This window comes from Typopeltis vanoorti, chromosome 9 (genome assembly GCF_054136105.1).
Source record: "Typopeltis vanoorti isolate ZY-2024b chromosome 9, IOZ_Tvanoo_1.0, whole genome shotgun sequence".
In the NCBI taxonomy this organism is placed as follows: domain Eukaryota; kingdom Metazoa; phylum Arthropoda; class Arachnida; order Uropygi; family Thelyphonidae; genus Typopeltis; species Typopeltis vanoorti.
Genome location: NC_143557.1, coordinates 6,703,606 through 6,991,963, shown reverse-complemented (window position 1 = coordinate 6,991,963; position 288,358 = coordinate 6,703,606). Strand labels below are relative to the sequence as shown.

Here is a 288,358-nt window from a genome sequence, read left to right as displayed (position 1 = left end):
TAAGAAATTAAAACACTTTCTGAACTTGGTTATAAATAATTTGACTACAGAAAAGGCTTTTCCTGATTCAACAGAAGTTAGTTTTTCAGCATATTCTACAAACTCCTGATGTTTGAAGTTCTGCTCTTCCCTCATATCTTACTTCTTGTTCCATTTCTCACTACCATAGGTCATTGCTGGTAGAATAATACTGTTAATAAGTTTTGATTTATGTTTATATCTATTTTTCTGGTTTGCGATTGTGTCTTTTATCTGATTAAAAACAGAAAGGAAAGATGGATCTCAACCATCCATGAACTTGATTTCGTCACATCTAGCCAGAAAAGCTGGTCACTTTGAGAAAATTAGGTGGGGGCAGAACCAACAACAGAGAACTCCTGATCAAATGACTAATCATTTATTGAAAACCTCCAAGATACATCCCAGCTCTATCAGGAAAAATTACTGTGCAATCTTCCATTAGACAAATTCTGAATACAGGCCCCGAGCTTCCTGAACTTGTACACCCAGTATCTTGGGAAGAGGTACAGATAGCCTTAAAACTCACCAAGAATGGCAAGGAGTAGATGGTATCCTCCCCGAGTTTCTAAAACATCTTGGTCAACAAGGCCAAACATGTCTGACTGCCCTTTTCTCAAAAATTATAATGATTGGAAAACTACCAAATCTGTGGCGGGAAGCCAAAATAATTGCCGTGCTCAAAACCAGGGAAAGATCTAAATGATGTCAAAAATCTACGACCTATCTCCTTGTTCTGCACCACCTTTAAGCTCTTTGAAAGAATTCTCCTTAAAAGAATTTCACCACTCATCGAAAGAGCACCCGATTGAACAAGCTGGCTTCAGGCTGGGAAGAAGTTGCTGTGACCAGGTCCTGGCCCTGACAACACAGATTGAAGCAGACTTCCAGAAGAAACTTAAATCCAGAGCCACTTTCAGTGACCTAACATCATCTTATGACACAGTCTGGATCAGGGGCCCTCCTCCTAAAGCTAGAAAATATTATAAGTGCAAAAAAACTTTCCAGCTTTTTGAATCCATTCTCTCCAATAGATTCCTTCGCAATAGTCTCCCACAGGACTCTGTGTTATCCTCTTTACTCTTTAGCATCTACGTGTACGACTTTTTGCATACCAGATCAAGCAAGTATATGTATGCTGATGACCTAGCAATCCTATATCAATCTACCTCCTTTGCTAACCTGGAATTAACCTTGAACACAGACCTGAACATCTTGGAAGAGTACTTCAAGTGGTATTTGAAGCCAAATCCAACAAAAACTGTATCCACAGTATTTCGCCTGAATAATGCAGAGGCGAATCGACACCTCAACCTTCTTTCTGTGGAAAAATGGTAGAATACGATCCTCACCCGAAATACCTTGGAGTGAGCCTGTACAGAAGACTAACCTATAAAAGTCATATTACCAACCTGTCCAACAAAATTAAAACGAGAAACAATATCATTTCAAGGCTTCTGGAACAACCTGGGGTTATGGTGCAGAAGTCATGAGGTCGTCTGTAGCTCTCGCATTCTCTGCAGCAGAATATTGTGCCCCTGTCTGGGAAAGAAGTGCACATACTAACATTATAGACACCCAGCTAAACTCTACCATGCGCACAATTAGTGGGACACCGAGAAGTACCCCTCTCTCTCTTGGCTGCCTATCCTATCGACAATGCTCCACCAAACATACGGAGAAGACAAGCCTCAATTAAAGAATTTAGTAAAGCAATGAGCAACCCACTCCTACCCCTGCACCAGACTCTCATAAATCCAGCTAGTCTTCTGCTAAAATTTAGAAAGCCTTTCTGGTCCATGGATGAACTTTCCTCTCTTCAGTTGCCCTGCCATCAACACCTGACATGTGGGGAGAATGCTGGTCCAACAATCTTCCAACAAACGTCTTCCTGGTAGAAGATCCCTGTGCTCTGCAGCCTGGTTTTGCTCTTCCTAAGAAGATTTGGTCATTATCAACAGGATCAGAACTAACCAGGGCAGATGTGGTTGCCTACATAAATGGAGGCTGTTAGACCACCCTTATTGTGATTGTTCTCCCGTGGCTCAGATGATTACTCATATTGTGAACTGCCCAAGGCGCCAATTTCATGGTGATAGCCTACAGGACATCCATAAGAATCAACAAAGCTTACCAGCTTTGTTGATTCTGTTGTCTATTTCCATATTTAATTTACCATCTTCACTAAAAATCATATCAGCGTCCAGTCTGGAATGCTGATATGATTTTTAGTCCGCCGTCCATCCACTGTCTGACTTTATTTTACAATTTGATTTAGTGATCATGAGTTCATTTTGCATCCTCTTTATTTTGTGAAAGGAGTATTTTAAGATTCTATCCATCATCATCATCAAATTCCTGCCATGTACCCTCAAGGGATGTACAGGATATGATAGTACTACATGAAAAATTTACATCATTACTAACTTCCTATCTACAATTTTCCTCCAAATCAGTCTGTTACTTGTCAAGACTCCAATATTATCAGATCTAATATTTCTATTGTCTAAGCCACTTTGTACAGTATCAATCCACCTATATCTTGGTCTTCCTCTGGGTCGTTTTCCTGCTAACCTGGCAGAGAACACTTGTTTTGCTAATCTTTCTTCGCCCATTCTGTTTAAGTGACATACCACCTGAGATTAGCTCTGCTATTGCATTCCTGGATGCTGACAATGTCAAGTTCTTTCCTAATATCCTCATTTTTAATATGATATTGCCATTGATACCATCTGTTAACGCCTCTGATCTTTCTCAGAACCCCTTTTCCTGTAGTCTCTAGTCTTTGGTCAAGTGTTTTACTTCTGACCCAGCTCTGAGATCCATAACTTAAAATCAGTTTGAACGCTGTCTTGTATACAGCTAATTTAGTGTTCCGACTAATTTCTCTCTTATTCCATATGAATTTATTCAATTGACTTCCTACCATACCAGCTTTGTTGATTCTGTTGTCTATTTCCTTATTTAATTTACCATCTTCGCTAAAAATCGTGCCTAAGTAGCTGAAATGTTTTACTTGTTCCACAGGTTCTTCGTTCACAACACAGTTGACATTTTCAATGATTCAGCCTATTTTCATTGTCTTTGTCTTTTTATTGCTGACCTTCATACCATATCTATTACAACAGTTATTCAATTTAGTCAGGGAATCTTGCAGACTTGTAGCGATTTATTTAGAAGTATAACATCGTCCACATAAAGCAAAGAGTTGACATTAACATCTCCAATTTTGATATCATGTTTAATACCACTTTCCTTTATAATGTGATCCATATAGATAATGAATAACAGAGGGGATAATGTACATCCTTGTCTGACACCAGATTTAACATTAAACCATCTTCCTGTACTTCCTTCAATTCTAACTGCTGACTTACAACTCAAATAAAGACTAAGTATTGCTTGATATAATGCCCCATTGACACCATATAACTGCAGCGTATTGAATAGCTTCTCTCTTGGCACCTTGTCATATGCCTTTTCCAAATCGACAAAACTTAAATACAGATATTTGTTATATTCCCATGCTTTCTCAACTATTTGTCGTAAAGTGAAGATCTGATCTTGACACCCTCTATTTGGCCTGAATTCATCTTGTTCTTCACCAAGCTTTTCTTCCACAATTGTTCTCAAACGTTTCTCAAGTATACTTGCATAAATCTTGCCAGGAACACTCAGTAGGGAAATACCTCTGTAATTTTCACATTCAGTTTTATTTCCCTTTTTATATATGGGTAATATGAGAGCTCTACTCCAATCATTGGGAATTCGTCCCTATGTCCAAGCTTTATGAACTATGCAGTGCAGCCACTGTAAGACCTTTATCACCATACCTCAGCCTTTCTGGTTGAATATCATCTACTCCTGCTGCCTTTCCACATTTCAAGCCTTTGATGGCTTTTTCTACTTCAAGTATGGATATGCATTCCTGACTGTATGCCTGTTGAGTGTTTTTTAAAACTGTGCTATCTCTGCTTCTTTCATTTAGCAATTTTTCGCATTAATTACTCTGTACTTCATGGATCTCTTTTTCTCTAGTTTTCCTGTCATCTTTATCTTCTCTAATTCCTTTTACAGCACTCTTTCCTCCATTCCTGAGTTTCTTCAACAACTTCCAGAATATATTGCTGCCTTCTTGATATTTATTTTCTATGGTCTTTCCAAAGTCTTCCCATGACTTCTGTTTAGCTAGTTTTACATAGTGTTTAGCTTTCTTACATTTGTCTCTGTATTCTCTAAGAGCACAAGCTGACTTATTTGCCAGGAATGTTTGATATGCTTTCTTCTTTAACTTCCTGTGTCCACCATGGAGTTCTGATTTTTTCCATCCTTGCAGACAACCTCATCATATGCCTCTCTGGCTGAATCAAACAGTGTTTTCTTCAGGGCTTGCCACTGAATCTCCAAGGTTTGATTCCTGTTCTCAACTTTTTCATTTTTCTTTTTCATTTTTTCTTTCATTTTTTCTTCAATAATCTTTGTGTATTTTAATCTACAGTTCACATCTGAGAGCTGCTCAACTTTTATTCGCTTTAAAAGTTTCTTACATGTTATTCTTTTCAATACGAAATTCAATTTTATGCTGCTCAAGACTAAATAGTAATCGCTTCCAATTTCAAATCCTCTGTACACTCTGGTGTCCTGCACCAGGGAGAAAACATCACTATCAACAATAACATAGTCAATGAGACTTTTCTTATTCCTTGCCTCTTCTCTCCATGTGAATATGTGCACATTTTTATGTTGGAACATGGTGTTAGTAATAACCAGTCCATGTGCTGAGCAGAAATCAACACGTATTTGCCATTGTTATTAGCTTTGCTCTTTTCTTCAAATTTTTCCAAAATATTTTTGTATGTCTGACAATCATTTCCTACTCTGCTATTTAGATCCCCAACAAGGACCAACTTTTCCTTTTTCATTGTATCAGTTGCTTTCTCTAAAGCATCAAAAAATTCCTCCACTTCTACCTTAGTAGAACCTTCTGTGGAACCATAGGCACAAATAAGTCTCATTGTTCTGTTCCCTATTCTCATATTTGCCCACATCACTTTACTTGAGACTGCCTGCCATTTAAGAAGATTAGCCTCGTATTTAGTGCTGAATGCTATGGCTACTCCTTCTTTTCCTTGATTGTTATTGCCTGAATATAACATTTTGTTTTTATTGCTCAGAAAGATCTCGCCAGTTTTTGTCTTTTTTGTTTCAGTCACCCCTATTATGTCGATCTGGTACTTATCTAATTCCTCAGTTAGCTCCATTTCTTTGCCATTCAGGCTTCTTATGTTGATAGTACCAATCTTTAACTCTGTTTCTCTAAAGAATCCAAAAATTCCTCCCCTTCTACCTTAGTAGAACCTTCTGTGGGACCATAGGCACAAATAAGTCTCATTGTCCAGTTCCCTATTCTCATATTTGCCACATCACTCTACTTGAGACTGCCTGCCATTCAAGAAGATTAGCCTCGTATTTAGTTTTGAATGCTATGGCTACTCCTTCTTTTCCTTGATTGTCATTGCCTAAATATAACATTTTGTATTTATTGCTCAGAAAGATCTCATCGATCTGGTACTTATCTAATTCCTCAGCTAGCTCCATTTTTTTGCCATTCAGGCTTCTTATGTTGATAGTACCGATCTTTAACTCTGGTTATGTTGAGTTGGGATGTGTTTTCAGATTTCTTCTAGTAGCTGAATTTTCGCTGTTCGCCCTGGTTTCCTGGCGAAAACAATGGGGGCCTTGTTTAACTGCATGACACCCCAGCCAGCATGAAATTTTGTCATGTTGTACTATCATTTTGTATTTTGGTTTAAGCTAATAAGAATACAATTTGGTTGGCTAAATCCCAAATTGCCAGCCCATCCTCGTTCTTTCAGTATCCAGGTCGATTCTCTCCATCTGTATTTATCCACAGTTAAATTGGATTTAACTGTGGAAAGGGTAAAGAGACAGATGACAAAGATGGTTTCAGGGCTGTACAATTTTGGTTATGAGGATCGGTTATATTTTCTATAGTTGCTGTAAAGAGGTTGGGGGAGATCATATCTCCTTGCTTTATCATCTCCCTAGAGGTATTTCACGGGATTTATTAAAATGGATTAATCTGGGTTTTTTCTGCCACTATCTATCTATCTATATATATATATATATATATATATATATTTTTTTTTGAATTAACCTGATATACAGTTGTTCAATGTCTTGATGTTTTAGTACCTGGAAAACAGTATTATGTCAAATGCTTTTTTGAAGTCGATGAATGGCACACAAAGTTTAGTTGGTTTATTATATGTATATGATGGATTATGGAGAATCCGTTCTAAAATTCTGGTTGCTCTTTGCTGCTGTTTTGGGTTTTTTTTTATGCTATTCAGTATGGTTCTTGTGAATATTAATATTTTATAGAGGTGGGAGAGGTGACATTGGTCGATGGTTGTCAGTATTCTCTTTCTCCTTTTTCATGGATCAGGATGGTTTTATCTGATTTCCATTCCTCAGGTATTCTACCTTCAAAGGCACCAGTAAACCTTGTTGCTAGAGCTTTATTATTATTAACGCTAGACCTAACCACTCACTAACCTAGCTAAATATGCTAAATCACTAGCTAAATAAATACGCTAACCACTCGGCCAGCCAGGCTGGCTGATTGGTTAGCGTATCCGTTTAGGCTGCGGGTTTGAATCCTGCCGTGGGCATGGATTGGATTTGAAGGGGATAAATTAACTGTGGAGAGGGTACAGAGACGGATGACAAAGATGGTTTCAGGACTGTACAATTTTGGTTATGAGGATCGGCTGAGGGAATGTGGACTGCAGAGTTTGGTGGATAGAAGAAGGAGAGGTGATATGATTGAGGCTTTTAAACTGTTGAGAGGTGATTACAGGGTTGACACTGGGAGTTCTTTCGCTTGGTTGAACAGTGGGAGGGAGTGATGACAAGAGGCCATCCCTTGAAGTTACGAAAGGAAACTGTGAGCAAGAGGGTGAGGAGTGGTTTCTTTGCATGGAGGGTGGTTGAACCGTGGAATGCATTGCCTGATGGAGTGGTGAGAGCGAGAACAGTCGATAAGTTTAAGTAGTGGTATGATAGACTTTGTTTCTTAGGGGGGACCTCCCCTCGATGAATCTTGACAGACTTTATATTCTTAGGAAGGACCTCCCACGATGAGTCTTTTGACTCCATGGAGGCCTGAATAATAATAATAATAATTTGTTGCCTTAGTCTTATCACCACCTTTGTGAAGTGGAACAATTTTGCCTTCTCTTAGACTCTTGCTGTTGCAAGACTTGTTTAAACAGGTAGGCCAAAGCTGATGCTAACTCCTTGAAACATTCCCTTAAGACACGTGGTGATATAACATAGAGTCCTATTGCCTTATTGGCATATAGCTTACTTGACTCCTCATACACCTCTTGCTCACCCACTATTAAGGCTTCTCTCATTTCATTTTCTACACTTCAATTTCTGATTTCACATTGAGGATTAAACGCCTTGATGAACTGATTACATCGACTATGCCTTTTGCAACAGTTAACAATCTCCCTCTTTCATCTGTTAACATTGACTTGCCATAATTGTTCTTTTTTTTTCTGCTTGTCCCATATCGAAAAAACTCCCCAGGATTCTTCTTGGCCTGATTTGCTATTTTCTACTCATTCTGCACTTTTGTTGTCCTTACCAACTGAGTCACTCTCCTGGCCTGCTCTTTATACTCTTGCTTCATGCTTAATCCCCTCATTCATCCAGTGTGCACTTACCTTTTTCAGCCTTTTGATCTGTGGAATACATTCACACATTGATGCAGTTATGTATTTCTTTGTCAGTTCCCAAGCAGTATTTATTTCCTTAACGCTGAACTCCTCATTCCATTCTGTAGCTCCAAGCTGTCTCCTAGGCTTGTTATAATCACCAGCCTTTTACTTCCACATATATCCTTTTACTCACAGAAGTCATCATATGGTTAGCCACAACCCATGAGATCCCTTCATGATCACACCACCCTCCACATTCTCTCCTTTACATACTGCCTGAAATAGTTGTCTCTCAAGAACTCAAATTCATTTTCCTTATTCCCAGTTGCTATCTCTTCATTCTAATCTATACCATCATAATAAAAATAATTAATAATCACCTTTTCCTTGTTCACTAACCTAAGTATCTTATACATTTCTTAATCACCACTCTCTTCAATCCTTGGCTTATAGCAACATTCAACTAAGCATGTCTTCCTGTCAACCTCCACCTCACACCACACTGCCTCAAAACCATTGCCACTATATCCCTTTTTCATGTCTACATTATGTCGACATAATTACCCTGCTATTATTAGCAGAACTCTCTCTCTCTTCTTGTCCTTTCTATCCTCATGAAAAACACTACCCTTTCATTTCTATTCCTGCTAGGATATCATCTCCATTCAACTATGTTTCACTTATTGCAATGATTTTGGAGTGAACAAACTGAAGCAGTGAAACAATTTCATCTCCCTTATTTTTGATACTTCTGCATTTTTAAATAAACACATTATAAAGAATATTTCCTCTTGTCTTGATATCCTCTATTCTTATTTCATCTGTCCCTGGTGCTTTCTACATTCATCTGATTGACTGCATATTCTACCTCTTCTGGCATTATTTTTGGTGCTTATTTATTACTCAGTTAACTTTATTGGAGTTGACATTTTGGGTAGACAAGTAGTGATACTATAGTAATTCTGGATAATTTTTTCCATTTCTCAGCTGTTTGTTTTACTGATATTTTGTTCATCTAGGAGATCTGGTATTATTGTTTGTTTCATCCTTAATTCCATTTCTACCTTTTTTAGGCTCCTTTGTTTTCTTGCTGTATCTTATAGTTTATTTATTCTAAATTATCTTGTATCATGTTCTCAGTAACTTGCTAATCATTCTGTATTTTAAATGCGTATGACCTGAACTTCTCTTATATAGCAGTTCAAGAGTTCCTTGGCTGAGATGCTCTTTGTGATTCTATTCTGTCACAGATTCTGCTTATGTATTACATCACTTTATTTGTTGGTTGATTTTGGTCAGGTCTTTATCTTTGTGTTTTTCCTAGCGCCAATTGCTAATTTAAGAAATTGCTCTCTGTCAATACATTTTGGTTGTTTATAGTTTGATATTGCTCTTATTTTTACTTCCAGTCTTTTGTATAAAGAATGACAATGGTCCATGATCCGAGTGTACATCACAGTACATTTTTCTGATTGTTCCAGCACTTTTTATGATTATGCAATTTGCTACCATGTTGCCACTTTCATTTCTTTTTACTTCATTTGAAGAATTCCTTGTCCACCTTCTTTCAGAGCGCTTTTTAAAGTGAGTGTTCATTATATAAAGCCTCTGTACTTCAGCAAACTTTGCTAGATGTTCTCCTCTAATTTCTATCATGTATTCCTCATGGACTCGCATATTTTTGTCCAGGCTGTCCTTTACCAATTTTGGCATTGAAATCCCCACATACTATTGGATATATGCTTTGGTCTGTTTGCGTGTAGAAAATTTCTATTGTTTCATCATCAGCTGTGGAAGTTGGTGCATAGTAGACTATTATTTTTAATGTTTCTGTTTGACTGACTTAACGATCAGTTTTCATACTCCTTTTGATAAAATGTTGCAGAATAAGAAATTTTTTATTTGTTTTGGTCTAGCTATGAATCTCACTCCCCCAAGATTGTTTCCTAGATGCATTACCTGGTAATCCTTCCAGTTGCAGTCAAGGTCTTGTTGTTTTGTTTTACATACTGCCAGAAAATTTAAAATTTTAGCTTATTCTCTTTCAGAAGAAAGTCTACTTGAATGTCCGTAGCCAAAGTTCTCATTTTGAATGTTCCAAGGTCAAATATTTCTGTGGTGGCTGAGATTCTTAGCACTCCTGCTCTCCAAGAATCAGAACTGCCACCTTGGTTTGTCTTAGAACAGCTGCACAGGACTGGGGGACCAGTGCTTCTGAGAAAGTGCCAACTTTGCTTTAGTCAAAATTCCACTTCTTCTGACCAGGTTTTGAAGTGTGGAGGACAGTAACCTTTACTTACTGAGGCTCTGGCTACTACCATTGATAAAAATTACAGTTCTTCCACTGCCATCCTTTAGATGCTATGCTGTCCTGATAGTAAGGCCTTCTTCCAGCATAGTGCTATAGTACTACCTATACCTAGCCCTCCAGTACTCATCTGTTCAATGACCTAATTTCTTACTAGGGTTTGACCCAACCTTCCATTAGGTTACTCGACTTAACAGGGTCCACCTCTTCATCATGATCATAAGTATAAAAACTATAATTGCAAATCAAAGCTCATGATCCAGTTTAATGCTGATGGTATGGCTTGGAGGAAGTCAGACCCAATCACCTTGATAAGCATGCAGTCTGCATTCAGTGGTGATGTGTCATATTATTTGTTTAGGAACACTATAGTCACATCGAGGAGAAAGATATGTTTCACCATTTAATAACAAGTCTGCACATGTTGCGTGGTTTGTGTGAATCCTGTTCAGAATCGCCCATGTCTTACAGAGAAGATCACAAATGGGAGTTTGGTTATTAATACCTTTAAACCACATTTGTAGTTGAGGATCATCAGTGTTTCTATCACACCATTTTAATTGATTCTTGTTTCTGGAATGTCCTTGTGCATGGGGAGAAGAGGATTATTATTTATCTTACTCTTGTAGGAGAACATCAGATCTTCAGAGATGTCATGGTAAGATGTTGCACAAGGCAGGAAGTGAGCAAGCATTCATTGATCTGATTGCACCAGTTATTAACCATAGGATGTTATTAAACTGGATGCCAATGAGTTTTGTATGTGAATTGTTGTGACGAACAGTATTCAGCTACAGAGAATACCAGACTTAGAGCTGATGAGCATGAGGTGGTAGTAGAGGATCCTCATAGTTTTTGAATGATGTTATTTTGAATCTTGATTCTAGCCACTGTATTCTTCAAGTGTTTCTTATAGGATAGCATGTATAGTGGGACACCTAAATACTTAAACCTTTTATGTCATAGTGCAGTAGCATTTCAGGTCATGTGAAAGAGGACATTTCAGTTTTATCTACATTTGGGTAGAGTCTCCTTCTGAAAATAATCCCCTAGGATTCCTAGGTCAGACATTAATTTCTTTCATATTTTTCAATAAATCTTGTTTATTTCACAGAATTTTCTGGCTTGTGTATCAGGGAGGTCTGAAATATACAGATTAAAAAAGGAGAGGTACTAACACTGATTTCTGGGTTAGGCCATTTCTTAATTTTTTCTACATACTGATTTTTTTCCCTGAAATCACTTGGAAATGTCTATTTCTCAGCATATTGTTTGCAAGATGGATTGTAGTTAGGCAAGGGATGATTTTAATAAGTTTGGTCTCATAAGCTGCTGTTGAGATCAATGAGTGCTGCAACTCAAACCAACCTGAAGATGCATGCTGGTTCAACTGTCACCCAGTCAAACAAGATCACTCCCACTATTATGGAACCAAGATAGTGAAGGTGAAAATTATGTTTTTGGAACAAAACATCACCTAGTAAACAGGAAAAACATAACAAGCATATGAACATGGAACGTAACAACCCTTCACCAGGAAGGAGCATTGGAACTACTACTGCATGAATCAGACAACTACAGATGGGAAGTGATTGGACTCTGCAAAACCAAAATTCTCCTTTTCCAGATGGACTGGAAAAGGAGAATTTCACCATGGACAGTACAAAATTTTAACTTCAGGCAGGGAGGACAACAAACACCAAGAGGAAGTAGCACTTATATTAAAACTAAAGGCTCAAAACTCTATTATCTTACAATCCTCTCTCACCTAGTATAATTAAAGCAAGATTCAAAACATCAATTGGATCACTGACTATTATTCAAGTATATCACCAGCTTCAACATTATCAGAAGAAGACATTGATTAGTTCTATACAGATCTGCAAAAAAAGCAGTACAGCAGCCATCAATTCAGTATCTCCTAATTGTAATTGGAGACTTAAATGCAAAAGTAGGCAAAGACTGGGATACCTGGCCAAGAGTAATCGGACAGTTTGGGTATGGAGAAAGCAATGAACGTGGCGAAAGACTGCTAAACTTCTGCTCAAATAATAGACTAACAATAACAACACTCTCTTTAAATAATCAAAACCCCAAAGAAAATGGACATGGATATCACCAGACAGACAAACCAAGAATATGATACTGTATTATTGTAAACCAGAGATAGAAATCAACTATCCTAAATTGCAGATCATTTGCAGCAGACTGTGGATCAGACCATAAAGTAGTATTAGCAAACTTAAGAATAAGTTAAAATCTGAAAGCACTTTTAGAGTCAAAAGGAGACTGAATGTAAAAAAAAAAAAAACTACAAGACAACAATATCCCAAGAAAATATTAACTAGAACTACATAAAAACCTGAATGAATTACCGAAACAGAATATAAACATTGAAGAACATTGGTGCAAATCAAAGGAAATAATATTAAAATCAGCAGAAAATTCAATGGGTTACACAGAAAGAGAAAGTAAAAAAGGATTGAATCTCAAATGAAGTAAAAAGGTTAAGTGATCAAAGGAAAAGCATGAAATTAAAACAGAACTATAACACAAATGAATATAATAGATTAACTAGAGAAATTAGAAAACTAGTTAGAAGAAAAATGCAAAATGGCAGAGAAGCTATCAAAAGAAAATAACCCTTCATGGATTATATAAACAAATAGACCAAATTAGTAAGACACAGACAACAAACATGATAATGATCAAAAACAGAGAGGGGCAACTAGTAAAAAGTAAAAGTAAAACAAAAACAATGGCCAGATGGGAAGAATACTTTAGAGACTTGTATAATAAAAACAGCTCTCAGGATATTACTATTCCAGTCACTGAAATGGAAGAAGAAACAAACATCTTTACCAAAGAAATAATAGCACACAGCATAGATAAACTTAAAACTAGGAAAGCACCTGGTATTCATCAAATACATGCAGAATTCTTAAAAGCAGGAAAGGAACAACTTTTGGAACCATTAAAAACATTATTGGAAAGGACCTACAAAAATGAAGCAGAACCTACTGATGGGACCATATCAGTTATAACTCTTATATACAAAAAAGGAGACAAAACAGAATGCAATAATTACAGAGGCATTAGCCTCCTCTGTAAAAGAGAATCCATTATGATAATAGGGTAATCAATCCATGTTGTGGGATGAGTTGATTATTATTGCACATCAGAAAATTAACTTCTTTTTTTATAAATATTGTAATTTATAAAGTCATAACTATTTTGCTTGTATAACAGTTCGAAAATTTTACGTATTGAGCACATGATTTCACGTGTTGGTGACCAATTCGTACATCACCTTATTTCTTACTCCCCTTCAACACATATTGACTCTTGGCACTGAGCCATCTGAGGCTCTCTTATCTGTGGTCGGACAGTACTTGCAAGCACAGAAGAAGATCTACAATGAATTTCTAATATAATAAAGGAATAATGTACAAAATTTGGATTAAACCTAAATATAGGAAAAAGAAACACTAATCTGAAAATTGAAATTGATAGTAAGAATCTAGAGCAGGTAGAAAACTTCACCTACCTTGGAGGAGTAATTGAGTACAACGGTGAAATTACAAAAGACATAAATGAATCAGTCTTTCATCCCAAACTTTTGGACGACTTAATAAAATATGGAAGTCAAGAGACATCAAACAAGGTAACGAAGGTAAGAATCTATGAAACAATGGTCCTCCCAATACTCCTCTATGGAAGTGAATGCTGGAATCTCAAAAAAGCTGAAGAGAAAAAAAAAATTATTAACTACTGAAATGGGTTGGCTAAGAAGATTACTTAGAGTATCTCTGCTGGATAGACTAAGAAATGAAGACATAAGAAAACAACTAAAACAAGAAATAATAGACAAAATCCAAGAAAGAAGACTGACGGTTTGTCTATTTGACCAGAATGAGAACAGAAACTTGCCAACTAAAGCCTTGTACAACGATGGAAGGTAAAAGATCCAAAGCAGCCCAGAATTAGATGGATAGACAAAATAAAAGAGGATCTGAAAACCAAATCACAACAAACAACACCAAACTGGACAGAATTGTTCCAGACTCTCCAGGGACAGACAGAAGTTGAAAGAGTTCATTCGGCCTCATCATCATCCACATAGATGATTGAAGAGAGAAGAAGATATACTAAGTTGCTGTTATTCATTTTTTTTATATGTTGTGTTTCAGAGTCTTACAAGGTCATCCATTTTAGTATTACTGCCAAGCCTCCATGGAGTTTGAAGACTTATTGCAGGAGACAGAACACTCACAGACCACATCTACTGCCATACCTTGTCTTGAATACCTTCATTGTTGGAGCACTCATCTGGCTGGCAATACATTCCCTCATTAACCACCTATCAAGTAGAAAATCTCCTTTTCACTTCCTTATTCACTTGACCTTTATACATTTTCCAGGGATGACCTCTCATTCTTGCATTGCTCATTATCCTATGCAGTAATTCCCCTGTATCTATTTGATACTCTTCTCATCAAGTTATACATCTTATAATGCTTTACACCTTTTACTAATTTAAATATACCAACCAAATATAGAATTTCTCCTTAATAGTTTCTAATACGTCCTTGAACAAATATTCTCCCCTTACATAGTTTGTTTTGATGAAAGCATGTGTCACAATATGTAGTGCCTGCCTCATGTGCAAATATAGCATGAGACAATTTGTCCTTACCTGTTGTTAATGCATTAATTTTTGTTTGCTCATGCCTATATTCCAGTTTATTTGTACTGAAGATGCCTTAGATATCAGAACAAAAGTTTTATAATAAACAGTTTATCATGTCCATTATTAATTGCTTATTCTTTTCATAAAATGTCACTTAGACTTCTATTTGTTGAGTAATTCTCTGGAGCTATTTTTCCAAACTCTTGCAATAAGTCATCTAAATTTCATATCTCTCCACCATCATCCCACCAGATCCCTAGCCTCACCGGTTTCTTATAATCTAGTACCATCAATATGATACACAAGTATGTAATTTTTCATCCCAGAGTGCATTACCTTACATTTTACAACATTAAATGGACCATTGTCCTTTGTCCACATTAAATTTATTTAAATCATCCTGCAAGATATCTGTATCACCTTTACCAGCTATTGCCCTCCCCAGTTTTGCATCATCAGCAAACATCTGAATATCACCCCTCAAATCTTCTGCTATATCATTAATGTACAAATTAAAGAGTAGTGGTCCTAGTACAGAGTCCAGGGGCATTCCACTAATCACCCTCATTCACCTCGATTCCACTTTGCCTTATAAAGTGTTAGTCTCTGTCCATCTATCAGCCTTCTCCCATCATATCTATTCCCATTCACTCCAACTCATGTAATAATTTTCTATGCGGTATTCTGTCAAATGCCTTTGCAGAGTCTCACAGAATCATAGTATGGCCATTTCCTTCATCCAGTTCTGCTGTCACCTTATTATAAAATGTGATTAAATTACTGAGGCAGGACCTCCCTTTTACAAATCCATGTTGCCCCTGTAGAGTGTCATATTCCTATCCACTCATTCCTGAGTTTTACTTTTAACCAACTTTTCCAATACTTTTACCACCACTCCAGAGATATTAATTGGTCTGTAATTTGCTACTTCTATATTGTAGCCACCTTTATGAAATGGAACCATCTTACTCTCTTTCCTACTCCCTTGGAATCTTGCCAGAGCTGTGACTTAGATTCAACAATTTCATCAGAAGCACTGCCAGTTCACTTGCACATTCTTGTTGCACACGAGCTGACATGCCACCCAGGCCCACTGCTGTATTCATGTTGATATTTTTCAATATGCTGAGTACCTCCAGTTCATCTACCTCAATTCACACATCAATCTCTGTCAAATCAATAACTGCAAAGTTGCCACCTGGATAGTATAACCTTGCAAAGTGATCACTTAGTAACTGAACTATTTCTTCTCCTGTTACTTTCCTACCATCAGCCCTGAGTAAAGTTATCTTTCCATAATCAAAAACTCTTTTGGATTTACTTTGGCCTGCTTAGCTAATTTTCTCTCAAAATCTGATTTAGCCTTCCTTACCATACTTGTGTTAAATAGTAAAGTCTATTGTTAAATAGTTTTTCTATCTTATTATACATTAATTTATTGTTTCTTGAATCTATCCTTTTGCTTATTTAAAACCTTATACAATCAAAATCCTACCGGCTACTCTATTGTTATGTCACTGCTTTCTCTATATTATATCTTGTTCTACCTCTATGATAACTCTCCTTCTAATCTACTGTCGTGCCCTTAAGATATTAATTCAGATCTATCTCCTCTTCGGATATTGGCAAAATTTATATTTTGCTGCGCCAGCCAATATCCTATAACAGAAGAGACTCTTGTTCAGGGAAATATTTCTAAATTCTAAAGGGATACACACAGTTATTTTATCTCACGCTAGCGCTGTGCAGATTCAGTTAGCAGTCATAGACTGAATCTCACTTAAGCAATTATATCTAAATTCCTTCCCGCCAAAAAGGTTCTGTTTCATAAGTGGTGGTTTGAATTCGTGATCAGGTATAAGGTACAAAACTTGTTTATTGGAAAAACATAAAACATTTACAGCTATGTAAGTTAAAATACTCAATGGATCAAATTCACTCTAAGTTAAGGGTTATACTAAATCACAATGAATCAGAGCAAGTTAAATCCTTCAATTATGAAAGGATAAGATTAGGTTTAAGCATAATACTACTACTATATAATTCCTTTCACAAGTTATTCACAGAATACGCATTGAACACTTTCATTAATACTCTATCAATAATTATCTTAATTCTAAATTTCATTTAAGCAAGTCTAGCCATTCACAAATTACTGCCTATTAACAACTCTTCTTTGTTCCACAAGGGCTTAATTAATTCAGTCAAATACCTACTAAAAGTTCTCTACTAGTGTCCTTTAGTTACAATGCACACAAATTTCTTGTTCCTCTAAACGAATCTTAACGTAGAACAAAAACTTTTACATTACTGGATCTTTTCAGATTTCATGTCGCCATCTCATGTAGGTCTGGATTACCTTACTGCATATTCTTCAGCCGTCTTTGCGCCTGGCGATGTACTAAGCTTTTTCTTCTAATCGTTTCCGACTGTTGCATGCTGTCTACCGCTCTGCAGGAAACTTTCTCCAATGGGACATTCTGTTAAGGCTCGATTCCACATAGGCTGTCATATTGCGATCAGCTCTGCTTGAAAATCTTCAAGCATTCTCAAGAAAAGAACCTGCCGTCCATCATTACTGTAGTCGACCCACCGCTCTCTCACGAATCCTCCGACAAACTCCCCCTAAAACTCAAATCTGGCACCCGAAGATCAAAAGGTCAAAAAGCTCCCTAAAACGGCGTGCTTCGTCTTTTATTTGCCCTATTCGGGCGCCCTCTATTCGATGTGGTTTTCGCCCACGAACCCCATCGTTCATGCCCCTTGGGTGATCCTACACTCTCCCTAATCTGTCAGGTCACATTATTCTAGGTAGCCGCTCAGACGTCATTTTCCACATAGGTATAGCTTCCATTGCTACGCTCGACTCGTACAGATTATATGCGATAATTCTGGATTACTACTTATAATTTTTCTCAAAATTTGGCAATGTACTAGACAGCTTACATGGGAATTACAAATAACTTAACAATTCCCATACACAATTGTTACTGTTTTGACACAAAATTCTCTGCTTCTCATTTCAGTTATGCAGGAATAACTCTCACTATATGGCACACATGGACTACACATTATTACAAAACATAAAACAATACTTCATAATTATTAGCTGATGTGCAGATATCTCCTTAATTAGCAGTAGGTATCATGTTAAATCCTGAATAAAGAATTTACTTGTAAAGTTCTCCATTCAGGATCTAACACACTTGTTACCCTTCTTGCTTGTGCTTTATATTGCTCATGAGTAGGCTGATCACTTTTTTGTTTATATTCCTTCCACAATGCTTTCTTTCTTTATATTTCTAATTGCTACCCAGTTTATCCTCCTAACCCTAAATATGCATTCTGATACTCCTCACTCAAATAATTCCTGATTGCTTTCCATGCACTAATGACATTCAGTGTGAAGAATTTATGGAGACAAAAACACATGTTGGAGTAATTACTTTTAATTATGAAAATTACAATCGATGTTTCAACCTCTGTATCGAGGTCATCGTTCAGATACAAATAAGCACAGGACGCAAGCTACATGATGCTACACAAAGTAAGAATGAATGCTCACTACCATGTAACTTTGAAAGAAAGAATTGTCATAATCCATGGAGAGTTGACCCACAGCTTTTCTAAAATGATGTAGAGACAGCAACATGATTACTTTCTTTTAAGCAACAAGCTTAAAAGAAAGTTTACTTTAGCCAAATTATTCCATATTTATGCCTGTATGGAAAAAAGCTATGTTGAGAAAATATGATAAAATATGAATGGAAACATCCAACATACTAAATTCTAATAGACAACTAAGTTGCAATTTAACCATAGCAGAACAATTAGCCCTTAAATCTCTGAGACACTGTTATTACCAAGGCAGATGAAGGCAATGCTACCATCATATCTTGAAAAAATGGACAAATTAGTATCTCACCACAACACATCAATTGATTAACTACAGTCCTACAGACTGCATCAAAAAGAAAATAACAGAATTAATCATCAGTGATCATGTGGCCAGAGGAAACAATTAAAAAGCTATTAGTACATTATGCCTGCGCTCCCAGAATTTATGGCCTGCCTAAAACACACAAAACAAACACACCACTGTGACTGATAATTGAAGAAATTTACAGCTCCAATTATCACTTAGCAAGAAAACCTTGCAGCTACACTGAAGGAGTTGGTAGGTCATTCCTCCTCCTACATAAAAAAAAAATACACAATGCTTCATCAACAAAATTAAAAACATCACACTCAACAATGAAGAGCTATTAGTCAGCTTCGACATAACTGCCCTTTTCACTAATGTCCCGATCAATGATACTATTCTTTTCCAACAGAACATATCATCATCATCAGCAAATTCCTGCCATGTACCCTCAAGGGGTGTACAGGATATGATAGTACTACATGAAAAAAATTGCATCATTACTACCTTCCTATATATACAATTTTCCTCCAAATAAGTCTGTTACTTGTCAAGACTCCAACATTCTCAGATCTTATATTTCTATTGTCTAAGTCACTTTGTACCGTATCAATCCACCTATATCTTGGTTTTCCTCTGGGTCGTTTTCCTGCCAACCTGGCAGAGAACACTTGTTTTGCTAATCTTTCTTTGCCCATTCTGTTTAAGTGACCATACCACCTGAGATTAGCTCTGCTAACGCATTCCTGAATGCGGACAATGTCAAGTTCTTTCCTAATATCCTCGTTTTTAATATGATATTGCCATTGATGCCATCTGTTCACGCCTCTAATTTTTCTCAGGACTCTCATATCTGCGGTCTCTAGTCTTTGGTCAAAGCGTTTTACTTCTGACCCAGCTTTCAGATCCATAAGTTAAAACTGGTTTGAACACTATCTTGTATACAGCTAATTTAGTGTTCCGACTAATTTCTCTCTTATTCCATATGAATTTATTCATTTGACTTCCCACCATACCAGCTTTGCTGATTCTGTTGTCTATTTCTATATTTAATTTACCATCTTCACTAAAAATCATGCTTAAGTAGCTGAAATGTTTTACTTGTTCCACAGGTTCTCCATTCACAACACAGTTGACATTTTCAATGATTCTGCCTATTTTCACTGTTTTTGTCTTTTTATTGCTGACCTTCATACCATATCTATTCCAACAGTTATTCAATTTAGTCAGAGAATCTTGCAGACTTGTAGCAGATTTATTTAGAAGTATAACATCATCTGCATAAAGCAAAGCACTGACATTAACATCTCCAATTTTGATATCATGTTTAATACCACTTTCCTTCATAATGTGATCCATATAGATGATGAATAATAGAGGGGATAATGTATATCCTTGTCTGACACCAGATTTAACATTAAACCATCTTCCTGTACTTCCTTCAATTCTAACTGCTGACTTACAACCCAAATAAAGACTAAGTATTGCTTGATATAATGCCCCATTGATACCATATAGCTGTAGCATGTTGAACTTGGCACCCTGTCATATGCCTTTTCCAAAACTTAAATACAGATATTTGTTATATTCCCATACTCTCTCAACTATTTGTCGTAAAGTGAAGATCTGATCCTGACAGCCTCTATTTGGCCAGAATCCTGCTTGTTCTTCACCAAGCTTTTCTTCCACAATTCTTCTCAACTATTTCTCAAGTATACTTGCATAGATCTTGCCAGGAACACTCAGTAGGGAAATACCTCTGTAATTCTCACATTCAGTTTTATTTCCCTTTTTATATATGGGTACAATGAGGGCTCTACTCCAATCGTCGGGAATTCATCCCTCTGTCCAGGCTTTCTGAACTATGTATTGCAGCCACTGTAAAACTTTTATACCACCATACGTTGGCATTTCTGGTCGAATATCATCTACTCCTGCTGCCTTTCCACATTTCAAGCCTTTGATGGCTTTTTCTACTTCAAGTATGGATATGTATTCCTGACTGCAATCCTGGTCAGTGTTTTTTACCACTGTGCTGTCATCACTGCTTGTTTCATTTAGCAGTTTTTCAAAGTAATTACTCCATACTTCAAGGATATCTTTTTCTCTAGTTTTCCTGTCATCTTTATCTTCTCTAATTCCTTTTACAGCACTCTTTCCTCCATTTCTGAGTTTCTTCAACAACTTCCAGAATATTTTGCCACCTTCTTGATATTTATTTTCTATATTCTTGCCAAAGTTCTCCCATGACTTTTGTTTAGCTAGTTTTACACAGTGCATAGCATTGTTGCATTTGTCTCTGTATTCTATAAGAGCACAAGCTGACTTATTTGCCAGGAACTTTTGATATGCTTTCTTCTTTTCCTTTACTGCCTCTTTAACTTCCTGTGTTCACCATGGAGTTCTTATTTTTCTCTCCTTGCAGACAACTGCACCACATGCCTCTCTAGCTGAATCAATCAGGGCTTTCTTCAAGGCTTTCCACTGAATCTCCAAGGTTTGATTCCTGTTCTCAAACTCTTTCATTTTTTCTTCAATAATCTTTGTGTATTTTAGTCTACAGTTCACATCTGAGAGCTGTTCAACTTTTATTCGCTTTAAAACTTTCTTACATGTTATTCTTTTCAATGTGAAATTCAATTTTATCCTGCTCAAGACTAAATAGTGATCACTTCCAATTTCAAATCCTCTGTACACTCTGGTGTCCTGCACCAGGGAGAAAACATCACTATTAACAATAACATCAACATAGATAACAGAACATATTTCGGCCAAAAATGTAGCTCTCTTTGCCTATGTACTTCTGTTAAAAGAAGATACAGCCCACTCTCTCCCCCCCCCCATAGCTAACTTTTACATGGAATATTTTGAGCAATGAGATCTAGATTCAGCAAGCCTAAAGCCTGGTTCAGATGTGTTGATGATATTTTCACCATTTGGCCCCATGGCTACAAAACATTAAATACATTCCTACGCCACCTGAACAAACAACACAAAGTGTATGCAGTTTACAATTGAAATTGAAAACAATGACTCTCTTCATTTTCTAGACACTTATCTTGCATCTTCTCTCAGGCTGCCTTTCATTCATGGTCTACTTCAAACCTACACACACAAGCCAATACATACACAAAAATTCATACCACCATCAAACACAAAAACTAGTGGTCATCAGCATCCTCAAACATAGAGCCCTAACAATTTGCTCCAGTGGGCATGTACTGAAGAAGGAATATGAAATTATTAGCCAAGCATTTATAAAAATAAATAAACACAACAAAAAAAAAAAAAAAAGAAAAGAAAAAGCCATTCACAAGATTCTCCACAATAATACCATTAAAAGCAGAAAAGATTGAGATATAATACCATACCATACATTAGGGAAATTCAGAAAAAATAGATAGAAAACTACATAAATACAACATTAAGGCAACCTTCAAACCTCATGCAAAATTAAAAAGTACACTCAGCTCATCCAAAGATCCCCTTCCTTACCTTGCCCACCCAGGAGTTTGCAAAATTCAATGCACCTGCAATCTACTCTACGTACGGCAGGGATGGCCAACCTATGATGCATTTGCCAAAAGTGACACACTGGAGGATTAAAAGTAGCTCATTGGATCCCAATAATAATAATAATAATAATAATAAAGTAAGCCTATTTATGCAAAAAGTATTAACCAAAAATTGATTTGTAGGGGAAAAAAAAAGCTAAAACTTAGTAATTATTTTTAGCAATTTTATTGTTTTGTGCACATCTTTTGCATATTCACTTTTTGATCTTGAGCCTCCAAATGTTAGCAACAGCAGTGCACTCCAGGTTTTTGTCAGTCAGTTTACAATTGATACTTGTGCTGCAGAGTTGTGCTTTGTTCGTCTTTTGCGAACATTTGCAGTTTGGTACTTTTTTTAAAATTAAGCCTTGTCTATGTTACCATGTCTATATTAACATATTTTTACAGAAGTATTTAAGGATACTAGAGTTGTATGGTGCATCTGAACTCATAGGTGAAAAAATTGGTGCATGGAACATAAAAGGTTGGTCACCCCAACATAGGGGAAACAGAGTGCACCATCCCAATAAGAAAAGACAACTTAAACTCCAACACAAGAAAAATCTTAACATAAGAGAAGTGTAGAGATGTGTTTAATGTAGTTCCACTATAAAACATTTTTTAAATTTTTATTAATTTTATATGTATTATTTATTTTTGTACAACCAGAACATTTTGGTAACCCTTATTAAAATACATACAGCACAAAATGAACTATAAAATGTAATATTAATATGGTGATTTAATTTCTGGGAAAGTTGGTTGCAATGAATCTTATGACTAAATTTTTGACAGAAAACATAATCATAATATTGTAGTGACAGAAATTAGAACAAGATAAAAGAAAGGAAATATTGATGTGACATTGAATTATGTAAGCAGGTGTGCAAGACACAAATTACGTCGATCAACACAGACATTTACTAAATCGTCAATGCTGCACAGCAACTTAATAAAGCAACAGTGTGTACCACAGCAACTATAGTGTAAAAATGTTTTCCAGGAAGGAATAGAAAACAATGCAAGATAAGACTTGCTTGCAGTTTTATGCTTTCCAAGAAATATATAGCTATCTGCTTGAGGTTGAACAAACAAAATATTTGAAAATCAACACATGAAAAAAGATAGGTAAAACTTGTAATTATTTATCTTTTAGGATGGGGTGAGAGTTTTTTTAATAATTTCATAAATTAAAAAAAAATGTATCTGATTTGTACTACCATAATGGGCACTGCAACCATCCCTTATTTGCATACCAACAGTTGAGAAATGCTACTCTAGATCTTTTCTTAACCATTTCTCCTTCTAGGTATGCTGTTGAAGTGATATTGACATGATGATTTACTTTTTGGGAATGTTTGTCGCAATGAATCTTATGAGCAAATTTTCACCAGAAAATGTAATCATAATATTGTAATGACAGAAATTACAATACAAGAAATTAAATGCAACTAAAAATTGCTAATTCATATAATTTCATTTGTAGTGGAACTCCCTCCTTTTCAACCATTCACAATCTTCTATGCTTCAACAATTCAGCAGTACTAATTGAGATTTCTGAGAATTTTGTTTCTCCTTTCCACTATATTACAGAAATTATCCATGTTGGAATTGATGAACTTTAGGTTTCCCAGTATGCAATCCATGATTTTTCAGTAAGTGTGCAAAAGCAGTCCAAGAAAGAGGGATAAAAACATAGCTTGAGACAAAAACTCTAGCTTCATTCACAATCTTCACTAAGACTACAACAGTTGCAAGACAATCATTATCAGTGCTAAGTATGACCTTGAAAAGGGCTAATTATAGAATATTTACCACCTGTGTCAATAGCATGTTTTCTCATCCCATGAAAGAAAAGCCTGTTGGGTGCAATTTCTGCCCATATGTGCTTTCTCTTCTGATGTTAGTATTGCAATACCAACTTCTTGGCTTCATTCTTCTCATCCATCTCCTGTATAGATGATTTAAGCAAATCAAATTACCTCAAACTTTACCTGAAACATTGCATTCACATACCCTTTATGACCATCTGCCAGAAAATCATGACAACAATCTTGAATAGCCTGATTACCAAAAATGCTTTTGGTCCTGACTATATTCTACCATTTGTACTTTAGCTTGAATTAAAACCTGGAAAACTCTCAGTCAATCACTAACCAGCAATATGGATATACTGCCAGAAAAGATCCACAGCAGATCTCACCTACATCATGCACCTCTGGACACTTGCCTTGGAAAGATTTAGAGAAACTTATGTTGCTGTTGCTGCACTTAACATTTCCAAGGCATTTAATACAGTTCGACATTGAGACCTTTTCAACAAATAGCCATCTTCGTCTGCCTTTTGTAATTAGATTGCCAGTTTTCTGTCAGGTCGCTCGCTTTGTATTATGGTAGAGTGTGTTCTCTCTCTCTCTCTCTTCAGATTTTCTTCTTAATGCAGGTGTTCTTTGGGACTCTTATTTCACTCACCCTGCCACTCCATCACACTATCAATGCCCTAAAACACTGATCTCCATAGTTTTCTTCAGTGAAATGATCAGTATAGTCACCTAAGGCTTCTAAACCATAATTTTGTTCTTTTTCATACAAAAAAGTCGTTACTCCCCCTCCCATCCCTCAGCATTTTATAATGTTCTCACTTCTTGGACTGACACTTATTCCTAGCCTTTCCTGGCATAACCACATATGTATAGTATCCACATCTTCAAAACAACTTGGCATCCTTTTTCACTTAAAGTCGCTACTTTTCATCTGTCTAGCTACTAACTCTGTGCAAATTATAGATTTGGCCAACCTTGGAATATTGCTATCACATTTTCAGTAGTGCACTTAAGACCTCAAAAAATTATGAATGTTGTTTGGAATAGGGCATTTCAGTTAATTTATAACCCCCCCCACACACACACACAAACTTTCTCTCCAGCCACTGTCCCACAGATGGTCAGTTTCTTCTGAACCTCATTTCTGCTAAACCTACAGTAACACAAGCTTTATTTTGCAGTTGAATTGCTGACTCACCAAACCTTCTGCTCTCATTCCACTTTCATTCCACGCACTTTTTCTGTGCAACAGCCTTCCCAATAAAGTATGTCCTAAAGACTACAACTCTGGCTCTTCAAAAAGAATATCAGCAGATTACTTTTCTCTTGACTTCTGCCCACACATAGCACCGATTTAAAATAGGCTTCTCAGCCTCTTATGTGAGAGTGATTTAAAAAAAAATTTCTCAAGTATTTGTAAATTTAATTTTTTGTTGCATACTTGAATACAAAAATAAAATATTGTTGCTCCATTACATGATGGCCTGGTAAAGTGGTTCACTCTGCTCATCATGCACTGCATTTTCATGAAAGAGGTTCAGATGAGAATGATGGTGGTAAATCTTAAGCAATATCTTGATCTCCATCTTGTAGTTATATTTGGTTATAAGTTTCATTATTTTTGTATAAAAATAATTAAACAACTCACTACTGAACTTGAACATATTCACAACACTTTCTTAGCCAGTGGCTACAATCCCTACCAAATCAAAAAAGATTAAACCCAAAAACTTCACTCCCCCCCCCCCAGAACAGAGACTACACCAAATCTATTACTATCCCACATATCCATGGCACTTAGAAAAACTAACTGAAATCTTCAAAAGATACAACCTTATAAACATTTGCAGACCATATAAACATTGGCAACCTTTATCTGTTCTCTCAAAGACTATCCACAGACCTGCCAGAGGTCTACCTGGTACCATGAAGCTCTAAGTTATCTAACTACATCCAAACACGAGGGACAGCCAGCATAAGAATTCCTGAACACAAAGACTACATCCAGTTTCATCACTACAGATCATACTTTAGACACCTACTATAAGATATGTTGGAAAAAAGGCCACCTTACTCTACAGGGGAAAATTTCAATATGAATGACTTTTTCTTAGAATCTGCCTCAGCCTTAAGGAACTACCCAAACCTAAACAGATTTGGTTGTATGAAATTGCCTCAGATCTGGGAAGCACTCATCCTGAGAACTAAGAACACCCACCCCATCCCACTAAGGAACACTATTTAGGACTTTAGACTTGTCTTTGTTGTTCTGCTTCAGTCATACCTTATGTAGTGCCTGTGTGCACAGGTATATTAGTTCATTCTTTGTTCCCTGATGATGGTAGTTTGACTATGCCAAAAAAAAAAAAAAAAAAAAAAAAAAAAAAAAAAAAAAAAAAATCAGCTAACGCCTTTTTATTCCCGTATACGGGAGTAGGCGAGGCCACTTAGCCCTATCTAACTTTTGGAGACTGAGTGGGCAGTTCAATCTCCACTGGTACCAATCAGAGATAGATGGCCCAAGGCTATCATTAATTAAGCAGTACGCAGTGAAGAGAGACAGCTCAAATGTGCTGCCGTCTCGTGGTCCCTAACACAATATATTTAATGTCTAAAATAATGTGGGTTCTATGGTCGATTTTCTTGAGTTTACGGGACGAAAAACCCGAGTTTCCGGGAGGAAAAACCCACTTGCCCGTGCCAGAGATAGACTAACTTGGGAACCGGTCAAAAAAAGGCTTAGAAAAATTTCCTCTAGTCACCAACTAGACTCGAAACCAAGTCTTCCTTCGTGTGGCCAAGCGCCGTGGTGTGCAAACACCACATCCACTGAGCTATACAAAATATTGGATGCCAAAATATTGGAAATATTAATTAAAAGCTATTCTAATTATTATTTATGATTCAGGCCTCCATAGAGTCAAAAGACCCATCATGCGAGACACACCCTAGAAAATGCAGAGTCTATCATACTACTCCTTGAACTCATTGACTGTTCTTGCTCTCTCCACTCTATCAGGCAGTGCATTCCATGGTTCACCCGCCCTCCATGCAAAGAAACTACTCCTTACTCTCTTGCTCACAACTTCCTTTCGTAACTTCCATGGATGACCCCTTGTCCTCGCTCCTTCCCTCTGTTCCACCAAGCAAAAGAATTCCCCAGTGTCAACCTGTAACCACTTCTCAACAGTTAAAAAAAGTCTCAATCGTATCACCTCTCCTTCTTCTATCTACCAAACTCTGTAGTCCACATTCCTTCAGCCTGTCTTCATAACTAACATCATACAGTCCTGATACCACCTTTGTCATCTTCCTCTGCACCCTTTCCACAGTTAATTTATCCTCTTCAAATCCTGGGGACCAAATTTGAGAACAATAGTCCATGTGTGGTCTGATCAGGGCTTTATACAAAAGCCCAGATCACCAATCTATCAGGACATTGACCTGCAGAGATAAAAAAAAGTTGTCATTCCATGACAACTTTTTTTATCTCTGCAGGTCAACATCCTTCTCTGTATTGCAGCAGTCTTCTGGGTTACCTTCTCCACCTTTGGAATATGTTCCCTGAATTTCAGGTTTCTATCATTCATCACCTCCAGATCCCTTGCCTTCCCTACCTTCTCCAGTACAGTTCCTCCGACAGAGTATGCAGCCTCCCATCGATGTATCCCAAACTTCAAGATGTAACATTTTGCTGCATTAAACTGATCCCCATTCATTTGTCCATAATTAATATATAATGTACATCATAATCTGCTTAAATAATATCATTATCATATATAATCATAAAAAAACCTAAACTAATTTCATTTAGAAAAATAAGTAATTTGTTGACCAATTGGTATTTATCATTCTTTTAAACAGTTGCAAACAATACAACAGATGGATAGATAAATTATTGTCTGGAATGTCAGTTGGTAGAAATTGTCACATTGAAGCATTCATTTCTAAAGCTAGAAACAGAGAAGTAAAAATCTTCAGGAAATAACGTTTTTTTTATACAGCATATATCTAATAGATGAGCTTAGGTGTTGAATGTTATTCTCAACTTATTTTAACAGTATTACAACACTAAATGAACTAAATTATAAAAAAAAGATGTTTATTAACTGGCTATGTCACATGCGCTTCAGAGCACATGTGACAATGAGTAAATGAAACAATTCAAATTGTTATGAACAAGAGATCTAAAGTCCTGATTTGGCTCCTTAGAGAAAAATTATTGCAGAGAAAAAAAAGATGTATTACAGCTATGTAGGACTTGATATTAAGATAACAGTGTCCCATATTTTTGGAAAATTAATGCATCCATACTTGTTCAGATTAGGAGATTGCCTCATGGCTATTGCTGACTAAAAATAATCTTTCTGACCTGTTATGACTTCTATAAAGCAAATCAGTTTTCTTCTATAAAGCAAATCAGTTTTCTTCTATCTAATCCTGTGTGAAGGGGTGTCCAAAGCATGGTCTGCCAGTCCAGACCTGCCATAACAATGGTAGCAAATGTATTTTTTATGTTCTCCAAGGCGGATGTTAATGGATCTTCCTATCCCATAGTGGGCCAAGTCACAGTCACATAGAACTTCATACACTTCAGGATATGCTAGGGGGATGTAGTTCATCCTTTAGAGAGCTGATCAGTGTTGCTAATTTAACATGCTTTTTTGTATATATTTTATCTGAAAGTACTTTTCTTACCCTTATTTTCAAATTGTTCATTTTATATTAATCTGTAATGATTTTATCACACTCTAAAATTGTCATCCTGATGATTTTTTTCACTTCTTTTTAGATATTTAAAAAATCTGGGAGAACTGAAATGTGAAACTGAAGAAAACTGGGTGACACTTGACCAAGGATTCTTGAATATGAATAACATTTCTGTAGTAAAACATGGACCAATATCTTGTAGTCTCACATACCTACAAAGAATTGATGATTTCAACATGGAAAAAAGTAATCCTCTTTCTTTCAGTTCAGAAATGCAGAAACATAAATTGCAAGGAGATTTTTTTGAAATTGAATGTACAGGAAAAGATGGTGAAATATGGACTAATGTTATGGCAGGAGTTCATCATAATGAATCTGTTATCCGTAAACTAGAGGGATTGCACCTGCCTAGTAATTCAATGGCATTAAATGTGCTTATATTTGGTTTGGATTCCATGTCACGTCTTCATTATATAAGGAAACTTCCAAAGACATATAATTATCTAACTGAGATGTTAAATGCTACAGTATTACAAGGTTATAATATTGTTGGAGATGGTACTCCTCAAGCCCTTATTCCTATGCTCACAGGATTTACAGAACGAGAACTTCCAGAAACAAGGAAAAGAATGAAAGATGCAAATTATGTCAATATTTATCCATTTGCTTGGAAGAATTTTTCAGCTAGTGGCTATGTAACAGCCTTTGCAGAGGATCTCCCATCCACAGGAATTTTCACTTACAGGTTAAAAGGTTTTGATGAACAACCAACTGATCATTACATGCGGACATTTTATATGCATGCTACAAAAATGTTTGCTGACCATCCAAGATTATGCCTTGGTAATGTACCACGACATCAGGTAAGCTTTAGATATTGAGAATACTTATTTTCACCTGCACGTCTAAAATTTCACATACTTTGAAAAATATATCAAATTTCATAAACAACTACACATTAGAACTATGTGTATTTGTTAAGGATTATGTGATTGTATGCTTCTCTCATTCTTCATGAAATCTTAACACCATGCTTTCATTGGTTGTGAGACATTCACTAATATGTGTATTTAGTCATTATGATACATGGTGTTAGGGAATGGAAATAGGCTTACTTTAAAATGATAATGTTCTGAAAAGGAGAAAAACCTAGAAAAGATGAGAAAGAAAAAAAAAAATAAGGAGTTACTGATGCCTTCTTTTTTAATTTTGTAAAGTGACAGTAATTTAGCAGACAAAGATGCAGTAAAGAATTTTTTGAAATTTAGTATGTTTTATTTTCAACCCAATTTTTTGAGTATCACATTTGATAATTGGCCTGGTTGTTGGAGTGAATAGGATATCCATTTTCCAACTAATACTAACAGGTCATTGGGGCATGAATATCTGAAAATCTGTAGGTGGAAGATGAACTTCAATGGGGAGGAAACTACATACCTACATAGGAAAAAAAACATAAATTCCTGAGATGTATTTCAAGGGAGCATACAGGATACCTTATGATAATACTGCACAATTAAGTTTACATTATTAATAGTGCCTGTCAACAATTTTCTTTCCAAGTTAATCAGTTATTTGTTAGGTCTCAAATATTGTCAGATATCACGTTTTGTTTATTGTAAAAAAATAAAAATACCAGGGCCTGTGGCTGTGCTGCAATACATTGATTACAGGCACATATTTTAAATGCATTTTTTAAAATTAATGACATATTATAATAAATTTAGTTTAATCCTTTATCCAAGTGTGAGCAAACAAAGTTTGCGCCTGAAAGTATCTTCAGGACTCAGGTAAGGTGGTACAACACTGGGCAACTCATTGGAAAGGTGGAGCAAGCTAACATCACTCCTATCTCAGTATCTCCCATAATGCAAAACATATCTCCTTGCGGATATGTATAATGTTATACATTAAGGGAAGGGCCACTACCCAGACTAGTTTTGACCTTTATTGAGGTCTCTTCAGTGTGAGCCAGGTCCAAGTGGAGATACTAGGCAGAAGCATTAGCAAGGTAATCTCTACCTATAGGAGTTGCCAAACGGTGTGCCACCTTTTTATTAAATTACTCTGGATTTAGAGAAAGATGTTGAAAGTTTATTTTTCACTTGGTTAGACCATAATAAATTTAGTTTAATCCTTTATCCAAGTGTGAGCAAACGTTTGGCAAACTCCTATAGGTAGAGATGACCTTGCTAATGCTTCTGCCTGGTATCTCCACTTGGGCCTGGCTCCTGTTATATCTTCGTTTTCTTTCTTTCGCTATTGTTATTTAAGAGAGACTTTTCTTAGAAGCAGCAGCTCTCAAAAACCAACCAAATCTCAATAAATATGGTTGCATTAAGCTTCCGAAGATTTGGGAAACACTCATCACCAGAGTTCCCACCTTACATTCCAGGCCACCTACTACCGCCCTTAGAGGGTGCTCTACCTAGATAGGACTTTAGTGTCACCCACGTGGTTGGGCTTAGTATTGTTTGTTATTTGTGTATGTGTTACATTAATTGTTTTTGTAATCCCCGTAGATGTCCTAGTGACTAGGACGAAATATAGGAAGTATTAAATTCTATTTTAATTCTTTTTGAGTGTTGTAAAAAATCCATTAAGCCTCCAACATGATGTCCTCACAGCACTTAAGCCTCTACACACGTACTTCCTTAATAATGCCCTACTCAACTCTACCTAGGAATGCTTCATTTTCGGACACTAGCAAATTTATTTTTTATTGCTGCGCCAGCCAGAGTCCTATAATATGAGCTTATTCAAAATTCAGGGAAATATTCCTAGGTTAACTGGCATTCATTCTAATATGCACTAAATATATACTGGTTCTAATTGCAGTCGTGACCAATAAATCTATTACTCAAACACTCTCATTAAATTCCCTCCCGCTATGGTTCTAAATTTTTTTTTTTTTTGCAAGTGGTAATTTGAATTCTCGAATCAAGCACGTAACAGGCATATATACAATAAAATATGTTTATTGGAACAAATTCACATTAGAACTATAATTGAAATGGGATATTAAGCTTTACAAAATCTCTTACTAAGTTAGTTACTCAATACTAATTTTAGAAAACACTCATAAATCAACTTGGCAATTACTCACACTCTGTGCAACATTAAAACAAGCTAACTATGTTATTCTAAATCAAACTCTTAATTCTTGCTACATTAAAATACAATTTTCAACCCATTACTATTCTGATATAAATCATCTACAAAATATCAAATTCACATATAATCTCAGTCGCATGCAGCTAAAATTTCACTCCTGACATTCCTTTGTTTAGCAGAATTACTTTATCTCAAAATTACAATCCTTATTATAGTCCACTATGAAATGTCCACTTAATATGATCTAACATTAAATTCTGTCTACCTAACAAAAATTAGTATATTCGGCAGTGTATTGATTATTTGGAATTATTGTTTCAACTCCTCTATAATGAATGCACCCAAGTTTGAAAATAAAATAGGAGCATGCGCTATCTTAACCCTTCTCCCTTCTGGTATCCAATCGTATGGTAAAACTAGTAGCCAAACAAATGTTCGTAAAACTGTCATCAACGGGTTGTTCCACTGGACATTAGTTCTTTGTTCGTCAGTACACTGATGTATAACAATTGTTTGTGTTTAAAATTTAAAAACTGTATATTCAGCAAATTTTATTTTTATAATTGTAAAAGTATTTTTACCCGTGAAACATGAAAAGACAGTGAAATTTATTAAATTTTTTTGGAAAAAAAAAATGAAAAGTGATTCTGCTGATTCTACTGCAGTTAAAATGAAGTTGAAGATAATGAGCACATTGATTCAATGAATATTATTGTTGTTGTTATTATTATTATTATTACATGACACCTCTAGGGAGTCCAAAGACTCATCAAGGAAGGGTACTCACTCCACAGCTCTCCGTCTCACCACTCAATCTGCCAACTTCAACTAACCACAACTACACCAACACCATCTATCGCTGACTACCACCACTTGTATTTCCATAGACAATCGCAAACATCCATGCCCATAGTAGGATTGGAACCTGCAGCCTTTTGGCTGGAAAGCAGATACGCTAACCACTTGGCCAACCAGGCCAGCAACAATATATGCAATATGCAGCAAGTTGGAGGAAAAAAAGGAAATCATTTACCTGATTGCTGGAACGAGAAGCAAGCATCTTATTTCAAAACACAATATAAGTTGTTAGAAGTTAAAAATGGTAAATTATATCGTGTTCACTCAAAATATAACAACTTAGGTGTCGAAGGAGAGTTGTCACCTATCAAAAAAATGGGTAGAAATGAAAATAGAACCAAATGGAAACACTACAGACTCGAGAACCACATCCTTGCGTAAAAGGTTATCCATACATAATTGATCATTTGCTCATAATAAAATCATAAAAATAAATGAAGGATGTAGCAAATCTATATTACCAAATTTAATTGACAAACTAAATGAAAAAGAAATTTTGCTAACTTCAAAAATGTTTAATTCTGTTTATAGTTTGGTGAAGAGAAACCGACCAATGTCTGATTTACCAAATTTAATCGTCATCATCGAATTCCTGACGTACCCTCAAGGGGCAGGATATGATAGTACTACATGAAAAATTTACATCATTACTAACTTCATATCTACAATTTTCCTCCAAATCAGTCTGTTATTTGTCAAGACTCCAATATTATCAGATGTTATATTTGTATTGTCTAAGACACTTTGTACCGTATCAATCCACCTATATCTTGGTCTTCCTCTCGGTCATCTTCCTGCCAACCTGGCAGAGAACACTATTTTTGCTAATCTTTCCTAGCTCTGCTAAAGCATTCCTGGATGCTGACAATGTCAAGTTCTTTCCTAATATCCTCATTTTTAATATGATATTTGCCATTGATGCCATCTGTTCGTGGCTTTAATCTTTCTCAGGACTCATATCTGTGGTCCCTAGTCTTTGGTCAAGTGTTTTACTTCTTAGATCCATAAGTTAAAACTGGTTTGAACACTGTCTTGTATACAACTAATTTAGTGTTCCGACTAATTTCTCTTTTATTCCATATGAATTTATTCAGTTGACTTCCTACCATACCAGTTTTGTTGATTCTGTTGTCTATTTCCATATTTAATTTACCATCTTCAGTAAAAATCGTGCCTAAGTAGCTGAAATGTTTTACTTGTTCCACAGGTTCCCCATTCACAACACAGTTGACATTTTCAACAATTCCACCTATTTTCATTGTCTTTGTCTTTTTAATGCTGACCTTCATACCATATCTATTATAACAGTTATTCAATTTAGTCAGGGATTCTTGCAAACTTGTAGCGGATTTATTTAGAAGTATAACATCGTCCACATAAAGCGAAGAGCTGACATTAACATTTCCACTTCTGATATCATGTTTAATACCACTTTCCTTCATAATGTGATCCATATAGATAATGAATAACAGAGGGGATAATATTCATCCTTGTGTCACACCAGATTGAACATTAAACCATCTTCCTGTACTTCCTTCAATTCTAACTGCTGACTTACAACTCAAATAAAGATTAAGTATTGCTTGATATAATGCGCCATCGACACCTATTAACTGTAGCATATTGAATAGCTTCTCTCTTGGCACCTTGTCATATGCCTATTTCAGATCGACAAAACTTAAATACGGATCTTTGTTATATTCCATGATTTCTCAACTATTTGTTGTAAAATGAAGATCTGATCCTGACAGCCTCTGTTTGGCCTGAATCCAGCTTGTTCTTCACCAAGCTTTTCTTCTACAATTCTTCTCAACTGTTTCTCAAGTATACTTGCATAGATCTTGCCAGGAATACTTAATAGGGAAATACCTCTGTAATTTTCACATTGTTTTATTTCCCTTTTTATATATAGGTACTATTAGAGCTCTACTCCAATCATCGGGAATTCGTCCCTCTGTCCAGGCTTTCTGAATTATGCAGTGCAACCACTGTAAGACTTTTATACCACCATACTTCAGCATTTCTTGTCAAATATCATCTACTTCTGCTGCCTTTCCACGTTTCAAGCCTCTGATGGCTCTTTCCATTTCAAGTATGGATATGTATTCCTGACTGTATGCCTGTTGAGTGTTTTTTTACTACTGTGCATTCACTGCTTGTTTCATTTAGCAATTTTTCGAAGTAATTACTCCATACTTCAAGGATATCTTTTTTTCCCATTTTCATTTCACCTTTATCATCTCTAACTCCTTCTACAGCACTCTTTCCTCCATTTCTAAGCTACTTCAACAACCTCCAGAATATCTTACCACCTTCTTGATATTTATTTTCTATGTTTTTGCCAAAGTCCTCCCATGACTTTGTTTAGCTAGTTTTACACAATGTTAAGCTTTCTTACATTTGTCTCTGTATTCTCTTAGAGCAAAAACTGACTTATTTGCCAGGAACTTTTGATATGCTTTCTTCTTTTCCTTCACTGCCTCTTTAACTTCCTTACCAGATTTAATTGAGCTGCAAATTAAAAATGGTATTGTTCTACAATTATCATTGCATTCTAGATTCTCAGGAGTTAGAATAGTTGAACATATTTCTAAACAAATAAAATTAGAAATATTCTCCAAAATAATAGAAAAAATTTCAAAATTTCTATAATTGCAGATGAATCAACAAAATTATTGAAAATAAGTGTTTTAGTTATTCACATACAAGTTGAGCTCACTGAATCATGCATGACTTTTGTAGAACTAGAAAATACCACTGCAGAATGTATACGTGCTACTGTAATTGCTACTTTAAATTCATATGGATTTTCTGATAACTATTTAAAAAATCCTCTCATTGCATTTTGTTCTGTTGGAGCTAGTGCAATGTTAGGAAATAAATCAGGTGTTGCAATCAAACTTCTAGAAAAATTTCCCAACATTGTGATTTGGCATTGCATAGATCATAGTTTACAATTAGCATTAGACGATTTGATAAAAAAAACATTAAAGAAATAAATCATTTTGAAATATTTATGGATAAGTTATATGCATTTTACCATCAATCACCAAAAAAGCAACGAGAATTAAATACGATTGCAAAAGACCTTGGTATCGAAATTTTAAAGATCGACTGTGTGTGTTTGGACCACGATGGGCAGCTTGCAGTTTACGAATGGCTCTTGCTGTGTGGAGAAATTAACCAGCTTTATGCAAGTATTTTGCATTGAACTATAAATATAAGAGGTTTTTAATCAGACTTCTCAATTTGGAATTTTTAAAAGATCTAGCATTAATGATTGATATCCTACAGGAATTATCATATCTGTCAAAAGCTCTACAAAGTCGCAGTATAAGTATTATAAGGGCTAACTCCTTAATGCAAACATTAAGGAATTAGCCCTTATAATACAAATATAAATTGCATTAATTGCGAACAATTAATGCAATTAATGATTTTAAAAATTCTATAGGTTCTTATGAATCTAAAATTGATACCATGTTAAACTCAAAAGAATTTGAAGGAATAGCAATTGAAAACAAAATTAAATTTCACATTTCACAAACTACCGCGAGAAACACTACTAAACTCTCTTATGTTGTCTTTAAAGGATAGATTAATGCAACAAAGTAATTTTAAACTTAAAAATGAAAATTACTAGGATTTGGAAGATGAACTGAAAAACATTTTAAATATATGTTATCTTGAAATATGGAAGAAGTTACGTGTCCATGGTTAGAAGGAGAAAAGAGAATAAGATCTTTAAATTTTATTTTGAAATATGAAATTGAAGTTAATTATTTTAGAGATTTAGTGGAAATGGCTTTGACTGGAAAGTTACAAAACGAAATTCCCAGCACGATGAAAAAAACCAAAGTGATTATGGCAACAATTGCAGTTTGCAACGCAGAAGCCAAACAAGCTTTTAGTGTGATGAATAATATTGTAACGATGAAGAGATCTTCTCTCATTATAAAACATACTTTTCGGATTTAATGACAATATGTATAAATGGGAAACCCTTGAATGAATTTAATCCGAATCCCTATGTCAAATCTTTTCTAGAAAATCATCGCTTGGCATATCCTCCTAGAAGAACACAAGATGTGCAGGAGGAAAGAAATAAGGTGTGGCAGCTGTTGTCACAATTACTTTAAGGAAATACTTATATGTAAATGTTAACCTGTAAAGGAGTGAGTTTTTTCTAGGTAAATATGCACCAGACAACGAGATTTTTTTTTTCGTGTAAAATCATCTCATTATCTCGAAAGTAATTTTATTAAATAAAATAGTATAGTTACTGTTACTATCATTTTACATATATGAATTCACTTTTGGTAACCACATATAAATAAATAGGACTATAAAATAATGCACCTCGATTGGTACTGTTGATTATCACTTGAAGTATGAAAACAAAAGAGAAATATAACGTATTTCAATATTATTGTGTTTAGATAATATTTATTAATTATTTATAGATTGCTTGTCATAAAAACTTCTATCGCAAAAATGCGGACTATTGCATATGTGCGATTATAAAAGATTTTATTCTTATTATATTTTGATAGTTAAAAAATGTTTTTCTTATGTTAGATAAATAACATAATTGATTGCATGCAAATATTTCATGTTTAGATCATGAAATATTTGTTTAAAATTTATAGCCTTTACAGGTTGATTGTCCCCTCATACTTTTTGATTGGCATTTGTACACAAGCTGTATTAATAAAAGTTTGTGTGAAATAATTTTTTTTTTTTTAATTTTTTGCTCGACGATGCGAGCCCTTTGTTAAAATTTCCATAGATCACCACTGCCCTCTCCACTACTACTTAACTCTCCAACTATGCCCATCATCACCAACACTGGTATTTTTTGTCTGCAAATGACGTTTGTTCTGAAGGCCGATTTGTCTGTATGCAGGATGAAAAACCCGAGTTTCCAGGAGAAAAAACCCCGCTGCAACCGTATGAGATTGGCTAACTCACCTTCAACTGAAAAATTAAGAATGCTTTTATGGAGTTTAATGAACAGAAAGCAAATTATTCTGTTGTGGTTATAAGATAGTTTAAAGCTTTTGATGGCATCTTGTTTTAAGTGGGGAAATGGTGGAGAATTAAAAAAAAATTGTTTCTGTAACAGTATACTTTCATACTGATGATCTTCAAGATTCTCTGCATGAGTGTAGGCATTCAGAAATTGACTGTGATGCAGTGGTATTTTTGATACATTTAGGAATCAGATTGAAGATTGGTGACAATGTTTGTTTCCTTGTGAAATTTTGAATCTTAGCCATTGTTCATAGCAGAAGATAATGAGATTAATGAAGTTGATGGCTAGTTTGTTTTAGAGTTCTCAGGCGGAACCTAGCCTGGTGTTTTTAAAGTCCAGATTACATTAAACATGCTGCTATAATAACCTTTTCTTTCTTACTGATCTCACTGATTGCACATAAAAAGAATAGTCCACTTTTACTGTGATTACTCTATTACTAACTATCCTCCTGCTTTCCTTTTCTCAATTTCCCACCTCATCTTTATTTTTCAGGTCCTCATCATTCTGCAACAAGGTTCTTCCACCTGCACTAAGAAGGACCATTAATGTGATCATCACTCTTTCATTCATGTGACTTCCAATTGTTACGTCGTTGTTTTTCTTTAAATCTATGTTACTATCATCCCCTCTTATGCCATCTGAGAATGAGATCTCCAGTCTATTTCTCTGGGGCCATCTCCTTTTCGAACTTTGACAAATTTGTTTGTTTCAGCTGCGCCAGTTAGAGTCCTAGGACAGCAGACTTCTTACTTAGAGAAACTTTCCCAGAGTTCTAACAGCTACCTAAATTCGTTAAATATGTATAGCGTCTGTAATTTAAAAAATTGCCGTTATTCCTTTCATATAATTTATCAGATGATCCACGAAAAGCCAAATTTTGGCTGCCAAGTAATTTTATAATTTCAATCAAGCATTCTAAAACACTCGTCCAGTGTTTCTTTTCCATTGAGTCTGGCAGTCAATAGTAGTTATGTTTTTTAAATTTTTATCAACTTCCTTCCATTTTAAGAATTTTTTCATGTGAGTTAAACTAGTCTCATGTCTATGCAAAGTTGTACTTACATTTCTCCAATCGTTATAACCTTCTACAAGACTACTTGATTCGGTAGGTGCGAAAGGTTTGCAACAAAAGCAAAAAACATAATTTAAAGTTTCGAAATAAATGAGCCATGTTCTTGGCACAAGCTCACCATTTTCCATTTTTTTATTATAATACGTGTCACCAAATTTATGACCATATGTATCTCTGGGATATATTATATTTTTCTTTTGAACAGGCCCCATTTCAATTAAAACAACTCATAATTTTCCATCACTATTTCCCCATTCACATGGATCTTCTAAATTTACTGAGACTTACAATGTGTTAGTTTCGTGGTCAACTACAACTAAATCTTCTCCTAACTGTTTTTCACTTAAATCATGCTTCTTGTTATCTTGTTCAATAGTTGCCATAGTACTTTCATGAAAACTGGATGGTGTGCACGGTTCTTCAACTCTGATTTCTGATGTATCGAGTTGGTTACAATCTGCATCAGAATATTTTAATATTTTAACAAATTTATTAACATCTGCTTCTTTCACAGCATGATGCTTGCGATTTTGTGCACCGGATAACTTTTTTTTAATTTTTGATTCCATTTCTATTTTATACCCACAAGAAATTATTACACAACATGACACAGAGACGAAATAATAGTCCGCACTGCGCTACTGTCAGTAGCCTACTGAGATGCGTACCATATGACTGGTTAACTAGCAACAAATGTTATGTACGAAAATTCGTTTCTGCGCATAAAAACCGTTCACCGCTTCACTTAAGATAGACGCAACATTCTGTAGGCAAGCATTTAGCCTGCTCTTGCTGCAAAATTGTAAACAGCCAGCTGATCAAAGAGACGGCAATATACAATTTTTTTAAAATTTTTATTCAGTATATCCGGCCTTATTTATTTTAATATTGATCATTCTAAGAATTTTTTGTTTTCATGATAAAAAATTATGTTTCTTAAAAATGAACTTATAAACGGTGCCCCGGCTGCGGCGCCTGCATGCCCGCTTCTGCCGGCCCTGCTCATATCCTCTGGTCAATTAAAATGCACACTTAGCATGGGAAAATACAAGTTTACAATTTTAACTTCAAATGCTAACACAGACCCCACCACGTTAATTAGGTCTCACACAAGAATTTAAGTCCTCCGATTACCAGTCCAATGGAGCTAAGTTACAATGCATATAAGTCATTGAAAAAGTTCCCTAGGCAATTGTCCATTTTTCTTCCAACTAGAAATTGATTCACCCTTTTCCTCTAATGCTAATTCTTAATAAAATAAAAAAATTCTGTACATTACCACCGCCATACGAGGTTACAGTGTCCCCTTTGTCCGTCCTTTACTGTTAGATACTTTACTGCTTCAGTGGGTTGCATTCACGTGGAGGTTACTTTGCTCGTCACATACTACCATTTTCTGCACTCTGCTGGGCAAACGCTCATCTCGCTGGTCACTATCGTCAGACTGCCCATCTTCCTGGAGGAACTTTCCGTTAGCACTTCTACCGATGGCCCGAGTCGGTGGACGCTGTCATCTTGCGTACAGCTCGCCCGATACTCGCCAGTCAGCAACGGGGAGAAACTTGCCGTCCAATTCTACAGCATTGGACGGCAAGTCTAATTGCCGTCCTGCTGGTCAGCATTGTAAGTCCGAATGAAAACAGGAAAAAACAGGGCTTGAAATCCCCGTGAACCCGCATTTATTATCTCTTGTTGCGCCCTCTTTTCGCTGCAGAAGTTTTCTCACAGCACCTTTCTGCTGGTCCTTAAGTTGTTTAGTCACAACTCTTCTCCTCAAGAGCGCTCTTTTCGGGGAACGCGAGTTCAATTCGCTTTTCACGAATTCCTTTGCTTTGGGCGTTACGCTTATCGTGGATAACTCACATGCAACCTTTGGACTTTTGTTTGCATTGACATACATTTTGCATAGAGTATTTTTTTCTTACTAGTGTTTTCAAACAACAATATTTTTATCTAGACAGACAAATTCCTCCTTTTTTGTACTTCATTTTAAGGTAACTCAATTATGTTCTCTATTAACAATTTGTTTCTTAACTAACAGTACAAGTATTTCTTGGTTATTATTGTATTCTTGTTAAATCTTGACAAGAATGAGTCTTTTGATGAAAAGGTCCTTATTCAAGATCTAACACAACGAAACTTTGTCCTGGCAAACTGATCCAATATAAATAACCTTGCAGTTAGTATAATTAATGCAATTGGTGTGTGTGTGGCCCTACTTCTATGTATTTTACAGAATTAAAATATCTTTAACATATGTAAGCATGTGTAATTCTGGATATGAATGATGACATTGGTACCAAACAAGTTAGCCTTTGGTTATTGGAACAGGTTTAGACTTTATTTTTGGCATATTGTGCATGTGCTTTTTAGTAAATTCATTTTTTTCAAGTGGGAAAGAATCAAGGCTACTGGATTTTAGGCTTGTGAATAAACAATTATGTGCTATAAGAATCTGAACATAATTTTTGGATTATAAATGCTCATGCCATCAGAAGAAAAGGGTGATATCTCTTAGTAAGGGAATACCGTGAGGTAGACATATAAATACAAAATTAATGACGGAAAACCTTATGTAAAAAGATTTTTTTTAATAGTATAATTTTCGCGAAAATTATACTATTAAAAAAATCAATCTTTTTACGCAAAATTTTCCGTCATTAATTTTGTATTTAAAAGGGTGATATGGAGAAAAAAGTTTTTTTTTCCCTCTCTGCTGTAAAATGGAGAGGCCATGTGATTCAGCACTATCTAATGACATAAAAATGGAGATTTTTATGTCATTAGATAGTGGATTATGTCATTAGATAGTCATTGGAGATTTCATTGCCAACGTTGAATGAAAAAATATGTATAAAGGAATAGTTGGAAAACTATCTATATACACTCTAATGATAATGGAGAGAAACCGATAATTTTGCTGTCAGTAAAAATGACTCTACATCAGTGTTTCTCAAACTTTCACTACCTGCATATTCCTTTTAAAATTTTTATAATATCCATTTACCACTCTCCCTCAGGCAAAGGTATTTGGGAGAAGTTATATTTCATTCAGACATGAATAATTATAAAGATTTTTTTAACATTTGTGTTATAATAAATTAACGAAGCCTGTGTAGCTCAGTGGAAGTGGTGTGTTTGACTCCGCAGCGCTAAACCACCCAAAGAAGTTCAAGTCTAGTCGCAGACTGGAGGAACTTTTTCTAACCCTTTTTTCAACTGGTTCCCAAGTTAGCTGATCTCTGGCACAGGCAAGTAGGCTTTTTCTCCTGGAAACTTTGGTTTTTCTTTCCTTAAACTCGAGAAATTGGACTGTAGAATCCACACTATTTCAGACATCAAAAATGTTGTGTTAAGGATTTTTAGATGGAGGCACTTGTTGAGCCATCTCTGCACTGTGGGCTGCTTAAATTAGTAATAGCTTTGGATAAGCTATCTCTGATTGGCTACCAGTGGAGATTGAGCTGCCCACTCAGTCTCCAAAAATTAGATATGGCTCAAGCTGCTTTGCTTGTTAACTGATTGATGATAACTGATGTTAACTGAAAGATGTTAACTGATTTTTTTTTTTTTAAATAAATTAATGGCTTGCACTCGTTACTTTCATTTCAAACATTTGATTGCATCTGTCAGAAAGAACATATTGATACATCACGATAATTTCTTTTGTGCATTTCAAGCATCCTGTTTTTGTTTTTTTTTCCAACCAGTGATTCATTTTAAAGGATTTAAGAAATACAATAGTTAATATTTAATTAAATATATTAATAATTACGATTTGATTACATGACTGCACTAATTGCCTTAAAAAGAGTATTTTATCCATGCATGTACAGTGTACATCTGTCACAATTTGTGATAGAAACATGATTAAACATGTGTAGATGCACTCACTGGTGGTACAATTGTCACTGAGGACCATGATAATTTAAAGTATGAATGATTCTGAAATTTAGCAGAGAGTTCTAACCACTACACATGGTTCAAACTATTTGACTTTTTACTTTTAATGCAAATGGGTCAAATGTCATGGCTGAAATGTAATTGTACCATCAACCACAAAAGCAGATCTAACAGCGGTCAAGAGACAAATGTTATTTAAAACTTCCTTTAGATTTTTTAGGTATTAAAAAATTAATTGTAAAAGACCTGCACTTATCTCTGACAATAGAAATATAAACGTACAAGAAGAAGGTAATTAAAATTCAAAAATTAAAAATTACTGCTTTTTAAATTCATTAACACACAAAAAAAAAAAAAAAATATTGATCAGAAGCCAAGTACTCTGTAATTCACCTCAATTACCTAATATATGGGTCTTTAAAACTGACTTGTAAAAGATGAAAATAAAGCAGTATTAGCTATTGGATTCATGTATTTTAAACGTATCATACTATAGTATAGACTTCTTCATGATATCAGTCTTCTTAATCATTAAAATATTGGCAGTTGGTGCCTTAAGTTGCTTGAAAAATTTCCGTGTTTAGTCTCGAACAGGTTTCTAGATTATATAAAATTAAATAAATAATAAAAAAAATCCTTAGCTCAGGTCAGTGTACTAATATACTATAAGTTACAACCTTTCATGGGTGACTTTGTCATGTAAAAAGAAAAAAAAAAGGGGGAGGTGTCAGGATGAAATGTAAGTAAAAAGTAGCTGTTACAGTCTATTTGTAATATGATTATGTTATTCTCAAGTTCTTATTCTAATCAAACATAAATGTTATGCTGAATAAATCACTTTTTATGAATTGGAGCTATCTACATCTTGTATTAGCTTATATATTGGTATGCAATATATAATCAAGCTGTAAGTATTATGTGCATTCCATTGGCTATAAATTCGAGGCAGCATCCTATCCTAGATATGCACTACTTAAATAAATCCTAATGTGAAGGTTAAGTTAGATTTCCGCATTCCTACAGCCTTCAAAATCTCATCATCATCCCCTCAAGAAGCCGGGTATCTACAAGAGTTAATGGTATAGGTAGCATAGTGGTTAGTATCCCCGCCTGTCACGCAGGAGACTGGGGTTCGATTCCCCACCGGGGAGGTTTGTTTGATGGTGGCACTAGTGTCGCAAGTGAACGTAGCAGTTGTTTTGAGCTATGCTAGAAAAAGTGTTTTTAAATTAAAGTATAGTGAGGCTTTTTATCTCAAGTTGTGCTGCAGTTGTACTTCAGTTGGATACAAATGTTCTTCAGTGGTTGTTATTGTTGAAACTTTGTTGTTTATATTGTGTTTTCGCTACTTGTTTGTTGCACTACTTAAGCGTCTAAAGATGGCGTCTATAAAGAAACTTGCATCAGCTGCATGGAGGATGTCTGTACAAAAATCTAGCTCTGCCTTGGATTTTTTTCAGTGGATGCGTTGCGGAAACTGCTTACATGTATGCACCGAAAAATATGAAACACCTGTGGACTGTTTGGTTAAACTAGAAGAATGAAAATGTTAACTTATAGGAAAAGTGTCTACATAGACCAGAGCAGCTTTTTTTTTTTCTAAGCCCAAGTACCAGTAAAATGCCTAAAACAATTCTACAGACCACTAAGTCATGTAATTTTTTTTAAAAACCTATGTGGGGATTACCAACATTTCAGAGAAACAGTGACATTTATAACATATTAAATCTAAAAGCATGTTTTGAATATATACGGAAACATGATTAAATAAATTGGAAGTAAATGATTAAAAGTGTATCATCATTGAACAAAGTTTTAATTTTTATCAAAGAAATAAATAATAATATATAATTATGTTACTACTTACTTTTAATTAGATGGTTGAGCTTCTTGGTCCTTCCAGATATCTGGAAGTATATGGAAGTATATCTGGCTCAATATTGGTCAACTTCAGTCAAAGATTGGCACGCACACACTAAGACAATTTCTGTATTTTGTTTTTATTTGAAGGAGCAATGAAAATCCTTTATCACAAAGATAGGTTGTAGAAAACTGCATGGCTTCTTCAGATAATTCGAGAAATTCACTTTTCACTGAAGGTCTGAAGGTGAGATCCAGAATCGAGCCAAACCAAGATCAGACGAAATTGCATTTTAAGCCCACTGTCACTTGAAAGCTCAATTAACTGTTATTTTTTCGATAATGAAAGGTCTTTTCATGACTGTAAGCCTGAAATGGATTGCAAACCCACAGAAATTGCTTATAAAAGTTATTCGGAAAATGTTTCAAAATTCTGTTTCCTAGTTTTGAGGTGGTCACAAACCCTTTCCAGAAACTCGGAATCAACAAAAATATTATTTTCCAATAAAAAGGATTCCAGTGTTGGAAAAGATGCAAATTGTCTTTTACATAACTAATCCATAACACCAGTTTTTTCTTGAATGTCTTTATGTCAAAGGCATCAAGAACAGTTAAAGAATTTCACTGAAGAGAGAGATTTAGTTCATTTAATTTCAAAAAAATGTCTGAAAGATAGGATAGGATGGTGTCAATAACCATGCTTCGTCACCAAGGAGTGATGAAAAATCAAAATTATGTTCATTTACAAACAATAAAACTTCGTGCCATAACTGAAATAACCTTGTTAGTACTTTGCCCCTAGAAAGCCAGCGAATTTCAGGATGAAGCAAAAGTTGTATATATTCACTGCCCATTTCATCGCAGAGTACTGAAAGTAATCTGTTATTTATTGGCCGAGGCCTTAATAAAATTAACTAGCTTTATAGCATTGTATAGCATGGTTTTAAATTCTGGTGGTATGCCTTTGGAAGCTAACGCTTTCCTATATGTATGAAATCCAGAGCTACTTCCTTGACTTTAGAAACAACCCCACTATGCCTGTCTGTAAGGATGCAAGCTCCATTAGAACAGAAGCCCATACATTTTTCCAAATGGATCCCTTTGTGTATTATGTAATATTTTTTCTCCAGATGTTCGGGATGACAAAGTTCTACAAAACAGAATATCGTCATGAATGCTGTTATCATGCGCATATATTAAGTAGCATATTAACTGCGCATCATTTGTGACATCAGTAGTCTCGTCTATTTGTAACGCATAATAAGGACTGTTCTTAATTCTTTCGATTAACCGAGATTGTACATCACTGTGAAAAAACACTGGATTAGAGCAATTAGCAATGAAAGCAAACATCAGGATCATACCAAAAAAGCTTCGGCAGGAGTTCATGAAATGAAAAGCACCCTTCATCTCCTGCAAGAGGAATTGGAAGTGCTCAGTAAGGAGGTTCAGGATATTAAGACAGAGTTAAATGTGTTGACTAGAGAAATTAGGACTATGGAGATTACGTTTGCTGAAGTAACTAGAACAGGTGGTTTAAGTAAGGGAGAGTCTTTGGTGAATGATGAAGTAATGAATAGTATGGAAGTAATCGGGAGTCAACAGAATAAAAGCTTAAGAGGTCTAGAAGAAATGAGATGTGAAAGTGAGGGAGTAAGTAAAAGAGTGTTGAGGGAAAGTAATGAAACTGGGAGAGTCATGCTGAATAGTGTTGAAAACGAGGCCATGAGTGACGCTTGTTTGGGTTTGAATGAAGTTATTAGTGGTATAATATATGGTGATTCATTGATTAAGGGTATGTAGAGTGGTATGCCTGAGGAGTGCTTGTCTGGTGGAACAATAGAGAGAGTGACTTTAGCAATAAAGAGAGGGCATGATGCAGAAAAGATGATAGTTATGGTGGGTACAAATGACTTGAGTGGTGGTATTAATCGGGTAGCAAAAGATTTAAGAACATTGTTAGATATCGTGAAGAAGAAAGTGTCAAAGGGAGGAGGATAGTGTGTGTGTGCTGCCTCGTTTTGACAATTATGAGTTAAGTAGACGAGCGATACTTTAATGATATGGTTACAAGAATGTTAAAAAAAAAAAAAAAAAAAAAAAAAAAAGAGGAATTTGTTGATGTCTAGAGTGTGTTTGAAGGCAAAAGACAGCTGTATGCGAGAGATGGGTTGCATCTGAACGTGTGGAAGGTCATAAGTGTTTGAAGAAGTTACTGTTTTCTGAGCAACTTGAAGTAATTGGGCAGGAAAACTAAAATTGAAAAGGTTGAGTGTAAGAGGGAGAAATTTATGCAGTGAACGTATATTTGTTAATCCTTTTTGCAGAATAATTTGAAGAATAGAGTAGATAAAAGTCTGCATGGGACTACTGAAATTAGTAGAATGTATATCAGTTCTAAAGCTGGTATAAGAACTAAAGGGAATCTGCAATTTTTGTATACTAATGCAAGAAGCATTCGAAATAAGAGGGAAGAATTTTTGGCATTAGTCAGTGCAATCTTACCAAAAGTTGTAGGCATTAGTGAAACTTGGCTGTCAGCAGACGATGTGGTTACTGGAATTGAATGTGATGGGTACAGTATTTTCAGGGACGATAGAGAAGATAGAAGGGGGAAGAGTACTTTTGATGATAGCTGGTAAGTTGCAGCCAAAGAAAGTAGCATATGAGATGCAATCAAATATACAGGTGGTTGCTATAGGCCAGGGGGTACAGGGGGTGATATTGAATTCATGCATCAGCAAATTAGTGCAGGGTTAGTGATTATTATGGTGATATCAATTGGAATGAGAAAATGGAATTCATACACCTGAGAGAGATGATTACTTGAAACAGCACATAACTGAAGGGATTCGTGGTGTGAGAGTGTTGGATCTGATCATAGGTTCAGAGGACATATGCATAAGTAAGGTGTCCTCGTTACGTCTAATTGGTGAGAGTGATCATGTGGTATTGTATTTGGGAGGTTGCAAAATTTGTGGATTTCTCTCTTAAGAAGGGGTATATGCGGAATTACTACAGGTTAGGTAATTATAACAAGCTGTGGAGTGAGCTTACAGCCATTCCACATTCATATTGGAGGGGAAAGATGTTAGCAGTGCATAGAATATAATCAGCGAATGTCTGAGGAAGGCAATATCAGAATGTTTTCCCATGGTCAGGAAAACAAACAAGATAGACATTAGATGGATGAGTAGTAGTAGTGGTATCAGGCTTGATCCGTGAAAAAAAGAAAATGTTATGGAGAATTTACAAGAAAAAAGCCGATCAGTACACCCATGAGCAGTACAAGGCTCAAGCTAGGAAGGTTACCAGCATAGTAAGAAAAGCTAAATCAGATTATGAGAAGACCTTAGCCAAGGAGGTCAAAGGTAATCCCAAAGAGTTCTTCTGCTATGTGGCAAGTAAAAGGAAGATTGACTTTATTATTATTATTATTAGATAGAGAGGGCGCTTCAGCAGCAAGCGGTCGCAAGCACGCTATTTCGATGCACCCATATTTTAAGTTGCAAAGTAGATCTTTTCTTGTGAATTAAACTTTAAAGTACATCAGTGAATTCCGTTCTTCGGGACGAACATACTGATGTAAAAACTGTAAGTATCTGTTAAGTAATAAGTAAAATATAAGTATTAAAGTTCGAAGTATACGTTGGTCAACTACGCGAGAAGAGAACAAAGGAAGTCGCCATATTAGAAATTACAGCAAGATCGTCAAACAAGAAATATGAAGTGCTACAAATGCCAAGAAGACTTAACAGGGGAAAACCACATAACATGTAGGAACTGCCAGAGAAATATGCATTTTCTATGTTCAGGATTGTCTGAGGCTACTTGGCAGTGGAAATCAAACAAGAATCGTGACGAGTGGAAGTGTCCCCATTGCAGAGACAACAAAGGAATGTCGCCTTTGACCGCAAGCAGAAAACAGCACATGCAAAAAACAACAGAGGGAATTAAAAACAAAGATAATAACAACGGAAACCCAGGTGAGCCAACTTTAAATGCATTACTTGAAAATAGATTACAAAACCTAAAAGACTATTTAATCGATTTTGTTGGAGAACTATTTAAAAAACATACTGCACAAATTACAGAAAAATTCAACCAATATGAGGAATTTATTAAATTTAATAATAACTCGGTAGAAGGTGTATTACAGACTGTTAGAGAAATTAAAAACTGCGTTAAAGAGCTAACGGAAAGACAGCATAATTTAATTAAAGAGACAACGGAACTACGGCAAGAACTAAACTTTTTAAAGCAACAGTACGAACTCTCAAACCAACAGCAGCACAAAAATGATCTCCTCATAAATGGTCTCCCAGAAATAGCTACGGAACATCTAAGAGACACCATAATACAACTAAGCCAAAAAATTGGCTCTCTCATTGAATCAAGAGACATCCAGTCAGTGCATCGGTTACCACAAAAAAGGAAAAGAGAAAATAATACCCGTCCTTCTCCCATCGTAGTGTGACTCACCAACAGCCCAACAAAAACTACACTCATAAAAGCTAGCAGGATTAAAAAACCAGTAGTCAAGGATCTGAAAGAAGACCACAACAATACCCCAATATACTTGTCCGAATACCTAACGCCATATTATCAGAAAATATTCTACCAAGCAAGGAAAGTAAAAACAGAAAACAATTGCCAGTTTATATGGATAAGAGACAGCAAAATATTCCTTAGAAAGACACAAGATGCAAAACCAGTTGAAATAAAATCTGTAGACGACCTCAACAGGCCACCACATTGAAAGGAATATTGACAACTCGTAAAGAAGGAACAGCACACCAACCAACATGAATGCAGACCATCAAGCAGACGTAATCACCCTGGAACATGATAATTGCCACATTCTGAAATCAATAACAGAATGGAAACAAGTGACAATCCCCAAAAAAGTACTATCTATTCTCCACATCAATATCAGAAGCATTCAAAAATACTGGCTGACCCTGCAAGCTTATCTGAAGGAAGATATAGATGAAATAGACATTTTAATACTGACTGAAGTATCTACGACAAACGAAGAGGTATCCACCTACCAAATGCCACACTTCCAACAACACAAACACTGCAGACAAACAAAACGAGGTGGTGGTATAATAATATTTACCAAACATAAACTAGAAGTAACAGAAATAAACTATAAATTAGAATACACGGAAAACATGCATCAAAATTAAAAACATCAAACAAGAAAACTCCCTGATATTAAATGCAATATACAGACCACCCAACTTAAGCACCACAAAATTCCTAGAAGAACTAAACAGGTGGCTTTCAGCCACAGAAGTAGGCACCTCAGAATATTTGATAATAATAGGAGACATTAATATAAACATTAGGAACATAAATAACAACACAGAACAATACCTAGACCTATTATTGGCATATAACATAACCCTATCCATACAGTCGTATACACGAAAAGAGATAGTCGGAAACACAACAACCTCATCCTGCATTGATCATATAAATATAAGGGCCCCTCCAAACAGCTACACAGCAGCCGTCATAACATGCAAACTGGCAGACCATTATTTCACAGCATTACAGTTATACACTGAACCAGAACCCATAAAAATCACTGAGACTACAAAACAGTATTATAGCATTCTAAACGAAACAACAGTAAACGATGAAATCAGAAAAACCAACTGGATGCAGATAGCATCTTTAGACTCTGCTGAAGCTGTATATAATAATCTTAAACTTGCATTTAACAATATATAACAAAGCATTAACAAAAATAAAAAATACGCCCCCAAATGAAACAAAATCCATGGATAACAGACATACAAAGAAAAGATGCCCTATGGAAACAACTTAAGTTGCCGAACAATATCGCTTTAAAAGCTGAATACAAAAGAAAATGGAATCTCCTAACAACACAGATTAGAACGGCAAAAAGGAACTATTACAGCAACAAATTAACAACAGCTCAGAATGACATAAAGGAAACCTGGCACCTGATTAATGAAATGCTGGACAATATACACAGAACCACTGACTCAGAAACAATAAAACACAGCTTTGCCTGCGACTCCAAATCCCTCAAACAGTTGGCAAACAACTTTAATCAGCACTTAGTGAACTCTGTCCAAAAGCTACAAGAAACACCCCTTCCTCACACAAACGAACATTCTCCACTAGGTCCATGAGCAACCCAGTCGATGTGGTTCCCCACAGTAACAAAAGAAGAACTATCACTGGCAATTCAACAAATCAACCCTAACAAAGGACTGGGGATGGACGGAATCAGACCAAAAGACATCAAGAAACACTCAACCAACCTACTTCCAGTTATACAAAAACTGTTAAATAAAATCTTCGAAACGGGACACATACCTGATCGGTACTATCAACGTAAGAAGCCTGAATGGCAAAGAAATGGAGCTAGCTGAGGAATTAGATAAGTACCAGATCGACATAATAGGGGTGACTGAAACAAAAAAGACCAAAACTGGTGAGATCTTTCTGAGCAATAAATACAAAATGTTATATTCAGGCAATAACAATCAAGGAAAAGAAGGAGTAGCCATAGTATTCAACACAAAATACGAGGCTAATCTTCTTGAATGGCAGTCAGTCTCAAGTAGAGTAATGTGGGCAAATATGAGAATGGGGAACTGGACAATGAGACTTATTTGTGCCTATGGTCCCACAGAAGGCTCTACTAAGGTAGAAGTGGAGGAATTTTTTGAGGCTTTAGAAAAAGCAACTGACACAATGAAAAAGGAAAAGTTGGTCCTTGTTGGGGATCTAAATAGTAGAGTAGGAAATGATTGTGAGACATACAAAAATATTTTGGGAAAATTTGGAGAAAAGAGCAAAGCTAATAATAATGGCAAATATCTGTTGGATTTCTGCTCAGGACATGGACTGGTTATTACTAACACCATGTTCCAACATAAAAATGTGCACAAATTCACATGGAGAGAAGAGGCTAGGAATAAGAAAAGTCTCATTGACTATGTTATTGTTGATAGTGATGTTTTCTCCCTGGTGCAGGACACCAGAGTGTACAGAGGATTTGAAATTGGAAGTGATCACTATTTAGTCTTGAGCAGGATAAAATTGAATTTCATATTGAAAAGAATAACATGTAAAAAAGTTTTAAAGCGAATAAAAGTTGAGCAGCTCTCAGATGTGAACTGTAGACTAAAATACAGAAATATTATTGAAAAGAAAATTAAAGAGTTTGAGAACAGGAATCAAACCTTGGAGATTCAGTGGCAAACTCTGAAGGAAACATTGATTGATTCTGCCAGAGAGGCATGTGGTGAGGTTGTGTGCAAAGATAAAAAAATCAGAACTCCCTGGTGGACACAGGAAGTTAAAGAGGCAGTGAAGGAAAAGAAGAAAGCATATCAAAAGTTCCTGGCAAATAAGTCAGCTTTTACTCTTACAGAATACAGAGACAAATGTAAGAAAGCTAAACAGTGTGTAAAACTAGCTAAACAAAAGTCATGGGAGGACTTTGGCAAGAATATAGAAAATAAATATCAAGAAGGTGGCAAAATATTCTGGAGGTTGTTGAAGAAGCTTAGGAATGGAGGAAAGAGTGCTGTAAAAGGAATTAGAGATGATAAAGGTGAAATGAAAACAGGAGAAAAAGATATCCTTGAAGTATGGAGTAATTACTTTGAAAAACTGCTAAATGAAACAAGCAGTGATGACAGCACAGTGATAAAAAACACTGACCAGGCATGCAGTCAGGAATACATATCCATACTTGAAGTAGAAAAAGCCATCAAAGGCTTGAAATGTGGAAAGGCAGCAGGAGTAGATGATATTCGACCAGAAATGCTGAAGTATGGTGGTATAAGAGTCTTACAGTGGCTGCACTGCATAGTTCAGAAAGCCTGGACAGAGGGACGAATTCCTGATGATTGGAGTAGAGCTCTCATAGTACCCATATATAAAAAGGGAAATAAAACTGAATGTGAGAATTACAGAGGTATTTCCCTACTGAGTGTTCCTGGCAAGATCTATGCAAGTATACTTGAGAAACGGTTGAGAAGAATTGTGGAAGAAAAGCTTGGTGAAGAACAAGCTGGATTCAGGCCAAATAGAGGCTGTCAGGATCAGATCTTCACTTTACGACAAATAGTCGAGAAAGCATGGGAATATAACAAAGATCTGTATTTAAGTTTTGTTGATTTGGAAAAGGCATATGACAAGGTGCCAAGAGAGAAGCTATTCAATACGCTGCAGTTATATGGTGTCAATGGGGCATTATATCAAGCAATACTTAGTCTGTATTTGAGTTGTGAGTCAGCAGTTAGAATTGAAGGAAGTACAGGAAGATGGTTTAATGTTAAATCTGGTGTGAGACAAGGATGTACATTATCCCCTCTGTTATTCATTATCTATATGGATCACATTATGAAGGAATGTGGTATTAAACCTGATATCAAAATTGGAGATGTTAATGTCAGCTCTTTGCTTTATGCGGATGATGTTATACTTCTAAATAAATCCGCTACAAGTCTGCAAGATTCTCTGACTAAATTGAATAGCTGTTGTAATAGATATGGTATGAAGGTCAGCAATAAAAAGACAAAGACAATGAAAATAGGCAGAATCATTGAAAATGTCAACTGTGTTGTGAATGGAGAACCTGTGGAACAAGTAAAACATTTTAGCTACTTAGGCACAATTTTTACTGAAGATGGTAAACTAAATATAGAAATAGACAACAGAATCAGCAAAGCTGGTATCGTGGGAAGTCAATTGAATAAATTCATATGGAATAAGAAAGAAATTAGTCGGAACACTAAATTAGCTGTATACAAAACTGTGTTCAAACCAATTTTAACTTATGGATCTGAGAGCTGGGTCAGAAGTAAAACACTTGACCAAAGACTAGAGACCGCAGATATGAGAGTCCTGAGAAAGATTAGAGGCATGAACAGATGGCATCAATGGCAATATCATATTAAAAATGAGGATATTAGGAAAGAACTTGACATTGTCAGCATCCAGGAATGCGTTAGCAGAGCTAATCTCAGATGGTATGGTCACTTAAATAGAATGGGAGAGGAAAGATTAGCAAAACAAGTGTTCTCTGCCAGGTTGGCAGGAAAACGACCCAGAGGAAGACCAAGATATAGGTGGATTGATACGGTACAAAGTGCCTTAGACGATAGAAATATAAGATCTGATAATGTTGGAGTCTTGACAAGTAACAGACTGATTTGGAGGAAAATTGTAGATAGGAAGTTAGTAATGATGTAATTTTTTCATGTAGTACTGTCATATCCTGTACACCCCTTGAGGGTACATGGCAGGAATTTGATGATGATGATGATGAATTATATTCTTATTGGTTAAACCAAAATAAAAAATGATGGTACGACATGACAAAATTTCATGCCGTCTGAGGCGTCGCCCAGTTAAAGAAGGCCCCCATTGTTTATGCCAGCGAACCACGTGAACAGCGAAAAGTCAGCTACTGGAACAAATCTGAAAACAAACCCCAACTCAATATCACCAGAGTTAAAGATCGGTACTTTCAACGTAAGAAGCCTGAATGGCAAAGATATGGAGCTAACTGAGGAATTAGATAAGTACCAGATCGACATAATAGGGGTGACTGAAACAAAAAAGACCAAAACTGGTGAGATCTTTCTGAGCAATAAATACAAAATGTTATATTCAGGCAATGACAATCAAGGAAAAGAAGGAGTAGCCATAGTATTCAACACAAAATACGAGGCTAATCTTCTTGAATGGCAGTCAGTCTCAAGTAGAGTAATGTGGGCAAATATGAGAATGGGGAACTGGACAATGAGACTTATTTGTGCCTATGGTCCCACAGATGGTCCCACAAAAAATTACTCCACTTCTACTAAGGTAGAAGTGGAGGAATTTTTTGATGCTTTTAGAAAAAGCAACTGACACAATGAAAAAGGAAAAGTTGGTCCCTGTTGGGGATCTAAATAGCAGAGTAGGAAATGATTGTGAGACATACAAAAATATTTTGGGAAAATTTGGAGAAAAGAGCAAGGCTAATAATAATGGCAAATATCTGTTGGATTTCTGCTCAGGACATGGACTGGTTATTACTAACACCATGTTCCAACATAAAAATGTGCACAAATTCACATGGAGAGAAGAGGCTAGGAATAAGAAAAGTCTCATTGACTATGGTGCAGGACACCAGAGTGTACAGAGGATTTGAAATTGGAAGTGATCACTATGTAGTCTTGAGTAGGATAAAATTGAATTTCATACTGAAAAGAAAAACATGTAAAAAAGTTTTAAAGCGAATAAAAGTTGAGCAGCTCTCAGATGTGAAGTGTAGACTAAAATACACAAAGATTATTGAAGAAAAAATGAAAGAGTTTGAGAACAGGAATTAAACCTTGGAGATTCAGTGGCAAAATCTGAAGAAAACATTGATTCAGCTAGAGAGGCATGTGGTGAAGTTGTCTGCAAGGATAGAAAAATTAGAACTCCATGGTGGACACAGGCAGTTAAAGAGGCAGTGAAGGAAAACAAGAAAGCATATCAAAAGTTTCTGTCAAATAAGTCAGCTTGTGCTCTTAGAGAATATAGAATCAAATGCAAGAATGCTAAACACTGTGTGAAACTAACTAAACAAAAGTCATGGGAGGACTTTGGCAAGAATATAGAAAATAAATATCAAGAAGGTGGCAAAATATTTTGGAGGTTGTTGAAGAAGCTTAGGAATGGAGGAAAGAGTGCTGTAAAAGGAGTTAGAGATGATAAAGGTGACATGAAAACTGCAGAAAAAGATATCCTTGAAGTATGGAGTAATTACTTTGAAAAACTGCTAAATGAAACAAGAGTGATGACAGCACAGTGGTAAAAAACACTGACCAGGCATGCAGGCAGGAATACATATCCATACTTGAAGTAGAAAAAGCCATCAAAGGCTTAATGTGGAAAGGCAGCTGGTGTAGATGATATTCGACCAGAAATGCTGAAGTATGGTGGTATAAGTCTTACAGTGGCTGCACTGCATAGTTCAGAAATCCTTGACAGAGGGACGAATTATCGATGATTGGAGTAGATCTCTCATAGTACCCATATATAAAAAGGGAAATAAAACTGAATGTCAGAATTACAGAGGTATTTCCCTACTGAGTGTTCCTGGCAAGATCTATGCAAATATACTTGAGAAACGGTTGAGCAGAATTGTGGAAGAAAAGCTTGGTGAAGAACTAGCTGGATTCAGGCCAAACAGAGGCTGTCAGGATCAGATCTTCACTTTACGACAAATAGTCGAGAAAGCATGGGAATATAACAAAGATCTGTATTTCAGTTTTGTCGATTTGGAAAAGGCATATGATAAGGTGCCAAGAGAGAAGCTATTCAATACGCTGCAGTTATATGGTGTCAATGGGGCATTATATCAAGCAATACTTATTTTTATTTGAGTTGTAAGTCAGCAGTTAGAATTGAAGGGAGTACAGGAAGATGGTTTAATGTTAAATCTGGTGTGAGACAAGGATGTACATTATCCCCTCTGTTATTCATTATCTATATGGATCACATTATGAAGGAAAGTGGTATTAAACATGATATCAAAATTGGAGATGTTAATGTCGGCATCTTTGCTTTGTGTGGATGATGTTATACTTCTAAATAAATCCGCTACAAGTCTGCAAGATTCTCTGACTAAATTGAATAGCTGTTGTAATAGATATGGTATGAAGGTCAGCATTAAAAAGACAAAGACAATGAAAATAGGCAGAATCATTGAAATGTCAGCTGTCTTGTGAATGGAGAACCTGTGGAACAAGTAAAACATTTCAGCTACTTAGGCACGATTTTTACTGAAGATGGATAAATTAAATATAGAAATAGACAACAGAATCAGCAAAGCTGGTATGGTGGGAAGTCAGTTGAATAAATTCATATGGAATAAGAAAGAAATTAGTCGGAACACTAAATTAGCTGTATACAAGACAGTGTTCAAATCAGTTTTAACTTATGGATCTGAGAGCTGGGTCAGAAGTAAAACACTTGACCAAAGACTAGAGACCGCAGATATGAGAGTCCTGAGAAAGATTAGAGGCGTGAACAGATGGCATCAATGGTAATATCATATTAAAAACGATGATATTAGGAAAGAACTTGACATTGTCAGCATTCAGGAATGCGTTAGCAGAGCTAATCTCAGGTGGTATGGTCACCTAAACAGAATGGGTGAGGAAAAATTAGCAAAACAAGTGTTCTCTGCCAGGTTGGCAGCAAAACGACCCAGAGGAAGACTAAGATATAGGTGGATTGATACGGTACAAAGTGCCTTAGACGATAGAAATAGAAGATCTGATAATGTTGGAGTCTTGACAAGTAACAGACTGATTTGGAGGAAAATTGTAGATAAGAAGTTAGTAATGATACAATTTTTTCATGTAGTGCTATCATATCCTGTACACCCCTTGTGGGTACATGGCAGGAATTTGATGATGTTGTTGATGTTGTTGATAAATGTTGCATTGGATAAAAACAGAATAACGTTAGTGGTATTCATTGACCTAACAAAAGCATTTGACACACTAACACACAAAATCTTGTTAATGAAACTAACCCACATCGAAATTGGAGGTTTTCTACTCCAGTGGTTTAAAGCATACACGAAAAACAGAAAGCACACCACACGTGTAGGATCAGCATACAGCATAGAGGTACATGTAACCTGTGGAGTACCGCAAGGAGCTGTCCTATTTAACATATACAAACACTACACACACACACACACACACACACGACATAAGCCAATTCCCCCTAAAAAGTAAAATCTTCCATTACGCCGACGACACGGCCATAGTATCCATTCACAACAATGCAAATATCGCTTACAAAAATATGCAACACGACATCGATCAAATCACTAACTGGTTAACCGAAAATGGCATATATATAAACCCTGGAAAAACAAAGCTAATGATATTCAAAAACCCCCAAACCCTGCCCATAGAAACTAAATATCTCACTATCCAACATTCATCCTCCTATACACAAAGTGCAGAACCTAAAATCACAACCATCACACAGGTGAAAACAACATGCTATCTCAGACTTCACTTCGATGATGATCAAAGTTGGAATAGCCATACAAACTACCTACATACCAAGCTTAGGATAATAGCAATTAAACTATACAGATTAAAAGACATTGCCCCAACCCACATAAAAATACTAATCTATAAAGCATTATGTGAAAACATTTTAAGATATGCAGTCACATGATACGCATTCTGCGCAGGCTACAGACTTAACAGGCTACAATGGTTGCAAGATAAAATGGTAAAACTGATATTCTGGGAACAACCCACTCTTATGCAGGAAGCACGGACAAAACACAAAATATTTAAGGTGAAACACTTATGCCACTACACAGTCATGTTAAAACATTACTACAGCCCAACATATAGAGTAACCAGAACAACATATCAAAAAGACCACAGTCAACAAACTACATAACATATAAGTACAACAATCACCACGGCAAAGCTACCCAAAACTTCTACGTACCTGACATGATAAACAAACTGCCATTCGACAACAGAAACCTAGGAACATACAGAGAGCTGAAACAGGCGCTATATAAATATTATAGCGAGAATGAAAATTAGAGCAATTCCTGTTTCTCTCTTTCTCCCTCCCCCCACCCACACACACACAGAAAACTATGAAAAACCTCCTCTCAAAAACCATCACTACAAGAACACAAAGAAACAAACACACCATGTCTAAATCAACCCTATTTGCACAAAAAAAAAAAAAAAAAGAAAAAAAAAAGTTAAACTGTAATAGCAGTCAAAGTCTTCCAAGCACGTACCAACAAACAGTAAAATCAACCCCTGGCTTGTGACCAGTATAGGAACATAACCATGAAACCACCACCATCTATCATCTATTATCTTCCTCAGATAAGGCTCTGCTAAGCTTCGAGGAAGAAAATTATTAACTTGCAAGTATCTGTTATTCACAATTGTAATGTGTTATAAATATTATATATAATTATTACAGCATCTATGCATGCAATTTATCTGGGACATAAAAAATAAATTATGTATATTCAAAATTTCTGTATAATCTTTATTGTAAATATTAGAAGAACATGTGTTGTAAATACATAATATAGAGGCAAAAAAGTATTTTTAAAAATTTTAATTGAAATCCAATGTAGAAAAGTAGCACTTTGTGTTGAATTCTGTTAAATTATAAGTTGCAATGTCACTCAAGATGTTTATTGTATGTGTAAATAATTTAGTAGATCAATAAAAATATTATCATATAAAAAAAAAAAAATACTCTGGCCTCCATGGAGTCAAAAGACTCATCGTGGGAGGTCCTTCCTAAGAACATAAAGTATGTCAAGACTCATCAAGGGGAGGTCCCCCTAAGAAACACAGCCTATCATACCACTCCTTAAACTTATTGACCGTTCTCGCTCTCACCACTCCATCAGGCAATGCATTCCACGGTTCAACCACCCTCCACGCAAAGAAACTACTCCTCACCCTCTTGCTCACAGTTTCCTTTCGTAACTTCCAGGGATGGCCTCTTGTCATCACTCCTTCCTGCTGTTCAACAAAGTGAAAGAACTCCCCATTGTGAACCCTGTAACCACCTCTCAACAGTTTAAAAGTCTCAATCATATCACCTCTCTTCCTTCTATCCACCAAACTCTGCAGTCCATATTCCCTCAGTCGATCCTCATAACCAAAATTGTACAGTCCTGAAACCATCTTTGTCATCCGTCTTTGTATCCTTTCCACAGTTAATTTATCCCCTTCAAATCTGAGAACAATAGTCTAAGTGGTCTGATCAGAGACTTATACAACGGAATTATAACGCTTTTATCTCTGCAGGGCAGTGTCCTTCTCATAATTGCAGCAATCCTCTGTGTTACCTTCACCACCTTTGCAATATGTCCCCTAAATTTCAGGTTTCTATCAATCATCAACCCCAGATCTCTTGTCTCCCCTACTTCCTCTCAACAGTCAAACGTTAAATCTGGGAAAAATCATCGATGTTTCCCAAACCTCAAGACCTTACATTTTGCTGCATTAAACTGACACCCTCCCCCATTCATTTGCCCATCTATCTAGCTTATTCAAATCCTCTTGCAGGGCTACCACATCTGCACTATTACTAATACTCCTTCCCAGCTTCGCATCATCCGCAAACAACTGAATATCCCCTTGCAATCCACTGGCAATGTCATTGATACAAATATTAAACAATATAGGTCCTAGTACTGGTCCCTGTGGGACCCCACTTGTAACCCTCTGCCTCCTTGAAACTGCTCCACCAAACAGCTCTCTGATACCTATCAGACAGCCAATCCTGAATCAGTTGACTAATCTGACATCCAGACCCATGTGTTGCAACTTAAATATCAGCTTATCGTGTGGCACCCTGTCAAATGCCTTTGCTAAGTCTAAGAAAATCGCAGTATATGCCTTTCTCTCATCTAATGTTCTTGTAACTTTATTATAAAAGGCTAGCATATTGCTAAAACAAGAGCGCCCTTTCACTAATCCATGTTGACTCTCACAGATAACATTACCCTCATCTGCCCAGTGCTGTATACGGTCCCTCACTACTTTCTCCAAGATCTTAACAACCACTGATGACACACAGACTGGTCTATAATTAGACACTTCCAGTCTGTTACCACCCTTATGCAACAGCACTATCTTACCTTCCTTCCATTCCCTGGGCACCTTTCCTGCAGCCAGACTTTCATTGAAAAGCCAGGTTAAAAGCACTGTCAATTCCCTAGCACATTCTCTCAAAACTCGTGGTGAAATACCATCCAGTCCCAAAGCTTTACTGACATCCAGAGTACTCAGTATCTGAAACACACTCTCCTCCTGTACCTCTAAACCTCGAAACAGCCCTATCCCTCTAGCATTAAAACTGACTCCTCTAGAATGAAATACTCCAATAAAGTGTTTATTGAACAATTCCGCTATGTCCTCTGCATCAGTCACTCTATTCCCATTTTTATCCCACAATATCATTCTTCCACAGTCATTTCTCCTCCTACTGGCCACATAGCTAAAAAATTCCCTAGGATTTTCTTTGGATCTTAGGGCCAATCTCCTCTCATATTCCAGTTTCGCTTTCCTTACCACACTAGTCACTCTTCTGGCCTGTGTCTTATATTCTTCATGTATCTTCTCTTCACCTGTCTCCTTATATCTCTTCCATAGCCTCTTTTTCGCAAGTATTAATGCAGATATTCTGATCTGAATCTAAATTATTAATTTTTTGTTTGTGTGTTTCTATTAATCGCAGATACAAGAGTTCTGAGAAAGGAGATTGAACAGATGACATCAATGGCAAAATCATATTAAAAAATTAGAATATTAAGAAAGAACTTGATATTGTTAGCGTTCAGGAATATGTGAGTAGAGCTAATTTCTGATCACATATTCCATATTGTTGCTAGCTAGAACTGTATAAAAAAATAATTTGGAGTAAAATTGTTAACTGGAAGTTAACAATGATGTAAACTTTTCCCGAATTACTATCACAATATCCTATACATATCCCTTGAGGGTACATATTGCGTATCATGAATTTGGTGATGAAATTATGATTAAGAAAAAAATTTATACATGTAAGAATGGTTCTAAATTATATTTTACATACATAAATTAATTTTTTTTAACGTTTTTGTATCTTTTTAATAGGTGATGCTTCACTGGTTGCGACAGTTTTTTGATGTTTACCGTGATATTCCAAAATTTGCATTTGGTTTTCATGGTGAACTGAGCCATGATGACTACAACTTAGTTGGTTATGCAGACACAGATATACATAATTTTTTGCAGCAGCTACACCAAGATGGTATTTTAAATTCCACTTTATTAATACTGATGAGTGACCACGGACATCGGTAAGATGATTAATTCATTATTTTTAATGCAGATTTATAGAGATAGTTTCACTCATTCGTAAAATAGCAAAAATAGGTTTTCTGTATCTAATTATTTCCCCTAATTGGATGTGTTGAGGTATCATAAGATGTCATTACTTGATTGCAACAACAGTTAGTTTATCCAAATCAGTCTATATAGACCATACCCTAACTTCATTGCTATTTAGCTATACATTTTTTTATAAAATATTATATTAACACCATATCACTTTAAATTGAAAGGGGGGGGGGGGGTTTGATACCTTATCACATGACTTTAAGTTAGAATGGGGGAACACTTCAGTGATCTCCTTATACTCTCAGGTTTTTATTTGTATTACTAGAAATTTTTTCCCTTTTATTTTTTTTATCTGATCCACACACAAAAGCCCAAAAGATCTATAGCATATCAGTGCCATGTGTGGGCAAGAGGAATAGGAGAAAGGAGAAATCTGTTCCCTAATTTAAATCATTATGATTTAAGTTAGGCTTCAGCACTTTCTCTAAATAAATGTTTAAACTTAGAAGTACAGATATGCAAAAGTCTGGCATTAATGGATCTCATGGCTAGTGTTGTTGATTCCATGTTGAGCAAGATTTATGAGCTTGAATAAGCTAGATGTAGCTCTGGTATTCCAAGATACATTATGTTGTAGGAACATGGAACTTGATAAACACTAAGTAGCTGCAATGGTGCAAAAGTAGTAGCACTAAGTTTAATTTTGTAACAGATTGCAGATTTGGCTGATCAGTTTGAAGTTTGCAGTGAGTTTGAATTTCTTCAAAATCTTTGCCATGCATTCTGGTATGTCTTTAATATAATAAGGAATAAAAGTTCTGAAGATTTCCTTTTTGAAGGATGTTGTATATCACATCAGCCTTTTTGTGCCTGTCAGTGATTTTATGTGTAATTCTATTAAATGGTTATAACCATTTATTGGCCATATTTGATAGTTTCCAATTCCTGTTGAAGAGATACTTTGGAGGAGCAAATTTTATGTGCTCTAAATACCAAGGATTTTATAATTCCATGTTTTTGAAATGGATAGTTTGCAGCTGAAATAGGAATATAGCAATCTGGAAAGTTTGTTTATGGATAGAAAATGAAAGCAATCCATCAGAATTTATTAGAATATAAAGTTTATCAAACAGGTTGAAAGAACTGCAACAGGCTCGTTATATTACCAAATTTGGCTAATTTTTATTTGGAATGCCTTGAAGAAACAATCTTAACTCTTGATCCTTAACCATCTATCTGGTGGTGTTATATGGATGATATTTACAGTATCTGGAGTGGCTCTGAATTGGAGTTCCTTTCCTTTCTATCTAAAATTAATAGTTAGATATGTGAAGAGCCAAAGGCTTCAATTCGGCGACATATAACTTGTTTAAGTTAAGGGATATTACATCCCATATAGTTTCTTAGCCGAATAAGAAACTCAAAGAGTTTCATGCCAAATATAGTAAAAACTATATATAAAGTTCGGCGATTCCAAGCGTAAGCAAATACCTGGATACTGCAGCACTGATCCCAAAGGGTAGTGCAAGCTGGGGCAACTCGTGGTAGAGGTTGAGCGAGCTCCGATCACTATTCTTGATATTTGCCCATAATGTGAACTTAGCTCCTAGGAACTGTATTTTTGTTCACATTATGAGAGAAGGTCACTACCCAGACCAGTTTCGACCTTTATTGAGGTCTCATCAGTGAGTAGCCCGACCTAGTTAATATCAAGTTTGTAGCGAACAGAACTTGTACCCCTACTACGAGTATTGCCGTGAGGTGCTCTAATAAATTATTAGATATGTGAAGAGCCAAAGGCTTCAATTCGGCGACATATAACTTGTTTAAGTTAAGGGATATTACATCCCATATAGTTTCTTAGCCGAATAAGAAACTCAAAGAGTTTCATGCCGAATATAGTAAAAACTATATATACCACGAGTTGCCCCAGCTTGCACTACCCTTTGGGATCAGTGCTGCAGTATCCAGGTATTTGCTTACGCTTGGAATCGCCGAACTTTATATATAGTTTTTACTATATTCGGCATGAAACTCTTTGAGTTTCTTATTCGGCTAAGAAACTATATGGGATGTAATATCCCTTAACTTAAATAAAATTAATAGTTTACGTATTTGAATCAAACTGACTTTAGAGAAAGAATTATTAGGAGGAATATCCTCCTTGGACATAACACATCAAACAAGAATCTGACAGATAGTTTACAAGGACAATAGTTGAAAACTAACATTTATGGATTGCTATATTCCTATTTTATCAGTGCTTTGGGGAAAATAACTTGTGCACAGTTATTTTCTCCAAAAGTAATAATGGGAAATATAAATGATCAAACAAATGGCTTTATTAAATGGTTACCCAAGAAGTAATAAATTTATCAAAATCTCATAAATCTAATCTGGCTCAATACAGAACTGACAACATCCAGAGTGATGATACCAAACTCATAACTATACATATAAATTATTATTATTACATGGACAACTCCACAGAGTACGTAGACTATCATGGAAAGCCCTAAACATTATACTAAGCACTAATCAACATTTGCACACTTTCTGTCATACTTCACCAACATGGCACCTGCAACAGACTGGCAGCGTATTCAATTATTCACCACTCTCCAAGCAAAAAATCTAGGCCTCACACTCTTGCTAATGATATTTTTCCTCAATGTCGAGATATGACCTGTGGTCTCTCTCTCCCACCCACATCAGACTTATTGAAAAATTTCCTGTTTCAATCTCATTAAACCATTCAGTAAATTTTATATCTCTATCATATCAGCCCTTTTCTGCCTATCAACTGATTTATGCAACCCACAAATCTTCAACATATCCTCATAAGGAGCATGCCAAAGACCTGCCACAATCTTTTTCATTTGTCTCTGGATTCTTTACACCTCTTTCTCATCTCCAAGAATCTCAGGTTACCAGATCTATGTATAGTAGTCTAGATTGGGGGGGGGGGGGGCTTATAAAGAGGTATAATAACCAATTTATCTCTGCTTGTCAGGTAGGGTGCTCTTCAACAACCAGGTAATCCTATACTCTGTTTTAGCCACTGTTGCACAAGTTACATAGTAGCAGCCAAAATATACAGCCCTGTGGCACACCACTAGTGACATGCCTTAATTACTTAAATTACTGTCTAGTATTTCTTTATCTCTTTTTATTCACATCAACAGCTTCATATACATCCCTATTTTCTGCAGTTTATCAGTATCCTGTCAAAAGCTTTTGCAAAGTCCAGTAAAATAACCACCTGTAGCCATTAACTTTTTTTTTTATTTTTTTATTCAACTTAGTTAATTTCCTCTTGTATCCTAATTTTTCGATCCTTACCTTGCTGGTCACCCTTCTAGCCTGTGTGCTTTTTGCTGATCATCTTTCTTTCTGCATTCTCTTAAACTTTTCTTTTCTTGTAGCTCTTGCTTAATGATACTATTCATCATTTAACACTGACTTGATTTATCCTCCTGGCTCTAGTCACTTTCCATGTATCCAAGATATTTTTATGTTTTTCTAGTTAAAAGTACTTCTTCCTTTCAAGAGTCTCCGCTAACTCTACCCTTTCCAGTTACAGTTTCAATATTTCACATCTTAATCTTCCAATATTGAAAATCCTCATCTAGTCTTAGGATCCCATTGTAATCTTCATACATTATTTTACTGAAATACATAGAATAGAGGTATACAAATTCTAGTTTCCACACTACATTCACAAGGAGAAATCCTACTAGATAACAAAGAATTGTTTTCATTGTAGCAAACTATAAGAAGAGAAATAGGATTGAAAGCACTAATTAGATAGGAATTTCCTTATTAAGAATCGCTGACAAAGAGAAGAAGCAGCTAAGAAAAATCACGGAAAATAAAGAATATGCCAATTTCTAGCCAAGTGGCTGTCACCTGTGGCAATACAAGGGTGCCAACTGGGAGGATCTCTGTGACTTCTATTCCTCCTTCCCATGGTCCGACTACTGTTTCAGTTCTTCTGATCCAAACACCTGCTGAGACTGAATAACAGAAATCATCCTCACAGGAATGAAGGCTTTCATTCCTTATTCCACTCCAAATTCTCAGCCACCATCCAAGCCTTAGTTCTCCAAAAGTGTGGCATTGCTGTAATAGAAAAAACCTCTGCCTACCACCAATGGCTAAAGATCAAAAAACTCCAGCTGCCCACTCCACGTATATTGCAGCTCGCAACAGTTGCAAAAGAATCATCACCAAGTCCAAGTCAGACTTTGAAAGGGCCAAATGCTGCAAACTCGTCTCCTGCCCAAATAGGAGTCGCTTCTGGTTCCTTGCCAAGGCTATTGGACTCAACTTCTGCCCACCCAGGTTTCCATCACTCAAACATCTCGATGGTACTATAGTTACCTCACCTAAAAACAAGACCAACTTACCAATAAACTATAGGTTGATCAACCAACCTCTCATGTATGGGTTCAACATAAAAAAAAAAAAAAAAATTCCTGAATTGATGACCTGGGCATAGTTCTGGCCACTAAGAATGGCTCCCTTCATATCTCCCATAGTCTTCTGACAAAAGAAATCCGAAGAATCCTTAAACAACCTGAACACAAACAAAGCATCTGGTCCCTGTGGTATCTCAGCTATTGTGCTAAAAAAATTGTGCCCCAGAACTAACACCTATCCTGTATCGCCTCTTCAGTCTCTCCTATTCAACTGGCATCTATCCTACAACATGGAAATAGGTCCACATCCAACCCATCCCAAAGAAGGGTGATAAAAGTCAACCAACTAACCACCGTCCAATTACTCTCACTTCTGTTATCTCTAAAATTATGGAGAAGGTCATTAACAACCAACTCTTGAACCACCTAGAGACATACCAATTAATCAATGACCAGCGGTATGGATTCTGCCACTCAAATCTACAGCTTGATCTTGCTTTCACCACCCACCTCTGGACTCAGGCCATGGAGAAATTTGGAGAAACTCGCATGTTGCCCTTGACATTTCAAAGGCATTTGATCAGGTTTGGCACAGGGGCCTACTTAAACTGCCATCCTATGGTCTGCCTTCCTCACTTTGCAACTGGATCACCAACTTTCTCACTAGCCATTCCTTGTCATGGTGAGTATACGCACACCTGTGCATACACGTTCTCATAGTGTTTTATCATAGCTGCTACATGGTTGCATGTTTAAAAGGATTCTGTTGTAAGACTCATTTTTATTTTCTTTTGTTTTGTATTCACACTTCTATTGTTTGTGATACATAAAAAAAATAGTTGTGATAAATAAATAATTATTTCACTGCTTTATAAATATCTTTTATACAAAAAAAAAAAAAATCAATGCCTTGATCAACTACTTACGTCAGAAGTATTTTACTAACGTTATCAAGTCATTGTTCTAAAAGCACCTTTACATTAGTAAAGAGATGGGCTTCGTGAGCAAACATCTTGATTACACCTGTCATGGTTGGAACAATAATGAGAGTAAGCATGCATATATCATTCTGTATGCATCTTTTTTGATAATACGTTGGAAAACTTAAATGAGCACTATGTGTATTTCTCTTTTAATTGCTGTCATCCAAAAATGGAAAGCAGATGTTAGATTTGACCTGAAAAGTAAATTTTAATTTACAAAGACCATTGATTTTGGTTAAGAATTCAGTCCATTCACTACTGAAGCAAACATTTCACCAAATGGTATCTGATAGATAGAGATTAATGCAGTTTACAAGTTGCTCTTCAATGTGGTTAAAAAAAAAATCATTGATCCATAGACCCTTAATAGAAATGGTTGCTCAATTTATTCCAGCTTTGGGTGGCTGTTACTCTCAATATTCTGTATATCTCTCAGTTCTTTTTTCTCTACTTCTGTAGACCTTAATGGTTATCATCAGTCAGGCCATGTAGCACATGCTTGCAAATGAAAGTGCATGCCTTTCATTATATCTTCTTACTGTTCTTACTTCTGTACATACTGGTTTTCTGATATGTACCCTCAAATGGTATACAAAAAAAACCAGTACTACATAATTAAGTTTAATAATAATCTTCTATCAGTTATTTTCCTCCAAATTATTATTATTATTCGTGACACTTCCCAGGAGTCCGAAGACTCATCGTGGGAGGACACCCACTATACAACTGTCTGAATGAACTTGAATAATGTCAAGTTCTTTTTATAAGTTTTTTTTATACCTGAAAAAGACATGTCAAAGTTCCAAGAGAAATGCTGTTCAAAACGCTGCAGTTATACGGTGTAAATAGGATAGTCTATATTTGAATTATAAGTCAGCAGTTAGAACTAATGGAGGTAAAAGATGGTTTCGTGTTAAATCAGATGTGAGAAGGATGTACATTATCCCACTGTTATTCATTATCTATATGGATTACATTATGAAGGAAAGTGGTATTAACCACTCAAAATTGGATATGTTAATCTCAGCTAGACTCTCTGACTGAACTGAACAACTGTTATAATAAATCTGATATGAAAATCGTGGTAAGACTTATACGTTGGTTAGACATAACTGGTAATTAATTTACGGAATTAAAAATGCATATAAAGTAAATTAATTAAAGATAACTTTAATGAATCACTTCTATATTTCGACAATGTCGAAGATGACAATGTGACATTGTCGAAATATAGAAGTGATTCATTAAAGTTATCTTTAATTAATTTACTTTATATGCGTTGTTAATTCCGTAAATTAATTACCAGTTATGATATGAAAATCAGCAATAAAAAGTCAGTGACAATGAAAATAGACAGATGCATTGAAAACATCAACTGCATCCTGAATGGAGAACCTATAGAGCAAGTAAAACATTTCAGCCATTTAGGCACAATATTTAGTGAAGATGGCAAATTAAATTTAGGAATAAACAGCAGAATTAGCAAAGCTGATATGGTAGGAAGTCAATTGAATAAATGTATATGAATAAGAGAGAAATAGTCAAAACACTAAACTAATTGTATACAAGACAGTGTTCAAACCAATTTTAACTTATTGGTCTGAGAGTTGAGTTAGAAATAAAGCATTTGATCCAAGACTGGAGACCACAAATATAAAAATTCTGAAAAAAGATTAGGGGCATGAACAGATGGCATTGCTGGAATTATCGTATTAAAAACAGTCATGTTAAGATAGAACTTGACATTGCTAGCATTCAGGAATGTGTGAGCAGAGCTAATCTCATGTGGTATGGTCACTTGAACAGAAAGCAACAGGAAAGGTTAGCTAAACAAGTGTGATTTGCTAGACTGGCAGGAAAAAAGACCCAGACTTTAGCTGAATTGATATAGTAAGAAGTGCCTTAGAAGACAGAAGTATAAGATCTGATAATGTTTGAGTCTTGACAGAAAAACATATTGATTTGGAGAAAAATTGTTAATCAGGAGGTTAGTACAAATAAAAAAAAGTTGCATCATTGCATTGTTATTATTTATTGCATCTCCATGGAGTCCGGAGACTCATTGTGGAAAACCCAACTCAACCATCATACACACAAATCCTATCATATCTCTTCTTTAATCCATTCACCATCAGGGAACTTGCAACCAATTCTGGCACTCCATTCCACTCACTCACCACTCAAAAAATCTGGTCTGCACACCTATATTAACCACGCTTTTACACAACTTCCACATATGGCCCCTAGTTCTTTGATTATTTGTCATATATTGAAAATATTAAAGGGATTTAATATTAAACCCTTTTAATATCTTGAAAGTTTCTATCATGTCCCCTCTTTTCCACCTATCAATTAAACTTTGCAACCCATAAACCTTCAACCTATACTCATAGGGAGTATTCCACAGATGAGGGTATAGGGAGTATTCCTGTCACCATCTTGGTCATTCGTCTCTGCATCTTTTCGACACCACCTCTTGGTCCTCAAGAAACCCAGGTGACGAAATCTGTGCACAGTAGTCGATGTGCAAAGATGTGGCCGAATCATAGCCTTATAAAGAGAGATAATTACTTCCTTATCTTTACTTGTTAGTGCGTTTTTCAACATCCAAGTAATTCGTTGCTTACCAACTTTTGCAATATGCTCTCTGAACTTTTAACTCTTTGTCCACCATTATCCCCAAGTCCCTAGCCTGAACAATTTCCTGCAAACCAATACCATCAATATGATACACCATATTGCAACTTTTTCCATCCAAAGTACATAACTTTACATTTTGCAACATTAAATTGATAAACATTAACCTTTGCCCAGAGTGCCAATTTATTTAAATCATCCTACAGGATATCTACATCATCTTTATCAACCAATGCCCTCCCCAGTTTTGCATCATCAGCAAACAACTGAATATCCCCTCTTAAATCTTTCTCTATGTCGGTATATAAATTAAAGAGTAGTGGCCCTGGTACTGAACCCTGAGGTACTCCACTAGTCACCATCATTCTCCTAGTCTACACTCCACCATGTATTACTCTGATATCTGTCTATCAGCCATCCCCCTATCCATGCTACTATCCTCATGTCCATTCTCATCCTCTCCAGTTTTTGTAATAGTTTTCTATGTAGTATTTTGTCATAAGCCTTGGTAAAGTCGAGCAGTATTATGGTGTAGCCATTACATTTATCCAGTTCTGCTGTAACTTTATTATAAAAGTGAATCAGTTACTAAGACGGAACCTACCTTTTACAAAACCATTCTGCCCACTATAGAGTATTGCATAACTATCCGCCTACTGTTGTATTTTACCTTTCACCAACTTTTCCAATACTTTAACAACCATTCTTGATATATTAATTGGTCTGTAGTTTACTACCTCTGTCTAGGAGCTGCCTTTATGCAGTGGTACTATCTTACCCTCTTCCACTCCCTTGGAACCTTGACAGAGTAGAGACTTAGATTGAACAACTTCGTCAGAGGCAATGCCAGGTCTCTTGCACATTCACATTGTAAATAGGCTGATATGCCATTTAGTCCCACTGCTGTGCTCACATTCTTAATTTTTAATATGCTGAATACCTCCTATTCATCGACTTCAATGTTGATATGCATCTCTGTAAATTTAGCAACTGTTAAATCGCCACCTGAATGATACACCTTTGCAAAATGATCACTCAGCAACTGAACTATTTCTTTTGGTTCAGTCATCTTCTTACCATAAGCATTGTTTAAAGTTCTTCTACTAGTCATTTTTCCTCTTACTTACTACATAATTAAAAAAAACTGTTTTAGGTTTACTTTAGCCTGTTTGACTAATTCTCTCTCATAGTCTGATTTGGTCCTTACCATGCTCGTCACCCTTGCTTGCACTTTGTACTGCTCATGAGTATGCTGACCTCTTTTTTTCCTTTATATTTCCTCAACAATGTTTTCTTTTTTCTCATCTCTTGCTTTATATCCCTACTCATCCACTTAATTCCAACTTGGTTTATCTTCCTGATCTTGGGTATGCAGTCTGATACTGCTACCTTCAAACAGTCTCTGACCACTTGCCACGCACTACTGACATTCTTTCCTTGTAGCTTCTCAAGCCATGGCACTGTTCCAAGATTACTCCTGAGTATCTCATAATCACCGGCCTTATAAATGAACATGAATCCCTTCTTGACAGAGAATTCCACATGTTTAGCAACTTCTCAGAACAAGACTGCATGGTTACTTTCCCCAATCGGAGGTAGTGTCTACACCTCCGAATCAGAAAATTAAAATTATCAAAGAAATGTGTTGATTGATTTGCAATTCTAATTTATTGCATAGAAAATAATTATTACCAAATATGAATTAGCATCATCTAATTCTATGTACTTTGTAGATTATATAACCATGCCAACACATAAAAATGTAATATAAATTATAAGAAAACTGTTATTTGAAAACGTTCACAAAATTAGAATAATTTTTCACGAAATGCACAAAAATTAGTCAAAGGTTAACAACATGATAATTAGTACTTTGTTGCATCTCCTTAGCTTTTATGACTTCATAAATGGCTGGGCATATTATTTACTAGTGGTTCATTTTTTTTTTTTTTTTTTTTTTTTTTTTTTTATCAAAACATGCTCATATGAACTGGAGACTAGAAACACATTCATTTTTGTCTTTTGGACAATTTCTTGAAGATGTTTCTTCATAATTCCTCACAAATTCTCAATGGGGGTTTAAATGTAGTAAGTTTGCCAGCCAAGGAATTACATTGATTTGCCTTTCTTTGAGTCATCTAGTAGTGACAAGAAGCTGAATCCTACCAAAAAAGAAAATCACCATCACATAAATCTTTCGATGCTGGTAACATAAAGTGCTCAAGAATTTCATGGTACACTTTGGAATTGACTCTTTTGTACATAATACACAGCCTACCTGGACCCATGACCGGCATTACCATTTAGGCAAACTAGGCAACCGTCTAGAGCGCAAGCTACGAATGGGTGCAAAACTTCGAGCTATGCTTTATTCGTACTTTACAAATATCAAAATTAAATAGTGATATATGATTTAGGTATCGATTCTTTTTCCTTATCCCTCACACATCACAGTATTTTACTATTTAACTCTTGGTTCTTTGTTGTTCCTTATCTAAATGATTTGAATTTACTGCTATTTATAATTCAGTTAAGATAAATATTTTAAAACTTGCTTCTACACTAAGTTTAAAGGAAATGGTAGAGAATTTTGCAAAATTGAAGGCAAGAAAAATTAAAATTTGATTTTCATATATTATACATATTGTATATTACTTTGTATATTATTAATAAAACATTCCAAAAGAATTTTTATTTTTTATATATTTAAAATTTCATTTTAAAAAATATCCAACTTGTGAAATAAGGAGTGCACTTGTTAACTTTGCCTAGTGCACAAAATAACCTGGTATCGACAGTGCCTGGACCCATGGTCACCAAACGTTCCATGCATTCTTTATCAAATGCTTCTTGCTAAAGATGCTAAACACCATCATATTCTAGCTGTCTTTTGCTTGGAAGTCGTAAGCGGCTTCATCTTAGGCACACGTGACTGAAAACCCAATTTGTGAAGTCGTCTCAACGTCGTAGATTTAGGCACATTCATACCTAGCTCTTTCCATCTCCTGTGAAAATACCTTACACTTCAGAAGCAGTTTTTCTTCACAATATTCTTCAATCTCCTCTGATCTCTTGATGCCTTTCAATCGCTATTGCAGCAATTATTTTGAAAACTCGTTATTAGAATACTGTCTCAATACTCAACTTGTTTGAGAACATTTCAATTCCTTAGCTATAAACTGTTGAGTTTGGCCTTCTTTGTGTAGACACTGTACAAAACTTCTCACCTTCTGATGCATCACTTGTTCAACCCATGTTTAGCAAATGATTAACTGAAATCCACATGCAAACAATTCCTCACACATGAATCAGTACCGCAACTACTGAAATATATGCTATTTCTGCGCCCTCCTCAAAACCGATCGAAAAAATTTCGAATATTCTAATACAGTAAAACCCTGAAGTTGCACAGTAGGTGGGACCAACAAAAAGCGTGCAAGTCGAGGTCGCGTAACTCGGGGTATAATTTTGCATGTAATTTATATATACAAACATATGTAATTGGGACCAAAGGTTTACAAAACCACCTATATTATTTAAGAAATATAATCATAATTGTAGTTTTTCGTACATAAAAAAAAGAAAGTTATTTCGATGTCAATGGTTTCATAAAATCTAATAGATTCGTTTGACGGCATAATGTCTTTTTCTTGTCACGCAAAATTTCTTCATAGCAAGCTAATGATTTTTTTATTCCTTGCCTTGTGGCTACAATTAGAATCTATGTCCTCCAAAATCTGTAAACCTTTCTTTTATGATTGTTCTTACTGTGGATTCCTGTAGATCGAACTTCTTCACAAATTTTCATTCTGCCTTCAAAATCCTTAATAATATTGAGTTTTGTTTCCAAAGTCAATGTTTTTCTTTTCTTGCTAGCAGTAGAAGAATCTGACTTGCTTCTTTTGGATGACATTATTATTTTTTATGTGATAAAATTTTTATCAAGAACATAACATTAAACAATCGCAAGGTTTGTAGACTATAAAAATCATGTATGAATGGAGACCGCACAAATCACTTCAGTGCTTGTTCACAGCATGTGCGACACTGGCAAATGCGACCGGCGCCTGAAAGATAAGACTAGTGGTGAGGCGTGAAGCAGGACGTGAATACGTGCATATAAGAAACCGCGTAACTCCGTATTCGCGTAAGTCGGGGTAGGACTGTATTTTGAACAACGTTAAAAGTTATTCTAATTTTGTGAATGTTTGCAAATAAGTTTTTTCTTATAATTTATATTACATGTTTTTATGTTTACGTGTTATATAACGGGTGGCCATATGCAGCTTGCATCCACGTGTCGCACAGCTCTCCACACTCTACCAGGAAAAAATAAACAAAAAGAAAAGAGGAGACAACAAAAAAGAGGAATGAAATAAAAAAAGAGAGAAGAGAGAGAGAGAAAAACAGGGTTAATAAAAATTACTGCAATAAAAGGGTTTAACGCGAAACACATTAAATGAAATTTACTTTGAACAATTAGAATAATTTTAAAGTCAAAACATTTTAGTTACTTATTTACTAGTAGAGGCCTTCCTTGTATCCATTTTCTTAGTAAGCTCCTTAAAATTAGGCATGTAATTAGTCAAAGCAGTTCTTACAAGCTTGTTCAAATGTTTATCATTCAAAACAGATCTATATTTAGATTTAATAAATTTAAGAGTCGAATATAGCGCTTCACAGGAGCACGTGGTCCCAAAAATGGAGATCAGTTTTCTGGCATATTGCTCAAGTGTTGGATACCTTTGGTCTGGAAACTTGCTTCCAAAATTCAATGGAACATCCACATTGCTTCACTAACTTCAGTCCTTCGTCCTCTTGAAGCTCCATTTCTGCAGCTGCGACATCCTTCACAATTGGTTTTGAAATAGGACAACTGTACTCAAGCACGTTCGTGAGGAAAGGATTTTTCCCAAAAAAAAGCAAATGTTGGCTTAAGCTCTCGAAGGTCGCAAAATCTATTGTTGAGTTCTTCAGCCAGCCTGGTGAATTTATCAGTATTTTCTTCAGCAGATGAAGTGATTGAAAGTTTGATTTTCCAAGTCTCTCTGGAAAAGTTGCAGTTTGCTTTGGAAGCTTAGCACTGTCTGTGTGAGATCGGTTATTAGTTTTTCTTTCCCCTGAAGTGAAATGATTAATATCTTTTACTTTGACACTGGAATTGTTCTTTCAAAGTTGAAAGTTTAGTTTGCCTCAAATCAGAGCCAAGAGGAAATTCTTTAATAAAATTACTGTGATGCATGTCATAATGATGCTAGATTGCTGGCTTTGAATTGTATAAGTGTTATTTGGCATAATTATTACTGTACCCATGCTCATTTATCAGAGGGGTGGCCATGCACATGCTAGATTTCATCCTCCCTGATATCTCTAGGGAGGATGAAATATCCCTAGTTTTGCACTACCATATCTAACTAAACAACACTTTTTCCAAACATCTAACTCCAAAACCATTCAAATGCAGTCTGCCAGGCATATAGAAGTCCTCCATTAAATTCTTGTGAATGTAATTAGTTCTGTCCTATTATACTGAGGCAACAGACTCACAGTCTTTACTTTCTTGTTCTTTATTTTCACTTCCATTAACAACTGTTTCATATCTTCTCTCATTGCATATTTCTCACCTTTCAAATCATTTGTGCCAGCCAATACAAACAGCTCATTTGCATGCCCATAGCAAGATTTGAATCTGCAGCCTTTTGGCTGGAGAGCGGATGCAGATATTCTAACCACTTGGCCAATCAAACCGGTGTGTGTTTGTTTGTTTGTGTGCATGCGTGTGTTAAGACTGGGTTATGCATGTTTGTATTTTTCTGGAACCTCTAATCACACATCCTCCTAATAATCTGTATTTCTCAGCTTACAGAAAACCTAATTTTTTAATAAAACTTCCACACATCAAAGGTAGGCGAAGTTGTACTAATCTGGAAACCCTGCTGTAAAGATCAAACATGGAACATTTTCAGGCCTCCACTAATATATTGTCATTATTACTCCTCCTGACTTTTTCAGTTATTCTGAATTTTGAGTTTTCTTTTAACCTTAAATGTCTTCAGTCTAACTTTCTTATAATGAACACTTTTCCTTGGAGATTTTAATGTTCTTTATTTTACTGCACCGACTTGCAAGGAGACTTGCTGTTGATGCTCCACAGATTGTTCAGATGTCTCCAAGTATACCAGATAATTCTCAACATTCCATACCAGATAATTCTCAACATTTCTTACAAATAACCTTTCTAAATATTATTATTATTAAGAGAGACCTCCAGAGAGTCTGGGACTCATCGAGGGAGGCGACATACTACACACGTCAGCTGTCATACTTATTCTTGAATTCATTCACACTGCTTGCACTCACAACATCCAATGGCAATCCATTCCAATCATGTACCACCATATGAGAGAAAAATCTAGCCCTTACCCCCTTCTTAGCCATTCATTCTCAGTTTCCAAGGATGTCCTCTTGTCCTTTCCCTACCCTCCATAATTTGAAAAATTCCATCCACTGAAATCCTGCATGACCCTTTCAGAAGTTTGTAAGTCTCAATCATACCACCCCTCTTTCTCCTGTTTGCTAGTGTCTGCAGTCTACAAATTCTCAATCTGTCTTCATAATCAGTAATCCACAATCCTGATGTAATTTTTAATACACTCCTTTGCACACTCTCCCTTATATCAGAATCAAAACAGAGACCAGACCTGTGCACAACAGTCCAGGTGAGGTCTTATCAAGGCCTTGTAAAGAGGCAAAATGACATCCTTATCTTTACATGTGAACATTCGTTTCAGCATTGCAGTTATCTTTACAGTTGTATTTGCAATCTTTGCTACATGACCCCTGAACTTCAGTTTCTTGTAGCATAATCCCATTGATATAATGCAACATTGGATATCTAATCATGCCAAAGTGAATGACTACATTTACTGACATTGAACTGGCATCCATTTTTTCATGTCCACAATTCCAGCCTATTCAAATCATTCTGCAAGTACCACATATCAGCAGCATTCCTGATTACCCTACCTATCTGTGCATCATCAGCAAATAGCTGTAAGTCACTTGTTAAATCCTTCCCAATATCATTAATGCACAGATTGAATAACAGTGGACCAAGCACTGATCTTTGTGGTACACCACTGGGTCCCTTAAATCTTGCAGACTCGCATCTCCCCCATATACCACTTTTTGATATCTGTCAATCAGCCATCCTCTGTCCACGTTGACAGCCACTTACAAAAACACGATTGTTTTCTGATGCCTATACAATCAACAGCTACAGCATGCCTGCTCAGGCATCGCCTGGATAAACAAGGCCTGCGATACAAATCGAGCGATCGGGGTTGGATCGAAAAGTGGGATACTGAAACTAACAGAACTGTTATCAGTAGGAACGTGGAATGTGCGGACACTCTGGATGTCAGGAAAATTAGAACTACTTCGTGAGGAAATGAAGAGATATCAGTGGGATATACTAGGATTGGCAGAGATGAGATGGACATCATCTGGAGAGATCAATGGATGTGAAGTAATATGGTCAGGACATGACACCATGCACGAAGCAGGAGTTGGCTTCCTTCTTAGCAAAAGAGCTCAAGAGTCACTGTTAGGCTACAAACCAGTTAATGAACGAATCATAGTAGCAAGATTTCAGGCAAAGCCATTCAACATATCAATAGTCCAGATATATGCACCCACATCTGACAGCACAGATGAGGATATTGACTTATTCTACAAAGATCTGACAGAGATAATAGAAACAATAACAAAGCAAGATGTGCTAATTATTGAAGGAGATTGGAATGCCAAAGTTGGAATAGATAATGATGGTTGAGAAAGAGTCATGGGAAAATGTGGTTTCGGAGAAAGAAATGAACGAGGTGAAAAATTGTTAGAATTTGCTGTGGATCACGAGATGATCTGTAACACAAGATTCCAACAAAAGGAGTGTAGAAAATGGACGTGGCAATCAAATGATGGGAAAACCAAAAACATGATTGATATGATTAAAAGAAGATGGATAACATCAGTACAGCAATGTCGAACTTTTCAAGGAGCGGATATAGACTCGGACCATAGTTTAGTGATTGCAAACATCAAGATGAAATTAAAAAAGAAATATAAACCCCAACATCAGAATAGAAGAGATACAGCACGAATAAGTGAAGCAGAAATAGGAAGAAGGTACAGAACAGTGTTAGAAGAGAAACTTAAAAGTGTGGAGAAAGAAAAAAACTCAAATTTAAGAGTTAAAAGAGTAATGAAGGCGATAGAAGATGCAGTTGAAGAAACAGTACCAGAAGAAGAGAAGATCAAGAAGAAATGGATTACACAAGAAACACTGAAGTTAGTACAGGAGAAAAGAATGTTGAAGATAAGAAGGGATACATCAGAACAAATAGAAGAGCAATATAGAAGAAAGTGTAATGAGGTGAAAAAAGCAGTCAGAATGGATAAGATGAAATAGTTAGAAGCCCGATGAAACAATATAGAACAGTACTATGGAGAGCATAAAACAAGGGAGGTATACAAAATGATCAGAACCATTAATAGAAAGTGGCAACCAAAACAGACCCCAATTAAAGATGAAAAAGGCAATGTATTGATGAATAAAGAAAAAATTGTACAGCGGTGGACAAGATAATGTAGTGAGTTATATGAAGAAAAACTAGATTTAGATAGCGTTGGGAAACTGACTGAAGAATTGAAGCAGATATCACCACCAGGTAATGAGCATGATATGGACATTTTAAGAGGAGAGGTAGAAAAAGCAATAGGACGGCTAAAACACAAGAGTCCTGGTAACGATAACATTACTGGAGAAATGATTAAATATGGTGGTGAAAGTATGGTTATAGAAATGCACCAACTATGTAATATGGTATGAAATGAAGGGAAAATGCCAGAGGAGTCAGTGAAATCTATATTAGTAACATTATACAAGAAAGGAAATAAGCTAGAATGTAAAAATTATAGAACAATTGCCTTGATAAGTCACCTTGGTAAAGTGATGATGATCATATTGACAGAAAGATTGAGAACACAATTGGAAGCATACTTTGCAGACGAGCAAGCAGGATTTGGGAAGGATAGAAATACAATTCAACAGATTTTGACAATGAGGTTAATAGCAGAGAAAGCTAGGAGAAAAAACAAAAACATATATACTTGCTTTGTTGATTTTCAGAAAGCATTTGACAGTATTGACCAGAAAGTGACATTAGCAGTTCTGGAATCCTGTGGAATTGATAAAAAAAACTAATAGCTATATTAAAAGATGTTTATCAGAATGCAGTTGCAGCAGTTAGAATAGGTGATGATTTGGGGAAATGGTTTAAAACAAGACAGGGAGACCCAATATCACCAAGCATTTTCATCGCACATTTAGAAAGAGCAATGGATAAAATGAAAGAAGATGCCAAAGGAGTATCTGTACACGGAATGAGAATTAACAATATGAGATTTGCAGATGACATTGTTATTATTGAAGAAGACGAAAGAGAACTACAAAAAAACACTGAAACTGTTAAATGAGGAAGGGAAGAGATTTGGACTTGTTATGAACTTTGAAAAAACAAAGACAATGGTATTTGGTGAGAAGAACATGAAACAAAAGATACAAGTGGATGAAAGTGATATAGAAAATGTAGAACAATTCACATATTTGGGAAGTAAACTGACATATGACTTGGACTGTAAAAAAGAAATAAAGATCAGGATTGCAAAGGGAGAACAAATCTGAAGGCCATGGATAACATCTGGAAAAGTAAAGTGATCAGTCTGCAAACAAACTAGGAGTATTGGAAACGTGCATCTTCAGCGGTGTACTGTATGGATCTGAAACGTGGGTAATAAATAAGGAATCAAGAAAAAGAATTTTGGCATTTGAAAGAACTTGTTACAGGAAGATTCTAAGAATAGGATGGGTACAGAAAATCACCAATGAAGAGCTCTATCAGAAGATACAACCAAAACAGAATCAAATGCAGATGATTATAAAACAGAAGCTGCAATTATTTGGACACATCTGTAGAATGAGTGAGGACTGGAAGATAAAGACATTTATGTTTGGTATTTTGGATGGTTTAAACAGAAGAGGTAGACCATACAGAAAATGGATAGACGATATGAAAGACTGGTGTGGAATGGGTGTACAAAAACTGCGACACTGTGCACTGGACAAAGAAAGGTGGAAGAAGATAGTGAAACAGGCATCAGACATCAACAGGCAGTGAGCCCATGGTTCGTGATGATGATGAATCAGCCATTCTCTGTCAACCTAGGACACTCCTTTCCCATATGCCTGGGGAAGGAGTGTCCTAGGTTCGATTCCCGTCGATGACGTGAGGAGCTTAAGGATCTTCCTCGGCCATAGCCAAGTTAGCCGGTCTTGGGCATGAACAGCAGGGTTTTTCCCCCCCAGTTTATCTGGAGTTTTTCATCCTGCAAGCAGGCAAACCGACCCCGTGAACACACACACACACACACACACACACACACACACGGATACAGTCAGGAATACTTAAGACAATCCCTCCAGCCATAGTTCTGAATTGTCAGCTATGCCGGTCCCGAGCCCGGATAACAATAGGGGGGAATGAGATGGTATCATGCCTCTCTGTAAAGGGGCTCACGGCCGTTGAATCACCATACAAAATGAATGAATGAACCATCCTCTTATCCATACTAATATTCTATAATCCAAACCCATATTCTCCAATTTGCGCGACAGTCTGCCATACTGTATTCTGTCAAGAGCCTTAGAAAAATCCAAAAGTATCACAGTGTATCCATTCCCCTTGTCTAACGGTGGTAACATTGTTATAAAATGTGAGCAAGTTGCTAAAACGTGACCTTCCCTTAGTAAACCCATGCTCATTGCAAAGTAGAGAGTCACTCGATCCTTTTTTGAATGCAAGCCCTAACCAATTTTTCCATAATCTTCGCCACCACTTCTGAGATACTAATTGGTCGATAGTTAGATAAATTGGTTTTTGCACCACCCTTGTGCAATGGAATTACCATACATTCTTTCTATTCCTGCGGAATCTTACCTGTTCTGAGACTCATATTAAACAGCCTGGTTAAAGGAATAGCCAGTTCAGGTGAACTCTCTTTTAACATGCATGCTGATATCCCATCAGTCCCTATTAAGTTTTTAAATTATTTTATAAATTTACATGTCTTGAGATGAATTTCATTACCCAGTGTGTGGCCATTACCTTATTCATTGGAGACAGAGAGGGCTCAAGATTTATTGACTCTTTTCCTGCCCATGGAAGTAATATGCATTAAGCTTACTGCCTTTCATGGATGGGATTCGCATTTAAAAAAAAATGTTATATTAATATAGTAGCTGCCGTAGCGCAATTGGAAGAATAGTTGAACATTGTGCCCTTCGATTGGTAAAGACCTGGGTTCGATTCTTGTCATGATGAGGAGAATCCTTATATATGGGCTTTTTCATTTGAAGGTGAGTTAGCCAATCTCATATGGTGGTAGCAGGGTTTTTTTCTCCCGGAAATTTGGATTTTTCATCCCATGTGCAGACAAATCGGCCTTCAGAACACACGCAATTTACAGACCAAAAAAAAAAAAAAATTATTGTTGTGATGGGCGATAGATGGTGTTGATGGTAGTTGTGTCATAATTGGAGAATTAAGTAGTAGTGGAGAGGATGAGATATATTTAGCGAAGTAGAGTAGTGTGCCTGCCCATGATTGAGTCCTTGGACTTCTTGGAGGAGGTGTCATGTAATAATAATAACCTGCATTGCTGATATAAAAGCATTAGATGATACTGAAAACTTCCCATCCAGCTGATGATGTATGTTCTAATTAATTTTAGTAGTATGTTGGTATATTTGAGTCAAGTAGAACTAATCCTTTGTAGCTGGACTGACATTTTACGTAACATCGAGTTTTCTACTCAGTGTTATGGCATCTCAAAAGAAAATGCTGAATTGCACATAAATTTTGTGGTATGATTAATGGCAGAAACTCAATAAATGTTTTGTTTTGAAGCAAACTCTTGAATCACATAATATTAAAAAAAAATTAAATCGAAGGATTCTGTTTCAAAATAAGGAAATCATAAATTCTTAAGGTTTTAAAAACATCTTCACCTGTAATAAATATTCCACTCAGTAATCTCTCTATCTATCCCTTGAAACTGACCTTTCAATTATCTGAATAGTAAATAGATATTCCACTGCAGCAGGTTAATTGAGAGATTATTTAGTAATGGATTATTTCTTATTTTTATTATGGGTGATTATTAATAATTTCCTCTATCCTCTTCCTCACAGTTTTGCAAGCATTAGAGAAACCCAGCAAGGAAAGCAAGAAGAACGGTTACCATTCTTCTCCATGATATTGCCACCTTGGGTTGAATCTCGTTATCCAGAGTTAATGCATAATCTTCGTAACAATGCTGACAAATTAACCACCCCTTTTGACATCTACTCCACCCTAATGACCATACTGGATACACACATACCATTGATGGGAAACGTTAATAGTCGTAGTAATAGCTTGTTTTCACTGATACCAGATCAGGTAAGTGGGTACTGTGCCATTTCCCATGTTATTGTATTATTAAAAGATTATCAGTTTTGTAAAATGTACAGCATATAAACAGTGCTATCAAATATGACAGATTGATTATAAATAAACTCATATTAAATTTTGAGCCATATCTATCGTAATTTTATATTAATGGATTTTATCTGTTTATGCCATCACCTTTGGATAATTGTCATGGAAAACTTAAGAAACTCGAACAATTCTGAATGACATTTGATCAGATATTTCACACTTCCCAACATAACATCTTTAGCAGACTAATTAACTAGCACCTGCCTAAGTACAATGCTGACATGAATGAATCAATGCATGCCACTGATTCATTTTTATTCTCAGTCTTTTTATACTCTACTTTCTGATGCCTAGTCAGCTATCCTCTTATTTGCTTCACCAAGTTTTTTTTTCCACACCTATCTGCTCCAGTTTGTTTTGTTTAGATGCCTTTGCAACATCTAACAGAGCATATGGTGTGCATTTTCTTTATTCTACCCGTACAGTCTTGAATTTGGGCACCAATCATTTTCTCAAAGACCTTAACCACCACTCCAGAAATGCTGACCTATAATTGCTACTTCTGTTTTGAAACTTTACTTTTAAATGGAACTGTTTTTTTTTTCTTTCCAATACCTCAATCAAAAGTATTGTCAGCTCTCTCTTTTTTCTGCTGCTGTTTACCTTCCTGTCATCTGCATCAACTTAAGCGTCCTTCCATAGTCATTTTTATTTACTTGCTATACAGTGAAAGAACTCTAGGATCTGCTTTAACCTTGACTAATTTCGTCTCATAGCCTGGCTTTACCCTCATTAACAGACAAAGTGCTCACAACTGACAATGGCATTCCATTCATTCACCATTCTTCAAGCAAAAAATCTAGTCCTCGCACCCTTGCTAACTACACTCTTACTCAATTTCCAGGGATGACCACATGTCTTCCCTCCCCCCCAAGCCAAGTTCTGAAACATTTCCCCTATATCTCTACTATGCTGTATACAGTCCTATAAAACCCTTTAAGTAATTAAATGTTTCTAACATATCCCCCTTCTCTCACCTGTCAACCAACTTCGGCAATCCACACACCCTCAATCTATCCTCATAGGGAACATTCCACACACCACTCACCATCTTGGTTGTTTGCCTCTGAATAATCTCCACTATTTCCTCATCTCCAAGAAACCTAGGAGACCAGACCAGAGCACAGTAACCCAGATGTAGATGTATCAAGGTCTTATAAACAGGAATAACAGCTTCTCTCTACTTGTGTGTTCTTCAGTAGTCAAGCAACCTTATGAGCAACTTCAGCAGTCTCCAACCACTACTAAATCCCTAACTTACTTCCTCTCTTTCCTGGAGTACAGTTTCATCAATGCAGTACACAACTTGTAGTCTATTTATCCCAAAATGCATAACTTTACATTTCTCCACATTCAACTGAACACATTATCTTTTGCCCATACTGACAGCCTATTTAACCATCTCTCTGTGTACAGGGGTGTGATTACACTCCATGCATTTTCAGTGCAAAATGTAAAGAAAAAACTTTGACTGTGTAAGTATTTGTGAAATTTTATTGATTTTTAAGAAGATAGGTATAAAAAAATTAAAAAATTTAATTAAAATATTAAAATTAAAAAGTTTTGTATCAATAATAAAAAAAAATATTAAGGTGGATCATCAGAATCGGTGTGAATAATTTCACCATCATGAATTTCAGTGTTCATGCATTTATCTCAAATATTTTTTCTATGATTTTAATTTATTTAAACTTTTTAAAATAAATTTTTAAATAATATAAAATTTGGAATTTATAACCGTGTTAAAAACACTTTTTTATTATCCCGACGTTTCGATCTTCATATCAAGATCATCATCTGGAGCATACATAAATATACAAGAAAAGCTGAGTTACATTATTAACTGTAAGCTAGAGAAACAATGATTTGATCACATGTTATTCTATTGGCATGACCTCTAGTGAAAAAAATTATAAATTACATCAAGCTAAATTCTATTTATGATGACAGAATTAAACATTCTTTCTTACAGATGGTTTTCTTTCAGAAACAATGATGTCCTATTTTTAGTATTACAATTGTTATTTAAGATACTGGATTTTCTATAGTCCTGTTTATAGTTGTTCTTAGTGAGGAAGGTTCCGTGGGTCGAATATATGCCTTCCATATGTTTGGGATTTTAAGACCATCATTATTGTTCATATTGGGGTGATTGATAATGATCTCACAGGCTTAATTAAATTTCCGTTCATACCATGTTTTAGCGTGATGTAGACAGCTAGTGCTTTTCCAGACAATTCTGTGTAAGGTATTCAGGACATGATCCGAAAGACTAGCTTCACCATAATTATTATATTTAATTTGTCGTTTATGTTCTTTTTGTCTGATAGGAATTGTGCGTCCTGTTCTTCCTATATATGGTATGTTGCAAGTACAATAAATACGGTATACTCCAGGTTGGGCTAGTGGAGGGAGTGGGTCTTTGGATAAGTTGAGTAAACTTTTTAATTTTGCAGGAGGTTTAAAGGTGGCTTTGAGGTTGTATTTTTCTAGTGCTCTGTTTATTTTGTCTGATGTTCCTTTAATGTAGGGAATGGTTATAGTTTTACTGTAGTCTGGTTTGTTTTTTATTGAGATTTTGTAGAGAATTCTGTTAATAGTGTTTTGGCTGTATCCGTTTTTTTTGGAAAGCATTGCTGATAATTTTAAATTCGTCTTTCAGTGCCTGTTCACTGGAACAGATCGTCTGAGCCCTGTTTTTTAGAGTGTTGATGACACCTAGTTTTTGTGTTGGGTGGTGGTAGGATTTTATGTGTATATACTGTCCCGTATGTGTCTGTTTCTGGTAAACAGTGAAGGAAAGATTACCAGAGGGAAGACATGACAAGTGTATCTAAAAACAGAAGTGTGTTATGTTTTTCAATCTCAATTGTGAACTGTATGCGTTTGTGTTGTTTGTTTAGGTGGCTAAGGAATGTGTCTAATGTCTGGCAGCCATGGGACCAGATCACGAAAACATCGTCAACATATCTAAGCCAGACTTTGGGTTTTAAAGGGGAGGAACCTAAAGCAAGTTGCTCAAAATGTTCCATGTAAAAGTTAGCAATAGGGAAGGATAATGGCGAGCCCATGGCTGTGCCTTCTTTTTGTAGGTAGAAGTGTTTTTTAAAACGGTGTAGTGACAGCAATATCACTCCTAATTGTATCAGGCTAAAGAGAAAATTCACCTCAACGAAGGCGCAGTGAATATAACACCGCATGGAAAAAGCACTACTCAGAGAGCAGATCCAAGCTATAACCATTCCCTACATTAAAGGAACATCAGACAAAATAAACAGAGCACTAGAAAAATACAACCTCAAAGCCACCTTTAAACCTCCTGCAAAATTAAAAAGTGTACTCAACTTATCCAAAGACCCACTCCCTCCACTAGCCCAACCTGGAGTATACCATATTTATTGTACTTGCAACATACCATATATAGGAAGAACAGGACGCACAATTCCTATCAGACAAAAAGAACATAAACGACACATTAAATATAATAATTATGGTGAAGCTGGCCTTTTGGATCATGTCCTGAATACCTTACACAGAATTGTCTGGAAAAGCACTAGCTGTCTACATCACACTAAAACATGGTATGAATGGAAATTTAAGGAAGCCTGTGAGATCATTATCAGCCACCCCAATGTGAACAATAATGATGGTCTTAAAATCCCAAACATATAGAAGGCATATATTTGACCCACGGAACCTTCCTCACTAAGAACAACTATAAACAGGACTATAGAAAATCCAGTATCTTAAATAACAGTTGTAATACTAAAAATAGGACATCATTGTTTCTGAAAGAAAACCATCTGTAAGAAAGAATGTTTAATCCTGTCATCATAAATAGAATTTAGCTTGATGTAATTTATAAATATTTTTTTTTCACTAGAGGTCATGCCAGTAGAATAACATGCGATCAAATCGTTGTTTTTCTAGCTTACAGTTAATAATATAACTCAGCTTGTCTTGTATATTTATGTATGCTCCAGATGATGATCTTGATATGAAGATCGAAACGTCGGGATAATAAAAAAGTTTCTTAACACGGTTGTAAATTCCAAAAAATTTTTAAATGAATGCTGATCACTGTGTAATAACACTAAAAGAAAGGATTTTTGCTATGATTTTTACACGCTGCATTTTGATAAATATATCAGCTCAAGTTGGTCTTGATGTTACTAGACCGAGGGCACAGGTAGCATCTGTTTTGAGACCTTGAAACAGTCCATTGCGGAGCATAGATTTTGAGTTAGTATTGCTCTGGCAATTCCTTCTCTTTCTTGAAATACCTGAAAGTCAAGAACTTTATGTGCATCAGGAGGAACATTAGTCCTTCTTCTGTTCATTTTTGAGTTTCTATTCAGATACGCAACAACATTTTGCAGGATATTTTCAGCATAAGAACCAGCAGCTGAAGCATCCACAGCAGCTATAGATTCCATATTTGCTTCTTCTTCTCTTAATTTTTCATCTAATTGTGGTATATATATTCTTCAGCAACATCATCAGAAGCTGAGAAACGCCATCAAAAATATTGTTTTCTAATTTCACATCTGAATCATCATCATCGCTTGGCATATCTGATCAAGCAACTGATGACACTTCCTCTAAAAGATCTCTCAACTCAGAACTGATATGACATCTTTTCTTCCTGTCATAATTATCTAAAATATCCACAGAAAAAAAAATCTATGAAAACTACAACAAAAAAGTAAACATATCACAGAACAAACTTACAAACTCAGTAGCAATAAGTAGTAGTAAAATTCTGATGTACACTACAGTGTACACCAGTAAGCTGAACAAAAAATGACTAAAAACGAAGAAAAATATACATGCTCATACAAGAATTATACGTACTGTATATGTCGGCATATAAGATGACTCTGAAATACTACAGAAAATCTCTCGAAATCATGGGTTATACAGTGAGAAATTATACAGTGAGTATAAAAAGGGAAGCTTAATTTCTTGAATGAACATTTAGGTAGTTACAATACATCGTTATATAAGAAAATAGGCAGTGTTTATAAACAAATCAGATTAATTTTTTGTTACATAAATTTATTTAAAATATTACAATAGATGTAAGTCTTAAAAAAACAAATAATAATTATTAACCTCAATTTTCATGTTAATTTTCATTCGAATACAAATTCTGCAATGTGATTTTCCAGGCTGCTGCCATTGAGTGAATTCCCGTTCTCATCGCACATTTTTTCTTTGGCACATTTTTAAAAATATCTTCTTTCTTCCTCCATTCTCTTATCATCTTCTCATTTATGTCAAACTTTCTTGCAGCAGCACAGTTATTAGTTTGCTTTGCCATTTCAATTAGTCTTATTTTAAATCGAGCTTCATACTTTCTTCGTTTTGTTGCTGGTTCCATGATTTTAAATAACAATTTTAATAATCCTAAAATTTAAAAAAAAAATGCAAAATTAATATTTAATTAAAATTGGGGCTAATCACTTTTAATTAGGGTAATTTGCATAAATAATCTCAATTTATTATTTATGCTATGCAAAAAAATAATGGATATGCATAGATATAAAACTAACAGATATAACAATACCAAACGTCGCATTAATACAAGAAAGAAGAAATTGGGGGGTCATCTTATACACTGACATAAGCTTAAAACCTGAAAATAGCCTAAAATTTAGGCCTCGTCTTATATGCCAACATATACGGTAGTTCCAAAGCAAATATGGTAACAAAGCAAAAAATATATATTTCAGGCAACAGGAAGGTAAATACAAAACAAACTATGAAAAAATACTAAAGCAGCTGCTTACAAAAACTGGTGTTTGTATGGAGAATATCAGGGTGCATATGCACCCCTGTACATAATTAAGTGCCCAGGTGCCTTTGAAGCCTTACTACTACATTAAAATTCACCGATTTCAATGACATTTTTTTCGAATTGTGTGTGAAACATATCATAGATAGCATTCCTAAAAAGCCGAATGGAAAATTTCCAAAGTTTTCGGCAACTTTTTATTTAGTATGGGATGTGTTTGCACCCCTGTACACAGAGAGAAGGTTAAAACATCCTGTAAGCTCTCCACTTCATCTCGATTACTGTTACTTCATCTAATTTTGTATCATCAGCAAACAACTGAATATTTCCTTTCAGATTATTTAATATATCATTAAAAAACACAAACAGTAGTGGTCCTATCATTGAACCTTGTGGAACATCGCCTGTTTTCTCCTGGATTCTACTCCTCTATATACCACTTTATTGATATCCCTCCAGCAGCCACCCTTTTACCTATATAACCAGTGTCATATCCATCCCCATATCTGCAATGAGTCTTTTGACTCCATGGAGGCACCTTATAATAATAATTTGTTGTAATTTGCATAACAGAGCTCCATGTGGTATTGCCTTTGCAAAATCCAGCAGAAACCATTTTCTTTATCCAACTTGGCTCTCACTCAATTACTAAGGCATGACTGACCCTTCACAAAGCCATGTTGCCTCTCATAGGGTACCATATTCTTATCCGCCCATTCCCAAATTCTCTTTGTGACCAACTTTTTTCAGTACTCTTAACACCACTCCTGAGATACCGATTAGTCTATAATTTACTACTTATGCAAAGGAAATTATTTTGCCCTCTTTCCAATCCCTTGGAACCCTACCAGAATTGAGACTTACAGAGCTTGGTAAGAGGCATTGCCAGTTCTCTTATGCATTCATGCAAAATGAAAGCCGTCCCATCTAATCTTACAGCTATATTTACATTGAGATTCTGCAATATCCTAAGAACCTCCAGTTCATTCACCTCTGTTACCACATGTGTCACAGCATTAACCTCAGTTGGATGATATACTCTTGGAAAGTGGACACTCAGTTACTGAAAAATTTTATTTGCTTCTGTCAACTCTTCACCATGAGCACCCATTAAGGCTATTCTTCCTCTTTTTTGCCATGTAATGAAAGAACTCTTTGGGATTTGCTTTGGCCTGCTCAACTAGTTTCTTCTTGTAATCTGATTTTGTCTTCTTTACCATGCTAGTCACCTTTCTTCTTACATTTCCTCAACAATTTCTTTTTTTGCAGTTCATGCATAATGATGTTACTCATCCATCTAACTCCTACCTGATTTACCCTGCTAACCTTAAGTGTACAATTTAATATTGCTTCCTTTAAGATATCCCTTAACTATCTCATGTGCAGTTCCCTTCTCTTGTAGGGCTTTTTGCCTAGGCACAACTCCAAACTTCCTCCTAAGCTTGTCATAATCACATGCCTTGTAGTTCTGCATATATAACCTTTCTTGACAGAATATTCCTCCTGTTTTGCAGTCTCCCAAGTTAAGACCTCATGGTCATTTTCTCCAGCTGGAGGCAGGGCAGTGTGGTCACCTTGGTTATGAATAGCTCTCCCGATCCCATGATAGGTCCAGTATTCTCACACCTCGAGTCCCCCACCATCACGTTACCTAAAATAGTTATCTCTCATTAGGTGTATAAATTCCATTTCCTTCCTGCTATGTGATTTTTCTTCCTTCCAATCTCTGTATTCATAGTTCAAGTTCCCCCATAATAATCATCTGACCTGCACTCATTGTATTAATTTGTTATTATTATTACATCACACCTACAGAGAGTCCAAAGACTCATCGAGAGAGGGTATCTACTCTACAACTCTTCGTCTCACTACTCCACCAACCTTCATCATCTACCACCACCGCCATTTATCGCTGACTACCACCACTAGTACTTTCACAGACATCCATGCCCAAGGTGGGATTCAAACCCGCAGCCTTTTGGCTAGAGAGCGGATATGCTAACCACTCGACATCATCAGTCGGCCAACCAGGCCGGCTGATGATGTTGATGCAGGTCTTCAGATCATCCCTAGCCTATAGCAGCAACCAACCATATATTTTGTCTGATTGACCTTGATCTCATGCCAGACTGCTTCAAATGAACAGCCACTCTCCCACCTATCTCCTGTTATTTTTGGCTGCAATTCATCTGTTGTCGTCAGCAGCACCTCTTCCTCCATCCTACTTCTCTATCCTCCCTAAAATTACTAAACCTTTCACATTTCGTTCCTGTAACTACATCATGAATGTGAGGGGTATGGTGTGTTCAGGAGTGACAGGGAGAATAAAATGGGGAAGGAGTGTTATTGATGATAGCTGATGAGCTACAGCCAAGGAGAATAGAAGTGGAACTGCAGGATAGAGAAAAGAGCACTTTTGAGTCTATTTGTTGTGAGATTGAAATTAGCAGAACAAAATATACAGTTGGGTGCTGCTATAGACCAGGTGATGGAATAGATGGTGGAGATAGTATGTAAGCTCATAATGCTATGAATGCCTGCTTCCGCCGGCATTCAGAGCATGCGGGCGCTGCTACGAAGGGGGAGCCACCACCACCTGGGAGACGCCCCCTTTGTGCCTGCAGAACCACACATGCCTGGATCGTTACAGGGGCGCTTAGATAGAAATTGCATGCGGGCGCCAAAGACCCTAGCGCCGCTTCAGATAGTATGCATAAGCAAATAGAAGAAATGAGTGGAAGGAGGGTAATTATGGGAGATTTCAACTATGGTAACATTGATTGGAAGGAGGAGAGGACACATAAGAGGAAGGATTTGGATTTTATGCAGTTATTAAGGGATAACTATCTGCAACAACATGTAATGGAAAATACTAGGGGTCAGGGAGTGATTGACCTAGTAATTGCATCTGAGAATTTGGCTGTAATGAATATGACCACGTTGCCACCAATTGGTGAGAGTGATCATAGGGTCTTGACTTGGGAGGTGGCTAAAGGTGTGGAATTTATAAATAAGACAGGGTACATGTGGAATTATCGGGCTGGTAAGTATGACGAGTTTAGGAGTTTGATGTTCAGTGCCATGGCATGTAAAACTGCAAGGGCTAGATGTTGATAGTGCATGGGAAGCAGTTAAGAAGTGTTTGCATGAGGCAATGGCTGACTGTATACCTAGAGTCCGAATAATAAATCAAGTTGGGGTTAAATGGATGAACAACACCATTAAGCTTGAGCTGCAAAAAAAGAAACAACTATGGAGGGAATTTAAGGAGAAAGGTGACCAGTAAGTACATGAACGGTATAAAGCGCAGGCCAGAAGGGTAACAAGTGTGGTAAGAAAAGCAAAAACGGATTATGAAAGAACATTAGCCATGCAGGTAAAAGAGAATCCCAAACATTTTTTTGATATGTTGCAAGTGAAAGAAAAAATGTATGTGGCAGAGTGATTTTAAAGAATGCCGATGGTAGGGAGGTAACCGAATCAGTTGATATAGTTGAATTACTGAGCGAGCACTTTGCAAGAGTATATCATCCAGGTGGTGACATTGCAATGAATGAGCCAATAGGTTATATGGGAATTGTGGTGAATGAAGTGGAGGTGAATAGTCTATTAAAAAACCTCAATGTCAGTACATCTGTGGGATTGGATGGTATATCAGCTCATGTCATACGTGAAGCAGCTAAAGAATTGTCAGTGCCCTTGACCATTTTGTTTAATTTGAGTCTTGAGTCTGGATTAGTCCCGAGGGGGGGTGGAAAGAGGGGAAAATAGTTCCACTGCATAAAGAAGGTTCCAAGATTGCTGTTATAAATTACCGACTGATTAGCATATCAGGAATCGTTGTCAAGGTCTTGGAGAAATTAGTCAAGAGAAAAATACAGGATTGGATAAATGAAAATGGGATACTGTATAGGGGACAACATGGTTTTGTGAAGGGTAGATCATGCCTCACTAACTTGCTCATGTTTTATAACATGGTGACTGCTGAACTGGATAAGTGTAATGGGTTTACAGTGATTCTACTGGACCTTGCTAAGGCCTTTGACAGCATACCACATGGAATTCTAATCAGTAAACTGCAGCATATGGGATTGGTGAGATGGATAGGAGGGTGGTTGATGGAGAGAGATCAGAGAGTGGTTTATTCAGGAGTAGAGTCCAAAAGATGGCCTGTGACTAGTGGTGTGCTGCAGGGTTCTGTTCTTGGACCACTACTTTTCAATTCGTTCATTAATGATATAGGAAAGGATCCGATAGGAAGTGTTTACTTGTTTGCTGATGATGCAAAGTTGGGTAGAGCAATAGTGAGTGCCACAGGATGTCAAAATTTTGCAAGATGATTTGGATAGTTTGGAGGACTGGGCTAAGGAGAATGGATGTCAATTTAATGTGACAAAATGTAAGGTTATGCATTTTGGGGTGAAAAGATTAGCAGCAGCATACACATTGGTGGAACTGTACTCCAGGAGATTGATGAGGCCAGGGATTTGGGAGTGTTGGTGGATAGGGAGTTGAAGTTTTGGGGGCAGATTGCAAAAGTGGCTAAATCAGCTCATCAAATTACTTGGTTGCTGAAAAATACTTTAACAAGCAGACACAACCAAGTTATTGTTCCTCTGTATCGAGCCTTGATAAGACGCCCATCTAGACTACTGTGCCCAGATACGGGCGTCAGGGTTTCTTCTTGATAGGGAGGAGGTGGAGAGGATCCAGAGCCGAGTGACCAAGATGATAGCAGGTCTATGGAATGAACCTTATGAGAACAGGTTGAAGATTTGTGGGTTGCGGAAAAGGGGTGATATGATTGAGACATTCAAATTACTGAAAGGTTTCTATAAGATTAATTCAGAAGATATTTTTTGAGAATAGGACTGGTGGTGGGAGGACTAGGGGCCATACATAGAAGCTGGGCAAGAATGTGGTTAGCAAGGGTGTTAGAGCTAGGTTTTTTACTTGGGGAGTGGTGAATGAGTGGAATAAGCTGCCAGAGTCTGTTTTGGGTGCCATGACTGTGAATGTGTTCAAGGCGAGGTATGATAGATACTGTGTGAATGTCGAATAGTTGTTCTTGACATGATGTTAGGGCCTCCCTCGATGAGTCTGTCGACTTCCTGGAGTTGCCCGTGATGATGATAATAATAATAATCTGCTATTAGCCAAGTCTCACTAATTGATGTAACGTTTGGTGAGGTTGCCCTAACCAATGCCAAAAACTTCTTCCTCTTGTTCCTGATAGTTCTGGCATATGACACTGCTGAAATTGTAGTGTTCCTTCAGGCCCCAACCACTTTTACTTCCTGGATTTGACTACCCTATTAATTATTTTTGCCTGAGAGACTAGATTCTGCATTTGTTGGTCATTCTCACACTCATGGTTGCCTTCTTACACCCACCTGGATCTGATTAATTGCTTGTGAGAGCTGTTGAATACTGCTCTCACGTTTGGAGTGGGCTCCTAAAAGGTTCCTTAAAATCCTTGATCAGTACATTGATAAATACTCAATTAGATTGATAAATGACCCACTTCTTACCAGCTCACCCCCCCCCCTTCACTTCACACAGACATTTGGTCTCTGTAACTTGTGTATTCTCTAAATATTTCCACAGCAAATGCTCATCCGAAATAACAGCAATAATTACCCCACTCAATACGAAGCCTGTTGGAACACATACAGCTGCCGCCCAATATCCTCTCACAGTACATCTTGAAACCCACAAAACAAGTTTCTTTTCCTTCTCCTTCATCCGTGATACTGTTGTACTGTGGAACAATCTTCTTCTTTATATATTCCTGAAGGAATACACATACAGGCTATTAAATCAAATGTAAACAAGTTTCTCCTTCCCCAACCCACTATCTATATATGGTACTAATGTACTATAGGTTGATCAACCTATAGTACATTACTCTTGTGTATGGGCTCAACATTTAAAAAAAAAAAAAAGAAAGAAAATTTGCTTAAGTTTGCCTGAATTTTGTGCTTCAGCATGCTTGGTGAGCAAAGCTCTCTAGACACTAACACCAAAATCATTTAGGTGGGTGCAGTCTGTATTATACAAATCCTTCTTTCTGTCAAACTCAAACTATAAATCCTAGATTATTCCTTCTGCACAACCTGCAAATTGATTTGTTTACTATTATCAACATCCTCCTATCATAACTTGGTAGGAGACTTACACTCTTCGCCTTCTCGCTCTTCTTTTCTGCTTTGTCCAACAACTCCTTCACATTCTCCCTCATAGAATACTTTTCATCTCTCAGATCATTAATGGCAACCAAGACAATTAGTTCTTTCACATTACCTTTCTGCATCCATATGGCATGACTAATATTAATTTTTGCACTAGAGAAACATGATTTTGCTATACTTTTATTAAGTACTCTTCTGATCTTAATCTTCATACATAATTTTCTCCTTACCTTGTTTTTTCAGTATATTCTCGTGTTTCTTGATTCTTACCTTGAACCACCTGCTTCTTTCTCTTCTCAGTTCTGCTGATCTCTTGCTGCTTCTGCAACATTTTGATTTTGCACTATGAAGGATAACATGCAAGCATGCCATTTCCTTATTTAGGTTCATTTCATTCTCCTGTATTTCCACTGATGTGTGTTCAACATGAATTCCCACATTAGTACTTTCTATTCTCATTGAAACTGCCTACCCTACTAAAATTTGTTTCATTCTTGCCACCTAATTAGCACTTATTCTCAAAACACTTAATACAGAATCACTCACCATTTTTGCTCTCTTTCCATATATTTTTAAATTTTCATGGCATATAAATCACATACACACATACGGCACTGTACATTTCTCAATTAATGTTCTTTACATTTTCTTTTTATGCTAGTATAGCTTGATGTTACTTATTCATTTAACTCCCATCCATATGTCCTGAATTTTGTAATGCAGTCAGATTTTACTTTTTTTTTTTCCAAACACCTTTTGACTATTTTAGTAGACAGATATCAAAGAGCAGTTTATGGAGGAGTTGAGTCAGCAGAAGACAAGTGACCAGTGATGTTCCACAGGGCACAGTACTATATGTTTAATTTGTATATCAATGATATAGGAAATGATTTGAACAGAAATTCAGTTATTTGCTGAAAATGCTAAACTGGGAAGTTCAATGGTAAATGAAGGTTATGCAGAGATCTTGCAGGAAGACTTAAATAGACTAGTAGTATGGACATAGGTAAATGGCTGCCAGTTTAACGTGCCAAGTGTAAGGTGATGTACTTTGTGAAGAGAACAAAAGCTGTGTACTATAATTCACAGAACTGAACTGCAGAAACTGATGAGGCTAGGGACTTTGGCATGATTGTGAACAGGGAGTTGAAGTTTAGAGGGCATGTTGCAAAGGTAACCAAAACAGCAGATTAGATTAAATGGTTGTTGAAGAACACACTAACAAGCAAGGTTAGAGAGGTTATTGTTCTACTATATAAGGCTTTAATAAGGTTACTTTAATAAGGCACACAGATCTGGATTCCCCAGATTCTGTGGGATGAAGAAGTTGTGGAGAGAGGATCCTGAGGTGAGTGACAAAAATTGTGGCAGCTCTGTGGAATGCTCCCTGTGAGAATAGATTGACAATCTGTAAGCTTTAAAAATTAGCTGATAGATGAAAAAGAGAAGTGATAGAAGCATTTAAGTTATTAAAGGGGTTTTATAGGATTGACACTTTTTTTTTCAGTACATGGCAAGAAGGGAGAGAACAGTGGAAGCTCTGTAAGATTGTGATTAGCAAAGATGTTAAGACTAGATTTTTTGCTTGGGAGGTGGTGAATGGGTTGCCAGAGGTGGTTGTAGGTGCTTCATCAGTGAGTGAGTTTAAGGAGAGGTACGATAGGTTTTGTGTGAATAATGGATCTCTCATGATAGTCTTTTGACTGCATGGAGATAGATACCTGTAATTTTTATAATAATATTTCTTATGCACTGCTGACAGTTTCTGATGCCAGTAATAATACCGCAAGTTACCTTTTAAAATCTGCATAACTACCTGATCTGTAGCTCCACAGCCTCATTCCTAACCAAAAATTCCACTTTCCTGGCCACCTCTAGAGCCACAAGTTCACTCTGTTCTGAGATCAAATGAGTTGTCTTATTTATAGTCGCATCTCTGATGCTGTCAAACAGATTCACTGCTCTTAAGTGTTGGATTTCTGATGTATAAGAGTGTTAGAATCAGTATATACTACTTACTTTGGTACATGTTACTGCTGTATAAATGTGTGTGTATGTGTATATATATATATATATCATTATCCTTCTTTCAGTTGATTGCAAAGTAATACGCAGGTTTATATATGGTAATATGCTATTCCTCTTTCTTGTTAAACAAATGTTCAGTCACAGAAACAAACTAAGCTTCTGGTATATGAATCACCACCAGCCTCTAATTGGCAATCTTTCAGAATATTTGCGTACACTAAAAAAATAAATAATAATCCTCCTTTATGCTTCTTTTAATAAACATTTCACATTAGGAGCTCAAAATTCAAGTCTGTGGGATCTACTATTATCCATGTTCCTATATTATACAGTTGACATAATTAGAGATGTGTATCTTTTCATATTCCCATACACAGTACTAATGTACTATAGGTTGAACATTTAGCATCTCATTTGTGGTTCACTAAGCAAATTTTTTTACATTTTTTTTTCATGACATCAGCAATTTTTTTCTTCAAATGTTTTGCCATTAGAAATGTGAAGATTAACTTCCATATAAATACTGAAGATTAACATGAGGATAAATTTTATGAATAGGGAGTAGTTTTGGATATGGTGATTATCAAATTTCAGAACAATAAATGAACATGGCAGTCAATAGTTCCTTCAAACCACCTTAATTACTGATGACGATTACTTAATTACTGATTAGACAACTAAATAGTTTTCTTCACTATCTCAAGTGGCATCAAAAGATAATCATTTTCAAATTCAGTTATAAATTTTGATATGTTTTCATCATAAAAAAACATTATTTATTAATTCAAAATGTTCTGCCTTTCAAAATATAGAGCATCTTGGAAGTTGGAAGTGAACAGCAAAAAAATAGGAGAAACTATATTTCTTTTCTGACACTGAGAAATCCGTTGCAATTTTTTGGTTTGACTCACAGCAAAAAGATGAGTCTGGAGAACAGATCTATGAGGATAGAGTCAAAATTTGCATGTTATAAACTTTAGCTGATAGGCAGGAAAGAGAACATAAGTTACTAAAGGAGTTTTATAGAGTAAATGCTAAAGAAATTTTTTCAGTACATAATAGCATGGGAGAGAACAAGGAATCTCATCCCTGTAAGTTTTGTAAGAGTGTGGTTAGCAAGTGCTTGAGGAATCAATTTTTTTTGCTTGGAGAGAGTAATGAATAATTGGAATGGTTTGCAAGAGATTGTTGTGACTGCTTTGTTGGAAAACTGTCGGCAACTGCATTCTCAAAATCTGTCTGGTGATAAATGGAACCTTATACAGATCAATGCATGGCTCATACTTGATTTTCAAATCTGCAGTTAGAATTGGAAGGATGTGCAAGAAATGCAGTTGATTTTAAATCAGTTCTAAGCAGGATTGTATGCATCCACTATTATGTGTAATCCTTATTAACGAGAGTGATATTAAACTTGATGTTCCCATAATAAGCTTAGTTTTTAAACACAGTTAGATGTAATCCTTTTAAAATGAATTGGAATAGGTCTTCAAGCTTCCTTAAACATATAACTGTCATAACAAGTTTTTATGTTAAAAAAAATAGCACCAAAGAAAGCCTTGTGTGTGTGTGTGGGGGGGAATAATAAATCACCTGCATTCTCTTTAGTGAAAGTAGCAAACTAAATGAATGGAATGGTTTGCAAGCGATGGTTTTGATTGCTTTGTTGGTAAATAAGTTTAAGGTGAAGTATGATAAGCACCATGAGAATAATAGTTGATTGGGAAATACAGTAAAGTAAGAAAGCAATGGAATTAATATTTTATATCATTTTAAAAAACTTGGCACTGTTGCAACCTTCTGAAGAACTCCATTAGCCTACCTATGCATTGTCCTATCAAAATATTATGACCACTATCCTAATATTTCTTAAGCTCTCTCTTGCTGCCAAAACTACTGCTGCTGCTGAATGCCATAGCATGGATTATGTAAGAATTTTGAAGACACATTGTAAAATCTCACATGATAAATAATTTATCATGTTTGTTTTTACAAATTTTTTCTTTAGGAAATTACACATAAAGAAATGTCATTGGTTGCATTATTACTAGAAATCCTTTTGTATGTAATAACTTAATTGTAAAACTTTGTTAAACTAATATGACGTCACTATGTAATTATGTAAATACATGTCCATATATGGCAGTTTCAAAAGATACACTTGGCGTGTCTTTTGAAATTGCCATATATGTACATGATGATGTCACACAAAGTGTGACATCATCATGTCTAGATGTCGATCCATGACAATATTATGGAAGTTCCGAGAGACACGCACACGTGTACAACATGAAGTCTGGGCCATAATAAGGTCATTCTCATGACTGTATGCATGAAATGGATCGTGCCCCCACAGAAATTTCTTATAAAAGTTATTCAGATACTATGTTTCAAAATTCTGTTTCACAGTTTTGAGGTGGTCACAAACCCTTTCCAGAAACTCAGAATCAACAAAAATATTTTCCAGTAAAAAGGATTCCAATGTTGGAAAAGGTGCAAATTGTCTGTATTTTTGAAAATTATGGAGACAACTACCATGTTTGAATAAAAACTTTAGGTTAATATAACTAAAATCTACAATTCGACATTTCGACCTTTATGTCAAGGTCATCTTCTGGAGCGTACAAAAATACACAAGAAACAAGCTATACTACAATCAAACTGGTTCGTTAAAGACACTGACCAACCGCTACCACAATTGTTGGCCTGACCTCTGGTGGAAAAAAAAATAAATAAAAAATAAAAAATTATACATCAACACTAGAGTCCTATTATTTGTGTTGTCTACTATATACATATATTAACATTATTCCAGCCAGTTGGAGTGGAAAGGTTTCTAATACTAGTGGATTGGCTGAGTCCTGACTTATGTTGAATCTTTCATATTAGGTTGGCTGAATGTGTGCCATCCAGATCCTTGGAATTTTCATACCATCTTTGTTATTGATATTTGGGTGGTTTATCAGGATTTCGCAGGATTCCTTAAATTTTCTTTCGTACCAGGTTTTTGTGCGGTGTAAGGAGCAGGTGCTTTTCCAGTTGATTTGGTGTAAGGTGTTAAGTGCGTGGTCTGAGAGGCCTGCTTCACCATAATGGTTATATTTAATGTGTCTAATGTGTTCTTTCTTGCGTATAGGGATTGTCCATCCTGTTTCACCAATGTACGGTAAGTTACAGGTGCAGCGGATGCAATAGACTCCAGGATGTGCTAATGGGAGGAGAGGATCCTTAGAGGAGCTGAATATGGTTTTAAGTTTAGTGGGTGGTTTAAAGGTGGCATTGAGGTTATAATGTTATAGGATTCTGTTGATTTTTTCTGATAACCCTTTAATGTATGGGATGGTTATGGTTTTACTGTAATCTAGATTCGTTTTTGTTGTGGTTTTATAGAGTATTTTATTGACAGTAATGTTGTTATAGCCATTATTTATGAATGTGTCACTAATGATTTTTAGTTCTTGTTTCAGGGCTTGCTGGTTAGAGCAAATAGTTGTGGCTCTGTTTTTAAGGGTGTTAATGACTCCATATTTTTGTGCTTGGTCAGTGTCTTTAACGAACCAGTTTGATTGTAGTATAGCTTGTTTCTTGTGTATTTTTGTACGCTCCAGAAGATGACCTTGACATAAAGGTCGAAACGTCGAATTGTAGATTTTAGTTATATTAAACTAAAGTTTTTATTCAAACACGGTAGTTGTCTCCATAATTTTCAAAAATGCATTCGGATCACTTTGCAAGCCTAAAAGAAAGGATGCAAATTGTTTGTCTTTTATACCTAATCCATAACACCAGTTTTTTTTTCTCCAATGTCTTTATTTTGTCTTAGGCATTTAGAACAGTTGAAGAATTTCCCTGAAGGAAGAGATTTAGATCATTTAATTTTGAAAAAATGTCTGAAAGATAGGATAGTGTTGATAACCATGCTTTGTCAACAAGGAGTGATGCAAAATCAGAATTACATTCATTTGCAAACAATAAAAGTTTGTGCCTTAATTGAAATAACCTTTCTAGTACTCTGCCCCTGGAAAGTCAGCGAATTTCAGAATCAAGCAAAAGTTGTATATATTTACTGTCCATTTCTTAGCAAAGTACTGAAAATAACCTGTTATTTAACTGTCGAGCCTTAATAAAATTAACTAGCTTTACAGCGTTGTATAGCACAGTTTTAAATTCTGGTGACATTCCTTTGGAGGCTCAGCTTCCTATGTATGTAACAATGTACCCATTTCATATCAAGAGCTACTTCTTTGACCTTAGAATCAACTCCACTATGTGTACCTGCGAGGGTGCGAGCTTCATCCGTACAGAAGCCCATACATTTTTCCCACTGAATCCCTTTGTGCATTATGTAATTATTGAGAGTGAAATATTTCTTCTCCAATTGTTCGGGATGACTAACTTCTACAAAACAGAATATCATCATTAATGTTGTTATCATGCGCATATCTTACGTATCATATTGACTGCGCATTATTTGCAACATCAGTAGGCTCGTTTATTTGTAATGCATAATAAGGGCTCTTCTTAACTCTTTCGATTAGCTGAGATTCTACGTCACCTGCCATATCATTAATTCTGCGACTAAAAGTGTCATTTGAAAGAGGAATCAAATCAACATCTTTTAGTAACTTGTTGCCAAACACAGTTTTTACCATATTTTTTATAGCTGGAAGTAGTAAAATATCCCCAATAGAATGAAGTTTCCCTCTTTTCGCTATGAGCAAACTTAAGGGATAGGATGCTTCCAGTGCCTTGCTATTAATCTAACTCATGACCGAAATTATATCTTTCCCATGATTTAATGTCCCTAAGCGTCGCTGAAAAAATTCAATTGACTTATTTTTCACATCACAATGTTTAGTTTCTAAATGTTGACGGAGTTTCACTGGTTTCATGCTCTTGTTCGACAACACTTCATAACACAAAACACATTGAAGTTTCTGTTCACTTTCATCTCCACACCAAATAAACCCAAATTCCAAATATGAACTGTTATATTTCCTATTATTTATTTCTTTGAACTGCTTGTTTCTTCTACTTTAATAATATCAGATTTACCTGCCATTAGAACACGTGTTTCACAGTTAGGGTTAGCATCACCTGGTTCATCTGCTTTTCAAATTCCTAGTGTTCTAAGCCACTTTTCCATTATTAAAAAAAACGTTTTTGAAAAATATATAAATACTAGGGTTAACTCATCACTTAGCACTTCTGAAGATATACTGAGCCTTGGTTGGAGGAAAACCTTCAATAGTAAAAATCAATAAACAACAAGCAATTGGTTGAATTGTGGATAACACATATTTACTTCAAATCTGACAAAACAGCAAGGGAAGGCAGAAGCAATAAAACTATATTGTTGTTCGCTTCACTCTTGTTTTATTACTTGTCACTCTGCAGTTATTTTTTGGTTTTTTAAGAAGCCATTTTATTTCAATAATTTTTACTTATTCAATTTTAATTTGTTTTGTTTGGATAATTAAAAATATATATTTATTTATTTAATTCAAGTCTTCCTGCAGACCTCCTGTCCCATTGTCGCAGACGACAGGTTGAGAAACACTGCTGTATATGAATCTCTTATCCAACAAAATTGTCATTTTATCATAAAGTGCAAGTAGATTGTTAAAATAAGACTTACCCTTGTTGACCTTTTGCTAACCATCATAAATCCTGTAACTACAACCCAATTCTTTATTTTATTCCTAACGAAAATCCTAAATTCTCAAGTAGGTAGAAATCTAGTTGAAGATTCAGATAACTGAATTCAATTAATATTAATATATGCCAATTGCCACTATTCAATGTAATGGTTAATTTTTTATTTTGTTTGATATTATTATTATTTCCTTGATTTCAAGGCAACATATGACAGATATTGTACAGGTAAGGCAATTACTGATTAGTGTATTCAAAATGTGGACCTCCCACGATGAGTTTATGGACTCAGTGGAGGTGCCTGTATATAATAATAACTGCAGTTATACAGATTTATCTATAACTGGAAACTTCTGTTCTAGAACCATGCTTGTGGAGTGGTGCTATTTTGTCTTTTTCCACTGCAAAATTTTTTTCATTAAATAACCACCAGGTCAAAGGCATGGCTTAGTTTTTCAAATACCTTAAAAAAAATATGTGGTTTCCCTCACCACTTCACAGCTTTATTAACATCTAATCCAATTAATATTTGATACAGCTCTGATTCTTTCATTTAATTCCCCTATTATTATTTGCCTCCTTCTACATGTTGCATAACATCATTTAGACAAGTATAATAGACACTAATAAAGTACTTATTTAATAACTCCACTATCTCCTTTTCCATGGGCACTTGGTCATCCTTCCATAATTATTCTTCCTCGTGTTTACCAAATAGCATAATTCCCTTGTATTATCTTTGACCCTACTGGCCAGTTTTCTCTCATACTGCATTTTTTTCTTTCTTTACTATGCTTGTCAACTTGCTGTTCTGCACTTTATATTCTTCATGCATCTTACTACTGTCTGTCTTGCACCTTACTGCATGTCTTTATTTTACTGTTCATCCATTTCATCCCTATTCCATTTATTTGCATGACTATTGGTATACAATTGTGATTGCTTGTATCAGATTCTTCCTAATTATTTCCCATGCTCTGTCAACCTCTTTTCTGCATGCCTCATCAACTCCTGGTATCAATGCTAGCTGACTACAGAGCTTCTCGTAATCACCCTCCCTATTAATTCCGACATACAATTCTTCTTTATGATCACTCTTACCAACTTTTTATTTTTTTTTCTCCCAGAGCACACAAATTCTGCTCCTCTGAAGATTCTCTAAACGAAAAACTAGAAATAATCAAAAATACAGCTATACTAAATGGATATAATCTTAAAACAACTCAAAAAATCATCATTCATCTTCCCACACATCAACCCAGACAAGAAGAAGTCCATAGGATTCCCATACCTTACGACATAGGCATCTCCGAACGTCTTTCAAAAATTATGAAGAAATACAATTTTGCCACTACTTACAAACCTATCAACCAAATCTATAACTTGTTACCTTCTCCTAAGGACAAACTCTCGCCTCTAATGTTACCTGGTGTTTATGAGATCCCATGCTCCTGCAAATTGTCTTACTTTGGTCAGACAGGTAGGTCTATTTAGAAATGCATCTCGGAACATCAAGACCACATTCGTCTTTTCAAACCGCAGAAATCTAGTCTCTCCTAACACGGAGTTGAAAATCTAAACCATGGGATCCATTGGGAGAAGTCGAAACTTTTACACAGATCTTCATATAAATATGAACGTTTATGTAAAGAAAGTGCTGAAGCCCTACTACACAGACCAAATTTAAACTGCAACGATGTTCTTACTATTCCTAAAGTATGGGAAATTGTCATACAAAATTGTGTAAAATAGTATTTATATATATATATATATATATATTTTTTTTTTTTTTTTAATTTAATTTACTTTTTTTTTTTCAGTTATATTTAATTTACTTCTATAACACGTTACTGCACGGATATTGAGATTCCATTGTAATTATGCACCCTAACTGTATGTTATTCCTAGTATTGTTTGAACTACTGTACTGATGATGTCCCCAGATGCTTGGGATGAAATATTTACGAATTAAATAGTCATTACTGTGGTTAGTACGTGTGTTTTTTTAGTGACTCTTACCAACTGGCTGAAGTGTTGACACCTCATGAACAACCACATTTTATGAGGGTCAGCAAATCTAGTACTCTAAAACTTTGTGTCACTTCCATCGCTTGCTGCTCAAGATTCCACAGAAATTTAACAAATTCATTTTCCTTGTTCCCATAAATTATATCCTCCTCCTGGACCTCATTCCTATAATTAAATAATCTTCTGTTGGGATCACTTTTTTTTAACATGCTCAACCAGTTTGCCTAAACATTTCCCAATCTCACTGGTCTCCACATTACCTGACCTATAACAATGTCCTATTAGATTTGCTATTGTGTTTATTTTACACACACAAAGTAGCTGTAAAATATTCATACTGCTAAGATTTTCAATCTCCACTCTTAGTGGACACCATTCCTCTTCTGTCATTAATGGCATGCCCCCACCCCTCCTCTTTTCACCATCGTTCTGGAAAATTTTATTATTATTAGACTTCCAGGGAGTTAAACTCATCAAGGGAGGCTATATATCACCAACACCAGCTGTCATATTGTCCCTTAAACACATTCACACTAGATGCACTGACACTTCAACAGGCAAACTATTCCACTCACTCACTCAGGGTTCTATGCAAAAAAAAAAAATCTACCTGTTACCCCTTTCTTAACTGCACACAAACTAACTTCTATAAATGTCCCTTGTTCTCTCCGTACCTTCCATATAATGAAAAATTTTATCAATATCCTATAACATCCTCTTAAAAGTTTTTCTCTGCCATATCACCTCTCTTTCTTCTGTTTACCAGTGGTCTACATAATATTAGTCTAAACTCATAACCTACATTCCATAATCCTGATATCTTTGTAGCTCTTCTTTGCAGCCTCTCCACAGCTTTATCCCTTTGGAACCCAGGAGACCAAATCTGTGCACAGTATTCAACTGTGGTCATATATAATGGGATATAAAAGCCCATGTGAATTAGTCATGATAGCAAGGTATACTTTACAGGGTTTTCATTCTGTAGTGTTCCTGCTGTTTTGACTAATTTTATATTGGTAATCCAATTTTGATCAAATTATACATGCTCTTATTCTATTATTTTTCTCATAAGGTATTTTTAACCTTCTAATTCTTGCATGTACTTCATATCATGATTTTTATTTATTACTTTTTGTTATACTTTTTTTTTAATACTTTCTTCTGATCCTGATACTATTTAGAGTTCAAGAGCTTGGAGGTCTTTATTTTCTGACTTAATTCCTGGATAGGGTATGTGTGACTCTTTAGCCTTAGTCAGCAACATACTTAAGAGAGGGGAAACTCTGAAGTCATGTCCTGGTCCAACAGGTTGGGAGTTCTACAATAGGCCAGTTTCCTGTCTGTGTAAAAATAATATTGCTCTGAATCTCAGAAAGGAATCAAATACTTTTCCTTTAATGTTACATGGTGATCAGCATTCATTTTACACAAATTATGGACTCTACAACCATGTCATAAATAATTATTTTAATTTCCCGACATTTTGACCTTCATATTAAGGTCATCATCTGGAGTATACACATATATATACAGAGACAAGATAAATTTCATTTCACATAGTAAGCTGAAGAGACAATGAATTGATCAACGGTTATTCTACTGGCTTGACCTCTAGTGAAAATAAAATAAATTCACTACATCAAAGCTATATTCTATTTAAGACAACATCAGAGAAACACTCTTTCATATAGATAGTTTTATTACAGTAAAACGATGTCCTAATTTAACATGACAATTATTATATTAGATTTAGGATTCTGGATTATCTATGGTCCTATTTATAATTAACTCTTAGAGAGAAAGGTTAAGTGAATAGAATATGTGACTTCCATATGCTCGGAATTTTTAGACCATCATTACTGTTAAGATTAGGGTGATTGATAAGAATCTCACAGGCCTCCTTAAATTTATGTTCATACCATGTTTTGGTGTGATGTAAACAACAGGCTTTTCCAGTCAATTCTATGTAAAGTGTTTAGGGGATGATCAGAAAGGCCAGCTTCACAATAGTTATGTTTAATGTGTTGTTTATGTTCCTTTTTTCTGATAGGAATTGTGTGTCCTGTTTCCCCTATATAGGAAAAATTACAGGCGCAATTAATACGGTATACTCCAGGTATGTGGTAAACCTCCTGCAAAATTAACAAATTTACTCAGCTAATCCAAGGATCCACTCCCTCTGCTGGCCCACCCTGGAGTATACCGTATACATTGCACCATAAATGCACAATATGGTATTGGATGACCGGCAAGTCAAAGGCATGAAATTGCTGAGACTGCAGATTTTTCAAAAAAACGTGTAGGATAGATTTTGCATGAAGCATTGCAAATGAAAAAGCTTTATGCAAGATAAGTGCCACACTTGCTCACAGCAGATCAAAAACGCACTCACGTGAAAATCTCTTAACAGTGCTTGGAGCATTTTAACAATAATAAAACTGATTTTGTTTGTCTATTTATCACTACAGATGAGACGTGGATTTACCATTACACACCAGAATCCAAACCACGGACAGAAGCTGGTTGTTCAGTGCCAAAGAAGATAAAGGCAGTTCCATCAGCAGGAAAGGTCATGGCGTTGGTGTTTTGGGATGCTGAGGGCATTTTGTTTATTAATTATCTTGAAAAGGGTAAAACAATAACTGGGGAATATTTTTACGATTCAACATAATCTCCCTTAAGACTAATACATTTATTCCAGTGATGCTCCAACGCCATTATCCCATCCCTGTAGTGGTTCTCAGTAAGATCTGCAAAATACTCCTATACAGCTGCAATCACCTCTTGATTCGAAGAAAAATGCTGGCCAGCAAGGAAGAGTTTTAGTTTTGGGAAGAGATAGAAATCAGAGGGAGCCAAATCTGGGGAATAGGGTGGATGTTCCAACAAATCATTGTGTAGATCCCTTAATTTTCCCATTGCCAAAACACCTTTATTAACAGGTGCATTGTTACTCATGAAAGATGATTTTTTTCTCCTGCAAACCAGATTTTTTCTCACTCACGAATTTTTTCATTTAGTTTGGTTAAAAGATCGGAATAATATTCCCCAGTTATTGTTTTACTCTTTTCAAGATAATTAATAAACAAAATGCCTTTAACATCCCAAAACACTGATGCCACGACTTTCCTGCTGATGGAACTGACTTTGTCTTCTTTGGCGCTGAACAACCGGCTTCTGTCCAATGTTTTGATGCTGTTTGGATTCTGGTGCGTAATGGTGAATCCAAGTCTCATCCATAGCAATAAATTGATGCACAAAATCAGTTTTATTCTTGTTAAAACATTTTAAGAACTGTTTACAACTTTTCATGGGAGTGCATTTTTGATCTGCTGTGAGCAAGTGTGGCACCCATCTTGCACAAAGCTTTCTCATTTGCAATTTTAATCATTTTGATTTAAAATACGAAAATATTTTCTATTTATTAGCAAAATATATTCTACACGTTTTAAAATGCCTATAGCCTCAGCAATTTCATGTACTTTGACTCGCCGGTCATCCAATACCATATTGTGCACTTGATCAATGGTTTCTGGTGTTACCCTTTTTGGATGTCCTTCACTTGGCTCATCTTCAAGGCTGGTACTTGGCAGCCCATTTCTTAATTGTCAAAAACAAAGGAGAAGAGTGCCCATTAACTTTTATGAACTTTGAATTTCTTTTGGTGTTAAATCTTCTTTTACAAAGAATTTTGTAATCTCATGATACTCAATTTTATCCATTTTAGGGGATACAGACAACACTTTTGCTTCAGACAGCTATATAAAACAAACTACTTGATAGAATAACTTGTAATTTCACACGGATGTTTATGACAGATGTACCAACTTAGAAAAAAAAACATTTTGTCGATAGTGTTGCCATCTATGGTCAAGGCCGAGAACTTTTCAGCCCACCCTCGTATATATCCCACCAGATTTAGGAAATGGCAGTTTAGTGATACATCAGAAGTTTGGATCTTGCCAGTCAAAGAAATTCTAAGTCCTTATGTATTTCATTTATCTTCTAATAGTTTTGCTAAATATTTTGCTTTCCTCTATTTCACCATCGGCAGTAGTAACGTTTATACATTGAGCTGATGGGGGGGGAAAAAAAAACTTTAAAATCTAGTACTCTCGTCATTGTTGCTTTCTTACTTGAAGTACAAGTTAGCATGTATTGGAATTTCTTTATTTTTTTTGTATTTCTCTAATATTTTGATGAATTTCATTTCCCAGTGTGAATTCCATTTGGTCTCTTTAGAATAAGGTTTCTGGACTCTGTAAAAATAAATAAAAGAAATTACAAAATATATATATATTGTATTTTATGTAATTTTGTCATTTAAAAAATTAAATGACTGATACAGAGATAAAAGTAAAATATAGTTTATTAGCACAACTAGTTTCGTCTTTTAACAGACTTCTTCAGGTGCATAAAGAGAAAACCAAGCATAAAACATGAAGGAATAAACTCTAAACAAACAAAACAGTAGCATACAAAGTTCAGTATTAAAGCGTTTGCATTTGGCATTTAAAACTGTTCTCTGGATAACTTCATTATTGGGTGTGTGCATGTGTTTAGAATCACGTGAATGCCAAATTTGGATATCAGCACAATGACAGTCTGATAAGTTATAACTTAGGTTGTTATTAAGATGTATAGGATTGCAGATAATTTCTTTAGATGCCATTATCCTTCTTTCTGGTTTGTTGTAGCAACGAAAGATATTATTCAATCAGTTATATATATAATTGATAAAAATGGCAAAAAAAAAAAAAATCCTTTGTCCATCCAAGGTACAAAATGTACTATAGGTTTATAACCTTTTGTGGGTGGAAACTGCACATAAAAAATAAGTGTTTAGAGCAGTGGTTCTTAATCGGTGTTCCGCGAGAAGTTCTGGAATTTGTCAGCAAACTGACAAATTTAATTGATGTTTAATTAATTAATAATAAAAATTCAACTAAATTACCAATTAATTATTAATTTATACATTACAAAATAACCAAGGTGTTCCGTCAAAATTTCAGGATTTGTGAAGTGTTCCGTAGTCGAAAAAAGTTTGAGAAATACTAGTTTAGATTAGAGCATGACATATTATTAGCATTATAAAGTTAACTTAGCTATTTCAGATATTTTTTTTTTGAAATTGTATTTTTTATTCCTTAGAGAACCTGTAAGTATGCTGCAATTGAATCTCACTGGTGTACATGTTTATCATGGGAAGAAGTGCCACCCAGCAGTTCTGTTGCCCTTGAAGCTGCTCAAGCTGTAATTGAATTTATTAATGAATTTACAAAGTCACAAAGTCCTTTGTGTGTTCGTTTAGTCTTGGATAAAATAACAAGAGCAGAAAAACTACTTCCAAATAAGGAACTTCTGAAGTACAAAAAAAATGCTGACAAAGACGGATTTATTGGCGATTTCAGTGATGATACCCAAGTTTCTGAAATCATTTATCAGGTACAATTTTATGCATTCCCTAGTGGTGGTATTTATGAAGCTTCTACTAAATATAATATCATTAAGGGTACATTTCATGTAAGAGAACCAGAAATAAGTCGTATTAATCTGTATGGTAACCAGCCTCATTGTATATATGAAACACATCCTCATCTCCGCAAATATTGTTATTGTAAAGTACAGGTGTGATTGTTCTTATATCGATTTTTCTCTTTATTTTGCATAAGTACCAAACTTTGTGCTATTATTTGAGTCGGCTATCCTTCCCTGCACTTGTATAAATATACAGTTTTGTTCAGCTGATATTTTAACAGATATGAAGTAGTTGTAGCAATTAAGAGTTCTTACTAGTCATGTGATTTTCATGAAGTGTTTCTTTCAGACTTTTTTTTTTTTTAAACTTATTTTATTTATTTTATTTTTCACACAGACATACACATACAGTACAAATTATGTATTGAAACTTGGTTTTTAAAGTAATTTTTTGAAAAACATTTTAATGAAAATCAGCCAAAGAACATTGAACAGCTTTTGCTCATGTATCATATTTTGTAAATTATTTATTTAGAATAAGTGTTAAATATGTATGTGTTGTGTACACATATGTGGGTATATATATGTAAAGACTTTTTTAATGTTTTTAAGGGAAGTTCTGTGATTTTTATTAATAGAATAATGTATTATTGTTGGGTGGGGCAAAAAACCAACACGAAGCACCATATATAATTGTTAAGTAGTGAAGATAAATAATCCTCATAAACTTTCCATGAATGTGTTAATTCATTTTATTACATATTAACAACAGTACTAATAGTTATATATATTTAATACATAATTATCAGTATTGTTGGGGAAGAATAATTACTGCAGTATAATATACATACACCTTAACCATATATCTGATCTGTTATTCAGTCAAAAGCAAACTTTTTATACTGCATTCTTAAATAGTTCTGTAGATAATTTTATTATTTTTTTTTTTGGATTGGGCCTATAATTTTTTTTTTCTCTCTATGTCTTCTCTATGAGAGAAGGGGGGTATATATATATATATATATATATATATATATATGGATAAGTAATGTGATATTTCAATTTTTACAAAAAAAAAAAAAAAAAAACATTCATTACCTGTGCATCATCAATAGAGTGATTTGATGCTCTCATATGTTGTTATAAAGTGGTTTTTGTGACCTTCTATTATTACAGTTGCAAATATCAATTCTATCGTCGCATATGTCTCTATGTTGAATAGATTAGCGTTATTGTTATGCATTCCACATTAGTAATAATAAACTAAGCCTTACCTCGCATTTCTTCTATAATTTTCTTCCTTAGCTTAACCTTTAGGGCCACCAGAAAATTATCTGTTCCCTGAGTTCTACATATTATCCTGATTACTCAAACAAATTTTTTTTTTTACTGCGCCAGCTTGAGCCTTAAAGTTAGGGATAGACACTACCTAAAGGTAGTGTCTATCCCTAACTTTAATTATAATTTTAGAATCTCAATTTTAGAATCTCAAGTGTTTCTAGCAATATAATTAATTTCCTAGAGACTTGGAATCTCTGGTATAATCTTATTCTTGTTTGCAGTCGTGCCCTTACTTTCACTTGGGGTATTCTCACACGTACTCAGGTTCGATTTTTATGAAGGGTCAGAGTCAGTCAACATGATCAGATACACATGCATTTAAAGAATCAAACATTTATTAATTAATAATTTAAGTAAATTAAATTCAAGTTTAATTAATTAATTAAATTTGAAATAATTAAATTCAAATGCGATTTCAAATTCCAATTGAAGATACCACACAAATTAAATTAATTATCAAATTCTAAAGTTAAGTCATTACCTCTCATTCACTCTCTCAGTCATTAATCAATTTCAGCATTCCACCTCAAAGTATCAGCAATTCAATGTCTCAATATCTCAGTACATAATACACTTAAGGTTACAATTCATTTTTAACACTAAGTTCAGAATATAAGCAAAATTTCAATATCTCAATGACTCAGAACATGTCACACTTAAAGTTTACAATTTACTTTATACATTAAATTCAGATTATCAGCAAAACTTAATACCTCATTCACTCAGTATACGTTACATTAAAATTACAATTCATTTTTCTAATTAAGGCACTCTAATACACTCTTTTCGAATTCTCTCAGAACAATCATAACAGAATCTTAGTCGGGTTGAAAGATCCAAAAGTTCGTCTCAAGAAAACATAATCACTTATATTCAGGTCTAAACTTTTCACTTTCTTTTATTACAATCTTAAATCCCACTCTTTTAAATGTAAGTTAATCTCAAAAAAAAGGCTAGAATAAGTGAGAATACTTATCTAATTGTTTTGTCTTTGGTTCTTGCCGTCCTTTGTTTTTCGAATCTGGATTTCTCGATATCAATGCCACGTGGTTTACACGCACTCATTGGGCTGGACGCTATTCTTCTGCCTAGATTTTACGTAGTTGGATTTCTAACTACGGCCTGCGATTTCATCTTGCTGACTCTACTACGGTGACATACTGAACTCTGTCGAAAGTCAGCCCTCAAATATGAGAGCTGAGCTGCGAAGACTTCTCGAAGCACTCGGAGAGAAATTTCAGGAACAAGAAAAAACGGGGATTTCCTTCCGTGTTACGGGTTATATACCCTCTCCAAGAGCACCACCTTTTCACGTTTGAAATTTTTCATCGTTTCACCCATCGGTCTCCGTTTGGGTGACTACACTGATTTACATACGGGACTTCTTGGTTTTGGGAACGTATGCGTCAGCGTGCTTTCTAAGATATAGTGCCCTCAGGTATTTCTCCGATCTTACTGCATTTAGGGTAATCTTTGCCCTATGTCGTCGAATAGTTCGCATTCTTTCTTTGCATTATTTTGTTAATAATTCCCCTCTTATTCTGCCCTTTTTTCTGACCCATATTTATGCTATACACTCAGGTATAAGTTTCAAAATTCACAAATTCACAGAAAGTAGTTACAAACAAAAAACACATTTTTTCTGCTAAAGGATAAGTATACAAATTTTGATTTTATGTAAATTGTTAGATTCTGGAATGGCGACGTCGGGTAAACTCTGAAGTCGCCGATTTCAGATCTAACAATGTGATCGTGTCCATATACAGAAAAAGATATCATTAAATGTTAATTTTCACAGGAGTAGAAAACTTTATAATATATGAAAAAGTAGACTGCATGCACCATTCTGATAGGAATTATAGTAGGAACTGCTGATTTCAAAAGACAATCCCTAAAGTGACTAGTATGTGATGATTAAGTTACATGTAGTTTAATTATAGATAACTTGCATATAATTCTACTATGATGCATTTTAGTCTGATGTCAGCAAACCCTAGGTTTATCCATCACAGTGGAGAATGTATCAAAAATACCTAAATACATTCAATTCACATAAACAATTTTATGTGAAATATGCAGTGCAGTAGACCTATTCAGTTTGTGAAGGATGCATCAAGCATACTCAAGCACACCTGATAATAAATTAGCAAATTTACTCACTGCTGGTAATTACAAAGTTACCCTAACAACATTGCTGTTTTTAAGAAAATTTACAGTAGTGAAGGTTAGCTACACTCAGGAAAGATGTGGACATTTTTTTATGTTAAATCACTACAAAATATTAACTTGGCATTTTAATGGTTCTAACTTATTGTTGAAAATCAAAAACTTTTGATTTTCAACAATAAGTTAGAACCATTCACTTTCAAAGTGTAGTGAAAATGATAACCTTTTAATTGAATATATATAATGTCATAGAGAGGGCATCACATTCAGTTAATATTATCATTGGATGCTTATACCTGCAAAAGTATTCATAACCTGTTTTGTGTGTTTTTTAGTTTATTTTTAATTTCAAAACATGTTAATTTGATCTGCAGCTTGCAATCAGTTTTTGATATAGAGAACTTAATAAAGACCAAATAAATAGTTTATTATTGTAAAATTGCTCTAGAATAGCATGTGCCAATGGTACATCTTCAAGACTTTTCACTAGGCTATTTGATAGTGAGTGAGTTTGTTACAGTAGTGTTTACTTTAGTGAAAGTCAACTATATCAGGTGGGAATTTCATTCTGAACCTAATATGCTGTTGAATTTTATGTGAAATATGCATCATATGTATTCATATTTTTGTAATTATTGTAATTTTCGCCTGACATCACAGGCATCTTCAGTACATGTAAAAAGCTGATTAAACAATAACTGACGATTCCAAATGGTGCCACCTAAGTAGCTAATGTAAGATAAAAAGGTCATTAAATTTCCTAACTTATTTTAAAAAAAAAAAAAAAAGGTTAGGAAATTTAATGACCTTTTTATCTTACATTAGCTACTCAGGTGGTACCTTTTTGGAATTGCCAAAAATATATAAGCACACTTTTTCATCATCATGCCTGTAGGATTTAGGCCTAGAGTGGTCTGTTCCAGCCTCAGAAGTCATTGTTGAATCTCTTAAGAGGATGTCTTAAAAAAAAGGTTAGGAAATTTAATGACCTTTTTATCTTACATTAGCTACTTAGGTGATACCGTTTTGGAATTGCCAGTTATTGTTTACTTAGCTTTTTACATGTACTGAAGATGCTTGTGATACTCAGGTGAAAATTCTACTAATAAATAATATTGTATGCGAGTTAATTTCATAAAAGCGGTTGTAAAAGCTGTAGCTGTTATTATAATTTTAATTAATTAGATTTAAGATCCTGGATTACTTAGTCCTATTTATAATTAACTCTTAGATGAAAATCTTATGTGGATAGAATATATTCTATCCGCATAAGATTTTCATAAACGTAAATTTAATTCAGGAAAGATGTGGACATTTTTTTATGTTAAATCACTACAAAATATTAACTTGGCATTTTAATGGTTCTAACTTATTGTTGAAAATCAAAAACTTTTGATTTTCAACAATAAGTTAGAACCATTCACTTTCAAAGTGTAGTGAAAATGATAACCTTTTAATTGAATATATATAATGTCAACGTTCATTTCATGAACATAAATTTAAAAAGACTCTGTGAAATATGGAAGACATATATGTCTTCCATATTTCACAGAGCCTTCTTAAATTTACGTTCATACCACATTTTGGCATGATGTAAACAACAGGTGCTTTTCTAGTCAATTCTATGTAGAGTATTCAGGACATGATCAGAACAACTCAATTTACCATAGTTGTTACATTTAATGTGTCGTTTATGTTCCTTTTTTCTGATAGGAATGGTGTGTCCTGTTTCACCTATATAGGGCAAATTACAGGTGTGATAAATATGGTATACTTCAGGGTGGGCCTTGGAGTATATTCAGGTTTGTATTTCTTTAGTATTCTGTATTTTATTTAAAATCCCTTTAATGTATGGAATGGTTACAGTTTTATTGTAATCTAGTTTATTTTTAAGTGAGGTTTTGTGAAGAATTTTGTTGATAGTATTTTGGCTGTAGCCATTTTTTCAGGAAGGTATTGCTGATAATTTTTAATTAATCTTAAAGTGCTTGTTCACTGAAGCAAATTTTCAGAACCCTGTTTTTTTTTAGTGTGTTAACGACACCTAGTTTTTGTGTTGGGTGGTGGTAAGAGTTTGTGTATATATTGGCCAGTATGTGTAAGCTTCCAGTAAACAGCAAAGGAAAGGCTGCCAGAAGGAAGACGTGTGACAAATGTATCAAGAAAAGGAAGTGTGTTCTGACTTTCAATCTCAATTGTGAATTGTTTGTTTAGGTAGCCATGGGACCAGATAGCGAAAACATTGTCAATGTATCTAAGCTAGAGTTTAGATTTTAAAGTAAAGGAATCTAGAGCATATCTCAAAAGCTTCTATATAAAAGCAATTTGAGGAGATAACAGTGAGCCCATGGCTGTGCCTTCTTTTTTATAGGTAGAAAGTGTTTTGCCACACAAAATAGCCAGAACGTAGTACACATGCAAAGAGTGCTGTGATATCAGGTGGGAATTGTGTTCTTAATTCTGGTTGGTTGGTAGTAGTTGGCTGTTTTCATTCAATGAGGAGAAATTCAAATTTGTCCGTTGGCTATCTGAATATTGTCGATCTTTAAGTCTATGAAATTTGGCTATAAGTTTTACTTTCTTTGTTTCAAGGATATGTTTAGTGGAGTTGTCAGTAATCCTCTCAAGGATATCCCAAATATCTGGATTTAAACAACTTAAAAGTTCAGATTTTAAATTTAGAACTCAATTTTGAGCAAATGCTAAGTTTTGCAAGTGGTTTGAATCTACTCTTTTAGCATCATTTTCTCCATACGTTTATATATTCTTAGTGCCTTTGCCAAGGTGAACTTTTTTTTTGGCTTGATGTAGTTGGGAATAAGATTGCTGTCTCTACAATGTTTTACAAATGCCAGTCGATTAATCAAAACTGAAACATGCATCTTTAGCTTACCATAGTGCTTGTGTGTCAAATCTCCATGAATTATCAGAATCCTTTCCTTTAGTGTTATATGGTGATCAGCATTCATTTCAGACAAATTATGGAGACTACAACAGTGTTAGAATTAATTACTTTAATTTCCCGACATTTCGACTTTCATATTAAGGTCATCATCTGGAGTATACATGTATATATACGGTATTAGTAGTGCTCATTCAAATCCTAATATACCTTTATATTATAAGAGGATGCTGTATCCTAAATTTGGTCTTTAAGAGTTCTTGATCAAATGGATAGCCTAACGTTCTTAAAATATATATGAATGAATAACATTTATAATCAATATACTTCCAGTCTTTGAAGGCTGTTATCCATTTAGAAATTAACTGTTAAAAATAAATTTAAATGATCTCAATAAACTTGGCTATTATGATTTAAATCACTATGTTTTAGTTAGTATTAGTAATATAAATAAATAGTTGCATTTATTTAAGCAAGCTATAATTTTATTTCCTCTTTCACAGCTCATATGAATTGATGTATAGCAGGTTTTTCTGGCACTATGATTGAAGAAACTGAGAGGCATAACACACAAGAATTAATTGATGTGATTACACTTTTTGCTAGAAAGCATCTCTCCTTTATACTGAATGAGGATTATGATAATTAGCGTTTTTTTTTTTTTAAATGAATCCTATCAAAAGCTTGTAAACCTTGTGCATTTTTAGTACTGCACATGCACAAGGTAACATAATCCAGTTCCTCTAGAGACTAAACATGTTACTTTTTCAATGAAAATTGCTACCACTTGAGCAGAGTGTATTGGCTGGCAGTGCTATCCATTCAACAAACAATAGAGAAATTAGCAAAGAAAAGCACTTTTGTTGTTATCATCAAATCAGAAACAAATTTCTGCTTCATATACGAAAAGTAAATTTCTTTTTTATGTAAATAACTTCCCTTAAAAACTTCATTTTATATTACAGGAAAAAGAGATGAAACGACTGTGACATAACCAATATCTCATGTCTCAAACATTTTAAACTGTGCTTGTGGAACATAGGAATGGTGTATCAGGATTTTTAAGTGAACCCTCTACCCACCAATACTTTGGGTGGGTTAAAAGTTAGATAATCTGTAAACCCTACACTAGAGACCAAACATGGAACTTTTTCAAGTCACTTCAGGCCTTCAGTGAGCAGGATGGTGGTCTCATGCTGGGAGTTGAAATTCATTTTCCACATAGACATACACAAACATCTGTCTCCACTTTGGATTCAAATCCACTGTTTTTTGGTTAGAAAGTTATCCATTTAGCCATTTCTGTTGATTCTATGAAAATATTTTTATGGCTTCTCTGCTCTTGAAAGGTAGAAAACTTTATCCACTTCAAACAATAAGGAAAGTGGTGGCAGTGCCACATCATGCAATGAAACATTGCCTAACTTCCAAGAACAGTACTTTTCTTGATGTTAACAAAATTTAAAAAAGCATAAAGGTGGAAAGCTTTCAATTAGGAAAAGATTTCTGTATAAGTATTATCCTGATACATGATTCTGTAATTTTTAAACAAATGCCCCAATCATTTTTTAGAACGTGTAGTTGTTACTTGATTCACTATTTTCATAATTGCAGCTTTGAAGTATTGCATAAGTCTCGTTATAAGTAAACTTGAAAGTTTATATGAGGATTATTTATGTAGGTGTTAAATTTCTCTATATATCATTTCATCATTAGAAAAACAACAATATGTAATGTGAACTGGCCATTAGAAGAAACCTTTATTTATTGTAAATAAGTTTTAATATGTATATAGCTACTATAACGTTTTAATTCTTGTTTTGCATTTATTTTTGCTCAACTATTTTGAGACTTTTTTTTTTACATTATGTAGATATAGAATGTCTTTTACAACATGTGTGAGATGAAGGATAACAGTTCTTATCAAAAGATGTTGAAATGACTAAATGTTTATGTTAATATTTCCAAAAAAAAATTTATAGCAGATTCTCAGTTATCCAACTATGTGAAGAAGTAATGCAGAAAGTGTAAAATAAAAATGTTTATATAAAAATGGAACCTATCAGCAATGGATTTTTACTTTATAAATAATAGTGTCATGTAATATATGGTGTGATAGGTCATAATCTGTTCTGTCTGTTGACTGTAAAGGTTCATTTTTAAAGGAGGGGGGAAGGAATTCCTGCTTTGATAGTGACACAAATAAATTATGGATCAAAATTAGCATGGCATGTGCAGTTACAACAATGCTTTTGATTTAAAAGAACAAATTACTTTTTTCTTTGTATCTGTAAATTAATTCAAAGTCTCAGGTCACTTATTAAAGAAAACTAATTTAAAAAGTCCTAAAAAATTGGCTGATTTATTTATATTCTGCCTATATAGACTCCACAGAAAAAAGTTACTTATGTGACTGCCTTATATAAAAGTACTCTGCTTGAATTTTCTTATTTTTGAAAAAAAATCTGTCTTCTCAGCTGGAAAAGTCCAGAATCCTGCTGATGGGTTAAAGCATCTTCTCTCTCCTTTGGAAGCATTTTTTCACTTTTCTAGTAGTCTTAATTGATACTGAAATAGTGTTGGAAAATATTATTGCATTTTGTTATGGATTTATATTGTAACTTGAAACACATGAGAGAAATATTATCATCACCATCAATTTCCTCATAGGTATCATCAAGAGATGTTCAGACTATCATCACCATCAATTTCCTCATAGGTATCATCAAGAGGTGTTCAGACTACTATGACAATGATTAATAATAATGTCAACTTAATCTACTGTCAGTGATTTTTAGCACTGTAATCTAACATTTCATTCTTTTAAAGCATTTCTGACTTTTGTTAAACCTTTCTTTTCCCACTGTTTAAGTAACTATACCACTTCCACATCCTTGTATGCAAAGAATGTCACGTTCCTTTCTAATATGATTTTGCCATTGCTACCATCGGTTCACTCCCCTAATTTTTCTCAGAACACTCACATTTGTGGTCTCTTATCTTTGATCAAGTGATTTATTTCTAATCCAATTTTCAGATCCATAACTTAAAAAACTGGTTTGAACACTGTCTTGTATACTATTAGTTTGGTGTTTTGGCTAATTTCTCTCTTATTCCATATAAATTTATTTAAAGGGACTCCCCACAGCCAGCTGTGCTTATTTTGTTGTCTGTTTCCAGATTTAACTTGCCATCTTCACTAAAAACTGTGCCTAAATTGTGAAATATTTGACTTGTTCTTAAGGTTCTCTATTGCAAATAGAGAACTTGAAGTTTTTTATGTTCTTTCATAGATTTGGTCTTTTTATTGCTGACTTTCATGCCAAATTTGTTATAGCTGTTACTCATTGTAGTCAGAGAATCCTGGAGACCTGCAATGAATGTGTTTCAGAGTACACCTGCATAAAGCAAGCACTTTGATATCAGGGATATCAACCTATCTTCCTGTGTTTCCTTCAATTCTAATTGGATTTGTAACTTAAATATGGATTATGTATTGCTTGTTATAACGTTTTATTTACTCCCTTATGCATGTAGTGTTTTGAAAAGCTTTTCTTTTTGCACCTTCCTTTTCGTATGCTTTTAATAAGTCTATTCTTCACCATTTTTCTTAAATTTTTCTCAGCTAATTATTTCTCAAGAATGCTTGCATAAATCTTGCCTGAAATGCCTCTGTAATTCTCATGTTCAGCTTTATTCCCCTTTATATAGATGGGAGCGATGAGAGCTCTACTCTAATTATCTGGAATCCAACTGACCAGGTCCTCTGAATTATGCTGCAGCCACTGTACAACTTTTACACTTCCATAGTTGAGCATTTCTCCCATGACTTCTTTAGCTGCTTTTACACATGACTTAGCTGTCTTAGATTTTTCTCTGTATTGCCGTGAAGTATTTGCCAACAGCTTTTGTTCCAGGACTACTTCTTTAACTTCTTGTGTCTACCATGGTGGTTTCATTTTTCTATCCTTGCAGACAACTTGATCACATGCCTCTCTAGCTGAAACAATCATTGTTTTCTTCAGATTTTGTCATTGGGACTCCAAGGTTTGGTTTTTTTTAACTGTTTAATTTTTTTCTTCAATAATGCTTATATAGTCTGCCCACAGTTGAGAGAGCTGTAGCTAGCAAAGTGCCAAGAAGAGTCAATTCATGTTGATAGGGAGAATAAAACGTCTCACCAACATGCCAAAATCATGCTTTATACATAAAATATTCCAACTGTTATACAAGCAAAATAGTTACCACTTTAAAATCTGTGTTTGAACTATAGTTGAGCCTATTTACTGTAAAAGCTGATCAGCTTTAATTATTTTTAAAACTTTCTTGCATGCTATCCTGAACCAGCATGAAGATATCATCACTGTCAACAATGACATACTTAATGAGACTTTTCTTATTTCTTGTGTCTTCTTTCCATGTGAACTTTTGTGCATCTTTATGTTGAAACATGGTGTTAATATTTACTAGTCCATATCCTGAGCAGAAATCCAGCAGATACTTAACATTATTTTTGGTGCCTTTCTTTCCAAATTTTCCCCAAATGTTTCTATATGGTGTGGGATTTGTTTCCTGCTCTGTTCTTTAGATCTCCAACAAGGACAACTTTTTCTTTTATGTCAGCTGCCTGCCTGCTGTAAGACTCAAAAAATGTTTCTGCATCCTTAGAAGAACCTTTTATGGGACCATAAGCACAAATCAGTTTCATCATCCATTTTCCCCCATTTTGAAATTTCTCCACATAACTCTACTTGAAATTGCCTTCCAATCAAGAAGCTTATCTTCATGTTTGAATGATATAATAATTACTCCTTCCTTGATTATAATAGCCTGAATATAACATCCTATACCTCTTACTAAATATCTCACCTGTTTCTATGATGCTAATTATGTCCACATGTTACTTTTCCACTTCTGCAAGTTCGATTTCCTTTCCATTACTCCTTATACTGATGGTTGTTATATTCAATTCTTCTGACAATGGTTTTTTTTTTTTCTTCTTCTTCTAGATGTTGAGGTTGTTCTGGTAACTGACTTTTCATCCTAGTTTCCTGATGAAAACATTGAGGCCTTGCTTAACCAGGTGATGCCTCATCTGGTGCAAAATCTCATATGTATTTCTGATTGAAGCCAATATAGTATAGTTTGGCTGGGTAAGTCTCAAATCATCAGCCCATCCTCATTCATTCAGTACCTAGTAGATACCTACTAACAGGACACAACACATGAAGGTAAGGACTGGATGTTAGGATCATAAACACAATTCAGTTTTTTACATTCCTTAAGGATAACTGTGGAGGTCTCCCAATTATTTGGCTTTGACCCTTACGTGATCCCAGAGAAATATTAATATTGTTTTAAAATTTCATGACCATGTTATCAAATTTCACATTGTAAGAATCAGTAGGGTTGTTTAGAGCCTAATAGCTCAAAGATGGGAAAATGTACAGAACAGTATCCTGCTATATTCATTTGTCTCTCTAATCCTGTGTATTAAAAACATCCTTGGTGTGTTGTAATTATTTCCTTAAATTTAATCAATTCATGAACAAGTTTTATAAGAATTTGTATTAACATACTTCATATCTCTCTCTCTCTGGAAAGAAAGTAGTAAACATATGAACAATAAAATAGCACAAAATAAGATGAAAAAGAAAAATTTAGCTCGATAACATGTAAAGCAAAATCATTTCAATGCTATACCAAAAACAGTGTAGATCACTTCACGGTTAATTTGCATCTCAGATGAGAGTAGCCATATTTAGCATATTATGAAATCTTCAAGTTATTTTCATAATGTTGTATCAGGCAGAGTGATGCTTTGAGTGAATTTAGTATATTGTGTGAAATATGTAGTGTACATAAGAAAGAGTATATTTATTACAAATTCTTTGTGTGGGTTTATACTTTTATTTTTTGTTTCATTGAAACATGTAGTGATTTTACATGTATCATGGAATTTTCATTTGTTCTTGTTAATTCAGTTTTATGTAAAGGAATTTATTTGTATATTTTTAACCAAAATAATGTATACTCAGCTAAGTATGTAGCCTCTGTATAGTAATTTTAATTACTATATAGTCTCAAAATTAAGTGAAATAACATCTAATTTAAATGGAAAGTTGTGTTGTCTTCTTACACATATTTATGAACCATTACTGGAAGAAAATAAAATCATTACCTAATATAAAATCACATTAAAAACTATATTTTTCACTACACTATGAAACCTTCATAGAAATATTTATATTAGGTATGCTCCAAAATTTTTTTTTTTTCTTCAAATTCTTTATGGTTCTTTTATTTCTTTACCTCTCCATTGTTCCTTATTAATTGGAAGGTGAACAAATCTTTGATGCAAAATACAAGTCTGATAAGTTTTGCTGCAGCTAGTAGTTCCTAGTGTTCTTTTACACAATACTTCCAGTAAGAACAGACAGTATAGGTTAAAAAAGAAAAAAAGCTGCTTTCTTCAACCAGTCTCTTTTTACATATCCTCAATTGCTCAGGGAACTACTTGACTTATAATTAGCATAATTTTTTTGGGGGGGGGGGGGGAAAAGAGGTAATGAGAACACTTAGCAAATTATAGCAGGCTATGGAGATAGCACTATTTTCATTTGTTGCAAGCATGTCTTTCTTAGGTACTTATGGGATCATATTTTCTCTTTGTAAAATTTCTTTCTTTATGTAAATCCCACCAACAAAAGGTTGTAAACCTGTTGTTTGTATAGTACCTTGGGTTGGCTAAGATTAGATAATCCAGGTCCTGCTCTAAAGACCACACATTATTTTTTCAAGCAACTTATGGCCTCCAGTAAACAGTTTACTAGTCTCACATTAAGCAACTAAAGTCATCTGTCACTAAGGGCTTTCACAAACATCCATGCCACAGTGGGATTTGAACTTACAACCTGCTGGTTAGAGAGCATGTATGCTATCACTTGGTTAACAATTTACTTAAATCTTGCATGATTTCTTATTTAAAATAGTATTGGCTATAAATGTTAGGCACCTCCAAAGAAGAGTTCATATCATACCCAATAGCAACAGTGAACAAGAGATGTATACCTTGCAGACATTTTTTTATAGTGCAGCATTTTGCATACTTATAACAGGCTCCATAGCAAAGTTGAAATTGTTTACATTTACAAATCACAATCCATTGTTTTCATATCTGGATGAGTAAAAAGAAAAGATAATCAGGCATGTCAATAAATTAAATTTATAGGTGTGAAGAAATTTAATATGCATCTGTAAAAAAAAACTTTTTCATATAAAATAAATGAAATGATGACTGAATATCCACCTGCAAATTTACTGAGCAGCAGCCTGGAATGTAAACTTTGAAAAGCTTTCTGAAATTTCTCTTTCACTGTCACTTTAAACTGTGCTTCTGTTTTTGATATTTTGCAAAAAAGCACACGATGGCTAATTTAGTTAGTGTATTGCTTTTACATTAAGCTGAAATGTGTAATGACAAATTTTCTGACAAAAATGTATGTTCTTTGACCTTGTTGGAAATGTAATTGCATTTCTTTTTTGTATAATAAAAGAAAATTGAGATATACTATGGTTGATCATAATAGTTCACCTGTTTTATGAATATATGCCTCTATATCTTCATAAAATGTTCTTACTTTCATGTACCATATTTACTAGAATGTAACTTGCACTTTTTTACCCAGAATTAAAGTTAAAAAATGGTGGTGTGAGATATATGCAGGAATTTTTGGAAACTAAAGTTTTTGAGGAAAAAAAACTAAATTGACATTTATAATTAATCCTCGGTATTCATTATAATTTAAATTGTTCACATTATTTATAAAATGAATGATTTAAATTTTAATTATCAATATTATTTATGCGATTGGCTGCTCACCTTCATCACATGATATATTTGAATCTTTAGCAACAATGCTTCTCTAAATTAAAATAGTTTTAATCCAGTGCATTAGAGATACTGTTTTAAAAAAAAAAATCTCCTGGTAGTTATTTCTGGCAAAATCATGTCTAACAGAGAAAATTCTTTTCTATGTTAGACTTGGTGGCCCATCAACAGTAAGGTAAGTTGGCTTCATAAATCTCTGATTTCAAGACAGGATTATTAGTCCTACGTATTCCACAGGTATAAACACATGAAACTATTTTATAAATTATAGCAGGCATGGAGAAGTTGGTGAAGGAGCATGAACACATGCAATTTGGAGACATAGGCCACTGGCTAACACAAAAGGGAAGATGGGGTACTAGAAATGAATAAATATATTTCCCAGCCTCTTTTTGCAACAGATGAAGCATTCATCCAGGAGTTCAAAGCAGCGGATAATGTGGAAATGAAATTTCAGCTGGTTTGACATTGGTGAACAATGACATAAACAGATTTATTCAGCCATAAGTTCCATAATTAAAATCCTACGAAATTTCTATGAAAAAGGGAATGTCCTGTCAGGATACTTAAGGCATGGGCTGGTTCTCTTGAAGTTTGCAAGTTGATATAATTATCAGACTATGTCTAAGGAAGTGGCTTCATCCTAATTTATTAATTTGACTTGAAATCGTATCTTATTTTGTGCATTTATAGATGGAATTATCTCCTAAAGTGATTTGTATTTTCTATTGTAATCATAATCACAGGCACGATAAATGCACCTGCTTTATCAGTTTTGGTAATGTCAGTATTCTTTTTTTTTTATGAGCAATTGCTGCTTATATTCTGAAGATGAAATGTTGGAAGGAAGTTTGTGTGCAGCTTTAAAATGAAATTCATCATTTTCTAGCATTAGGGATAATCATTCTACACATGCATATTAATGTGAATGATTTTAAGAAGGGAAGTAACCTTTAGATAGAGAATTGATTTCATTTGTTAATTGGGCTTTGACAGGTTGTCAAAAATTTCTTAAACTATCATAGTTAAAATGGGCACGTAGAGTATTTGCTAACATTGCTGAAAGACTCCAGTAAAAGATTATAGTTTTCCAGTTTATGATAAAAAAGATTCATACTAAATGTATGTCCAGTCCTCTTGTTTAGTCATAGAAATAGTATTGTCTTTTATCTTTTGTCATGTAAGCTGATCTTAACTCCAGAATTTGATAACATCAATTACATAGTTATTAGTAAACAAGAGTAACATATAACTCTTTTTATAAGTACCATTAAGACTTGCTGTGGAATATTATCTTTACATATTTATTTAGTAGAGGTATTCAGTGAACACCCTCTCAAATTTGAGCATTAAATCCAATTAACGAAAAAAAAATAAATAAAAATGCTTTCTAGACAATTTTTGATATTTTTTATTTCATCCTGCTGGAATAAATTAATGGATTTATGAACGTTTTTAAAACAGCTGAAACTTTCGAATGACCACCGGAAGTTATATTGAACCAGATTTGGAATATAGTTTATTACATTTATATAAAGGATCTCTTGAGAAATTCAGACTAAAATGAGAGAGGATTCAAGTTACATTGTTCCACCATTTTTGATCGGATATGGAATATAGTCATTTGTTATGCTGCTTAATGTCATCTGTAAATTCAGCCAACTTGAATTAAAATAATGGATGGCAGAATTTCTTCCTTTTCAGACACATATATATAGGTCATATTGTTCAGCTGTTTTAGGTTAAACAATGTAAGAAACAACTATATTCCTGACAATGTGCAGGCATTTGCAAAATTGAGATCATAAAGAAAGGGAAAAGTTGCAAACATTGCTATTGCATTGTCCAGCAGATTTTGACCAGTTATTTGTAAAATGCTTTTACCTACTCCATATGAAATATCCCATAAAAATCTCGTGTACAAAAAAAAAAAAAAAAAGTACTGATGAAGGTTAATTGCAGTTTAAAAATGGCTGGTGTTAATTTTGAGAATTTAAATTCTCTTTTGAAATTCAAGCAGTGATATAATTGCTGCTTATAATGTGAGTCAAGTTAGTCACTTGTAAATTGTAGCTTACTTGGTTCACTTTTTGTTTTTATGAGCTAGTTATGATTATACAGTTAGCTGTTCAAGTTGTTAACAAATCATCTCTTATTTCAAAGTAGTCTCAGGGAAAATTGCAAAAGTTCATTATTTTCTATCCACTTTGAATGCTAGTTTCTTTTTACTAAGAACAAATCAAATCCATTAAAGTTAACTATCAAGGCTACATTCATTTATTTCAACCAGTCATCTTTCAGACGTTATAACTGACTAGGTTCAGGCTTTACCTTTCCTTAGTCTTTTAAATTGAAATGGCTTGTAATTACAGGTTATGATGGAAGATGAATTCTACATTAAAGCAGATTTCAATTTAAAACACTAAGGAAAGGTAAAGCCTGAACCTAGTGACCTAACCTTAATTTTCTTTTTATCTGCCACTATTTATCCTAGTTGTGGATATCTTATTCTCAGTGTTCATTGGCCTGACAGTTGTTAGGCCAGCAGGGCCGGTCCGAGAGTATCTGATGCTCCTAGGCAAAGAAAATTTAAGTGCCCCTATACATCGTCTCTCTCTATATATTTTTGTCATACTCACCTACTTGCGCCATACTCATGCCCCAAAGGCGATTGCCGAGGTTCGCCTAATGATAAAACCGGCCCTGTAGGCTAGTGAAATGTCATTTCTTATCTAGGTTCTAATAAAAGGCAAGCATACAGGCTCCTGGGTAGAGTTCATACAAATCAATGCCGAAGATTACATTCTCATAAGATCTCTGATAAATTTCAAAACTTTAGTTTTTCTGAATTTGACTATAAGATATGCATCAATCCATAATATCCTTCATTTTAATATGCATCTTGTTAAATGTGGCACCACTGACATAAAATAAATGTTTGGTTTAATTTAACAAAAGAAATACAGAGTATACAGTACAAAATTAATCAACTTCCCTCTCTCTGTTATAACTGAGAGGGAAGTTAATTTTTTTTATTTTATCAGTGGAGCCACATCCATTATTTTCATTAAATTTTGTTTGTTAATGGAATTACTTTTAAATGCACAGATTATTTAAAAAAATAAATACAGCTATCAACTTACTGCTAATATATAGTTTTCAGAATTTGGTAGGTTGGTTACTAGTAACTATAATAATGTATAGCTTTAAATTCTATAAAAGATGGCTCAGTAGCAGTTGTAGCTTCTTCTTTTGGTTATACCAAGTTTGCAGTCTCATTTCTGATTAGAAATGCTTTTCTTTGAATTCCTTTTGCAGATGAGTGAAACTATAGATGTAATGTATGTAAGGAACATGAACACTACTTGACCCATTTCAACACCTTTTTCTGAATAATTTGCAGTACGAGTTTGTGTTATCAGTGTTACAAAGAAAGCTGATTCCTTGATTGACTTTTCCTGGACATTTATTCCTGTAAAGCAGAACAGACAAGGTAATCAGTAGCTAAAGGGATGCAGTGTTTTGCTGAAAGCACTGCAAACTCTGTTCACAAGTTGAAGTGTCATTTTTAGCTTTGTACTTCATTAGAGAATGCTTTTCAAATCTAGGAACACTAGTTGTAAAAGATTGCTTGTTATTTCTTTAGATATTCTAACTGTTGACCCCATGCTGCTCTCAGATGAAGTAGTAAAATCTTTTCCTCTCCCATAATTTTGGCAATTTAAAAAAAATAGTGCATTCTATTCTTCATGCCAAGATGAAATAAGAAAACTGTGTGCTTAAACATATAGTTTTCTCTTCTTATCTAGGGCTTAGTAGTTGGACTGTTTTGCACCCTTTCAAGAAACTTGTATGTGATTGGATGAGAAATACAACTTCAATTGTATTCCATTCTATACTTAATTGTGATAAGTGAACAAAAGCCAAAGTAGGCATGCTTGACTTTTGTTCACATGAAAGTTCACAGGCTATACATGCATTACTTTTGGAACACCTCCCATACAGTATACTATGATAGTACTGCTAATGAAGTTTGCATTATTATGTAAAACTTCCTCTCAACAATTTTCTTCCAGATTCAGAAAGGTGTTCAAGTCTCCAGTATTGTCAGATATTACAATAAAAAAAAAAAAAAAAAATACACACGTGAACACAGTAGAAAGATATTTAGTTAACTGAAATATCCGTATAACTTAGTACAGTTAATAAATAATAATATTTGGTTAACCGATCAAGTGTTGATCAATTTTATTAACTAACTGAACCAACTAGTTTCGCCACACTTATCTGTTGGCTTCTTCAGGGCACTTACATATAGGTTTAAACACTCACGATTATGCGTAACTGCAAAACTGACAAGAATAATTACAAATAAAATAGTATCGAACGTGAGTGAAACACGTATCGCGTGTACAAGATCAGCTAGCTGTTGCTGAGGAACCTTCTGTAGTTTGTATTAAAGTTCATTTCTTCCGTTTTTAAGGCTCTGATTAGGGTTTTCCATATCTCTGGCAGTATTAGGCCTTGATTTCTGTTAAGGTTCACAGTAGAACGGGCGACTGTGGCTGCTTCTTTGAACATTCTTGAATGGTAATCTTCCTCTAAGTAAGGGGAATAGCTTTTGTCCCACTCGATGACATGGTTAGTTGTGGAGAAATGAGACGATAGGCCAGAAATGTCCTGTCTGTTGTTTTTGACATAGCCAATGTGCTCCTTTTGCCTGATTTCGAGGCTTCTTGAAGTCTGTCCGATGTAATTAGAGCCACATGAGCATGGAATATTATAGACTCCAGCATATTTGTAGAAAGGATGATTGTCTTTTGGAGATCTTAGTAGTTTACGAATAGTATCTATAGGCTGAAATGCTACTCTTATTTTGTGTTGTTTGAGGAGATTGGCGAGCTTGTTGGAGATGCCACTTACATACGGAATTGCAATCGTTTTTATATATTGAATCTCTTCTTGTTCGCTTTGTGGTGGTTCAGAGAAAAGGATTTTATTGACTAGTCTTCTTGGATAGCCGTTCAAGTACAGATTGTTGGAAATAAATTTTAACTCATCTTGAAGGGTCTTGTTGTCCGTTGAGATGCAAATAGCTCTTTTCTTTAACATGTGTATAATGCTGAGTTTATGTGATGAGAGGAGTTAAAATGTAGGTAGCGACCTGTATTGGTCGGTTTTCTGTACACCGATAGATTTAAACTGCCATCAGTTTGTTTTTGGATTAAGATGTCTAAAAACGGAAGTTGTTTTTCTCTTTCAAGTTCCAGAGTGAATTTAATAGAATGATGGAAAGTGTTGATCTTTTTGAGAAAATCATATATGTCATCTTTGTTATTGTTCCATATGATGAAGATATCGTCCACATATCTAAACCAAATTTTAGGTCTAGGAAAAATTTGTGATAGGATTTTGTTTTCTAAGTCTTCCATAAAGAGGTCTGCACATGAAGGTGAGAGTGGGCTTCCCATTGCCAAGCCTGTTAACTGTTGATAGATTTTATTTTTCCAAGAAACATAATTGGAGTTTAGGCAGTGAGCAAACAATATGGTTATATCTTGTGGGAACAAGGTACTTAAGATGTCAATGACCTCTACTACAGGAACGTTTGTAAAGAGAGAGGTGACATCTAAGCTGGCTAGAAGATCATTATCCGATATCTTGATGTTTTTTAGCTTTTCTACGAAATGTCCAGAGTTTTTGATTTAACTCTCTGAGTTGTGGATGTATTGCTGTAGGAGTTTCGAGAGATGTTTTGACAATAAGTAGGTGGGCGAGTTGATTGCATCAACGATTGGGCGTAAAGGAATACCCTCTTTGTGCACTTTTGGAACTCCATAGAGTCTCGGAGTTAAAGGATGCATCGATTTTAGTTTTTTAATCAAGTCTGTTGGCCAGTTAGATAAATTGCGTAGTAATTCGTTGGTATATCATTGTGATTTTTTAATGTTGGATCTTTTGTTAAAAGACGGTAAACAGACAAGTCAGAAAGTAGATGATTAACTTTGTCTTCATAGTCCTTTGAGTTCAGTATCACAGTACTGTTTCCTTTATCTGCTTTAAGTACTATGATGTCTTTGTTGTTTTTTAAATCACGAATAGTTCTTTTATCCAGTGATGAGAAGTTTTGTTTTGTGGAATAGGAAGATTACCATTCAAGAATATTCAAAGAAGCAGCCACAGTCGCCCGTTCTACTGTGAACCTTAACAGAAATCAAGGCCTAATACTGCCAGAGATATGGAAAACCATAATCAGAGCCTTAAAAACGGAAGAAATGAACTTTAATACAAACTACAGAAGGTTCCTCAGCAACAGCTAGCTGATCTTGTACACGCGATACGTGTTTCACTCACGTTCGATACTATTTTATTTGTAATTATTCTAGTCAGTTTTGCAGTTACGCATAATCGTGAGAGTGTTTAAACCTATATGTAAGTGCCCTGAAGAAGCCAACAGATAAGTGTGGCGAAACTAGTTGGTTCAGTTAATTAATCAACACTTGATCGGTTAACCAAATATTATTTACTAATTTATGATCAAGAAAACAACCTTCATGATTAGTACAGTTAAGTATCTCAAATTAACAAACAGAAATGAGAAATTCAAAATAGCAATAATAAAAACACACTTTTTCATCATCATGCCTGTAGGATTTAGGCCTAGAGTGGTCTGTTCCAGCCTCAGAAGTCATCGTTGAATCTCTTAAGAGGATGTCCTGGCTTTCTTTTTCCTAATAGTTTGTAATTTAAGGCTTATTTTGGTAATCTTAGTTTTCATTCTTTCAACGTGTTCCATCCATTTACGTTTATATTTTTTTTCTATTACTGATTCCTGGTTTAATTCTTTCATAATTTCTTTTGTGATCAAGTAGAGTATACTTTGCAGTTTTTCTCATAAACTTCATTTCAGCTATTAATGAAGGTCTCATCTTTCATACAATAGGACTGATAGGGATAATGTATTGTATAGTCTGGTTTGTTTTTGTACTAGGTTGGTTTGGTTTAAATACAGTTAATTACACCTGCTATTTTGCAATTTTTACATTTATATCTTTTTCATTTGTAGGTAGTTAAATGAATTCACCTGTTCTAAAATATTATTATTTATTACTATTTTAGTTCTTACTGGATCTTGTCCTTTAAAGGCCATCGTTTTTGATTTTTTTCTGTTGATATTATCATTCCATAATCTTTGCCTATCTCATTTAAATTATCTTCAGAATTTGTAATTATTATTTGGTCATTGACAAAAAGGAGAAAGTTTAATACCTTGATGGAAATTTTTATTCCATTTAGATAAATATTAAAAAGAGTTGGTGAAAGGGGACATCACTGTCTGACTCCTTGGTTTATCTCTCTCTCTCATATATGATAAGTATATGTGAAAATAATCAAATATAAAACTATGATAGCTTTTAGAATATTATTTGGTATGTCTTTCTTTAACATGTTAAAATAAAATGCTTTTTTCAAAATTAATGTATTTTATTGTATTCTCTTCTTTTTCTCTATTATTAATTTTAGGAAAAAGGCCAGGTCTATACATGATCGTCCTTAAAATCCATTTGTACTTCTAAAATAATGTTTTCAGAATATTTTATTAGTTATTTAAAATTCTGCTATATATTTTGTAACAGGAATTTAGTATGCTTATACCTATGTAGTTTTTAGGGTCATCTCTACTACCTTTTTTAAAGATATAGGGATGACAATTGCTTTTTTCCATTCTATTGGGGAGGGGGGTACTAGTTGAATAGATTTTAATTTAAAAATAAGAGTCTTTCTTTGAACCTTATTTCTGCATATTTATATAATTCTGAACCTAACTTATCTTCTCCAGGTGATTTTCCATTTCTTGTTTCTTTCAGGCTGATTTCTAATTCTTCTTTAGTTATTTCATTTTTATTAAATATTATTATTATTACAGGTGACTCCAGGGAGTCCTTAGCCTCATCGAGGGAGGCCCTAAACATCATGTCCTCACAACTATACAACATTCTCACAGTATCAATCATACTTTGCCTTGAACTCACTCACCGTCCTAGCACCCACAACAGACTCTGGCAGCTTATTCCACTCATTTACCACTCTAAAAGTAAAGAACCCAGCTCTAACACCCCTGTTAAACATACTCTTGCCCAGCTTCCATTAGGTGTCCCCTAGTTCTCCCACCACCAGTCCTGATCTCAAAAATATCCTCTGAATTAATCCTTTAGCAATTTGAATGTCTCAATCATATGCCCCTTTTCCGCCTATCAACTAATTTCTGCAACCCACAAATCTTCAACCTGTTCTCATATGGTTCATTCCATAGACCTGCTATCATCTTAGTCACTCGCCTCTGGACCCTCTCCACCTCCTCCCCATCAAGAAGAAACCTAGGTGACCAAATCTGGGCACAGTAGTCGAGATGAGGCCTTATTAAGGCTTTTGGTACAGAGGTACAATAACTTGCTTGTCTCTACTCGTCAAGGTATTTTTCAACAACCAAGTGAGTTGATGAGCTGATTTTGCAATGTGCCCCCTAAACTTCATCTCCCTATCCACTAACACTCCCAAGTCCCTGGCCTCATCAATCTCCTGGAGTACAGTTTCACCAATGTGTATGCTGCTGCTAATCTTTTCACCCCAAAATCCATAACCTTACATTTTGTCACATTAAATTGACATCCATTCTCCTTAGCCCAGAACTCCAATCTATCCAAGTCGTCCTGCAAGATTTTGACATCTTCTGCATTCACTATTGCCCTACCCAACTTTGCATCATCAGCGAACAAATGAACTGTTCCTCTTAGATCCTTCCCTATATCATTAATGAACAAATTAAACAGCAGTGGTCCAAGAACAGAACCCTGCAGCACACCACTAGACACAGGCCGTCTTTTGGACTCAACTCCTGAATAAACTACTCTTTGATATCTCTCCCTCAACCACCCACCTATCCATCTCACCAATGCTATATCCATTCCCATATGTTGTAGTTTACGGATTAAAATTCCATGTGATATCCTGTCAAATGCCTTTGCCAGGTCCAGCAGTACCACTGTAAACCCATTACCCTTATCCAGTTCAGCTGTCACCGTGTTATAAAACTTGAGCAAGTTACTGATGCATGATCTACCATCACAAAGCCATGCTGTCCCCCGTATGGTATCTCATTTTCATCAATCCATTCCTGTATTTTTCCCTTGACTACTTTCTCCAAGACCTTGACAACAACTCCTGATATGCTGATCGGTCAGTAATTTGCAACCATAGTCTTGGATCCTCCTTTATGCAGTGGAACTATTTTCCCCTCTTTCCACACCTTCAGGACTAAACCAGACCTGAGACTCAGATTAAACAACATGGTCAAGGGCACCGATAATTCTTTAGCCGCTTCACGCAAGACCTGTGCCGGTACACCATCCAATCCACAGAGGTATTCACATTAAGGTTCTGTAATAGACTATTCACCTTCACTTCATCACAATTCCCATATAAGCTAATGGTTCCTTCATTTTTTCAATGTCGCCACCTGGATGATATACTTTTGCAAAATGCTCGCTCAGTAACTCCACTATATCGACTGATTCAGTAACCTCCTTGCCATCGTCATTCCTTAAAATCATTCTACCATGTACAGTTTTTTCTTGCTTGCAACATATTGAAAGAACTGTTTGGGATTCTCTTTAGCTTGCATAGCTAGTTTCGTTTCATAATCCGCTTTTGCTTTTTTTACCACACTCTTTACCCTTCTGGCCTGCACTTTATACCGTTCGTGTGCCTGCAGGTCACCTCTTTCTTTAAATTCCCTCCACAGTTGTTTCTTTTTTTGCAGCTCAGGCTTAATGGTGTTATTCGTCCATTTAACCCTTACTTGTTTTACTATTGGGACCCTAGGTATACAATCAGCCATAACCTCCTGCAAATGATCCTTGACCACTTCCCATGCTCTAACGACATCCAGCCCTTGCAGTTGTACATGCCATGGCACTGATCCAAGCAATCTCCTAAGCTTGTCATACTTGCCAGCACGGTAATTCCACTTATACCCTGTCTTAATCAAAAATTCCACACCTTTAGCCACCTCCCAGGTCAAGACCTTATGATTGCTCTCACCAATAGGTGGCAACATGGTCATATTCATTACAGTCAAATTGTGAGATGCTATTACCAGGTCAAGCACTCTCACACCCCTAGTATTTTCAATTACATGCTGTCTCAGATAGTTATCCCTTAATAATTGAATAAAATCCATTTCCTTCCTCAAATGTGTCCTCTCCTCCTTCCAATAAATGTTACCATAGTTGAAATCCCCCATAATAATTACCCTCTTTCCACTCATTTCATCAATTAGTATGCATAAACAATCTCCACCATCTATTCCATCACCTGGTCTATAGCAGTACCCAACTGTATATTTTATTCTACCAGTCTCAACCTCAAACCAAATAGCCTCAAATGAGCTCTTTTCACTATTCTGTGATACAACTTCAGTTCTCCTTGGCTGCAGTTCATCAGCTATCATCAATAACACCCCTCCCACCATTTTATTCTCTGTCTCTCCTAAAGACACTATAACCTACACGTTCTATCCCACTAACTATATCATCTTCCGTCATCCATGTTTCACTGATGCTAATAACGTGTCCAGGAAGAGCCAATCAAGGCCAAAAATTCTTCCTTCTTGTTCCTAATACTCCTGGCATTAGTATACATGAAATGCAGTGATCCATTTGTCCCACCCCTATCTCGATGCGTTATTCTAACTATCCCATTTCAGTTTTTTGTCCTTAGTACTGGCTTGGGTACATCATATACATTCTTACACTCAACTGTCTCACTGATGTCCGCATATCCACTCCCCCCCCCCGGTAGTTCTAGTTTCTCTGGTTCTGCACATCCATTTTCACTTCATTCAGCAACACTTTTTCCAGTCTCTGCACACCAAATCCATTCAAATGCAGACCATCCATCTTGTATAAATCCTTTCGCCCATCAAACTCATTCCACACCACACTATCTTCATAACCTGCGCATACTGTCATTTGCGATTATGGCCCTCCTTCTAAACTCCTCTCTGTCATACCGCGGCAACAGACTCACCATTTTAGCTCTGTCACTCTTTTCTTTCACTACCTTTAACATACTTTCAAGTCCTCTCTCATAAAAAATTTATCTCCTTTCAATTCATTCGTACCCGCCACAACTATCAATTCTTTCACTTACATCCTTAAATTTTGCACCCGGTAGGTACAATTTAGTTAAACTCCCATCTATCACTCCTCTTAATAACGAGTCGCCATACAACACTCTTTCCTTCATTTCAGAAACTCTCCCACTCTTACGCTTATTTTTCTTTTCAAACATTTGTTTATTTACATTGGCCGAATCACTCTGGAGAGAGTTTTGCAGGTGCTCTAATTGCCGCTGCGCATAACCTAGCGATCTCACTTCCTACAAATAATTCCTCATTTTTTTTTTTTTTTTATCATTTAAACCATTTTCTCTCTCTCTGTATAGTTGCTTTCACTCTTTTTTTGATCACCGCTCTCATTGCCATCTTGTACATCGCAATTCCCTATCAAGCCACTATTTTCACTCACATTCTGGCTTTCTTCAGCCATAACTGTCTCACAACCTGACACATACTTCAACTCCTCACTTTGCTTACACTTTCTGCACATTCTTCCACTTTCAATCCAAACTCCAGTCTCATTCGGGAATGCATACATTCTACTGGACAAACTCTCTCACATTATAGTTTTTTGAACAAAGGTGTCGTGTTTTTGGACGGCATTATCTTACGTCGAGTTCGCACGGTTAGCCTAGTGGCTTTGCGCTTTGCAACCATATGCCTAGGGAAGGAGTGTCCTAGGTTCAATTCCCGTCGGAGATGTGAGAAGCTGAAGGATCTTCTTCAGCCATAACCAAGTTAGCCGGTCTTGGGCATGGGGTTTTTTTCCGCCACTTTATCTGGTGTTTTTCATCCCGCAAGCAGGCAAACCGGCCCCGTGAACATACACAGGGATACAGCCAAGAATAGCTTGAGGCATAGGAGTGACCATTCTATCCTTGTATTTTGGTTACAAAATCCAAGCATGCTTGGAAGGTTGTGGCCCTTAAAGGCCTGTTAAAGCCATTGGGATAGATTAGCATATGGCGCCAATGCAACATAAGATAATCTATGAAATGCATCGTTAAATACTAAATTAATAAAACGGAATTCACACCAAAATCACACAGTCACAACAAGCTACCAAAATTATACAATATTACGTTATGATTTAAACCTATATTCTAATTTTCACTCAAAATTACACTTAGCTTTCAGGAGCTCTCTGAAAACACTACAGACCGTGCAGCCCTCTAGCAGACACTCCAATTACATTGTCATGTTTGCAGTTTTTTTTTAAAATATTTATCTCCCCACAATTCTGTATAGAAATTCTTCAAATTTCAATTCGGTGTTTAAGTTTATGCTTTCTTTAGTATCTGTACTTAAGTGTTTCAAAATCTTATATACAAATCTTGTTCCATGATTCTCTGTCTTCTCTTTTAGCTATGGCTCGTATTCTTTTACCGCTTAACAATTTATGATAGGCTTCTTTTTTCATTTTGATTATTTCTTTGTGTCATTCCATATCTTCAGTTGTTTCTTTTTATTGAATTTTTTGGCCTTTCCTTAGCTGCTGTATTTAGTATCGTTTTTATATTAAGCCATTCTATTTCTTCATTTGTTTTTGTATCTAAATATTAGTTAATTCTTTGTTCATATAGCCATTGTATATTTGTGTCATTTAATAATCTAGTTTTATAAACAAATGTTTTAAATTTTCTTTCTGTTCTTGTTATTTGTAGCCATTTAGGTGGTAATCTTAATTTTATTTTAACAAGGAAGTTGTCATTACTTATTTCATATCCTCTGTGAACTTAGATTATTTTATCTTAAATAAAAAGACATCAAATATTTATTTCCAAAGTCTTGCTTCCCAAGTATATTTATGTAAAAATATCCAAAATAATGTGTAAAACTGAAAAATACAATTACAGATAAGTTTCCCAAATGTTGTGCATACATAATCTGTTGTTGAGATTAGGATGATGGAGAATAACCTCAGCACTTTCTTTAAAAAGACATTCAAACATGGGAGAGGAAGTGTCAATAATTTACCATCATCACACTCTTGAATATGTCATGTCAAATTCATTTATGTTATTGTCATTTTGAATGTTATTCTGCCATTGATAGCATCTATTCACACCTGTAATTTTCCTCACAAGTCATATCTGTGGTCACTAAACTCTAATCAAATTTATTTAAAACACAGTTTTCATCATCATAATCAATTTCCTGATATGCAGCCCCAAGGGGTGTTCAGGTTACTATGACAGCAATATATGATTAAGTTTACATTATCTCCTATCAACAATTTTCCTCCAAATCAATCTATTACTTGTGAGCACTTCAATGTTGTAAAATCTAATATTAGTGCTTCCAAGGCACTTTTGACTGAATCAATCCACCTAGACCTTGGTCTTCCTCTAGGTCTCCTGAGGAAGACCTGCCATCAAACACCTGTTTTGCTAACCTTTCCCTTACCCACTCTATTTAAGTGTCCAAAGTACACCTTAGGTTAGTTCTGCTGAAACATTCTTGAATGCTAATAATGTCAAGTTCCATTCTAATATCTTCCTTTTTAATATGATTCTACCATCAGTTCACTCCCCTAATTTTTCTCAGAACCCTCATATCTGTAATCTCTAGTCTTTGATCAATTGCTTTCTTTCTAACGCAACTCTCACATCCATGACTCAAAACTGGTTTGAACACCATCTTGTATACTACTAGTTTAGTGTTCTGGCTAATTTCTTATTCTATATGAATTTATTCAGCTGGCTACCCACCATACCAGCTTTGTTTATTCTGTTGTCTATTTCCAGATTTAACCTGCCATCTTCACTAAAAACTGTCTCTAAATAGCTGAAATATTTTACTTGTTCTATAGGATCTCCATTCAGAATACAGCTGAAGTTTTCTATACTCCCACCTATTTATATAGTTTTTGTCTTTTTATTGCTGATTTTCATGCCACATTTGTTATTACAGCTGTTATTCAATTTAGAGAATCCTGGAAAATTGCACCAAATGTATTTAGGAGTACAATGTCATCTGCATAAAGCAAAGAACCACGTTTGAGATTTCCACTTCTAATATCAGGACTAATACCACTTTCTTTCATGATATGATCTGTAGAAATAATATGCATCCTTGTCTTACCCCTGATTTAATGTCAAATCATCTTCTGTTTTCCTTCAATTCTGACAACTTAAATATAGATTCTGTTCCATTCACTCCATATAATTGTAGTGTTTTGAAAAGCTTTTCTCTGGGCACCTTGTCTTATGGCTTGTCCAAATCTGCAAAACTTAAGTAAATTTATTTAATTTGTCTTTGTCACTAAACATTGTACCTAAGTGGTTGAAATGTTTCACATGTTCTTGATTGAGAATGCATCAGTATTTTCATAATTTGTTTTCCTTACATCCACAAACTCTTCAAGCACTGTCTTTAAATCGGAGTATTTTAGCTGAACAACCATCTGTTTAAACAAATTGAAAGTTAGTGGGTCATTGTGCTCCCCACATTCACTTCCTATTGCTAACTTATACATGCCCTTGCTCAAGCCCACAGCATGGCTGAGGGATATAGAAAATGGCTTTGTCATATGGCCCATAAGCTCATTCTGACTTCTTAGTTTATCAGTAATAGCAGGAGTGGAAAGAATTTATGGTAATCTCATTGCACAAGGATGGAGAAGACCCATGTGTTCAACTATCAAATAATCAGTATCTTGGGAAAATTTGGTTAGGTCTTGCATTCAGAAATGGGTTGACAGAGAATCTCCACTTTGCAATGAGCAGCATTGGTTTACTAAGGGAAGGTTGCGTTTTAACAACTTACTTGCATTTTATAATAATGTTGCTACTGAGTTAGGAAGGGAATGGCTACACTATAATACTTTTGGATTTTGCTAAGGCTTTTGACAGAATACAGCATTGGAAGACTATTGTATAAATTGGAGAATATGGGATTGTTGCAGTGTGTGATTCTTAGTGCTCTATCAGTGCGAAGTATAATAAAATAAAATATAACCAGTGGTGTATCACAAGGACCAAGGTTTGGTCCACTGTGATTCGATTTATACATTAATGATATTGGAAAGGATTTGACAAGCGACATTTGCTGACGATGCAAAGATAGGTAGGGTAATCAGGCGTGCTGCTGATATGCAGTACTTGCAGAATGATTAGAATAGGCTAGACTTGTGGGCATGTGAAAATGGCTATCAGTTAAATGTAAGGTTATGCATTTTGGTATGATACGACCCTTGGATTAGATATCCAATGTGGGATTATGCTAGAAGAAACCAATCAGACTAAGATCTTGGAATTTTACTAAAAGTTGAAGTTCAAGGGTTATACAGCAAAAATTGTAAATGCAACTGAAATGAACCTTGACATGTAAAGATAAGGAGGTCATTCTGCCTCTTTACAAGGCCTTGATAAGACCTCATTTGAACTATTGTGTGCAAGTGTGGTCTCCTGGTTTCTGTTGTTATTCTGATATTGTGTAAAAAGTGCATAGGAGTGTATTAAAAATGATATCAGGATTGTGGAATACTGATTATGAAGATTGCAGACACCAGCAAACAGGAGAAAGAGAGATGATATGATTGAGACTTAAAAACTTTTGAAAGGGTCATACGGGATTTCAATTAATGGAATTTTTTATTTTATGGAGGGTGGGGAAAGGACAAGAAGGTATTCTCGGAAGCTAAGAAGCAGGGTGAGATCTAGATTTTTCTTTCATAGAGTAGTGTGCGATTGGAATGAATTGCCATTGGCAAATGAATTCAAAAACAAGTATGATAAGCTGGTACATGTGGTATGTGGCCTCTCTTAATATCAGTCTCCATTTCAGTTTAAAAATTAGCTACACATGAATACAAACTGGATGACTCCCTCTTGTAAGTCCACACACAGGTAGATACCTACATGCCACTTCACATCACTAACATTGCCCAGAAACTTTGGATTTTTAACTTTAGTCTCCAGAGCAGAGTGAATTTTGTTCCCAAGACTAGCACCTGCAACAACAAACTCTGCTTACATCTTTTTAACAAAACAGATACAACAGAAAAACACTTACCAAACTCTTTAAAAAAAAAAATACATATCCCATATCTTTTACCCTACATCAAATGTATAACAGATAAACTAGTTCCTTCTTAAAACAACATGGAACAAGGTTTCCATGTTGTTTTAGGAAGGATCCTCTCTTTCCTTCCCAGTTGTCTACAGTCTCCTCCTGTCACTGTGGGACCCAGTATTTGGACAGACCACCTTAGTCATGAAACATATCTGGTACAGGCAATGAAAAAAGCAGACTAGCACAACATGCATTAGATGAAGACTATTCTATTCCATCAGGTGGAAGCAAGACAGGCTACTTCACAAATCCCAGTTTAAATCAGAGACTGTTCCTGGAAGTGGCCCTTTCTAAAACCTGATAGGGTAGTGTACCAAAATCTATAATCTATGCCAGATTCACCCATTAGCATTAATAATATAAGAATACCATGACAGACACCACTACTGTCCATCTGCATGATAGTTACTGTCCTTGTTCTTGCTGTATTGTTAAAGTGCTAGTTTGAGCTGGTGAAATACCAGTTTGTAAATAATTAGTCAGTAAATTATTTGCATTCCAGAAACTTTGACATGAACCCATCATCAGATTCCTGAGTAGGTATACAGTCTATCACTACATAATAAATTTCATTATTACTACCTTCCTATCAAGAGTCCTCCAGATTAGTCTGTCAGGATGCCAATATTGTCTAATATCTTACGTTTCAGTCTTAGAAGGCACTTCTAGCCACATCAAACACCTGTTTAAGTTACTATACTACCTAAGGTTAGTCCAATGCTAGTCATACATTCTTTCCAAATATCTTCATTTTTTACTATGTTTCTGTTCAACTTTTCTTTTATGTGACTTGCCTGTGAACGACAGCTTATATTACATTACTACTGTGGGGAGTGAATGATTTTTTTATTTATATTTTTACATAATCCAGAAACCTTGTTCTAGAGACAAAACATAGAACTATTCCAAGCCTCCAGTAATGGTCTCACTTTGTACGATGAAGTTCATACCCCACCTGAACTTCATTGTACATTTCTAACTTAGCTCTCAGATCCTTAAGTTAAAAATAACTAGTTAATCAAATGTCCTACATAAGGTGTAACATTTGACTTGTTCCATGATTTTTTTTTTTTTTTTTTTTTTGGAAAGGGGGGGGGGGTATATTTTTCTCTGCTTGTCATAACTAGTTTTTTTTTATTTTTTTGAAATTTAATGTAAGGCCGTATTTATTTGCTCTGTTAACTTTTGCAAGTCTTCCTTTCTCTCAGCAGTCAATACAGTATCATCTACATAACAACGATTATTTATATTTCTTCCTCCTATTTCATTCTCGAGTTCTCCCAGGCTTAAAAAAAAATTTTACCTGTAGAGATTAAACAGAAGATGAGAAAGGTTAGAAGATGCACAGATTAAGCACCCATCCCTGTATAACACTTCTTTGACAGCTCACTATGCATTCTTATTATTGAGAGATATCTCCAGGGGGGGGGGGGTCAGGGACTCTGTGAGGGAGGCCACATATCAGCCATGCCAAGTGCCATACCTTTTAAATTCATTCATAATATCTGCACTCACCATCTCCAATGAAAATCCATTCCAATCACACACCACTCTATGAGAGAAAATGTAGCTCTTAACTTCACTGCATTTGTTCTCAAAATCTATTGATGCCCTCTCTTTCTCTCTCCACTCAATAAAATGAAAAATTCCATCTACTGGTATCCTTTCTGATGTTTTGAAGTCTCAATCATATCACTCTTCTGTTTGAGAATTTTTGGACTGCAGACACTAGCAATCTGTTTTCATAATCTACGATCCCAATATCATCTTCACTCTCCATATCTCCATAACAATATCAACATACACTCTCCACTGTATCAGCATCACCAAAGAAACTGAGAGACTAGACCTGCCTGAGTAGTCCAAGTGAGGTTGTATCAAGGCCTTGTAAAGAGACAAAATGACTTCCTTATCCTTACATGTCGAGGTTCATTTCAGCATTGCAATTATCATCTAAGTTGAATTTTCAGTCTTGGCCATGTAGGCCATGAACTTCAACTTTCTATCCACCAAGATCTCTAGACTGATTAGTTTGTTCTAGCATAATCCCACCAATATAATATGATGTGACACTGGATATTTCAAAGTGCATTACTTACATTTACTAATTAACAGCTATTTTCCCATGCCCACAATTCCAGCCTATTCAAATCATTCTGCAAGTATGGCATATCAGTTGCATTCCTGATTACCCTGCCTATCTTTGCATCATCAGCAACTCAATGTTATTAATGTAAAGATTAAATGCAGACACACACTTATCCACACTAATATTTTATAATCCAGTTCCATAATCTCTGATTTATTTAACAATCATGATGTGTCCATTCCCCATGTCTCACTACAGTAACACTATTATAAAATGTGAGCAAGCTTGAGGACTTGCTAGTCTTCAAGCAAGTCCTCAAGCTTTGGAGGCCTTCCCTTAGTAAACAAATGCCGTATATTGTAAAGTATAGATTTTTTCTGTCAACCCATTTCTGTATACAATCTCTCACCAACTTCCAAAATTTCCACCACCGCTTCAGAGAGATATATACTGATAGGTCAGTAATTGGACAAATCAGTCTTTGCACCATCCTTATGCAATGTTCACGCTTGTTATGAATTAGATAGCCTGGTCAAAGGCTATAAGCTGAACACGCTTTTAACATCTGTGCTGATGTCCCATCAGTTTCTATTGCCAAGTTATCATCCAGTGAAGAGGTGGCAGTGAGCACAATGTTGCATACACCAGGTTGATAGCTTTCAGCAAAATGGCCACTTATTAGTCGAACAATATCATCTGTATTCAAGTTATTCATTCTTTCTTTTACTTGCAGTATAGCACTTGAATTCTTTTAGCTTGCACAGCCAGTTTCTCTTCCTACACAGACCTCGTGCTTCTTAACCCCATGTTCTACCCACCTGCCATAGGTTATAAATCCTCACTTATATATCTACTGTAAGGTGCCCTCGTAGGTTTCCATCTTTGAAGACCACATTCCTTCAATAGGTTCTCATATGCGCAATTCCACACACCAGTTATCTGCTGCTGGATCTTGCTTGTCTATCTCCTCAGAACCTAGGTTTATATAGAGTCTTATTTTTTCTTATAAGTTGGCATCTCAACAGTGAAGTTATCTGATGCAATGTCTTAACCACTGCAGCAGTGCGAGTTCTTAACTTTACTACAGTAGACAGAATTAAACTGACATTCATCAGCAAACAACTAGATATTGCTAAGACCATCCCCAAGTTCACTCCTCTAAGACACAGCACTTCCATATACCAATCCATTCCTCTGAGTTTAACAACCTTACATGTGGAATCCTATCAAATGCTGTAAGTGGAAATCTTAAAATCTAGAAGCATTGTGGTATGTCTGTTTCCTTTATCCATCTCTGTTGTCATTATTATAAAACAAGAACAGATTGCTAAATCAAGATCTACCCTTAACAAAACAATTTGCTTTCTAGAGTTTTTCTAATGCCTTGCTAACCACAAAAGACATAGTGATTGGTCAATAACTCATAGCTCTAACCTTGTATAGTGGAATGATCTTGCTCTCCTTCCACTCATTAGGAATTATTGCCAACTCTCTTGCTGGTTTCTTTCCATTATCCAGAAAGCTAATGGATCTAATTATGGGTATTGGATGCCCTTTTCACCTGACTCAAATCCTACAACCCCTTTCACACCATCTATTCATTATACTAAACGTCAAGGTATTGATCTTTCTACTATTATCCATTCTGCAGATATTTCCAAAAAGCTTTAATTTCGTTTTCCTTTTTAGTAAACAAACTAAACTAGTTGTAGAATCTTTCATTTATTTCATTGTGAATATGCATGCTTCCAGCAGTCTCAGCTTTATGGCATTTACTGTTTCATATCTTGTTCATTGCTTGTAGGTTAACTTTTGCTTTTGGAGATCTTATCTCTTTTTTACAGTGTAAATCATGTTGTATCCTAGCTATGTGAAGCTCATGATTTTTCAATGCTCATCATCAACCCACATCTCTTAACTTCAGACTGTTCTTTCTAGTCCTTCATCTATTCAAAATCGACTTCTGTATCTTGAAACCAAAATTCCCTTTTCCAAAAGCAAGATAAAGATGCTTGGGGATATTGGGATTGTCCAGAACCATCTGTCTGTTATTCCACAATTTCTCACATCAACTTCTTCATTATGACTGATATTCTGCAATAGACAACTTAAGAAACTTGTACGGATATTTGTTTAAACTTGTTATATGTCTAAAAACATGTGGTCTCAATACCAGAAATGTGCTACAGTAGTTTATGATGTTTACTGTTATGTGAATTTCTTAATACCCTTATCTTTTTCAAAAGTGCTAGAATCAGTGAACACAAATGAAATTATTTACTTATTGTAAATGTTCTCATGTTTGTTCCTAGAAGATTCTTATATAATAACAATCTGCTTATTTCTCATTATTTAATCTTATAAACATGTATTTTAACTAGTCATGGTAAAGGGGAAGCAACTGTTAACATTCATGAAGAGGTGCATTTTGAAATAGTATTATAATCATCATAAGAATTGAACCTTGACCCATAAGCTTTAATTTTGTCACTAAAAATGGTCTGATGAACTATGAAATCAAGTTCAGTTATTTGGCTGAAATAATGAGACTTAACCTATAAAAATATAATACCAAATCAATTTGGCAAAGAGCCCAATAGGCTCTTTCAACTAGTATGATTTTGGTCAAGATCCAAAGTACTGAATCTTCTCTAGCCAGAGTACTCTCATTCTGTCAATTATAAGGCTGCCAGTTGCTTCTGCTTTAATTCCAAACACCATATGTCTAAAATTTGCACAATTTTGAAATGGTTTTAACAAATAGTCTGAAAACCATTTAGTCATAGTATGCGCAGTAGTTTATGATGTTTACTATTATGCTTTCAGTGAATGTCATTCATGGTTCAGCTGACTAAAGTGTAGAGAAACTCGTATAGACCTTAGGAACAGTTTATTAATGTACCTGCTACAGTGAATTTTTATAAGAATAGTATTGTGCCTATGGTGGTCTTTCTTTGGTCAGGACTTTTCAATAGTTATCTATAGCAAAATCGCAATACTACAATAATATGGCAGATCATAAATCTGAAGAGGAAAGTAGTAGTTTTATTTATCTTTTATATACAAATAATCATTGCTCTCTGTACACGATTTCAATCTCTTCAATTAAGGGGGGGGGAGAAGAAATCACATGCTACCTACAAATCCGTCGTCGTTTCCATTTATCTATGAACAAAAACTAGAATGTATGTATATAATGATTAAAAATAGACCTAGTATATGTCATGATCCACTTTTATTTCCTTCTAAGAAATCCTTTGCTTCATTGATTTTTGCTGCTAAATAAGGGGAACCACCTGCATAAAAAAATATACAAATCAAAACTTATCACCAAAATAATAGAAATAAAATGAACTCGCACGAGAAAGAATTTTTCTATTGAAGCAGATCCTTCAATGAGAAATAATTAGATCAAACATAATTCCATATAACTAATCTCTCAAATAAAGACATTTTTACTTATCCAAAAATGGAACAATACAGTAACTGACAGTATGACAGCCAGCGCATAAAGTACATGACAGAAGGTTGGTCGATTTACCGTATTTTTTGGGACCATAAGATGCACCTTTTTACATAGAAAAATTGGCTGCGTTTTATGGTCCGAAGGTAACATTAAAATATGAATCTTTACACCACTGTACCAAAGCAATATGTTAATAAAATTAGCAAGTATGCCACTGAAGGTAGGTACCTAAGTTATCTTGCTGCATGTGGGTGAATCACCGATTTAGAGCATCAATAGTCAGTGTGTAAACATATGTGCTTTTGTATGGTTCATTTGAATTATTTTTTATAAGTCGTTAAAATTTTTATCTTAAAATTAGAAAAAATGAGTAAAACAAAAAAGACTTTCATATAACAGGAGTTATAAATTAAATGTGATAAATTATGGAAACAGAGCAGCAGAAAGACATTTTGGTACACCATCACCAACAGAAAAAATGGTTCGTGAGTGGAGAAAACAAGAGAACATTCTGTTCACACCTAGAAAAATGGCCGGAATTAGAAGTACAAATGAAAAATTGGGTAACAAATCATCGAAACATGGAAATATCTGTTTCTATGAAAATGATAATTTTTGAAGTGAAACGTTGGCCAACTGCTAATGAAATTTTAGATTTATGAAAAGACACGGGTTATGCATGCATACAAAAACCACTCTAGCCCAAAAAATGCTGGCTGACTATGAAGCTAAAATTATAGAATTCCATAGATTTGTCATATCAGTGAGAAGGAATAACTTTGAGCTTAATCAAATTGTGAACATGGATGAAGTACCTCTAACTTTTGATGTTCCTTCAAAGCGGACAGTAGATTCAAAAGGCACCAAGTCAATAGTGATCGAAACAACAGGTCACAGAAAAACTCACTAGACTGTAGTTTTAGCTTGTTGCGCGGACAGAACAAAACTACCCCCCACCTCATGTTAATCTCCAAGAGAAAAACGTTACTAAGAGATGAAATTCCTCGTGGCATTATTATCCACGTTCAAGATAAAGGCTGGATAGATGAAACTGGAATGAGATTATGGATACAAAAGATATGGGCAAAACGTAAAATGTCCAGGTGCATTGTTTAAAAAGCCTGCAATCAATTCAGAGCGCATAAAACAGAATTAGCTGTCATTCCTGGAGGCCTTACAAGTCAATTACACCCTTGGATGGATCTATTAATAAACTATTCAAAAATTTTATGCGGGAAGAGTGGAACAAATGGATGGCAAAGCCAAATCGCGATGTTACAGCAACAGGACGTATGAAACGGCCAACAATTTCAGAAGTATGTACCTACCTAGGTGAAAAATTCATGGGAAGATGAAAGAAGAGATGATTATAAAGTCATTTAAGAAATGCTGGATAAGTAATGCGATGGATTGTATCGAAGATGATGCAGTTTTTGAAGGGAGTGACAACAATAGTTCAGACGAAAGTAATACGAACGGTGACATTAACGAGACGAGTTATAGTACCGAGAGTGAAGATGAACTGAATATTACTAATACAAATGATTGTAACAATAAATTTGTAAATATCTTTACATAAAAATCGTCTCATAAATTTAGGATGCGTCTTATCGTCCGAAAAATACGGTAAGTTTCGTTAGGGCAAGGATAGCACAGGTTCAGTACATAAGGTGTTAATAAATAATAAAGGCAGACCTCAGGTTATGGATGACCTGACTTACGGCATTCTGTACTTACGAACAATCTCCCCATAAGGATGATTAATAATTCAGGAACTAGTTTCTTCTGTGCATGTAAACAAACCTGCATGGTGTAAGCAGTGCGTTGTCACAGCATCTTTATGCTAGTGCATCTCATTGTTTATATATGGTAGCTTATGCACAGCATCATTTTTGTCTTGATCTTTAATATTCATTTTGAAATTTCTCCTATGAGTTTATTTTATGTTCTGTTTGTTTGAATTAAAAGAAAGAGCACAATACTTTCTGTAACTATATACACTGTTCACCTGGGAACTGAGTTATCTACAAATCCGACCTAAAGACATTCTCAGGAATGTACCTCGTCAGTAACCTTGGGACTGCCTGCCTGCATGTATGTATAAAAAATTAAGTTAAGCAATGCAGTATCTATATATAAACAAATGTGTTTGTATAAATTAATTCTTTGTAAAAAGTTGAAAACATCACATGGCTTGGCCAGATAAGTAAAAATTTCATTCCTCTGTCATGTGAGTGCTGACACTCCATCAAAATATGAAAAATGGTAAGATGTGTTGCATATTTCACACACAGGTAGGTCCTCAGTAAATAAAAATGTATGAGATAACTGTGACCTATGTGGAGCCTAGCAAGAACAATTTCCTCTCTCTTTTGTTGCTACATTCATAAGACAGCCACTGCTTAATATCTTGCAATTTGTTGGCAATACTTCTTGCCATGATGACTGCCACTGGGCAATTAGCTTTAATCTTATAAAATGTTGGTATAGGGAACTGTCACACAGTACATGGAAAAAGTATGAACTGATCTAGCAGCTGCAGTCTCATTACCCTTAATTCCAATGTGGCTGGGAATCCAGCACAACTGAACATCGAAATTAAGGGTCTTCATTTTTCACAACAGGTGTTAACACCTCACAGCACGATGTGGATTATACACAGGAGAGGAGACAGCCTGTAATGAACACATGTCTGTATAAATTTAGTAGTGGTTTTTTTTTTTATATGTACAAATGCAAGCTTCAGTAGCATGCAACTCTGAAATGAAGTGGAATCTGGTTGGAGATAATAAAATCAGGAAGCACAGCCATCAGAGATCTCTGCTCTTCAACCGTCAGTATAAACAGGCAAGAAATCAGAGTAGTCTGCCCTAGGTGTAGCTCCTTAACCAACTTGAAGGTAGACAGATGAGGGTGTGAGTTCTGTAGCTGACAAAGTGAGAGTTTGATGCAGATAATGTTGTCAACATTCACACCAATAGCTTCCATAACCACTTTAACATGCATAACAAAGGAACAGATGGAGGTCTGCCTGTGATATTGAGCCCCCCCCCCCCAATGTAGAGAAAAGTGGCTGGTTCATTTGCTTCAACATAAAGGGTTTGAGTGGATGATGTTTGAACTGCACCAGTGGCTATCCCTATACCCTGATGGATGGGATCCAAACCATTGCATGGAAATGTCCAACCTTCTTTTGCACTTTTCCTTTACCTGACGAATGTGTGCAAGGAATACAGATTCCCAAGTCCGAAGAACTTCGACAAACTGTTATTCCAGTAGCCCATTCTTAATACAGGATCTGGGTGATGAGTGCATTTTCAGCAGAAGTATACACACAGTAATGGATTCAGATTTTCAGCAGAAAAAACTAAGAGCATACGAAGAGACGCAATTGATAGCTTGTTGAAGTTGTCTTTCACTTACGCTTATGTTACGAGAGTGACAGCAAATTGTGGAGTCATGAACACATGGAACATTGCCTATAGTGTGTGTGTGTGGGGGGGGGGGGGGCAGATACTGTTTAGTGATTGAGTTAAATTGACAAGAAGTGTCACACCTAAGACAGAGCCTTGGTGAACACCCTGTTCTTGATGATGTGGCCAAGATAGATCACACTTCCCAGTCTGATTTGGAAAACTTGGTTAGACAGAGCTTTTAGTATATATACAGGAAGGTGTCTTCTGAGGGATACACATACCGGCCACTGAATAAGAAACTTATTTCATATTGTGTTGATCTCCTTTAGCCCAAATTACAGTACTTATGTAATTTGACATGGATTGAATTACAACATACCAGGAGTTCACCGGACAATCTTTTAACTGGCTCAGATTTGACGGAAAAGGACTTTGCTCTGAGATCTCACTGGGTTCAAATCATCCACACTTTGTGGTAGCAGGAAAGATGGGAGAAGTTGCTGTCATGCTGGCTTGAACCATTCTTGTGCAATGGACAGTAGCAGTGCCATCCATGAAACAACCATCACTCGCTGGATGGATTGATCAGCAACAATTTTCAGATATTCCTTAGAGGACATCTGACCTTCCAGCAATATCGTGCCATACATTCTCACTGGGGTTCAAATCATCCACACTTTGTGGTAGCAGGAAAGATGGTAGAAGTTGCTGTCATGCTGGCTTGAACCATTCTTGTGCAATGGACAGTAGCAGTGCCATCCATGAAACAACCATCACTCGCTGGATGGATTGATCAGCAACAATTTTCAGATATTCCTTAGAGGACATCTGACCTTCCAGCAATATCATGAGACCCACTCTGTACCAAAAGAACATGTCCTACACCATGACACCACCTCTAGAACTTTGTTTGAGTTATGTTTACAAGGCAAGCTGGATTCACTGCTTCATGGGGCTCCTGCCAAATACTCTGCCTACCATCGGTACAGAACAAGGTGTACCGTGATTCGTCCACCCACATGATTTTCTTCCAGTGTTCCTGACACTGCAAGATGAACTTTCCAGTTCTTCAGAAATCAGTGGTTTTTCATGTAGGTATATGACTGCCAATACCGATTCTCTTCGATTCAGTGCATATAGTTTGGTGAGATATCGGTCAGTTGCTGCACACACAGGAAGTTCTGTTTTGTCCATATATAAGCCTTCTCAGACAACAGCTCTCGCATTCCTGACAGACTGTCTTAGGACCACACTTACACCTCTTAACATAAGCATTGTGGGTTAATTCGCATTTTGCTTTGTCGCATAGTGCTTATGGGATTTGGTCTATTCCTGGTTCTTTAGACTGTTTCTTCAAGAGATGTGGTCCTTTCTTTTCTTCCTCTAGGAGCAATTTCTCTCCTTCATAAAGTTCTTCAATGTATTGCACCCATCTCTGCATGATTTCATCATCTTCAATTAGCACTTCTCCTTACTCATGTTTATATCGATTACCTTTCATGTCTCTATATTCCTCTTGGTGTTTTGCATTTTTGTGCTTTCTTCTTTTCCAAAGCTTTATATCTCTTTAGAGATTCCCACATTTCATTCATCAATAATCTTCTCTCTCTCCAACAACTGCATTCCAATCATCAACTCTCATTAGTACTTCTATTTCCTCATTGCAGATAGTGTTGTTGGCATGTATATCTGTATAAAGGCTAGGTCTCTTGGTTCTGCTTGAATCTTAATAAGGACTATTCTTTCATTATGGTTTCAATCTCATGTCCCAATTTCTTATTTACCAGGGATCCAACACCTACTTATGTCATTTGGTGAACCTGAGTAGATCATTTTGTTAATCTCCGCTGTCTGGCCATCTTACCTCATAACCTCCAAGAATGTCAATATTCAGTAATCTTGTTCATTATGTTGAATTTTTTTTCTTGACAATTATTCATAAGACTATTTTTGTATGATTTAGAACCATCGGTTATAACCTAGTCTGTAACCTTCATTTTGTGCTTACTGATTTGTATTCCCTGAGGATGCCAATAGAAACAGATTGGCGAAACATGGAGGAGGATAAAAATAAAGCTACTTGATAAAGATTTTATAAAATAGTCTTATTCAGTAATCTTATTTCCATCTTTATATTTTTTGGTTTTCCCACATTGCTTCATAGATCTCACATTCCAAGTACCTATTTTACGGGGATTTTGCTGGCCTGAGAGGCCTACAATGATTTCCTCTCCTGCCAGGGACAGCCCTCCAATTCTCAGGAGAGCCAATATCCCTTACTTGGCAATCCTTTAGTTCGGCTTCTATGCTAAGATGGCGAGTTCCCGTTTTCTTCCACCTTGCCAGTGATGTAGCAATTAAAAACTTCCATGCCTACATTTGTCTGGTCTTGAGCTTTGCCAAATTCTTGTTCTTCAGCCTCAATCCAGCACTGGTGCTCACTACTATTACTTGTGTGTGAGGAGAAGAAAAAAATAATTCCAATAACTATACTGCATAGCAATATAACATGTCAAATTTTGGTGTTTGAAAAAACAAATCTTTCTTGCTCAGATATAGTGGTGTCTGCAGATGTTAAAAGAAGATTTTATAAGCTGAATAAGAAAGAAAAAGTTACTTTCTTCTGTTTGTTCACTCACTGGATAACATTCATATTCTAAGTAAATCCAGAAAATAACATCCTAATTACTGTGTGTACTTTGAAGTGTTTCATATGGCAGCTTTCTTTCAGAGGGATATAATATCAAAACTGTCAGTTGATCTAGAAAGGTTAACATTATATGGATTAAAGATTAGTTCCTTACAAATCTAGTGACTGCGAATCATAGTTCACAGAATGAAGATGACGCACATTATCATAGACAGAATCATAGTTCACAGAATGAAGATGACGCACATTATCATAGACAGGATATTTGTCATCAGTGTCACATACATCGAAGAAAAGAATGATTCAGCTTGCAAGGCATATGGTCAAGTTGGTAAGGACAGAAAAATAAGAAAGCACCCTGAAATTTCCTGACACTGTGTGTAAAAGTAGCTAAACAAAAGTCTGGGAAGACAATGTTTTGGAGACCAATGAGGGAAGCTTCGAAATAGAGGAAAGAGTACATTATCAAAAGTTTAAAATGTGGAAAGGCAGCTAAAGTTGATGATATTCAACCAAAATACTCAAAAATATGGTGTTATGAAAATTTTGCAGTCGCTACACCAGGGATGGAAAACCTGCAGCTCTTAAGCCTAATGCAGCATTTTTGCATCTTCGTTGTTTACAAATTACACATTCTCGACATGTATTTTAATAATTATATTAAAAACATCACCTACCATTATCGATCTATTCATTGTTTAAATGGTTAGCTATCATAATATCATTTAATATTATCATATTAAAAGTGTGAGAAACTGGGATTTGATGATAAGAGGTATGCTTAACGAGAAAGTGGCAAAAGCATGTTTTCCAGGTGTGAAGCTCTAAGTATGCATAAGAAAGAAACGAACAAGTTAATTGTGTTGGCAGGCACAAATGATTTGAAGGGTAAGAAATTAAGAGTAAAGATTGTGAGTCTGCTGCCTCAGAATGACATGGCAGAAGAGAGACGTGCCATAGTTACCAATGAGAAGATTGTGCAGTTTACTGATGTATGGAGTGAATTTGATAGGCGAAAGGACTTATACACAGTGGTGAGCTATGGAAATTTTAACAAAGGGCTCATATCGTTGAGCAAAAAAAAAGCCGTATTTCACAAAAACTTTTATTAATACAGCTTGTGTACAAATGCCAATCAAAAAGTATGAGGAGGCTATCATTTTTAAACAAGGACATTGAAATGCATGTACATGAATGCAAGAAGTATGAGTAATAAGGGTGAAGAGTTTTTGGCATCACTGAAACCTGGTTGACTAAAAATGATATAGTTGCAGGGATAGAATGTAAAGGGTATCAGGGAGAATAATATTATTATTATTATCCTCCCTGATATTATTATCAGGGAGGATAATAATAGCTGAAGAATTACAACCAACAAAATTAGAAGTTAAAGAGGATTTTAGGTCTTAGGGAGATGATTCATTTGAGGCTGTCTGGTGTGAGATAGAGGCAAACAGGACAAAATATGTTGTTGGGTGCTGCTATAGACCAGTGGCCCCAGAGGAAGATGTAGATACCATGTATCAGCAGATTAGCACAATGAGTGTAGGCTACTATAATTATGGGAACATTGCAAGATGGAGATGGAATTTATACAGTTGCTAAGGGATAATTACATGAAAAATGTTATAGAGGGGACAAGCGGTTTGAGAGTGTTGGATCTGATAATAGCATCAGAAGATATATACATAACCAAGGTAGACACTGTCTCCAATTGGGAAGATTGACCACACGGTCTTGTTCTGGGAAGTTGCCAAACGTGGAATTTTCAGTTTAATGCAGATTTTGCTGCATTAAACCGGCACCCCATTCACTCACCCATCTGTCTAGTTTATTCAAATCCTCTTGCAGGGCTGATGCATATGCACTATTACTAATAACCCTTCCCAGCTTCACATCATCTGCAAACAACTAAATATTCCCCTGCAATCCACTGACAATGTCATTAATAAGTAATATAGGTCCCAGTACTGAGCCTGTAGAACCTCACCATACATAACTCTCTGATACCTATCAGCCACCCAATCCTAAATCCAGTTCACTAACCCTACTTCTAAACCCATGTGCTGCAACTTAAATATCAGCTTATCATGTGGCACCCTGTCAAATACCTTTTGCAAAATCCAAAAAAATGGCTGTATATATCTTTCTCTCATCAACTCCTCTTGTCACTTTATTATAAAAGGCAATTATATTACTAAAGCAAGAGCACTCCTTAAAAAATCCATTTTGACTCTCGCAGATAACATTACCTGCATCTGCCCAAAGCTGTATATGGTCCCTCACTAATTTCTCCGAGAACTTTACAACTACTGATGAAACAGAAATTGGCCTATATTTAGACACGTCCAGACTGCTACTGCCCTTATACAATGGCAATATCTTACCTTCCTTCCATTCTTTGGATACCTTTCCTGTAGCCAGACTTTCATTGAAAAGCCAAGTCCACAGAGCTGTCAGTTCTTTAGCACATTCTCTCAAAACCCATGGTGAAATACCATCCAAGGTACTCAGTATTTGGAATACACTCTCTTCTAAACGTCGAACCTGCCCTATCCCTCTAGTATTAAAACTTACTTCTCCAGGATGAAATACTTCAATAAAGTGTTCATTGAACAACTCCACTATGTCCTCTGCATCACCTCACTCTATTCCCATAATGTCATTCTTCCACAATCATTTCTCCTCCTAATGGCTACATAGATAAAAAGTTCCCTAGAATTATCTTTGGATCTTAGTGCCAGTCTCTTCTCATATTCCAGTTTTGCCTTCCCTACCACATTAGTCACTCCCTGTCCTGAGTCTTATATTCTTCATGCATCTCCTCTCCATCCTCCACCTCTTTTTCACCTGCAGTTCCTGTGTGGTATTGTTTATCATCCACTTTACACATGTTTCCTATTCTTTGATACTCCTGCATATCTATTCATCTTCCAAGTTAAAACCACATGGTCACTCTCTCCAGCTGGTGGGAGAGAAGTCATCTCAGTTATTATCAGCTCTTCTGATACTATGACCAAATCCAAAACTCTTGAACCTCTATTACATGTTGCCTAAGACAGCTGTCCCTCAAGAATTCCAGAAATTCCATTCCCTTATTACTACATGCATTTTCCTCTTCCCAACTTATACTGCTGTAGTTAAAATCTCCCATAACAATCATTCTTCTTGCACTTGCAAGCTCAACTGCCTAAACATCTGCTGCTCCCCACCCTCTGTACTGTTTGGCTTGTAGCAACACCTCACTAAATCCTGTCTTGCTCACCTCTACCTCACACCATATACTTTCAAAACCTTAGTGTCACTGCCTTCTAAAGCCTCCACTCATCATAAGCAGTACTCCACCACGTTTTCCCTTCCTATCCTGCCGAAAAATGCTATGCCCTGCTACTTCTATTCCTGTTATTATATCTTGCGTCAATCACATCTTAGAGATCCCAATAATCTTTGACCAGGCTGATGCAATCAACGCCATCAATTCATCTCCTTTATTCTGGATGCTCCTGGCATTAGTATAAAGCATAAAAATGTCACTGCTTCTATACCTATCATTATCCCCTCCAGACTCCACTGGACTCAGTGTTACCTGATGTCATCTCCCTTCCCCTAAGAGGCCACCCTGGGAATTCTAGTTTTCCTGCAGTGACGCACCAGCTCAATCAGAAAACAGCAATCTCTCCAGATGGCTACGTCCTTCCTCATTCAAATGCAAGTGGTCTCTTGCATACAGCTCCTTTCTATCCTCAACTGCCCTCCAAGCATCCACATATCCCATTCTGGCTATTATGCTGTTCTGCTCAGCTCATCATTATCATACCTGGGCAACACACACTATCTTACCTCTCTGTGTTTTCTTTTGTACAACCTCAAGTATGAATCTCAGATCTCTCGCCACCTGATTTACATTGTCTCTCAAGTCATTCGTGCCCACCATCACAATCATCTCATCCATGCTTTCACCCCACACTTTCTATGATTGCTCCAGGTAAACACTACTCTGGCATCCTATCTTGCATACCACAGATCACCGAGTCTCCATACATCATACCACTCTGTTCCTTGATTGCTCACCTGCATCCCTAACCCTTTCTCTCTGTGCTCTCCTAGTTACCTGCTGTCCTGGCATCACTCTATCCCTGGTTCCAGCACTCCCTTGCATTCTTCTCATTCCCTCTCTTCTACTGTTTCTATTCTCTCCTTTTCTATCATCATACATCTTACCACTCTGTTCCTTGATTGCTCACCTGCCTCCCTAACTCTTTCTCTCTGTGCTGTCCTGGCATCACCATCCCTGGTTCCAGCACTCCCTTGCATTCTTCTCATTCCCTTCTTATTGTAATATTTCTAACTTACTAAGTTCCTCCCATACCTACAATTTGCACATATATGCATTCCCCCTTCTCTCATCTGCCACATATCCAACTGCCAGGACGTATACATCCCACAAGCACCACATGCCACAAATTCCTATATTATGCAAAATAGTCCCTAAATGGGAGAGGACTTGGCGATATGGCATTTATAATCTTTGAGATGCAGCCGCTGCCATCCTTCAAATAGTGCCAAGGAACTACTAAAACTAGATGCTAAATACTAAATGTTCTACTATACTATGTAACATGCTTTACTGTAAACTAATTTACTTACACGATACTATATTTAACTCTACTAAATAACTAAATATGAAAACTTATCTTCTTCTTTTCCACCGTAGATGCGTCCGCCTCTGACCTTGTCTTCTTGGTAACCGAAAAATAACAACATAACTCCAAAAGCAGCATCAGTTGTATTACTAAAAAACTGTAGTGCAACATGCGACATAAGTCATACTATACACTGTTTTGTAGCACAACTCAAATAGACTGCCACGTTCTTCAGCGACACTAGCGCCCTCCAATTTATATAAAATAAAATAAGACGCCAAAAATAATAAATCTGACCCTCAGGTGAGGGCTCGGGAGGTACCTGAGGCCGTGATGTGCATTCAAAAAATTAGTGCTCAATGTGTCCTGCAATTCACACCCAAGTCTTTCAGCTGGCTACGTACTTCATCGACCCATGAGTTGAGTGATCCACCGCTCAGAGTTAAGTCATCAATAGGATAAAAACTAACTTGTCTCACGACGTTAATGTTGCAAAATGTAAGGCACTTCGGGTTGAAAAGGTTGCATATGGCGTTGGTTTGCAGGAAATTGTTGAGGTTCGGGACTTGGGGATAATGGTGGACAAAGATTTGAAGTTCAGAGGACACATTGCAAAAGTTGAGAAAATAGCTCAAAGAATTACTTGGATGTTGAAAAACATGCTAACAAGTAAAGATAGGGAAGTTATTATCCCCTCTTTATAAGGCTATGATTCAGCCACATCTTGACTGCTACACACAGCATTCAAGATGGGAACATGAAAGAAACTTAAGATATTAAAGGGATTTTATAAAAATTGATGCAAGTGAAAATTTTCAATATATGACAAATAGAGAATTAGATTTTTTGCATGGAGTGGAATGGATTCAAGGAGAGGTATGATAAGATTTGTGTGTATAATGGTTAATTTGGGTCTCCCATGTCACTAGAGGCCACAATGAGCACTCAGCACAACAGCTGCTTGATTTTACAAAAAAGGTTTAGTTTGGCATGTGTGTGTTGCATTGCTGTTTTATGTACTGCTGTTTTATAACAAGCTGAAAGAGTAGATTTTTGTTTAATTTTATTTGATATGTCAAATAGAAAAGAGTATTTAATAAAGAATGGGAGCTAAACTTGTATTTCTAGAATATAAAAATATGAATAAGAGTTTGAATTTGCAATCAAAATATATATTTGGTATAGAAGAGAATTATTTAGTGATTTCTTAAGTATCAAACTTTCAATGAGTTAGTGCTGTTCAGAAGCCAGTGTATCAACTATGTAATTGAATCTTCAATTATCCAACAAGCAGCAGTTCAAAAATGAAGGATTACAGTTATGACAAATCATAAAAAAATTTAAAGATGCAAATACTGTGTAGATGAAACCTCCAAATATGAATAACATACAAACATTTGTGAAAGAAAAAAAAACACATGGAGGAAAAGCATTATCATCCCAATCTACAAGGGAAAAGGAGATGTTCAAAATTGTGGCAACTATAGAGGGATCAAGCTGATGTCACACACGTTGAAGATATGGGAAAGAGTAATTGAAAGAAGGATATGAAGGGAAACAAAAATTGGTGAGGAGCAGTTTGGATTTATGCCAGGAAGAGGGACAACGGATGCAATATTTGCGCTAAGGCAATTGATGGAGAAATATAGGGAGATGCAGGCGGAGCTACATATGGTGTTTAGAGACCTGGCATACAACAGAGTAGCCAGACAGGAGGTATGGAGGTGTATGAGGAAGAACGGGGTGTCGGAAAAGTACGTGAGGTTGGTGAAGGAGATGTATGAGGAAGTGAAAACTCAGGTCAGGTCTAGTGTCGGCATGACAGAGGGGTTCCCATTGTCGTAGGGCTCCATCAGGGATCAGCTCTGAGCCCCTACCTCTTTGATCTGGTCATGGATACACTGGTGGAGGACGACAAGAAGGTGCCATGGAGCATGATGTTTGCTGATGATATTGTTCTCTGTGAATCATCCTGAGAGAAGCTTGAAAAGACCCTGGAAGAGTGGAGAAAGGTATGAAAATTAACCGGGTAAAGACCAAATATATATCAAGGGGGAGTGATGAGGATATGATCATACGACTCCAGGGTAAAAGGTTAACTTCAGGGAAGAAATTCAAGTACCTCGGGTCGGTCGTCAAGAGGAATGGTGATCTGGATGAGGAAATACAGCACCGAATAACATGCGGCTGGATGAACTGGAGGAAAATGAGTGGGGTCCTGTGCGACAAGAGAGCGAGTTGTAAGATGAAAGGAAAGCTGTATAAGATGGTGGTGAGGCCAGCGATGCTCCATGGTGCAGAGATGTGGATCTTGAGATGGATGAGTGGTGTGACTAAGGACAGGATAAGGAATGACTACATCAGAGGGACGATCAAGGTGGGACCGATCGGTAAGAAGGTACAAGAACGCAGCCTGAGGTGGTTCGGTCATGTAGAGAGAAGGAGTGAGGAGTATATATTGGTAAACGAGTGAAGGAGGAAAAGAGGCAGACCCAAGCTCAGATGGAGGGATAAGGTGGCAGAGGATCTTAGGGAGAAAGGATGGAGTCGGGAAGATGCCCTGGACCGGAGAATCTGGAAGAAGAAGATTAAAGATGGGAACGCCGACCCCGTTTAACACGGGATAAGACATAGCGATAGAAGAAGATTCCACTCCATATGAGACCAGTTAATTCTATTAACTGGTCTCTGAGTGCACACTAAAGTTAAGAATTGGTTGGCAGATTTCACCAAACGTTTATAATTAAAGCATGTTTTCAGTGATGTTGTATCAATAAAAATTGGACAAGACACCAACGGGCTAATGTACACTTTACAGATAAGTCATTTTATGCTTTTCTCCGATTCTAGATGACACTTGATCTAACATGAAAATAGTACTGCTTACCATCACAAGAATGCTCTTGAAGAAAGGGATACATACAGTGGTGTGGGGAGAAGTATGCTTAATGGATGAACTGAGCTAAGAATGCTGGAAAAAGGGACTGACTGGTGAACAATATTGCAACAAAGTTCTTCAATGTCATGTTCTGTTGCACCATGGTGATGTAGATGAATTCTTTGTCTACATCACCATGGATGACAATGCCACACCACATTGTACACAAGCAGCAGAGATACTTCTAGAGACTGAGGATAAGTAATCAAATCGAGCAGCCAGCACTCTCCCCATATCTCAACCCCATAGAAAATGTTTGGAATAAAATAGGGAGATGCATTGCTGCTCAAAATTTCTCTCCAGAAAACAAACAAGGCCCTATTCTTGCTGTGAAGGAGGAGTGGGCCAGTTTGCCTCAAGAACTCCTGAATCACTTGGTGCAACATTGCAGTTCAGGATGTTAAGAGACATATTCCATACTGAAATGTCTCTTAACATAGTTTTCTATAAGTACTGTACATTAATTCCTGCATCCCTAGGAAATTATAACTTTTGCCAAAAACGTGTTGCAATTTAATTTTTACGAAATATATAAAATATTTTTTCTTTTCTGTAATATAATTTATTACTATGCTGGCAATAAATTTATGTCCACATTTGACTGTAGTTCATCCTTAGCTTTTAGACACCAGTGTATAACAGACTAAGCAACTGTATGAGCATTACCAGTTTTTGTAATGATTTCTGCAATTTTATGAAATGCAATCGTTTTATCAGAGCCTCCATAGCTTAGGTGGTTTTTCAGAAATTTTTTTTTGTCCCTAAAAACAGGCAAACCAGCTCCATGAACTCATATCTGCAGATATAGGACACCAATTGTGAGATGGAAGACAGAGCTTCACCATCTTATCTTTCTACTGCATAATATGCAGTAGAAAGATAAGATGGTGAGGGAAGAAATTCAAGAACCACCTCAGAATATTAGGGATCTTCCCTGAAAGATCCCTAATATTCAGCTTCCTGGATGAAGACAGGACGACACTCATTCACTTGTTTCTGTGTTTTTCTGAAATAAGGGTAACAGTGCTTGTTGCTCAAAATTCTGTTTTAAAATTTTAGAATATTCGATATGTTTACCAAATTTATCTAGAAAGCCTTGATTTATAATCTCATTTGAAAAAGAACTATTACACATAACTAAGACACAAGCTGCCTTGAGATGAATGGACTTGAAATAAAACCATCAGCTAGATATTCATCAAGCTAGTGTCAACACTTTATTTTCAGCACTAAATTGATGGATTGAAAAACTAGAACGAATTAAATAAAAATTGTTTATTTTATTAACTCTCACAGCCTATCGCACAAAAGCATGGATCAAAACTAACCAACTTCCACAATGAAACAATAAATCAATACTAATTGTCACCTAAGTAGGAACAATAGCCTGAAACATCACCTCATCCCATCCATGTGTCACATCATATATAGAACAAAGGAATAAATGAACAAACCAGGCCACCAAGGTCACAGATGTCGGAAAGGCCAAGGATTGTGGAGAACATTGAATTCTTGTCCACTAACTTCCTTTTATCAAAACTTCTCACTCTTAATATAATACACCTATAGATTTAAAAATGGCATAAGTAGCTGATATAATATAATAGTAAAATAAAAACTCACAAAGCTCATACGATTCATTCTACTGATCCTCTTTTTAAATAATGAACTGTCATTTATCAGAACTTTCATCTCTAACGGCTATAATGCAAAAATAATTATGGCCTTCATCCTAAACCTCCTCAAGAAGAGGTCTAAAGAATTTCAGTTCCATATGCTAAAGGACTTCTTCTTTCACTACGCATTACTCCCGCTTCCTATGCAGGGTCCACATGTTACTTAGATGCGACTTCTTGTTAGTACCACTCCCAACTGACCTACCGCTGGGGGGGTATATTTTTGACTGTAGCAGTGTATGTTCAAGGGGCAGTTTGCATGCTTGCGGGATGAAAAATGCAAAGTATTAACATGCTATATAGATTTACAGTCTTTCATGGAAGGCGTTTTACTTTAAAAAAGACAGCTACACTTACCACGATCAGGATGATTAAGTAACATAATCCTTTTATGTGCCTCTCGAATTTTTGCTTTACTGGCTGATGGACTGAGAAAAAAATAAAATAAAATACAACTCACCAAAATTTGAAAATAATTGGCGTTTATCAACATACTCATATTACAAGAATGTAGTGATAAATATGATGAACAGAATATTAAGAAAAAAGTCATCTGCAAATTATTAACAAATTAATGATTTTAAAATAACAAGTACAAGGGAGTAGTACCTTTATTAACACAGGATCATTATAATCTATGAAAAGAGTAAGCCATGTGGAGAAACTGGAAACCACTCTGAATGACCAAAAATATTTCTGAAATATATGTCTGCTCAAAATACCAAGAATAGTTTTATTATATATAACCAACAAAACTAAAATTAGTGGCAAAAATGTTTTCTACTAGCACTAACTTTTATTGAGGTAGTGCTTAGTAGTTATTAAGAAACAAATTATAATGAAATTCAGGGGAGGATATAACAATATCCTCCCTCTCCCAACATATCTTGCATTTTTGAATGGTAAAACTAACATTTCTCAAGACAGAAAGAATGTTAATGGCATTACAATGTTTATTATTATATGCGTATCTCCATGAATTCAAAACACTCATCGTAGGAGACCTGTTATTCACACGATACCTATCGTACCTTTCCTTGAACTAATAAAGCACTCACAATCATCTGTGGACAACCATTCACCATCTTATTCTACTAAAAAAAAAACAAGGAGCACTCTGAACCACCCATACACTAGTCAAGCTAGTGTATGGATGGTTCCAGCAATAAGATGATCAGTTTTCTGAATGTTGAAAGATGTATGCCGCTGGAGTAATAATTGTGAAACAAGAATGCAGTTCAAGTTTGTTTTTTCTCTCTCTAATGAAAAATCTATTCCATAACCAGGAGGAAAAAACTGGTTATTTTCAATTATGCCACATAATTGTTATAACACATAAATCTGCTAATATATTTTATTCCCTATAGGGAGTAATTAAGGCCATTTCAGTCCTATTTAACTTTTGGGGGCAGGGGAGTTCAATCTCCACCAGTAGCCAATCAGAGATAGTTGGCCCAAGACGAACTAATTATAAATGGCATCCAGCAAAGAGAGGGGAAACAAATGTTGCCATCTCGTGGTCCTTAACAAAGTATATATATTATTTGGCTGAAATAGTGTGGGTTCTATTGTTGATTTTCTTGAGGTTATGGAACAAAACCCGAGTCTGGGAGAAAAAACCTGCTTCCCATGCTCAAGACACTGAAGGGAAAAAAAAAAAAATCTGAATTGACTCTTATCTTATTAATCAGATACTTATATAAAATTTATAAATAAAGGCAACCTCCCCAATACGTTTACAACAGTTTATTATTATTATACAGGCACCTCCATGGAGTCCAAAGATTCATCGCATGAGACCCAATCTGTCATACCTCTCCTTGAACCCATTAACAGACAAAGCACTCACAACAGACTGTGGCAACCCATTCTACTCACTCTCCAAGCAAAAAATCTAGTCCTCACACCCCTACTGACCACACCTTTATTCAACTTCCAAGGATGACACCTTGTTCTAGTCTCCACAGCCAAGTGCTGAAACATTTCCCCTGCATCTATCCTATAAAACCCTTTAAGCAACTTAAATTTTTCTATCATATCCCCTCTTTTTCTCCTATCAACCAACTTCTGCAATCCACACACCTTCAATCTATCCTCATAAGACACAGGCCACTCTCCATCTTGGTCACTCCCCTCCACTGCTTCGACTTAAGCACAGTAATCCAGACGTGGGTGTATCAAAGCCTTATAAAGAAGGATAACAACTTCCTTATTTCTACTCATTTATGTGTCCTTCAATAGCCAAGTAATCTACCTTAGCAATATGCCCTCTAAACTTTAACTCTGTCTACCACCACTCCTAAATCTCCAGCTTCATCTGTTTCCTGGAGTACAGTGCCATCAATGTGATAGCTTGTAATCTGTTTATCTCAAAATGCATAACTTTACATTTCTTCACATTAAACTAACATCCATTAACTTTGACCCATACTGATAGCTTATTTAAATCATCCTGCAAGTTTGTTCTCCACATTGCCTTGATTAACTATTACTCTACCTAATTTCGCATCATCAGAAAACAGATTATTTCCTATATCATTTATGTACAAATTAAACAGCAATGGTCCCAGCACTGATCACCTGTTTTTGCCTAGATTCTTCCCCTCCATATACAACTTTTTGATATCTGTCCAGCAGCCACCCTCTTATCCGCTTAACCAGTGTCATATCCATCCCCCATTTGTTCCAATTTGCATAACAGAGTTCCATGTGGTATTTTGTCAAATGCATTTGCAAAATCATTGTGTAGCCGTTTCCTTCATCCAAATAAGCTTTTCCACTATTATAAAAAGTTAGTAAATTACTAAGGCATGACTGACCCTTCACAAAGCCATGGTGACCCTCTTCATACAGTATCATATTTTTATCCATTCTTGAATTCTCTTTTTTACCAATTTTTCTAGTACTTTTACCACCACTCCTGAGACACTGATTGGTCTATAATATTCTACTACAGTCTTAGAACCTCCCTTATACAAAGGAATAATTTCGCCCTCTTTCCACTCCCTTGGAACTCTACCAGAGCTAAGACTTACTTAAACAACTTAGTCAAAGGCATTGCCAGTTCTCTTGCACAATCTCGCAAAACCTTAGCTGATATCCCATCTTATCCCACAGCTGTATTTACATTGAGAATCTGCAATATCCTAAGAACCTCCAATTCATCCACCTCTGTTCACACATTAGTGTCTGTCACATAGGTTAAAGCAGTAACCTCAGTAGGAAGAGATATGCTTGCAAAGTGGTCACTAGATAACTCAACTATTTTATCCGCTTCAGTCTCTTCATGACCATTCTTCCTCTCACTTGTCACATAACATTTCGCTCTAACAAGGTAAGAGAATTGCAGCAATCCTTGCACAACAGCATTTTTGAGATTGTGCATGGGGAAGCCCTCTTATTATTTGAATATAATTTTTCAACATTTCCATTCTTTTTTGAATCCCTGCTACTGACCTGCTAGCCATGCACAAAAATTGGAAAATCCCTGTGTTAGTTTCTATGCTATTGAAATTGTGTTCTTTTGAGACCATTAAAACCTGTGACTTCAAGGTGTGCAGTTTGTAAGATTATTTTGGTTTTTATTTAAACATTTATAAATTTTTCCAATCATGTATTACTAAACTTTATTTTTAACAACACTGGAATAGTTTCTCTGCTGTGAAATAAATTTCAGCCTTAATGAAAGTAAAAACTTCAAAAAAGGGGGGAAAGGTATTATGCATCACCAAAATGTAAAAGCACTTAATATTTGGACTGACAACAACGAGGAAAAAAAAAAAAAAAAAAAAAAAAAGAGATTCCATTAAACAGCTGTGTGATTAAACAAAAGGCAAGAAAAATTTGTAACCATTTAAATTAAAATGAAGAATCTTTCATTAACCTAGAATTTGTTGCCAGTAAATGTTTGTTTCTGCATTTTAAAAACTGCTTTTCATTGCATAATGTGTAAAAATAAAGCACACAATATATTTACATTATCTGACATACACATTACAATACATTATTATAGTATATCATCTATGTATCACAGTAGATAAGACTTGTTCAGTATTACTATACATACATACATACATCTTCAAGGCCCACTCTTCCTAATTGGGTTGTGGGGGCAACAGCTGCAAGTGGAACTTCCAATGGTCACGATCCTCTGCCATCAAGCTCAGGTGTTCTGGTGGGATTCGTGTCTTCCAAAACCTTGAGTGAACACGTTTGCGTGTCCACCCAAGGTTTTGGATATAATCTATCCAGCGAGTCCTTGGCCTTCCACGTGGCCTCTGGCTTGGCAAAGAGGGCCTGCTGAGGGAGCCTCACTTGTGGAATTCTGACCAGGTGCCCATACCAACATACCTGTGATCTCTCAACATGGAGAAGCAGCGGTTGAGTATTGAGGGTTTCCCGAATTGCAGAGCTTCTGACTCTGTCGAGTTTTGTCAGCTGCGCAACCCCTTGAAGGAACCTCATTTCAGCCGCTTGGATTCGTGTCCGCATTCTTTCAGTCATTACCCAACTCTCATGACCATAGGTGAGGATGGGGACAGACTGTATTGAAGACAGCCAGCTTTGCCTTCTGGCTTAACTCCCGCTTCAATACTACCGAACGGCCAAGCTCCCGCAATATCGAGCTTGCTAAGCCAATTCGAGTATCTAGCTCTACGTCCCATTTTCCATCATTCGTGAATATGGACCCAAGGTATTTAAACTTCTGGGACTCCACTTACATTTAGAGTGCACTGGGATGGTTATCTTGAGACCACAAATGTTTCAGTTTTGGCCACACTGATCTTCATTCCGGCGTCTGCACAAACAGCTACAAACCTATCCAGAGTCCGCTGGAGGTCATCTGTGGAAGAGCTAAGCAGAACTAGGTCATCTGCAAAAAGCAGACGTCCAATGCTACATTTTCCAATTCTGACACACTCACTGCCTCGGCTGTGCCGTAATCAGTATTACTATTTCTAATAAAATTAAATTCCAATAATTATAAAAATAAAATGGTGTACTTTGGTTAGTTTTTGGAATGTTAACTCCACTCCCCTCTCCTTTTGGTACTGGTTCCTTTTCATATAACATAATTTCACACTACATAAGATTTTATAGAAACATAATTACCATATTATATGAGGATTACCTGTATGTTAAATACTCATAATAAACATTCCTTTACCTTACTCCTAAAATAAGGCCAGCTTCTCTCCGGGTCATTTTAGGCTCAAATCCTCCTTTATAATATTTGCTATTGGCAAAATTCTGAAATATAAAAATAAAGTTAAGTCTGCAAACAACATTAAAGACATAGAAATATATGTAATATACATACAATTCCTGAAAAAAAAAAAAAGTTAAAATGATGTACCTAAAGGAATGTATATGCAACCATACCATAAGATATACATCTTTCTGACTAAAGTGCAATCAGTGTTTCTCTTGAAACAAAACACTCAATTCAGCAGTAAGATTAATCAGGTCAATACTTAACCTCCTTACTAGCCAAAATGGATCGATTATATGTAGAACTATATAAATTTGGCACAAAAATCAACAATAACAATGAGAAGTATGAAAAAGGCACAAACATGGAAAATAATTTCATTATCAACGAAGAGTGAAGCACGTAAAATAATTCAGCTATTTAGGCACAAGGATGTTAAAAAAGAAAGTAAATTAATCTCAGAAATGGACAGAAGAATAAGCAAAGCTAGTATGGTGGAGAGCCAGCTGAATACATTCATGAGATTTTGCAATAAGAGAGAAATTAGCCAAAACACCAAACTAGCTATATATATATAAAAAAAAAAAAATAAAAAATCAGCTAACGCCTTTTTGTTCCTGTATAGGGAGTAGGCGAGGCCGTTTTATAGCCCTATCTAACTTTTGGAGACTGAGTGGGCAGTTCAATCTCCACTGGTAGCTAATCAGAGATAGCTGGCCCAAGGCTATCACTAATTAATTGGCACGTAGTGAAGAAGGCGGCTAGTAAGTGCCGCCATCCGGTGGTCCCTAACTCTAACACAATATTTTTAATGTCTGAAAATAGTGTGGGTTCGATGGCCGATTTTCTTGAGTTTACAGGATTAAAAACCCGCTAGCCCATGCCAGAGATCGACTAACTCTGGAACCGGTCGAGAAAAGGCTTAGAAAAAGTTCCTCTAGTCGGTGAATAGACTAACGCCTTTTGTCGTGCGGTCAAGCGATGTAGAGTGCAAACGCCACTTCTACTAAGCTACACAAGCTCAACTAGCTATATACAAGACAATCATCATCATCAAATATCTTGCAAGTGGATATCATATCCTGTACCCTCAAGGGGTGTACAGGATATGATAGTACTACATGAAAAATTTACATTGTTACTAACTTCCTATCTACAATTTTCCTCCAAATCAGTCTGCTACTTGTCAAGACTCCAATATTATCATTATCAGATCTTATATTTCTATCATCCAAGGAACATTGTACCGTATCAATCCACCTATATCTTGGTCTTCCTCTGGGTCGTTTTCCTGCCAACCTGGCAGAGAACACTTGTTTTGCTAATATTTCCTCACCCATTCTGTTTAAGTGACCATACCACCTGAGATTAGCTCTGCTAACGCATTCCTGGATGCCGACAATGTCAAGTTCTTTCCTAATATCCTCGTTTTTAATATGATATTGCCATTGATACAAACTGTTCAAACCTCTAATCTTTCTCAGGACTCTCATATCTGCGGTCTCTAGTCTTTGGTCAAGTGTTTTACTTCTGATCCAGCTCTCAGATCCATAAGCTAAAACTGATTTGGACACTGTCTTGTATACAGATAATTTAGTGTTTCGACTAATTTCTCCATTTCTCGTGGAAAGGCTTAGACGTTGGTTATGCATTTTTTACTAAATAATTTAAGGAAATTACGTCAACTAGGATATACATGAAAATAAATTTTAATATACTTCAATATTTCGGCAACGTCACATTGCCATTTTCAAGAAACTTAAGAACAAGACGTGCATGCAGGCACAACAAACAATAAGTGAGGAAGAAGCAGAAAGCTATTATTTCTTCTAAAGTCCTGATGGTGCCCCCTAGCAGGCAATGTTGGTATTCTTGGGTGGAAGGTCTTCTGATATAGGTTTCCCAAATTTTAGGCAGTCTCATGCAGCCAAATTTGTTGAGGTTTGGATTGTTTCTTAGGGCTGAAGCTGATTCCATGAAAAGCCTTTCATATTTGCATTTACTACAGTGTATTATCTTGGCTTATTTCCACCTTATTCTATGGCAAGTATCCAGCGCATGGTCAGCAAGACCAGAGTGACTGTATTGGTGAAACCGGATGTAGTCCTTGTGTTCTGAAATTCTGATATTTGCTGTCCTGCCTGTTTGGCCAAAGTAGGACAGCTTACAGCTGCAAGGGACCTGGTATACAGCAGGTAGGTCGGGGGGGGGTTGGTCTTTAGTAGAGCAGATAAGAGATGCCAATTTTTTATATGGTCTGTAACAAGAAGTCAAGTCATGTTTTTTTAGGATTTTTGTAATTTTTTCCGAGATACCTCGGATATAGAGTATGGTGATGGATTTAGAGTAATCATTGTTGTGAGGGGGGGGGTTGTGGTTTACTGGTTTCAATATTTTTTTGGGGGGGGTAGCCATTGGCTGAGAATGTGGTTTAGTTCTGTGGTTAGGGTATTGTCATTTGAACAGATAAGTTTAGCCCTGTTGTGTAGTGTCTTGATGCCTCCATATTGTTGCGAGTAGAGGTGGTGGGATTGTTGGTGAATGTATCTGCCTATATGGGTGGGTTTTCTATAGACTGAGAAAACCAAGGTTCCATCAGGCTGGTGGGTGACTAGTGTGACTAGAAAGGTTTCACCAATACAGCCACTCTGGTCTTGCTGACCATGCGCTGGATTGCTCAGGATGAGAGATAGATGTAGAAAGTTTTTTACCTTGGGTATAATATATGTTAAAGATACCAAATTATTTTGAACTTTCTACATCTATCTCTCATCCTGAGATTTTTATTTAATAAGGTCAAAGCACCTTATGGTAACTTGTGTTGGTAAAATATTTATAAGCTCTGTATTACTTAAATCTTAGTATTTCTTAGCCTGGCTCCCAATGATGAGACCTCAATAAAGGTCGAACCCGGTCTGGGTATTAGCCCCTTGCCTTTAATACATAGCATCATACATCTCCTCCAGGAGATGTGCTTTGCATTAAAGGTAAATATTAAGAATAGTGATCAGAACTTATACCTTTACTACAAGTTACCTTGCACTTGCACTACATGCAGGGTCAGCTAGACTTGCAACACTTGCAGGCGCAAACTTGACTGACTTGTCTGTTTACTTACTTGGGAAATAGAGTAAAAAAACCAGGTTTATATTTAAAATAACTTGGTATCTTCAACATATATATACAGGGTGTTCGGGATAAATTTGACAGTTTCGTAAGGAAAAAGAAAATCTTCTTTGTATCTATTAAATTTAATGAATTGACAAAAAAACATTACAGGCAGAGTTAATTACAATACTATCAACAAGATTTACTCAAAATAACCACCATTAGCATCGATCACAGCTTCAATTCTGCTTCGGAACCTCGAACAAGCTGATGCTACAGTCTCCCTGGGAAGGGCCGCAAAAACTGTTTTAATTTTATCCATTAACTGGGCTTTTGTATTACTGGAAGTGCGATTGGTGTCTTTTTCAACTGTGCCCCATACAAAATAATCCATGGGGTTAAGGTCTGGGGAGTTTGGAGGCCAAACATTTGGACTGGTGAAGTCGTAGAAATTTTCAGACAACCATTTTTGACTTTTCCCAGAGGTGTGGCAAGGGGCCGAATCCTGCTGCCATACATACGGCCTACCATTGGCTACCCTTGTTATCCAGGGCTTGACTACAGTTAGCAACTCCACGAACAAAGCCCGAATTCCAATGCCAGGGTTCTTCAACACCTGTTCCTGCAGATTTGCGAGGAATTCTGCTGTACGAACGCAATCAGATCGTCTGCTAGGGATCTTTCTTCTTGCTACATCCTCGTAGTCACCATTGCAAGTCTCTAGTTCATGCCTGATTGTTTTTACTGTATTCAGGGAGCATTGGGCAGCAGTCGTAATATCCTTATTTTGATGGCGGGCACGAATCATCATGATACAAGTTATTCTCTTCCATGATTCAGGTGGGTTCCAGCTATCCATCCTTTCTGACATCTTGTATATGAATGAAGAAGGGTCCAAACTTTTAAATGAAGAGAAGTGTGTGTTAATACATGTAACTTACGGAAAAATATAATTAATTATAAATATGTCAAATTTATCCCGAACACCCTGTATATATAAAGTGGTATCTCGCTAATCCGAACCCCTTTAGTCCAAACCCTCCAGTAATCCGAACTGTGCTTTGAAAGAAAAAAAAAAGTTTTATTACGTATTATTTTGCATACTATTATTTTTATTTAATAATTATTTTAACTATTGTTATTTATTTCTTATTATTACAATATAGTATAACTACGGTGATACACAAAAAGAAGAAATTCAAAACGTGCATAATTTGGTTAAAAATATAAATCTAGATGTTGAAATTTCACAAACAGATATTACGGAATGGATTACAGGTAGAACCCAAAAGTGAATTTGAAATCAAATCAGATGCTGAAATTATAAATATGATGCAACAGAATGAATTAGAAGATGATTATGACGATAAAGAACTTGAAGAAAAAAAAAGTAAAACATAAAGAGGCAGTTGACAGTTTTAATATGCATATAGAATGGGCTAAGCAGAATGATACGCCATTCCACAAAATTTTATTGCTAATGCAGCTCTGAGAAGACGCATTTGAAAAGTTTAGCTTCCAAGAAGCAAAAGAAAATCAGTGACTTTTTTACAAAGAAATAAAAAAACTTTTTTTGTGTTGTGTACAAGGAAGTGATATTCTTTACCCCAATTAAGTTATGTACTGAAGTATGCTATTTTATTAAATCAGAATCCTCAACAATACAGGTACATACAAACTAAATTTTTTACTAAAATAAACTTGTGTACTGAATTATTTTTTAAGTTTTACATTACAGTATAGTAGCTTTTTTTCCTATCAGATACTTCATTTATTTACAGAATTAAATTGATGTACCATTAGAATCTATTATTTTTGTCTTAAAAGCTAGTTATTGTTCTCTCTTTGGGGAAAAATTCGCTAATCCGAACTTTTTGCTAATCCGAACGAGCACCGTTTTATTAGTTTGGATTAGCGAGATACCACTGTATTGAAATATTACATAAATGTTGTGATCTACACCATAAACACTCTTAGGCTCTAAAATACATCTTCAACTGGATCAAAAGCAGAAAAAGAAAATTACTGAATGATCAACTTTATGCCATTTAGGTGGAGCTACCATAGCATCCTGGTGAAGTTAATGATATGAGAAGTATGAATACAAGAACAGAGACGGATGAAAGTGGTTAGGAAATTAAGGATTCTCATTGTATAAACAGCCATGGTACTGGGTGAGATATAGCTAAAGTGCTGCAGTAAGTTAAGCAGAAATGGCAGTATCCCAAATGAAGCTGTTTAAATCCCAACACAGTCAATGTTCCAAGGGAGTAAAAAGAGGATGAGAGTTTTTTTTAGAAAAAGGAGACTCCAAAACAGATGTAGCAAATTATAGACCAAAATCCTTAGCCCACTCACAGTACAAAAAGTACCATAGGTTTGCATATAACTTTTCTTGGGTGGGAACAACATAAAAATTAATAATAATAATTAATAACTCAGGAGTGCTTAAGGTATTGGAAAAGTTGATAATGGGCAGCAGAATTCAGGAATAAATGAATAGGAATAATGAATATGACACTAGTATTGGAGACAGCATGGCTTTGTGAAGGGAAGTATTATCTTTGTAACTTACTTTCTACAGTAAAGTTATACTTGAGTTTGATAATGGAAATGACAGGAACTGACTCTACAAGATACTGCATAGAACTATTGCCTAAACTGGAATAAATGGTGACTGATGTGAAGTAGGTGATGTGAATAAGAGTGGCTGATGAACAGATAGTAGTATATAGTGGAGTTGGCATTAAACAGAAGGCCAGTGATCAGTGGTGTGTTGCATAGGGCTGTGTACTTGGATTGCTGCTGCTGTTCATTTTGTGCTTTTGATGAGATTGGGAAATGATTTGAAGGAGAATATCTGTTTTGCTGATGATGCTAAACTTGGTAGGGCAGTAGTAATTACTGTCCTATCTATAGTTAATAATGGTGATGTAGAGGTACAAATCTGGCAGAATGAGAATGTGGATAAAGGATAACAGTTGCCGGTTTAATGAGGCAAAGTGTAAGGTTGTACAACTTTCAGAATTATAAAGAGATAAAGAGTTGAATTTCACAGAACATAATTAACAAAAGCAAGAACAATAGCTCAAATGATCACGGGCAGTTGCAAGTGCTCTGTGTTGAACTAGTTTAAGGAGAAGTATGATAGGCTGATGGACAGACTATGAATGCATCTATGAATTCCATGTAGAAGTCCATGTAATAATAATAATAATAATCTGAGCTCAACAATGTTCAGAAGCTTTCTGCCTCCCTGTATTACATGGAGTGGCTCTTTGCTATATGTAAGTCAAAACAACAGAGATTCAAACTTACTGTAATATCAAACCAGTCCACAAGTTCTGCTCTTTGTGACAGTACAATCCTATTTATATCCATACACTACTAGAATTCTCAATTCTAACATCTACATTTGTATATCACATGCATACAATCGGATGTAATAGCTGACCATGTGACAAACTGAAATGTTAAGTGAATAATAATATTTAAAGTACACTCTAGGGATGGTATTAACCAAAATGCGTTATTACGTGGGATCTTTTAAAATATTTTGATTCATTTTCATGCACAAAAATTGTTTTAAGTTGAAATATGTGCTTACAGGAATCCCTTTGCTTGCAAAATATTTACTGATTTTTTTTTAAATACATTTAATTAACTGCAATTAATTATACAAATATTTTGGTTTAAGTTTCTTAAACCACCATCATCAGTGTAGCAATATAGAATTTGGAAATCCAAGGCATGTATTTCTATGATGCTTTATGGATTCGGTTACCACTACATCAAAGAAAAATACATTTGTTTTTATCAGTGTTGCTAACAATATAAAGGATAATAAAATATGAAACAACTAAAAGTTTATTAAACGCTGCATAATAGGTCATAATTATACATAGAAGTGTATATATAATTATGAATTATACAAAAGAAAATTATTTTCCTGAAAAATTACATGTATTCAAAGTAGGCAGTTTGTACCTTCTTTTGTTCCTTTTTTCTGTGTGCATCACAAGTAATAGCTCACTGCTTAGCCTCCATTCTGACAGACTTGCATATTACAATCTAGGTTAGAGTCAATATCCATAACTTGTTGCTTTCAAGTTTCAATAGCTCGAAACAGTGATTCAAATTCTGTAAAGTGCTTTCGTTTTATCCATAGTCAATGAGGAAGGATAATTTTTTAATATAAAAATATTCATATAAGGCAGTGGTAATCAGTCAATGCATTCTTATTTAATGATAGTTTGAACTATAATGTACACTAAGTGTAGATGTACACTAACTACACTTAGTGTACATCTATGTACACTCACTCTGTTGCTAACCAGAGCTGAGGCTTCTTAAGAAGTTATGTATTATTTGTAATTATAAAGTAGCTCTCAGCAAAAACATTGTGCTAAATCAATTTTTAACCTTTGTTAAAGAAACTGTGATATCAATTTATTAACAATGATAATTTGAAAAGTATGTTTGTAGAAGTCGTAACGTGAGGAATTCCTGTAATTATATAAACAGACAAACATTAAATATCTTCTAAATTATCTCTGTGTCCACAGAACTCATTCCAATCTACATAACTCTATTCTGCTGATTAATTGTGTGTAATTGCATTTGATCACTGGCCAGTTTGTTTTGTGGATGAAACCCTGTTGTCTCCTTACACAATTGGCTAAACTCACTAACATAAAGTCAAAGATTCTTCATGTCATGAGAGAAAAATATGATTGCATGTTCTTTTGCTATTTTAGTTACACTATGGAGGTTCGATGCCATTTCTAAATACTATTGGTATAACAGTAATTAGTCATCTTCGGGTTAACCTAAAATGACTAATAACTGAAGATACAATCACAGCTAAACCATAACAAGTATCAATAAATAATGCAGGCATGTCATCATCATCATCAAATTCCTGCCATGTACCATCAAGAGGTGTACAGGATATGATAGTACTACATAAAAAATTACATCTTTACTAACTTCCTATCTACAATTTTCTTCCAAATCAGTCTGTTACTTGTCAAGACTCCAACATTATCAGATCTTATATTTTTATCGTCTAAGGCACTTTGTACTGTATCAATCCACCTATATCTTGGTCTTCCTCTGGGTCGTTTTGCTGCCAACCTGGCAGAGAACACTTGTTTTGCTAATCTTTCTTCGCCCATTCTGTTTAAGTGACTATACCACCTGAGAATAGCTCTGCTAACACATTCCTGGATGCTGACAATGTCAAGTTCTTTCCTAATATCCTCGTTTTTAATATGATATTGCCATTGATACAAACTGTTCAAACCTCTAATCTTTCTCAGGACTCTCATATCTATGGTCTCTAGTCTTTGGTCAAGTGTTTTACTTCTGAACCCAGCTCTCAGATCCATAAGTTAAAACTGGTTTGAACACTGTCTTGTATACAGCTAATTTAGTCTTCCGACTAATTTCTCTCTTATTCCATATGAATTTATTCATTTGACTTCCCACCATACTAGCTTTGCTGATTCTGTTGTCTATTTCTATATTTAATTTACCATCTTTACTAAAAATCGTGCCTAAGTAGCTGAAATGTTTTACTTGTTCCACAGGTTCTCCATTCACGTTCGTTCAGTATACCCAACAGGGTGCACCACGAGAAGGTGAGGATTGGACATTAAGTCAGAAGCCCTGGTCGGTTCTCCGCATTCCTTTAAAGGCTATGTGGAGGTCTCCTCTCAGCTATACAGCTTGACCCTTAAGCACCCCATGCAGGAATGTAATTCTATTTTAAATTAACAAACCAAACCTGTTTTATTATTATTATTTGACACACCGAGGGAGGATGCTCTACAACTGTCTCCACAACTCCACATGCAGGAATGTAATTCTATTTTAAATTAACAAACCAAACCTGTTTTATTATTATTATTTGACACACCGAGGGAGGATGCTCTACAACTGTCTCAATCCACCAGCTGACCACAACTACACCAATGCCATCTACCGCTGATCACCACTAGTATTTCCAAAGATAAGCACGAACATCTATGCCAACGGCAGGATTCGAACCCGCAGCCTTTTGGCTGGAGAGCAGATACATTATCCACTTGGCCAGGCAGACATTGAATTTGTTTTGTTAAAACAAATATTCATTAATAGTCCTTTGATCCTATAATTTTACTACACAAGAGTTGACTCTACATGTCTCAATTCAAATATGATGCAAGGCAAACTGCTATACAGAAATTCCAGGTATATTAACCACAATTAAGGAACAATTTACGTGAGTGGTCTGAAAAGTTCTCGGCCTAATAATAATGAAAAAAAGAATTTATAATTTCAAAATTATTTTTATTTTTCATCATAATCTCCCTTAAGACTAATACATTTATTCCAGCAACTCCAGCGCCATTATCCCGTCACTGTAAGATCTGCAAAATACCCCTCCACAGCTGCAATCACTTCTTGGTTTGAACAAAAATGCTGACCAATGAGGAAGATTTTTAGTTTTGGGAAGAGATACAAGTCAGAGGAGCCAAATCTGAGAACAGGGTGGATGTTCCAACAATTCATAGTGCAGATCCCTTAATTTTCCCATTACCAAAACACCTTTGTGGACAGGTGCACTGTCCTGATGAAAGATGATTTTTTTCTTCTGCAAATCAGGTCTTTTCTCATGAATTTTTCTTCTAGTCTGGTTATAAGATTGGAATAATATTTCCCAGTTATTGCTTAACCTTTTCAAGATAATTAATAAACAAAATGCCTTTAGCATCTCAAAACACTGATGCCATAACCTTGTCTTCTTTGGCGCTCAACAACCGGCTTCTGTCGACTGTTTTGACTGCTGTTTGGATTCTGGTGTGTAATGGTGAATCCAAGTCTCATCCATAGTAATAAATCTATGCACAAAATCAGTTTTATACTTGTTAAAATGCTCCAAGCACTGTTCAGAAATCTTCATGCGAGTGTGTTTTTGATCTGTGCAGCACCCATCTTGCAAAAGCTTTTTCATTTGCAATTTTTGATGCAAAATGTATCCTACACGTTCTTTTGAAATGCCTATAGTCTCAGCAATTTCACACACTTTGACTCGCCAATATCCAATACCATATCCTGCACTGATTAATGATTTCTGGTGTTGTTACACTTTTTGGACATCCTTCACGTGGACCATCTTCAAGGCTGTATGGCCACATTTAAATTTGGCAGTCCATTTCTTAATTGTCGAAAATGAAGGAGAAGAGTACCCATAAACTTTAGTGAACTTCGAATGAATTTCTTTTGCCGTTAAATCTTCTTTTACAAAGAATTTTATAACCATACGATACTCAATTTTATCCATTTCAAGGGATGCACACAACACTTTGGCTTCCAACAGCTGTATAAAAAAAACTACTTGATAGAATGACTTGCAATTTCACATCGATGCTTATGACAAATGTACCAACTTAGGAAAAATAAATAAAAATCTTGCCGATAGTGTTGTCTTTTATGTTTGAGGCCAAGAACTTTTCAGACCACCCACATATGTATATTAATAATTCAAGATACATAAAAGGAGCCCTGTAAGTATAAATCAGTAATTAAACAATTTTCATTTCAATATGCAATAACAGAGTATATACTTGCAGGCATAGACTTCTGTGGCTAATTGGTTCAAAAGATATATTTCGGTGATTACACCACATTTTTTATTATTCAGTTATACAAAATACTGAAATAATAGTTTCCGACAAGTTTCGTAAATCGTAGGATTTACATCTTCGGGGGTAAATAGTATAACTTAAAGTTTAAACAAGAGAATAAATAAATACAAATCATAACCGTCTGGCTATTCATAAACTCAAATAACAGAATGTAGATATAAAACGTTATTGATGTTGAACAATACTGGATGATGTCACGTGTTCTTGTTCTCGTTCATACAGTCCAAGCTCAGATTGAGGTAGATTTTTTATTAGAGCTGACCACACTTGATGGAGAATTAAACCTTGATTTTTATTGCATTGGGTTGGGTTTTTTTTAGCATATTAGCAGCTTCTTTAAATTTTCTTATATAACTGTTGTTTTCTATTTATGACATCGTCATTTTTTGCCAGAGTACATCGTATCCATAGCATATACTATCAAATGATGTTTTCTACATGAATAAATTATCAATTAATATTTTTGATTAGTGCAAATACTTTTTTATATTTACTGGGTTTATATTTATATTGTCTAGAAAATATTTTAAAAAAAAATCTTAAACTTAAGACATGCATAAAAATTTTCTTACTGAAGATGGTATGGATTTAAGATGCTGTTCTAAAGCTTGAGCCCATCCTCTTGAAGAACGAAGTATATATCGTCCTATATAGAGTAGAAATATATACCACAATACATAAATCAAAGAAAGTTAAAATTGATGAATTTCTTAAAAACCATTAGTTCACCTCATATCATCCTTAAGTTTCTACAACATACTGTATTAAAAAGAAATGGAACAGTAATATTACAACGAAGAAAAATACACCTTACTTTCTATCATTTTGTTTTCATCAGACAAGCAATTATATTTAAAGTATACAGAAAATTGTGATAAAGCCATCTTAACTTTTTTTAAAAAAAAAAAAAAAAAGCTACTATTCATGGCTTCTGTTTCATTATTTGGCCATATCAGAATTTTCCTCCAAAACTGGAGATGTAACGATATCAAAGATGATACCAACTTCGTGGATAAAACAGGTAATCAGAAATAGCACTACTAACTATTTAAGAGTATGCAATAAAGCAGCTTAAGATGCAATCCTGGATATGTCATAGAATGATCCATATATTTGGAAATATTACTGTTTTTCTATGTTGTTTCTAAGTTTTTTATTTAGTATTTTTAAATAACAAAAAATATAGAAATTAAGTGAAATACCTGATTTATCAGGTATCATTATTATACAGGTATCTCCATGGAGTCAGATGACTCATTGTGGGAGATCCATTTATTCACACACACACACTAGCCATTATTCACATAATACCTATCATACTCATTCACTGATGAAGCACCCACTGCCACTTATGATAACCCATTCCACCCACTCATCACCCTCCAAGCAAAATACCTCTAGTCCTAACATCCTTGCTAATCACACTTACACAGCTTCCACCGGTGACCCCAGCTCCGTGTTTATGATCATGAACAAGTCTTTGGCCTCTTCAGTTTCCTGCAGTTCAGTTCCATCAATATAGTACACAACCCTTATCTCTTCCCAAAGTGCATCACATTACACTGGCAGTCATTTACTTTTTTTCCATTCTGCTAGTCTGTTTAAATCTTCCTGGAGGATCTCTGCATCACCTTCATTTACAATTACTCTTCCCAGTTTAGCATCATCAACAAACAACTGAATGTTTCCTGTCAAATCATTTCATAACTATATTGTTTCATAACAGAAAACGAAGTATTGAGCCCTGTGATACACCACTTGCCTTCTCCTGGACCTAACTCCTCCATAAACCATTCTTTAATATCTCTAGCGATATCACTGAGTAGTCATTTCCCTTAATCGTGTGGAAAGGCTTCTGTGTTCATCACACATGCTGATTGGATTTTAATGGTATAGATGTGAACACAGATTGATACGAAAATAACTATTAAATTAACTTAAACATTTGGGAGACAGTCATCCTAAGACCAAATTAGTATCTGTTTTTTTTTTTTTTTTTTTTTTTTTTTTTTTTTTTTTTAAACTTAGATGGCACCTAATTAGGACTTTAATCTTTGTGTTGCACGCTACAATTACTCATGCTAGTCCCACTGTTATACCTGATTGCAGTTGTCTTGCTGCTGTAACAAGCTTTGTATGCTCTGAAGATGCTGGATATAATACCAGCGAGAAATATTAGCGTTTAAGTTAAATAGTTATTTTCTTATCAATATGTGTTCGCATCTATACCATTAAAATCCAATCTACAGCCGTTTCCTTTATCCAACTTCCCTCTCATTTGATTATAAAAAGTAAGCAAATTACTAAGGTGAGACTTATCCTTCACAAAGCCATGTTGTTCCTTATAGATTATCATATTTCTATCGACCCAGACAATTCTTTCGCCAATTTTTCCAATACCTTAACCACCACTCTTGAGATGCTGATTGACCTATAATTTACTATTTCTGTCTTGAAGCAATGGGACTATTTTGCCCTCTTTCCACTCCATTGGCATCTTCCCACTACTAAGGCTTAAAATAAACAGCTTGGTCAGAGGGGCTGAAAATTCCCTTGCACATTCTCGTAATACACAGGACAATATGCCATTTAATCCCACAGCTCTGTTCGCATTAAGGTTCTGCAACATTTTAAGCACCTCCAATTTCTTCAACCATGCTACATTTTGCATCATGTGATCATTCTCCCACTTACTAACTTCTAGGCTGCTTCTCCTTTATGGCCATCAACCATATCTAGCACTATTTGTCACCACTGTCAAGTTAATTGTAAACGACTACAAATTAGTCTTCACACTTTTACATGTAGCATATATATTCTCAATTATAACTACTTCTTTTTCTATCTATTTTTCCACATTTTCCCAGACTTTTTCCCCACTGAACTCAAAGGCTTCTCCAAATCATGAAATCTCCAATTCATCAACCTCCATTCTCGCATCGATTCCTGTTACCTCTGTCACAGCAATATATCCTCTTGGATGATATACCCTTGCAAAGTAGTCACTCAGTAGCTAAGCTATTTCATCTGCCTCTATGACTTCTCTATCCTCAGCACTCATTAAAGGTATCTTTCCATAGTTATTTTTCTTCTTACTTGCCAAATAATGAAAGAAGAGAAAAAAAAAACTCCTTAAGCTTTCCTTTGGCCTGCTTGGCTATTTCTTCTTGTAATCTCATTTTGCCTTCCTTACCATGCTAGTCACCTTTCCCCTTATATATCCTCTACAACATTTCCATTCTTTTGCAGTTCATGCTTAATGATACCATTCATCCATCAATTCTTAGCTCATTTATCCTCCTGACCTTGGATATACAACATGATATTGCTTCCTCCAGATAACTCTCGACTATACCCCATGCAATGTGAACATCCTTCCCTTGAAGATTAGGCACTGCTTTGAGCAGTGCCACAGCATATTCTACTTTGTAATTTCCCATATACTTCTTAACTGAAAATTCTACATTTTGCTACCTCCCAAGTCAAGAATACATGCTCACTCTCCCAAACTGGAGGCAATGTAGTCACCTTAATTATGAACAGGTTCTTCTGATCCAACACTCAGGTACCTTGAGTCCCTCCTCCATCACATGCTGCTTTAAGTAATTATCTCTCAGTAACTGTATAAATTCCATTTCCTTCCTGCCATATAATCTCTCCTTCCAATCTATGTCTCAGAAGTTGAAGTTCCACATAATAACTACTCAACCTGCATGCACTGTACTAATCTCCTGACATATATCTTCCTTATCATCCCTGGTGTTCTTGGCTTATACCAGCAATCAATTTTATATCTTGGGTTCTGAATATCATACTACATTGCCTCAAAAAAAAAAACTGCCATTTGTCCTACCGACTCCTATTCTTGTTGGCTCCAATTCATCTGTTCTCAGCAGTACCCCCCTCCCCACATCCTGTCTACTCTATTCTCGATGAAAATACTAATCCCATCATATTCTATCCCTTTGTCATCTGCTTTTAGTCAAGTCTTATTAATGTCTTATAACTTTTGGCAAGATTGCACTAACCAACCCAAAACTCCTCCTCCTTATTCCTGATAGCGTTAGTATATAGAAACTATAGGAATACCCCCCCACCTAACCATCTTTACATCCTGACTTGACTATCCATTCGATACTGTTACCTGAGAGACTAGATACCACATTTTTTGTTAATTTGCACATTTATTCACATCAGGGGTGCCCTCATACACACTCACCATCTGTCCTAATTTCTTTAGTTTTCCTGACTTTATGCTTCCACACTCTCAGTGAATGAAGCACTCTCTAGACACCTAAAACTCTAAATCCATTCAAGTGCAGTCCAACAGCATTATATATTTCCTTCCATCCATCATACTCAATATCATTCTTTCTGAACAACCTGCATATGTGATTCATCGGCTACCATTACCCTTCTTCTCAGTTCATCTCTATAATAGTGTAGCAAAAACTTACAAACTTCATTCTCTCGCTCTTGTTTTTTGCTTTTTCCAATAACTCTTTATAAATTCTCCCCAAATTGTTTTCTACTTTCTGTCTTCTCCTAAGATGATTACTCTTATTTTTAACAATTCCCTCCAACTTTCCCTCAAATAATGAATGTCCTTTCTTCCATATCTAGATCATGTGATGGTTCACATATCTGGATAAGTGATATGGGTTTTCCATTACATTCAACCACAAGCCTCATCATCTTATCACTAATTCCATCATACTTAAGTCTGTCATTTACTTCTTTACTGATTATTAAATCAATGCCATTTTCTGAGTGGTCTGTTTCTGACATGCTGTATATCTTAAAAACTAAAATCAAAATAATAACTGCTGTTATCAAATTTACTAATAAATTACTATACTATATGATGTATTAATTCATTTTGATATTTTACTAAACTAATGGTAAGAAGTTATTTTCATGGTTTAATCACATTTACGACTTAATTAACAAATTTCCAGAGCAAAAATGTTTCTATTTCGGATACCTCATTTTCAGTGGCAATTAGTCAGTTTTTCCTTTCAATTTCATAAACAATCTCAGTATGTTAAACTATAAAGAGATGCCATTCAACATGCTGATCCTGAAGTTTTCCCCAACTATCTATGCAGTGTTCTATGCTAATTTCAGGTTCTATCTAATCATCTGCCATAACAGATTTATGTACTAAATCCTCAAACAATTCCTAACCAACATAATGATGCTGACTGGCCAGAATCCAGTATGTCCTAGTATTATAATAAATTTAGTTTAATCCTTTATCCAAGTGAAGATACTTTCAGGTGCAAACAAAGGTTGCGCCTGAAAGTATCTTCAGGACTGGGGAAAAAGTGGTACAACACCGGGCAACTCCTTGCAAAGGTGGAGCAACTACCAACACTCCTATCTCAGTATCTCCCATAATGCAAAACACATCTCCTTGCAGATATGTATAATGTTATGCATTAAGGGAAGGGCCACTACCCAGACTAGTTTCGACCTTTATTGAGGTCTCTTCAGTGGGAGCCAGGCCCAAGTGGAGATACCAGGCAGAAGCATTAGCAAGGTCATCTCCTAATATAGGAGCTGCCAAACGGTGTGCCACCTTTTTATTCAATTACTCTGGATTTAGAGAACGATGTTGAAAGTTTATTTTTCACTTGGTCAGACTATAATAAATTTAGTTTAATCCTTTATCCAAGTGTGTGCAAACAAAGTTTGCACCTGAAAGTATCTTCAGGACTGGGGTAAAGTGGTACAACACCGAGCAACTCCTTGCAAAGGTGGAGCAAGCTACCAACACTCCTATCTCAGCATCAACCATAATGCAAAACACATCTCCTTGCGGATATGTATAATGTTATGCATTAAGGGATGGGCCACTACCCTGGTATCTCCACTTGGGCCTTGCTCCCACTGAAGAGACCTCAATAAAGGTCGAAACTAGTCTGGGTAGTGGCCCTTCCCTTAATGCATAACATTATACATATCCGCAAGGAGATGTGTTTTGCATTATGGGAGATACTGAGATAGGAGTGTTGGTAGCTTGCTCCAACTTTGCAAGGAGTTGCCCGGTGTTGTACCACTTTACCCCAGTCCTGAAGATACTTTCAGGTGCAAACTTTGTTTGCACACACTTGAATAAAGGATTAAACTAAATTTATTATAGTTTAAACAAGTGAAAAATAAACTTTCAACATCTTTCTCTAAATCCAGAGTAATTGAATAAAAAAGGTGGCACACCGTTTGGCAGCTCCTATAGGAGGAGATGACCTTGCTAATGCTTCTGCCTGGTATCTCTACTTGGGCCTGGCTCCCACTGAAGAGACATCAATAAAGGTCGAAACTAGTCTGGGTAGTGGCCCTTCCCTTAATGCATAACATTATACATATCCGCAAGGAGATGTATTTTGCATTATGGGAGATAGGAGTGTTGGTAGCTTGCTCCACCTTTGGAAGGAGTTGCCCGGCATTGTACCACTTTACCCCAGTCCTGAAGATACTTTCAGGCGCAAACTTTGGATAAAGGATTAAACTAAATTTATTATAGTCTGACCAAGTGAAAAATAAACTTTCAATGTCCTAGTATTACTTCTTTTTGTATAAGCTCCATGCAGGAAAATATATCTGCTTGAAAGATAAAGTCAAACCCCCTGCCACTGTCCATGAGGCAGTTAATTATTTTTCACTTAAAAAAAGTCTTCTTTATTCTGAAAAAAATATTCCCCATGTCAGCAACTAGAATTAAATCCAGGGCTCCCATCTTCAACCAAAGGGTGTATAAAAATGCTGAAATCATATTTAATTATAATCAATTATGATTTTAATATATATATAATATAATCATCCTCATCAAATTACTGATATGTACCTTCACACAAGGGTCATACAGGATATGATAGTACTACATGAAAAACTTACATCATTACTAACTTCCAATCTACAATTTTCCTCCAAATCAATCGTTACCTCTCAAGAAGACTCCAACATTATCAGATCTTATATGTCTATGTTCTAAGGCACTTTTTACTGTATCAATCCATCTATATCTTGGTCTTCCTCTGGGTCTTTTTCCTGTCAACCTTTCAGAGAACACTTGTTTTGCTAATCTTTCCTTTCCCATTCTGTTTAAATGACCATACCACCTGAGATTAGCTCTGCTAACATATTCCTGGAGGCTAACAATTTAAGTTCTTTCCTTAATATCCTCATTTTTAATATGACAGTGATTTGTTCATGTCTCTAGACTTTGGTCAAGTCTTTTATTTTTTACCCAGCTCTCAGATCCATAAGTTAAAATTGGTTTGAACACTGTTGTATACAGCTAATTTAGCGTTTTGACTAATATCTCTCATTCCATATAAATTTATTCAGTTGTAGACTTCCTACCATATCAGCTTTACTGATTCTGCTGTCTATTTCCATTAAATTTATATCATTTAATTTATCATTTTCACTAAAAATCATTCCTAAATAGCCGAAATGTTTTTATTGTTCTATAGGTTCTCCATTCACAACAATGGAGTTGTTATTTTCAATGTTTCTGATTATTTTCGTTGTCTTTGTTTTGTTATTGCTGACCTTCATACTAAATCAATTACAACAGTTATTCAATTTAGTCAGGGAATTTTGCAGACTTGTACTGGATTTATTTAGAAGTATAACATCTGCATAAAGTAAAGAGCTGAGATTAACATCTCCAATTTTGATATCAAGTTTAATACCACTTTCCTTCATGTAGAACAAGTAAAGCATTTAACATAAAATCATCTTCCTGTACTTCTTTCAATTCTACCTGCTGACTTACAACTCAAAGACTAAGTGTTGTTTGATATAATGCTCCATTGACACCATACAGCAGTAGCATTTTGAACAGCTTTCTTCTTGGCACTTTGTAATGTGCCTTTTCCAGATCTACAAAACTTAAATACAGATCTTTGTTATATTCCCATGAGTTCTCAACCATTTGTGGTACAGTGAAAATCTGATCCTGACAGCCTCTATTTGGCTTAAATCCAGCTTGTTCTTCACCAAGCTTCACTTCCACAATCCTTCTAAACCGTTTCTCAAGTATACTTGCATAAATATTACCAGGAACCACGGAGTAGAGAAATACCTCTGTAATTCTCACATTCAGTTTTATTTCCCATTTTATATATGGGTACCATGAGAGCTCTACTCCTATCATCTGAAATTCGTCCCTCTGTCCAGGCTTTCTGAACTATGCAGTGCAGCCACTGTAAGACTTTTATAACTCCATACTTGAACATTGCAGGTCGAATATCATCTACTCCTGCTGCCTTTCCACATTTCAGGCTTTTGATGGCTTTTTCTACTTCAAGTATGGATATGTATTCCTGATTGCATGCCTGTTGAGTGTTTTTTTTACTACTGTTCTGTCACTGATTGTTTCGTTTAGTCGAATATAAAATATCATAATTCCTGATATGTAATATCAAGGATTATACAGAATGCTATGATAGTATTACATAATTAGTCTTATCAGTCAGGATTACAATGTGTCACTGACTGATGAGAGTCTAGAAATGTACGAAATAGAGGTGCTTAGTATATTACAGAACCTTAATGCTAACACTGCCATTGGGTTAGATGGCATATCGGCCCATGTGTTATGAGAATGTGCAAGAGAATTAGCGCCTCCTCTGACTATCCTGTTTAATTTAAACCTCAGTTCTGGTAAAGTTCCAACAGAGTGAAAAGAGGGGAAAATAATTCCACTGCATAAGGGAGGCTCAAGACAGATGTTGCAAATTATAGACCAATCAATATATCTGGAATGGTGGTTAAGGTTTGGAGAAATTGTAAAAATTAGAATTCAAGACTGGGTGGAGAGCAATATGATACTTTATAAGCGGCATTGTGGTTTTGTGAAGGGTAGGTCTTGCCTCAGTAACCTGCTTACTTTCTATAATAAAGTACACTAGTGGCCACCTTTTGAAAAAAGTGTATTTTTGAGGTTTGATGGCTCATAACATCACTTTTTTTTGGTGTAATACCATAAAATTATATATCAATGGAAAGATAATTTAATCAAGAATGTAATGCAATAACTTTTATGAAGGATTTTTTATTAGAACAGCAGTTATAAAGAAGAAAAGTGAAACACACAGAAAAAATGAGATATACAAAAATTATCACAATGTGAATTAATACTTAGTTGGGTAACCTTTAGCATTAATTACGGCCTTACAATGCCTTATGGAGTGAACCAAGTTTTTTTAGGTTCTGCAGCTGTTATAATGTGAAACCAAGATTGAATTATTGCTTCTATTAACTGGGTTTTATTGGTGGGTTGCTTCTGACTAACAAGTTTCTTTAGTCGGCTCAATAGATTTTCGATTGGGTTAAAGTCTGGGTTACTCCCAGGCCATTCCAGCAGTGGAATATGATTATCTTGAAACCACTTTTTTGCACACAGCAGCAACATGACATGGAGCTGAATCCTGTTGAAATATAAATGCTTCATTATCTTGGAAAAGATCACATGCAGAAGGCTTCAGTTTGGGCTCAAGTATTTCATTTATGTATTTTTGGGCATTTATATTCCCATTAATCATGCAAATTCTGCCCACGCCTTTTGATGTCATACAACCCCAGATCATAACACTAAGTGGGTGTTTCATGGTAGGTGTAATGCAATCAGGATACAAATCTTCTCTGATTCTTCTCCTTACGTATTTTATGCCATCACTACCAAACAGGGAGATTTTGGTCTCATCACTCCAAATAACACTGTCCGGTTAACATGGGTTTTAGCCCATGTTTAATCTTTTCAACCTTTGTTTGAGAGATAAAAATGGCTTTTTTCATGGAATTCTAGCATTTAGACCAAATTCCTGCAGTCTGCGCTGAACAGTCCTTGCACTCAACTAAACATTGTATCGCGCCATTTCATCTTGTATACACCCAGATGATTTTCTTCTGTCACGTAGGCACAGTTTCTCAATACCTCTATCATCACTTGCTATTGTGCACCTTTTCCTGCCTTTACCAGTTTGGTTTTGTAGTGACTGAGTCTCCTTATACTTCTTCAAAAATTTAGAAATGCCACCTTTGTTTAGGTTTCCACCAATTTTTCTTCTAATTTCTTCATAACTGTAGCCTTGTTCACTTAATAGTACTATTTTACATCGCTTTCTGGGTGACAGTCAACTCTTTGCACCATTTCTTTAATTTTATTTTGTTTTACAAGCTCACTAAATGAAGAACACACACAAAAAAAAACCCAACCAACTTGACAGCAATCGCATAACACACTGACAAATGTCCTCCTCTCAGCTCCAATACATGACATCAATAGCTGAATTCTCTAAACATTCATGCTCACTGGCTACATTCAAATGAAGGACAGCTACTTCATATCAACCTAAGCAAGTTGTATATTTTTTCTAGTTATTTGGCTATGACTTTTCATAGAATACAGATAATTGAACAAATTTTGTTGCATTACATTCTTGATTAAATTATCTTTCCATTGATATATAATTTTATCGTATTACACCAAAAAAAAGTGGTGTTATGAGCCATCAAATCTCAAAAATACACTTTTTCCAAAAGGTTTCCACAATTCTGGCCACTAGTGTAACAGTGGAGTTGGATAAAGGAAATCCTTACTTAGTGATACTGCTGGACTTTGCAAAGGCATTTGACAGGATTCCACATGGAAATCTTGTTGTATAAATTAGAGCAAATGGGTATGGATATGAAGCTGGTGATTTGGATTAGAGGGTGGCTGGTGGATAGATATCAAAGAGTGGTTTATGGAGAAGCTGAGTCCAGGAGAAGGCAGGTGACTAGTGGTGTACTGTATCTCATGGCTCAGTCCTCTATTGTTTAATTTGTACATTAATGATATTGGAAATAATTTGAAAGGTAATATTCACTTGTTTGCTGTTGATGCAAAATTAGGAAGAGCGATAGTCAATTCACATGATGTAGATATCTTGCAGGATGACTTAAATAGGCTGACGGTATGGGCTAAGGAAAATGGCTGTCAGTTTTTAACGTGACTAAGTGTAAGGTGATACACTTCGGGACGATGAGATCACATGCTGTTTACTATATCAATGGAACTGAACTGCAAGAAGTTGACGAGGCAAGGGACCTGGAAGTTATCGTGGACAGAGAACTCAAGTTTAAAGGTCTTATTGCAAAGGTTGCTAAAACATCATCAAATTACATGGTTGTTGAAGAACACACTGACTAGCAAGGATAAGGAAGTTATTGTTCCACTTTATAAGGTATTAATAAGACCACATTTGAACTACTGAGCACAGATCTGGTCACCTGGATTTCTTGGTGATGAAGAAATGGTGGAGAGGATTCGGAGGTGAGTTACAAAGATTGTTGCAGGTCTGTGGGATGTTCCTTATAAGGATAGACTGAAGATCTGTGGGCTCCAAAAACTAGCTGATAGATGTAGGAGAGGAGATATGATAGAGGCATATAAATTATTAAAGGGATTTTAGAGGATTGATACTGAGACTTTTTTAAGACCAGTGCAGGAAGAGAGATAACGAGGGGGACATCCCCGGAGATTATGTAAGAGTGTGGTTAACAAGGGTGTTAGGACTAGATTCTTTGCTTGGAGAATTGTGAATGCTTCGTCTTTGAATGAATTTAAGAAAAAGTATGATAGGTATCGTGTGAATAATGGTTAGTGTGTCAATGTAGGGTCTCCCGCAATGAGTCTTTTGACTCCATGGAGACAACGTTATAATAATAATAGTATTGTCAGATCTTATTTCAGTCTTCTAAAGTACTTTTAACTGCATCAATCCACCCAGATCGTGGCCTTCCTGTGGATCTTTTTTTCCTTGTGATCTCAGCATGAAATATCTGTTTTGCTAATGTTTCCTCTTCCGTTCTGTTTATTTGTGAAAAAGGGATACAATCCCAGAGATTATGTAAGAGTGTGGTTAACAAGGGTGTTAGGACTAGATTCTTTGCTTGGAGAATTGTGAATGCTTCGTCTTTGAATGAATTTAAGGAAAAGTATGATAGGTATCGTGTGAATAATGGTTAGTGTGTCAATGTAGGGTCTCCCGCAATGAGTCTTTTGACTCCATGGAGACAACGTTATAATAATAATAGTATTGTCAGATCTTATTTCAGTCTTCTAAAGTACTTTTAACTGCATCAATCCACCTAGATCGTGGCCTTCCTGTGGATCTTTTTTTCCTTGTGATCTCAGCATGAAATATCTGTTTTGCTAATGTTTCCTCTTCCGTTCTGTTTATTTGTGAAAAAGGGATACAATGCGACAGCTCATCATAGCATCTGAAGAGTCAAGTTCTTCTATTTTTCTAAGAAATTCTGTGGATTTTTTTTTAAATTGAAGAAACAGTGCCTAATTAGGGGACAAAAAAGATAAGACAAAACTTTAGAAATTTTATAAGTAGGGCTGCTTATGGAATCAACAATAGATCTAAGAAAACAATCATTTTTGTAAAAATTCCTCGTAAGGAGAATTTTTAGCCCTTGAATTTCCATCTGACTATAATTTTTAAATTAAATCTGGCATACCTTGAAGAAAGAATCTTAACTCTCAACCTTAACTTACATAAAGAAAGAAAGAATCATTGGATTTCAACTTCTGCTTATCATAAAACAAATTTTATGGGTTGTTATATTCCATTGTCTGCAAACCATTCATCTCAAAAATACAGTTATAAAATCATTCCTATCTTGAACACACAGCTTTTCCTTCAAAGTATAAACATCTCATACTGAAAATAAAAGTACATCATCAGTGTATGTAGAGACAAGCAAATCAAAGAACTGGAATGAATACAAGTTACATACAACAATTGTTTTACCAATTAAAAATGGTTGCCTCAAGCTAGAAATCAATATATTAATAAATAATATTAAAACTGTTTTTGATGTTTACATAAAATGAGAATTTCCCAAACTTTTTGGGGAGAGAGAGATAATTGTTCTGATTCAGGTTAGCCTGATGTAAAAGGGCTTTGCAACTTTCTTTGAAAAGGCATTCATATTTAAGAGTGCTTCTATGGAGAAGACGAGCTTCATCCCACCAGATACTTTGTTTAGTGTCAATGCTATGCTGTGACAGACCAGACTTTTGAGATTTCACGTATTCAATGTAATACTGATGTTCATTAATTCTTTTTTATACAGAAGATTTTAAAGATTAGTCCTCCAAAGTATTTTTTCACAGGAATTGGAAATGTTCAAACAAATGGCTCTATTATAACCCAAGAATTGCATATAAAATCAATGCCAGTTTTGCATGTCATCATCTAATGTCAAGTCCACAGAACTATTCCTTATATTAAAGGCATTTCTGAACATCTGGCAAAGAGTTTGAAGAAATGTCAACTTATTGCTACTTCAAACCCACAATCTCTTATTTTGTCTTATTTTGGAAAAACGGAATGAACAATTAAAAAAATCATATTCAGAACACCAGAGCCACATCTAGCTTATCAAACCTCTTATTTGGTCTAGCTCAACATGGAATTGATACTACTCACAAGATCCAATAATACCAACCTTTTGCATAAGAGCACTTGAAAATCTGGACATTTATTCAAAGAAGGTGCAGAAGCCTTATTTCATTGGCTTAACTTAAATTGTAATGAATGATTTTCTATTCCTAATGTTTGGGAAATTGTTATCCTCAATTGTACTAAAGAATTCATTTTTTATTTATTTTAAATATCCCTCCCCAAATGTTTTATCCTATACTACATGACTCTAATTATGTTGGAGGTTTAATGGATTTTTTACAACACTCAAAAAGAATTAAAATAGAATTTAATACTTCCTATATTTCGTCCTAGTCACTAGGACATCTACAGGGATTACAAAAACAATTAATGTAACATGCACACAAAAACTTACAATACTAAGCCCAACCACGTGGGTGACAATAAAGTCTTATCTAGGTGGAGCGCCCTCTAAGGGCGGTAGTAGGTGGCCTGGAATGTAAGGTGGGACCTCTGGTGATGAGTGTTTCCCTAATCTTAGGAAGCTTAATGCAACCGTATTTATTGAGATTTGGTTGGTTTCTGAGAGCTGCTGCTGCTCCTAAGAAAAGTCTCTCTTTCTTGAATTTGCTGTGGTGGAGAATGGTGGTTTTTCTTCCATGATACTCTGTGGGTGGTGTCCAACACATGGTCAGCCAAGCCTGAATGGCCGTAGTTGTGTTTAACGATGTATGACTTGTGTTCCTCCAGGCGGATGGATGCTGATCTGCCTGTCTGTCCAAAGTATGCAAGCTTACAGGAACAGGGTACTTTGTAAACTCCAGGCAGAGAGAGAGGAGGGAGCTGATCTTTCGTAGAACGGATAAGGGTAGCCAGTTTGCGGTAGGGCTTATATGCAGCATTGTCATGCACCAAAATCATAGTGCTTGTCAGGGTCCTGGTGCAAGAATTTCACCAACAGAATGCCTTGGTGATCCAGAACACTGTGACCTTGACTTTTTGGACAGTAAAAATAGTTTTGAGTATTTTTTCACAGAGGAGAATGTGAGTGTTTCCAGGTCATGGAGTCTTGTCTGCTCTCCGGGGTAAAGTGATGAACTCGTGTTCATCTCCTGTGACTAGGCAAGTGAGAAACCTTTGCCTTTGTCTCTGTATCACAACAGATTCTCCAGACACATCTCCATGTGTATTGCGTGAAATATGGTGTCTTCTGTCTTGCTCAATTAACTAATAAGTGAATGCATGTTCACTTATTCATTACCGTGCCATCTCAAGAAGGCACGGTAACGAAATCTAGGTACAGTGGCTATAGCCTTATAAAGAGGGCAAAAACTTCTTTATCAGTATCTGTCAGTGTGCATTTCCAATAATCAAGTAAGATTTTGTTATATTTTCCATTTTGCACTATGCCCCCAGATCTATCCCCCAAATTTCTGACAATCAATTTCTTATAGTGCAATCCCATCAATATAATACACAGCTTGCAATATTTTTCTGTATGACTTGACGCTTTGCCACAGCAAAATGGCAATCATTATGGTGACAGTTCACAGTGGCAAAGCATAACCTTTTTGTCTACAATGCCACTATCATCTTGCAAGATCCAAACATCGCCTTCACTTGCCATTTTCTTCCCTCACTCAGCATCAGCAAGTGTCTCACTCCTCCTGAATTCTGGCTTTAACAAACTTTTCCAAAATCTTAACCCAAACTCTAGACATTGATAAGCCTATAATTTGAAATCTCTGTTCTGGAGCATCTCTTATGTAATAACAACAATCAATTGTCCTCCTTCCATCTATCAGGACCACCACCTTGTCAATGTCTCATCAGTGCTGAGACATTAACAACCTTAAAGGCACTGTTAATTCTCTTGCACTTTCTCATCATCCATGGCAATTCCTACATGTGTAATTTTGTTCACTGCAGTGTGTGTGTGCAAAATATATGCACATCACAGAGTGAGAAATTTATGGAAGGAGAATGAAACTGGTGAGCAGGTCTGTCATAAGGGTTTTAGAGAGTGAATGAAAGAAATGTGAGGAGAGCAAGAAGAATGATAGTGGCAATTTGAAAGACAAAATGTAGGGAAATGCAATTATGAATGGCAAAGTTGATTGTTGTATGCAGTAAGAGTGACTAAATAATTAAATGATGGAAAAGGAAGAGAATGACCACATGGTAATACAAAAGACAGTGCACTTAAGTGAATTTTCTGCAGAACAAAACATGATGTTTGGCCTGCTTAGCTAATTTCCTCTTATTATCTGATTTTGCCTTCCTTACCATGCTTGTCATCCTTGCTTGTACTTTGATTGTTCTTGTGTTTGGTGATCACATTTCTCCTTATATTCTTTCCACAATATTTTCTCCCTGCTAAATGATGTCACTGAGCCATTTAACTCCTGCTTAATTTATCCTTCTGATCCTAAATTGCCCTCATGCAACCCTTGTAAACTGCTAGAATCCCTTAGAGTCTCCTGCCATGATAATGTTCCAAAGTGCCTCCTGAGTGTCATAATCACCAGCTATTCAGTTCCACATATACTATGCTTAACTGGAAGTTGTACATGCTTGACCACCTCCTAGGTCAAGAGTATATGATCACTCTTCTTCACTGGAGACAAAGTAGATACCTCAGTTATAGAAAAAATACTCTTATGTTATCAACAGATTTAATACTCTCAACTCTGAGTTCCCCCTTATCACATGCAGTTTTTTTGCCAGTTATCTCTCAGTAGCTGCATAAATTCCACTTCCTTCTCCCATGTCATTTCCTCCTCCTAATCTAAACCCTTAAATCATTATGGGATGATTTTCTCCTATAGCATCAACTAATAATCTCACACTAGCCAGCCTCAAATCCAATCACTTGTGTGTTCCTTGCACTGTGTGCAGGGGCTGAGTCCTGTTGGGAGGTCCACTGCCTACTGTGAAACAAGGTGTTGTTCAGAGCATACCACAGATTCCAGCACAGTGTCTTGATACACTTTGGCAGAGGTTTTGCCCTTTCTTGCAAAAATGGAACTTGGTCACTCCCCACCACACACACGCACACACACACACCAAATCATCACTGAAGTGGAGTGATAACCTCTCTGATTCCTGGGTGCTTGGCACATACTGTGCAACCATCAGTGAAAGAGATATCTCTGTCTGTTGTTCGAATACCACCAAAGAAGAGCCTTTGACTTTATCACCCTCTGCTACATAAGTTATGGTGTAAGGAAGTGTCCAGTAAGATGATAATCATCAGCTCGTTCTACTCATCTTATCCCCAGATCATCAGTTAGTACATGTGACATCGTTCTCTGCAAAATGTTCATCTCTCAGCAACATTCTCAAAGGATTACAGCAGAGCTGTGCCATAGGATACAACACAAGCTGTTGTATCCTAAAACAACATGGTCGACCTGTTCTTTGGTAGTTATATATGTCTTTTGTATAGTTATTATGGTTAATAGTCTGATACACAAACATCCTACTGATCGGGAATGTTTTTGGCATGTTAAAAATAACAGGTGCATTCCAACCTTGTGAAGTGCTATTAGAGCTACACAGTTCTCATAATCTCTCCACTACATGTTAATACATGGTCAACAGCTAAACAACTCTCTCTCTCTCTACTGATAAACATGCAAATATTGGCTGCACACATCACCACTAATGGAATCTGTGGCCAGTGCTGGGATGAGCAAAAGTTGTAACAATATTTATGGGTAAGACTGTGTATATATGAAACATTTAGGTTAAAAGCAAACTATATAATGAAAAGTAATATTTACCTGTAAAACCAACAGCTGCAAGTGCCAAGCCTGCTACAATAACACCTGAAGACTATAAAAAAAAAAGATTATAACAGAAAATTAAATACCTACAATGAAACAGGAAATTAAAAGTTGATTCATGCATTTTGTAAAGAATACCAATAGTTAATTATGAAGCATTTCAGTAAAAATTAATTGAAAATTATTCACAATGAGAAATGATTCTTTGTAATGCACAGTACATCAGTGTTTATACCTCAGGGATATTCTAAAACTCATTTAGATTTGCTATCTACATCTCTCTCCTAATACCACCAACCATTCTGAACTTTACGATTTGCATTCTTTAAATTACTATTACACCCTCCATGGAGTCAACAGACTCATCGTGGGAGGTTCCATTCAAGTGACAACATATTTATCATATAGAATCTTAAAATCCTTAACACTCTTTGTATTAACAAACACATTCTGGTAATCAGGGCCAGTTGAAGCGGGCATGCAGAGGATGCGGGCACCGCTACGAAATGGGCGCCGCCGCCGGGGCACTGTTCATAAGTTAGTTTTTAAGAAACAAAATTTTTATCATGAAAACAAAAAATTCTTAGAATGATCAATATTAAAATAAATAAGGCTGGATACACCGAATAAAAATTTTAATAAATTGTATATTGAGGCCTCTTTGATCAGCCGGATGTTTACAATTTTGCAGCGAGACCAGGCTAAATGCTTGCCTAAAGAATGTTGTGTCTACTGCAGTCTATTTAAAGTGAAATAGTGAACGGTTTTTGTGTGCAGAAACGAATTTTCGTACAAAACATTTGTTGCTAGTTAATCAGTCATATGGTACACATCTCAGTAGGCTACTGACAGTAGCGCAGTGCACACTATTATTTCGTCTCTATGTCGTGTTGTGTAATAATTTCTTGTGGGTATAAAATAGAAATGGAATCAAAAATTAAAAAAAAGTTATTCGGTGCACAAAATCGTAAGCATCATGCTGCGAAAGAAGCAGATGTTAAGAAACAAACTGTGGCTCTTAATAAATTTGTTAAAATATTAAAATATTCTGATGCAGATTGTAACCAACTCGTTACATCAGAAATCAGAGTTGAAGAACCGTGCACATCATCCAGTTTTCATGAAAGTACTATTGCAACTATTGAACAAAGATAACAAGACGCATGATTTAAGTGAAAAACAGTTAGGAGAAGATTTAGTTGTAGTTGACCACGAAACTAACACATTGTTAGTCTCTGTAAATTTAGAAGATCCAGGTGAATGGGGAAATATTGATGAAAAATTACAAGTTGTTTTAACTGGCCTGTTCAAAAGACAAATATAATAAATTCCAGAGATACATATGGTCATAAATTTGGCGATACATATTATAATAGAAAAATGGAAAATGGGGAGCTCATGCAAAGAACATGGCTCATTTATTCCGAAACTTTAAATTCTCTTTTTAGCTTTTGTTGCAAACCTTTCGCACCTACCGAATCGAGTAGTCTTGTAGAAAGTTATAACGACTGGAGAAATGTAAGTACAACTTTGCATAGACATGAGACTAGTTTAACTCACATGAAAAATTTCTTAAAATGGAAAGAAGTTGATAAAAATTTAAAAAACAAAACTATTATTGATTGCCAGACTCAATGGAAAAGAAACATTGGACGAGTGTTTTAGAATGCTTGAATGAAATTATAAAATTCCTTGGCAGCCAAAATTTAGCTTTTCGCAGATCATCTGATAAATTATATGAAAGGAATAACAGCAATTTTTTAAAATTAGTCGAACTGTTTGCGAAGTTTGATCCCATTATGGAAAATCATGTTGAAAGGACCCTACAACGAAACAATAAAGTACACTATTTGAGTAAAGACAGTCAAAATGAAATATTGGAAACTTTAAGTAATGCAATCAGGGATACAATTTTATTCTCAATTTGAAAATCTAAATATTATTCCATAATTTTTGACTGCACACCTGATGTAAGTAAAACAGAACAAATGACCATTATTATTCGCTTTGTTTCATGTGACAATGGAATTGTCAAGCTCAGAGAAAACTTTTTAGGTTTTGCAAATATATCAGATTCCACAGAACGTGGTTTATGTGCAACAATAATGGAACAACTGGAAAAATGGAACATTCCCATTGAAGACATGCGAGGTTAAGAGTATGACAATGGAGCAAATATGAAAGGGAAAAAATGCGAGCTCCAAAATTTGTTTTTATACAAAACTCCTCGAGCTTTTTACGTGTCATGTGCTGCTCATACTCTAAATTTAATCATTAACGATGCAGCCAAAGTGAATGCAGATACAATTAGTTTCTTTGCAATTATTCAAGAAATATACAATTTCTTTTCATTCTCTTACAAATGTTGAGCAATCCTTTTAAAGGATTGCCCAACGTTTGTAAGAGAATGAAATGTCCTACATGCTGAGTTCGTAAAAAAATTGACATTGAAACAGCCATCAGAAATGTGATGGGAAAGTAAAATTAATGCAATCTGCCATCTACGATATCAGTCAAGAGAAATTTACGATGCACTTTTTGAAATTTTAAATAATGAAAATTTTAATAAAGAAACTCAGCATGAAGCACAAACATTATGTGCTAAAATAAAGGACTACAAATTTTATTTGCTCTCTTATAACTTGGCATGATTTACTTAACAGAATAAACCCTGTGAGTAAAATGCTTCAAGACAAAAATATGAACATTACACTTGCTTTAGAATCTATCGAAAACTTAAAAATATTCTTACAAGAGTATCGATCAGATACAAATTTTAAAGAAGTTTGAAAAACGGCAAAAGAACTGAGTGAAGAGGTGGACAGAGAACAAGAATTTAAAACTGGTACGGAAGTCCGACGAAGAAAGAAGACACTACAATTTGACTAAGAGCATCATGACGAAACGCCACAATCGCCAGAAGATAAATTTAGAATGAATGTATGTTATACACTTCTAGACGTTGCAATGTGTTTGTTAATAGAATGTTTTGAACAACTAAAAACATTATGATAATTTCAATTTCTTGTATATATTACTACAAATTAATAACGATTTAGAGATTCTCTTGAAAGACGGCGACAATAAACACATAAATGCAATAGAACTATATGACGAGTTATGTGCTTTCTGTGATATTTTTCGGAAGGATAATTTAAATATTCAAAACCATTTCGATATTTTTAATTTTATTGTGTCAAATAATTTATCTTTCCCTAACTTTTTGATTGCTTTAAGAATACTATTAACCTTAACTGTTAGTGTAGCAAGCAGCGAACGTTCCTTTTCCAAGTTGAAAATTGATTAAAACCTACTTAAGAACAAGTATGTCACAAAAAAGGCTTGTTAATTTAGCGTTAATAGCTATTGAAAATGATATATGTGTGGAATTAGACGTTAAGACCATTATTTCTAATTTTATGAATATGAAATCAAAAACCCTAAAATTTTAATTTAAAAAAATTCAAGTATATTTATGTAATTTAATTTATTTTCTGTTATTCTGTAAAGATGTTATTTTTTGAATACTTATACTAAATGTTCTAATTATTTCTGAATTCTTTTATTTTCTCATCTATCTTGAGTGTCTTTTATTTTTCTAAAATATAGTTCCACTTATAAAAATTATTAAAAAATTTTTACATGTTACTAAGAATTTAGTAACTTGTAAAATGCAAGAATTTTTTAAACCTTAGTTCAAATAAATTTTAATTATAATTAAAATTAATTTTAATTTTGTTAGCGATTCGGGTCGGTAAGAAGGCTATAATCCCTGTATCATTATATTCAACGATTAAAGTGAAGTGGCTTTATCAGAATTTGCTTTAACTTTTGAGAATTTTTTGAATATTCGGGTTTTTAATAATTAACCTGCCTAGTCAACAACCGCGGTTTGTTACATTTAGCAAACCCACGTGTGGCTGTTCTGTCAAAATTTATTTAAGAAATTTCAAATAATTTAAATTTTTATTATCGTAAAAGAACCACACATGCCCGGATCATTACAGGGGGCGCTTAGATAGACATTGCATGCGAGCGACAAAGACCCTAGTGCCAGCACTGCTGGTAATATGTTCCATTCACTGACAATTCTCCATGTAAAAAATCTACTCCTCACACCCCTCTTCAACACACTTTTACATAACTTCTAGGAATAATCTCTGGTTCTTCCCCTCTTACCTTCTACACTTTTTATGATCCCCTCTGGATTAATTTAAAAAAAAAAAAAAAAAAAACCCTCTCACTAACTTAAATGTCTCTATCATATCACCTCTCTTCCTCCTATCCACCAAATTGCAATCCACATTTCTTCAATCTCTCTCCATAGCCAGCATTCCAAAGTCCTAACATTGTCTTAGTCATTTGCCTCTGGACCCTCTCTAATGTTTCCATATCACATTGAAAACTAGGTGACCAGATCTGAGCACAATAGTCCAAGTGTGGTCTGACCAGTGCCTTATACAGTGGCACAACCACTTCCTTATTATCCTTACATGTTAGAGTACTTCTTATCATAGCAGCACTATGATGTGCATCCTTTGCAACACTAGCAATATGTCCTCTAAACTTCAGTCTGTCAATCATCACTCCTAAATCTCTAATCTCATCCACTTCCTGCAGTACGGCACCGTTGATATAGTACACAGCCTTGATATTAAAACTACAACCCCCTACTCTTTTGTCTAAGTAAAAAGTCTATTCAAATCTTCCTAAAGGGATTTAACATCAGCAGTGCTACTTATATTTCTTCCCAACTCTGCATCATCAGCAAATAGCTGAATATCCCCAGTCAGTCTATGATATATCATTTGCAAACAAGTTAAACAGCAGGGCCCAAGAATAGAACTCTAGAGCATGCCACTGGTTTTCTCCTTTTTTGAGACACTGCTCCATCATACAAAACCCGCTGGTATCGTTCAGAGCTAATCTCTGATCCATCTAACCAATATACTATCTATTCCCATCCTCTGCAGCTTGTACACCAACTTATCATGTGGTAATCTGTCAAATGCTTTTGCAAAGTAAGAATATCACTGTATATGATTCTTCCTTATCTAATGCACTTGTCACCTTATCATGAAATGCAAATAAATTACTAAAACAGGCCCTACCCCTTTACAAATCCATGCTGACCATCATAAAGAATGTTATGTCCATCAACCTAATTAAGTATTCTATTCCTTACCACATCTCTCCAACACCTTGACCACAACTTCAGTTATACAGGCTGGCCTATAGTTGGAGACATATGTCTTAGAACCATGCTTGTGGAGTGGTATTATTTTGTCTTCTTTCCGCTCCTTAGGAATGATACCCACTGCAAGACTTTCATTAAATAACCAGGTCAAGGGCATAGCCAACTGTGGTGCACATTCCTTAAGAATAAGTGGTGATATGTCACCCATTCCCACAGCCTTATTCACATCTAACCCAACCAACATCTGATACACCTTTGTTTCTTTCACTTCCCAATTCTCCTAATACTTGCCTCTCTTCTATATATTGCACCAGATCATTTACACCAGTGTGATATATGCTGATAAATTGCTCGTTCCTTTGCAGCTGTTAGTCTGCTGCCATAACTATCCACCAATGTTAATCTGCCATAATTATTCTTCCTCTTGCTTGCCATGTATTGGAAAAATTCCCTTGAGTTAACCTTGGCCTGACCAGCCAATCTCCTCTCATACTGCACCTCTTCTTTTTTTACCATGCTAGTCACCTTTCTAGACTGCACTTTATACTCTTCATGGATCTGATCACCACCAACTGTCTTGTACCTCCTCCATAACATTTTCTTTTCCAGCACAGCTTGCTTGATTTCACTGTTCATTCATCCATTTCACTCCTACTCTATATACTCACTTAACCCTTGGTATGCAATCATACTCTGCTTTTGTCAAATACTGCCAACATCTTTTCTGCTCAGCTCATCTACCCTACATTAAATGATTTTATCCAGTCCATATTTGCTATGAGGAAACATCTTTCTTAATGATGACAACATTCACAACTCCAACAGGCTTTCCTTTTCCAAGAGAAATGATTCATCAGTGAGAGACAATGTCATGGAAATTACCATCTCCAATGATGTCACAAATTATTCATGTGTCTACCAAAATACCAGCTACCTCTAACTGCTCTCCATTCCTAATATATTTCTTAAGAATTGAAAATGTTTGTCCTCTAGGCAATTCAGATAGCAATTAAGTATAAATTTCTTCTCCTACTGAGCAACATTCATATAGTCCTTTTCATACATTTACAGTATGACACTACAGCAGGGGTGGGGAACCCCTCGCCCGTGAATCTATTTCAGTTCACCCCTTTGTTGATGTACTTGCATGTACATGTAAATAAAATTTTATAATAATTTAAATTTATTATAATTAAATTTATTTAAATTTAAATAATTAAATATACAAAATCAAAAATAACTATATTACATAAAATATGATCGTCATACATCTGGCAACCATCAAATCGAGACCAGCCATTAAAATAAAAAGGAAGCAGAAACAAAGGCCATTAATTTGATAAAAAGTAAAGGGTTGAACAACAGGGAATTCAAAGAATTTTTGCAAGATCTTGAAGCCAAATATGGGAACTTATTGTACCATTGTGAAGTTAGGTGGCTAAGTAGAGCTCAAATGCTCAAGCAATTTTATGAACTTAAAGACGAAGTGAAAATTTTCTTGGACATTAAAGGTGTCTCCCATTAAAGAATTGGAGGATGAGAAGTTTCAAACTGATTTAGCATTTTTAGTAGACATAACTAGTCATCTGAATAACCTAAATTTGAAATTACAAGGCCCAGGCCCCTATCAGCTAATGACCTCTTTGCTCACTCATATCAAGAGCTTTGAATCGATGCTTCAATTATTTCTTCTGTAATTAAAAGATACCATATCAGATGAGAATGTTGCACATTTACTTATTGAGATATATATATATTGCACACTACATAAACTATATATAAGAGTTAAACTTGCCAGATGCCCACAGAAGTTTCTAAATTAGCAATTTTCGCCCTTGATACTAAAAAGGTTCTCCACTCCTGCTGTACAGTGTCATATTGTAATATTTACATGTAAAACCAATAGCTGCAAGTGTCAAACTTACAACAACACCTGAAGACTAAAAGAACGCAAAATGGGATGATCATCATGCTTCATTTTTGTGACTGGATTACTGTTTGCAGTCTTCTAATCCAAATATTCACAGTGAATGCATCACAAAAACTTCTTTCTGGCATGTAAACATTCATTCCCCAGTCCACTTTAAATTATCATTCCTTATTGAATAGGTTTTCCTCGTTGGTTCTGCATGAAGTACTAAAGCTATATACGATAAGAATCAAGCATATTGCAATTGACTTTGGTCACAATTTCCATCTTTTCTTTTTGCTTATGCCACAGCTCAAAACAATTGCAAGCAATTATCAACACATTCTGAAAGGCCCAAATGTGGGGAAACTTTCATCTTAGACAGTTTATTTTTGGTCCCTTGTCAAAGTACTGGCTACAACTTTTGTCCAAACCGGCTTCTACCTCTTTTGGACTCATAGTTCATATCCCACAGAAAAAGTCAACTTTTTCTCTAATTCTTGTAATGATGATCTTTGAAAATGCTTCATACCATTCCAAATATGCAATATTCAATGTCTCCTGTAATTTTTCACCAGAAAGAGATCAGAAGTGTCTTGATACCAGAAGAATCTTCTAAGTTTCCTCACATTTGGGCCTTTCAGAATGTGTTGATAGAATTTCTCTCATCATTCTGAAGGTTTGTGCTCCAGAGTTCTCTCTTTTTCTATACTGCCTGTTTACTCTACTACTTAACTGATATCTATTTCTGCTTGGAAATTAGTCCATATCTAACCCATACCTAAGAGGACAACAATCTTTAGCATCAAACTTATGTCCTGCTTCTCACTTCAATTCTCTGTCGAGTAATGGAGAAAATCATTAACATTAACTGGAAGCCTTTCAAGACCTCAGAGAACATTCCTGTTTATGTCACTTGGACCAATGCCATGGTAAGTTTGGTAAATTTCAAGTGGTTACTTTTGAGCATGTGTGTGACACACAGACATTAAATAAGCCTTTATCATATGATTTGTCTGCTGACTCTCTCTCTCTGTTTATATATTATGTGTGACTGAGGATGGATTTCTATCTTCAAACATTGCAATTAATGCTGAATACCATAGGGCCTTCTTTCACCTACTTCCATCTGTATAATCAATCTTTTCCACTGACTGTCTAATAAGACCTCCAGTTTTTCTTTTAAGTCTACTACACTTTTCATTTGAAAAACCTTGCACCACACTAATCAGTGATATTTCTAGAACATTTGCATCTCTAATGATTTTCAAATTATTCTTCAGCAGAGTGTTCTAATAATCATGTTAACTTCAGTGTTAGAGAAACTAAATTCTGTTAATACCCCTCCCAGATGACTTTTGCATGTCAAAAGTAAGATTAGATGAGATGATTTCTCTTCTCTTGATAAATAAATTCTGATCTTTCTTGGCATGAACATATTACAAATATTGATGATTCCTTAGTTCAAGATATTAGGATCTCTTTCACTCAAAATGGTAAAGTACTATCTTGAGTAAAAGATGAGGGACAGAGACAAAATGTGCTGAGCTGTACTTGAACTGGAGACAGGACATGTGAGTTTGCTGCATGCTCCCTGTTTGCATTTACTATATATTGGTAGCTTAGTACTGGAATGAAAGTGATTCTATATAGTGAAAAACATCTCCCCCTACAGATACCATGGTGCACAGATGCAAACAAAACAAAGTTTTATTGTAGTACTAAAAACAGTACATATGTAAAATTCGATCAGAAATTTCCCTTTTCTTGCATCGACTTTTACAGAGGTCGCAACTTGTAAACATGCTGAACTAACTTTGTATTAACGTTGTAAATAAGCCCATGTATTTAACCCCAAGGAATTAACATGCAAGATTGTACAAAACTGAACATGTCTAAATTTTAAGGTTCAAGGGCAATGCCTTAAAAATTGGCATTGTATTGATGTCAGGTTTGTATATAATGTAAGTGAAATTTAATGCTCAGAGTCAGCCTGATACTACCTTCAAGATCAGTGGTAAAAGGGCAGTATACTTCTGAAGTAGTTCTGCCCTTCTGAAAATAGGATTAAGTGTGTATATTTGGTGAGAACTAAAAGTGAGCTTTAACGTGAAGGTCAAGACGGTTTGTGCTGGAATGTTCAGGGGCCTTGACCCTTCGTCCAAAGAAAATTGTATAAAGGTCATCTAGGAATGAAGAAAAAAAAAAAAAAAAAAAGAGGAAGAGAAGAGAGAACTTCAGATCGAGAGGATTTGCCGTGTTCATCAGTCCGGTTGAAGTCGCAAGGGACAGCTGGGAGCCGTGAAACTACCGAGGGAGAAGAGAAGCAGGACCATTCCCAATAGGACAATCTGCTAAGCACTTCGATCACTGGACCCCCTTCAGCTGATTCATAGACATTGGGAAAAATGTGCTTCAAGCCCCGCAGTTCATCCAAGTGAGACGACGGAATCTCTGCATAGAAGTCAAAACTTGAAACAGACGAGAAGCCAAAGGAACTAGGAACGGGTGTATAATAGAATTAAAGAAGATAAGAGTTAATTTCATTGTGTTTGCTTATGATATGTGAAACTGCCTGAGAAGGGCTGATAATTTCTTTAAGTGTTGATACAACTAGTCTAAGAATAGTTTGTTTACAGTTATAGTTAGAATTACTAGTTACAAGTAACAGAGCATGATATTCCTTGAATTGTAATGGACTGATAGTTTTTTTTTGAATGTTGATATAATATGTTGTATGACTCTGTGCATTTTCTAAATGTTAAACTGCTCAAGTTTTAAGCTTAAGTTGAGTTAAGAGAGAATCTTTCCCTATTGCATGATTTTGTATAATTACAGTTTAGTGTAAATAAATATGTTTGTTTTGTTTACAAAGTGGGCAGCCTGATCTTTACGCAATGTACTGTTTCGAAATAAACACGAACCTGTGAACGAAGGAATTTAATGTTAGCCACCACTGTTAAAAAGGGCTTTAGGATAATTTCAGAGAGAACTCTACTGGAAGTATTATTATTTCTTATACCACAAGGAGAGCACTGGTGACACAGTCAATCAATCTAAATAAATTTCCAGAGTTCTCCCAGTATAGGAAAAATACTAAAAGTAGAATAAAGTAAATAAAAAATAGGAAGTTAAAGTAGTAAAGGATAAAGAGTAATAAGGCAGTAGAGATAAACTATTAATAAAGAAATAATAAAGAATAGAGAAGAATAATAAGAGAAATTAATAAAAGTAAAAATATAGTTAGAGTAGAAAGGATAAATAGTAAATAAAACAGTATAGAGAAATACTACAATGGTGCAGCCAATTACAAAATAAGCACACATGCACAGTATGATTACTACACAGACAATGTAGAGTATTTGGTGAAAAATGGAGTAGCGAATTTAGTGTAATTAAAGACAACTGGAATGAAAATGTTCCTGTACAGCGAAAAACATTCTTTCCAAACAGACACCATAGTACATAGTCACAAGCCAAACTAAATAAAACTTTTAATGTAGAACTAAATACAGTCCCCCACTGATGCACAACTCATGCATGACACAACCTGGCATGAACATGTTGATATATAAACATGAAAATAATTTCTTCTTCCTCCTTTACATATTAGGTCTAGTGGCCTGTTATGATTCGAAGCCAGAAATCCCAAGGATTAGGTCGGTCAATCCTTATTCCTGGAGTGTCTTATGTCTGTAGATATACGTGTTCATTAGGTCGGTTTGTCTGTTCTGGGGTATGAAAAACCTGAGTTTCCAGGTGAAAAAAATCCCTACCTCCATATGAGACCAGCTAACTCACTGTTCATTGAAAAAGACCAGATAAAGGTTCCTCATACCACAGATGGGAATTGAACCCAGGTCTTTCCAACCAAAGTGCTTCATCTATATTGACTGAGCTACCGAGGCTCTGAAAATAATTTAAAATTCTAAAAATGGTTCAAGTTAACCATAGGCATAGTGAAAAATGCAAAATTCATTAAATAATAAGATTATAGGTAAACATGTTAAAAAGAATTGCTGAATATTATAAATCTCTAAATGCACCACATCCATGTCATGTCACCGTTAGTACAGTTGCCAGGATGCTATACCATAAAAAAGCACTGAATTTAGTTATCATGCATTCTTCTTAGTTTATTATAAAAATTAACCCGATTCCAAAAATGAGACTCCAACAAGTCAACCTCTAGACGTTAGAATGAAATAATCAATAAAAAGCTGTCACCTGACCACAGTTGTTTCTCCTCCTACTGGTCATGTAACTGCCAGTCCACTCTCATTTTAATTTTTCTTCTCTTACTGATCTCTTTCCTAACTTGAGTTATATATATATAAATATTCCTTGTAAAGTGCTGTCTATCACTCAATATACCTTTCCGTAACTTCTTTTTTTTCAGATACAAGTCTTGTTTGATTTTCCCTGTCATTCATTTTATTCCTGTCTCTTTTTCACTTAGTTATTTACATTTAGCATCACTAGACACTGTATGGTCACTTCTGTGCCTCATAAGGTTTTGGGAGTGAAGCCTTCTACTAGAATTGGAAGGATCACAGATGTAGGACAATCACAAGCATCCATCCCATAGCAGGAATCAAACCCACAACCTCTTGGTTGGAGAGTGAATAGATTATCCAACCAGGCTGGCCATTTTTTCACTTAAGTTATACAATTTGCCATTGTTGTTAAATATTTCTTGTTTGCAAGCACTATTGATATATTTACTTTTCTGTGATATCTTTCTGTCTGGACACACACTATGTGTGGTGGTGGATGATTCCTTATCCTCTCATCATTCAACTAATGCCAAGGTTCCAACAAGATTCTGTCCTCTCACCAACCCTCTTCCTGCTATATATCAACTAAACATTTCCCATCAATTACATCCCACTGCTATTTCCTTCCTAGTTCTCCACCTGGAGGGAAATGGCACAAGTCCATGACTTATCATAAGAAACACTCCATTACTTCATCTCCTCCCAAAATATGCTATTTCTTTGTATTCCTGTCAGCACATCTTCCACGACTTAATACTATCAGTGGACTATTTCCACTGATACTATTAATCTACATATAGACAGACTAGTATCAACACCACAAATTCATTCCCTTTACTCCTGATACTCCTGACAATAATGCATTTTCAGTTATTCCTATCAGCATCACAATACAAATGGAGCTCCATTATGCTTTGCACTGTGTCATTTCCCCAATCAAATTCAGTTTGATTGGGAAATCTAGTTTCTCTGCAATAACACACTCTGAGAACAGTTACCCTTCCAAATATCTGAATCCTTCATGTTCACATGCAGCCCAGTTTTGCATATTGCTCCCTTCTGTCATCAAATGCATTCCAAATGATCAATAATTTCGACTCTCTAAATTATTGATCAGATCCTCTCTTCCTAAGCAATCTCACTAACATTTCATTCATTACTGCTCCTCTTCTCCATCATATCACAGTAAAACAATATATCTTCCCCCATTACCCTCACTTTTCCTGCACAATGTCTAGTGCTTATCTCAAACCTTTTCCTACCCAACTCACACTGGCTCTCAGGTCATTTTTTTATTTTTAATATCAAACCACACGATCATCTCATGTACATTTAAGCCCTCTATTGCAATAGTCACAGTTATCATTCCCTCAGGCAGAAACTCTTCCTATTTCTGAATAGAGTTATTTAATTTCAATACATTCCACTTCTCACAGCATTATTCATTCCTTTTTACACAGGATTCCACAAGTTAGAAAAGTTTTCTGATCTCTCTCTCTCTCTCTCAATTCATTCCATCAAAAAATAAAATTCACATTGAAAGTTGAAAACAAAGGTCCTTTCTCTTTCTAGACATCCTCATTTAAAATTCCTGAAAATGGAATTTATGAAATGAAAATTTAACTATTGACTTTACCACAAATCCACTTATTATTACGGGCAACTCCAGGGAGTCAGACTCATCGAGGGAGTCCCCAAATCATATTCATCACAACTATTCAACATTCATACAGTATCTATCATACCTCGCCTTAAACTCATTCACTGTCACAGCATCCACCACAGACTTTGGAAGCGCATTCCACTCATTCACCACTCTAAAAGTAAAGAACCCAGCTCTAACCCCTTTACTAACCACACTTTTGCCCAGTTTCCATGGATGTCCCCTAGTCCCCCCACAACCAGCCCTGTTCTCAAAAATATCTTCTGAATTAATTTTATAGAAACCCTTCAGTAATTTGAATGTCTCAATCATATCTCCCCTCCTCTGCCTATCAACCAATTTTTGCAACCCACAAATCCTCAACCTGTTCTCATAAGGTTCATTCCACGGACCTATCATCTTGGTCACTCACCTCTGGATCCTCTCCACCTCCTCCCCATCAAGAAGAAACCTAGGTGACCAAATCTGGGCACAGTAGTCGAGATGGGGTCTTATCAAGGCTCGATACAGAGGAACAATAACCTGCTTGTCAATGTATTCTTCAGCAACCACGTGATTTGATGAGCTGATTTGGCCACTTTTGCAACGTGCCCCCTAAACTTCAACTCCTTATCCACCAACACTCCTAAATCTCGTGCCTCATCAATTTCCTGGAGTACAGTTCCACCAATGTAGTAATCTGCTGCTAATCTTTTCACCCCAAAATGTATAACCTTACATTTTGCCACATTAAATTGACATCCATTCACCTTAGCCCAGACCTCCAATCTATCCAAATCATCTTGCAAAATTTTGACGTCATCTGCATTCACTATCGCCCTACCCAACTTTGCATCATCCGCAAACAAATGAACTGTTCCTCTCAGATCCTTTCCTATATCATTAATGAACAAATTAAACAGCAGTGGTCCAAGAACAGATCCTTGTGGCACACCACTAGTCACAGGCCATCTTGTGGACTCTACTCCTGAATAAACCACTCTCTGATATCTCTCTGTCAACCACCCACCTATCCATCTCACCAACCCTATATCCATCCCCATATGCTGCAATTTACTGACTAGAATTCCATGTGGTATCCTGTCAAAGGCCTTAGCAAGGTCCAGTAGAATCACTGTAAACCCATTACCCTTATCAAGTTCAGCCGTCACTGTGTTATAATACGTGAGCAAGTTACTGAGGCATGACCTACCCTTCACAAAATTATGCTGTCCCCGATACAGTATCCCATTTTCTTCTATCCAATCTTGTATTTTCCTCTTGACTATTTTCTCCAAGACCTTGATAATGATTCCTGTTATGCTGATTGGCCGGTAATTTTCAACAGCAGCCTTGGAACCACCTTTATGCAGCGGAAACTATTTTCCCCTCTTTCCACCCCCTTGGGACTGACCCAGACCTGAGGCTCAAATTAAGCAAAATGGTCAAGGGCACTGACAATTCTTTAGCCGCTTCACGTACGACGTGAGCTGGTATACCATCCAATCCCACAGATGTATTGACATCGAGGTTCTGTAATAGACTAGTTACCTCTACTTCATTCATCACAATTCCAGTATAAGCTGTTGGTTCTCCCATTCCTGCAATGTCACCACCTGGATGATATACTCTTGCAAAGTGCTCGCTCAGTAATTCCACAATATCGACTGATTCGGTTACCTCCCTACCCTCAGCATTTTCTATGATCAATCTACCATGAACATTTTTTCTTTTACTTGCAACATATTGAAAAAACTGTTTGGGATTCTCTTCAGCCTGCATGGCCAATTTTCTTTCGTAATCTGCTTTTGCTTTTCTTACCACCCTTGTTACCATCCTGGCCTGAGCTTTATACTGTTCCTGTGCCTGCTGGTCACCTTTCTCCTTAAATTCCCTCCACAATTGTTTCTTTTTTTGCAGCTCAAGCTTAATAGTGTTATTCATCCATTTAACCCCTACTTGATTTATTATTCGGACTCTTGGTATACAGTCAACCATTGCCTCCTGCAAACACTTCTTAACCACCTCCCATGCACTATCAACATCCAGCCTTTGCAGTTTTACATGCCATGGCACTGAGCCAAGCACACACCTAAGCTTGCCATACTTACCAGCCCGGTAATTCCACATGTACCCTGTCTTAATTGTAAATTCCACTCCTTTAGCCACCTCCCAGTCATGACCTTATGGTCACTCTCACCAATTGGTGGCAACATGGTCATGTTCGTTACAGCCACATTCTCAGTTGCAATTACTAGGTCAAGCACTCTCTGCCCCCTGGTATTTTCCACTACATGCTGCCGCAGATAGTTGTCCCTTAATAACCGCATAAAATCCATGTGCCCTCTCCTCTTTCCAGTCAATGTTACCATAATTGAAATCACCCATAATAATTACCCTCCTTCCACTCATTTCTTCTATTTGCCTATGCATACTATCCCCACCATCGATTCCATCATGTGGTCTATAGCAGCACCCAATTGTATATTTTGTTCTGCTAGATTCTATCTCACACCAAACAGCCTCAAATGTGCTCTTTTCTCTATCCTGCAGTTCTATACTCCTTGGCTGCAACTCATCAGCTATCATCAATAACACTCCTCCCCCCTTTTTATTCACCCTGTCACTCCTGAACACGCTATACCCGTCGCATTCAATCCCACTACCTTTATCATCTTCTGTCAGCCATGTTTCACTAATACCAACATCCTGTGGCCTGGAAGTGCAAACCAAGGCCAAAAACTCTTCCTTCTTGTTCCTAATACTCCTGGCATTAGTGTACATGAATTGCAGAAGCCCATTTGTCCCATCCCTACTTTGATGCCTTATACTAACTATCCCATTCCGATTTGTTGTCCTTCGTACTAGCTCGGGCATAATATACTCATTCATACACTCAACTGCCTCCCTAAAGTCTGCATATCTACTCCCTCCCCCCCATAATAAATCTAGTTTCCCTGAGTCTGTACATCCACATCATTCATCAACACTTTTTCAAGCCTCCGTACACCAACTCCATTCAAATGTAACCCATCCATCTTATATAAGTCCTTTCGCCCATCGAACTCATTCCACACATCCACAAATTCCACACCACTCTCCATGCATAACCCACGCATAAAGTCATTGGCAATTATGGCCCTCCTTCTAAACACTTCACTGTCATAACGCGGTAAAATACTCACCATCCTAACTCTCTCACTCTTCTCTTTTGCTACCTCAAGTAATTCCCTCACATCCTCTATCATTTCCATTTTGTCCTCTTTCAAATCATTTGTTCCTGCCACAATTATCATCTCTTTCACCCTCTGTTTTTGTACTCGAATAGATTCTCTGACGTCCTTTATGTTCGCACCCGGCTGGTACAACTTCGTCAAACTCTCAACTATCACACCTCTTAATAGAGAATCCCCATACAGCACTCGCTCCTTCATTTTATTGACGTTTACGAACATTCTATTATTTGTCGTCACAGACTTACACCGGTTATTAGTCGGTACGTTCAGCACACATTTTTCCATACGCTCCAGTTGCCTTTTCGCTCTGTGTATCACACCGTTCAAACGCGTAATTTCACTACGCGCATTTATCTCACCATTTTCATTATCAATCAAATCATCCATTCGTTCTGTATTTCTACCTTCATTTACACTTTCAACAATGCTCTCACACCTATCTGGCACTACCACGCAATTCTCTATCACACCGCCATTTTCTACGTTCTGACTATTGTTAATGATATCACTCTCGCCACCCGAAACACTCTTGAGATCCTCATTCTCCTTACACTTTCTGCACATATTAACTCCACTATCACCCTCTAACCAGACTCCCACCGCTCTTCGCAAAGCATACATCTCACAGACAGCACACTGCATAAATTCGTTTACATCAAAACTCTTAACAAACATGGCGACCTGGCTGCCATTTTTTTCTTTATCGGTGCCATATGTACGCTATCTTATCTTAAAAATAATACTTAAAATAACAGAAAACACACAAAAATTGCACAGACATGCCAAGAAACAAAAAGCAAACAATACTACTTAAAATTCTAGTAAAATTGCCAATGTTAACACAAAATACTACTAATCTTTTCAGGAGCTCTCGACAAGCCGACGATCAAATCAGTGCGACACCAAGCAGGAATGACTGAACTATACTGGACATTACCTCCATTCGTCATCTCTTCATCATCCCTCACAAAAAATAGGAATCATTTCATACTTTCAAAAACCTCTATCTTAAAAAATGAAGGCAAAAAAAAAAAAAAAATTTACAACCTACTCACCCAAATTTATTCTCAACAAAATATCCAAGGAAATTGGTCCTTAAAAATACTGTTCTTGAATCCCACTCTGCAACCAAATACTAGGATGGACTACAGACTCAGTTTCCAGCCCTTACATCATTAACCATTAAACCAAAATGCTAATCTCCTCAAATCTCAATGACAGAGTAACATTCAAACCTATTATCAACTATACATAGCCTCCTTTGCTCTCCCAAAGACAATAACCCCTTCTACAAACATCTTGGAATTTACAGAATTCCATGGTCTTTTCCGGATAGGCCAGACCTCGAGAAATTTTGAGATAAGAAAAAAGGAACAACTCAGCACTGTGGCTCATATGATAGGCGGCACCAGTGAATAATCAACGTTAAATTTGGCTCCCACATTTTATAATAACTGCAAGTGTTTTTTGTACAAAATAAGCAGCAAATGGAAAAGTAACAGAGGGTATACTAAGCAGCTGACTACTACAGTACAACTCGTAAGTATCCACAGTCCGCTAAATCTGCTATATTTTACAACTAAAAAACAGCCATGTGAAAGCGCTATGCCTGCTGTCCGAAATAAAGATGGCAGCAACAAAAGCCAACAACAGAAGACTACCTCAAGTCCCGTCATCGTAGCATCGCTGATCACCAACAAACCGAATGACATTAAGAAGTGCCCCAGCTGTGAAACAGAAGTCAAAGAAGGGAAAAAAGGTATATTGTGCGATTTCTGCTGCAACTGGATACATATTTCTTGCGCGAAAATAAATGAATCGGCACACAAGCTTTTCACTGATCTAAACCAGCCCTACTTCTGTACGATGTGCCTCCATTCTGTAAAACAGATACTAAACCTAGCAAAAAGAGTCGCAAACAAACCTCGAGCAGCAGCTTATTATCGTGACCGATACCTTCTCCTCCAAAATTGGAAAGTTGGAAACTAAGCTCGAGACGGTCAACGATCAGCGCCCGACCGCAAGTGCACTCGTGCCTGCTGATGAACTTCGTGAACTAATCACATCATCAGTACATGAGTCGCTTGAAACTGAAAATAAGAAACTCAACGCTGTTATCGTGAACTTTCCGACAGAAAACAGTAAATCTCTAAAAGAAGACACTGGCAAACTTGCAGGAAAATGGAATTTTGATCTCAGAAACATCGTCGAATGCCATCATATCAGACCCATAAGCAAAAGAAAGGACAAAACGAACTATCCACATCTCGTGAAAGTGACCTGCGACTCACCAATAAACACAACCAAATTTATAACAGCAATAAACAACAAGCAAGGACACTTGCCCCCAGTCGCTCATATGTGCTCGAACTGATTTAACCTTTGCCCAGACAGAACAAAGACACCAACTCTGAAAACAACTAGAAGAAAAATGCCAAAATGGAGACAACAGTTGGGTAATAGACTACAAACAATCCAAACTAGTACAAAAACCAAGTAATGCCAGTAGTCACCAAGAACACCAGCATGCAGGCACTGCATAGGAAACGTGCAGGACCCTTGGGGTCAAATCCATGCTTCACAGAACCTTGCATATCCACTTCACCAACATCCATGGCCTCAACTCTAACCTCAACAGCATCCACTACCACCTGTAGTCCACCAAACCCCACCTACTCTTTTTAACCGAAACTAAATCTCACCTCCCCCAGCACTATTCATCTCAACCTTCCTAACTATACACTATTTAACTCCTTTCGACCCAAGGGTGGCATCTGTGTGCATATATCTGCTCTCACATACCCTGCCTGAGAACAACTAGCTTGGAATCACCCGACTTCGACCTTCTTTGGCTGAAGATATCCTTCCACCACTCAGTCAAATTCATCTGCTGTCTCTATCGCTCTCCTAACACCACCAATCACTCAGAGCTCTTTCATTTCCTCTCCTTAAAAGTTGATTTTCTCCAGTCCCACTCCCCAAACAGCGAAATCATCCTCCTGGGTGGTTTCAACATCCATAACACCAATTGGCTTTCCTCTTCCAGTCATACAGATCCTGCAGGCAGAGATGTTGAAACATTTGCAATCACCTCATTCAAATTGTTCAAAAACTGACCAGAATACCCTAGATCTCTTCCTTACTAACGATCCCTCCAAATTTGCAGTGAATGTAGTAAGCCCCCTGGGTAATTCTGACCACAACTTAGTGCTCATCTCCTCCCCATGCAACAACACCTACACAGTTACTGCCACACAAGAGTAGTTTGGCATTATAACTGTGCCAAATGGGACAGTCTTCGAGACTACTATACTTCATTCCCATGGTTAGACTATTGTTTCCGGTCTTCTGGTCCAGACATATGCACTGAACGCATCACCAAAGTGATCCTCGCTGACATGAAAGCATATATTCCCCACAACTACTCAGACCTGCCATCCCCTAACTAAACCCTGGTTCTCCAAAAAATGTGCCAAGGCTGTACAAATGAAAAATCAGGCATACCACAATTGGCTCAAATCAAGAACCCCATCCTCATTCAATGCCTACACTGAAGCCCTGAAACAAATGCAAGAAAACTATCAATACTTCCAAAACAGATTTTGAATGGGCAAAAAGCAGGAAGCTTGCAGCCTGTCCAAATGGCAGCCGTGACTTTTGGTCCCATGTCAAGGCAATTGGCCGTAACTTTTGCCCTACACTATTCCCACCTCTATCATACCTAGATGGCTCATTTGCAAATCGCCCATAGAAAAAGTTACCCTCCTGGCATCACACTTTGCCTCCAATGCACACATAACTGACAATGGCAAATGCCCTCCAGTCATTCCAACTGCCCAACATACAATGCCCCTATATCCTTTTGCCAAAAAGACATCACAAACCTGCTGTCTAAATTAGACACAAAAAAGACAATTATCCTGAAGGTCTGTGCATCTGAACTCACTCCTATCCTATGTTACCCGGTACACACACTCTTACTCCACTGGTATATATCCCAAAACCTGGAAACTGGCCTATATTCAACCCATTCCTAAAAAGGGTGACAAATCACTGCCATCTAACTACTGCCCTATCTCACTCACTTCAGTCCTATCTAAAGTAATGGAGAAAATCGTCAACTCTCAAATCCTAATCTACCTTGAAGGTACCCAGCTATTAAGCAACCACCAGTACGGATTCCATCAAAGCCATTCAAAAGGAGATCTACTCTCATACATCACCCCATCATTGGACAAACACTATGGAGAAATTCGGTGAATCCCAAGTAGTTGCATTTGATATCTCCAAAGCTTTTGGCCGAGTCTGGCACAAAGGCTTACTAAGCATACTCCCATCATTTGGACTGTCTCAGGACTTCTGCAGATGGATTGCCAGCTTCCTGTCTGGACACACACTATGTGTGATGGTAGACAGCTCCCTATCCTCTCACCATCCAACTAATGCCGGGGTCCCTCAAGGCTCAGTTCTCTCACCGACCCTCTTCCTTCTATATATCAATGACCTACTTCAGTTGATCTCTAACCCAATACAGTTTTGCAGATGATAGCACACTACATTCCTCCCTTTCATTTGACAAACCCTACCCTACACAACTCACTTCAACCCACAGAACATCAACCACCACTGCCCTTAATTCCGACCTACAAGCCATCCTCCGATGGGGCTCAGACAACCTTGTCAACTTCAACACTAGTAAAACCCAGTTCTGTCTTATTTCTCACAAAAAAGAACCATTTTCACACAAAATTGTTTTCGATAACACTCAAATTCACAGACAAGACGAAATTTCTCTTCTCGGAATTACCTTGACATCAAGCCTCTCCTGGCATAAACATATCACAACCATTGCATCCTCAGCTTCCAAAAAACTAAGTTTTCTCTTTTGCTCAAGACATTACTTCACCTCTAAACAGCTGTTAACACTATACAAGTCACAAATCCACCCAGCTCTCAAATACTGCTCTCAACATCTGGAGTGGGGCTCCAAAAACCTCCCTCAAAATGCTTGACTCAATACAGAGGAGAGCAATTAGACTAATGAATGACCCATCCTTCGCCAACTCGCTCCACCCACTTTCACATAGACGCTTGGTCTCTGCGATCTGTATATTCTATAAATACTCTCACGGGAAAGGTTCATCTGAAACAGCATCAACAATTCCCCCACCCTGTACCAAGCCCATTGGAGCACATACAGCTGCTACCCAACATCCTTTTACAGTATACCTCGAAACCCACAGAACAAGTTTCTTCTCCTCCTCATTCATCCCTGCTACTGCAGTACTGTGGAACAGTCCCCCCCCCCCCGACGTTTTTCCCAAGGAATACAATATACAGGCGTTCAAATCAAATGTAAACAAGTTTCTCCTTTCACAACCCATAACCCATATACAGTACTAAGGTACTATAGGTTGACCAGCCAACCTCCTATATATGGGCCCAACATTAAAAAAAAAAAAGATCAGGTTTAGCTCATCACTTTTCCCATACATATCATGACACTGATTTGAACAAGACCCTCACAGCTGATCTAGGAGAAAACTCCAACTCTTGTCCGATCAAAAAATAAATAAATAAATCCACCACAATCATTTCCTCTCATTGCTTGCTCAATGAGAATCAAGGACTGATTCTCAGTGATTTTGTAAATTCTTTATTAGATTTCTTTATATGCCAGATTACCTAAATATGCGTTTTCTATTACTTATAGTATAACAGCTCTTGCCAGCTTCACTTTGCTAATTTATATTTTGTATTTGCCAACCATACATTTATATATTTAACCTGAAGAAGCCACAAGTAACCTGTGGTGAACTAACTGGTTTCTTTTAATCTTTTATATAGTGGCCTCTATGATAGCAACAAGGAATGATACAATGAACATGATTATAAGTTTCAATTATCTTATATGCTCAATCTAACAGTCTTCAGCAGAGAATCTTTGATCAAGATATTACCATAAAATTCTTTCTACTACTATCAGGGGCACACCAGTAGTGTCTGGCACCTGTGTGCAAAACTTTAGCTGATGCCCCTACCCCTCCCCCCAGGTTTCTTTTAAAGTATTTCCTCCTCTTTGGCGCCTTTACTATCCTGGCACCTGTGTGCATCACACACATTGCACATATGGCCGGCACGCCCCTGACTACTATCTCTTTTCAAGAGTATTTTAAAAATGTAGTGATAGATAATTTTTCTGATTGTAACTTTTGCCATGATTTAGCTTTCATTATCTACAAGGGTCTAGCTCCTACTGATGAGACCTCAATATAGATCAAAAGCAGTCTGGGAAACAACAATAGACTTTTCCATAATACATACCAATAAACATATCCAAAAAGAAGCATGCTGTGCATTATGGGATACTGTGGCAAATGTGAAATCAACAGCTTCTATATACCAAGCAGCCTAGTTCTGAAGATATTTCACATACAAAAAAACTTGTTTGCTTACACTTGGGTAAAGAATTAAAACAAGACTAAGTTTCTAATCTAGCATAATAATATAACTATAAAATTGAAGGAAAACTCAAGTTAAAACTTGTTTATTGTAGAATTTTTGCCTAAATGTCATCAGGTATATTATTATTACTACCACAAGACTTCATGGAGTCAAAGACTCATCTGGGAGGTCCTTTTATCACACACACAGCTCATCATACCGTGTTTTTAACACATTCAAACTCTTTGCAGACACCACATTCTCAGGCAAGGCATTCCAATCATTCACAACTCTGCACGAAAAAAAAAACCTGCCTCTCACTGCCATACTTACACCCTCTTTATACAGTTTCCAGGGATGACCTCTGGTTCTCCCCTGATCTCCCACTATTCTCAGTAAAACTTCTCCAGCATTGATCCTCTAACAACGAACTTGTAGGTTTCTATCATATCTCCCCTCTTCCTCCTCTCCACCAGACTCTGCAAATTACATCTTCTCAATCCTTCCTCATACTCGATATTTCAGAGGTCAGAAACTACCTTAGTCAGTATCCTTTGGACCCTTTCCAACATCTCTTCATCCTTCTGAAAACCCGGTCACCAAATCTGGGTACAATAGTCCATGTGTGGCCTAATCAAGGCCTTATACAACGGAACAAGAATCTCCCTACTTCTACACATCAGTGTCCTCCGCATCATTCCCAGAAGCCTTTGTGTTGTCTTCACAATTTTGGCAGTGTCCCCTAAATTTTAGATCCTTATCCACTATCACCTCCAGATCTCTTATTTTCTCTATCTCCAACAATATATTCTCACCAAGCATAAATTCTGCATCCCATCTTTGTTTTCCAAATTTTAAAACCTTACATCTTGCAACATTTAACTCACATCCCCCTTTCCATGCCCAATCACTCAATCTATTCAAGTCTTCCTGTAAGGCCACAACATCTTCACTACACTTCATGGTTCGTCCCAACTTTGCATCATCTGCAAACAACTGAATATCTCCATCCAAATCTTTACCTATATTATTAATATACAAGTTAAACAGTAATGGACCTAAAACAGACCCCTGAGGCACTCCACTAATGACTTTCCTTTTCCTGGATATCATTCCCCCATACACAACTTGTTGATACCTATCAGATAGCCAGTCTCCAATTCAATGCACCAATCTAATATCCAACCCCATCTGCTCTAGTTTGACTGTCAACCTATCATGAGGTACTCTATCAAACGCCTTTGCGAAATCCAAGTATATTAATGTGTATTCTTTTCCTCTGTCCAAGGAAGCAGTCACTTTACTGTAATAAGTAAGTAGATTACTAAAACATGACCTCCCTTTAGCAAATCCATGCTGTCCATCAAAGATAATACCATTGTTATCAACCCAACTCTGGATCCTAGTTCTCACAAGCTTCTCCAACAACTTAACCACAACACCTGACACACAGATAGGCCTATAGTTTGATGCTTGAGTTCGATCACCTCCTTTATGAGGTGGCATAATCTTTCCCTCCTTAGGAACTTGACCGTGTGCAAGACTCATATTAAAAAAATATGCCAAGGCAGGTGTCAACTCCCTGGCACATTCTTTCAGAATACATGATATATTATCAAGTCCCACAGCCTTATTAACATCTAGTTCACTCAACTCCCCATACACCTCTTGCTCACCTACAGTCAGTCTCTCCTCCCCATCATCAACTGCTCTCAATCTCTCCATGAAGTCACATTCACAAGATTGAAAGATCTTTATGAACTGCTCATTAAGTATCTCCATCACACATTCTACATCAGATGTCATTATACCATTTTCTCCAATCAATGTCATCCTTCGATAATTATTCTTTCTTTTGCTGGCTACATATCGAAAGAACTCCTTAGGATTCTTTTTGGCTTCATTAGCCAACTGCTGTTCATACCTCTCTTTAGCTACCCTCACTAACCAAGTCACCTTCCTTGATTGGTCTTTGTAGATCTCATGGAATTTGTTATTTCCACTTCTCTTATGCTGCCTCCACAATGCCCTTTTTCTCTGTATCACATGCTTAATCTCTTTATTCATCCATCTCACACCCACCTTATTTAACATTGTCACCCTTGGAATACATTTAGACATTGCATCTACTAAACAGTTTTTGAAAATCCCCCGAGCTGCACTGATCTCTTTTCCAGCTAACTCTTCATTCCATGCTACACCTGCAAGCTGTCTCCTGGGTTCTTCATAATCACCCCCTTTGTAGTTCCACATATACCCTTTTCTCACAGAGGTCCTCATCCTCACACTGCTGGCAACCACCCACGTAATCACCTCATGGTCACTCTCAGCAATTGGTGGATGATTTGGCACCTCATTTATAATTACATCCTCTGATGAGATGACCAAATCCAAGACTCTTAATCCTCTTGTGCCCTCTGTTACATATTGTCTGAGGTAGTTATCCCTCAAAAACTCATTTTCTTTACTTCCAGTTGCTATCTCATCATTCCAGTCTATATTGCCATAATTAAAATCACCCATAATGATCACCCTTTTCTTATTTACTTGGCTAATTTGATTGTACATTTCATTATCACCACCATCCACATTACCTGGTCTATAACAACATCCCACCAAGTATTTGATTCCATTCACCTCTATCCCACACCACACTGCCTCAAACCACTGGCACTATTTCCCTCTTGCATCTCTACTTTATATGGACATAACTCTTTCTCTATCATCAATAGTACTCCCCCTCCCTTTTTACCCCTTCTGTCCTCACGAAACACATCATACCCTTCCATCTCTATTCCTGTCAGGTTGTCATCCTCTTCCAACCATGTCTCATTTATTCCGACAATCTATGGGTGAACAGACGCAATTAGTGCAACCATTTCATCTGCATTGTTTCTTATACTTCTAGCATTTCTTATTAGTTTCTTATACTTCTAGCATTTCTTATTAGTTTCTTATACAAACACAACAGCTCATTTCTGGATCTACAGCTAGTTCCACTGATACCACTCACTTGATGTGATCTCTCCATGCTCGACTGGGGCCATTTCCCTTTCTGCTTCTTCATTTTAAAACCCATTTCAATTCCAACTGTTTCCTCTTGATCCCTGGTCATCCCATTCCTTTCCTGCCTACACATACTCACCTCCTCTTGAAGCATCCACCTTTCTCATGCTGAGTACCCCTCTCCGCCCTGAGCCTCCCCGTTTCCCTGCTCCTCTTGCACACCCATTCTCTCATTTTCTATACTCATACCACTCACTTCCCCATTCATAACCACCTCTTCAATCTCTCCTGTCTTACTCTACCGCTCTTCCACATCACTTCCCACTCGATCTGATTCATTCTCTCTATTCACTTCTCTACCTTCTAACAGCAGTCTCTCCAAGCGACTCGCACCATAACCACTCAAATGCAGTCCATCGCTCCCATATGGCTCACTTTGTCCCTGAAACTCATTACACACATTAACAAACTGTACTCCCATCTCCTCACACATTTCAGCCAGCATATCATTCATAATCCTTGCTCTCCACCTCATTTCACCACAGTCATACTTAGGCAACACACTAACTACCCTTCCTGTCACACTATTCTCTTTTATCCTTCTAAGCATCTTCCTGATATCCATTCTGACACACTCTTTGTCCTCTCTCAAATCATTCGTACCTATTAACTCACTTGCTCACTCCTGCCTCATATCCAATGCCTCAAATCACTCTACTCATTTTAGTGCCTGGAAAACATACCTTGTGCATTCTATCCTCCAGCACACCTTTAATAATGGAGTCGCCATACAACGCTACTCACTCATCTTTCATTAACTCTTTCATGCCATCATTTATTTTAATAGTTTTTATTAAATACTTTCGGTCCAACATGCGTCCAACTTTCGCTATCATTCTTCCCATTTTCACATTCATTCATCTTTCTTTGTTTCTGTACTTTCAGACCAACATGTGTGAACTTTCACTATCATTCATTCTTTTTTCGCTATCATCCATTCTTTCGATTTTTTTCACTTTCGATTTCTGCATCATGCCATTTCTACTTTCATTCGTTCTCTCAATTTCGTTTCCTTCCGCCACTCTCACCTCACTTTCGTCCCTTTTAACATCCAGGGTTTTCAAATCGCTATTTTTCTTTTTTACATTTTTTAAAATTTTTTCGCCTCTCTTTCTCACCATCCTTCTCTTTCAAACGTGCACTTATTTTCCCTGCGACAATCTCGCTAATAACACTTTCTGTCATCAATTTCATATTTGCATTCATCAATTCCTCATTCAGGTCACACTCACACTTAACGAAACGACTGAAATCTAAATTAAAGTATGGAATGACAATGCCGCCGCCATTTTTTGCAGGTTACTAAGTCTAATAATAATGATTTCGTAATTAAGTTTTGACAAAAAAAATGCCCCACACTAATAAAACCGGTAGCGCACAACGTTTACAGTCTCTCTTACTCAAACAATTATGCATATATATTTGATTATTCCTAGAAATCTTATCCCAATCAGCTCTTCTTATACACGTCACTGTGCTTGACTCACGAGCATATATTCAGTATAGGATTATAGAACAGCAATCAAATGATAACAGACAATTCTAAAGAGCCACCTTAGTGGCTAATGTTAGATAACTAAGTAGTCAATAAATTTCTAACTAAAAATATAATAATAAAAATAAATCAAGTTAGGAAAGATTAAGCAGATTTAAAAAGTATTATCTCCCATAAAGGGGATAGACATAGACCATCGGATCAGCTGCAGAATAGTGATCACTAGTAGATTTCATCCCTCCTGATCCCAGCTGATCTAGTCATCACTATCCACCCACAAGCCATGGAGAGACTGAAGAAACCATCATCTCCCTCTCTCTGATCAATCAGTTACATATTGTGATAGGTTGTTTCCACAGATATCTTTCTACCCAATGCTAGAGTACCCCCCCCCCATGTCTCTCCTCTTTCACTCGCTCTTCCTTCTGTATACAAATGACCTTCCCTCACTGACCTCAAAAACCCAATCTACAGTGCTGATGACAGTATTATACACTTCATTCCTCTTCATCATTTGACTAACTTTGCAGCATATAATCAATGAAAGCTTCAAGTTATTCCATAATCAATGCTTTAACCAATGATCTTGTCATTCTTCAGAGGGACAAGTAAAACCTTGTAAACTCCAATGCTTCCAAAATGTAGTCTCCTGTCTTATTTTTCAAAAGACTGATCTCACTTCACTTTCCTCTTTTTGGTATACCTGGATTTCCAAATACGATCAGATTTTCATTCTTGGGCTGGCTGACACCTCTAATACTTCCTGGCACAAATGTACCTACAGCTTCTTCAGCCTTCAAAAAACTAGAACTTTTCTATTCTTGACACATTACTTCTCCCCTGTACAACTGCTGACACTGTATAAATCCTAAATCTGTCCAAATTCTCTACGAATGCTTGATGATATCTAGAAGAGAGAGCGGTCTGCTTAACCAATAACCCTTCTCTCATGAAATCACCCATCTCTCATGCATGTTGGACATTCCAGATATAAGAAAGAAGAAAATCCAAGAGAAGAGGATATCCTTTTTCCACCATGAAGTTATGTGCAGGTGTGGGCTGTTAATTTTGGTTAGGAAGGTTGGTAGAAATGCTTCTGATTCTGGTCAGATGTTAGACACGTTATTCATGTAGCATACACAAAATGAAGGTTGTGCTTAGGAGAAGAGGGAGTCTTCAAGGTGTTTTAAATAGAAATTAACTAATGCAAGAAACATGGGCCGTTGAATCAGGGTTCCTTTGATCTGCCTGTAGAGCTGATTTCTGCAAATGATGTAGCTTTAGTGCATAACAAACTCAAACAATTTGATCGTGTCTGGATGAAACTCTTCTAATAACAGTTGGAGTGTCAGGAAGAGGTATACTAGTAAATAAAGACTGGGTCAAAAACTGACCATGAAGTCTGCAGACTGTTGGAATAGGTTTTTATTTTTTCTCAGAAATTCCGGTGAATTTTTCACCAAGGCTCATGATTCACCTGTAACAGGTGATAGGAATATGGCTAGGCAGGAGTGTATACAATTGACTATGGGTCTGAGAGGGTCTCCTTCATGGATTTTGGTAGGCCATAGAAATGGGAGGGGTCTTCCAAAATGAATCTTCAGTTTTTTTCATGTCTTCATCCCAGTTGATTACTTCATTGAGTAGAGAATCAAGTTTTTTGATTGGGCCATTGGTAGGATTCTGAGTAATTTCTTGGTAAGTGGTTTGATCTTGTAATAGAAGGAACATTTTTCTGTTATATTCTGTATTGTCCTACTACAGCTTTTCCTTTGTCTACTTAATGGTGAGCTAGTTGTTTCATCAAGGATTTGAAAGCCTTCATTTCAGCTGGAGACAACTTCTTTTTTTTTTTTTTTGGAGGGGGGGGGTGTTGAGTTTAGAAAATTTTTTAGGCACTATAGCAAAATCTTGTCTTTTGGCAAGTGCTCAAGGTTTCTGAGGGAGTAAGTATGATATTCAGATATGCCGACTACCTATTTGTTAGCTGTGGGATTGACCTTGACCTTTTTGGTTCTGTGTTAAAGGTGTATCTATATTTATTATAAGATCACTGGAGAGACTGTCTAGCCATGTCAAACTACATTGAGAGGATAGGTGTTTAAGATCAAGTATATGGTTGCTTGAAGCTCAGAGATGTTGCAAATTTGAGAGAGAGATCCCATTTGGTGGTTTATAGTTGATTATATATGAGAACATGGTTAGCAAAGTAAATACAAGCACCTGGCGATTTGATGAATTCTTTAAATTTAGCAAAGGAGGAGAATTACATTCAACTCATGGCATTGTTTTAATAATGAAAATCTTTGCTTGTAGCTTACCTTGTTGAAATGGTAGCTTATAGAGTATACTGGTCTTTTTGGTCAATTCTACCCCCACGAAGGATAATTAAATAATTTTTAATGGCGCTTGTGGCATAGTAATGATTATTAAAAATACATTCACAAGAATAAATAGATCAAAAATCAAACCAAGAAATTACTCAGAACCCTACAAATAGCCAAATAAACATGCGGAATTCTCTACTCAAAGTGATCAGCTGGGATAAAGACACCAAAAAAACTGAATACCTATTTTGGAAGATCCCCCCCCCCCCTATTTCTATGGCCTACCGAAAATCTACAAAGGAGTCCCTCTCAGATCCATAGTCAACTATATATAACTCTTAGCCCCCCCCCCCCCCAACTGCCGAGATAAAGGCCTCTCCCCTCTCCCATTGTGGGAGGGATGGGTCTACTACTCCCATGGTGACCCACTCCATATAGGGAGAGTATTTATTCACTTGTATGAATGAATGTATGAAGGTGGAAGACAATCACAAACATCATGCCTAGGCAGAATTCGAACCTGCAGCCTCTTGGCTGGAGAGCAGATACGCTAATTACTCGGCCAACCAGGCCGGCATACATTCCTAGCTAAAACTGACCAAATTCCTAGCTCATCTTTTAAGCATGCCGGTCTGGTTGGCCAAGTAGTTATGCATGCTTAAAAGATGAGCTAGGAATGTATGTTGGCCTGGTTGGCTGAGTAGTTAGCATATCTGCTCTCCAGCCAAGCGGCTACGGGTTCAAATTCCACCTAGGCATGATGTTTGTGATTGTCTTTTTTTAAGCATGCTTACAGACTGCTGCCGGCCTGATTGGCTGAGTAGTTAGCGTGTCCGCTCTCCAGCCAAGAGGCCGTGGGTTCGAATCCCACCATGGGAATGGATGTTTGCGATTGTCCTACAAATTTTGTGTGGAAAGGGAATCTGCGATCCCACCACTTATTCCAGCAGAAGACATCATTTCCAAAACCATGTGAGGTACAGCAGTGACCATTCGGCATCTCCGACGTTAAATTTGAAAAAAAAAAAAAAAACATTACGGACCGTTCACGAGCATTTGTGAAAAATTCACCAGAATTCCAAAGTATCTGACAAACGACATACAGCTATTTGCTGATGATGCAAAGATAGGTAGGGTAATCAGGAATGCTGCTGATATGCAGTACTTGCAGAATGAGATGAACAGGCTGGAATTATGGGCAATGGAAAATGGATGTCAGTTCAATGTCAGTAAATGTAAAGTTATTCACTTCAGTGTGATTAGATATCACAATGTTGTATTATATTGGTGGGATTATGCTAGAAGAAATTGACGAGGCTAGGGATCTTGTAGTGTTAGTAGATAGGAAGTTGAAGTTCATGGGCCATATGGCAAAGACAATTGATAAAAATAATTGATAAAAGATAATCTCAAACTGGCGGCCTGCAGGCCACATCACCCCCCCACCACCACCACCGAAGCAATTTTACATGGCCCGCGAATACATTTCAATTATGTGTTTGTTGTAAATACGGAGCTTATAGTTTTAGAGACATAGAAATATGGACGAGCTTATGTCCATATCCATATCATAAGCTCATTCCATATCTACAATTTACAATCAGTAAATTTAGTTCATCAGCCGACCGTTGGTGCCGCTTCAGTATTCTGGTGTTTCAGATGCACAGCTGCTCAGTTCATATTGCAATATAAATGGAGACATTGTACAATTGATGGAGACTAACGTACGGCTCATAAAATCTGTTTATTTGTGCTTGTTGTTAGATCTACATTATATCAATACCTATCGTTTAGAATTGTGCATTACTTTTGAGTGTTGCTTTCATACGAAAATTCATCTTGTTGAATTAAAGTTGTAAATAAAATTATAATAGTGATTTCAATTAAGAGATTAAACTGCAAGCATGTCTTTAATAAAAAGTAAAAGAAAAGTGGACGAAGAAGGACGTGTTTTTCAAGATAAATGGGAAATTATGTACTTTTGTGGTATTGTGCGCAATAAAATTGTATGTTTTATTTGTAATAAGGGAATATCAGTTCCAAAAGAATACAATTTACGTCGACATTACGAAACGAATCATGAAGAAAAATTTGAAATGTTGGAAGGCAAATTGAGGGAAGAAAAGTTACAGTTTCTGAAATCTGGCTTACAATGACAACAAAATTTTTTTACTGAAGCAAATAAATCCAGTGAAGCAACAGTTCACGCAAGTTTTGCTCTCATGCACATCATTGCAAAACGATCAAAACCATTTACTGATGGCGAATTCCTTAAAGATTGTTTGATTAAGTCGGCTGAACTTCTTTGTCCTGACAAACAACAATTTAAAAATATTAGTTTGTCGGCCAACATGGTAGCGGAACATATTAATGAAATCGCTAGTGATTTACGGTGTCAGTTAAAAGAAAAAAGTATAGATTTTGCAGCATTCTCAATAGCAATTGATGAGAGTACTGACATCACAGATATAGCACAACTTGCCGTTTTCGTACAAGGTGTTACTGATAAATTTGAAGTAATTGAGGAATTATTGGAAATAATTCCTATGAAAGGAAAAACTGGTGTCTATAGCAGTGGTGTTTTGAAATGAAATCTAAAATTTTATTTCAGAAAAATATTTTTTCTGAAATAAAAACTGTAATAGATAATAAATATAAATTAAGTTGGGATAATATGGTTGGATTTGCAAGTGATAGTGCAGCTGCTATGGTTGGTAAAAAAAATGGAGTAGCAGTAAAATTAAGAAATTATAGTGAAAGAAGAAAAATTTCAGAATGAATTTTGCACGTATCATTGCATTATTCATCAAGAAACACTTTGTGCCAAAAGTTTGCAGATGGATAATGTAATGGAAACAGTAACTAAAACAGTAAACTTTATCTGTGGACAAGTTCCGAATCATCGAGAATTTGTTGCATTGCTTGAAGAAATTGAAAGTGCGTATGGAGAAATTATTTATTATAACGAGGTGAGGGGGTTAAGTCGGGGAGATGTATTAAAACGGTTTTTTGATTTAATAAATCAAATCAAAATTTTCATGACACAAAAAAATAAAACCATCGACGAGCTACGTAATGATACATGGATAACAGATTTAGCATTTCTTGTTGACTTAACCTGCCATTTAAATATTCTCAATAAAGAGCTGCAAGGAAAGAATAAACTTATCACTGACATGTATGCTTGTATTAAAGCTTTTAAAGTTAAATTGCAATTATGGGAAACACAACTGGAATCAAAAAATTTCATACATTTCCTACATCTTAAATCCTGCCCTATTATTTCAAATGAAAAATCTCAAGAATATGCAAGAAAAATAGCATTATTACGACAAGAATTTGAAGAAAGATTTAAAGATTTTAATGATTTAGAGTCTGATTTTACATTATTTTCATTACCATTAAAAATGAGCATGAATAATGCACCAGAAAATCTACAAATGGAGCTAATTAATTTACAGTGTGATATAAATCTTATTCAAAGATTTGAAGATACAGATTTGATTAACTTTTATTCGTACTTATCAAAAGATAAATACCCTCAGTTACGAATTTTTGCAATAAGAATAATCGCTTTGTTTGGGAGTACATTCATATATGAACAGTTTTTTTCACAGTTGAAAATTAATAAGTCTAAGAAAAGAACCCGATTGACCGATGAGCATTTACAATCCATGATGAAGCTAGTTTCGAGTAATTTTTCTACAAGGCTACAAACTTTATCAGAATCGGAATGCCATCAAGTGTCAAGTTACAGTAAGACAAAGAAGTTTATAATTATTTACATACAAACATATGTATTTTTTCTGCATGTGTCGTCGAAGAAAAATTTAATAAATAAAAGAAAGAGAATAGGTTGTCATTATTTATTCTCAACTTATAAAGGTTATAAAAGGGTTTCATAATTATAAAGTTTATAAAGAGGCGGTATCCATACATTAGGGGTAAGTACAGTTCAATATATATATATATATATATATATATTCACTCATTTTGTTAAAAAAAAAAATTCCGGCCTGTCAGCTGCTTTCACATAGTGCATTCGGCCCGCATACAATTTGAGTTTGAGACCACTGGTCTATAGCACTAACAGCATCATCAGGAGGTTGTTAATGTGAGTAAAAACTGAGAAAAAAATAAAATAAAAATTTTCCAACAACAGTTAATATTTATAAGTTGAAAAGACTGGACTTTTGTGTCATAGGAGAGGTCTTTAATGTTACACATATTAATTAATGACTTCCAGATGCCATGAAGGATCATTCCTTGATTTCTAGAGAGTGGAAGGAGGGTAAGATAGCACCATTGCATAAGGGTAGTGTTAGAATGAAGATAGTAAACTATAGGCTTTTGAGCAAATGATCTTAGAGGACTCCTTGAATGACCTATTGAAGTAATTCTCTTCTGAGTAGGGCATAGAGGATGCTTGCCAATTTACTATGTGATGTTCTTTGAGGATGTGAACCACAAATCCACTTTTTCTTCCCTTTTGTTTTCAAAGCATCTGCAACAACATCTTTTGATGTTATTTTGTTTTCAAAGCATCTGCAACAACATCTTTTGATGTTCTTCGTTGCAGACATCAAAAGATCTCCCAGTCTGACCTATGTATATCTTTCCACAAGAAGACGGAATCTTGTATACACCTGGATGTTATAAAAAGGAACTTTGTTTTTAGGGGGGCACAGAAAGCTTTTTAAGCTGTCGACTGGTTTGAAGGCTGTTCTGATGTTGACTGCATTTTAATCTATTTTTTTTTAAATGTATTGCCAATGTATGGAACGGATACCATGCCTTTGTAATTAATTTCTGGGTTCTTGCAGGAGGGTTCGTCAGAAAATAAAAGTTTCTTAAGTACCTTTTTTTTGATGATCCATTTTGGAGAAAATGATTAAACAGGATTTGAAGTTCTTGTTTTTGTTTGATTGTCATTTTTAGCATGTTTAAAGCTGTATTTTTCAAGATTTTGATTATACCTAATTTTTGTTGAGGGTGATGGAATGAGTTTATTTGTACCTGATGATCATTACATTACATTACATTTTGAGGATGTTTTTGTCAACAAAAACATCCTCAAAGAACATCACACGGTAAATTGGCAAGCATTTTCCATGCCCTACTTGGAAGAGAATTACTTCAACAGGTTGTTCAAGGAGTCCTCTGAAGTCATTCGCTCAAAAGGCACACTAAATAGAAATCAAGGAATGATCCTTCACAACATCTGAAAATCATTAATCAATATACACTATATTAAAGACATCTATTATGATAGCAACCACAGACAGTTTACACAACAATACAGAGACCGCACATAACATGCCTAATGATACTCATGATTAAAACTATCATTCCAGTCTTTTCAACTTATAGATATTGAATGCTACTTGTTTATGTTAAGCAACCTGCTGATGATGCTGTTAGCAATATAGACAGAAAAACATGTAGAGGAAATATCTACAATAAATAAAAAAATAAGAGTTAAAACCTGGTAGTTATTCAGCATGTATTTATTATTATTATTCAGGCCTCCATGGAGTCAAAAGACTCATCGTGGAAGGTCCTCTGTAAGAACATAAAGTCTGTCAAGACTCATCGAGGGGAGGTTCCCCCTAAGAAACACAAAGTCTATCATACCACTCCTTAAACTCATTGACCGTTCTCGCCCTCACCACTCTATCAGGCAATGCATTCAACGGCTCAACCACCCTCCATGCAAAGAAACCACTCCTCACCCTCTTGCTCACAGTTTCCTTTCGTAACTTCCAGGGATAGCCACTTGTCATCACTCCTTCCTGCTGTTCAACCAAGTGAAAGAACTCCCCAGTGTCAACTCTGTAACCACCTCTCAACAGTTTAAAAGTCTCAATCATATCACCTCTCCTTCTATCCACCAAACTCTGCAGTCCACATTCCCTCAGCCGATTCTCATAACTATCCTTGTACAGTCCTGAGCATCTTTGTCATCCGTCTTTGTATCTTTTCCACAGTTAATTTATCCCCTTCAAATCCTGGGGACCAAATCTGAAAACAATAATCCAAGTGTGGCCTGATCAGAGACTTATACAACGGAATGATAACTCTCTTATTTCTGCAGGTCAGTGTCCTTCTCATAATTGCAGCAATCCTCTGTGTTACCTTCACCACCTTTGCAATATGTCCCCTAAACTTCAGGTTTCTATCAATCATCAACCCCAGGTCTCTTGTCTCCCCAACTTCCTCCAGTATAACTCCTCCCATAGAGTATGCAGCATCCCATCGATGTTTCCCAAACCTCAAGACATTTTGCTGCATTAAACTGACACCGCCCCCATTCATTTGCCCATCTATCTAGCTTATTCAAATCCTCTTGCAGGGCTACCATATCTGCACCATTACTAATAATCCTTCCCAGCTTCGCATCATCCACAAACAACTGAATATCCCCTTGCAATGTCATTGATATAAAGGTTAAACAATATAGGTCCTCGTAGGACCTGTGGGACCTGGGGTCCTGTGGGACCCCACTTGTAACCTTCTGTCTCCTTGAAACTGCTCCACCATACACAACTCTCTGATACCTATCAGACAGCCAATCCTGAATCCAGTTGACCAATCTGACATCTAGACCCATGTGTTGCAACTTAAATATCAGCTTATCATGCGGCACCCTGTCAAATGCCTTTGCTAAGTCTAAGAAAATTGCAGTATATGCCTTTCCCTCATCTAATGTTCTTGTAACTTTATTATAAAAGGCTAGCTTATTGCTAAAACAAGAGCGCCCTTTCACAAATCCATGTTGACTCTCACAGATAACATTACTCTCATCTGCCCAGTGCTGTATACGGTCCCTCACTACTTTCTCCAAGATCTTAACAACTACTGATGACACAAAGACTGGTCTGTAATTAGACACTTCCAGTCTGTTACCACCCTTATGCAATGGCACTATCTTACCTTCTTTCTATTCCCTGGGCACCTTTGCCGAAGCCAGACTTTCATCTGTTCAACGATGCTCCTGTTCAATCTTTACGTCAATGATACAGTCACAGGACTATAGGAAGATATTCAGTTGTTTGCAGATGATGTGAAGCTTATTAATAATAGTGCTGATGTTCATTCAAATGATGAATCATTTGCCTCTTTACAAGGCCTTGATAAGACCTCACTTGGACTATTATGTGCAGGTCTGGTTTCCTGGTTTCTGATGTATTGGAGAGAGGACAAAGGTAAGTGTTAAAAATGATATCAGGATTGTGGAATACTGATTATGAAGACAGGTTGAGAATTTGTAGATTGCAGATACTAGCAAATAGGAGAAAGAGGGATGATATGATTGAGACTTATGAACTGCTGAAAGGGTCATACAAGATTTCAATTGATGGAATTTTTCAATTTATGGGGAAAGGATGAGAGGGCATCCTTGGAAGCTGAGAATGAAGGCTGCCAAAACGGGTGTAAGGGCCAGATTTTTCTCTCAGAGGGTGATGCATGATTGGAATGGACTGCCATTGGATGTTGTGAGTGCAAGCAGTGTGAATGAATTCAAGAATAAGTACGATAGCTGGTGTGTGCCTGGAGGTCTCTCTTAATAATAATAACAGCATGATATTAAAAATGAGGATATTAGGAAAAAACTTGAAATTTTTAGCATTCAGGAATGTGTTAGCAGAGTCAATCTCAGATGGTATGGTCAGTTAAATGGAATGGGGGAGGAAAGATTAGCAAGAAAAGTGTTCTTTACAAGGCTATCAAGAAAAAGACCCAAAGAAGACCAAGAACTAGTTAAATTGATACAGTAAGAAGTGTCTTAGCAGACAGAAATATAAGATATAATAATGTTGGAGTCTTGATAACACATTAATTGGGAGAAAAATTGTCAATAAGAAGTTAGTAATGATGTAACTTTTTCATGTAATGCCATGTATATCTCCAAGGGTCCATGTCAAGAATTTGATGAAGAAGATATTCTAAACTATGTGACAACTGCTCTTTTTGTAAACCAGGTAGCTAGAGTCAAATAAAAAAAAAAATATTTGGTACTAGCTTTACAAATAAATTACTTTACAAATCTCCCCAACCATTCCAAATGCCCAATATACAATGCCCCCTATATCCTTTTGCCAGAAAGCGATCAGAAAAATATTGTCGACATTAAACATATGAAAGAAAAGTCTCCTGGCCCTGAGAGCATTTCTCCAATTGTCCTGAATTGACCTGGTCTGTCATAAAGAGTTACCTCAACCTACAGAACATCAACTACCACTGCCCTCAATTCTGATCTCCAAGCCATCCTCCAATGGGGTTCAGATAACCTCATCAATTTTAATGCTAGTAAAACCTAGTTCTGTTTTATTTCTCACAAAAAAAGAACCATTTTGTCCCACTATTATTTTTGACAACACTCAAATTTCCAGACAAGGTGAGATTTCCCTTCTTGGAATTACCCTGACATCAAGCCTCTCCTGGCATAAACACATTACAATCATTGCATCCTCAGCTTCTAAAAAAAAAAACTAGGATTTCTCTTTTGCTAAAGACATTACTTCACTTCTGAACAGCTGTTAACCTTATACAATTCACAAATCCACCAAGCTATTGAATACTGCTCTCACATTTGGAGTGGGGAGCCCCTAAGAGCTCCCTCAAAATGATCGACTCATTACAGAAAAGGGCAATTAGATTGATTAATAACCTATCTCTTATTATTAGTATTATTAAGTGACACCTCCAAGGAGTACAAAGTTTCATTGAGGGAGGGCACCAACTCTCCATCCTCACCACTCAAATTCACCAACTACAGCGAACTGCAACTACCATCATCATCATCTACACCTCATTTCTCTTCTGCCTCATTTGCTTTTTGCAGTGCCTGCGTGCACATGTCATATTTGTATGTTCCCATTGAAGATGGCCATGTGACATTGCTGAAATATAGGAAGTATTTATTAAAGTTTCTTTTAATTAATATCCCAGTACACGTTGTGAATTCCTTAAATAATTTAATAGTCATGTGTTACCAATGTGTAAGCCTTTCTACAAGAATCATCTATACCAATGACATATACTGCCCACCACCACTAGTATTTTCACAGACAATCGCAAACATTCATGCCCAAAGCAGAATTCGAACCCACAGACTTTTGGTTAGAGAGCGAATACGCTAACCACTCGGTCAACCAGAACGGCAACCAACTCTTACTCCTCCCACTTTCACACAGGTGTTTGGTTTCTGCAATTATTGTATTCTCATTTGCCATGGATATATTCTATAAATATATCCATGGCAAATGTTCACCTGAAATAGCATCAATAATGCCCCCCACTCAGTACTAAGTCCATTGGAACATGTGCAGTTGACACCCAACATCCCTTCACAGTATACTTTGAAAAAAAAACCCTAAAACAAGTTCCTTTTCCTGCTTCTTCATCCCTGCTACTGCTGTATTGTAGAACAGTCTTTGTTTCCCAAGGAATGCAACATATAGGCTTTTAAATAATATGTAAACAAGTTTCTCCTTTTCCAACCCACCATCTGTACACAGTATTAACGTACTATGGGTTGATTAACCAACATCCCATCTATGGGCTCAACATTTAAAAATTTAGTGTTTTGACTAATTTTTTACTTATTCCATATAAATTTATTCAGCTGACTTTCTATCATACCAGTTTTACTAATTCTATTGTCTACATCCATATTTAATTTACCATCTTCACTAAAAATTGTGCCGAAATAGCTGAAACGTTACTTGTTCTATAGATTCACCATTCAGGATGCAGTTGAAGTTTTGTTTTCAATGTTTCTGCTATTTTTGTCCTCTTTTAATTGCCGATTTTCATACCAATCATTCAATTTAGTCAGAGAATCTTGCAGACTTGTACTGAATTTATTCAGATGTACAACATCATCTGCATAAAGTAAAGAGCTAAGATTAACATCAGCAATTTTAATATCAGATTTAATACCACTTTCCTTCGTAATATGATCAATATAGATAATGAATAACAGTGGAGAAAATGTGCACCCTTGCTACATACCTGATTTTACTCAAACCATCTTTTTGTACCTCCTTCAATTCTAACTATATAATGCTTGATATAATGCCCCATTAACACTATATAACTGTAGTGTTTTGAAGAGCTTTCCTCTTGGCACCTTGTTATATGCTTTATTCAACAAAACTTTAATACAAATCCTTGTTATATTCCAAAATTTCTCAACTGTTTGTCTTAAAGTCAAAATCTGATCCTGACAACCTCTATTTGGTCTGAATCTAGCTAATTCTTCACTAAGCTTAACTTCTACAATTTTTCTTATCCATTTCATAAATTCTTGTAGATAAAGCTTATATGTTGGTTAGACATACTTCCAATTTTTTTTTAATGAAATGACAATGTAAAATAAATTATTAATTATAAAAAACTTTAATAACCAAACCTCAACAAATTTAGATGCATAAGACTGCCCCAAATTTGGGAAGCATACATTCGAAAATTGTCAGCCCAATGGTCAAGACAATCCAATTTAGCCCGCTAGGGGCATCTTTCAGGCCTCTTGGACCAACTTCAGTTACCTTTCTTCAGTCTCATTTGCTTAGTGCGAGTGCCTGCATGCACATATCATTCAGTTTTATTTCCTTCTTTTTACAGATGAGTACTATAAGAGGATCATGAATCCTCAGACATGAGACCGAGCAAGAATCAAGAGAACTATGAGAACTCTGCTCCAATCATCTGAAATTGCACCCTCTGACTAGGCCTTCTGAATTATTGCAGTGCAGCCACTATAAAACTATTATTCCTCCATATTTGATCTTTCTGGCCAAATTTCATCTACTCCAGCAGCCTTTCCACATTTTAGATATTTGATAACTTTTTCTACTTCAAGTATGGATATATCTTCCTGACTGCATTCCTGTTGGGAGTTTTCTACCATCATGCTGACGCTGTCTGTTTCATTTAGCAGTCTTTCAAAGTAATTAGACATCGAGAATATCTTTATCTTCAGTTTTCATGTCACCTTTTATCATCTCGGATTTCCTTTTACAGTACTTTTTCCTCCATTTCTAAGCTTATTTGTCAATAGACTGCAGAATCTTTTGCCACCTTCCTGATATTTATTTTCAATGTTCTTACCAAAGTCTTCCTATGACTTTTGTTTAGCTAGTTTCACATAGTACTTCACTTTCTTACATTTTTCTCTGTATTCTCTAAGAGCACAATCTGACTTACTTGCCAGGAACTTTCAATGTGCTTTCTTCTTTCCCTTCTCTGTCTTTTTTAACTTCCTGAGTCCATCATGAAGTTCTGATTTTTTTATCCTTACAGATAACCTCCCCACATGCCTCTCCGGCAGAATCAATGTTTTCTTTAGAATTTGCCATTGAATCTCCAAGGTCTGGTGTTTAAATTCTTTCATTTTTTCATGAATAATGTTTATATATTTGAGTCTACAGTTCACCTCTGAAAGCTGCTCAACTTTAATTCATTTTAAAACTTTCTTACACATTCTTCTTTTCAATATGAAATTAAATTTTATCCTGCTCGGAACTAAATAGTGATGACTTTCTCTTTCAAATCCTCAGTATATACTCTTGTGTCCTAAACTAGTGGGAAAATATAACTATCAGCTATAATATAGCCAGTAAGACTTTTCTTATTCCTTGCATCTTCTCTCAATGTGAATTTGTGCACATTTTTATGATGGAATATAGTGTTAGCAAAAACTAGTCCATGTTCTGAACAGATCTCCAGCAGGCATTTACTATTATTATTAGCTTTACTCTTTTCTCCAAACATTCTAACACATTTCTATATATCAGGTAATAATTTTCTACTCTGCTGTTTAGATCTCCAACAAGGACCCACTTTTCATTTTTCATTGTGTCAGTCGCTTTCTCTAAAGTCTCAAAAAATTCCTCCACTTCTACCTTAGTAGAACCTTCTGTGAGACATAGAAACAAATAAGTCTCATTGTCCAGATCACATAGAAAAAGTAGGGTTATGTTCCAAAATCATTTTTTTAAATTATGTAACCAATAATGACATATCCAACAAAAATATATTTTTATTTAATTCAAATAATTCATGTAAGTTAAGAAAACAAACTATGAAACAATACATAGTACAAAATTATAAAAATGACAAATTGTACGTAAATTTCATTGCGCATAATGCATAAATGTTTTAGGCACATTAAAATAAAGTGCATATTTTGATCGTCATCACTGTCTTCAAAAATAACATTTCGTAGATATTCCTTATTTACGAGTGGCCAGATGTCGTCATCACTCGAAATCTCTTGGGCATCATTTATATAATTCTCCTTACATACTTCGGCTGTTTTAGTTATTAAGAAATCAACAATAAGACCTTGCTTACCAACATGCTGCAATTTTTCAATGTACACTATAACCACCTTCTTCAATGATTTTTAAAAGTTCTCCTGGGTATTTCCTGGCAGCTTCTACGTCTGCAGATGCTGATTCTCCCTGAATTTTAAGATTATGCAAAATAAACCACTTTTTAAAGTTTTTGAACCCAATCCTTACTGGCACAAAATCCATGCTGAGAGCTTTCTTCTGAAGAATCTCAATCAAATGTTTACAAACTTTGAAAGTGTTTTGTTTAATATGATTTCCATCCAAAGGAATTTTCTTTTGAGCGCAATCTTCTATCCAAATCATTAGATTTCTCCATTTTTCCCATTAGCATATCGCATTCACGAGCAACACACTTTGCACTTACCATTGACCCAGCAAGAACACTTTCTCGGATTTTATGTTCATTTTGTTTGATTGTTCGAATTGTTGATTTATTTAAATTCGGAATCTGTCAAACAACTCCTGGTTTTTTCCCTTTTCCAACTGATCCAAGATTTTAATTTTTTCATCGAGAGAAATTAATTTTCTTTTCAATGTTGGTTTTTTATCTTTCATTGCAGTTTTACTTGCGATTAGTATAAAAATAATTTTTTTACATAAAAAAAGCATTATATATTTATGAATTTAGGGACACATAACACACGCGTTGAAAAGATTATTTTACTAATTATTAATAAAATAAAAACTTGTCGTTTCGACCCCTATTGAGGTCATCATCAGAAGGATACATGTGTATAGGAACCAAGCTACATGCTGTTGCACTCTATAAAGGTAAATTAAATCTAAGTTGTTAACTAATCTTTTTCTTAGCCTGACCTCTAGTGATTAAAAATAATAATAATAATAATAATAAATAAATAAAATAAAATAAATAAATAAAGCCCGAGTCAACAGCCTATATTACCACTTAGCCAAAAAATTAGCAGCCCACACTCAAGGAATTGGTAGGTCATTCCCCTTCCTACATAAAAAATACACATTTCATTAACAAAATTAAAAAACATTACACTCAACGACCAAGATCTATTAGTCAGCTTTGACATAACTTCCCTTTTCACCAATGTCCCAATCAATGATACTATTTTGCTCTTACAGAACATATTTCCACACGACATCACAGCCCCCTTTGCCCACGTACTCCGCTCCAGGTATTTGGTGTGGCATAACAATTTTTACCTTTAAAAAGAAGGTACAGCCATGGGCACACCACTTTCCCCCACAATAGCAAACTTTTACATGGAAGACTTTGAGCAACGAGCTCTAGAGTCGGCATGCCTAAAGCCCAAAATTTGGCTCAGAGACGTCGACGATATTTTCATCATTTGGCCCCATCCAATTCCCCATTGAAATAGGAAAAAACTCTCTTCTGTTCCTAGACACATTTATCACACATCTTCCTTCAGGCTGTCTGTCCTTCTCAGTCTATTGCAAACCTACACAAAACTTATCACCACCCAACACAAAAACTAGGTGTCATAAGCACCCTTAAACACAGAGCTCAAACTATTTGTTCAAGTGAACAAGCTCTTAACCATGAATATGAGATCATTAAACATACCTTAATAAAAAATGGATACAGTATAAAAACTATTCACAAGATCCTCCACAGAGATACCACTAATAACAAAAAAGATTTCAAGAATGCTATTGCCATACCATATGTTAGAGGTTAACATATGGTATGGCTTGAGATTGACATACTTATGATTTTTAATGCACTTTCCTGGCAAAAAACGAAGACAATTTTCAACAATAAACACTTTATATGGTAAACAATTGACGTACATGCGTGCTAAAGGATGTTTCCCTAATATAAATTCGTTACTTATTCGTTACATGTGCAATACGGGCAGACACAAATTTAATGAAGATAAAATATGATTTTTAAGTCGCACAGTTAAAAATACAGGGTATCTGTAGCTAAAACTAAAAAAAGATTTAGTACCAAAAGTCGCTGATAGGGGAAATTTTGGCACTGCAGAGCAAAGCAGTCAAATATTTGCAGTAAATGCAGGTAAAAAGGATTATGCATTTACTGTGCTATGTGACAGCAGTGCCACCAATTCCACTTAAAAAGGGATTGGGAACATTCAGGCAGCTATTCGAATGACTGACGAATTGTGTTCAATATGCGTCCAATTGCCTCAGCGTGCTTTACTTGTTAAGTTGTTTTACCTTAAACAGTGCAACGCCGTAGCGGACCATCGAGAATTTAGAAGGCTTCATAACCTGCGTACAGGTCCTATGTCAGCTATAGCACTGAAAGCTATGATTAAGAAGTTTGACGACACTGGATCACTAGGAGTTAGACCTGGCAGAAGACGGAAAGCAGTGCAAGAAGAGACAGTAACAGATGTTGCTACTGTGGTGTTCAAGGAAACAGGGACCAGTACTGGTCCAAGCGTTCGTGCCATAGCTCGCAAACTTGATATGGCTTATGGTACAGTCTGGAAAATCTTACAGAAAATGCTTAACTTCTATCTGTATAAGTTCAGTCATGTGTAAGCACTAACTACCACAAATTATGATAAGCACATGACCTTCGTGCTAACATATCTTGCCCATGTGGAGGTCGACAATGACTAGCCTTGGAGAATATTGTGGGGTGATGAGGCTCATTTTTATCTGAACAGGCCAGTCAACACTCACAACTGCAGAATTTGGGCATCTGAACATTCCCAAGCAATCCAGCAAGTACCAGTGCATTCTCCAAAAGTAACCGTGTGGTGTGGCTTCGCAGCCTGATTTCATAATAGGACCATACCTTTTTGAGGGTATTACCCCTACAGGTTCTGTAACCTGCTCCATTACTGGAGAGAATGCTGGAAAATTTTGTCATTCCTGCATTGCAGCAAAGATAATGTTTGGACTTCATAATTTTTATGCAGGATAGAGCACGGCCACACATTGAACACTGAGTATAGCGCCTTTTACGCCAGCATTTCAGTAATGAGAGGGTTATCAGTCAGTTCTTTCTGACGGCATGGCCACCTCGATCCCCGTACATCACTCCTTGTGACTTTTGGCTGCGAGGGTATCTGACATCCGTTGTGTGTGTGTGTGTTGGTGGCATTTCCAACTTGCATGTCTTGAAAGAGAACATAAAATGGACTGTTATGAACATCCAATCCAACTCCTTATGCTCAGCTGTAGAGCATGTCACACACTGGATGCAATTTGTTGTACACAAGAAAGGTCAGTACATTGAAAATCATGTATGTTGTCCAGGGGACCCTGATTCTGATGAACAAAACATTATTTCCTGTGAGTTCAATTACTACATTAATTTCTGTCTCTCTCGCAAGTTGTTGTTTTAGTTTAATTATTATTATCATCATTGTAACGCGCCACATATCCAGCTGGAATGAGTGATGCGGCTGTCGCTTACACCATCGAAATGTTATTATTCCATTTTATCTGCTTTTAATGTAATTATCTGCTTGTTTTGGGCTAAGCCAGCGCCAAAATTTCCCCTATCGGCGACTTTTGGTACTTTTTTTTTTTTTTTTTTTTTTTGCAGAAATCATCTCCCCATGCCTTCAAAAGTCTCATTATAAAATTTGGTCTCATTCCGTTTATTGGTTTTGGCTACAGATGACTCAAAAGAGGGAAAGTTATTTTATGGCCACCATGTAGAAAAATGTAAATTCTTGAAGTTTGTAATCATCGATCAGAGGATGCATAATCAATTGGAGGAGCTGTACTCAAAGAAATAGGGGAGACGACATCTGGGGTGTGATGATTGATAGAAAACTGAAATTTAGAGAGCATATTGTAAAGGTAACCCAGAGGCCTGCTGCAATAGTGAGAAGGACGCTGATCTGCAGAGATAAAAGAGTTATCATTCCATTACATAAGACTCTGATCAGCCACATTTAGACTATTGTTCTCAAATTTGGTCCCCAAGATTTGAAGGGGATAAATTAACTGTGGAAAGGATACAGAGGTGGATAACAAAGATGGTTTCAGGACTGTAAAATGGTAGTTATGAGGATCAGCTGAAGAAATGTGGACTACAGAGTTTGATGAATAGAAGAGGGAGAGGCAGTGGAGGCCGGTGAAAATTTTATGTGGGGGTGCTGCATATACAAAATAAAAAAAAAATAATAAATTATTTTTTTCCTAATCAGTAACCAATTTATTAATAAATAAATTTACATATTAAAAAATTGCTTTATTAAAAATATTTCACCCTCACCACGAACAAACACCAATAATAAAAGTTTTGTATCTCAGAAATAACGCACGTATGCATACACTGCCCAAACGAGCAGTGTCGGAATCACTTGTAATGTGCAATGACAAGCGTAAATGAATATCGGCAAGTCTAGCTGCAATTGGTGCAATAATTCTGACACTGCGTTAGATCGCTGTGCATTTGTTTCATGTAACGATAATTGAAAAAATATAATTCTTTTCATATTTTCAACAGTGACACTCGTCATAATTCAGCCTTGTATCTATAATAAATAAATAAATTATATGATACACTGCCTAAACGAGCAGTGTCGGAATCACTTGTAACGTGCAATGAGAAGCACAAACTAATATTGACGAGTCTAGCTGCAATTGGGCGAACGTGACAATTCCAACACTGCGTTAGATCACAGTGCATTTGTGTGTAATTTAAAGTGTTAATCGAACAATTCCAATTATTAACTATTCAATCAATGTCAAAACATAAGCTGTAACCTTTAACATGTTGTATTGCATTTATATAATGTTGTAAGCATTGTTATTATTTATAAACACAAACAAAATTTAATTTTGAATAAAAGCCAAAAGGCTATTTTTCTGGCAACCTTTATAATAATGAAGGGGATACAAATCCTTTGATGTTTATCTGCCAGTAAGCAAAACTCTAAGAACTAGGACTAAGATCTATGAGTTTCATACCGAATAACTATCGGCAAATCCAAGTGTAAGTAACCACTTGGTAGTACAACACCAAGGCAACTCGTATCAAAGGTGGAGCAAGCTCCCTCACTATCCTTGATATTTTCTCATAATGTAAAAATACAGCCCCTAGGGAATGTAATACTGTAATTACATTATGAGGAGAGGTCACTACCCAGACCGGTTTCAACCTTTTTTTTTTAGGTCTCATCAGTGAGTAGGTAGACCTGGAAGATAACAAGGTTTAAGTGAAAAGAACTTGCATACCTTCACTATACGAATGCCTTAAAGGTGTGCCTGTATATTATAACATAGAATAAAAGCCAAAAGGCTATTTTTCTGGCAACCTTAATAATAATGAAGGGGATACAAATCCTTTGATGTTTATCTGCCAGTAAGCGAAACTCTAATGCTAAGCATTAGAGTTTCGCTTACTGGCAGATAAATTAAAATTTAATTTTTTCAATTTTTTCCTTGGGGGTGCTGCAGTGTCTATGTACGAGACGCCACTGGGGAGACTTGATATGATCGAGACTTTTAAACTGTTGAGAGGCAGTTACAGGGTTGACATTGAGGGATTCTTTCAATTGGTGGAACAGCGGGAAGGAGCGATGGCTATCCTTGGACGTTACGAAAAAAAGCTGTGAGCAAGAGGGTGAGGAATGGTTTCTTTGCATGAACAGAGTGGTCTCGGCACTATCAGGCAATGAATGCATTGCCTGATAGAGTAGTGAGAGCAAGAACGGTCAATGAATTCAAGGAGTGGTATTATAGGTTTTATATTTCCTAGGAGGTCCTCCCACGATGAGTCTCGACTCCATGGAGGCCTGAATAATAATAGACATTTTGCATAACTCCTTGGAAGATGGAAGTTTCCATGATCCTTTTGTTTTTCTATGCATATCCCCACCTATGAATGTTGCAGGCTTATAGTTCACAATTTAGTACAATAAGGGCCATCTGCAAACCTTGCTCTATAGACCAAACAAGGGATTTTCCACTTCAGGCCACTAATTAGAAGTTGGTCTCACGTTGGCAATGAAAATTATGACCTAAAGACATTCGCAAACACACATCCATTATGATGCAATGGGATTCAAACCCACAATCCACTGACTAGAGAGAAGAGACATCCATTTAAGCCAAGCAGGATAACAATAACTTGCACAGAAAAAATGCAGTGGACTATCATACTATATTTAAAGTAACTTTGATCACAAAAATGGTTCAATGTCACTTGACTGCAAAAATACAGTATACTTTAAATATAGTATGATATATTTAAATTATGCTGTGAAAGCTGGATAACTGGGAGGAGACCTCTGTATGGTCAATTGGGGAATGCAGAGAACCAACCATGGCTTCTGACCTCATGTCCAATCTTCACCTTCTCGTGTGCATCCTGTTGGATATCTACCTGGATTCTGAACAAATGAGGATAGGTTAGCAATTTGGGATTTAGCCAACCAAATTGTATTCTTATTGGCTTAAACCATAACTCAAAATGATGGTATATCATTTTGTACAACATGATGGTATATCATGGGGAGGCACCCGGTTAAACAAGGGCCCCGATATTTTTGTCAAAGAACCAGGGCAAACAGAGAAAACTCAGCTACTAGAACTAACCCCAACTCAACATCAGCAGAGATCAAGATTGGTGCTATCAACACAAGACACATTAATGAAAAAGAAATAGAACTAGCAAAAGAATTGGATAAGTACCAGATCGACATAATATGTGTTACCGAAACAAAAAAAAAAAAAAAAAAAGACAAAAACAGTGAGATTTTTTGATGTTATATTCAGGCAATAACAATTAGGAAAAAGGAGTAGCTAAAATAATAAACACTAAATATGAGGATAATCTTCTTGAATGGTAGGCAATATTAAGTAGAGTGATGTTAGAAGAAGTTCTACTAATGAAGAAGTGGAGGAATTTTTAGAGGCATTAGAGAAGGCAGCTGACAACGAAAAAAGAAAAGTTGATCCTTGTTGGAGATATAAACATGAAATAATTACCAGATATATAGGAATGTTTTGGGGAAATCTGGAGAAAAGAGCAAAGCTACTAATAATGGTAGTACCTACTAGATTTCTGCTCAGGATATGAATTAGTTATTACTAACACTATGCTCCAACATAAAAATGTGCACAAAATCATATGGAGAGAAGATGCAAGGAATAAGAAGTCTCAAACTATGTTATTGCTGGTGATGTTTTCCCACTGGTTCAGGACACAAAAGTAAACAGAGGATTTCAAACAGGAAGTAATCACCATTTAGTGTTGAGTAGGATGAAACCAGGGCCTGGGACATAGAAATCCAAGAGGAGAAAGATTAATATAGTTCTGTGAAAAAAGCAATCTGGTAATAACAAATACTTTATTTAGCCAGCCTCCTAGAATACTCTATGCATGAAAAGTTCCAGAAACAGCTGTAGGAACCATATTGCCTATATAATGATTAAAAAAAGATTCCAAAATAACATCTTACAAGCCAAAACATACCCAGAGGATGAGATTGGATCAGACCACAACCCTGTGGTAATTAAAACAGCAATAAAATTAAAGACAACAATGAAACCTATAAACACAGAAAAATATTATCTTGGTTCCCTTAAAAATTAAGAAATACGAGATAAGTTTTTAAAGGAACTGGCACAATCCACTGCTATTAACGTTCCTGATTCCACCAAGTATCCTTACCCTAAAGATGAGATTGAGGATAGATGGCAGAAATTTAAAGAGGGCATAAAAAAAAGGCAGTAAAACAAACAATTCCCAAATTTGAGAAGAAGATGAGTAAACCCTGGATGAATGACAAGATACTGTAAATGATGGAGGAAAGAAACACAAAAAATCATCCTGAATACAAGAACTCAAACAAGGAGATCAGGAAAGAACGTAAGATTGCAAAAGAACTATGGCTCAACAACAAATGAAAGGAAACTGAACTTTTGGACAAAAAGCACAAAACCAGAGAACTTCATGAAAAAGTTAGGGAGCTAACTAGCAAATCTTGCAAAAGGGTAGGCCATTGCATTGCAGATACCAATGGAAACATCCTAATAGAGAAAGACAAAATAAGGGATAGATGGGTAGAGTATTCAAAGGAACTCTACAATCATGATAGAATAGATAAGCCGTTGCAAGAAGATTCAGAGGGCCTACTATTCTTACCTGGGAAGTAACAAATGCCATTAGGAAACTGAAACCAGGAAAAGCTCCAGGAATGATGGAATTATGGCAGAATATCTGAGGGCTTTAAATGATAAGGCTATAAGATCACTAACCGACATACGTAACAAAATACAGCAATCCCTCGATTAATGTGCCTAATGCGTTCTTTAAAACAGATGCATTAATCTAAAATGCACTAATCGAATATAGTAACCTATGGGAAAATGTATAATTCATTCCTGAGATTCCTTTTTTGACCCTTAAGTTTTTTTAATAAAAGAATTAGGGTATGTCTCAGAGCCTAGTTAAAGGAAAACCATGAGACTGAAAGACAATAAAACAAATTCAGAATATAAATTTATTATTCTGCTTCTTAACAGAGAATTGAGCTAACTTATTTTGGCGGGCATTCGGTTTCTTTTTTTCACACAACTGACAGTATGGCCCTATTGCCTCTTCTGCAAATTTTACTGGTTCTTTCTTCACCAGGATCAGTCTGCAAGCATTGCTGCTTAAAACTTCGATTATACGAAAACTATTTTCAAATTGTTTCTGTGAAACCTCTTTGGGCTTGTCAGTGATTAAATTTTCTTCATATTCTTCAGGATCTTCCCGCTGTGCATCTAAATTTAGCAGGTCAGAATCACTCAACTTCTCAGAATGAGATTTAATTAATTTAGATTCATTTGAAAAGCCCCTAAAATTGCACAATGTGGAAGAACGTGCTTCCAAACGGCTTGAATATTGCTAGCAGTAATTGCATTCGACTTTGCGACTTTATAACCAGGCTGAGATTTCTCCGATTTGGTTAGAAAAGTCTTGGAAGTCATTCGCTTCCAAAAAAAAAAAAAAAAAGGCCGGTTTCATTGACATTAAATATTTGTTGATCACAATAATCCCCTTCTTACACATCTGCAATTGCAGCTTTGCCTGTGATTAGAACATCATGTAGGCTATTATACATACTCAGCACTAATGTGGAATTCTTCTTTTCCATCATTGATAACCCTTTCTTTCCAGGTTACAAAGAGACAATGCTTTTGATTTAATAAGGCCAGTGTTTAGCAGGATCCGTTTTTGGTTACAATCTTCGATCCATGTAAAAAGTAGTCTCTCTAATTCAATCATTATAATACTTCGATTTCGAGTGCATGCAGAATGGACTTGAAGCAGCTATACCTTTCTCTTTGTATTCAGCAGTTGATTCACCCATTTTGGTGTTCTTGTCCTATCTTTGTTCTGGACTTGTCTTGTTCATTTTTCTTTATTATTTCAAGTTTTTCTTCCAATCAGATTACTTTTCAAATCATTTTCACACTAATATTTTTTGCTCACTAATTCTTTTACTCATGATTAAAGGTTAAGAAAATAATTTAAAATAAAAACGTAAGGAAAACAATTGCATGAGTTATGACCAGCAAAATGCTAAGTAAAGCAGACGACAAATTTTGGCCATAAATTTGGAATATAGTGTATATGGAAATAGTGTAGCACATGCCATTAAAAATAACTTTGTAAAATGTTTCAAATCGGTAATTAAATTTCATCCTGTGAGTGATTTTTTAAAATGTTTAGCCATAAAAAATGTATAGATCGAAAATTTTTGAAATCTTTAACGTTTATTTTTAATATGTATATAGGTGCACTAATCGAATTTGGGTATCGAAAAAAAATGTGCACTAATCGAAAATGCATTAATCGAGGGATTGCTGTATATGAAACTGGACACCTGCCAAAATATTTTAAGCACTCGACATTCCTACCAATACCTAAAAAATCAAAGACAATCAAACGTGAAGAGTACACAACAATCAGTCTGATCAGTCAGATAACAAAAAGGTATGTTGTATATCATCCTAGAAAGAAATAAACATAAAATCAAATTGGAAATTAATGAAAAACAATCTGGTTTCCACGAATATAAAGGACCTAGAGAAGGACTTTTCAACATTTGAACTATTATAGAAAGATATCTGGAGAAGCAGAAAGAAGTCTACTTCTGTTTTATTGACTACACAAAGGCCTTTGACAATATACAACATGAACAACTAATCGAATGCATCAGAAAATTAGGAGTAGATGGTAAAGATACCAGATTACTGATAAATCTTGGGAACAAACTGCCTCAATAAAAATATCAGAAGAAACCTCAGAGGAATTCCCAATAAAGAAAGAACACAGACAAGGCTGTGTTCTTTCTCCTATATTGTTTAACCTCTATACTGAAAATATCTTCCAGCAATTAGAAGAATTTAAAGGAGCCAGCATAGGAGGCAGAAATATAAACAACTTAAGATATGCAGACGAAACAGTACTGCTAGCTGAAAATAAAAAAGATCTTCAAAACCTACTAGAAGAGACGGTGAAACTAAGTAAAAAAATATGGATTTAATTTCAACTTAAAAAGAACCAAAACCATGCTGGTAACAAGAGAAAAAGGGAAAATACCAAATATAAATATTAAGATCAGAGGAATAGAGAGTTATATATATTTGGGTCAACTAATTACAGAGAATAGAAAGTGATAAAGAAATATTAAGAATAATAGAAATTGCTAGATCAACCTTGATCAGCATGAAAAACATTCTGACCTCAAGGGAAATTCATACAGAAACAAGAATTAGGCTGTCCAAATGCTATGTATGTCAAACACTGCTATATGGAGCAGAAACCTGGACAATATCAAAATATTGTGAAAATAAACTAAAAGCTTTTGAGATGTTGATCCTCAGAAGAATTCTTAGAGTACAATGGACTGCCAAAAATAAACTAATTTAGAAATTATTCAAAATTAAGTGGACATTGAATACCGCATTATTTCTTAGCCGAATAAGAAACTCACAGATAGAAAATCTAATCTAAGAGTTTCATGCCGAATACAGAAAACTATATAAAGTTCGGCGAGTCCAAGCATAAGCCAACACACCTGGTAGTGCAATGCTAGACAACTCGTAGTAAAGGTGGAGCTACTAGTTGCCTAGCATGACTCGCCGAACTTTATATAGTTTTCTATATTCGGCATGAAACTCTTAGATTAGATTTTCTATCTTTGAGTTTCTTATTCGGCTAAGAAATAATGTGGTATTCAATATCCACTTAATTTTGAATAATTAAACTTCGCCGAAGTGAAGTCTGTTGGTTCTTATTTTCAGTAATTTAGAAATATTAGAAATGATTTGAAAAGATGGGATTCTGTTGAAAACCATTAAGAAAAGGAAAATCACCTATCTAGGTCACATACTAAGGCATGAATCCCTACTAAAAACACTTCTAGAAGAAGAAGATAAAAGAAGAGAAAGACAAAGAACAGATTGGATGGAAATATTAAGGACTGGACCTTTTTGTCCTATGAAGAATGTAAAAGAGAAGCATAAAACCATACATGGCGGAAGCTGATAGTAGTCAACCTCCTGGAAGGAGATGACATATGACAAGGACAATTTGATTATACATTTCATAGTCACTACCATCCACATTACCAGAACAACATCCGACTATTCATTCTATTCACCTCTATCTCACACCATACTACCTCAAAACCATTGCCACTATTTCCCTATTGCATCTCTACTTTGTATGGACATAACTCTTTCTCTATCATCAATAGCACTCCCCCCACCCCACCCCACTCCCTTTTTATCTTCACAGTGAGACAGGGTTGGATGTCATCCTCATCCAATCCTTTCTCACACTACGTTCCCCTGTCCACCATGAGCCTCGCCACTTCCCTGTCTGTCTTGCACACCTGTTCTCTCATTCTCTATACCCATGCCACTCACTTCTTCGTCCATGACCACCTCTTCAATCTCTTCTGTTGTACTCTCCTGTTCTTCCACATTGCTTCTCACTTGATCAGATTCATTCCCTGCTCTCGCTTCTCTACTTTCCAGCAGCAGTCTCTCCAAGTGCCTCACACCAAACCATTCAAATGCAGTCCACTTCATCCTTCAAACTCATTCCACACATTAACAAACTGCACTCCTTTCTCCTCACACATTTCTGCTATCATATCACATCATTCATAATCTTTGCTCTCTGCCTCATCTCACCACTATTATACCTGGGCAACACGCTTACTACCTTTCCTATCACACTATCATCTTATTTTTGCCCCAACAACCTCCTGATATCCAATCTGACTTGTTCTTTGTTCTCGGTCAAGTCATTTGTCCCTTATACAAGTACCAACTCTTTTGCTCACTTATTTCTCAAATCCAATGCCTCAATCATTATTCATTCTACCTCCAGGAATACAAACCTTGTCCATCCTCTCATCAAGCACACCTGTAATAATTCAACCACCATATACAATCCCACTCGCGGATCTTTCGTTACCTCTTTTATACCAATACTATTCGTTTTCATCATTTTCACTCTTCCATACATATCTCGAATTCTCTTAACTTTATTCTGCATCCATTTCATCACTTGCCTCATCTTAACCAACTCGACTTTTAAATCTTGCGTCACATTTTTGCTCTCATTCACACTCTCAATTTTGTTGCCAGCCATATACGCTTGTTCACAGTAAACGTTGCTCGTCGCCTTACCTTTAAATGCACTTTGTTTTGTAACTTCCTCTACATTCATATCACTTTCATCTTTCTTAATTGATTGTTAAGTTTCTCAGATCACTTGTTCTTTTCTTAAAACGTTTTTACCATTTTTTTGCTACTCTCTTTTACATTGTCCTTTTCTATCAGATGAGCACTCATCATCCTCTACTAACACTTTCAGTTATCAACATATTAGCACTCATCAAGTCCTCATTCAACTCACGCTTCAGGCACACTCTCCTATCTGCCTTAAATATCAACTGAATGAATACATATAGTACCTTCACATTTCATGAAACAACTGAAATCAAAATTAAATTCCATCATGGACAAAGCCACCATCATCTTTCCTTTGCTGGTTACTATACTAAGCTCTAATTTTAATGGATCCATAAACAAACTTAAACAAAAAAAGCCACACACTAATAACACTGCAAGCGCACAACTTTTACAGCAACTCTTACTCATAAACACACTTATTAACAATTAATTATTCCAAAAAACCTATCTGATACAGGAGCCTAGAAATAGCACGCTTGAATGTAATCCTACAAAGAACAAAGCGTGAAATTGAAAAATTGCAGACGTGGCAAGATATTAGCAGGGCTGGAAAGAGAAGGAAGCAAGTGATCCAAAGGTATAATAAAGACCGACTGAACAAACAAGAAAAATAAGTTAAGGAAAAATTATGTATGGAGACTCAATGATTAAGGAAGTATTTAACAAAATTGTGAAAAAATCGTGTTTCCCAGGAGCAAACATTCACGATATTAGCCATGCCATCCAGATGCAAAAAAGTAAGTCAAAGGAAATGACCATCTTGATTAGTACAAATGTGAGAGGTGGGGAGTAGTATATGAGGGAGGATGTAAAGGAGTTGTTAGAAGAGGCAAAAACTAAAGAATAAGAAGATGAAGATTGTAGGTCTCCCACCATGCTATGAAAGGGACGAACTGAAGAGGAGGGCATTGATAGCCAATGAATATGTAAATTGTGTAAAAGGAATAATGTAGAATTTGTGCATCTGTGGTCTCCGTTTGACAGAAAGAAGGATTTGTACAATGCTGATGGACGACATCTAAATACATTATGAAAAATTATGGAGACAACTACCGTGTTAGAGTAACACAGTAGTTGTCTCCATAATTTTTCATAATGTATTCTGATCGCTGTGTAAGCATGAAGGAAAGGACTGCATCCAAATGATTTTGGTGTCAAGTGTCTGGAGAGATCTTTGTTCACCAAGCATGCTGAAGTGAAAATTCAGGAAAACTTAAGCAATTAGGGTGGAAGCAGGTGAATTTGTGGGAAGGCATCCATGAGCCGAACGGGTATGAGGATGATCAAGAGAGGAAGTCTCTCTCTAGTCTCTCAAACAAAAATATTGAATAGGGTAGTCAATTCAGAAAGTAAAAATAGGTGGGGGCCTAAAGGGATGCTGCAGTTTCTATATACTAATGCAAGAAGTATCAGGAACAAGAGGGAGAAGTTTTGGGCATAAGTTAGTGCAACCTCACCAAAAGTTATAAGCATTAGTGAGACTTGGCTAACAGAAGATGATGCAGTTACAAAGACAGAATGAAGAGTTTAGTATTTTCAAGAAAGATAGAGAAGATAGAATGGGGAGAAGGGTACTGCTGATGATAGCAGATAAACTGCAGCCAAAAAGAATAGTAGGTAAGCAGGAGAATGGCTGTTCATTTGAAGGAGTCTGCTATGAGATTAAGGGCAGTAAGACACACTATACAGTTCTTTGTTGCTATAGGCCAGGAAGTTCCATGGAGGATCTGGAAGACATGCATTGCCAAATTAGTACAATGAGTAGAGGTTGAGTGATTATTATGGTGGACTTAGACTATGAAGATATAGACTGGAAGGAAGGAAGAACACGTCAGGAAGGAAATGGAATTTATGCACCTACTGAAAGATAACTTGAGGTGGCATGCGATGGAGAAGACTAGGGGATATGAAAGTATTGGACCTGGTCATAGGATCAGAAGAGCTATCCATAACTAAGGTGACTACATTACCCCTTACTGGTGACCATGTGGTCTTGACTTGGGAGATTGAACAACATGAGAAATATTCTGTCAAGAAAGGATCTCTGCCATGGCATAAAGGAAATGACCGTCTGCAGGGTAAGGATGTTAACAGTGCATGTGAGATAGTTAAGGGTCATCTAGCAGAACCAATATTAAATTGCCTACCTAAGGTGAGGAGGGTTAATCAGGTAGTAGTTAGATGGATGAGTAATATCATTAAGCATGAGCTGAAGAAGAAGAAAATGCTGTGGAGGGTATATAAAGAGGAAAGCGAACAGCAAACTCATGAACAGTACAAGGCTCAGACAGGAAAGGTGATCAATCATGGCAAGGAAGGCAAAATCACATTATGAGAAGTATCAAGCCGAGCAGGCCAAAGGAAATACAAAAGAGTTCTTTCATTATGTGGCAAGCAACAGGAAGAATAACTAAGGAAGATTAACCTTAATGAGTGATCACTTTGCAAGGGTATATCATCCTAGTGAGGTTACTGCTTTAACCTCTCTACCAACCGTGGTAAACGAAATAGTGATACCAAACTGCACTTCTTATCCAATAGGTGTTACAGAATCGTATCCAGATTTTGCAGAACGTCTATAGACGTTGTGGCCGGTTGGGGTGTTAACATATGGCAGAATAGTGGAGAAAACAGGTGACTAGTGGTGTGCCGCAGCATTCGGTGCTGGGACCACTATTGTTTAATTTGTACATAAATGATAAAGGAAATAACCTGAAAGGAAATATTCAGTTGTTTGCTGATGAAACAAAATTAGATAGAGTGATAGTTAATCAAAGCGATGTGAAGAGTTTCCAGAACCATTTAAATAGGCTGTCAGTATGGGCAAAAAATAATGTGTCAGTTCAATGTGAAGAAATTTCAAGTTATGCATTTGGAGATAAATAGATAACATGCTCTGTTCCACATTGGGAACTGTACTCCAAGAAAGAGATGAAGCTAGAGATTTAAGGGTGATGGTAGACAGAGTTAAAGTTTAGAGGATATATTGCTAAGGTAGCCCATAAAATTACTTGCCTATTGACACATTAACAAGCAGAGATAAGTTATTCTTTTTTATAAGGCCTTGATACATCTACATCTGGATTACTGTGCTCAATCCTGGTCTCCTGGGTTTCTTGGGGATGAGAAAGCATTGGAGAAGATTCACAGGCGAGTGAGCAAGATGGTGAATGGTCTTTGGAATGTTCCTTATGAAGATAGATTGAGGATGTGTGTTGCAGAAGTTGGTTGATAGGAGAAAATGAGGAGATATGATAGAAACACTTAAGTTGCTTAAAGGGTTTTATACGATTGATGCAGGGGAAATGTTTCAGCACTTGGCTGGAGGAGCAGACAAAGGGTCAACACTGGAAGTTGAATAAAGGTGTGGTTAGTAGGGGCGTGAGGACTAAATTTTTTGCTTGGAGAGTTGTGAATGAGTGGAACTTCCTCTGATAATATTATCAGAGAAAGCTAGTAATGATAAAACTTTTCATGTAGTACTATCATAAGATCCTGTACACTCCCTTGAGTGTATATGTCAAAAATTTAATGATGATGTGCTGCTATTTCTGGTGAAGTAGGTAAATCCAGAGATGATGGGACTGCACCTAATAAACTGGCTGCTCAGTAAACATTCTGCTTTTAATACATAACTGCAACCAGATTGTATACACTTTTTTCTATCTTCATAGAAACAAACATTTTGCTTCCCCAAAGAGCACATTCAGTCTCTTTATCAGTTAGTTATCTGTCATTATACAGACTCTTCGTGTATTCAAAACTCACTGTGTAACATCCCTCTTTGGAGGCATCATGTAATAGTTATGTCACATATCACAATGTCTTTGTCAGGAAAAAACGCTCTTTGCCACCACCTTGACCTTCTGACAGGACAAACCTGCCAAAATTGGCAGACACACCACATATCATGATGCGTTCAATTGTAACTAAATCTGAATGTGTGGGGGGGGGGGGAGTGAGCAAATATGTTTGTTGTTGGATATATTAGCAAACAATAATCAAAGAGAATGCTATATTTTGTTGGTATATTTGAATTACTATGTGAGAATGGCAAATATAAGGAAGAGAAAGAACAGGTATGAACAGAAATATTTTCATTACTGGAAAATGAATTATTATTTACATTCGTGATATTGTGTGTGTCCATAAGTTGCTGGGTGGAGAGAATAGCATGTAATCCTATCAACTTTAAACATGCATATTTGCATTTATGGTGGACATAATTAAAAAACTTATGAGGAGATGGAATGAGATTTGTTTGAGAAATGTAAATAACTAATAGGGCAGGGCTAATCTAATGAACTAATAATGTTGATCAGGTGATTCATCTAGGAATGGCAGGAATACATGTGGGTTGATGGAGCAGCAAAACATCTTGTACAATTTGTTGTGCTTGTTATATATATTTATTTCTATGTTTTATTTATATTTTGCTTGGTTTCCTAAGAATTTTCATTGATTCAGTGATGATTAGTATACACTTCTTACAGAAGTAATATATACACAAATAATTTCCATTTATCGTTAGAATTATTTTTTTGTCAGCAGCTTTTCTGTCTTATTTGCCTCTGAAATGAAAATAGTGATTCTTTATTAATTTCAGTGTGCTGAACAATGGCAATAAAATCTGTCGATTGGCTCTTGTTTAGGAGAAACTCAGTCCACATTGTGTACATAGGTATCATTTGGCAGCGCTGTATTTCGATCTCCTGATTGCAACATATTGCATCATTGGCTGAGGCAATGCAGTTGAGTCATGACATTGCTGTCGTAAAACGATGCAATCATTAGTATAAATTAAAGTCTTGTAGTGAGCAAGTGTTTGTGTGACTTCCTGGGCCACACTCCCATTTATTCCTGCATCATAAGTACTACACAAGTGATTCATGCAGTATAAATCCAGCAATAGTGATGACCCATATTTGTGTTAATAATGCAAATAACTTTTGTTACATTTGTGAGGAAGTGATGTTTGCAAGCTGGAAAGAGGCCATTGTAAACGTACGTTATTTTATCTATACTCTACGCTTTTCACTTTTTCTTAAGATACTACAGGTTATCTATTTTCTAATATCTTGAGAACCTTGGAAAATTTTATTTAATGTTACAACTGCGCCACCAAGATTCCCCTTTATAGGTATTAAATAATATTAAGATTACCTGCAGTATCTCTCTAGATCTATCTCAGGCTTTATTGACAGTTGTGGCTACTCTTATTTAACTTCACTCACAGGTTCGCATTTTTTTTTTTTAGAAATAGTGCATTGGATTAAGGATCAGTGAATACACATTCCTTAACATAACAAAACATTTATTAAAACTATGATGCAATTAAACAGTGTCATAAATGAATTGATTCATTATTATTATTATTATTATTATTTGACACCTCCAGGGAGTCCAAGGACTCATCGAGGGAGGGCACCTGCTCTACAACTCTGTCTCCACTACTCAATCCACCAACTGACTGCAACTACACCAACGCCATCTACCGCCAACCACCACCACTAGTATTTCCCCAGACTCGCAAACATCCATGCCCACGGCGGGATTCGAACCCGCAGCCTTTTGGCTGGACAGCAGATACGCTAACCACTTTTTTTTATCACACAAAAAAAATCTAAAGCTAAGAATTATGATATCTCAATAATTGTACATACATTAAAACATGCAGCAATACTATCCTACACCAATCTATAATCTCATCCCACTAATTTGTTCATGCAATATATATGCTTCAATCAACAAGTTTCTCATATCTAAATTATACCAATTATTCTTCAGCCTCTTAGTCCAGAACAAATAATCATAATTTAACTTTGTAAATGTCCCGCCGAATATCAGTCAATCTTCCACAATGTTAAAACATACACAAAGGTTTTACTCAGAGTTCTTCTCTTCACACATATCTGAACTGGCTCTTTCATCTTTTACTTGGTTCCACTGCCTTCTTTTCCATCCTGGGCCTCAACACTCATGCGGGCTTCTTTTTCTTTAGTGCCATCACGTCTTGGAGGAATTTCAGGGCTTGGAGCACATTACACCGATACCGAATGCTTTTCCGTCCTGGGCCTCAACATTCATGCAGGATTCCTTTTCTTTAGCACCGTCACATCGTGGAGGTTTCCCGGGACCTGATGCATATTATGGTTCGACTTCTCCTTCGACATCTCCCGACTTCTCTCTGGATGTCCAACGGATCCGCATCCACGATGCTGGATCCCAACACTATGAGAGGAGACTCTTCTTTCTGTCCTACCGCATACTGCATACCCCTTCGAGTTTTTCTTGATCCTTTCTTATACATCCTCTTGAGGTCCCTGGATTAAGGGTTGAGAACTCCTAACATTCCCACGCAAAAGAGGATGTGACCTTCAGAGTTGCTGATTACTTCTGTTTCCCACAGAACACACAAAAACAATCTTATTTACCACACGCGGGCCATCCTTAGATTTTCACCACCTCTTGCTGCATTGTCCTTGAGATATGCATTAAGTTAAGCTAGAACAACTGAAGGCACTTTACCTTGTACAAACAAAGCTTCTAAGCTATTTCTCTAAAATCAGAACCACTTGAAATGCCAGGCTGCTTTCTAAGGCATTGCCCTTGAAACATGCAGTTTAACATTCCAACCATTTCAATATATAATTGCACGTTTTTTCAAATCACAAAATTATTATAACTACAAAGTTAACATAAACCTTATATACAAAATTTGTAATAACAAAAATCCACAATCAGTGTTAAATTACAATATCCTTCTACATACAATATTTGTGACGATGCAAAGTTAAGAAAAAAATTCCTACTGCGTCGAATTTTACAGCCTCTGTTAGTGAAAGAGGCACATCAGCTTTATGTCGGAAGCAAGATCGGGGACCAGGACAAGGCCTGGACCCCACACATATGCTGTGGTACGTGTGCTAGAAATCTTCCAAAGTGGATGATATGCGGTAAAGTGTTGATGCCATGGTTTGGAGGGAGTCAAGTAATCATGCAAATGGCTGCTACTTCTGCATGATATCACCTGTTTCGGGAGGCATCACAAGCAAAAAAGAAGGGGACAATAGCATACCTGAATATACCATCTGTTCTCTGAATAGTTCTGCATGGTGAAGGACTTCCCATTCTTGAACCTCCAAAAGAATTTTCCATCAATTCAGAGGACGATGAGAATGAAGGTGAACCAATGTCAAGTTCTCCTGAGCATTCACTGTCTAATGATGATGATCCATATGTCAGCCACGGTGCATCATCTGCACCACACATTCTCACACAAGAAGAACTGAATGATCTTCTTCGCAATCTAGAGCTATCCAAGGCCAAAGCAGAGTTACTGGGATCAAGACTCCAATGGAATCTTTTCAAGGAAAATGGCTGAGCTACCTTCGTTTCACACTCACCATGAGCAGTTTGCACCTTACTTCCAAAGGACGATGACTTTGTGATCTGCTATGATTAGATCACCTGATGAATGCCCTTCGAATCAAACTTGACCCACATAAATGCCGACTATTCATACTCATCGAAACTGAGTCTCGAGGCAGTGTTGCTGTATAATGGAAACACAGCTTCCATCCATTCCAAACATGCTTTCTACATGAAAAAAAACCTATGACAACTTAAAACAGATGTCAAACTGTCTTCGATACAGCAAATATGGCTGGCATCTCTGTGGTGACTTGAAAGTGTATTGATGGATATGCAGCTGGGATATACGAAGTTCTGCTATTTTTTGTACGAGTGGGACAGCCAAGCAAGGACTTTGCATTATGTGAAGAGAGACTGGCCTGTGAAGAATGTGCAACACCCAGCACTTGCAGAAACACACAAAATTCTGCTACCACCCTTATATATCAGACTCTGACTGGTAAGAAAAATTTTGTAAAAGCAATGGACCAGATTGGATCAGCTTTCAAGTACCTGGCCGACAAATTCCATCGACTTAGTGAAGTGACAATTAAAGAGGAAGTTATTGTGGGTCCTCAGATCAAAGAGCTCTTCATTGATGAGATGTTCATCAACCTGCTACAGGGTGATGAGAATAAAAAGTTTGGGACGGGTTTTGTCTGGTGCCAACTAACTACCTCAGAAATGTCAAGACAGAAACCTACAAGGAACTAGTTGAGGATTTGTTGTCTCTGTACCACAAACTTAGCTGCTTAAAAATACACTTGCTCTATTCCCACTTAGATTTCTTCCCCAACAACTGTGGCATTGTTAGTGATGAGCACAGTGAACATCTACCATCAGAAAATTGCAACGATAGAGAAAACAATACCAGGGCACGTGGTCACCTTCCACGTTGGACGCTCACTAGACATGATCCTGAGCAGCTATACAAGTAACAAGCAAAGCGACATCAGACGTAGAACTGGACATTTACCGGTATATGTGATAAGTACAGATTATTATCATCATCATCAAATTCCTGCCATGTACCCTCAAGGGGTGTACAGGATATGATAGTACTACATGAAAAAAATTACATCATTACTAACTTCCTGTCTGTAATTTTCCTCCAAATCATTCTGTTACTTGTCAAGACTCCAACATTATCAGATCTTGTATTTCTATCGTCTATGGCACTTTGTGGCATATCAATCCACCTATATCTTGGTCTTCCTCTGGGTCGTTTTGCTAATCTTTTTTCGTCCATTCCGTTTAAATAACCATACCACCTGGGATTAGCTCTGTTAACGCATTCCTGGATGCTGACAATGTCAAGTTCTTTCCTAATATCCTCGTTTTTAATATGATATTGCCATTGATGCTATCTGTTCACGCCTCTAATCTTTCTCAGGACTCTCATATCTGCGGTCTCTAGTCTTTGGTCAAGTGTTTTACTTCTGACCCAGCTCTCAGATCCATAAGTTAAAACTGGTTTGAACACTGTCTTGTATAGAGTTAATTTAGTGTTCCGACTAATTTTTCTCTTATTCCATATGAATTTATTCAATTGACTACCAACCATAACAGCATTGCTGATTCTGTTGTCTATTTCTATATTTAATTTACCATCTTTACTAAAAATCGTGCCACAGTAGCTGAAATGTTTTACTTGTTCCACAGGTTCTCCATTCACAACACAGTTGACATTTTCAATGATTCTGCCTATTTTCATTGTCTTTGTCTTTTTATTGCTGACCTTCATACCATATCTATTACAACAGCTATTCAATTTAGTCAGAGAATCTTGCAGACGTGTAGCGGATTAATTTAGAAGTATAACATCATCCGCATAAAGCAAAGAGATGACATTAACGACTCCAATTTTGATATGTTTAATACCACTTTCCTTCATAATGTGATCCATATAAATAATGAATAACAGAGGATATAATGTACATCCTTGTCTCACACCAGATTTAACATTAAATCATCTTCCTGTACTTCCTTCAATTCTAACTGCTGACTTACAAATCAAATAAAGACTAAGTGTTGCTTGATATAATGCCCCATTGACACCATATAACTGTAGCGTATTGAATAGTTTCCCTCTTGACACCTTGTCATATGCCTTTTCCAAATCAACAAAACTTAAATACACATCTTTGTTATATTCCCATGCTTTCTTGACTTGTCGTAAAGTGAAGATCTGATCCTGACAGCATCAATTTGGCCTGAATCCAGCTTGTTATTCACCCAGCTTTTCTTCCACAATTCTTCTCAACCGTTTCTCAAGTATACTTACATAGATCTTGCCAGGAACACTCAGTAGAGAAATACCTCTGTAATTCTCACATTCAGTTTTATTTCCCTTTGTATATATGGTTACCATGAGGGCTCTACTCCAATCATCAGGAATTCATCCCTCTGTCCAGGCTTTCTGAACTATGCATTGCAGCCACTAAAACTTTTATACCACCATACGTCAGCATTTCTGGTCGAATATCATCTACTCCTGCTGCCTTTCCACATTTCTAGCCTTCATCATCATCATTAAATTCCTGCCATATACCCTCAAGGGGTGTACAGGATATGACAGTACTACATGAAAAAATTACATCATTACTAACTTCCTATCTACAATTTTCCTCCAAATCAGTCTGTTACTTGTCAAGACTCCAACATTATCAGATCTTATATTTCTATCATCTAAGGCACTTTGTACCATATAAATCCACCTATATCTTGGTCTTCCTCTGGGTCGTTTTCCTGCCAACCTGGCAGAGAACACTTGTTTTGCTAATCTTTCCTCTTCCATTCTATTTAAGTGACCATACCATCTGAGATTAGCTCTGCTAATGCATTCCTGGATGCTGACAATGTCAAGTTCTTTCCTAATATCCTCATTTTTAATATGATATTGCCATTGATGCCATCTGTTCACGCCTCTAATCTTTCTCAGGACTCTCATATCTGTGGTCTCTAGTCTTTGGTCAAGTGTTTTACTTCTGACCCAGCTCTCAGATCCATAAGTTAAAATTGGTTTGAACACAGTCTTGTATACAGCTAATTTAGTGTTCCGACTAATTTCTTTCTTATTCCATATGAATTTATTCAATTGACTTCCCACGATACCAGCTTTGCTGATTCTGTTGTCTATTTCTATATTTAGTTTACCATCTTCAGTAAAAATTGTGCCTAAGTAGCTGAAATGTTTTACTTGTTCCACAGGTTCTCCATTCACAACACAGTTGACATTTACAATGATTCTGCCTATTTTCATTGTCTTTGTCTTTTTATTGCTGACCTTCATACCATATCTATTACAACAGATATTCAATTTAGTCAGAGAATCTTGCAGACTTGTAGCGGATTTATTTAGAAGTATAACATCATCCGCATAAAGCAAAGAGCTGACATTAACATCTCCAATTTTGATATCAGGTTTAATACCACATTCCTTCATGTGATCCATATAGATAATGAATAACAGAGGGGATAATGTACATCCTTGTCTCACACCAGATTTAACATTAAACCATCTTCCTGTACTTCCTTCAATTCTAACTGCTGACTCACAACTCAAATAAAGACTAAGTATTGCTTGATATAATGCTCCATTGACACCATATAACTGCAGCGTATTGAATAGCTTCTCTCTTGGCACCTTGTCATATGCCTTTCCCAAATCGACAAAACTTAAATACTCTTTGTTATATTCCCATGCTTTCTCGACTATTTGTCGTAAAGTGAAGATCTGATCCTGACAGCCTCTATTTGGCCTAAATCCAGCTTGTTCTTCACCAAGCTTTTCTTCCACAATTCTTCTCAACCGTTTCTCAAGTATACTTGCATAGATCTTGCCAGGAACACTCAGTAGGGAAATACCTCTGTAATTCTCACATTCAGTTTTATTTCCCTTTTTATATATGGGTACATTTCTAGCCTTTGATGGCTTTTTCTACTTCAAGTATGGATATGTATTCCTGACTGCATACCTGGTCAGTGTTTTTTTACCACTTTGCTGTCATCGCTGCTTGCTTCATTTAGAAGTTTTTCAAAGTAATTACTCCATATTTCAAGTAATCTTTCTTCTCCCGTTTTCATGTTGCCTTTATCATCTCTAACTCCTTTTACAGCACTCTTTCTTCCTTTCCTAAGTGTCCTTAACAACCTCCAGAATATTTTGCCACCTTCTTGATATTTATTTTCTACATTCTTGCCAAAGTCCTCTCATGACTTTTGTTTAGCTAGTTTTACACAGTGTTTAGCATTCTTGCATTTGTCTCTATATTCTCTAAGAGCACAAGCTGACTTATTTGCCAGGAACTTTTGATATGCTTTCTTCTTTTCCTTCACTGCCTCTTTAACTTCCTGTGTCTGCCATGGAGTTCTGATTTTTCTATCCTGGCAGACAACCTCACCACATGCCTCTCTGGCTGAATCAATCGGGGTTTTCTTCAAGGTTTGCCACTGAATCTCCACGGTTTGGTTCCTGTTCTCAAACTCTTTCCTTATTCTTCAATATTCTTTGCGTATTTTAGTCTACAGTTCACATCTAAGAGCTGTTCAACTTTTATTCGCTTTAAAACTTTCTTACATGTTATTCTTTTCAATATCAATTTTATCCTGCTCAAGACTAAATAGTGATCACTTCCAATTTCAAATCCTCTGTACACTCTGGTGTCCTGCACCAGGGAGAAAACATCACTATCAACAATAACATAGTCAATGAGACTTTTCTTATTCCTAGCCTCTTCTCTCCATGTGAATTTGTGCACATTTTTATGTTGGAACATGGTGTTAGTAATAACCAGTCCATGTCCTGAGCAGAAATCCAACAGATATTTGCCATTATTATTAGCTTTGCTCTTCTCTCCAAATTTTCCCAAAATATTTTTGTATGTCTCACAATCATTTCCTACTCTGCTATTTAGATCCCCAACAAGGACCAACTTTTCCTTTTTCATTGTGTCAGTTGCTTTTTCTAAAGCCTCAAAAAATTCCTCCACTTCTACCTTAGTAGAACCTTCTGTGGGAAAAATAGGCACAAATAAGTCTCACTGTCCAGTTCCCCATTCTCATATTTGCCCACATTACTCTACTTGAGACTGCCTGCCATTCAAGAAGATTAGCCTCGTATTTTGTGTTGAATACTATGGCTACTCCTTTTTCTTGATTGTCATTGCCTGAATATAACATTTTGTATTTATTGCTCAGAAAGATCTCAGCAGTTTGTCTTTTTTGTTTAAGTCACCCCTATTATGTCGATCTGGTACTTATCTAATTCCTCAGCTAGCTCCATTTCTTTGCCATTCAGGCTTCTTATGTTGATAGTACCGATCTTTAACTCTGGTGATGTTGAGTTGCGTTTTCAGATTTGTTCCAGTAGCCGACTTTTCGCTGTTTGCCTTGGTTCCCTGGCGAAAATAATGCGGGCCTTGTTTAACCAGGCGACGCCCCAGCCGGCATGAAATTTTGTCAATGTTGTACCATTGTTTTTTATTTTGGTTTAACCAATAAGAATAAAATTTGGTCAGCTAAATCCCAAATTGCCAGCCCATCCTCGTTCGTTCAGTATCCAAGTCGATACCCAACAGGGTGCACTACAAGTAGGTGAGGATTGGACATTAGGTCAGAAGGGTTGGTCAGTTCTCCGCATTTCTTTAAAGGCTATGTGGAGGTCTCCTCTTAGTAATACAGCTTTGACCCTTAAGCACCCCCGAAGTATGTACTACTCTATTATATAAGGAACTATTGCAGATCTCTCACAAACCTTAGCCACTTTTGCATTTTCATTGTCATATTCATGTTCAGCACCTTGAAATCTATAAGAAATTACTAAAATTTTGTTGTCCAGTATAATAGATATGAAGACTGGAATGAAAATATTCCTATAATGTGAAAAACATTCCATCTTTAATAGACACCATACTGCAGAAGCATAAAAAATGAGCAGTTTTATTGTATCATTAAATACAATATAGAAGCATTTACAGTCCATGGAGCACATTTAGCAAGAATTATTATTATTATTATTCATGACACCTCCAAGGAGTCCGAAGACTCATCGCAGGAGGACACCTACTATACAACACTCCATCTCCACTACTACACCGAACCTCCACTACTAATCACCTACATCAACGCCATCCACTGCCCGCAACCACCACAGCTAGTATTTTTGTCTGTAAATTGTGTGTGTTCTAAAGGGCCAATTTGTCTATGCGGGATGAAAAACCCAAGTTTCCGGGAGAAAAAACCCTGCTACCTCCATATGAGATCGGCTAGCTCACCTTCAATTGAAAAAGTCCATATAAAGATTCCTCCCGTCATGATGAGAATTGAACTTAGGCCTTTTCTAATCAAAGGGCGCAACGTACTGTCATTCTTCCAATTGTGCTACGGAGGCAATAGCATAATTAGAGTTAGAATTAGCTAGAGTTAGCATAATTAGAGTTAGAAACAACTGGAATAATATTTCATAATAAAAAACATTCCCTCCCACAAACACTATGTGTACTGTATGCATGCAAGCAAAACAGATTTATTGCAGCACCAAACATAGTATCCAACTTGTAGAAAGTGTTTCACTTGGTTATAAATCAAATTAAAAATGCCAAGTAATTATATTCTTGTTTAATCCTTTACCCAAGTGCAAGCAAACAAAAATTTGCATTTTCTGTTTCTTCATGACTAGGCTACTTGTATACAAAAGCTAATGACTACACATTTATACTAAGGCAATTGATGTGAAGTCATCAGCTTCTATATACAAGCAGCCTAGTCATGAAGAAACTTCTTCCACAAACTTTGATAAAGAATTAAGCAAGAATATAATTTTTTTGGTATTTTTAATTCAATAGTATCCACCTAAATACATTTGTCTTAATATCCTCTTTTGAATATTCAGTTGCAAAAAATACTTGGTAATAACTGTTTATAATATAGTGATTGGGTGCAAAAAAGCAAACAATGTACATAAAGCAAATAAAGACGAATATACATATATAACGTTATTTAATGTTTGAATTCCATATGAGATTTTTGATATCATTAAGACAGTTCACAAATGCTAATTTTACAAACAAAATGCTACTAAAAAAGCTGCAACTAACATGCTGCATAAATTTTGTGAAAAGGCACCTGCCTAATGCAGAAGTGACATACATATGGTAAAGCAAGTTCCCACAGGAAGTGCATGCATGCACTGACTGCCTGGAACAAACACGTGAAATTCATTCACGTGTACATTATTATCCTCTCTTTTTCTATCTCTAGATACAAAAAATTTACTGCCTACAATCTTGCTCACCAGACCTTTGCAAAATTTTCAAGAATGGTCTTTTGTTCTCCATCTTCCTCACAAAATAACAATGGAATTCAAACCTTACATGTGCAGTGCAATACATGTATCACTTGGTACATGCAGTACATTGACTAGTACTTCTAATAAATGTACTTATAAACATTACTTACCATTTGAAATCTTTTGAATAAACTATTAAGAGGATAGTCTTGATTTCAGATAATGATCCTAAGATAAAATGACAATTTTATATGCTAAAAAATCAATTATTATTATTATTATAAAAATTATTTTTAATAACTTTACTGACCACTTAAGAATTTAAATTTGTGGAGAGAGAAAGGAAAGGCACTGTTATTACAGACTTTGCGAGTGAATTAACATTTTAAACTGTAGACGGTTCTACATTTTTTTTTAATTTATTTAAATTCCATATTTAAATTTTTATTAGTTATACTCTAATATACAGCTTTATTTTATCAGTCCAAATCCAACTGCCATTACATGAAGAAAAGTTTTATTTTCTTCTTATGAAAGTTGGAAATTGGTGAAACATACATAAATATCCAGCAGGTCAAATTATAATCAAGTTTTTGCACACCAAACCATGGAAAGATTTACAGTTTAAACAGTAAAGGTAGTTTTAAACATTAAGCATATTGCAAATGTTATTATTTTACTAGAGCCTGTGTAGCTCAGTGGATGTGGCGTTTACACACCACCACGCTTGGCCGCACGAAGGAAGACTTGGTTTCGAGTCTAGTCGGCGACTAGAGGAAACTTTTCTAAGCCTTTTTTCGACCGGTTCCTGAGTTAGTCGATCTCTGGCACGGGCAAGCAGGTTTTTCCTCCCGGAAAAACCTGCTTGCCCGTTTACAGGACGAAAAACTCGGGTTTTTCGTCCTGTAAACTCAAGAAAATTGACCGTAGAACCCACATTATTTCAGACATTAAATATATCGTGTTAGGGTTAGGGACCACGAGATGGCGGTACATCTGAGCCGTCTCTCTTCACAACAAACTCATCAACAGTACAAGGCTCAGGTAGGAAAGGTGATCAAGCATGGCAAGGAATGCAAAATTACATTATGAAAAGAATCTAGCAGAGCAGGTCAAAGGAAATACCAAAGAGTTCTTTCGTTACATTGCAAGTAAGAATGACTATGGAAAATTAACCTTAATGAGTGATCACAAAATAACAGAAGCAGATAAAATAGTCGAGTTACTGAGTGACTACTTTGCAAGGGTATATCATCCTAGTGAGGTTACTGCTTTAACATATGTGACAAACATTAATGTGGGAATAGAGGTAGATGAAATGGATGTGCTCAGGATATTGCAGAATCTCAATGTAAATACAGCTGTGGGATCAGATGGCAGATCAATTTGGGTATGTGCAAGGGAACTGACAATGCCTCTAAGTCTCAGGTCTAGTAGAGTTCCAAGGGAGTGGAAAGATAGCAAAATAATTCCCTTGCATAAGAGAGGTTTCAGGATTGCAGTAGCAAATTATAGACCAATCAGTATCTCAGTTGAGGTGGTAAAAGTACTGGAAAAATTGGTCAAAAAGAGAATTCAAGAATGGGTGGATAAAAATAAAATACTGTATGAGGTGTGGCTATTAAATAATGAGACAAGGTGAATTATGAATCGTGTACTCGTAGCAGTGAGATGTGCTTGCGCCGTGAATGACCTTAAAGGTTTCAGAAGCAGGTGAGATAGACATTGTTCGCTGTTGCTCATAGTCTGTAGGCAGTTATAAAAGAAACACGTGTGAAGTCGCTTTGCAGGAATAATGTCTAACATTAAACTCTAACAGCACATTAATCTCAAATTCCTTGTGATTGAAGGAAATTGAAGAAATGACCGATCAAGTGTTTGAAACTGTTGCAGGAGGTGTACAGTGATAATGTTGTTAGAAGTTTTTTCACTTGGTTATACTATAAATTAAAGATACCAAGAAATTATATACTTGGTTTAATCCTTTATCCAAGTGTAAGCAAACAAAGTTTGCGCCTGAAGTATTTTCAGGACTGGGGCAACTCCTGGTAAAGGGTATGACTTCACATCACTTGCCTTAGTAATATGCAGAGCACATCACCTTGCAGACATGTATAATGCTATGCATTATGGGAAGGGTCACTACCCATACCAGTTTCGACCTTTATTGAGGTCTCTTCAGTGGGAGCCAGACCCAGAAGTGATACTAAGGTTGAAGTAATGCAGAAGTCATATTTTCATATAGCAGTTGCCAACAGGTGTCACACCTTATTATTAAATTACTCTGGATTAGAGAAAGGTTGTTGGAAGTACCCCATAATGCAAAGTACATCTCCTTCAACCTTAGTATCACCTCTGGGTATGGCTCCCACTGAAGACCTCAATAAAGGTCGAAACCAGTCTGGGTAGTGACCCTTGCCATAATGAATTGCATTATAGATGTCTGCAAGGAGATGTGCTTTGCATTATGGGATACTAAGGCAAGTGATGTGAAGTCATACCATTTTTACCACGACTCGCCCCAGTCCTGAAAATACTTCAGGCGCAAACTTGGTTTGCTTACACTTGGATAAAGGATTAAACCAAGCATATAATTTCTTGGTATATTTAATTTATGGTGATAATGTAATGTCACGTGTGTGAATATCTGACTGGCACAAATGCTTTGCTGAAGATCGAAAAAATGTTGAAGATGACGAACGACTGGGTTGCCCTGTCATGGCAGCAACCGAACAAAACATTGTGAAAATTAATGAAATTGTCTGCAACGATCGCCAATTAAGCATTTCGATGATAGCAAACATAATGCACATTGATAAGGAGATTGTACGACATATTTTGAAGGAGCATTTGAACATGAACAAAGTCTGCGCCAAAATGGTTCCCAAAGACTTGTCAGGAGCAGAAAGATGTCCGGAAACAAATTTGCACTGACATCATGGAACGGCTGAGAGCAGAGCTGGACTTGCAGGAGAAGATCATCACATGTGATGAGACATAGATTTTCCAATATGATCTAGAAACAAAGAGACAATCGATGCACTGGAAAACTCCCACATCACCAAGAATGAAAAAAGAAAGAATGAATAAGTCATAACTGAAGTTATGACAATGCTGATCTTTTTTTTATATCAATGCCGTGGTAATGGTTGAATGGATACTAGAGGGTCAGACAGTTAACTAGCATTATTACCTTGAGGTTCTGGCCAAGCTGAGAAAACGAGCGAGGAAGAAGAGGAGGAGACCCGATCTGTGGAAGAATGCTTGGATTCTCCCCGCAGTGCACTGTCTGTAAAGCAGTATCTGACTGATAAGAAGATCCCAGTGTTGGACCATCCACCTTACTCACCGGACTCAGCTGCATGCGACTTTTACCTTTTTCAAAAGTTGAAATCCGCATTGAAGGACACCCATTTTCAGTGGATAAGGTAAAGGAGAAAAAGGCAGTGCTACTGAAGCAGATAACACGGAATAACAATTAAGTTGTACAATTGTAATAAACCACACTTTTGCAACCAGTCTTGTGATTTAATAGCCAGACCTCATATGAGGGGCAACATGGCTTTGTGAAGGGTTGGTCATGTCTTAGTATTTACTATCTTTTTATAAATAGAGTAACAGCAGAATTGGATAAAGGAAATGGCTCTACAGTGATTCTGCTGGATTTTGCAAAGGCATCTGACAGAATACCACATAAGAGGGTGGCTGCTGGACAGATATCGAAAATTGTACAGCAATCCCTCGATTAATGCGCTCCTGATTAGTGCGTTTTCGATAAATGCGCCATTTTTTTTCGATACCCAAATTCGATTAGTGTGCCTATATACATCTTAAAAATAAATGTTACAGATTTTAAAAATTTTCGATATATACATTTTTTATGGCTAACTATTTAAAAAATCACTCACGGATGAAATAATTTAGTTATCGATTTGAAACATTTTATAAAGTTATTTTTAATGGTTCTTATGGAAGATCTTGAAACTAAAATCTTATCTCAGATTAACCCAAAACCTACAGCATGGTTTAGATATGTAGATGACATCTTTATCATATGGAACCACAAAAAGGAAGAGCTATTGGGTTACCTAAACAAAATCAATTCGTTCCACCATACTATCAAATTCACACTAGAAATTGAAAAGTCCAAACAACTCCCATTCCTGGACATCATAATAAAGAAACAAGAAAATAAGAGTGTCAACTTAGCTGTTTATAGAAAACCTACAAATACTGGACGTTATCTACACTTCAGCTCATCACACCACATCTCCCAAAAACTAAGCATTATTCATATGCTTAAGGAAAGAGCTATACAGTTTACTATGGACCAAAATGATCTATAAGAAGAATTGACTACAATATCCAACGACCTATCCTTAAATGGTTACCCTAGAAGACTCGTCAACAAGATTCTCTTCTCTGACATACCACAAAGACAATGTGTTTCTCAACAAGTAAATCATGTATCCGCGACACATGTATTGTTTCGTGCTCAGTACTATTTTGTTATTGAATTAGAATTTGTCAGTTAACATCTAGCTTGCAATTTACTTTGCCCCTTATTTGTACCCTGAAGATGCCGACAGCAATAGCCGGCGAAACTAGTTGGTTATTAAATAGTTTATCAACACTTGACCAATACTTCTAAATAAGAGTTAGTTATTCATTAAAATATATTCTTGTTTTAATTCTTCCCCAAATGTTAGCAAAGTACATGAATCATCTTCACAAATTGTCTACTTGTAAACAGAGACTGCGCTCCATATCAACTGACTTTATCCATTCATAGTTTATAATATAATTAATGGTGTATCACCATATGCATAGCAATCTACATATGAATGTGGTAAATAAGAAGATGTACAAGATTTGTTTTCCTGGAGGTAAAATGAATACAGTGATTGAAGTGTTGGATATGAGGACTAAGCGAGCAAAGGTGTTGGTAGTGGTAGCAGGGACAAATGACTTGAGTGGTAACCAGAGGAATGTAAGACTGAATATCAAGAGGTTGTTGAGAAAGATAAGAGTGATAGGAAAGGTAGTCAAGTGTATTGCCCAGGTATGATAGTGATGAGATAAAGCAAAGAGCAAGAATTATAAATGATATGTTAGCAGTATATAGCAGTATTGAACTGTATAAGAGTGATGGACTGCATCTGAATGATTTGATGCGAGTCATTTGGAGAGGTTGCTGATGGATGGGAAAGTAATGAGTGCAGAATGAATATGAGCAAGCAAGAAGTGATATGAAAGAGTGGGAGATTGAAGGAGAAACTGAAGTGGTGCTTATGAATGAAGAAGTGGGTAGCATGAGTGTAGAGAATGAGAGAACAAGTTTGCCAGACAAACAGGGAGACTTCAGGTGGACAGAGAAACACAGCGTAAGGAAGGTAAAAAAAAAGGGCAGGGGGTTGCTATTGATGACAGAGAAAGAGTTATGTTCATACAAGGTAGAGATGCAAGGATGAAATAGTGGTAATGGTTTTGAGGTATATGGTGTGAGATAGAAGTGAATAGAATGAAATACTTCACTGGATGTTGCAATAGAGCTGGTAAAGTGGAAGGTAGTGAGCAGGAAACGTATAAGCACATTAGTGCTTATACATTTATAAATGGGCAATCATACAGGAATATAGATTGGGATGACAAGATAACAACTGAAAGTAAAGAAATTGAGTTTGAGTTTTTGAAGGGCAACTACCTCAGGCAGTATGTAACAGAGTGCACGTGTTATTATAAATGAGGTGACAAATCTCCTTCCAGTTGGTGAGAGTGACCATGAAGTGATTACCTGAATGGCTGCCAGCCATGTGAGAACTTCTGTGAGGAAAGGGTATATATGTGGAATTACAAGGCTGGTGATTATGAGAAGCTCAGGAGACAGTTTGGAGCTGTAGCATGGAATGAAGAGTAGGCCGGAAAGAAGATCAATGCTGCTTGGGTGATATTCAAGAACTATCTAGTAGAAACAATGTATAAATATATTCTAAAGGTCATAGGGTTAAATTAGGTAGGTGTCAAATGGGGGAAAAAGGCAGTATGGAGGCAACATAATAGGAGTGATAATAATCAATTCTATGAGGAATACAAAGAACAGGCAAGGAAGTGACTTGGCTGATAAGGGTAGCCAAAGTTAAACATGAGCAGCAGTTAGCTAATGAATTAAAAAAAAAAAAAAAAAATCCAAGGGAGTTCTTTTGATATATAACCAGTACAAATAAGAATGATTATGGTAGGATGACATTGACTGGTGGAAATGGTATAAGGTATTATTTCAAAGCCAAAATTTCGGCTTTGAAATAATGCTCGATTTAATATCCACTTGATTTTTATAATTTTGCATCGCCGAAGTGAAGCCTTTTGGCTCTTTATTTTAGTAATACTTTTACACACCGACCGAGAGTTCGCTTACAAAAAAATACACCTCTTTAATGTTTCAAGTTCTTTAGTACTGAAAGCAAAAACTCTGAGTACTAAGAAAACCAGGATGTCCTCTAAAGAGATTCAACGATGATTTCTAAGGCCAGAACAGGCCACTCTAGGCCTAAATCATTGAAAAGCATGATGATGAAGTATTCTATTGTATACCCACATCTCATGTTGCTGTCACTTTATTGTAATAATTAAGTAGATTACTAAAACATGACTCTTCCCTTTAGCAAATCCTCTGGATTAGAGATAGATGTTGAACGTTTTTTTCAGTTGGTTACAGCATAAATTAAACATGCCAAGAAATTATATTCTTGTTTTCATCCTTTATCCAAGTGTAAGCAAACAATTTGTGTGTAAAGTAACCTCATGACTGGACTAGTTATATATAGAGACTAATTATAAAAATCAAGTGGATATTAAATCCAGCATTATTTCAAAGCCAAATATAGAAACTATAAAAGTTAAGTTTTGTATGAAATTTGACCAGAGAGCTTACGGGAATACACTTGCCAGTATTTATGAGTTGCCCTAGCCGGATCTTATAGAAGACATGCACGCTATGACAGCATCCATATATTCACTTCCCATTGGTCCATTTTGATAAAGTTTCACTGACGTGACAGCTGTTTCAAACTGGTTGATTTTCGTCAGAGACCAGGCAGAAACCTTGAGAGCAAAAACTCTCAGTACTAAGGAACTTGAAACATCGGAAAGGTGTATTTTTTTGTAAACAAATTCTTGATCGGTGTGTAAAAGTATTATTAAAATAAAGAGCCAAAAGGCTTCACTTTGGCGATGCAAAATTATAAAAATCAAGTGGATATCAAATACAGCATTATTAAATCAGCTTTCTGTTTTCATTCTTTCAACGTGTTCTATCCATTTATGTTTAGATTTTTTAATTTTTTCTATTCCTGATTCCCGGTTTAATTCTTTCATAATATAATAATCATAATTCTTTCAAAGTAGAATACTTAGACAATGAAAAGGCTTTTGATAGATTAATGCATGATAAGTTAATACTCAAACTAGAACGCATGGGGTTGGATATCAGACTAGTACACTCGATTGGAGATTGGCGGTTTAATAGGCATCAACCAGTTGTGGATGGGGAAGCAATACCCCAGAAGAGGAAAGTCACCATCGGTGTGCCTCAGGAGTTTGTTTTAGGACTATTGCTGTTTAACGTGTATGTTAATGATATTGGGGAAGATTTGAATGGGGATATACAATTGTTTGCATGTGATGCAAAGTTGGGAAGGACCATGAGGAGTAGAGGCGATGTTGTGACCTTGCAAAAAAGACTTGAATAGAATGAGTGAATAGGCAGAAGAGTGAGGATCCAAGTTCAATGTTGCAAAAATGTAAGTTTTAACATTAAGCAAACAAAGATGGGATGCAGAATTTACTCTTGGCAGGAATATACTGTTGGAGGTGGAAGAAATAAGAGACCTTAAGGTGATGGTGGATAAGGATCTGAAATTTAGAGGACCTATTACCAAAATTGTGAGGACAACACAACAACCTCTGGCAATGATGTGGAGGACACCGACTTGTACAAGTAAGGAGATTCTGGTTTCATTGCAGTGATTCTCAACCTTTTTTTCGTCACGGTAGACTTTTAATAATTTTAAAATTTGGCGGCACACTAACAATAAGATAAATTTAAAAGAATTTTACTTGGTTAATTAATTCATGTACCTATAATATAGTTTGTAAAAATAGCATACAATAATAATTTGCAATAAAATATAAAATGAAATTGCATTACAAAGTAAACAAAAATGTTTATTTAATGATAAATTACATTTAATGCGAAATTTAAGCATGTTTTTTTTTGATAACTTCATTTATATTTGGGCGTATAAATGATAATGCTACTCTCATTTTGTGATCTAGATTTAAAAGTATGGATCTTTTTTTCGTTTTTATATCGGTCAAAGAGCCGAAAATCCGAATTCGCATAAATAAGATGTGGAAAATTGTAATAACACACTTAAAGCTTTTTGTGATATTGTTGGATAATCGTATCTAAGATTAATCCAGAACGAATTAATTGATTCTTCTGAATGTTCTGAAATTAAATCTGTTATTACACACAGAAATCAGTTCTTCTTTCAAAGTTAGTTCATACACCGATGTGTCGTTTATCACAAATGGATTCCGAATCCAATCAAATTTTTTTATTTCTAAATTTGGAAAGTAATGAACAATTTTTTGCTCTAGTATTGTCAAATGATCAATAACTATTTTATGAATTATTTTATAACAATCTTTTGGAACTGACTCAAACTTTTCTAAACTACCTTCTTGTGCTTTATTCTTCCATAAAGTAATTTTTTTTTGAAATCCCAACAATTTATCGGTTAAGTTTAAAATATTTTCTTTCGGTCCTTGCAAACTCGTATTTATGTTATTAAAAATAACAAAAATATCAGATAAGTAAGCCAGCTTAGCACACCATATTTTGTCATCCAACAAACCAATAAAATCATTATTAACTTGTTCAAAAAAATATCTTTATCTCGTTTTTTAATTCAAGCACGCGAGACAAAACTTTCCCTCTGGATAACCACCTGACTTCCATGCGTAGTAACAATTATTCGTATTTAGACTCCATAGCCTGGCATAATTGACTAAACAGGAGATTTTTTAATGGTCTCGATTTTATATAATTAATCGTTTTAACACATTGTTCCAGCACTACTTTTAATTCTGATGGTAATTGTTTTGTAATGAGTGTTTTCCGATGCAAAAAACAATGGGTAACTAATATATCTGCATTATGTTCTCTTACATGTGCTACAAATCCTTTTATAGCTCGTTAGCATAATCGCTAGCATCATCATTATCGTCGTTAAGCTTTCTTGTTTTTATCCATTTATCCATTTTAGGAGGTTCATTGAAACTAAAAAATAATTTTGTCAAAAAATTATTAAAAATGACATTGTATATTGCCTTTGAATCCGTTTAAATTAAGTCTGACTACACAATATTGTAGTCAGACTTAATTAAAATGTACGTACAATACAACAATTTTGTATGTGGTATTGCACGTATGAAAACAAATATATAAGTTGTAACTATCCGTATGCAAACATTAAACGGGCGACTAGTAGACTAAACTAATATGTAGCTTTGTTAGCCAGAACTATAATAGCCACGCACACTGGTTCAGCCAGTCCCCGCTAGGAAGGTAGAACTGATTGAACCACTTGTCTGACACCGCTTATGTATGGGTATTCGCAGTGGCGGCATAAAAAATCTCGCGGCACACCAAAGTGCCGTGGCACAGTGGTTGAGAATCACTGGTATAAGGCCTTGATTAGACCCCACATAGACTATAGTTCGACCACAGATGAGAGAACCCTCGACACTTCTGCGCATGGCAGAAGAAGGCAAAACCCATTCCGATAATAGGGTAATCAATCTGTTTAGTGGGATGAATGTTTATTATTACACATTGGAAAATTTGCTTTTCTTTTACAAACATTCTAGTTTTTAAAGTGGTAACTATTCTGATTGTATAACAGTTGGAAAATTTTACATATAAAGCAATGATTTCGTGTGTTGGTGACAAATTTGTACATCCCTTATTCTTTTCTCCAGCAAGCATTCAGTGTAGAGGGGTGTAATTCCTTAATGGACAGAGAAATAATTTTCACACAATTCAATATTGAAAACTCTTTCCATGCTTGAGACAGTGTCATGTTTGGATTAGATTCCATTTTTTTCCAAAATTAATTGGAATGTTCAACAAATATAATATGACTTAAATGTTGATATTATTCCTTGGTCGAGTGGTTGAATAAGTGAAATTAGGTGGCCAGGTGCATTATCTAAAATTAGTACAATTTTGAAGTCGATATTCTTTTTCTTTGTGTAACTATCTACATGCTAGCTATAACCCATGCCTTTTTGTTGTCTCGCCAATAAACAGGTAGGATGGACTTGTTGAGCTCTTTTATAGCATGAGGATTGGTTAATAAACATTCGTTTTGTCATGTAATCACCTGATACATTACTACAAAATAGAAAATTAATTCTATCTTTGAAAACTTTGAATCCAGAAGCTGATCTTTCATTTTTCTAAATATAGGTGCGTTTTGGCATTTTTCCCCAATATAACCCAGATTCATCCGCATTGAACACCTGTCTACACTATAACCAACTTCTTCAATGATTTTTAAAAGTTCTCCTGGGTATTTCCAGGCATCTTCGACGTCTGTTGATGTCGATTCAACCTGGATTTTAAGATTATGCAAAGAAAACCGCTTTTTAAAGTTTTCGAACTGACCCTTACTGGCACAAAATCCAAGATGAGAGCTTTCTTCTGAAGAATCTTGATCAAGTTCTTTTAAATGTTTATAAACTCTGAGAGCTTTTTGTTTAATAAGATTTCCTTCCAAAGGAATTTTCTTTTGAGTGCAATCTTCTATCCAAATCATTAGATTTCTCCATTTTTTGCCATTAGAATATAGTGTACACGAGCAAAGTGCTTTGCACTTACCGTTGACCCAGCAACAAACACTTTCTCGGATTTTATGTTCATTTTGTTCGAGTGTTCGGATTGTTGATTCATTTAAATTCCAAGTCCTTGCAACAACTCCTGGTTTTTCTCCATTTTCCAACCGATCCAAGATTTTAATTTTTTCTTCGAGAGAAATGAATTTTCTTTTCAATGTTGATTTTTTCACTTTTGTTGCAGTTTTAGTGACCATTACTATAAAAATAAATTTTTGACATTAAAAAAAAAAGCGTTTACATATTAATTATGTAACTCACCAGAAAATAAAGTGCTCAGCTTGAGATTAGTACACTTATGATTTTTAATGTGCTTTCCTGGCAGAAAAACTCTTCGTTTTCAAAGGCAAATTTCAATAATAAATACTTGATATGGTAAATAACTGACATACATGTGTGCTAAAGAGTATTTCCACTAATATAAATTCGCTACATGCACAATAATAAAAGGTATACGATAAACAATTAATGCTACACACACACAAATGTAAATGTGTGCTAAAGAGTATTTCCCTTCATATAAATTCGCTGCTTATAACTACATGAGCGATACAGGTAGACACAAATTTAACAAAGATAAAATTTAATTTTTAAGTCGCATGGTGAAAAATATATGAAAAGATAAAGGGTTACTACAGTTTGTACACCATGTTATATCGAAACCACGTTGCATAAGTACCAAGTTGAACAAGAATTAGTACAATTTGTAGACCACGTTATATCGAAATCGTGTTGTATAAGTACCACATTATACGAGGGTTACCTGTATATGCCTTTCCCTCATGAACTGCTCTTGTCACTTTATTATAAAAGGCAATCGCATTACTAAAGCAAGAGCCCTTAACAAATCCATATTGACTCTCACAGATAACATTAGCCTCGTCTGTTCAACTCTATCCCTCACTAATTTCGTGTCTGGTATCTCTCCACCAACCACCCTCCTATCCATCTCACCAACCCTATATCCATCCCCATCTGCTCCACTTTACTGATTAGAGTTCCATGTGGTATCATGTCAAAGGCCTTGGCTAGGTCCAGTAGAATCACTGTAAACCCATTACCCTTATCCAGTTCAGCTGTCACTGTGTTATAAAACGTGAGCAAGTTACTGAGGCATGATCTACCCTTCACAAAACCATGTTGTCCCCCATACAATATCCCATTTTCAATTTTCATCTATCCAATCTGTATTCTTCTCTTGACTAATTTCTCCAAGACCTTGAAAATGATTCCTGATATGCTAATCGGTTGGTAATTTACAACAGCAGTCTTGGAACCTCCTTTATGCAGTGGAACTATTTTCCCCTCTTTCCAACCCTTCGGGACTAACCCAGACCCAAGACTCAAATTAAACAAAATGGTCAAGGGTACTGACAATTCTTTAGCTGCTTCACGTACGACACGAGCTGGTATACCATCCAATCCCACAGATGTATTGACATTAAAGTTTTGCAATAGACTACTCACCTCCACTTCATTCACCACAATTCCCATATAATCTATTGGTTCATTCATTTCTGCAATGTCACCACCTGGAAGATATATTCGTGCAAAGTGCTCGCTCAGTAATTCAACTATATCAACTGATTTGGTTACCTCCCTACCATCGGCATTCTTTAAAATCATTCTACCATATACATTTTTCCTTTTACTTACAACATAGCGAAAACACTGTTTCGGATTCTCTTTAGCCTGCATGGCCAATGTTCTTTTGTAATCCTTTTTTGCTTTTCTTACCACACTTGTTACCCTTCTGGCCTGCACTTTATACCGTTCATGTGCCTGTCGGTCATCTTTCTCCATAAATTCCCTCCATAGTTGTTTCATTTTTTGCAGCTCAAGCTTAATGGTGTTATTCATCCATTTAATCCCTACTTGATTTATTATTCAGACTCTAGGCATACAGTCAGCCATTGCTTCATGCAAACACTTCTTAACCGCCTCCCATGCGTTGCACTATCAACTTCTAGCCCTTGCAGTTGTACATGACATGGCACCAAACCAATCAATCTCCTAAGCTTGTCGTACTCACCAGCCTGATAATTCCACATGTACCCTGTCTTAATTATAAATTCCACACCTTTAGCCACCTCCCAAGTCAACCTCCCGTACAGCCAAATTCTCAGATGCAATTACCAGGTCAAGTACTCTCTGACCCCTAGTATTTTCCATTACATGCTGTCACAGATAGTAGTCCCATAATAACCGCATAAAATCCAATTCCTTCCTCCCATGTGTCCTCTCCTCCTTCCAATCAATGTTACCAAAGTTGAAATCTCCCATAATAATTACCCTCCCACTCATTTCTTCTATTTGCTTATGCATACTATCTCCACCATCGATTCCATCACCTAGTCTATAGCAGCACCCAACTGTATATTTAGTTCTGCTAGTTTCAATCTCACACCAAATAGCCTCAAATGTGCTCTTTTCTCTATCCTGCAGTTCCACTTCTATTCTTCTTGGCTGTAGCTCATCAGCTAACATTAATAACACTCCTCCCCCCCCCCGTCACTCCTAAACACACCATACCCCTCACATTCAATCCCACTAGCTGTGTCATCTTCTGTCAGCCATGTTTCACTAATGCCAATAACCTGTGGTCTGGAAGTGCCAACCAAGGCCAAAAATTCTTCCACCTTGTTCCTAATACTTCTGGTATTTGTATACATGAATTGCAGAAGCCGATTTGTCCCATCCCTATTTTGATGCCTTATACTAACTATCCCATCCTGATTCATGGTCTTTCCTACTCGCTTGGGTATATTACACACATTCACACACTCAACTGTCTCCCTACAGTCTGCATATCTACTTCCCCCCCCCCCTTAATAACACTAGTTTATATATACATAAATAAATAACACCCTGGTTCTGCACATTCACTTCCACTACATTCGACAACACCTTTTCAAGTCTCCGTACACCAAATCCATTCAAATGTAAACCATCCATTTTATATAAATCCTTTCGCCCATCGAACTCATTCCATACATCCACAAATTCCACACCACTCACATACTGCATAATTCACGCATAAAGTCATTAGCAATTATGGTCCTCCTTTTATACTCTTCACTGTCATAGCGTGGCAACAGACTCAACAACCTAACTCTCTCACTCTTCTCTTTTGCTACCTCAAGCAATTCCTTCACATCCTCACTCATAGCCTTTTCGTTTCCTTTCAAATCATTTGTACCAGCCACCACTATCAATTCTTTCACCCGCTGCTTTTGCATTCTAATTGACTCGCTTACATTCTTAACGTTCGCACCGGGTTGGTATGATTTTGTTAAACTCTCAACTAACACACCTATAAAGGAATCTCCATACAACACGCGCACTTTCATTTTGTTTACACTCACTATCATGCCCTTATTTTTTCTATCATACTTTTGCCGATTATTAGTCGGTACGCTTCGTACACATTTTTGCCAATGCTCCAGCTGCCGATTTGCCCTATGTATCGCTCTGCGTAATAAAGTGATCTCACTCATTACGTCAATGTCATCATTTTTATTCTCCGATGATTCATTCAATCGTTCTGTATGTTTACCTTCATTCTCACTTTCAACACCACTCTCACAGCTATCAGGTACTACCTCGTATGTATATGTTCTGCACAGTAGTCATGAGCCTTCTGTGCTACAATAATTTAAGTGACTACAGCCATTCAAAAAAAAATAATAAAGTGTAAGGGTAAGATGTCAAGGGCAATGCTCCAATACCCTATGCACTAAATTATGGATTAGTAATTTAATACAGGGGTATCCAAACTTAGGTAATCCGAGGGTCACATTAGAAAAAAAAATTTATCTGAGGGCCGCATCACAATGCATATCTAGTAATTTGGTGAGCAGCAACGACACAACCTAGAAAGATGAACAGATGAACAACATTAATTGTGCACTAATCACGTGCTCACGTTCCCTGTGAGCACCCGGAGCACTGGAACCAAACAGTGTAAGAACGCTTCTTTGACACATCTAATATTTGAAAAATATGTGGGTATATAGTGATGTAAAAACACCAAATAAAATTATCAACATAGAGATTATCGATTAGTGATAGAATTAAAATATCTAATACACATTTGATTCAAATTGTTATTTTATCTTTTCACTCGTGAAAATCAAAACTCACAGGTGGGCTGCACAAAATCATACATGGGCTGATTTGGACAGCCCTGATGTAATATATGTATTATAATTTTTATAACTATACATTTTTTTTATCTGATAAATTCAAAATCTCTTTAGGCTGCAAGTATTATCAATTTATTCTCAACCCTTACCAATTTAAAAATAATAATAATAGCACAGAGACTTCCCATGATAAGTCAGATTTCTTATATATGTTTCATAACAATAGCAATAGATTGCCTCTTATAAAATGAATTTTATGATTTTTATGTGGGGAAATTTCAAAAATTTTACCACAATCCTAAAGGGAGAAAATGTTTTGTGCACTCATTTTGTGTATTTTCAAATTTCAAAAAATGGTCACAGACATATAGCTGTTACATTTGAGGTCCTTTCTGTTTCCAACAGTGAATCATATAAATTCTTTCGATATGTAGCCAGCAAAAGAAAGAATGATTAGGGAAGGATGACATTGATTGGAGAAAATGGTATAAAGACAGCTGATGCAGAATGTGTGGTGGAGATACTTAATGAGCAGTTCATAAAGATCTTTCAATCTTGTGAATGTGATGTCATGGAGGGATTGAGAGCAATTGATGATGGGGAGGAGAGACTGACTGCAGGTGAGCAAGAGGTGTATGGGGAGTTGAATAAACTAGATGTTAATAAGGCTGTGGGACTTGATAATATATCACCACGTATTCTGAAAGAATGTGCCAGGGAGTTGACACCTGCCTTGACATATTTTTTTAATATGAGTCTTGCACATGGTCAAGTTCCTAAGGAGTGGAAGGAGGGAAAGATTGTGCCACTTCATAAAGGAGATGATCGAACTCAAGCATCAAACTATAGGCCTATCTGTGTGTCAGGTGTTGGTTAAGTTGTTGGAGAAGCTTGTGAGAACTAGGATCCAAAGTTGAGTTGATAACAATGGTATTATCTTTGATGGACAACATGGATTTGCTAAAGGGAGGTCATGTTTTAGTAATCTACTTTCTTATTACAATAGAGTGACTGCTTCCTTGGACAAAGGAAAAGGATACACAGTAATATACTTGGATTTCGCAAAGGCTTTTGATAGAGTACCTCATGATAGGTTGACAGTCAAACTAGAGCAGATGGGGTTCAATATTAGATTGGTGCATTGGATTGGAGACTGGCTACCTGATAGGTATCAACAAGTTGTATATGGGGGAGCGATATCCAGGAAAAGGAAAGTCGGTGGAGTGCCTCAGGGGTCTGTTTTAGGTCCATTACTGTTTAACTTATATATTAATGATATAGGTGAAGATTTGGATGGAGATATTCAGTTGTTTGCAGATGATGCAAAGTTGTGACGAACCATGAAGTGTAGTGAAGATGTTGTGGCCTTACAGGAAGACTTGAATAGATTGAGTGATTGGGCACGGAAATGGGGATGCGAGTTCAATGTTGCAAAATGTAAGGTTTTAAAATTTGGAAAATGGGATGCAGAATTTATGCTTGGTGAGAATATATTGTTGGAGGTAGAGGAAATAAGAGATCTGGGGGTAATAGTGGATAAGGATCTAAAATTTAGGGGACACATCGCCAAAATTGTGAAGACAACACAAAGGCTACTGGACACTGATGTGTAGAAGTAGGGAGATTCTTGTTCCGTTGTATAAGGCTTTGATTAGGCCAAAGATGTGGATGTATCAAAGCCTTATCATATACAGTATATAGGGCTTGAGTCAAACATTTTGTTGAACATCTAACTCTTGCAAGAGTTAAACATTCAACAAAATTAAAAATAAAATTAAAAAATCATTGCAGAAACAAACAATCTTTACAGCTGCAAACATCAATTCTTTCTCATTACATTAATTTTTCATTTGATAATACTTTCCCCTTCTGCACCACAAGACTGCAAAGTTATAGTGCTTCTTCTTAAGTAGCTTGTCCAATTTGGAGAAGGTACTGCCATTCTTTTGATCTCATAATAGCTCGTTACCCATCCATTTCTTTGCATCATCAACTCACGAAGTTCTTGGTCTACCAGGAGATCTTCTTCCATCTAATTTTTCCGTCAGTATTTCTAGAAATGTTTTCCCTGCTGATCCTCTTAATATGTGTCCTGCAAACTTGCACTTTCTCTTTATAAGGTCTTCCATGAGTGCTCTTTTGATTCCCATTAACTTCAATACTTCCTTGTTAGTTTTTTACTGGTTCCAAGGAATCTTCAGTGCCCTCCTATAGCACATCTCAAAGGTCTGCAATTTCTTGATTATCAGTTTTGTATATGTCCACATCTCAATCCATAATTCAATGTGGACCATACATAAGATTTTATTATTCTTATAATATGTGTGTTTATTTAATCCAGAGGGTCATTAGTAAATTATTATTCCAGAATGCTTCTTTTGCCTTGGCTATTCTTAATTTTATTTCCATAACTGTTGTTCCACCTTCTGTAATCATTACTCCTAAATAATTATGAGCCTTTACATTTTGAATAAATCCTGTTGACACTCTTAAATAGTGCATTAAGGTTAGATAATCTGGAAACCCTGCTATAAAAACCAACCATAGTCCTCTTTCAAATTCTGAAACAGTAAGGTGATGCTCCTACACCATACAATGAAATTCACTAATGCCTAAAAACAAACACATACACAAAATATAGAATTGAAAGTGATGCAATCAGGATGAGCATATACCATCTGCAAAAACTAGTTCTTGCATTCCTAGAAAATAAAAATAAAAAAGTGTAAAATCAAGAGATCCTTGAAGCATTTATTAACCAAATTAGTCTTCCATAAGACATTTGGTAGACATTTTGATAATTGGTCCATTCCACTCACTCAACAAAAAAGATTTTTCTTTTAAAAATTCTTTCATCACTCTTATGCTAACCAGACACTGATGCAGTTTACAAAAAAGGCTACGTTTCTCCTTCTTCCTTCTTGTTAAAAATCTTCTAATTTTACATGACACCTCCAGTCCAGGGACTCATCATGGAGGGCGTTCTATGCTACATAACCCACCGACCATTTATACTCGTCTTCCACTTTCTACACATTACATTGAACTCCTGTCCTGTCCAGTCCATAGGAGGGAATGAGAAAACTTATAATTATAAAGTTAGGATGAAAGATCGCGATTTATGATGCTATTTGCCAAATAAATTACCATGTATAATAGTACCGATCATTTAGTAGGGAGCATTAATTGAAAAGGAGTTCATTATTCTTAGAACAAACGCTCTAAACATGAGCATGCCTTCACCGTTACTGTTGCCTTTCAACCACATTTGATATGCAGTTCAAAATGTTTGAATATTAAAATAAAATAGCAGTGCCGTCTCTCATGACGAAATCGAACCTACCAAAATATTAGAACTCCTGCACAAATGTCACAAAACACATAATTTAAAAACATACCTTCAACAGTACAAAACCAAAATAAACGCACATCATCACTCACACCACCAACATGGAAAAAAAAAAAAGAGTCTGGTTGGTTTCTTAGCGGGATGCCACCTAGCATTCAAGAAGGGTGTTTCTTAAACTCTTTGAGACTGCGAAAACCTATACATATAAAAAAAAAAATCAGCTAACGCCTTTTTATTCCCGTATATACGGGAGTAGGCGAGGCCATATATATATATATATATATATATATATATATATATATATATATATATGGCCTCGCCTACAGCATATATATATATGGCCTCGCCTACAGCATATATATATATATATATATATATATATATACTGTATATATATATGTGACTAGAACCGAGATTTAATTAAAAAGGTTTTAATATATATATATATATTAAATTAAATATATATATTAAATATTTAAGCATATTGTCAACTTGTTGAAATTCTGATCTCTACTGCAAAACATTTTCATTTTCCTTTGAAATATACTAATACTTTACTTGATATATATATATATATATATATATATATATATATATATATATATATGACAGAATGATCATTGACTCGGTTAACATACATAGTTTTATGAAAAAATTGAATGACTAGAACCGAGATTTAATTAAAAAGGTTTTAATATAAACACACTACTAGTTTCGGCCTGTAACAGCCTTCTTCAGGTGACATTATAAAAGAAAAAACACTAAACATTGAGGGTTAAAATACTATGAACAACATAGACAGTCTTTATACATAATTAGCATGAAAACGTTGTAGTTGTATTTGAAGCTGTTCTTTCATTTGTTGCATTGTTGGGAGAGTGCGTGCTTGCTGCATCACGTGAACGCCAGTACATGATTACAGCTGAATGACTATCTGGGAGGTTGTAGCTTAAGTTGTTATTTAGAGGAACAGGATTGAAGATGATTTCTCTCGATTCCACAATTTTTCTCTCTATTTCGTCACTGCAACGGAAGATGTTTGTAGATTTTTCCCAGCAGGCTTCGTGAGTTTGGTTATCATCATTAGGATTAGCCGAGAAAAGGATATGACTTGATAATGCACTTGCTCGCTGTCTCTTGTAAGTAATGTCTCTCATGTGTTCTTCCATACGCATTTCGACAGATTTGTCTGTCTGCCCGAAATAAGGAATATCACAGTCACATAATATTTTATATACGCCAGGGTATTTGAGTTGATGATGACAAGGTTTTGGGTGGCTAATTAAGGAACGAATCTTTGGAAGTGGAGTGAACAAGGTTCTGATATTGTATTTTTTTAGAACTTTTGCTAATTTATGTGAAACAGTACTTATGTAAGGAATAGATATATTGCTTTTGAATCTATTTGTTTCTTCTGAGTGATGTCTAGGAGGATTAAGAAGGAATTTGTTAATGATTTTCTTGGAATATCCATTAACTTCGAAAGAAGTTTTCGGATGGTTTATTTCTGTAAGCAGTTCATTTGGATCATCAAGAAGAGAACGGGCTCTATGTCCCAAGGTGGAAATTATTCCAAGCTTATGAGGAGGGAAATGATGGGACTGACTGTGCAGATATCTGTTGGTATGTGTGGGTTTTCTATATATCGATATTTTTAGTTTACCAGAAGAGCGAGTCAGTTTGACATCAAGAAAAGGCAAGGAATTATCCGCTTCAAGCTCAGCAGTAAACTTAATACTTTGATGTCGGCTATTGAGATGTTCGAGGAAAACCATAAGGGATTCATGTCCATGGCTCCAAACAATGAAGACATCATCCACATAACGTTTCCAAACTTTAGGTGTTAAAATAAAGGAAGAGATAGCCTTGGTTTCAAAATCTTCTAAGTAAATATTTGCAAGAACCGGAGATAAAGGATTACCCATAGCCAGTCCATGATTTTGTTTGTATATATTATCTTGAAATTTGAAGTAACCAGACCTGATGCAATGTGTAAGCAAGGCTAACATTTTTTTGGATAACTTGTCCTTGAGTAATATTAGGACTTCATCTGTTGGGACATTAGTGAACAAAGAAGTTATGTCCAAGCTAGCCATGATGTTATTTTCATCAACTGTAATATCCTTGATGTATGTAACAAATTCTGTAGTGTTCTTGATAAAGGATGATGATTTCCCTGAAAAACTTTTGAGGTATTTGGCAAAGTATTTTGAAAGATTGTATGTAGGAGAATCGATACCTTCTACAATTGGGCGTAATGGGGTGTTCTCTTTATGGATTTTAGGAACACCATATATGCGAGGAATTAACGGATGGAGAGAGCGTAGAGATAAACGGACGTTTCGGGATAATTCAGTTGTTGTTTTTAATAAGTTGTTTGTACGATTTTGAAGTTCACGAGTTGGATCTCTCTCAAGTATTGAGTAGGTATCATTATGTAGTAATTCAATCATTTTATTCTTGTAATCTTCGGAGTTCATGATGACTGTTGCATTTCCTTTATCTGCAGGGAGGATGATTATATCTCTGTTGTTTTTTAAACTTTTAATAGCTTTGCGTTCAGTTGAAGTAATGTTGTCTGCAGGTGGTTTTGCGTTATTGATAATAAAGATTGATTCAATACGTAGAAGGTTTGCATCTTGTGGAGGGAGAAAAGAAGCAGCGTTTTCTATTTTTGTAAGTAGTGTCTCCTTTGGTATTAATTTTGGGGAAGGAATGAAGAGTTTAGACCTTTACTAAGGGTGCTTTGTTCTACATCTGAAAGTATATAGGAGGATTTGTTCATAACGACTTTGTCAATATTGATGTGTGGTTTTGAGTTCCTATTATATTGTAATCTCTTTAACGTTTCAAATTTTCTTATAAGATTTACTTTGTTATTTGTTACAGGCCGAAACTAGTAGTGTGTTTATATTAAAAGCTTTTTAATTAAATCTCGGTTCTACTCATTCAATTTTTTCATAAAACTATATATATATATATATATATATATATATATATATATATATATATATATATATATATATATATATATATATATATATATATATATATTATTTATTAATATATATATTACTAGTATATATATATACTAGTAATATATATATTAATAAATATATATATATATATATTAATATATATATATATATATATTTAATAATATATATATTATTATAATTAATATATATATTACTAGTTTCTTGTAACGAAACTAGTAAACTAGTAGTATCTTGTTAAATATATCATGCCATCTTTTCTCTCGGTAATAGTCATTAAACTTATTTTATATTTATATATATATATATATTTAGAGCCTGTGTAGCTCAGCGGATGTGGCGTTTGCACACCGCCGCGCTTGGCCGCACGAAGGAAGGCTTGGTTTCGAGTCTAGTCGGCGACTAGAGGAAATTTTTCTAAGCCTTTTTTCGACCGGTTCCCGAGTTAGTCGATCTCTGGCACAGGCAAGCAGGTTTTTCCTCCCGGAAACTCGGGTTTTTCGTCCTGTAAACTCAAGAAAATCGACCGTAGAACCCACATTATTTCAGACATTAAATATATTGTATTAGGGTTAGGGACCACGAGATGGCGGCACATTTGAGCCGTCTCTCTTCACTGCGTACCGCTTAATTAGTGATAGCCTTGGACCATCTGTCTCTGATTGGGTACCAGTGGAGATTGAACTGCCCACTCAGTCTCCAAAAGTTAGATAGGGCTAAATGGCCTCGCCTACTCCCGTATATACGGGAATAAAAAGGCGTTAGTTGATTTTTTTTTTTTTTGATTGATATATATATATATATATATATATATATATATATTTTTTTTTTTTGCGAAAATCCTATGAAAATTTTCATAAAAAATCAGTGGTAACGGAATTATGTAATGAGCCTTTACCCATAGCTTGATTTATGCATTAGCTAGGCAAGCTGCATTATACAGGGGTACCCCGCCTCAATATAGAAAACCTATTAAACTTAAAGCTTACTCAATAACGGGGAATTCACTTAAGAGTTGTAGCTTACGTGTCACAACAACAACCTTAAATCGGGCCCTGTCTTTACCTGGAGAAATATTTTAATAAAGAAAACACATGTTTGATACAGGTGATGTATTATTTAACGTCGAATATTTTTCAGTTCTCGTGTTTACATTATTAGTTTGTTCAGCTGTTGAATTATATTAATGGTATATGTGTGATCAGAAGTTCTTGGAGAAACGAAGTCATTAACATGGTGAGTAAAGTCGGTAATGTGATGTAATTTTTAATTGGTTAGAGTTTCATATATGCGTCGAGTTATGCAGCAGCGCACTCAGGATTTAATCTTGGAGGGGGGCCGGAGTTGAGTAGACGATTTGAGAATACACACTATGCACCGCATACGACCTAGTATTATTAATTGACACCTCCAGGGAGTCCAAAGACTCATCGAGGGAGAATGTGCCAACAGCATATGACTGAGGATCTGATCGCTAATTCATAAGTAGTATAGAAATATAAGACACGACACAACATAAATTTAAAAAAAAATGAATTTTAATTAGGAAATGATTTTTGGAAATTTTTCTAGTGTTTTTTCATTTTTCTTTGGAGGGGGCCAGAGCCCCTGTCCCCCCTCTGGGTGCGCCACTGAAGTTATGCCTAATTTACATGTGTATGACGATTAACATTGTATTGCTGATGAAGACATAACAATCAAGGAGCTGGTTGTATTATTACTATTTTTAGATTTTTATGTTATTGGTTTTTTTTTTATTTAAATGTTACTAAATTATAAAGAAGGAAGCTCAGCAAATCTGTTTAAAAAGAAATAATCACCATATCAATGTATTAACTGCTTTTAATGAATTACGTTCTAATGAAACTTTTGCACATGTGACTTTAGTATGTGAAGGTACGAGACTTAAGACCAGGTTGACCATACGTACCGTTTTTAACCGGACAGTAAGGTTGTTGTTGTTGTTTTTTTTTTTTCATATTTTCCCGCCGTCCCGACGTTTTAATGAAAATGTCAATTTTGTCCCGTTTTAATAAAATCTATAAATATACTTTAATATTCGTCAGTCATAAATTACTATTCAAAACCTATAATCGTATATTAATATCACGGATACCAGTAATTTGTATAACCATGGAGTCGCATTGTTCGATACTAAATATCGATATCTGCAGTGATTTATTCAGAGAAAATAAAAAAAATACACGTTGGCCAACGCTTGCCATGTCAGACGCGGCGTTTGTTCTGCTGTAGCGTTAGTTTTTGTTTTGATGGTATGCTAACCTGTGGCTCTGTTATTCAATGCCGGTAGTCTAAATTTCATATATTTATTTAAACTTTTAAGTCTTATTTTTTAAAGCTTTAAGTCTATCCTTGCAATGTCAAAGAGGCGAAACTGCAGTTTTAATGACGATTTCCAGAAAGAATTCAAATTTATTAAACTGGACAAGCTGTGTAGTGGTGGAACAAAAGTGGTATGCCAAAATTTTAATATCCATTTTTCCTTTTATCATGGAGGCAGAAGCGACATCATCCAACATCTACGTAGCCAGAAACATAAGGATGCTGAAAATACTCTGGCTTCAGTTAAAAACATCAGTCGTTTATAGTGAGACGTGATTGTGATAGCGAAAGTGATAAAATTGCAGCAAGTGAAGCTCTTGTTGCTTATCATACTGTGGGTCACGGCCAAAGTTTTCGTGCAAATGACTGTTTGGCGACATTGATCAATAAAATTTATGAACCAAAATTTTTTTCAGCACGTACCATCTCAGAAGCACTAATTACCAAGGTTTTATCACCATACATATTGGGCAAAGTAAAACTTTTTTTATCGTCTTACTTTTTCATGAATACAGACTATTACATAACCCCTGTCCTGTTTTTGCCATCCCAATGTCCATTTTTTGTCTAAAGGAAATATGATCAGCCTACTTAAGACACAAAATAGTTCTGTCTGCCTGCAGTTATTTCTATTATGGCATATTGCCTCCGTAGTGCAATTAGAAGAACGGCGGTACGTTGCGCCCTTCGACTAGAAAAGCCCTAAGTTCGAGTCTCGTCCTGACAGGAAGAATCTTTATATGGACTTTTTCAACTGAAGGTGAGTTACCCGATCTCATACGGAGGTAGCAGGGTTTTTTCTCCCGGAAACTCGGGTTTTTCATCCTGCATAGAGACAATCGGCCCTTCAGAACACACGCAATTTACAGCCAAAAAATACTAGTTGTGTGGTGGTGGGCGGTAGATGGCGTTAGTGTAGATGATTGCTAATAGAGGTTCGGTGTAATGGTGAAGACAGAGAGTTGCACAGTGGGTATCCTCCCACAGTGGGTCTTCGGACTCCTCGGAGGTGTCACGAATAATATTTCTTTAAAACTCGTGTAAACATCGAGTTGTTATTCTCAAAGATATTCAAATACACAGATTAAAAAATGAT

General features: G+C 36.0%; 2 protein-coding genes and 1 pseudogene across 3 annotated transcripts; 1 reads left to right on the top strand and 2 right to left on the bottom strand.

The window, feature by feature from the left end:
- The first annotated feature begins 29,012 nt into the window (after nt 1-29,012).
- Nucleotides 29,013-109,594, top strand: LOC150102869 (uncharacterized). The gene is made up of 4 exons (XM_090397960.1): nt 29,013-29,639; nt 61,319-61,524; nt 81,913-82,162; nt 109,112-109,594. Exons 1-4 carry the CDS (start codon nt 29,013-29,015, stop codon nt 109,592-109,594), a joined length of 1,566 nt encoding a protein of 521 aa, XP_090254086.1.
- A 35,511-nt stretch (nt 109,595-145,105) lies between these two features.
- LOC150102867 (mitochondrial import inner membrane translocase subunit TIM14) lies at nt 145,106-282,038 on the bottom strand. Of its 2 annotated transcripts, none has more exons than XM_090397635.1 (7): nt 281,918-282,038; nt 263,641-263,698; nt 194,119-194,170; nt 177,455-177,528; nt 166,039-166,121; nt 161,229-161,299; nt 145,106-145,378 (listed from the first exon to the last, which is right to left on the bottom strand). In XM_090397635.1, exons 2-7 carry the CDS (start codon nt 263,641-263,643, stop codon nt 145,305-145,307), a joined length of 357 nt encoding a protein of 118 aa, XP_090253761.1. In that variant the 5' UTR covers nt 263,644-263,698; nt 281,918-282,038; the 3' UTR covers nt 145,106-145,304. The 2 variants fall into 2 exon arrangements, with proteins under 2 accessions (XP_090253761.1, XP_090253760.1); XM_090397634.1 differs by having other exon boundaries at nt 281,973-282,037.
- LOC150102868 (5.8S ribosomal RNA) lies at nt 156,551-156,701 on the bottom strand (annotated as a pseudogene).
- Nucleotides 282,039-288,358: the final 6,320 nt, after the last annotated feature.

Bases quoted from the DNA above. Each gene is read 5' to 3' on its own strand.
- LOC150102867 (XM_090397635.1), bottom strand. The intron at 166,122-177,454 runs GTAAGAAAATTT...TTTATATTTCAG, and splicing joins TTAAATCCATACCATCTTCA to AATTTTGCCAATAGCAAATA. The intron at 145,379-161,228 runs GTAAGTGTAGCT...TTTTTTATGCAG, and splicing joins ACTTAATCATCCTGATCGTG to GTGGTTCCCCTTATTTAGCA.
- LOC150102869 (XM_090397960.1), top strand. From the start codon at position 29,013: ATGGAAAAAAGTAATCCTCTTTCTTTCAGTTCAGAAATGCAGAAACAT. The intron at 61,525-81,912 runs GTAAGATGATTA...TCTTCCTCACAG, and splicing joins ATGAGTGACCACGGACATCG to TTTTGCAAGCATTAGAGAAA. The intron at 82,163-109,111 runs GTAAGTGGGTAC...TTTATTCCTTAG, and splicing joins TTTCACTGATACCAGATCAG to AGAACCTGTAAGTATGCTGC.